Source organism: Aulonocara stuartgranti, assembly GCF_965226115.1.
Source record: "Aulonocara stuartgranti genome assembly, chromosome: 15".
In the NCBI taxonomy this organism is placed as follows: Eukaryota; Metazoa; Chordata; class Actinopteri; order Cichliformes; family Cichlidae; genus Aulonocara; species Aulonocara stuartgranti.
In genome coordinates, this window is record NC_138951.1 from 20003216 (window position 1) to 20247008 (window position 243793).

General features: G+C 40.4%; 2 protein-coding genes across 3 annotated transcripts; both read left to right on the forward strand.

Annotated features, from left to right (window-relative positions):
- The first annotated feature begins 36843 nt into the window (after positions 1-36843).
- On the forward strand, positions 36844-37966 carry LOC309688884 (uncharacterized protein). Of its 2 annotated transcripts, none has more exons than XM_082504961.1 (2): positions 36844-37154; positions 37470-37966. In XM_082504961.1, the coding sequence occupies exons 1-2, from the start codon at positions 37073-37075 to the stop codon at positions 37859-37861; spliced, it is 474 nt and encodes a 157-aa protein (XP_082361087.1). In that variant the 5' UTR covers positions 36844-37072; the 3' UTR covers positions 37862-37966. The 2 variants fall into 2 exon arrangements, with proteins under 2 accessions (XP_082361087.1, XP_082361086.1); XM_082504960.1 differs by having other exon boundaries at positions 36867-36922; positions 37010-37966.
- A 38944-nt stretch (positions 37967-76910) lies between these two features.
- Positions 76911-242013, forward strand: man1a1 (mannosidase, alpha, class 1A, member 1). Its single transcript, XM_082504948.1, has 12 exons — positions 76911-77759; positions 119400-119496; positions 142214-142329; positions 152756-152836; positions 201493-201587; positions 216644-216767; positions 217101-217194; positions 224020-224135; positions 227365-227584; positions 228605-228777; positions 229044-229159; positions 234731-242013. Exons 1-12 carry the CDS (start codon positions 77250-77252, stop codon positions 234855-234857), a joined length of 1869 nt encoding a protein of 622 aa, XP_082361074.1. The 5' UTR covers positions 76911-77249; the 3' UTR covers positions 234858-242013.
- Positions 242014-243793: the final 1780 nt, after the last annotated feature.

Below are 243793 nucleotides of genomic sequence, written 5' to 3' on the forward strand. Positions count from 1 at the left end.
CCGGCAGCAAGCCGAGGGGATATTAGAATACCCACCCCAGCCCGCCGCCTCTCACCAGGGGCAACTCCAGGCTGAGACAGAGTCCAGCCCCTCTCCAGGAGACTGGTTCCAGAGCCCAAGCCATGCGTAGAGGTGAGCCCGACTATATCTAGCCGGTACCTCTCAACCTCACGCACTAACTCAGGCTCCTTCCCCACCAGAGAGGTGACATTCCATGTCCCTATTGCCAGTCTTGGCAGCCGGGGGTCAGTCCGCCAGGACCTCCGCTCCTGGCCGCCACCCGGCACACAATGCACCCGACCCCTATGGCGCCTCCTGCGGGTGGTGGGCCTGCGGGAGGATGGGCCCATGTCTCCTCTTCGGGCTGTGCCCGGCCGGGCCCCATGGACTAAGGCCCGGCCACCAGACGCTCGCCCTCGGGCACCCTCCCCGGGCCTGGCTCCAGGGCGGGGCCCCGGTAACCCTATCCCGGGCAGGGTGAACTGTTCCCTCGATGTCCTTTTCATAAGGGTCTTATGAATCGCTCTTTGTCTGGTCCCTCACCCAGGGCCAATTTGCCATGGGAGACCCTACCAGGGGGCAAAAGCCCCCAGACAACATAGCCCCTGGGATCCCTGTGACACACAAACCCCTCCACCACGATAAGGTAGCGATTCAAGGAGGGGATCGAACAATACAACATTTGTAATTTATTTTATCAACTTTCCTTCTGACGATGCTGTCTGTGTTGAGCGCTCAGTGAATCTGCGTTCGACTACTCCGCCTAGGCTGCACTGTCGAGCGCAGATCCACTGAGCGCTCAACACAGACAGCATAGTCAGAAGGAAGAGCGCAGGGCAAGTTAGCAAGACAGAAGTTAAGCTCCCCTTGCAACATGGACCTCCCCCACCCTCATTCAGATCTGGCGTTTGGAATTATTTTGGTTTTCATGTGACGTATGACCCTGAAGGTAAGCGAGTCATGGACTAAAGTAAAACAGTATGTTGGATGTGCCATGCAATGCTCAATTACATGGGTGGGAACTAGTGTGTTAGCGCAGTTAGCTCGTTAACGTGTTGGCCGTCTAGCCCTATGCACGGGGCGATCGGCGGAAGCTCATTAACGGAGATTTGCCATGTTGTGGCGTTAAGGTCATTTCAACGAGATTAACCTGAAAGCACTAGTGGGAACACAACGAATATGACTGCACATTTACGCCAACATCATCCTAGTGCAAAGACAAAAACAACAAGCATGCTACTAACTTTAGCCGAGTCATTTAGACAGCTGTTAGCACATGATTCTCCTTATGCTGCTGAGAATATAGCCCAGAAGAAGCGGATAGTATAGCTTTTATTTTGGAAAGAGACATTTCTCTGTAATAAACTCTCTTTTCCAAAGATGAGTGATTCCTCAATCAGATACAGGTCTTGCAATATCGCTAGCCCGACGTCCTGGGGCTAGCGATTTTTTCAGTCGGGCTATTGTAGGAAGGAAAAATATATGTCAATGCTTTTGCATTCTTTCAGAAATGTAGCTGGGTAATTATGTCATTGGCATCGGTGAGCCACTGTCAATATGTGACATATTGAAGTCGCGTTTGAATTTGCGCTTGTTTTTTTGCTTTCACTTTGCAATCGTGCGAACTGTGTATAGAGAGCGACAGCACTGATCTGTGAGTGATGATAATTTGTGCACCAATTCCTCTGACATCGTCTTATTAATCGTTAGCTTACTATGCAAACATGACAAGTGAAATCTCCCGCAGCAAGCTTAAACATGTGAGAGGTTGATCGCACAGAGAATCGCTGAGCTTATGTGAGTGCGTGTGTAAAACCAGCAGCATATATATTTTAGTTCTGCTGAGCCAAATAAGACAGGTCAGGGTGAAGAAGTGCCAGCCAAAGAAAAGCTTACCACAAAACGGAGAAGTTATGACAAATCAGACTATAAGGCAAAAAGAAAGTGCAGCTTTATGGTTTCATGGACAAAATAATTTCTGTGGCTGCAATATGACGAGCTAAATAACCAGGGCTGCACATAAGTGGTCCGCAGGTGCGCATTCGCTGTCAAAATAAAAAACACGCACAAGGGTTAGGGTTAAATTTAAAAACTGTACTTTTGAGTTAAAATATATATTTATAATTTTAATAAATGACAAATTAAAAAGGCATGAACATTTTTTTTTGTATCGAAAAAATATCGAACCGTGAATTTTGTGTATCGTTGCACCCCTAATATATATATATATATATATATATATATATATATATATATATATATATATATATATATATATTTTTTTTTTTTTTTTTTTTTTTTTTTTAATAATGTCACAAGAAAATGATTTTTAAAGTCTGTGCTCTATACTTATCCTGCAGGTTAACATTTCTCATTTTAAGGCATTGCAGTAACTGAGAACATAAAATCTTCTCTATTCAACATAAACTTAAAGGGTTGTTGCCTGTAGCTGATTCGGATTCACATATCAGCCCCGGGTCCCACCCTATGACTTTCTGCTGCATACACAATACTTGTTTCTTTGACTTTGGCTAATACAATTCAGAGATCTGAGGGCACTGAAAACCTGATTATGCTGCTCCGGCTTTCCACAACACTGCCCGACAGTCTGATGCTAAGTAAGTAAAGTGATTTGCTGCTGAATTAATATAGTCGTTGAATAATCTAATTAGGATGCGGTTACATTGACTGTCAGACTCTGTTAGACTTTCCTCCTTCTGCTCCCAGAGGACAGGAGGTTGTAAGCTGCCATAAGACACAGGGAGAGAGGCAGGGGTATTAATCAAACACACACCTGAATTTCATCTACTCATTTTTCATTCTGAAGAGAGTGGACGTAAATCTAAATGCACTTTTTACCAGTTATTTACAGTGTGGTGTTACTATTACTGCAAAGCTGAAAGGGTTCAAATACACCATCACTTCTATAAATCACAGTATTAATATCATGCATGAGTACATTTTTCACTGTTAGAAATGTGTGTGTAAATTTAAAACTTGATGCACTGTTCCTTCTCCTGTTGAGATTTACAATATGAAAAGAATATTAAAAACAGCTTCAACAAAATTTTGTGTGGAAGTTTGGATTTGTTATTATATTAAAGCATATTTACCGTTTTTGCGTTCTTCTTTTAACATTTCAGATTTTTTTTTTTTTTTTTAAATGGGGGTATTCAACTAGGTTATAGAACTGCATGGCAACTGTTTTGAGGGTAAATCCTTAAAAGCTTAAATATTGTCGTCACTTGGTAGAAACAATGAAGTGCATTGCACAAAAACTGCTTTTTGTTTGTATCTATTCTAGCCGTTAAAGCAGTTTTGAGTTTGATTAGATGTTTCCCACAGACTTAATTCTATTATCTAGACTCCAACTAGAGAATCACTGATTGCGGTTGTCCTGGTCAAAGCGTGACCTGCCAATACCACAGTTTTATATTGAATGCACAAAATAAATAATGAAAATTCCTCCAAAATGCAATAAGTTCTCTCACCACCGACCACCTTTACCTGAGATATTTTATTATGTCACATTTTATACAAACAAAGGCAAGTGTAAGGTGGTTTCCTGGTGGACCATCTGCAGTTTACTTTGGTAAAATTAGCATCTTCAATCACAGTGAAGCGCTTCCACACTAATGGGATGTTTGCATATGGTTGTGAATGTGCACAACACAAAGCAAAGCAGGACTAAATAACAGAGCAAGCACGTATCTCCGCTATGTGGTGCCTATCACTACCCATCAGCACAATATAAACAGGCAATATCTCACTGTGCTGTCTGGGGAGCTTCTTGAGCTCACAGCTAAAGCCAACCACTGCTAGCTACAGTCCAGGACAGACAGAATACAAACCACCAGGAAAAACATAGCAGCATGGTTAATTAGCCCATACTAAAATATAAAGACAAGGGCAAAAGCAGTTGTCCACTAGTAAATAAAATATACATCATGAAATTTGCAAATTGATTAACAAAAAGAATAAATAATTTAAAAAAAATCAGTTTCAAGTTCTTACTTTTAGACTCGTGGGTTAGTCTGAATCTTTATCCGTAAAAATCAACCACGAAATTAACTTTAAACACACAAGATACTTCTAAAGATTGTTTGGTCAGTATGTAGACAAGTAGATGTGTAAGAATATTTTCCCCCTGAACTTAATTCCACTTAATAACTATATAACCCTTTCCTTTCTTTATCTGAGGAACAACAGTCAGCAGTGGGCAAAATGTGAAACATATAGCGGTTTAAAAAGCTGGAATTATATTAGTTTTTATCAGATGTGCATGTTACTTTTACTTTTTTGACATTTTTAAAGTAGTGATATGTTAAAACTTACACTGTAGGTACTCTTGATAATAGCTGGTAAATCATCTTTCTGGTTACAAAAGTGGTAAATTGTCTAAATTGTTTGTTTTGTCAGAACATAAATAACAGAGAAAACACTGTTTCTGAGTAAGATTAGCAACAGAAAGCTTGAAGGCTGAGGCAATCTTCAAATATCAAACTCAGATTCTCCTAAACCACTCTGCACTGCATGCCATTAATACATTGCTGTGATAAACCACTATAGTTTTGTACACAAACAAGCTGTTTTCTTACCCTTTTTAAAATAAATGTAGTGCTCTCAAAACATTGCTCAGAAATGTAGGAGGCTTTCAGCCAGCAGCCTGAGATATTTCCACGATATAAAACAAAGATAGGAAAACACGGTCACACATAGGGTTCACAGATTGTTCAGTGCAGATAACAAAAAGCCCAAAGGCAACAGTGAATTTTTCTCTTCCAAATAATTCAGAACAGAAAAATTCCAGGATGCAAAAAAAAAGGAGAGAAGAGCATTCATCAGAAAAACATTTGTTTATGTTAAACATCTATATGCCGCTCTGCAACAAACATTAATATGAATAACTAAAGAACTGCAACATATTTGCATCCCCTTCTAATACTGAAATAAAAAAAATGTTTAAGCTCATTTCAAGGAAAAGAAAACATGTCCTTAAAGTATGCATAAAATTAAAATCACATGGACTTTGAGAGGCCAATTTGCCATTATTTCCATGGTCATATCATGCATAACATAGACGAAGGTAGACATAGGATTAAATTAAGTCACTTTCAAATACTTTTTACTGATTCTTCCAAACAGGATTGGTAAAAGTTGCTTAATTAGCTATTTTGCATGATTTAATACAGACTTTCCATGGCTTCACCTACTCTCACTCACACAACACCTCGAGCAAATCACCAGTCACCATCTGTTTTATGACAATCTAACCCAAAAGTCCAAGGTGGAAAAGCAAGAACAATGGAACAGAACTACCTGCTGTGCAACAAGGACCACTCTAGATATTTAACTTGTTTTGTTTTATTAGAAGTCAGTCAACCCAACTGTAAATGTCAACAGAAATAGTATAATTAGAAAAACAAAGGGAGAAAAAAGGAAATGCAATTATATGGAAAACAGAAATGATAAAAGTGTGAATATTTCTGAAGATGAGTGATTATGTATATGGAGAACACAATAATCCACCTCATCATCACCCACTTGTGTTGTTCTTTGTAACTCCCTAAATCAGGAGCAAACCTCTCAGTAATGTAGCCATGTTGGAGACAATATCAAGCAGTAATTATTCTCAGGTCTTTTGGCTTTCTCTTGAGACTTTGTACATTTTCAGGAGAGGTTTCATTTGGTTGTTTTAAAAACCTTCCTTCCTTGGACATGCTGTATTCTGGTAAAACGATTGGACATATTTTGTCAAGATAAGCCAGATATCCATTCATAAGTCAGTTAGCAGCCTGTGAAAAAGCAATAACAAAAACATGATACAAACTGGACCCGCCAACACAAGTAAGTAAGTGAAATTTAGTGATTCATAAGGTAAGAATTCAAGAGGAACAATGTTGAAAGGGACTTGCATGTCAAAGAGGGGTTGAAGACTAAAAACCACAAAGACAGAGAAATTCTGATTGTTCTGGGTTGCTGTAGTTATTATTTGGTTTTGTTCTTTTAAATGTGAAAGTAATCCAAAAAAAAGGGAGTGATGAAAAAAGTGTCAAGGAGAACAAAGTGAAAGGAGGTGAAATCAGTTTTTAGAAAATAACCTTTGACCTGAGACATCTACACTAACAAGAACAAAAAGTGTGAAGCAAAACTCTAGTGATCAAATGAAGTTGAATCCACAAGTCATTTAAAAAATAAAAAATAAAAATACTCCTTCACCCAGAGGAGTAAACAGCCACAACCACACAGTTCCTTTGTGCTGCCAACACAAAGGAACTCTGGCCTCAGCCATCTCCTCTCTGTCAGCTTAAGGACTCCCAGGCCTAATTGGTGAGTGGAGTCAGTCAAGAAGAGAAGAGAGCGAGAGAGAAATGCAACAACCCACGGTCGGTCTGTGGGGACATAACAGTGAATTTATAAGCAGAGACCGAGGTTTGAGATGTTTTAGAAACAGCATCAACATTTGACAATTTACCCATCAGGAAGCAGCGACAAATTCATTTTCATTGTTTCTTTCAAATACCCTTCCCTCAGTGTTCCTTGGTTCTTTTACATAAAAAACATGTTTGAGTATCAGTATCAGCCTTTATAAGTGATTGTGGAAATGGGCTCATTCAAATTTTATCCTCAACTTCTATTTACACATTATGTTAATATAGGAATTTGCATAGATTTTGGTCCATACTCACATGACATCATCACACAGTTACTGCAGGTTCGTCAGCTGCACATGCATGATTTGAATCCCCCATTCCACCACATCCCAAAGGTACTATGTTGGATTGGGATGTGGTGACTGCAGTGAACTCACCGCCATGTTAAAAGAAAAATCAGTTTGAAATGAAGGCAGGATGGATCTGTGCTTTCATGTTGTTTACAACAAACTCTGTCTCTATCATCTGAACATCACAGAACAATCAAGAATCATCAGGCAACATTTTTCCGATCTTCTACTGTCCAATTTTGGTGAGTCCATGTGAATTGTAGCTTCAGTTTCCTGTTCTTAGCTGACATGAGTGGCTGGATGCCACTCCTGTCAACCTGTTGTGCATTTAGAGATGCACTTCTGCACACCGTGATTGTAACAAGTGGCTATTTGAGTTACTGTCGCCTTCCTATCAGCTTGAAGCAGTCTGGTCATTCTGCTCGGACACAAACAAGGCATTTTCCCCTGAGAGAACTGCCGCTGACTGTGCCTGCATGTCTAAATGCACTCCGTTTTTTTTCCATTTGATTGGCACAAATATAAAAATCAGCTAATGAGCAGTTGAAAATTTGTACCTTAGATTATATATTATATTGTTTTTGTCATCTTATAATAATATGGCTTACGTAAAGAAGATGACTTGATTCACTGGAGAAAATAAAGGTGAGTGAATACAAATGTAATGTGATTAAATCTGTGATATTCACAACAAAAAACAAAAAGATATAGGTTACATTTGCTCAAAGCAGAAGACACTGGACATTTTCTTACGTAATCTCTCAGAATAAACATCCTGTCGTTATGGAACAATGTAAACAACTGATAGTGGCTGCTGCATACTACGGTGGAGAAATACTTTCTCGATAGGTTGAAAGGTTTCAAAAACAAAAACCTCTCACAATCAAATTCAACAATTAAAAAAATCCACAACCTATGCTAAAACTGAAACTTTAAGAATAATAAAAATACAAGTAGTTTGTGCACAGACTATTTTTCAGGCAGGATGTTTTTTTCCTGTGTGAGATACTCGGCTATCATCGCTGCAGTCCTGTTATTTGAATTAGTTTGCTTGCTTTTTACATGTGCAGCTATCCTGACAGTATCTGTAAGTGTAGGTGAACCACACAACAGCGCTGTGCCTGAATCCCAAGTAGACTCTGATGGAAGACTGAAGCTGCTGTACTGCTGCTTTGCATGTCGACACAGCATTAAACACAGGCAACATTTATTTAATATGACACAGCATGACTCGGTATTATATTCTTTATACGAATGATGCAAGGTATTAAAATATCTGAGTAGGTAGTTGTCAGGGGTAGACATTTGTTCAAACACAAGTAAGAGAAATGAGACAACTGCAGACCGACTCAGAGTGTAATTAGAAAACGTGCGCACGGGTGAATGTCTCTCTGAGAAGACACACACACGGGTGAATGTCTCTGAGAAGACAAAACACACCGAGCACAGGCTGCTTGCTTTATTTATAAGGCAAAAATGGGTTACATAGTACTTCCTCTTTTAACTGTCAGGGAAGAGGTTAAACATTAAATCAGCTGATCTTTCACACACTGGGATAAGAATACAGAAGTATATCATGCTTTATCTGACATCACAGACACTAAAGGAAAAGAATGCATCATTATATCATGCTGTCAAACATCTCAGACACTGAGGTAAGGAATGCATCAGTTTTCCTTTAACAATAGACTTGGTTAGGTGGTTCTTCAACAATAGGCTTGGTTATGTGAAAATATATGAACACACAAAATATAAGGCATACTTGGTTAGAATATAAGGCTTACTTGGTTAGAATATAAGGCTTACTTGATTATATTGTTTTATAGAGATTTGGTTATAATGTATAATGTAGAAAATCTTTAACAGTAGTAATCCTCTTAATGCAAACTCAGTCTTGAATGGACGTAACGTTAGAGGTTGTCAGTCTTTCTGCTTTGCATTCGCCAGCACACAGATCCATGAAGCATTTAAGGTGAGAGGGATTTCTTTCCACCAGTCACTCAGCTCAAGAGACTGTCGACAAAAAATAAATAAAATAAAATAAAAATAGGGAAGTTATTCTCCTCACAGTCGAAGGAAACTTTTGCCTCCACTTCTGAAGAAAATGCGAGGACACCTCTCAAGGTGAGGGACTGTCCGCGAGAAGAATTTCATTAAACGAAAAAAGCAATTACTATCCGAGTGTAGGTAGCACAGTGTTTTCAGCCCACTGCAACTGAGGTCAGACATCCTCATTATGACCCATCCTCTTCATTAGTGTCCATCAGGGAAGTTTATATCACATACAATTTTGTTCTGTTTAAAATGCATAGACTGAAAGTAAAAAGAAGTAATCGGTTGTCTATATGGAGGGAATTGTTAAAGAAAACCACAAGGGTACTGAAACATATTCACGTTAATTCTATGTGTCACTGTGACTACTACATTTATCTGAAACTATTGCAAAAAAAGTTTTAAGGAGTCCATTGCTCAATGAACATGTGATAACAGGGTCTGCAACCTGGCATCCAGATCAGTTTGATGTTAAATTCTATTAATATAGTGCTAGCTCAGTGTTCAAGCACTAATTGAAAATTGTGCCGTAGCACAGACAGAACAGCAGGGCTGCTTATGTTCAGCCACTTAGTTTGTTTTCCACGTCCAGCATAGAAGAAAAAAAACATATCGTATCTAACCTTGTTTACAGTGATGATTGATGTAACCAGCTTCAATAGCGGCCATAAGTGGATGAATATCAGCAAAGCAGGTAAAGATGTATTAGGTTATAACAGCTGGCTGGATGGAACATTTCTGTGTGGTTTCCATACTCTCCTTGTGTCAGTGCAGAATTTCTCCAGGTACTCCAGCTTCCCCCACAGTGCACAAACCTGCATGTTAAGTTAACTGCTGATTCTAAAAATCAGCCAAAGGTGCAAATGTGAAAGTGAATGGTTGGTTTTACTCTCTCTGTGTTACCCCTTCAATAGCCTGGTATGCCTACAGGGAGTGCAGAATTATTAGGCAAGTTGTATTTTTGAGGAATAATTTTATTATTGAACAACAACCATGTTCTCAATGAACCCAAAAAACTCATTAATATCAAAGCTGAATGTTTTTGGAAGTAGTTTTTAGTTTGTTTTTAGTTTTAGCTATTTTAGGGGGATATCTGTGTGTGCAGGTGACTATTACTGTGCATAATTATTAGGCAACTCAACAAAAAACAAATATATACCCATTTCAATTATTTATTTTTACAAGTAAAACCAATATAACATCTCCACATTCACAAATATACATTTCTGACATTCAAAAACAAAACAAAAACAAATCAGCGACCAATATAGCCACCTTTCTTTGCAAGGACACTCAAAAGCCTGCCATCCATGGATTCTGTCAGTGTTTTAATCTGTTCACCATCAACATTGCGTGCAGCAGCAACCACAGCCTCCCAGACACTGTTCAGAGAGGTGTACTGTTTTCCCTCCTTGTAAATCTCACATTTGATGATGGACCACAGGTTCTCAATGGGGTTCAGATCAGGTGAACAAGGAGGCCATGTCATTAGTTTTTCTTCTTTTATACCCTTTCTTGCCAGCCACGCTGTGGAGTACTTGGACGCGTGTGATGGAGCATTGTCCTGCATGAAGATCATGTTTTTCTTGAAGGATGCAGACTTCTTCCTGTACCACTGCTTGAAGAAGGTGTCTTCCAGAAACTGGCAGTGGGACTGGGAGTTGAGCTTGACTCCATCCTCAACCCGAAAAGGCCCCACAAGCTCATCTTTGATGATACCAGCTCAAACCAGTACTCCACCTCCACCTTGCTGGCGTCTGAGTCGGACTGGAGCTCTCTGCCCTTTACCAATCCAGCCACGGGCCCATCCATCTGGCCCATCAAGACTCACTCTCATTTCATCAGTCCATAAAACCTTAGAAAAACCAGTCTTGAGATATTTCTTGGCCCAGTCTTGACGTTTCAGCTTGTGTGTCTTGTTCAGTGGTGGTCGTCTTTCAGCCTTTCTTACCTTGGCCATGTCTCTGAGTATTGCACACCTTGTGCTTTTGGGCACTCCAGTGATGTTGCATCTCTGAAATATGGCCAAACTGGTGGCAAGTGGCATCTTGGCAGCTGCACGCTTGACTTTTCTCAGTTCATGGGCAGTTATTTTGCGCCTTGGTTTTTCCACACGCTTCTTGCGACCCTGTTGACTATTTTGAATGAAACACTTGATTGTTCGATGATCACGCTTCAGAAGCTTTGCAATTTTGAGACTGCTGCATCCCTCTGCAAGATATCTCACTATTTTTGACTTTTCTGAGCCTGTCAAGTCCTTCTTTTGACCCATTTTGCCAAAGGAAAGGACGTTGCCTAATAATTATGCACACCTGATATAGGGTGTTGATGTCATTAGACCACACCCCTTCTCATTACAGAGATGCACATCACCTAATATGCTTAATTGGTAGTAGGCTTTCTGTCATGGTCCCTGTGCCTCACCAGCTGATTCTGTATTAGGCAACATGTTTTCTCTCTCTCTCTCTCTCCTGCCGGGGTGATGCTCATTATGGGCTCCCGCCCCTGGCCCACGCACCTGCTGCCGATCGGGATAATCACAAGGCCAATTTAAGACAGCAGCACTGTGTCACTCGTCGCTGGATCGTTGAGTTATCAGCATCTATCCCGGACCTTTCCCTGCCTGCCTGTCATCCCGTGGACGAGTGAGTGGATGGTGTTTCCCCAGTGTGGGGAGTGAAGAGAGAGAGCCTTTGGAGGACGTCAGATTCCCGTCTTTTCCCTCACATACCCCGGAACCCTGGACCCCCCTCCCCTCCCTCCAGCACTTTGTAAATAGCATCACCTGGTGTCGTTGTGTAAATAAAATCTGTAAATCCTGTAAGGAGTCCCGGTCTGCGCCTGAGTCCGTTAACTGAAACCTGACACTTTCGAACCTGTACAGCTTGGAGTAAAACAACATGCATGAAGAGGATGATGTGGACAAAATACTCATTTGCCTAATAATTCTGCACTCCCTGTAGAGTGCACCCTGTCTCTCGCCTGTGTCTCTGTATGGACAAAATGTGTTTCTTCCATCGTATTTATTTCAAATAAATACAATTACTGCAGTATAATAGAGCATGTCCACTGAAGCTTAACGATTGGGACCATTTCTTACATTTTCTTATCATTATTATCTTATAGTTTCTTATCATTTTGCCCCATTTTCTGGTCAATTTTCTACTTCTTTCCTATAAGTTTCTGCATTTTGAACTTTTGACTTTTATATCTGTATTTGTATCTGTATATGAGATATATCTATATCCATCTATATCTCAAAGTAAGTGTCTTTTTTGTACAAGATGACTTGATGAAACCTGTTCAGCTTGCTCTGACTGGAAATAGAAAATATTAACATATTCTAACAGCTGCAGAGACCCATGTCCTGTCTCTTTTAGACAAATTGATGCAGTAAGATTCACGAAGCAATCTATGTCTGCAACTGTAGGCAATAGCCTTATTGTGCACTGCCTATATGGCTGGGTAATTTATATATTCTGCAGACATGGGCATGAGCTCTTCACTGTATGACTCAAATAAACCGTAAAAAGCTGAAGTGATTTGTTTAGGAAGATCATAGAGACCAAGAAATGTTAAAAATCACACTTTTCAGGAGGAAATGCACATTTTCAGTTAAGAATTAAGAGATTTTTTCACTCTCTTGTTAGTCAAAACTTTCACCCTCGGTGATTTTCTTTTTAAAAAGCCCTTATCACTGTCATCTGTGCACAGCTGTAGATTTGACTACAACTGCTGCTTGTTATTCATGGGTGAATTTGTAGGAAGCTTTTTAAACTTCACCATCACTCTACAGGTAAGTTCTTGGAAGCAGGACAGTGAGTCCAAATGTGTTATGTGTAAGAAAAATGTTCCTCAAGCTGAGACTCCAGCAGCTCTCAGCCCTTCTAACAGCATCCTAAAACACTGACCCGAGTGGTTAAAGTGCCTTTTTATTCAGTGACACCCAACCCAGTGTCTGCAGTGAAAAGTCTGCAGATTTTCATTCCAACTTAACATGTCATAGTAGCAGATTTCTCGGATTTCAGTTTCTCTAAATTGAGCTGCTAATGCTTGATAATGCATTCATACAATGAAACAAGCGCTCAGTAGCAATAAAATTGAACGGTAAGATCAAAACTGAAATGTTTTTGAGGAAATGTGGCCTCACATTTGTATCCCTCTCTGCCTTTTTCTTTATATCACTGATTACTTTACGTAACAGTAAACGGACTGTACTTATATAGCACTTTTCCACTCTATTTGAGCACTCAAAGTTCTTTTTCACTACGAGCTTCCTTCACAAAAGCAGTTTTTTCGATGCTTAAATGCTTTCACTCAATCTCCAACAGATGCATCAGCAGCAAATCGGAGTGTAGCTTGCCAGCGGAAACTTGGACATGCAGACTGGAGGAAAGAACAAACTTTCTTCACTGTAAATATAAAAATTCAATAAAGATAAAAATGCAAAACCAGTCAGACGATTCTACAAACATTCCTTTGCATGGTTTAGGAAGCAAAACATGGGCCAGAAAAAGCCTGCAAACATCAGTGTTTTAATTTCCTTCTTGACAGAAGGAGGACACCGATTGAAGAGATTTTTAACCGTTAAATCAGGGCAAAAAAATCAAAAACATGCCCAATGGAAATTGGCTAATAAATGTACTTCAAATGAAGGTTAAAAGCAAACAAAATCATGCTAATGTGAGTTAAATGTACAGTATAGGTTTTATTCTTTGTGATGAAATCTGCACAATGAAAAGCTGGTGACACAAACACTGTTCAACATTTGCTAGATGGTTAAATGCAAAAAGCTGCAAATGAATATAATAATGAGCATTGTTTCCTCAAAGAAGCTATTATATCGAGTAATCTTCAGTGAGAGTCGACTATAATTTATGTTTTAGTAAAAAGAATCTGGCCGGCATTGCTTCTCTGAAAGTGCACTTTACTTCGCAGTTTCACGACTATTAGCTCAGAACTAATTATTTGCATTGGTTTTTACTTTCCTGGGTTCCCTGGCCTTTTCCCTAGGATCTGTTTCATCACAGTGAGTCTAGCCTCAGGCATTTCCTTTCTCCACTCAAGTGTACGAGAGACTAAGCATGCGTTTTACGTAGTGGAGTTTCAGAGGGGTATAGAGAGGAAGATTTTTTTTGCTGTTTAAAAAAGAAGAAACTTTTTTCCTGTCAGAAATTAATGCCTCAAAAGCCTCCCAACCAATGCACTCTAAAACCATCATTCATCTCTTGCAGAGCTGAAAGCTAAAGTTAAATAAATGATGACATTTATGAGACGCACACCTGTGAACCCCCAACACATTTGTCACTCAGAAAATAGAGGAAAAAAACATGCCACTGCTAAGACTAGTATGTCTTCTTGAAACTAGAAAAATAATCACATTAGTCTTTTTTATTTGTCCTCCCACCACTTCCATCTCTGTCTTCTTCACCACAGTCATTATGTCTCAATGATCCCCTCTCAGTCCAATTCTCCCTCTGTCTCGCCCTCCCTGCCAAAGTGCCTCTCTCGGCAACAGTAATTCTCATTAATTATCACTGCAGGCATGTTCCGGTGCCAGAGAGCCCCAGGTGTCGAGCCTCGGTCAAACCTCCCTGTTCCTGTTAGGGGGGAGTCAAGCTTTTCTGGAACAGGCAGGGGGTTAGACATCTTTACCACCCATCAGTGCAACAGAGCTTAACTTTATCTCAGAGATAGGGGCAGATTAATGAGCTGGTTTCACTGATTATACAACTAGAGTGTGATTGTGGAGGCCACAGTCAGGTTTTTTTTTTTTTCCAGCGGGAGATACACAAAGAGATTGTTGCTCCTTCACGTCAAAAGGAGCCAAATGGATGGTTCAGGCATCTGGAATAAAACCAGAACTCACTAGACAAATTGTGTCATTTGTTTATCCTGGTAGCACAATGGGATCGGGAATGCCCTGCTCAGTCACTGCACCCTGACTTCAGGAGGGAGGATGGATGGATGAATGAATGAATGGATGGATGGATGTTCATCTTGCACTTTTTTAACAAATGGGTTCTTGATTCAATCAGTCTGCACTGATTTTATTCACATACTCTGTATGTATTGCATTTGGCTGTTATTTTTGGTCAAGCTACTTTCTTTAAACTCCTCTGCTGTAAGCTTCAGTGTGTGTGTATACATGTGTCCATGTGAAAATGCCCTCCCTTTAACCCACACCTAGCAGAAGGATGTCAGCAATAGAGAAAACAGTGAAGTGAAACTAACTTTCCTCAAGTTCAAGACAACTTAAAACCTCACAAGGTATACCAGGGAGAAATTTTATTTGAGTTCATTAACATGGTGTCAGTTGTCAGGTGCCGTTTCATCAAGATGAAACCTGAGTATCTGATCAGTAAATATAAGATTAAGTAAGTTACACTGAGCGATCTCCATCATATTTGGGTGATTCAAAGCCATGAAAGACCAATGGTTTTGTTGTCTATTCCCTCAATTATTTCTAAAATTAGCAAATATAATACATTTATTTAAAATATAGAGGTATGATGGGTGTCACCAGGTAGGGAGTTTGGTACTGACTAGAGTATTTTTGGGGTGTAAAGCCAGTCTCACAAAGGCAGCTGCTGGTCCTTTCTGGACTGCCTCCAATGCAGGTAATTCAAGGCACAGAGGAAAATAGAGGTCTGCGCTGTAGTAGATTTACCATGAGTGACAGAGAGCTGAAACTGACAGCGAATTCTCTGCACTGCAGACAACTTGACTGTAAGCAACTGAGAGTTAAAGGCAGCTGCAGGCTGTCATTAATAATCTTTCAAAGAAAACCTTGTGAGTTTTACTTCCTTTAGACTCCTGTTGTTGACCACAGATTCTCCTGCAGTCAACTTGGCTCAAAGTGAACCAAACAGGAAGAAAGTTTGAGCTTTTAGGGATGGCACGGTAAAAACAAGAAGTACACTTTATAACAAGAACAAAAAAAAGAGTGTTTCATACTGTAGTTGTTGTGTTTACATACACTGCTAAGATGGTGAAGGGTTGCTTACAAGGGGGACTGAATATGAACATATACTCAGTTACCAGTAGGGGGCTCTGTGACTAAGGATGATGGAAGGAGAGAAGAAGTGAAGTGTATGGTGAGATGTAAAATGGCGAACTACTGCTGAATATATACGTTCCATTACAAACCAAGCCGTCTCCGTTCTTCTGTCGAAACACCACAGTAGTGTGCAAAGGATAATCAGTTTATCCAGATTTTTTTTTTCATAATCACTGAAAACAAAATCCTAATTAAAATTTAAAATTTGATTAATCTCCCAGCCCAAGATTGACCCTGGAAAACTATTGGAGCTTCCTCCTATAAAAATTGGTTCTTGATCCAAGGCAAACTGTAGTAGTCTGAACAAAGTATTTTTAAGGCAGACAGTTAATGTGCATTATGCTCTCGATAGTGTCCCAAAATTGATTCTAAAATCCGGAAATCTTAATGCAGTGTCATGAAAAAGCAATAAACGAAATTATGTACTGCTGTACAGTACTTGCATCCTACTTCATGTATTTTCTCATTTAATGGTGAATAGGAGATGACTGTTTTTCTATGTGTTCAATAATTTCAAATTACGCAGTTTTTTTGTTTGTCTTTAAAGTTCCTACTAAATCAATGTGACTTTAAGTTTAAAGCTCCTGGTTGAGTTGCATTATTTGGTAACGTAGTAAATTAATCAAAGATCAACGACCCTGACCAGGTCTTTAATATTTGCACTTAGGGCTGTTGATGACGATATAAAAACATCTATCGTTTCATTTTACGCTATTGTTTGTTTCGTGGTGTTGCAAAATAAACTGTTTACGGCAATATTTTTTCATCGTTTTGATGGTCACTGTAGTGGCTATATTAATTTCTTAAAGTTCTCTCTTTCTCTTATATTTAATATAACCACACTATCGACGGACGAGCGCCTGTTTTTATGCATTAGCAACAACGAGGGTAAAACCATCACGAAACACTGCTTGTTTATTTTCCACATAAACCTTTCACAATAAAGCTCAAGATCCTGTTGAGACTTTTCAAAATAAACTGAATCACGTGAAATAGTATGCAGAGTATTTACCGATGAGAAGCAAAAAAGAGCCGTCAGTTGCTAAAAAATAAACCTCAGACTCAAACATTAGAACAGGCTTTTCCCTGCAGCACGCCGCAAAGAAAACGGTGGCCGTTACAACTTATGTCTAAAAATGTGTAGTTTCATGCATCGGTAAAACACTCGACTCCAGATAAACGACGCCCAGCAGGAAATACTTCAGCTACCCGAGATTCAGAGAATTTACAGAAAATGTTAAATTTTTGTGATTTATGTTGTTATCAGACGATAGATGTTTTATATCGGGATATGAGATTTTGGTCATATCGCACAGTCCTATTTGCACTTCATAAATCAACATTATTGAACATTTCCTACACTGAGGAGTATCCTCATGTTTTAATGTGACTAAGAAGCCATCCTTCTGTATCACAGAACCTATTCCACACTAACTGCATGTGTCTGTGTAAAACACCTCTGCAAGCGCATCTTCCCAGACTAATGCACTTGACTATAAAATAACCAGATTGGACAAGCACGAAGCCCCTCTCTAGGCCAAATAATGTGATGGTGTATAGGAGCGGGGTAACACAAACTATAAGAATCAGACAAACACTCCCTCTAGCCAAAATGGCAGATAACACAGAGGGGGGGGGGGAAACAGCCTTGGAGGATTAGAAACGTGTACGATCTCCTGGGAAAATGAGGAGGCTCTGGATAATAGAGTAATCCAATCTGCATCAGCACAGCTTTATAATCCTTCACCTTTTTGGCCCCTATCCCACCATGAGAGGATGTTTTTCTTCATCTCTATGACAACATAACATCTTCCAAATACAATACGTGATTGAGAGGCCACAGTGTCTTGTTAACACTTAATGAAAAATGTGATGATATGCGGCGTTGTTTATCGCAGTTTTGCAAGATATTCTTATGGCTACAGTGCGCCAAGGATTGTTCGGTTTTCAGCACAACTGATTTTTAGTCAGGCAACTTCATCCTGAAACTTCATTACACCCAGATTCAGAAGCAGCTGTAATGTAGAAAATGTTCTGTTAGGGCTCTGCACAAGCCGCAGTGTGGCCATTCCCCCACATACCACCTCCAGCCAAGTGAAATTAGATGTATAAATCTACACTCAGCACTCCAACAGATATTCAGCAGAAGATAATTATTCCATTATGCATATTAAAAATCACAAAAATATATGGCTTGGAGCAGACGATCTCTCCTTGTGAGGCCTTACCCAGCATTGATAAGCAGAAGAGAACCATCAGTACATGGAAATGATCTTAAGGTGTGCGGCTGAGTGTAGCAGCAGCAAACGGTAGAAAGGCAGCTCAGCAGTGGAGATGTAATTATGATATGTCATATAACCATACTGCTGAAATATCTTTTAAAGCATGGCATGAATGAAAAATGAAACAGGGACAAGAATCAGTATTTGTCATGAAACACACACACACACAAAAAAACATCTGTAGGCCACTTCCAAGACAACGGTGAGGTTGTCATGCATGAAGGAAGCATACAATATCATAACCTGGGTCCAGTCTACATATCCTCACCTGTAACGACTGACTTTAATGCTGCATCCTGAAACAGTGGAAGGTGGAAACAATAATACAATGAAAAATATGCTTTCACTGTCAGTCCTTGAAATACTTTATTTTAGCAGCGATGACGTGGTTCTATCTCTGCTGTCAAAGTAGAGGTGGGGCGATGATCCTGGTGCGATTCCAACCCTACTTTGATCCATGCATGGTCTTTCCATATGGCAACAAGCATAAACTACCGCAAGTTAATGCCTTGTGGCCTAGACACCGGACCCCGGCCTTGAAACATCTGATTGCTATGGGAAAATGTTACTACTCCAGTAGTTGATGGGTGGTTGCTTGAGGTTACTGGTGGCCACCAGCACCAAAAACATCCATTCGATGGCTCTGGCACTTTAAATGTACATGTATAGAGCTTTTCTACTCTGAGCACTCAAATCACCTTCTTATTAGAAGCCTCATTCACCTATACACATCCATAAAAGTACTTTTTTTCAATACCTTAGTGCTTTAAACCTAACCTAACATTGTCTAGGAAGGCTTGTGTAGTTGCATGCTAAATCAAAAAAGAAAATGCAAAAGATTGATAGCAGCAAAACTCTATCTACAGTTACATCAAAATCTCCAGATCAGAATTCCCTGCTTGAACTTGTTGATCTGCATGCACTGGAGTTACTGTCTGTATCATCCTGCTACAAGACCTTGATATGCAGGTCATCTGTGAAGAAATGTTTAGCTCGCGGCGTGTTGGCTTTGGAACCTGTGACACACAACTGTTATGATGAGCCGATACTGTGGAGCAGCCACACTCCTTCATGAAAAGAAACTGTCATGAATAAGTGAGAACCAAATAGCCAGGTGATCATATAAAACATTTGCCTACCTTTCTGTCTGGAGGTTTGCAGATGTGGAAACCAGAGTGAACGTCAGGTTACTTCCTGTTTTATTTTGTTACCCCTTTGTCTTGTGTGTTTATTGGTTTAGTTAGTTTAGTGTTACTTTCCCCAATTGCTTGCACCTCTGTTGTTTTCTGCAGCTGTTATAACTTCCTTGAGTTTAAGTAGCTTTAGTTTCCCCTCTTTCTTTGTCAGCGCATTAGTTAACCCTTCCTGAGATGTGTCTAGTTGGTTTGTGTTCCTCATCTTCTGTGTACTTCCTACTGGATTTTTTTCACTGCTAGACTGTGTTATGTTTGGACTGTACCCCAAATGATCATTAAAAGTACATTTTGAGTTTTCACCCCTGCAGCCTTCCTTGGCCTGCATTTGGGGTCTGCTGCCACAACCATGACCATGACAGGTGTTTTGTCAAACAGGATATAATTCTGGCATGTTAAAAATATTATGTTTAAATGCACCTCGTGTGTCTGAAAGAGAAAACATGAGTTTGAGAGAAACGCTCAGTTGTAATTGAACTAAAAAGATGAAAATATTCTTGCAAATGCCATGTTTATGTTGAAGACTATTTTTTCAGTTGAAAGTCATAATGATCCTATAAACACTGCACTTACTGTAGTATTAAATAATAAATAACCTAATATGGGTCCAGCTTATAAGACGAATGTGATTCCTGAAGTCTTTTTAAGAAAATAACATTCAAAAACGTTTTCCCCTCTCACAAAACACACTTTGATTATAACTCGATGCTTCAAACTTGGTTTCTTCTGAGACAAAAGGAAACCCCTCAAAATAATGGCAACAACGAGAAGCACAAACGCACATATGTCACAAGCCAGGCAGCCAGCAGAAGAAAAATGAGCCGAATAGCTTCAAGAGACTCATTCAATATCAATAATAATAATAATAATACACACAATGCACTTAGATTGGCAGCAGTATAATTTAGTGGAATATCACACAGCCATATTAGCCATAAAACACATTTGAGAGAGCAGCAACAACCAGCCAGCTATATCACCTGACACATAAATGATGAACACAGCCGATATCCATTCACAAAGTGCATTTAGAGGAAGCTGCAAACATTTAGCTCCATACTCTGTATCCCAGTCGAGAATGAATGCAATGGCAACCTCCGACATCTACCAAAAACAGCAGGCTTATCACAAAACCAGCCGCCAGCTCACTTCTCTATATAAAAACATGACTTTGTAAAGGAAACACTCGTCACACTCTACTTCGCTCAGTAATAAATATTCACTAAAACACACACTTCAAGACCAAACACAAATGTAGAAACAAACTGCCTTACCTGTATGCTATACGGTGCTTTCCTGGTTCACTTTCTCGTTTAGGTAACTGGGTCTTCTTCAATTTTTCAAACTCCCCACGTTTCCATATTTACAGGCTTTACATGTCCCAAAAGAAAAGTAAATGAAAATGTAAACGCTAATTTTAAAATTAATAAATAATAATTATAATTCCACGTAGGTGAGTTGGCTGCAGAGCGCAGGCACTGTACAAGTTAAAGTGGAAAAGCTTGTGAAGCTTCTGTTTCAAATGAGCATTTCCTGTCATGACAAATCACCTGCAAGGAGGCCCGGAAGGCAGCCTAGCAAAGCAGACTTAGCATATCAGGTGTGTATGTGGTTTGGTAACATAACTCAAACTTTCAAAATACTCAGTAAGTTGAAGATGTAGCATCATTTTTCCCAGTGGGAGAAACATTTTTATAGTTCTTCGATATTAAAGTATAAAAAAATGTTCAAAAGAGATAAACAGTAAAGCTATAATGTTGAAGTCTTTAGTTCAGGGGAAAAAATGTCCACGAGCAATTTTAGGTTACCATAAATAATCTTAGATTAACGTGATAAATATGAGGAAAATATAAAAATGAGGATAAACTCCCTTTTTTGCCTTTACTAGATGGTGGATCTGTGAAAAGTGGATAAAAAAGGGGCAGAATGCAGGAGAAGAGGCAAAGGATGGCAGGTTTACCTGAAATTGACTCGAAAGGTAGGTTCTTGGTGAAAATCTATTTTTATGAAATGTGTATTTAAAGCAGGCATTTTTAATGTCCTCCACAAGCTAAGAGGTTGTCATATTGTGTAAAATTGACCAGACTAAAGTGCAACACTTTATAGAGTTACTCTGATTCTTGAAAGCGATTTAATGTAGACGGTGTTCAAAAATAGGACCTTTATTTATTTATGTTCAGCTGAGACAAAGCAGGAAAACAATTAAGATTTTACATTTTTTCTTTTTGTTCCAGAGTTCAATTTATAATCTTTAAAGCATAAGAATCAGTTTCCCCCGTTCACTGTTTCTTTAGTTACTGCTTCCTGCCCTTATGTGGCAGGGAATTTTGTAACTCACAGGCCCAACCCTGCTGCCCTCTGCCTGCAGCCTGTCACCCGTGGAAAGTGCCCAGAGGTGGCAATTTAAGTACTGCACACTTATTTAGTCAACTATAAATACACACACACATTCATACACAGGCTTGTGCATGCCCTGTATAAATGCTTTAAGCAGTCATTATTCTGGGTCCTGGCACTGGACTAGCAGGGACTCAGGTCACCTCGTGCATCATCCTCACAGACTTTCAGTTATGATGACAAGCACTTCAGGCATATCACGCCTCCCTTAATACGCTATATCTAAAGATCATGTTTAGCAGTACGTGAATCTGATTGAGAGTGCAAAACAGGAAAGTTGTACTTTTTGTTTTTTTGTTTTTTATAATGTTGCATTTTCATTACATCATTTAAAGCTGAAATGAAGCAGCAGTGTTTGCTTTCACAGCATAAATAACATCTCGAGCTACAAAATCCACAACAGGACCAGATAATTCTTGCTTTGCATAAGCCCCTCTTTAAGCAATAACACACTTGTTTATCTGCTCTCACAGAAATTGTGCTTTTCACAACTCCAAAATTATGTTGTTTGTTTTTACAACGAGAGCCGGGATGAGGCTGAAGATGAACAGTTTGTCTCACTGAATTTTCCTTGTCTGGTCCATGAATTTGCTTCAATGACCATTTTTTTGTTGAAATATTGATTTAAAATTGAAATGAAAATTTGATGTAATTCTAAGGTAATACATCAAATAGATTTCATGATTCCATTATCTCGGATCACCTGTACAACCTGCAGCCTCAGCCGACTGACTTTAATGATTCCATCACAACTGTCTGAAAAGTTGACTTTTACTTCTTGGTCCAAACCATCTCAGACATGCCTCTCTAATTTTGTCTCCAAAGCGCTCAACCTGAGCTGTCCCTCACTCTCAATGGAAATCTCAGAATTTTCAGATCAGAAACCTACAGATGGCCTCCTAACAGGTCTCACTACCATCTTGTAAACCTTTGCTTTCACCCTTATTCTGTCGTTGTGTCACAAATCACCCTTGAGCCTTGTCTCCATCCACTCCACCTTGCCTGCACTCTCTTCTTCACCCCTCTTGTGCACTTTCTGGAGTTTTTTGGATGGTCGAACCCAGATGTTTAAAGACCTTCACTAAATCGGTTCCCTGGAACGTCACTGTTAAGTGGTCAAGGTATGTTGTGTTGTGTACTATCTGGATTCTGGGCTAAAATCAAATAATGACTGTTTTCATTTAATTGTTACATCTTCTTATGTCCTGTCTTTGCCTCCCTAACCTGTCTGTATATTCATGTGTCCTTTTTTTTTTTTTGGTGATTTGGTGATTTTTGGTGATTGTTTTTCCTTGTTGTGCTTTTATTTTGTGTCTTTAATCTTCTCTTGATTGCCACACATGAATTGTTTCCACCCTGTTCATACCTGTGTCAACTTGTGTAATTTGTCCCCTACCCTACATACACACTTGTGTTTCTCTTTGGTTTTGTCCCTTTATTTTTTGTTTCCTACATTTTTGCAGTTGACCAATAAGAGCTCATTTTCTCATTACATTGCCTGAGTGCTGTCCTCAACATCAGGGGATCTTGCCCCCTGATGTTGGGGCAAGACTATCTTTCTGTCACTATCCAAAAAAGGGAAAATGCCAAAAATGAAACCCATCCATCCTGTTATTTTTCACCATAAGTTGATAAACGGGATAAAGAGAGAATGAAGACTTTATTGCACAGCTTTATAAAGTTTCGCTCTCAGTGTAAAAGTAAGCACAACAGCCACACAATACTTCTGATAATGTTCTTCAGCTACGTATTGTTATCTTTATTTGTGCCAGCAGCAGTAGATTAATGTAATTTCTCAATACAAAGCTCCGTGTCCATCCAAGCTTCCTCTAAAAAAGACCAGCTTAATAAAAATTGAGATACATCATACTGTAATCAGCAGCCGTACACCCAGGGGGTGCTTTACTACAAATGGTCATTAAAACACTGACAGCTACAGGAACGTATTACGTCCTATAACTGCTTAATGGAACATTTTGGCAACATGCTCTTTTTGTTTAACAGTTTCTAGGTGTGGGTGAATTTACTGCAAAAAAAGTATTTCAGATATTATGACAGAGAGTTATGCTGCAGGAGTTTTCAAGAAGATGCTTAATGCATCAGAGATGAGAGATGGTAGTAGCTGTGTCATAGGTACAGATCTTGTGTTTGGGAAATGGAAAGGGAACACACAGGGTCAAAGTGAATTTGCTTTCATGGTCCAATCTGAAAGCAGGCGCTGGCTTGATCAAGTCGACATTTAGCTTGAGCACAGAGGTCACTCCACTGCTTTTGTGGATTGGAATTAAATGAGTTTTAAGATGGGGTGCACTCAATTTAGGATAAGAGAAAGGAGCTTAAACGGTTCTTTAAGGTGAGCTGAATCTGTATGTTTGCAACAAAACTGAAAATCAGGTTATTTCAGAAGCTTATTGATGAAATCACGTTTTGAATCCATTTAGTCTCTCATGGTCTCAAAAGGAAAATTTAGCTCTGAGTTATTTTGAGTTCTCTTTTTTTAAATTTCCTCAAAATTGATGTGTTTCATGCAAAGAGGGGGGGAAAAAAAGTCCGTTTACACAGGAATGTGTGCTTTGCATGCATGCAGTCCAAAGACATGCATGTAACATTATTTGTGTGATTAGACGAAGCGTTTAAAGTGCACAGGATATAATGATTCATGAATATGTGTGCAAATAGGTTGATCTAAACAGCATGAGAATGATCTAAACAGCTTTGAATGGTAAAAAATTTCGACTATTTACATAGATGTTTTATGTAAATCAGTTATTCTCTGTTTTCTTTGGTTGATATTCATGTTTTTTCACTTAGTATATTAGTTCTGTTTAAACTGAGCAGCCTGTCACCTTTAGTGAAGTTAAGAATTGTATGATAGATAACATGTCAAATATCATATCTCAGATTATATTAGGCATAATTGAAATTATAGAAGCAAAAGCCACAGTTTACTTCTTCTACTCATTTAAATGGTTACCAATTGATGTTGGCACTAACCTTAGGACCCCATTATGCTTTATACTGGAATGCTTCTTTTAGCAGCTCTAGCTAAACTGTTTTCTTTATCTATGATCAATATTCTGCAATGTTCTAACTAGTTATGATTTTATTGTATGTACGGTCGGCAAGGTCTGTCATCTCAGTTGTTGTCAAGTGCAACCGACAAATAAAAGAATTTCTCAACTCAACTCAATCATTTTTATACAAAAAATTAGCTTTTAGCTTGACAGTTTCACCAGAACTTCACGCCAAACTTGGGTGTTTTCAAAGGGATGTGTAGCTTGAAAGTTTCATCTACACGTACAATACAAAGGATATTATGTTTGTGGCCTACAAATCTTGTCAAAACATCCCAGAAACTGCAGGTTTGTCCATGATCTGCTGTCTGCCCTGGTTGTTCATTTTGTCAAAAGGTTTTTCAGATACTGAATTTGCTATCAGTCTGTTAGCCATACGTTGCTCCGAAAGATTACACGAAAAGCAACAAAGTTGTATTGAGTTAACTTTAAAAAGACATGTTGTCAAGCAGCTCCACACAACTGGGTTACATAAGGCATAAGAAATAGTTTAAGTTTGCTTGACTGGTTTCTGTTATTATGGTTTTTTCATTGAGTACATTTGAAGCACTTAACACAGGGGGTGGAAACACTTGCTGTTACATTTTTAAGAAAATTAAAAAAAAAAAAAACCAAAAAACATTCTAAGCCCATCATATTTTGGTGAAATAACACAAATGACTAAAAACAAAAATAAAATAAATTTGTTCAACAAATCGTTCCTCCTGTTTAAACTGATAGTAGATTGAAAAAAAATCATAGTTGGAACCATTGTTACCAATAAAAATGTCACCATTCATTGCAAATTATTTCAAGGATCCCTCAGCTTTAAAGTGCATTCTGAGCATTTTAATTGGTCTTTAGAGGAAACTTTAGGTGGAGAAACTGATATCTTTGTATTTTCTGTGGTGGATTTAGTTCAGTGGAATTGTTGAACATCAGTGTTTGATGGTTAACCAAGAGAAGAGGCTGACAACAAACTCCAAAATTCAGCTTCAAGCCTTTGATCACCGACACTTATATCCTCTTTTCGTACTCCAAAGTAGCTGCGCTGGAAACATCTCAGGTTAGAGTTGTCTGCAATGGGCCTGGGAGCAAAGACAATATAGAAATCTTCTGACAACAAATCAACAGAACCGGCTCACGAGATTGAGGGTGAACACGTTGACCCTTGAAACTGCAGTTTGACAAAGACAAAACTTTGACTCATGGTTCCCCGAGCTTCTCTTCTGAAATGGTGGGATTATAGCAGACATAACAAAGAGCTTGTTTTATTTCTCAGTAAGTGAATACGGAGAAAGAAAACCTCAGTTCCCTTTAGAAATTTCAATTTTTCTCAGTAGTTAGTCAAAAGATTTTGTTCCGCACTTCTGATACCAGAGGCTGTTTACACAATAAGCAGAACAAACTGCTATTTGATTTGAATTACCATGAATGTTAAAATCTTCACTGACCTTTTTAAGAGAACAACAGTCCCACAGAAAAAAGCAAAAATGCAGAAGATTATGCTTTGAATAATCCAAACAATAAGGCATTTTTGCAATAAGTTTACTTCATTTGTGATGTCAAAGTAAAAAAAAGACATGGAGCTACAATCTCTCTTAAAAACATAAAGTCAGCTAACCCATCTTTCAATTTGCAGAAATGGAAAAGTTAATTACATTTGCATTATATCCCAGTGAAACCAAAATTTGAGCTATGAATCATTGCTGTGTCACTATGAGTGTGTGGACATTTGTTTATCCTTTTATTTTATCTACACTCTAAAGCAACTCTTCACATTTTGAATTAAATCATGTTAGCCCTTTAGAACTGGGATGGATGAAGTCTCACAGCATTACATAAATGCGGATACTCGAGCGTGACAGTCTGCCTGTGGACAGATGGTCACTGGTGCTTGTTGCCCTGCAGAGCTATAAAACTAGCATCACTTCCTTGTACTTGGGAGGAATATGCAGCATGGCTTCAAATGCATCAATGTCACATCTAAATACAGAAGTTATTTTTCTGCATTGTACAATGAATTATCTGTCAGATATATGAATATTGTTTACATTTAGGCCCTGAAATCGGCTCCTGATTTGCTCCTTTCACAACAAATACCAGTACAGATCAGGTCTTTATTTTTGTAAAGGTACAGTCAATTTATTAGAGAAAAAGCATATACATAAATATACATTTATTAGTGTTTACACATGACTTACAACACCCTGATATTTTTTCATGGACAAAGAATAAATCCATTAAAAATACAGAGGACTGGACACTGGTCTGTGAATACGATGGCCGAGATGGATGTTGTACGTATGTAGTACACCAAAGATGGAGGAGAAGAGACGCCATAGGCATCAGCAAGCCATGGGGGCAAATTCTATTTCACATCTGCACTCTCAGACTCAAGATTTAAGGAATCATAGAAGAAGAAGATAAGAAGTTGCAGAAGTTGGAACAGTTTGAAGGACCCGTCCCATCCTGGCAACAAACTGTTCCAACTTCTGCAATCTGGTAGAAGGTTCCGCATCTTCCGGGCAAGGACAGAGAGACTCAAGAGGAGCTTCTATCCCCAAGAAAGAAGATGAAAACAGAATTCAGATGTCTAGCGGTGAGATTTTATACTCTGTAACTTTAAGACTTGATTCTCCTGTGTTTTTAACTAGCAGCCAAATACTTCAACAAATAGCATACTTGTTTCACTCCTGTGTTCTCTTCATGTGATATACAAGTTAGCGTTTCAATTTAGACGTTACTTAATCAAAACACTCTTTTTTTCTTTTCTGCAGGTGGATCAAGTTATGCTGAAAAATGACCTTTAAATAATTACTGTTGTGAAAATGTTTATTCATGTGAAAGGAAATTTATTAGATTTATGCAGGGGCATTTATTGCAATAAGCTCCGTATCAGAGAAGCAAAGATGACCACGTACCATCAAATTTGGAAGGGTGACCTTTCAGGGCATATTTTCACTCAGTCTCCATGTCTACAATTTGTTCATATCAACTTATCTAGCCAGGAAGGTCCATGTAATTCTTATCTCATTTCTAAAAATTGGATTACAGTTCCTAAAATAAGATAAAGGAGGCTCTTGCGAGGCTTGGGATGTGTGCAGACCCAGTTTCTGTGATGCCCATGCCGAAGTCCTGAGTCATTTGCAGACACTTGCGGATCCTGTTCTAGCTAGAGGCCCGGCTGTGTATCACTTTATGAGATTTTACCAGAGAGATTGTGACCTGCTCTAAACAGAAACCATGCTTTAGAACAACATAATCATTAATCTGAATGAAATTTGTCCCTGTTGAAGGTGTGATTGATGATTGTGTATCATTATGTGTATCTGTGTGTGTGTGTGTGTGTGTGTGTGTGTGTGTGTGTGTGTGTGTGTGTGTGTGTGTGTGTGTACTGGTAATTTTCTGTAGTTATAATTTACCAGTGTCCCCCAAACACCTTGCATGCAGGTAATTGGTTGCTATGAAAGCTAGCAGACACACAAATAATGTTATAAGGATACAACCATTAAACATTTGAGAATGTTGCAAAGCACATGAACCGAGCACACAGAGCAGGGCTAATGCTAATAGATCCAGGTGGGTGATAAATGATAAGGGGAAGTCACCATGAATGTATAATGTCAGTAAGTGGCTTTACAAACACAAGAATGCAAACATGTTGCACTGAAGTAGTTGCCGGCAAAGCCAGAGTTGCAGTCTGACTGTTACAAACTGGTCCAATCCCATTAACTAGTGGTATATACAATGTCCACAAAAGAACACATAAAGCATGAAACAATTTATCAACTTTACCTGTATATTGACAGCAAAAAAAATATGTAAAGTCTTTCCACTCAAGCTCAAAAAGGCTCTCAGTGGAATGGGACTAAAGAGTCAAGTTTGGAGTATTGTGGTCCTTTGACTTGACTCAGGAGTGATCGCTTCCGGGAGGGACTCTTTGTATAGCATAAATGGTGAAAGCTTCTCAGGGATGTGTGTTTGGTTCGATAGATGATGGGTTTCTGGGTTTGGTGAGGTGTTGTGAGGATTACCAGGACACCAGACTGAGCATGAATCTAACAAATGGTAGGTTTTTTCCATTGTCTGTCGGGCTGCTGACAGACAGCCAGACACATGTGTCCTTGCTCCCAGGCAGAGTGGAGCAGACAGCTGTCAAAAAAAATGGAAACTTTGCTAAAGGAGAACCATTTTTAACCAAAATAGAAGAGCTGCTCTGCTGAACGACCTCAATGTTGGCACTGCACTTAGTCCCCAGCAACACAGCCACCAAATATGAAGTGGATTGGATGAATGATTGTAGACAAAAGCAAAGACCAGATAGGCAGATTCACACTTGCATACAGATTCCTGGATGGATTAGTGAGATTTTGATGTAGGTCTACACACAAATGCAGTTTAGGGGTCCACATATGATTCAGTGGTTTGTTAGCTATGCAGCAGTGAGGCAGTCAAATGTATCAGACAGCTGTAGCCATTTTAAAACCATCATGCTCTTGTGTTGGGATTGCTGGCAGTATTATCACAGCAAGTCATGTCACTCCAGCTTAGACGCCTTGCAGGGAGCCCAGGTCGTTGTGTAGCTGGATGGCATCATGCCTCTGCTGAGTGCACAGCAAGGTTATGTCATTCCAGCAGGCATATACACCACAGAGGAGTGGCTTCTGCCAGGCTGCATCACAGCATCCCAGCTCCTGTCTGAATGAACACGGCTTATCCTCTCCACAGTCTCACTTTCTGCCTCACAATAGAGCTGCTTTCACATCACCCGGAGGCTGTCAGCCAGGCCACAGTCGCCTCACTCTCAGCTTACCGTAAATGAAAGCAGCGACAGATAATTAGGTTTTCCGAATTATCTAGTATTTGCACACATCAAAAGATTTAGCAGGTGCAAAATAGGCGGGGAACAAAAAAAATGAAATTTGATCCTCGTAAAATCAGAGCTTTCTTGTTAACATGTAAGCAGTTTAGAGCTGTAGACTTATGTTGTCTGTCTTGTTGACTTGTACTGGTTAATTTGCTATTCTCCCTCTGCTTCTCTTAGTAGTTTTATTACAGCTGCCACTTGAAATTCTTCCACTTTTCAGAAGATGTAAGTTTTGAAAACACAGAATTTTCCCATTTTTCTTATATATATATTTATTTATTTTTAAAATCTTGACATTGTTGAAGATTTTTCACAATGCATCACTGGCTCTTTATCTTGTGAGATTGTTTATGATACATCCATTTGCGATGTGTCCCAAGGCGAAAACTTGAAAGCCCTAAAAACTCAGCATATTGTGTCCCTGTTTTTATGTTTTCTGTTGCATAAAATAATATTTAAATGCCAAAGAAATCATCTCTGCCGAAAGGACTAACACACATCGTTGTTCCTAATGGTGGATAGTTAAGCTGTTTAGTCACGATTAAAAGAGAAGGTCATAAAATGGGGAGGGAAAGATTTTAGTTTTTAAATAATGAGATTCACAAGAAAATCCATATGTAGATGGATTAGCATGACACGCGCTTCTAAAAAGTCAAATCCTCACAAGATACTGACATTCTAAAGTTTTAAAACTTTCACTGAAATTACTTTTGTCGCTCAGTTTGATTGAGGAAAGCCTGGCACCATGGAACTCATTAACAGCCAGCCTATTATTCAACCAATTGTTCTCTTGTTTTGGCATTGGTAATTTGTCTACACAGGAAAGGAAATTACTTTGTCTTTGGTAGTTACTCATTAGAAGTGTGGTTCATTAAATTCTCTGACCTGACGTCACAGTAGATTTTTCTTGCTGGTGCAAAATAAAGGCATTCATTTATTACAGTTAATGGCTTTTCCAATTTATATTTGACTAGTCCTTCTTGGACGACACAGTTTCCTAAAGAGAAGACACAAACCACAAATTTACCTCTGCATTGTGACAGGTATTCCTGTTTTTCAAAGCAAAAGTGAAACACATGATGTGACACTGGATTTAAAGGAACCTATGAGAGTTACTGCAAATGTGACTGTCCTACCCTTCTCTCATAGAGTCACTCCACAGTCAAACAGGGAAACGTGAGCAAAACAGACCTGCAAAGCAAAACAGATTGAGCTGTGAAGTGGCAGGCAGATTTACCCCTCCACTGTAAGTAAGTGACTTATTCTCTTCCTTGGCTTACCGCATCCATGCACATGAATTAGCATGCATTTATTCCATGCCACGATCGACTGCCTCAGACAGACTAAAATAAAAATAGCACTGCTACCTCCTTACAAGTAGGAAAAACTACTGGTGATTAGATCAAATTTTAATTATTCTTTTATTTACTTATGATTGCCCACAGGTTTAGCACACAGTACTTTTAACCGCTGATCGACCAATTTAACTTGTGTGACAGGTGCAGAGGCAACCTGTCTCCAAACAATCGTCATCTGATTGGCAAGTAACTGCTCTTTAATTTACAGGTGCAGACAGATTGCTGTCATTTTGCAATCTTTCTGATTTAGTTTTCCCCAAAAAGTGCAACTCATCTTGCAACTCACCAAGTACGTCAATTCCTGTGAAGGAATTTCTGAATTTCTCATTTAAATCTTTGATATTCTGGCTGGACTCTGAATGTAAGTAGTGTGAATTTCAGTGCATGTAGATAGCAGATTTTAAATTCACCTGTTAATTTCTGTATTGTCACAATCAGATTGCATATAACTGCTAACTTAACCCAATTCAATTGCAAACTGATGGCAGACTCATTCAGTTTTATTACCATTTTATTGCAGTTGTAAAGCACCAAACATGCGTTGAAACTGTTAAATGACAAGAAAGTTGCAAGTAGTCACAGATGGGGTCCCAGTTTTCAAAGCAACCGTTTCAAAGGTAATAAGATCACAGTTTTATTGAACATGGCCACAATACGCAAAATATGTGCTTCAGTCTCCGACCACTTAGTGTGACTGTAGCATGACTGTGTTGGCATTCTGGATTAAAATAAAGCTGTATTTGTAGAAATATAAGGTGTAGGGGGAAAGCGCATTATTTTGAGACTACGTTACCAGACAACCTATAATTCTATACATAGATATATACTTTTTATCTCCTGTTGACAATAAAAATGAAATAAAAATAAAAATACTTAAAAGCAGTTAGATTGCAATATGCTAAATCATGCTTTGTCATGCTTTCAGAAAGGTGTTAACTTTGAAATCAAATCTCTTACATGCATCCTGCCCTTACATTTAAAAGAATTCCTTTTGATTATCTCAAATAGAAAAACGCGGAAGCATGAATTTTAACACACCCTCACTTCTAACCCTAAACAAGTTATCAACAGTCTGGTGGCTGTTAATAGGTTGAAGTAATCCTCCTTAGCTCAAACCAGACCAAATAGCAAATAGAGAAATGACAACTGAGTGGGAAGAGGCTTGTTTTACAAGGTAGGTATTAATATGGGGCCTGTTCTCCTCCAGTGAATGCCATTGTATCAAAATTGGCTGCTTTTTACCTCGAGGAGCTCGGAAATTTGTCCTTGATGAATGGGAGTGAAGTCGGTTAAAAGGCAAATCTAATTATTTACACCTGCTCTTCCCCCAGTGGTGTCCATTTCCAAACAATAGCTACAATAAATGTGGCGATTGCTATCAGGTGGCTGCAGAAATTCTATGCAGCTCCTCGTACCATGCCCCAGTAAAGTGGCTTGGGGCATGGTACCAGGTGATGATGACATCTTGCTTGTGGTGCAAGATGTCATCAATACTTACAGAAAGATAATTTATTAATAATGGATTGGATTTATATAGCGCTTTTCAAGGCACCCAAAGCGCTTTACAATTCCATTATTCATTCACACACTGGTGGAGGCAGCTACAGTTGTAGCCACAGCTGCCCTGGGGCAGACTGACAGAAGTGAGGCTGCCATATCGCGCCATCGTCCCCTCTGGCCATCACCAGTAGGCGGTAGGTGTCTTGCCCAAGGACATAATGACCAGGACAGAGAACCTTCCGACCTTCCGGTTACAGATGCGCTTCAAAACCTCCTGCGCCACGGCCGCCCCTGCAAACTGTTAAAAACAGTTAAATGTCTAAATATGGCTGTACTGGTTGTCCCGATGTCTTATATATAAAATATAATGAAAAACTCTTTTTATTTCAGTGCATTATTGATTTTTTTACTGTGGCTCTGTAGGACTAAATTCCTCTTACCCTGCACCCTTGGCTGTTCTCCCTATGTTGAAAATTCCTGGTGAATTCTTTTTATCAAAAATAGATTAAAAAAATAGATTCACAAGCATTTTTTCCTCTTGCAAAAACAAAATAAAAAGTCATTTAATGAATTGATAAAATGGGACACATTTACAGGACTTGTTATTTTAAGATTTGGCAAACACAATTAGAATTGTTGTTATTCCCACACATTACCCTTGGAAACTGAAAGGCACTGAAAAACCTGACACATGGTGAAGTTAAAGAAGTGAGCCAGTCACTCAAAAAAAATGGAAAAAGGTACCTGGAGTGCTGGCAGCTGTGGCAAGCAGTGCTGGGCTGAAAGCATGATGAAAACAGGGCTGCACTTGACTACCAATCTACCACCCTTGGGAAAAGGGTGTAGATTTTGAATGAGCTTGATATCCACTGAATGAGAAATAAATGCCTCTCTTAAGTACCTGTCAGCAATGTGAGCAGAGCAGCAGCTGTGTTACGCTTCACTCAGAGCTTTTTAAAGACTCTTTGGCTGAATACTTAGGATGTAGAGGTTCGATGAGCTCATAAAAAAAAGGAAAATGCTCACATAAATGCATGACAGATTACGTTTTCATTTGACCTTTCACACATGGAGCTGACACTCTAAGCCAGGAGAGTTTTAAGCGAGGGGAGAAAAAAATCCATTCCACAAATAAAACCAAAAACCAGGATGTGATCATGATTTATTTGAAAATACAGATGAGTATGATACACGTGGCAATCTTTGAGTGACTAAAATAAAATTAATGGTAAAAACAGGCATTAGAAAGGAAGAAATGTAAATTCAGATGAAGGTTTTTTAATTATATTGGTTGGTTTCCATGCATTCCAGTAGAGGATGTCAATTTGGTGGAGGACTACAAGAATGTGGGTGTCTACACTGACAGCATACTGAAGTGGAAGATCAACACCAAGGCTATATATAAGGAGGGGATGAGCCGACTCTATTTCCCGAGGAAGATGAGATCCTTCAACATGTGCAGCAGACGGTGGAAATATTTCACCAGTGCAATGTACGTAGTCTGCTAAGAGAGCGGCACCGGAGCCGATGCAACCAACAGACTGAATAAACTGATCAAGAAGGACCAATCTGCAGCCGACTGCAGACTGCAGGTGGAGAGAAACTGTTAGCCATCAACCTGATTACGTACCATGCTGCCACTGTCCCACTGCTATGTGCAAGATATCTGCTGAGACACCCAGTGAAATTTAAGAGACTTACGAGGTCCATGTTAGAAGGTTACAGGTTTACCACCCCGGAGAAAAAATGGTTTGGATCTTTGTGTTTTACCTTTTTTAAAACTCATTGATTTGTCTTTGTTTTGGGTGTGTGATTGTGTAATTAGGCTTGGAATAAGATGAAAACATATCCCTTCACAACAGTAACCCTTCAAGTTGGCAGATTACTTGTCCTTCACAAAGCTTTAAATCACACCTAGAGCACAGAAGGTCTTTTTATTTTTGAAAAGTGACTCAATTCTCTATGGTCTCCCTGCCCTCCTCATCTGCTTTGTCCATTTGACATGGCTTCTTGGGGAAAAAAAATAGTGCTGGCAGTATTTTAACTGAAGTGCAGCAGAGAGACACTTCTGGGACTTTTCTGAAATGCAGGTGTTCCCAAGGGGGCAGACCCAGGGCATCACACACTGCTGCAAAAGGACACCTTGTGAGCAAATGTGACCCACCACCCAGTTTGACAAATCGGCATTATTTGATGCCTTGGGAATGAGAACAGGGATTTTGGAGAGAAATGATGGATCTATTTTTTTTCCTAACAGACTGATTCAACTGTCATCTTATTTTTAGGAAAACAGGAATGATAAGGTAAGTTCATACCAGTTCTTTAATATAAATAGAGGCTGCAGCCACGCTAGTAGCTCTATGAGGCTTTACAGAGGCACACTGAACAAAGACGTTTTTAAACATCTAATGTATCTAACATAACCAATCTGCAAGCATTTTTCTGCCGCTGTTTGAATTCTCTGCAGATCCACCTCAGAGTTTTTCCTTTCTCTTTACCTTAGTTGCCAATGTTGAGTGAGAGGCATCCACCTTTATTTGTCCTGTAGGAGGCTGTAAAACTTTCCCAAAGGACCCGATACGGCTCAGTGAGTCAGTGAAGCTCACGTCTGACCAATGACAGGAATACTGAGGTGAGTTGTTGAGGATATGCTGAGGTTTCCTGTCAGTAAGTGTTGCTGGTTTTGCTTCTGTTAACCTCTTTAAAGTGGATCTAATGCTGGACTCTGACTCTTGTTGTCAGCTGTTATGGCCCGTCTAGGCGCAGCCAGACCACAACATAAAGGGTGATCCATCCCCGTCCAACCCCAAGCAGCACGTCACACAATTAATACTTTGTGACAGTGATTTATTTACAATGAGTGAATTTAAACAAAGGAAGGGAGCGAATTATAAGTTCGGGGTGAACCAGAGGCCAAAACAACAAACAAAAGGTAGCCTCTCTCAGGAGTAAATACAACTTACCTAGTCAAAAGAACTAAACCAAACGACAATTACTTTCCTCCCTACCTAACCAAAACAGGAGAAAACTAATTAAACAAAAACTCGGGCCACCCCTACATGCTCCTACATTAAACCAACATAGTGAAACAGTGAACACACGGTCTGCCGGTTGGGTTGGGCCGAGGATGAATGACCTGGCAGTCCCTGGCGGCGTCTTCTTATGCGCTGCCTCCAGGTCGTTAGCCAATGGGTACGATCCATCCACCCTGGATGCACCAATCATGGAGGAGCACCTGCACACTCAAATTTACATATTATAATTACGACAACAGTCGTAACACAGCTGTCTGAAAATCCTGCATGTCTAATCTGCTGGTTGTAAATAATTGTGACAATATCAGATATAAATAAGCATGTTTATGCATGTTTTCATTTTTTCTGACTTCAGTGTAGAAGATGATGTTTGAGGTGAGGAGGAAGAGGAAGATATTTTATTAATATGCCGGTTCAATTTTCTCTTTCTTTTGCATTTTTGCTTTTTTGGTGAAGGGGACCCCTCCCACAATCTGTAGGTACAGGCGTGAATTCAAAATCCAACTAATGGCATTTTACACATGTGGCTAAAATCCAACTAATGGCATTTTACACATGTGGCTAAAATCCAACTAATGGCATTTTACACATGTGGCTAAAATCCAACTAATGGCATTTTACACATGTGGCTAAAATCCAACTAATGGCATTTTACACATGTGGCTAAAGATATATGTAAAACCCCATTAGTCAAAACAGACATGTCCGTGCTGGGGAGTGTATTCAAATAAGGCGGAGAGAAACCGCAAACCTGCTCCTGTGTATTAACATTTATGAGTACAATATCCTTTTTTTCATTAAATAACTTACTGACTGCTTACTGACTGTACCTGCAAGCTCATGGACATCTGAAGAAACCTGCCAGTACTGAAACTTGTGGGAAGTGAATATTTGGATTTTACTGCAGTTTGATTTTTAAAGCCTGAACCTGCTGCAAACGTTGACCTGTTGTATTAACCTGTGCTGCTCATTTAAACCGCTGAACCTTTTCCAGCCACCGAGTCTTTTGGATTTGCCAGATATTGGCACAAAGATACGATGTTTGGTGGCAAAAGCTAACAGTCCATTCAGTGGCAGCATAAACTAAAAGTCTGTCAACCAGGAAACCATCTTGGTGCCCTGTTTTTGTACTTTGTTTTGCTTTAATTCTTCTTGTTCTTTGGTTAGGTTTGCAATAAGAAGGTATTTTGGATTCAGATGTGTTCAGTCACATCAACTCTTCATATTGGATGAAGGATTGTTTTGAAAAGTAATACCAAGGGCTCCTGACTGAGTGTGCTGTAACCGTTGCGGCACAGATTCAACAACAAGAAGTGACGGAAGTGATGTTGTAGGTGACGTCAGACGCCGGAGATTTTGGCGGAGAAAAAGCAAATGGTAGCATAGAGTTTAACAAAGGTTTTCCAAGCTTCAGTATTACCAAATATACTAATCAATTGTCATATAACTAACAACATCTGTTTTATCATCTCTAACACCCTGGAGGACAACGGGGAGAGTTTAGACGCTCTCCAAGATTACATCGACCGCTGTTTTCAAGATTTAGTAATGCATAAGGCCCAGAGTGCATCTTCCCCGGCCAAAATCGAGACGCCGTCATCGAAGAGAAGTCGCCAGGCAGACTCCCCCGGTACAACATCGCCTGCCGGCAAAGACATCGCAGAAATCCTGGAGTCAATCGACAAGCGATTGTCCAGTTTCGATGCGAGGCTGTCCCTGGTGGAGATTTTACACCGGGAATTTAAATCTCTGAGAGAATCCCTGGAATTCAGCCAGCAGCAGGTGGAAACGCTTGCCGCTGAAAATGCCACGCTACGGGAGTCGGTTAAATCTCTCACCGATAACGTGACCCAGCTAAACATTGAAAATAAAAAAATAAAAGAGTCCGTTATCGATCTACAAGCCCGTAGCATGAGAGATAATCTTGTGTTTTCTGGTATTCCAGAAACTGCCGGAGAGGACGCAGAGGCAACGGTGAAAAACTTCATTAAAATCCACCTGAAGCTGCCGGAGGACACCGTAAAGAACATCGACTTCGATAGAGTACATCGCTTGGGGGGCGCGCGGTCGCGGACCGGGAGACCACGGCCTATTGTGGCCAAATTCAGTCAATTCAAACAGAAGGAACAGGTGAAGAGTCGCGGCAGAGAGCTGAAAGGAACGGACTTCAGCGTGAACGACCAGTTCCCCAAAGAGATCCTGGAACGACGCAAGGTCCTGTTCCCAGTTCGATGTAGCTTCATCCAGAAAGGCTCCCGTGCTGTCATCGCCGTGGACCGGCTCTACGTGGACGGACAGCTTTACCGCGACCTCGGCACCACACCGTGGTTATATTAACTGCACTCCAGATAAGAACCCGCTACACTCTTTTCTTATTCATTCACACTCTCTCCTTTAACATGAGTTTAAGCTAGTAATATCAATATGATGTCATAGCAGATATAACACTGTCACCCTCCGTCATTGCTTTAATTGAAATGTTTCCGTTTCGTTTCTTTTTTTTTGTTGTCGCTCACAGTTCATGTGGTTTCTTTCTTTCTCTTGTCTTTCACTGCTGTGGTCACCTACTTCCCCACTCACCTACAAACAACACCCTCTATTTCTCCATATTTTCACAACACGATCACGCAAACACATCAGCTCAACGGCAGCACATTCACAACAGCCTCACAGCACGCACAGACTTGCAGGACACATAAGCAAGCCACGCTTGTTCATATTAGTGAATATTCACACACATAGTCAGACTTATGGAGTCTCTCACCACACTTCTTTTTCTCTTTCTATTTACAAACAAGGGATGTTTCCATATTCTCTCCACCTGTCTAAACGAAACACCCAGCATACATCATTAGACATACACACACAATTATGGGCATGCTGAGGTTTGTCACATGGAATGTAAATGGAGCTGGCACCAGAGGAAAGAGGTTAAAAATATTTAACCAGCTTAAAAAACTACAGGCAGATGTTGTTTTATTACAAGAAACTCACAAACCTGTCACAGGTTTAAATGAACTTAAAACACCTGAGTTTCCTAACGTGTTTGCAGCCGGTTATAATTCTAGACAACGGGGAGTAGCAATTTTAATACATAAAAATGTTAATTTTACAGTACTCGATACAGTTATAGATCCAGAGGGTAGATTTCTAATTATTAAACTATCAATATTGAACAAAAAACTATGTATTGTTAGTATATATGGTCCAAATGTTGATGAACCCTCATTCTTCCACGGTTTTTTTAGTGCACTCTCTGAACACCTTGATTGCACACTCATTCTTGGCGGTGACCTCAACCTTGGACTAAATGAAGAAATGGATAGGCTCAACACAACAGGAACTCAGCGTAATTGGCAGTCCACAAATATAATCAAACAGTATATGAACGACTTTGGTCTTTGCGATGCATGGCGCTCTCTTCACCCCACCAGTAAGGAATATACTTTTTTCTCGCATGTTCATCACTCTTACTCTCGTCTGGATTATTTTTTGGTCAGCAGCTCACTGCTGTGTGACATTTCAGACACTGAGATTCATCCTATAGCTGTCAGCGATCATGCTCCTGTATCTTTAACACTAATGCACAAGAATAATACTACGCCAAGTAAAAACTGGAGATTTAATATATCACTACTTAAAGATGAAGACTTTATTAAATACTTTAAAAAGGAATGGACTTCATATTTAGACTTTAATGACACTCCCGGAATATCTGCTTCTGTTCTATGGGAAGCAGGGAAAGCTGTGATGAGAGGTAAAATAATTTCTTTCTCATCACACAAAAAGAAAGAAGAAAACAAAAATATTCAGGAATTAGAAAAAAACATCAAATCACTAGAAGAAGCCTACGCGTGCAACCAAGATCAGGAAACATTGAACAAAATATGCAAAACAAAACTAGAATTAAATGAAACTATTAATAAAAAAACACAATTCCTTATACAAAGACTTCGCTTGCAGAATTTTGAACACAGTAACAAATCAGGTCGATTTCTAGCCAACCAGCTAAAAATAAATAAAGAAAAAACAACTATATGTGCTGCTAAAGATTTATCGGGGAACACAATATATGATCCTGGAAGAATAAACAACATTTTTAGGGATTTCTATGAAACTTTATACTCACCACAAATAAACCCATCTAAAAATGAAATTGATCTGTTTCTTGACAACGTAACTCTTCCAAAATTACTAGACAGTCAAGCAATGGAACTGGATTCGCCACTGACGCCAAGTGAACTCCAGGAAGCCCTGATAAGTATGCCCAATAATAAGGCTCCAGGTCCAGACGGCTTCCCTGCAGAATTCTACAAAGAATTCTGGACAATTTTGGCACCAGTATTCCACGGCATGTTGCAGGAAATCGAGGAAAATGGCAGACTACCACCAAATATGAATTCTGCCAACATTAGTCTCCTGCTAAAACCAGGCAAAGACCCTTTATTTCCCTCAAGCTATCGTCCAATTTCTCTTTTAAATGTAGACCTCAAAATAATCTGCAAAGCTCTCTCAAAGAGATTAGAGAAAATGACCCCCCTCTTAATTCATCCTGACCAAACTGGTTTCATAAAAGGTCGGCACTCCTCAACAAACACTCGTTGTTAGATTTGTATTGTTGATTGTCATTTATGCTTAGAAATATTTACTTATATATGCTTAGAGTTTTGTAATTAGTTGTAGATTGGTAGAGGTTTTGATCCTTGATAGTCTGCAAACTTTGTGTGTATTAGACAGCACTTTGGGAGCATGAGAGGTCATACCGTGTCTTATTGTTTTATGGTAGGATTAACGTAGCTACATCTGTTCTAGTCTAAGTGCTCTTTGTTTAGATGAACTGCAGGACTTCCTCACCGTGTTATCTAGGATGAACTATCTAGGGTGAGGGGGAGGCTACCCTCTTCCTGACCAAGGATGTTTAACCCTTTGATCAGCCACACACACACACACACACACACACACACACACACACACACACAGGCAAGGTACTCTTTGTTTGTATGTAGACGTCGTATGTTAATGAACCTATGCATATTCATGTAACCTCAATAAAAGGACAGTGTTACGGGAGGACGGACGAGAGCTACTGGGGTCAAGCGAAGGAACGGCGTTTGTCTGGTTCTCTCCCGTGCACGAGTACCATGAAGAAGTTTGCCTACTTGCGTCTTGCTTGCAGTGTAATTATATTGTCTTAACGTTCCAGCGAATAGGTTCAAGCTACAAACCTATCACTCGTAGATTACTTAATTTAATAGACTACTCATACGATAAAAACATCGAAACCATAATATTATCTCTAGATGCAGAAAAAGCATTTGACAGAGTTAATTGGAAATTTTTATTCGCAACTTTACACAAATTTGGTTTTGGAAACTCTTTCATAAACTGGATAAGAATATTATACAATTCCCCAACAGCTCGTATCAGAACAAATGACCAGACATCCTCCAGCTTCTATCTCCTGAGGGGCACCAGACAGGGATGCCCACTCTCCCCTTCACTTTTTGCAATTTTTATCGAACCTCTAGCAGCAGCATTTAGACAGGCTACAACAATTAAGGGCATAAAATGTAAGAACATAGAACATAAAATCAGTCTCTATGCGGATGATGTGTTGCTTTTTCTGCAAAACACACAAACCAACCTCTCTGAGGTAATTACTTTAATAAAGTGGTTTTCAAGAGTTTCAGATTATTCAATTAACTGGCCAAAATCTACAGTTCTCCCCATTAACTGCTCCTTCCATAATTCTTCCTCTGCCCCACTGCAATCCGGAAATATTAAATATTTAGGTATTAATGTCTCTCCTAAGCTTTCAGACTTAACTAAACTAAACCACATCCCACTTCTAAAGAAAGTAGAAGGCGATCTGACTAGATGGAAATCTTTACCCATATCACTCATGGGAAGGGTCGCCACTATAAAAATGATGATCTTGCCCAAAAATAAATTACTTATTTTTGATGATCCCTAACAAACCATCACAAGATTGGAAATATATGAATCCAGAGATCTGAACCAAATTCCTTTGGAAAGATAAATCCCCGCGTATTAGCTTAAAAACGCTACAAAGAACCAAGGATAGAGGAGGATTAGATCTGCCTAATTTTCACCAATACTTCTTAGCCAACAGGCTTCAGTTCATCTCAGAATGGTTAAAACATACCTTCTTAGTTGAGCCCTGGCTAGATGTTGAACAGGCACTATGCAAGGATCTAGAGATTTCAGACCTACCATTTATTAGCTCAAACATCAAAAGACATGAATGCTTTAAAAGTATCAACATCAGCTTTTCTCTAACAGCATGGTGGGAGTTTCTAAAAATAACGGAGTCTTCATTAATCCCATGCAAACGTACACCTATCTGGAATAACCCTGACATATTACAAAACAATAATATTTTTTGAATGGAGTTGTAAAGGAATTAAATACTTAGAACATATATTAGAGGGAACAGAATTTATTCCATTTGACAGACTAGTTGAACAATATGGGATCAACAAGACAAGATTTTTAGAATATCAACAAATTAAATCCATAGTAAAAAAGAAATTTAACCTCAGTCAAGTTGAATTACAAACACCACTAAGTGCGGCACATTTTCTTACTCTTAAATCCCCCAAATTATTATCTAAAATATACAGAACACTTTCTAAATTAGATGAATCAATATCCCTTCCTACTGCAAAGTGGGAAGCAGATTTATCAGTCAACCTAGACCAAAACTTCTGGTCTCAGATTTGCTTAAAAACTTTTAAATTAATTAAAAATCCCAGTCTGCAATTAATACAATACAAAATACTTCATAGAGTGCACTATACAGGTCATCGGATGTTCAAGATGGGCTTTACATCTTCCAACAACTGCTCACACTGTCAAGGCAATACACCAGACAATTACATCCATGCTCTTTGGTTCTGTCCACCAGTGCAAAAGTTTTGGCGCGAGATATGTGAAGACTTATCAAAGTGTCTGAAATGTAACATCCCAACTTCCCCCTTAGTGTGTCTACTGGGCAGCTTAGATAATGTCACTTCAGAAAAGAATATAGCCCATATGATCTTCACTGCCCTATGCATAGCCAAGAAAACAGTCCTCATGAACTGGAAAAATAAAAATAATCTTAATTCTAACCAATATAGAAATTATCTATTAGATTACATTAGTCTTGACACAACCTCTGCCACCACATTAGATCAATTGCTCTGGGCCCCTTTTATCAGCTCCATCACCTAGTGGGGGTGGGGGGTCATAGTTTGGTCCCGCCTTCACTGTTGTGATTGGTGAGGGGGTAGGGACAGGCTTAGGGCGTCGGGGGGTTCCCCGGAGGCATCTTCCTTGGGGAGCTCAACCCGGGGTAGCGGTCACGTCCGGTTGGGGGCTCTGTTGGCTCTCAGGTGACTGTTTCCTCGCGGCTGCGTGCAGCGGGGCTAGGGGAGGGTCTGTGCTGACGGACGTGGGTTACTGACCTGGCAACCTGGCTGCCCCTGGGTGGGTCCGGGATGGGCGTGAGGTTCTGGGGGCGCTCCGTCTCTGGGCTGGGGCCCGGGCCGGGCCTCGGGGGCTTGGGTCCTGATTGGTGTGTTGCCGGGGTTGTGGGCGGGTGGGTGCATGGGGGCCCGGCCCTGGAGCAGGGTGCCGCCGGTGCGTCGAGCCGCCTGGGGGGCTCTTCAACTGGTGGGGGGGATGGTCACATCTTGCAGGAGCTTTCTTCTCTTCAGGAACTCTCTGCAGGAGGGGGAGATACAGGAGAGGTGGAGGAAGATCTCAGCCTGGGCGTTTACCGTCTTATGTAGTCTGGAAGATGTGTGGATGGTGGGGTGGGTGCAGTTTTCTCTGTGGTGGGGTTGGGTGGACTGTCCAGGGCTCTGTGGAGCCGGGGGGCGCTACTGCACTGGGCCCCGGTCTGATGGGCCTGGGCCCCCCTTCCCTGGCGGGTCGTGGAGGGTGGGGGTGCCTACTGGGGTCAGCGGGGGAGCTGGCCCCAGGGAGGGGTTACCTGCCCCTCCCTTCCTTCCCTCCCCATCTCCAGCTGCCTCCCTCTTCCCGCTCCTCCACAACCACCCACACATGCAGGGCCTTGGAGTGGGGGTATGTCACCAGGGTGCAGAGGAGGCTACCCCCCCCCCCCCCCCCCTGTCCCCTTCTGGCTGCCTCTGCCTCAATTTTATCCCACAACTTAGACATTCACATTATTCACACTCTCATTACACATACATATAGGATCTTGGGGGTGGGCACAATCACGGAGTCCAAATCACCATCAGGGTGTATACCTCACCCCTGACGTCGTTGCCCACCTCTCAATTTTAAATACACTTAGTCATTGAGGGCTAGCAGGAGGGACTATGCGCTTACCTGCTGCTCCTTGGCAGGTAGCTCCATGCCCTCCTGGGTTTTAATTGCACCTTAGAACACATATGCATCAACACTACAATGAGCGGGTGGAGGGAGGTTTGGAGTCTTCTCCCACCCCCATTCTCCGCGGCCTGCTGGAGCGGGAGGGCTAGTAGGAGGAGTTGGCCGTCCGACTGCGGTCTGGGGTGTGGGGCCTCCCTGCTGCTGCGGAGTCGGGGTGGTCTGCCTCTCCCCACCGCAGGGAAAAGGGTAACACCACCTGGGTCTGGGTGCAATTCCCCCCTCCAGGGGCAAGGGTACCTAGACCCGGTTTGTAGAGTACGCTTGGGGAGTGTGATTGTGTGTACAGCGTCTCTTTATGTCTGTCTCCACGTTGGTTGAGTGTGGAGTGAGTGCATATGAGAGCATGAGGGTGGGAATGGATGTTTGTATATGTGTGTGCCTGTATGTCTGTGTCTATATGTCAGGTTGGGTATCAGACGCCACCTCTCTGGGGACACCTCAGGCCCTCCAAGGTTTGGAGGCCTATCTCCACCCACCACCACTTCCCCTGCCGGTGGCGGACTCCCTCAGGTGTCGGTGTGTTGGTGGTTCTTTGTGTCTGGGGGTGGGCGTCCGGGTACACACCGGCTCACTCCTTGGCGGCCGCTTGTCGGGGCCTGGGGCCTGGGGCTCGCTCGGGCCCCTTTGGAGGTGGGGTGCCCCCGGCCTCTCGGCCTGGGGCTCGGTCACTCAGGCACAGCTGGGGGCCGGCGGAGCTCACGGGCGCGTCACTGCAACTCCCCCTGACTTCTGCTCCGCGGCTGCTGGGCGAGCCCTCATCTGGGACTCTCCTCAGCTCTTACTGGAACAGTGGCGCGGCTGCCCCTCTGTTGGTCTTCCATGGTCTCTTGTGTTCTGGGGGCCTCTGGATGTCTGGAGTTTTGATCTCCTCCATACCCGCTTCACACCCTGGAGGACGGGGCTGTGGCCCCCCCACACTCCCTAGCAGATCATTACATGGAGAAACCTTTGGAATGCAAGCATGCTGATCCACACAGGTATGCACACATGGGTATTCACAGACGCGGACTAAAGCTTTCTTGGCTGCTGCCTCAAAGCACACTGTGCGCTGTCTATCTTGCGTGCTGCACAATATCGTTTATTATTTAGTAAATATTGATATCTATGACTAGCTAGTTTATTGTGATGGTGCTTTGTTTTCTCTATTATTATGTTGCTCTTTGTTGTTTGCTGTCTCCTCTGTTTGTTTTTGTTTGTTTGTTTGTTTGTTTTTTTCTCCATACAGGTGACCCAGGAGTTCTTTTTTTTTTTTTCTCTCTCTCTTCCCCCCCCTTCTCACCGTCTCTTCTCCCCTTTGGTTTTCTTTCTTTCTCTCCCCCTCTTTCTCTCATTCATTCCCCCTGTCCTATTTATTAAAAAAAAAAAAAAAAAAAAAAGACAAAGGATGAACTGAAGCTCTGCCATCACGTAATGTCGCATACTGCTGTTTCTGATGTCATTTTAAAAAAAAAAAAGCACATTCAGCATATCTTGAAGACTCCTGCAGGTTTGACAAAATAGCAGAATTTGACACCCTGGAAGCAAGGACATACTCCAAAAACCAAAGCACTGCATGACATGAAAGGGTCCAAAACCCAAAATACCTTGGAAAAAGAAGTTTGATGAAATAGCCCTGAAACAAGGTGTGCTGTCTTTTGCAAGGTGTGCTGTAGTTTTTAACCATATTCCAATCATTAGTAGAGTTTGCTCTGAAACTTCTCTGGATGTCATCAGATGTAAGCAATGAAATGAATGAGAAATTTATATATCCGGCTCTGAAGTATGGGCCTTTTTTGCTCCATCACAAGAATTGTTAACGATCCCCTTCAAACAGAGAATCTGCCTCCAAAGCTCACAGACTGCATTAAGATACAGTGAACGCAACCAAGACACAACCATTTCAAAGCAAGTCTGTAAAAAAGCTACAAAATCTGTTAATAAAATTCCACGTTCCTCACCTACTACATGAGCTACATCACCTACTAGAATCAATTAATGCAGTTCTAATTTTAGCCTGACAGGGAGAGGGGAGAAGAGAGGGAGGCTGGTGTCTGTAAGGTATGTTCAGAGTGTGGACGCTTTCTTTGTCAGGATTTGGAGAGTGCTGACACAGTGCTCACTGTAAGAACAGTGTAACTTCTGTGTCCATGCTTGTCAGTCATCTTTTGGCCAAGTTCCTGTTTCTCTTGCTGTTAGGAACTTTAATGATGCTGTGCCTGTCTTCCCCTCATTTTTCAATCTTCTTTTCACTACAGTTCGATTCATCTATCTTCTACTCTTTTCTGCTCCTCTCCCTTTATTCTCTCTATTTTGCTTACATCTGGTCCCCCTGCTTTCTCCTCGTCTTCTTCCTCCCTTTTATCAGTATTCATGATGATGTGGCCTAGCTATCCTAATGAAATGCTGTTGCATTTAGAAATGTTGAAGTGCTTCAGCTCAGCCACCAGACTGCCAGCTAACTTTGGATCATTATAATGAAAAATAACTGGGACTTCTGGGAGTGTGTGTGTGTGTGTGTGTGTGTGTGTGTAAGATAGAAGCAAGTGAAGGTGTGTGGGTGTTGCAAGATTTGCTATATTAAAAAGAATGACAGATATTAAATGCACACTTTTATCATCTCAATGCATCGTCACATGATCATATTTAAATAATAATAATTTACACATTTTCAAATATGGTGTGTGTGAGTGAGTGTGTGCATCTCTACCTGTTTGCATGTGGGTTTGAAAGTCCCATGCTTCTGGTTGACCCATAAAAACAAGCCATGTCCACACCATTTGCAGATTAAATACAGATTAATAAGCCCCATTCAGTTAGTGCTCAAAGCTGTTCGCGTTAAATGTAAATTACTTCTATAGAATTGTCGCAACAAACTATGACTGCAATGAATGGTATGAAAGTAAAAACAATAGATACCAGGAAAGATGAGTCAGTGACATCAGCAACAACCATGACCCTGGTAAGATGAAAGAAAAATAAACAAAAAATGATGAGAATTTAAATGTTACAAGGAAAAAATGTCAATAATAATATCTTTGACTGTTGTATGCCAAAATCTCCATCCAATGGCTGTAGCACTCCCCCTCAGCAGTGGTCTCCCACAGCAGGGTGATGCTACAAAGCCCACTGAGGAATGGTTCATATATAGAAAAATGCAGAAGAGCAAAACACCCCAAGGCTTCCAAACTTCCCATATCATAACCTTATAGAGCAACTGTGCGCTGCACCTAAACAAGCCTGATCTATGAAGGACCCCTTCCCAGAGCCAGCTTCCCTCTGCCAGTCACAACAGGACACCTCCAGAGGTGTTGTGTCCATGCCCTGATAGGTCAGAGGTGTGTTTGTGGTAGGACAGGAAAATGTCATCATATGATAAAGAATGTATAGACCCAAAATACAAACTTGGAGGCTGGAGCTGAATAAAAAGCAAACTAACCCATATTTAAAAGAAGGAATTTTCCAGCAAGTGTCAGAAAGCAAAGTCGACAAGTGGAAGAAAATAATACCCAGGAGGGAAAACCTCACAGGCAGACACAGAGAGTGAACACTGGATAAACCCTATGATGCATCAAGGTACTAGCCAGCATACGTCACTCTGTGACAAAAATAAAAAGCAAACTAAGCAGGAAACATGACAAATAAAACTAAAATGTTGAATTTGAAGCACAGGGTTGAAGACCCCCAGGGGGCTGAGCAGCATTGACTCATGGGGCTGTTTGAGTGGCTACATACATTCAGATCTCATTTCTCTCACAACAACAGACCAATATATTTTGCTCCACTCACCAAGTGAGATATCACAGCTGCCCAGATATCTATTTTGTGCTGTCTTTAGTAAGCTTGGTTGCAGTCAATCTTCACAGGTCAGTAGCAGTCAATGGGAAAAAACATAAACACACACACAGATGCACACACCTGCTGTTTGTAGCAGCACCGCTGACTTTGCATTTACAGTCTTTTTTTACAGCTCGCTTATTGGCTTAGCCAATGCTGACTTTGCATTTTGCAGGCAAAATGAAATAACTGTAACGCAATATGTACAAGCTATAACAATAGATTTCAGCGTCCACATACTGTATTCGAGTTATAAACCATATCAACAACCACTCCATAAGCCCTGTCAGTCATTGAAAGAATAAAAATACTTTATGGATGGTTTGTAATAGCTGTGCACAGATAAAAATCAAACTGAATTAATCACCTTAATTTATGCCAATAATCTTCAAATATGTTTCAGGGATACTCACTTTATAACTATGTTCACTATTTGTTATCAGTGACACACAGGTTATGTGTGGATTATTCAGAACAGGCTGATTACAACAGCCAATCGTTTAAATCATCATCCAATGTGACCTTGAATACCATGTCAGGCGATTTCATCAGCCTTTCTACAAAGCCTCCCAAAGGGTCCTTTACACTTGATTTAACCTGGATTTCACATGAATTTCATATCTGAGAACAGACTGTGTGCATGTCTTTTGTTTCCATCTTTGACTGTCCATATTCAATATGCATTTCTGTTGCTTCCAAACTCACATCTGTATTTAAATTCAGGGAAGGGACTAGAAGCAATTTGCTGAATTGCCTGTGAAAATATGCATTATGAAATGAAAAGAAACAAAATGAGAGAGAAACAGTGGGAGATCTTTATGGTGCTTTGTGATACATTATTCTGACAGACCAGTTTTTATTATTCAATTGAGCATGAAAATGTCCTAATTTTGTAACGCATGTGTCACCTATAGATAATCTTCATTTATATGTATTGACATAATCTCTTTTAAGCCTTTGGTGATTGCAAAAATGACCAAAGGAGGCCTCAGATTTGCAGGGCAAACGTTAGTGATTGTAGTTGCATAGCCATTGATCGTAGGCAACCTGAGAGTGGAACAATCTCTAGTGATCTGAAGCATAAACTTAGGTTTGAGTCTTCCATTCGTTTTCTCGACTGAATCATAACATTCTTCTTTGGAAATGTGGTGGTTTCTCCAAGCATCACAGGAACATTTTTCCACATGCTGGCAGGGTATTGTCATCATTCCTCGGATGAGGCAGCGTGGAAACCCTGCTTTGTCAATGCAATCTCAATATCAGTGACCTCGAACTCAAGGTAAGCTCAGAGATAAAATTTTCTAAAAATCTTGAATGTGATAAAACAAGAAGAAAGTCACCTAGGATTTTCACATTTGTGCAATAGGTTTATCTACTAAAAATCTCACATGAGTTCACATCTCGAGATCACAGGTCAAGTTTTCAGAAAATCTTTTCAACGTGATACCTCAAGAAAGATGTCACCTAGGATTTCCAAATTCATACCCTAGGCACATCTACCAGGAGGCTTAGGGGTAGCAATAGCAGCTGCCAGTGTTTTTTGTTCAGTTTTTAGACAAACCAGCGAACCATATCTTAACAGTGGTTTACCATAAACTGTGGTCCAGAAAGTCTCCTAAAGATGAATTATACTGATTTTGTTGATGCCCTGTCTGTCTCCAGATAACCTCAGTCACAGCTGAGCTGGTGCAGGACAAGCTTTACCTTCACGCTATTTAAGAACCAGATATTACATAAATTTATGTAGCAGACGTTGGGGTACTATCCATGAAACAGAATCCAGGCTGCATATGTCATCATTGAATTTTTGATCCTCACTTTATGGATCAGCAGCGTGGTGGCGTGCTGGTGTCAGCTTTTTGATACCATCCAGTTTTGTTTTGTTTCGATTCAACCAGGAAGTAACATCCTTGATTAAGATTCTGTCCTTTGAGGTATCAGTGCTAACCATGCTGTATTTTCCTTCTGGTAGAAATGCATAAAACCTGTTATAGAATGGAGAGGAGAATAAAAGGTACCTGCAGGTCATCAACATGTTCATCAGCTCATCAGGTATTTAAATTCTATGTCACAATGGCCCGAAAGCTGGTACCAGAACTGGACTCAAACGCAGAAACCCAAGGCAGAGATGGCAAAATGTTTTAAACTACCACAGGTTAGACTTAACAGTACTGGGCACCAGGAGAAATGACATGCATCTATGGCGTGTGGCGTGGTGCCGAGGTCCTGGACCTAGATGGGAATGGGACTTGGAGGAGCGACTGGAGCGTGACAGGTACGGCTAGAGGTCGTACTGAGGAAAGAGGAGAACGGCGTTAGAATGGTGGAGTAGAGGAGCACTTGAAGGATATGAGTATATCTGGATGTTTACCTTACTTGTAGCTGGAGTGAAACAGGCTTTGAGGGAAAGGCGATGTGTTCGATGGTGCAGACTGGCTGACCTGAGTTCTGCAGGATCCGATATTGTGTGATGGCTGGAGGGCAGGCAGGTGAGGCTCAGAGAGATTTCCAGAGTGAGATAATTATCCAAGACGAGAAGCTGAAGCCAAAGGCAAGTGTCGTAGAGAGTCCAGAAGATCTAAGACACAGGAAAATTTGATTTTAAAAAAAGCCAGACACTTAATAACAACAGCATGGAGGCAATTACCAACTTGGAGTAGATGACAAACTGTCAATGAAGGAGAGTCAACTAGAGCTTAAATCTCTCAGCCTGATTGCCTTGAATCAGCACCAGGTGCGTGGAGCTGCTGGAGAGGTGGAAGCCCTGCCCAGGGGCGGAGACTAGGAAACAAAGGAACCAGGGGGAAATTTCCAGCCACTCACCCAATTCATGACACCCCAGAAACTATGCTAGAGAATTTAGTCATCCAAAGTGGTGCACTAATGCTTAAGCTTAGTTTAACTTTTTTGTATTGTTTTTTGTGGTTCTACTAACCTTTGTCATATGCTTAGGTCTGGTTCTTTCACTCATGTTTGTGCTCGTTGCCTACCCCATATTTCCACCTCTTACTAAGCCTGGACAAAGCCAACATAATTTCTTTGCTTTGGCATAATCTCAGCTCTCATTAGCACCAGCAGTACCTCACTGAGTTTCAGCCAGTTCTTCCCAACACTCTCCAGCCACTTGTCTACAGGGTACCACCAGCTGTACTTTGTACTCATGCATGTGAACAGACAACATATTATAAACGTCACTGTGTGTTAGCATGCTATAAGAAAGCTACCTTTGAGGCCTAAGTAGCCCCACTGAGTTGCTAACATAGTGGTAGACTCTTAGCATACCATTGTCCCATAAATTAGAATACTGCATCGTCATTTTAACCAGGAATTTGCATTAGAATTAAAGAGTTCCTCACAGCTAGAAAAAATGTAAATAAACTGCACAGGCTTGTGAAATGGACTCAGAAATGCAGTGGAAAACTTAAAGCAATAAATCTTAAGTATTTTGGGTTTTAGTTTAGCCACGAGTGTTATGAAATTGTCATTGATGGATGTCTGATGTTGAATATATTGCACATGTCCATACAAATCCATACATATAATCAGTATGTATGAATTTTGGACTGAGGATAATCTTGTTTGCTGTCATGTACCTGTCATCATCATCACAATATATCACAAAGATGCCGTCGCTGAAGTCAGCACAGTTAACTAAATGCTGCTTGACCAGACAAGTGTGAAAAGGTTTGCCTCACATCAGTGTAAGTGCTGTCAAAAAGATGATGGATGAGCTAGTCCATGAGGCAGAGTGGATGGGCTACAACGCATTTAAAAAGGCACTAACAGACTATGTTCTTCTGGCATGACTGGACCCTCAGATAAAAACATAAATAGTTTTGCTAAACCTGCTAATTACAGTAAAAGATGTCCAAATGCAGGCGGTTTGAATATGAATGTGAGACATATCAGTTGCAATAAAAACTGGAAACAGTTACGTTCTTAATCATATAAATGTAATTTAGCTCATATATATTTATTTGCACTTCATGACATAGAAATGAACATAACTTTTCAGGAGATGCTCATTTTTAGGGTCTTCATTAGTGCATTTGATCTAATTTAAGCTACATGGCTGTGGCTCAGAATGTAAAACAGGGCATCTACTGGAAGGTTGGTGGTTTGCTCCCTGGTGCCTCCAGTCTGCATGTCAACGTGTCCTTGGGCGAGACACTGAACCCTGAGTTGTGCCCGATGCATTCACTGAAGTGTGAATGTTACACAGGGTGCTTAGGCATAAAAAAACGCTGTATGATTGGGTGGATGAGGCATATAGTAAAAAGCACTTTGAGTGGTTAATTAGAATAGAAAAGCACTTTATAAGCACCAGCCCATTTACTTCCTATTAAATGTTTTACTCCACCTGAAGGACTGATACATAGTTGGTGCATTATATTACTATTACTGTTAATGAAATTATTGTCACTGGGATACGGATACCGGATGACCACAATAGCACAGTTGTCTTTTAGTTCATTTCAGTTAATATACTAGAAAATTGGTTTAAGAGGGTTTAAGCACTGAAAATAAAGCATATTTAACGTCAACTTAAGACAAACAATACATGAAAAACTAATGAAACAACTTCATTTATCCTCCTTTCAGCACAAATAAGACTTGTATGTTTAATATAGTATAAAGAATTCAGATATAGGCATGGAGGGAATGCGTAATGAATTCATGCTTTATTTTAAATACATTATGCTGTGAGCTCCTGCCTCTGTGCCGATGGGAACCTTTTCAATTTGAATGTGCCCAGATAAACATAATTGCAGAATCATGTGTAGGCTCGCTCGGAGACATGGTAAATGTATCTGTGCCAGCCTGCAGCAAAAACAAACCATTTAAATGGAGTATTTCGTGGGACTGTGACATGAACAGAGTTGGCTGATGCAGCAGAAGTCCTTGAGCATGAAGCAGGAGATGAGTGTGCTCGGGGCTGCAGATGAGTTGGTCTTTCCAGTTTATTTAATGTGAGTTTAGTTAGAACAGTCGCAGAGCACAAAGGAAAAAATCTGCACTGCTGGGCTGTCTTAAATTTGTCTTGTCCACACTTTACTGATTATAGATTAAAGTGGAGGAAAAATCAGCAAGCAATGACCCTGAAACATCATATAGCGCCACATATTTGATTGCTACATTCACTGTGTGATACCTCAACAATAATTCACAAAAATATAGCATCTACATAATGTGCTGATGTAGAAGATCCAGTAGCTTCTTCTTCACGTCCTTTTTTTCACTGAATGAGTTTATACACAACTCTGTATTTAAATCATTAGTTATTATTAATTTCTGGCTTTTCCTGTTAAAATGATGTTTTTCCTTCCCACAAAGCACTTGCTCATAGAGGGTCATCAGATTGTCGGGATTTTTCTCTGATTTCTCTGTATAATTGTTGGGTCTTTACCTTATAATATAAATCACCATGAGGGAATTGTTGTTGCAATTTGGCATTATATAAATAAAACTGAATTGACAAAACACAAAACAAAGTAGTTAGGTGATCTTTAACGTGGTGGTAACTTTTTATATGATCAACAATAAATCATCTATAACACCAGATTACTTTTTATATCGTTTTATTTCATCTTGCCACGCTCTGTCTGTGGTTTATTTACACAACAGAGTTAATTCTTTTCCTAGCTGGATAACTTTTGTCTCTGCTGCCGGTCTTTTTGATATACTGTTTGCTTATGGGCAAAGGCAACATTTCATTATTTTATCTAACAGATAAAATAAGTAAATTGTCAGTGACTTCTGAGATAACATTTAAGACCTTTTCTATATTTGCATGCAGTTTAAAAAAAGATTAACTCAAACTGCATTCAAAGGTGAAGGCCAATGGTGGTTCGGTGAAATAACAAGACCTGAGTTCAGTACTGTTTTAACCAGGGGTCCCCAATCCCAGTCCGCGAGAGCCGGTGTCCCTGCAGGTTTTAGATCTCACCCTGTGTCAACACACCTGAATCACATGATTAGTTCATTACCAGGCCTCTGGAGAACTTCAAGACATGTTGAGAAGGTAATTTATCCATTTAAATCAGCTGTGATGGATCAAGGACACATCTAAAACCTACAGGGACACCAGCCCTCGTGGACTGGGATTGGGGACCCTTGGTTTTAACCCTCAGCTTCAGGTAACATGACTATCTGTTTACAAAGGATTTGAGTTAAAGTAGACGCTCTGTTTGGCTTTTTTTCCTGGGGTCAATACAATCTCCAGACAAGACACAAACAAGAACTACTCCCTTCTTTAACTTTACAAATATTCAAGTTCAAATAACTTTAAAGATTAAAACTTGGATAAAATTGTTAGATGTAAGAAAAGAACATGAGAAGTTTGAGATGTACCAAGGGCTCAGAGTCCAGTGGGAACTTCCAAGCTAGGTGAGTGGCTCCAGCAGATCCCAGGAATAACATCCGAGATCTCTGTCCAGAAGAGCGTAGTCCTAGGAACAGCTAGGATGCTGCGCAAGACCCTCAAGCTCCCGGGCCTCTGGTAGAGGACCCGAGCTTGAAGGATAGACTGCCTGCGAGGGCAAGTGGGGAATTTTTATTTTTTTATAAACTTTATTGTAAGCATGCATTTCTCAGCTTTCTTTTTAAAGAGGTTTTGCATGCATGTTACTCCCACAACTAGACTTTAACCCCCTTCAAATATCAACCACTTCTGCCTGACAGCTGTTATTTTTCCAGTGAGGCGGACCAGTGATGTACCAGTAAAACAGCAGCCCACAACACAAAAGTTACTCTTAACTCATAAACATAAACGCACGAATGCCCTTGCTGCATACAACTTTAGCTTAATGAGCCAACAAATAATCATGTACTGGGGAGACGTCGACCACTACAGGTAGCATTTGCTGCAGAAGTTCAGACGCAAGTGAAACCTGTCCAAAATAAACGTTTTCATTATCTGATTATTTTCTTGTTTCTGCAGTTTCCTAGAAAAGGGTAAAGGGGACACGAACCAATGTTTTGGTTTGAAGAATAAATTTAGAAGAATAATTTGAATTGCTTTCTTCTTTTACTCAATTCGTGGAAGCTGCTGAAAAGTGAGAAATTTGAACATTAATCCTTTTTCTGATATTTCTTTGTGGGATCAGCAGAAGCTTGGATAAAAAAGTGTTCCTCCCTTGAACTACCTCGCTGTCATTTACAATCTCTGTCTCACGGTCATGGTGCGTGGGGCGGTAATGGGAAGTGAGGCCGCATTGTTAGCTGTGAATGTGTGTGTCTGCTAATCGCCTAATAATTGGATATGATGGCAGAAAGTAGGCCCGTGATGATGAATTACCGGCAGCCGAGCACTGAGCATAGCAGGTAGGTGGCAGATGCTGCAGGTGCTGAGTTGGAGAGTCTTGTGGCTTCCTGCTGGTTTTACCCACCCACAGACACACACACACACACACACACACACGCAGATACTGGCACATGCAAAGCACACAACTGTGTCAAAGGCACACGCTACAGGTGAAGAATCTGCATATAGGCTTCACCATGACAGTCACACACCTATAGGAAGACTTCAAACGTAATGTCAGAAGGATACAGATCAGTCATAGCTTTGACACACACTCACACATTCAGACTTGCAAGTCAGTCATATGGGAAATCCACTGAAAGAGAGCTTATATAGAAGCTGCTCCCCATGCTGAGATCTATCTCATGTGGCTAGCTGCACAGACTGCTGAAGAAAACTTGTTTAATCTACTCTGTCTGTGAAGCGGTGGCAGTCACGCTGGTTCAATCACGGTTTCGGAGCTCTGAAGGAAAAATGTTTCCTACCATTTTCTTTTGTTCTTTCATTTCATTGTGAGGGCTGATTTCTGGCCTGCATAGAGTTGTCATCCCACAGAGTCAAGCTCGATTAAACTGGTGAGATTGGCACTTGATTTCCCACAGAACTGGAAGGATTTATTCCACTTAAATCTTTCAGTGACTTCCTAATCAAGGCTCAAGAAAATAACTAGAGAAGCAACAAGTATCACTCCAGGAAATTATGATTCATGAAATAGACTGTGCCTTAAAGTATGTGATCTAATTGTGTCAGGTAGTAAGTAGGGTTTGGTCAGATTTTTATGTTTCCTGATATATTTTTTTCATTGTCTCTCTGGAGTTTTTTCCTTCCTGTCTTTGTCTCATTTTCTTGCCATTATAATTATGTATATTCTTAGCACCATCTCTCTTTTTTTGCCTACTATCCCATTTTATTCCTCCTTTATCTGAATATTTTTTCCATGTCTTCCTTGTACTTTCAAAGTTTTGAGATTGTTTCCCTTTTCTTTAAATCTATCCCGGCAATATTAAATGGTGTCTTTTTAAACACTAAGGGTCATGAAAGATTCATTTTTTCCTACCTGACTCCATTTGAATCCTCATTTTGATGTTGTGTAACAGTTTAACTATATTTTCATTCAAGGGGAGAAATAGTGCTCCTCGGAGATGGTGTTTTCCTGTTGTGCTGTGTCATATGCTTACTTTGCAATAATGCTGAATGACAGGCAGCATATGAATGAAAAGAGTAAATTCAGTAATGGCTGAAGCTCACTGAACTGTAAGATTATTGGACTTCTTGCTGCACTTCTCTCACAGCACCTACGATGTCCCCTCCCCTCATCGAGTGATACAGAGGACTTGAGTCCTAGTCCCAACAGCAAGCTGAGATTGTGTGGCTTCTCCAGCAGCATTAAGCACTTTGGTTGATGGATGATATCCATGCCAGCGATAGTAGATTTCAAAACTGGCTGTTCTAGTGTCTGTGTCCTGTAGAATTTAAGGAAGAAGAAATAAAAGCAAAAGCAGCAGGACTTAGGATCCAGAGCAGTGGTGAAACAACTGAAACAACAGAAATAATTTCTACAGTAAGACATGTTACACTTTTAAAAGAGTAAATACATTCCCTGTCAGGCCATTGGCTTCATTACCATCTTAATCTAACCTTAATCAGTCTGAGTTTAACTTTTTGTTAATAAGTATTGACTTAAAACATGCTGCTTATGAGCATTTTGCATCTAGGTGTGATCAAAAATCCCCAAGACTGAGCACAAAACAGATCCAGCCATCCAGCCATCGATCGTCTTCCATTTTTCCAATTCAGGGTTGTGGTGGTGGTTTCTCCATGCAGACAGGCCCTGGCCAGATGGTGGATTCAAACCTATGATCTTCTTACTGTGAGGTGACAGTGCTAACCACCACACCCCCATGCTGCCCACAGAAGCATCCATTTTTTTCTCCTTATCAAATTCACAGTCATGGACAGGCTGCCAGTCTGTTGCAGAGCTAACACATAGAGATGGAAAGCCATTCACACTTACATTCACACTAATGGCTGATTTAGAATCATGAGTTAACATACCATGCTTGTCTTTAGACTGTGGTAGGAAGCTGGGAGTACCTGAGAGAGCCAGCGCGGGCACAGGACAACATGCAAACTGCACACAGAAAAGGCCCAGATGATCAGTGGATTCAGGATATTCTTGTTATGAGGTGACAGTGCTAAGCCCCACACCAGTGAGCAACAAGAAAAAGTTCTCTCTTTGTGGATGAACTAGGAAGTTGTAAATGCCGCATTATGGGAGAGAGATGAGTGAAGATTGTGCTGGCGTGGGCAAAAAAAGCTCTTTCGATGAGCTGATGCCTCAGATTCTTCACACAAACTCACAATAAGGAACATATTCACAGTTCACTACTTTGTGAGTGTGGAAAACAAGTACAAATATATTCCTGGTCACACTCATTCAAATGAAAACTGGTGGATCGAAGCTCATAACCCATCAGTTTCAAACAGAAGTTGATGCTTCCTCTCTGCAGGTGTTTGAAGACCGTGAAGGGGAGACGTCCAAATTTAAATAAAGTGTGTTTTTTCATTTATATGAGCTGAATCCTGGAGCTTGTTGGTCACATCATTTATACTCAAAGTTTAAAACATTCTTCATTATCTCGATTAAAAACAGAAAGCATAAAAATTCCATGTAGGATTAGGGATAGAACATCCAAACAATCAGTAGGCAGTGGTAATGAGTAAGGACACAAAGCTTGTTTTTGATCTAATGTGCTTCTCTTTGCTTTTATACTATAGAAAATGTTCACTTTTTCTGGTAGTTTTGAATATTTGTCTTTGTTGTGGTCTTTTATTCCTTTTGTCTTCTGCTAAACAAGACCCAAATCAACAGCTTATCAAAAAGAAAAAAATCTGTTTCAGTTGACGGCATTCTCATATTATTTTTCACAAAATTCCAGCAGACTAGGCTTAAATGAAGTGTTTTTTGACTTGCACCACTGCAAAAATTGATTATCCTCCCTGTTAAATAAAATTGAATTCACATCTCAGGTTTTTGCTTTGCAGGTTTTTGCCATTGCTGCAGATGTGCTTGCTTGCATGCTTGCTGTCATAGCGTACAAATGCTAAATGATTCAGAACTAGCCCCGGGACAAGATTTGGGAAAGAGTACATTTCAGCAATGACAGAAAAATAGAGAGAAGGATCCCTAAAGCCCAGGCAGAACTCCGTGTTCCACAACAATTTTGTTGGATTGTCAAGGACCTCTCGACTTCATCCTGCTGTTCACAGTCAACAGTTTTGGAGAGCTGCAGTTTTCTCACCTCTTCCCTGGAGAGTCACCTGTTCAAAGGGTGCACTCTTAACAGCACACCTGACTTTTTCAAACTGTTATCTATCACCTAGAGCTCCCCCATCATGCCAATTCATACATTTATTTGAGCGTTTATAAGGCTCATATCATGGATTAAAGCTGCTTTTACCTGTGCTCTCAGAAAGATTTCATAGGTCAAGTTTACAAGGTGTTGGCATCTCTTTTACTTTCACAAGTGTCAAGTATGATTTAGGGAAACACTGTGCGAGCTGTATACTAGAAAATGTCCATCAGACATGAAATGAGCATCTGCTCAAAAGCCAAAGAAGATCCTACATAAACTGAGGACGATCTGTTTTTCCTGAGATATGAGGGCAGATTCTTGTTGAGGTTTTCGTCAGCTCCACGAGGATTAATGGGGTAGTTCCCACAGTTTGTCTAAAGAGATGTACACAGACAACTGACAAAAGAATAAATAAATAAAAGTGTATAGTGTCTGTGTCCCTGAAGTTTCTAAAAATTCTGGAGCAATGCAAGAACATTTGTCCAAAAGATCAGACCTCATTTGGTATTCGATGGCACTAGAAAACACTTTTTAATGGACCCGTCCAAAATCTGCTTAGCTGCACAAATGGGTTCATTGCAAAGGCCTTTGGCTCATAAGGTGCGTCATTTTCATACTCATCAAATCATTTAGTGACCCCTGAATGACATTGTCATGCTGGAAGAGACCACTCCCATCAGGACATGAGTTTTTCATCACAGAGTAAAAGCGATCACTTAAACTTTGTATTGATTTGTAGTTACCCTTTCCTTTAAGCGGGCAAATGAGCGCAAAACATGCCAGCAAAGTGCTCTGCACAGCATACAGATGCCTCCACTGGAGAGATTGCACGTCAAGGTTTTCCTTTTAATTTGTATATATGACAGACTTTAGGAAGAGTCGGTTTAAGAAGCTTAATGCAGTTATTTTTTTGGGCTTGTTGATCTTGACTGATAATATTTAGTCTCTCCTTGAAGGTGCACGAATTCAAAGAGCTTCTTTTTTTTCGGCTCTATTGAAAGGGCCCATTTTTCAGCTCATTATTTTGGTTTTATGGACTTCAGCTTTTCTGCAGTTTTGCTATAGTCCCCCACTTCACCCACCCCCAGATGATGACCCGATGAGCTTTCATGAGATGTTATACCATATACAAAAGCAGTTTTTGGAGGGGAGGGGGTGTTTGATCTTTTTTTGTTTTGCTTTTTTACACCAGACATAGGCCAAGGTTGACTTGGCTCATGATGTCTTAGATAATTAAGAACTAAAGGGATGCGTTGGACTTATACTTTGCTGACATATTAATTACAATGTAGGTCCATCCTACAGCTTATCCTGCTTTATTGCTTGTTTTTTTTTTGTTTGTTTGTTTGTTTTGCAAAATATGACCAGCATGTACAAAATGAACATCAGCTTGTATCGAAGAAGACTTAAATCTAGCATCTGAGAGTATTAAAAAGGCCAAGGTTGGGGGTTATATCAAATTCCCATAGACTTCTACACAATCTATTTGCACCTATAAGATTTGCCCCCCCTGCTGGCCATTAAATGAGTGCAGGTTTAAGGTGCTTCACATTAGCTTCATTTTTTAGTCTTGGAAGTTATGTCCATCCTCTGGATGCAGTCTTCAGATTCAATACAATAAATTGCTACCACTGTTAGGCTTTGTATTGTTGATTGTCATTTATGCTTAGAAATATCTACTTATATATGCTTAGAGTTTTATAATTAGTTGTAGATTGGTAGAGGTTTGATCCTTAATAGTCTGAAAACTTTGTGTGCATTCCAGAGCACTCTGGGAGCATGGGAGAGGTCGTACCTTCTCTTATTGTTTTATGGTAGGATAAACGTATCTATATCTGTTTTAGTCTAAGTGCCTTTTGTTTAGATCAGGGGTGCCCAATCCCGGTCCTCGAGAGCTACCGTCCTGCAGCTTTTAGATGCATCCCTACTCCAACACAGCTGAATCAAATGGTTTGATCTCTACAGCATGCCATCATGTTTGGCAAAGGCCTGATAACAAGCCATTCATTTGATTCAGGTGTGTGGGAACAAGGATGCATCTAAAAGCTGCAGGACGGTAGCTCTCGAGGACCGGGATTGGGCACCCCTGGTTTAGATGAACTGCTGGACTTCCAGACCAGCAGGTTTAGGGAAGTCATTTATGGGGTCACACTCTGACCCCACACACACACACACACACACTTACACAATGCACAGGCAAGGTACTCTTTGTTTGTATGTAGACGTCATATGTTAATGAACCTATGCATATTCATGTCACCTCAATAAAAGAGCAGTGTTACGGGGGAGCGGATGAGAGCAACTGGGGTCACGCGAAGGAACGGCGTTTGTCCGGTTCTCTCCCGTGCACGAGAAACACGAAGAACTTTGCCTACTTCGTGTCTTGCTTGCTGTGTAATTATATTGTCTTCAACGTTCTAGCGAATAGGTTCAAGCTACAAACCTATCAACCACCAAATGAAATATGAAGACAGCTGGGAACATGTTTGAACAACAAGAAGTTAAAGAAACCTCATCTCAGCAGTAACCAACAATGGACACTTAATCCACTTAGAAAGAGAAAATGTGATTCCTTTGACATTAGTTTGACATTTTCATTATCAGATGTGGAACTACTAATAAAAAGTGTACAACACACAATGAAATTGTCTGACTGCATAACTACTCTTTGCCCACTTTGTTAGGTGCATCTGTTCAACTGCTTGTTAATGCGATCTAGGCATGTACACATGATGAACATTTTGATGTTTGCTTTGAACCGCTAAGTTCAAAGCAAACATCAGAATCCATAAAGGGTGATTTAGCTGGATGTGGTTGTTGATTCTAGACAGGCTGGTCTGTGTAAATCAGAAACTGCTGATCTACTGGGATTTTCCCAAATTACCAAAATTTTCCCATCTCTAGGGTTTACGGGGAATGGTCTGAAAGGGAAAAAATATCCAGTGAGCAGCAGTCAGGGAAGAAAATGCCTTGTTGATATCAGAATTCAGAGGAGAATGCGAGACTGCAATGAGCTTGTTTCAATTCTGCATGTCTTCCCCCACTCTCTCTCCCCACTTTCTTGTGCAGCTGAAAGAAAGCAGCATCAACTATGTATGAATGAATGTATGAATGTTTACAGCACCTTGCTTAATCGATGCCATGAAAAATAAAGGTATTACTCTTCCACCCGTCCTCATCAGGGTTAAGAAGGGGGCTGGAGCCTATTCCAGTTACCATAGGGTGAGATGTGCAGTACCTTTTTAAAAAACATACGTACAAAGTTCAAGTATTTCGTGGTGATTATTCAGCTGGAATCAGCATTCTAGTTTGCACTAAGAAAAAAGAAAATCTAAATCAGTGTTACTGCACATGCTGTTTTTTAATAAAAAGAAGTATCTGATCACAGTTGAGAGCAGGGTTGGCAGCATCACTCTGTACTTAACTTTGTCACAGTTGAAATATCTAATGAAAGATTACCAGAAACACACGTCAGAGACTGTATATGCTGGCCTGAGCTTTCTTAAGTGTCTTAATTCGGGACACTTGTTATTTCATTCCAGTAATGTTCCCCTGTCATTCAGTCGCTTGTATTTGTCACCGTGTGAATTAACATAATTCTTCTTGCTCTTATAAAAGAATTTTCAAAATAATTTGACTTCTGTCAGGAACGAGGGGAAGGGACTGCCGGGGAGCTACAAGTCTCAACCCAATTAGTGACCTCGTTCACTGAGCACATCGTGTCTTTTTTTCCCCCTCCTCTCTTCATCACGCTTTCTATTCACTACCACCCTACATAACCCTCCATCCTCTAAAGCCATCCTTTTCTTCTCCACAGGACCTTCTGTACTCCCTTTTCTCTGCTTTCTCCTGTTTCTCCCTTCCTGTCTCTTCACGCAAATGAGTCCATTTTGCCCCGGGGATGAGACCACAGTGGTTAAATCAGATTGGTGCGAGGTTATATTTGGACTGTGGAGAGAGAGAAAGGGAGAGAGAAGGAGGCATCAAACAGCTGGGTGATGACTGCATGGCCTATTTTACATCAGCAAATTGGCTGACAGTGAATTCTCAGGGCACTTTGAGCTAACAATATTAGTAATATTAGTTTATTTAAAAAAAATCTCCAACTCATTTGAAGCTTCCTTGCCAATTATAATGAACACACATCGAGGAGATACAGCCCTGAGCCACAGTGCTGTTATGCAGGAAAATAAAACTGGAGATCAAACTGTGACCTTCAGCCAGAGTTAAACAAATATTTGACAATGACTAAGATTCAATTATAACGCTTTATGCTGTGATCCAGATGATCCAGATCCAGATTAAATGAGTAACTGAAACAGACAGATAAACGTTTCGACTTGTTTTCGCAGGTTTTGCATGCAGCAGAAATAAAGACTTTAAAGGCTTTAGGTTCCCTTTAGTTTCCTCTGATATCACAGAGACTTTCAGTGCCACACGGAAAACACCAGCATCTCTGTGCCAACTGCTATGATTCATACTTATATAATGGCATGAGGTGTGTGGAGGCACTAAGAAAACAAGTGAAGGAACATAGTTTGGACAGTAGCTTTCATCCTCCACCAATTGTACCAAACTTTGCCTCAGAGCCACAGTTAGAGTATATTTTCATATTTTACATAAGTTTGTTTTGTTTTTTAATGGCATTAGTTTTAAGTTAGTTTCTAGCTTTTTTTTTATCTTTATTTTTTTCATTCAAAGAAATTAGGGGCAAGATTTCAGAAGTTCAGAACAGGCATTGCAGTAAAAAAAAACAGCTGGCAGGGTCGCTAGGTCTTGAACCCAGGGTGTTTAAGTTTGACTCTATTTTGTAATATTAGTAAGGTTGCTATTTTCCTTTATGCTATTTGTTTTATCCTCTGTTTGTAATCTGTTCATATTCATTTCATGAAATGCTCCAGCTAAGTCCATGTGTCTTGGTTATCTCCTTTTGTGATCCCTTTCTGTTTCCCCAGTTGTGTCCTCATGTCTGACCGGTCTCTCTTTGTCCTGTCTTGTTATACCATTTAGTAGTGTCAGGTTTGGATGTTTGAGTCTGTATTTCGGTGTTTAGTTTCCGTTTTATTTTGATAGTTTCGTGTCTTGTGTGCTTCGTATGGAGTTTCGCCTTCCGTGTCTAGTTTTCCGGATTCGTTGCAGCTGTGCCCTATGCTCCAATGTTTCCAATCCCCCTAATTACCTGGTGTTTATTTATTGTCTGAGTTTCCCTCTGCCCTTTGTCATGCCCTCCCACATGCTAGTGTGTTTTCTTGCCCTCTGTTATAATCAGGGTTGGTTAATGTTGTGAAATCTGTTTATGTTGTCCTAGTAAGGCTACCATGAGGGCAGGCACTAGAGGTCGCTAGGAGACCGGTGTGTGTATATGTGTTTTCCAGAAATTGATGTAGCAACGTACACTGCTGCTACAATTCAATAAAAAGCGGTTCGTGCTTGAGAACCCTGTGTCTTATTGCCTCCGAACATGACATGGTGTCAGAAGTGGGGACTTCACGCCGAGTTACACGAAGAAATGGCTAAATTTGGACCTCCAGAGCCGTTCGACTTTACACAGCCGGCAGAGTGGCCGATATGGCGGCAGAGATTCTCCCGTTTTCGAGTGGCGTCCAAGCTAGGGATGGAGAATGTGGAAATATGTTGGAAAATTCCTGCCAGGCCTGTCCACGGTGCTGCACCCCCTCTCCAATCTACTCAAAAAAGAGACTGTATGGGTGTGGGGCGAGCCTCAGGAGCAAGCATTCAACAAAGCAAAAGCAATGCTCGTGGCTGCACCGGCACTTTGTTATTATGATGCAGGCCGACCAACAGTTGTCAGTGCGGACGCCAGCAGCTGTGGCCTGGGTGCTGCACTGTTACAGGACAATGACGGGGAGTTACGGCCTGTTGCCTTTTGTTCTCGCATGCTCACAGACGCAGAGAAGAGATATTCGCAGATCGAAAAAGAATGTTTAGCATCTGTCTGGGCCTGCGAACGTTTTACCCGCTACATCCAAGGCATGGGTCATGTACGTCTACAAACTGACCATAAGCCCTTGGTGCCTTTGATCAACTCATACGACCTTGATAAAACGCCACTGAGATGTCAGAGATTGCTGATGCGACTGATGCGATTCAATGTTACTGCTGAGCATGTTCCTGGTAAACAGTCAGTGGTGGCGGACGCACTCTCCAGACATCCACTGCACGGATGCTACCCGTCCGAGACAGACAGCCAGGTCAAGGCATATGTGAGCAACGTAGTGACAAGCAAACCTATCAAGTCACATAAGTTGGAGGAAATTCGTAGAGCTACACAGAGGGACCCAGAGCTTCAAAAAGCAATCATCTTCACCAGACAAGGGTGGCCTCGGAGAATGGCAAAGAGCTCACCACTGCAAGGCTTTTATGCAGCCAGAAGCCACCTTTCACAATCAGATGGTCTAGTGCTCTACCACGATCGCATCGTAATTCCCACAGCACTCAGACCCAGTGTCCTTGACCAATTACATGAAGGCCACCAAGGACTAACTAAATGTAGAGAGCGCGCAAGATCAACAGTGTGGTGGCCCAACATTGGACTTCAAATAACACATAAGGTGAGGTCATGCAACTTTTGCAGAGAGCACAAGCCTACACAGCGACGGGAACCTCTCGTGACTACTCCTCTGCCCAATGGCCCCTGGCAAAAGATTGCAGCTGATCTTTGCGAGCTTGAGGGTAAGAACTTTCTTGTCGTTGTTGACTATTTTTCAAGAGACGTTGAGATTGCTTCCCTCTCTACAACAACCACCAGACAGGTCATTAACAAGCTTAAACACATGTTCGTTAGATGGGGCATCCAGTTAGAACTGGTCAGTGATAATGGGATGCAGTTCACATCATCGGAGTTCCAAGACTTCAAACTGAGTTATGGCTTCACCCACACTACGTCGAGCCGTCATTACCCCCAGTCAAATGGAGCTGCTGAAAGAGCTGTCCAAACGGCCAAGTATATTCTCAAACAGCCTGACCCCTGCTTAGCCTTGAGTTACCGCTCTACACCAATTGCAGCAACCGGTGCAAGCCCAGCTCAACTTATGACAGGACGTCAAATCCGCACCACCGTCCCAGTACTCGAAAAGACATTGCTGCCCAGTCCAGTCAATAGGGACACGGTGTGCCAAAGAGATGCTGCAGCTAAGGACTCTTACAGATTCTTCTACAACCGCAGACATTCAGCTCGTCCACTTCCTGAGCTTCTCCCAGGCCAGGATGTTGTAGTGAAGCTTGACGGGGAAAAGGGGTGGACGACTCCAGCTAAGGTCATCAGTAAGTCTAAGGAGCCGAGATCCTACTTGGTGGAGATGGCGAATGGGAACGTGACTCGCGGCAACAGACGACACCTTCAGCCTGTCCCAGGCACCGTTGATCCTGAGGAGCAGCAGCAGAGCACTGTTCCAGCTACACCGACTACTCCAACTAAAGGGGTGGCTGCTTCCCAAGAACCACCAGTAAGGCAGACATTGCCAATCCCTGTCTCGGGGTCTCCTCTCCACCCTACCACACCTGTGAGAGTGACTTCCAGGGGGCGGGAGATTAAAGTACCTCTCAGATTCAGAGACTGAGGACTATCTCCTTTCTATGTTCTAAGGGCAGAATAATCCCTTATCAGGACTGAGGGTAGTCTACCCCCGTGATGTCCTGCGTTCTGACAACACTGTTTTATGTTTAAAGTACTTTTGTTAAAGGGGGAGATGTTGTGAAATCTGTTTATGTTGTCCTAGTAAGGCTACCATGAGGGCAGGCACTAGAGGTCGCTAGGAGACCGGTGTGTGTATATGTGTTTTCCAGAAATTGATGTAGCAACGTACACTGCTGCTACAATTCAATAAAAAGCGGTTCGTGCTTGAGAACCCTGTGTCTTATTGCCTCCGAACATGACATGGTGTCAGAAGTGGGGACTTCACGCCGAGTTACACGAAGAAATGGCTAAATTTGGACCTCCAGAGCCGTTCGACTTTACACAGCCGGCAGAGTGGCCGATATGGCGGCAGAGATTCTCCCGTTTTCGAGTGGCGTCCAAGCTAGGGATGGAGAATGTGGAAATATGTTGGAAAATTCCTGCCAGGCCTGTCCACGGTGCTGCACCCCCTCTCCAATCTACTCAAAAAAGAGACTGTATGGGTGTGGGGCGAGCCTCAGGAGCAAGCATTCAACAAAGCAAAAGCAATGCTCGTGGCTGCACCGGCACTTTGTTATTATGATGCAGGCCGACCAACAGTTGTCAGTGCGGACGCCAGCAGCTGTGGCCTGGGTGCTGCACTGTTACAGGACAATGACGGGGAGTTACGGCCTGTTGCCTTTTGTTCTCGCATGCTCACAGACGCAGAGAAGAGATATTCGCAGATCGAAAAAGAATGTTTAGCATCTGTCTGGGCCTGCGAACGTTTTACCCGCTACATCCAAGGCATGGGTCATGTACGTCTACAAACTGACCATAAGCCCTTGGTGCCTTTGATCAACTCATACGACCTTGATAAAACGCCACTGAGATGTCAGAGATTGCTGATGCGACTGATGCGATTCAATGTTACTGCTGAGCATGTTCCTGGTAAACAGTCAGTGGTGGCGGACGCACTCTCCAGACATCCACTGCACGGATGCTACCCGTCCGAGACAGACAGCCAGGTCAAGGCATATGTGAGCAACGTAGTGACAAGCAAACCTATCAAGTCACATAAGTTGGAGGAAATTCGTAGAGCTACACAGAGGGACCCAGAGCTTCAAAAAGCAATCATCTTCACCAGACAAGGGTGGCCTCGGAGAATGGCAAAGAGCTCACCACTGCAAGGCTTTTATGCAGCCAGAAGCCACCTTTCACAATCAGATGGTCTAGTGCTCTACCACGATCGCATCGTAATTCCCACAGCACTCAGACCCAGTGTCCTTGACCAATTACATGAAGGCCACCAAGGACTAACTAAATGTAGAGAGCGCGCAAGATCAACAGTGTGGTGGCCCAACATTGGACTTCAAATAACACATAAGGTGAGGTCATGCAACTTTTGCAGAGAGCACAAGCCTACACAGCGACGGGAACCTCTCGTGACTACTCCTCTGCCCAATGGCCCCTGGCAAAAGATTGCAGCTGATCTTTGCGAGCTTGAGGGTAAGAACTTTCTTGTCGTTGTTGACTATTTTTCAAGAGACGTTGAGATTGCTTCCCTCTCTACAACAACCACCAGACAGGTCATTAACAAGCTTAAACACATGTTCGTTAGATGGGGCATCCAGTTAGAACTGGTCAGTGATAATGGGATGCAGTTCACATCATCGGAGTTCCAAGACTTCAAACTGAGTTATGGCTTCACCCACACTACGTCGAGCCGTCATTACCCCCAGTCAAATGGAGCTGCTGAAAGAGCTGTCCAAACGGCCAAGTATATTCTCAAACAGCCTGACCCCTGCTTAGCCTTGAGTTACCGCTCTACACCAATTGCAGCAACCGGTGCAAGCCCAGCTCAACTTATGACAGGACGTCAAATCCGCACCACCGTCCCAGTACTCGAAAAGACATTGCTGCCCAGTCCAGTCAATAGGGACACGGTGTGCCAAAGAGATGCTGCAGCTAAGGACTCTTACAGATTCTTCTACAACCGCAGACATTCAGCTCGTCCACTTCCTGAGCTTCTCCCAGGCCAGGATGTTGTAGTGAAGCTTGACGGGGAAAAGGGGTGGACGACTCCAGCTAAGGTCATCAGTAAGTCTAAGGAGCCGAGATCCTACTTGGTGGAGATGGCGAATGGGAACGTGACTCGCGGCAACAGACGACACCTTCAGCCTGTCCCAGGCACCGTTGATCCTGAGGAGCAGCAGCAGAGCACTGTTCCAGCTACACCGACTACTCCAACTAAAGGGGTGGCTGCTTCCCAAGAACCACCAGTAAGGCAGACATTGCCAATCCCTGTCTCGGGGTCTCCTCTCCACCCTACCACACCTGTGAGAGTGACTTCCAGGGGGCGGGAGATTAAAGTACCTCTCAGATTCAGAGACTGAGGACTATCTCCTTTCTATGTTCTAAGGGCAGAATAATCCCTTATCAGGACTGAGGGTAGTCTACCCCCGTGATGTCCTGCGTTCTGACAACACTGTTTTATGTTTAAAGTACTTTTGTTAAAGGGGGAGATGTTGTGAAATCTGTTTATGTTGTCCTAGTAAGGCTACCATGAGGGCAGGCACTAGAGGTCGCTAGGAGACCGGTGTGTGTATATGTGTTTTCCAGAAATTGATGTAGCAACGTACACTGCTGCTACAATTCAATAAAAAGCGGTTCGTGCTTGAGAACCCTGTGTCTTATTGCCTCCGAACATGACATGGTGTCAGAAGTGGGGACTTCACGCCGAGTTACACGAAGAAATGGCTAAATTTGGACCTCCAGAGCCGTTCGACTTTACACAGCCGGCAGAGTGGCCGATATGGCGGCAGAGATTCTCCCGTTTTCGAGTGGCGTCCAAGCTAGGGATGGAGAATGTGGAAATATGTTGGAAAATTCCTGCCAGGCCTGTCCACGGTGCTGCACCCCCTCTCCAATCTACTCAAAAAAGAGACTGTATGGGTGTGGGGCGAGCCTCAGGAGCAAGCATTCAACAAAGCAAAAGCAATGCTCGTGGCTGCACCGGCACTTTGTTATTATGATGCAGGCCGACCAACAGTTGTCAGTGCGGACGCCACCAGCTGTGGCCTGGGTGCTGCACTGTTACAGGACAATGACGGGGAGTTACGGCCTGTTGCCTTTTGTTCTCGCATGCTCACAGACGCAGAGAAGAGATATTCGCAGATCGAAAAAGAATGTTTAGCATCTGTCTGGGCCTGCGAACGTTTTACCCGCTACATCCAAGGCATGGGTCATGTACGTCTACAAACTGACCATAAGCCCTTGGTGCCTTTGATCAACTCATACGACCTTGATAAAACGCCACTGAGATGTCAGAGATTGCTGATGCGACTGATGCGATTCAATGTTACTGCTGAGCATGTTCCTGGTAAACAGTCAGTGGTGGCGGACGCACTCTCCAGACATCCACTGCACGGATGCTACCCGTCCGAGACAGACAGCCAGGTCAAGGCATATGTGAGCAACGTAGTGACAAGCAAACCTATCAAGTCACATAAGTTGGAGGAAATTCGTAGAGCTACACAGAGGGACCCAGAGCTTCAAAAAGCAATCATCTTCACCAGACAAGGGTGGCCTCGGAGAATGGCAAAGAGCTCACCACTGCAAGGCTTTTATGCAGCCAGAAGCCACCTTTCACAATCAGATGGTCTAGTGCTCTACCACGATCGCATCGTAATTCCCACAGCACTCAGACCCAGTGTCCTTGACCAATTACATGAAGGCCACCAAGGACTAACTAAATGTAGAGAGCGCGCAAGATCAACAGTGTGGTGGCCCAACATTGGACTTCAAATAACACATAAGGTGAGGTCATGCAACTTTTGCAGAGAGCACAAGCCTACACAGCGACGGGAACCTCTCGTGACTACTCCTCTGCCCAATGGCCCCTGGCAAAAGATTGCAGCTGATCTTTGCGAGCTTGAGGGTAAGAACTTTCTTGTCGTTGTTGACTATTTTTCAAGAGACGTTGAGATTGCTTCCCTCTCTACAACAACCACCAGACAGGTCATTAACAAGCTTAAACACATGTTCGTTAGATGGGGCATCCAGTTAGAACTGGTCAGTGATAATGGGATGCAGTTCACATCATCGGAGTTCCAAGACTTCAAACTGAGTTATGGCTTCACCCACACTACGTCGAGCCGTCATTACCCCCAGTCAAATGGAGCTGCTGAAAGAGCTGTCCAAACGGCCAAGTATATTCTCAAACAGCCTGACCCCTGCTTAGCCTTGAGTTACCGCTCTACACCAATTGCAGCAACCGGTGCAAGCCCAGCTCAACTTATGACAGGACGTCAAATCCGCACCACCGTCCCAGTACTCGAAAAGACATTGCTGCCCAGTCCAGTCAATAGGGACACGGTGTGCCAAAGAGATGCTGCAGCTAAGGACTCTTACAGATTCTTCTACAACCGCAGACATTCAGCTCGTCCACTTCCTGAGCTTCTCCCAGGCCAGGATGTTGTAGTGAAGCTTGACGGGGAAAAGGGGTGGACGACTCCAGCTAAGGTCATCAGTAAGTCTAAGGAGCCGAGATCCTACTTGGTGGAGATGGCGAATGGGAACGTGACTCGCGGCAACAGACGACACCTTCAGCCTGTCCCAGGCACCGTTGATCCTGAGGAGCAGCAGCAGAGCACTGTTCCAGCTACACCGACTACTCCAACTAAAGGGGCGGCTGCTTCCCAAGAACCACCAGTAAGGCAGACATTGCCAATCCCTGTCTCGGGGTCTCCTCTCCACCCTACCACACCTGTGAGAGTGACTTCCAGGGGGCGGGAGATTAAAGTACCTCTCAGATTCAGAGACTGAGGACTATCTCCTTTCTATGTTCTAAGGGCAGAATAATCCCTTATCAGGACTGAGGGTAGTCTACCCCCGTGATGTCCTGCGTTCTGACAACACTGTTTTATGTTTAAAGTACTTTTGTTAAAGGGGGAGATGTTGTGAAATCTGTTTATGTTGTCCTAGTAAGGCTACCATGAGGGCAGGCACTAGAGGTCGCTAGGAGACCGGTGTGTATATGTGTTTTCCAGAAATTGATGTAGCGACGTACACTGCTGCTACAATTCAATAAAAAGCGTTTGGTGCTTGAGAACCCTGTGTCTTATTGCCTCCGAACATGACAGTTAAATTCCCCATTCAGCATATGTTTTGCTTTAAGTGAGTTCAGCATTAAAAGCATTTTTTGAGTTCAAGTCCTGTCTCCTGATTCCTGCACTGGGATCCACTTCCTGACTTCCACGCTGTGAAACCAGTTGACTCGCAACCATTTAGACACTCCAATACACTACTGTAATAATCAATGTTTATGAATGAATATTTCCTGAGTTTTATTATGGCACGTTTTGCAAACACAAAATATTATTTCAGTTGTTTTTTTTTAAACGTCTAGTTGTTGCTTTTAGTTCTGTGAACTAAAAGTGGGCACTGTGGGTTTTAAGCAACTGGATAAGAGAAGCGATTAAGGAAATTCATGGATAGACAAACTAAAATGTATTTCAGTGTATTTTAATGTGGTTTTAGTTACCCTTGTTTGGGTGTGAAGAAACTTCACAGTGTAACCAAGTATGTAATCAGCAGATTATGTTTTAAAAAGCATACATAGCAGATCGTTACATGGAGAAACCTTTTGAATACAAGCGTGCTGATCCACACAGGTGTTCACAGACACAAACTACTACTGTCGATCTTGCGTGCTGCACAATAACATGTAATATTTAGTATCTACTGTTATCTACTGTTAGCTAGTTTATTGTGATGGTGTTGTATTTATTATGTTGCTCTTTTTTGTTTGTTTTCTCTTCTGTGTTTTTTTTTTCTCCATACAGGTGATCCTGGTGTTTTGTTTGTTTTTCTTTTTTTTCTTCCCCCCTTTCTCACCATCTCTTCTCCCCTCTATTTTTCTTTCTCTCCCTCTATTTCTTTCATTCTTTCTCCCTGTCCTATCCCCCAGTCATGTCTGTCCCGTCTGTAACAACCAAAAATCAAATCAAATAAATACATAATTATAATAAAGATCAATCAAATGGACCAATATGGCAAGGCCATGATAATTCAGTTGGTAAAGTAGATCCGCTTGGCATCTTTCTTGCCCTTCAGACAACAATTCTGATGGCTAAAGATCCAAACGGGACAGGCAACAAAAAAAAAAAAGTGTACATTTGAGAAATCCATAGTAGGGAGATGAACTGGAGTGCACACCGAGTGAGAAAGTGATTAAAGTTATTGTCTAAAAATGAGAAACAGAAGACAATTATGCAGCCCTATTTATCTTTTTATTGTTACCACTTTGTCCTCTTGCACTGGCCCTGCCTTTGTTTTCTGCATCTCCTCTGCAATTGCAGGAGTGTGTTCCTCGTGTTTCAGTGGGTAGGGGCAAACCCAGTGCATTCAGTCATCCATCCTTCCCTGGATCATGTGCTGCTCACCTCTCTAGAAAAGTTACAAAATAATGGGTTGTAATCTGATTTCGATTGATGTTTGTAGATACCTGGCCTGTCTTCCCCCTTCAAAGAAAAGAAGTTTGGGTGTGTGAACACCACCCTCTTTGTCGGTCCAGCTGATGGACAGATAACAATTCAGATGTGTCTGTTGCTCTTTGAACCAAGAAGGATGTGCTGGTTACAGGATGTTGCAGTGTGTGCTGGGATACTAGCAGACACTGCAACACTACTGGAACGATAGTGATGTTGATTATAATGGTTGCTTTGATCCTATACTGCATCTGTGAAAATTTCACAGCATTAATATGTCTGAATTTAGTCACAATTTCAGCAATTTTTACTCCACTCTTTTACTTGCACGTATTTGTAGGGATCCACCCACGTATATAACCATGAAGTGGCTGCTTTTTATACCCTAACAACAAAAACAAGTTCTGGCTTATATAAATTCAGGAAAACGCTGACTAAAGAAACCCAACCTTGTTATTTAAGTTAGGGAAAAAAAGTGGCCTGAAAACATCAAACCAGATCCAACTCGAGGAATCTGAATTTCTTTGCCTGATGTGAAATTAAAAGAAAGAAACATGATTGCTACAACAATCCTAAGATGAGCTATTGGTGATATACTGTACCATAGATTTCTCTGTTAATTTTGTTGAGTATATTATCTTCTATGATAGCAGTCCACTAAAGCAGGTGATCCAACATAACATTCACAGGGTTCAGTTCCACCCCTGCAGACTTAGATAAATAAATTTCATTCTCCCATCAATCACGATAAAGGAGCGAAGGCCTCATTCCTGCATAAAAATTCAAAACCGATGTCTACCAAACACGATAATTCATTGCGGCGCAGTAAGAATGACACGCAGTTATTGTTGGTTTGAAGGCTTCATGTGTTTATCTCCTTTGAGACGCATCTAACATATCATATGAACTTAAAATATGTATACAAAAGATTTCTCACTTTCTCCGAGTGGGGTTGCAGCTGATTATTTTTGATTTTTACTATGCGGGACTGCTGACATCAGTAGATTTGGTAGAGTGCTTGCCTCCAGTGTTGACATGCTGTCACAATAGTTTATGATGTGAAATGAAAAATATTGCAGACTACAAAAAAATGCCCCTCGTCCTATTTGTAATTGCCATGTAAAGGTCGACGTGAACAGCTTTCCCCATGGGGTTAAAGGAAAATGAGTACAAAAAAACTAAGTACAACTCTTCATTTCTAAAATAACTCTTAGGGACCTTTAAGATCTAATTGCGTAGGATTGTACAGAGAGGACTTTTTTTTTGAGTGAGCCTTAAAAGTGGGTTTATCCTTCTCTACAAGTTAAACCAGCCTCACAACAAAGGATTACTTGTTCCTCCTCACCTAGAAAACCACAGCAGCACTGGGAAGCTGTTGTTTCTTTGATACATACATTATCAAAAAATACAAATGCAAATGCGACTGAAAAAGCTAAAGACAACCTTTGCGCAGTGACGGAGTAAAGACTGTCAGTTGTCAAAACCGTTTCCACAAGAGAGTCTTAGTTCAATATTGAGATGTCACGCATTTCATCTAAGATTTAATTTTCTGCTTGAATCTCGGAGAGAGAAAGTAATCATACGGACGTGTGTCATCATTTAGACAAGTTGTCATCCCAGCATTGGAATTTCAAAATGGCAGCAAACATCTGTCATCCCCAGATTAGACTCTCCATCTCTCCACAGGTGAAGTATGGTATATACTAACAAAGATTTCGATCCAGACAGTTTCCACTTCTCAAGCTCTGCGATTCCTATTGGCGTGACAGTAATTTGTCAGATATGTACAGAAATGTAAGCTTTTATCAACCAGCAAGTAAGATGAACTTTTCAGTTTGAAATCAGGTGCACACACATCAGTAACAGAGAAGAAATCCAAAATAGATTATTTCAGTTCTCTCTTTCATAAAACATGCTCTTAGCTGTAGCTAATTCCAGTCCCATTTAAGGTTAAATTGCATGTTTTATAACCGTCTGGTTCCTCAAGCCATTACGAGTATGCAGTGGAGACAATTGAAATGATTGCCATTTATCTCTCACATTCAAAAACGGACTAACAAAGATCATGGATCTCATCAGTAAAAATCTATGTGTGCAATCATGCATGTGTGCATGTTCTTGAGCATCGCGGGACTGAGGTTTTATCCAATTTGTTAAGCCTATGAATAATAATCAGTACCCTGCACAAATGTATTATATGAGGTTTTCAATGGCTGTCAGCTGTGTATTATGAGGCGCGTCACTTGCTGCACTTCTGCATAAACAAGTCTGGCATTTTTCTCTGTATAGCTGCAACTCTCTAAAGATCAGACCACGTTTTATGAGTGATCAGTTCAGAAGACTTGGTAATTACAAAAGATTCACACAGGTCACAATAACAGAGAAAACAATCTGACTGATTAACACGTAAAAGGTTGTACTTTTGATGTCTTTGTTACAACGCTGAATAATCTATCGCAGCGCGTTGGAAAAAACAAGTCAGCTCAATAGACTGATATAAAAGATGGATGTAGTGACTGTGATATTTCCCTCTTGTTAGTAAACTCTGTGTTCTGAAGCCTCTGTTTTAGCTTTTATAATGACAACCATCTTCATTTCCTGGAACGAAATGTGGCCATGTCTTAACAAACAGCTCATTAGCCTTGACAATCTAAGAAAGTGATTTGTAAAATAAATAAATAAATAAATCTAATAAAAAAAATTCTTTCACCAGATTTTAAACATTTTGACATTACGGGAAAAAATCGGAATCTATGAGGACTGACCCTTTTGGAACAGCCTCAAATGGCCATAAAGAGCAGCTGGCGTTTATAGCACTTCTACAGTGGCTTCATTGTTCTTATATTGTGTTTCCTGTTAGCAGCCTTCTTTAATAGTGTCTGTCACCATCTGATGTTTCCTGTAGCTGCTTATAAGCCTTGCACAACAATCAAAAGGAAATGTAGACCACCACTTCCTCCAAAAGCCTTAGTGCATCAACATTGGAGGAAAGTCTTGGTTGAATAGCCCTATTCAGGTCATGGCAGAGCATCTCAAGGTCAGTGCTCTGACTTCATTTTCCACTACTTTCCACTGCTCTGATTTACCTCTGTGCTCTGAGTCTTTCCATTAAGTTTTAAGTCATGGACCGAAGCTATGTATTGTCCTGAAAGATTACTTGATGTATTCTTGAATTCATTGTTTCCTCAATAATAGAAGGGATACAAACTATCTCCAAACCATGATGCTCCCTCTGTGAAGCTTTGTGTTTGTGTGTAGTGCCTTTTCCCTGCAAGCACTGTGGATTTTTACTAAGAATTATGTTTTCTAGATGAGCATCAAGGTCATTTAAGACACGGGGGCATGTTCTATTTTTTTAGTGACCAGTTGTTTCCTTTGAGGTACCTTTCCATTAACACCCATGGTGTTCACGTGTCCTAAAGTTGACACATGAACAAAGATTTTAGCAGGTTGCAGACATATCCGCAGGTGTTTCCTGTTTCTCCTGGCCTCCTTTTCAGCTCTTTCACCTTCGTCACATATTGCACCCCTGGTGTGATCTTTGCAGGACATTCACTCTTGGGCAGTTCCTTCATTTGTTGTCTTATCATACACCAGAAACACCAAGGCCCTGTGACGGTTGTTATCATGGTTCACACCAGCCAGTCTTTCTTGAGAAGATGAATGTTTGTCTTTGATTATATTTTCCTTTGGCATGCAGAACATGAGATTCTAGGGTTTTTAAACATAAAAGTCAATAAGGTTTTTCCACATCATCTGTCTTAATGGGCCTAAAGCCGCTATTGTTTTGCCCACCCTCAATCCCCCCAAACCTGTGAAAATTAACAGATCACATGACTGAAGTTCAGACAGAAAGTCACATGATATGCTTTTCTCATTTGTTAGAGAGGACTAGACTTACAAATGAGCCAGTGAGGAATTTAGCTTGTGGCAAAAGTAGTATTTAACTTTACTTTGTAATGCAAAACTGCTAATACAACAATAATAAACTATTACTACAAGTAATGTGCTCCGTTAACATGTTTGAAGAAATAAAAGTACAAATGTATTGGTGTTTTATTGTTGTTGTTGTTTTGTATGTGATGTTATTAGCTAATCATTGTTGTGTTGCATTTATGCATTGCTGTTGGTAGTGAGGTGGGTGCAGAGAGGCGCTTAGGCATTTTATGATGCTTTCAGGTAATTCTTAAAATTCCTCATTCAATACCATACCTACTTGTCTGTATCTTGGAGAGATGGTGGAGAATTTCGTCTAATAAATCCTACTTTTGTGTATATTGCTTAGGAAAGTAACAAGCTCAAAATCCCGTGTGTTACATTCCACTCAAACTCTCTCTCCGCTTAGTGAGAAATGACGGTTTCCGAGGCTGTCAGCGGCTTTATACCACGCAGTTATTGGGACACGCCCACATCAGAGCTCCCACCACTCACAGGGACGAACGTGATTAGGTCATCGCGCCTTTCAGTCACGCCCATCTACCGTGGCTTCCTGTGTGAGCCGTTGGACTCGCTCTATCTGCAGCGAGTCTCCGGTATGGACACAAGCTTCACGGCAGAACTTTTCACAGGAGATTTTATCGCTGTTGTTTTCCATCTGACACGGCTCGTATCACTCGGAGATGGATTTCTGAACGGAATAAGCCGAAGCTGAGCCCGACTCTAGTTAAATCTCCCATTTGAAATCGTTTTTTGTGTGTTGTTTGAGTTGTTAAAGGAAGAGGGGAAAATGCCAGTTGCAACTCTTCTGCCTTTTACCGCGACCCCGAATAGGAAGTCTGCCAGCCCGACTTCTTTCAGGTTGACAGAGAAATTTATTTTGTTATTAGTGTTCAGCGCTTTTATAACCCTGTGTTTCGGGGCAATTTTCTTCCTTCCGGACTCCTCCAAGCTGCTCAGCGGAGTTTTCTTTCATTCCTCCGCGGTCGAAACGAACACCCACACCGGTCCGGACAGCAGCGACGCGGGTTCGGCTGGAAACGACGACAGGCTCCTGGCAAAAATCAAGAAAGACCACGAAAAGGCTCTGTTAGAGGCTAAGGATACTCTACAAAAACTTCCCGACGTGATACAAAATGACATTCTAGCTGATAAAGCGAAAGTTACAAAGGAGAGCATGGGTAAAGGTGCGAAGGATGGCAATAATTTACCTTTCATAGAGTACCACCGCCCGCCAGGGGCGACGGGACTAGAACCCCAGGACCCAGAAACCAGGGAGAGACGGGCTAAAATCAAGGAGGTAAGGATCTGGAGAGGATTCTTGTCAAGCTGAGCTCCTTCTAAAATCCAATATTTTAAATGTGCCTTGGCGTGTGGCTGTTTGGAGTCATGGGAGAACGTGACTCAACACGTTATAGGGATTGTTCACAACCTGTCTGCTATTCGGCACACACATAAAATGCAAAAAAAGAACTAATGTAAATTTAACTTTAGCCACGACAGTCTTGTTATCCCGAACCGCTGATTTACTTCACGCAGAGCGGTGGGAGTTGGCGAACACCAGGTACACAATTAATCATTTTAGTTAGTCGAAACAAACTGTGAGGTGGTTCTTATATCCGAAATTCACAGGATATATGTTAATGTTTATCTAATCATATTTCCGCGTGAAGAGATCTCTTTATGCTCTTCGGTGTACTTGGCAGTTTAATTAGGGAGCTTTTTGAACGCAGTTAGTAATACCGTTTTGCCTTTCCACTACACCGGGGGAAAATCAGGAATGCTTGCGAGATCCACTGCCCCCCTCCGGGCTGACCTACCTGTCTTTCAAGTTTCCCAGTCTCAGGGGCTGGTGCAGAATCAACTGGTATTAGTTGGTATATTCTCGGATGGTGGCTGGGAGAGGGGGGTAAAACACACCTTTTGCATCCTTTCATAGATCTTTATGTGACCTAGATTTTCAGTGAGCTCCATCATTCCTAACCTAAAAGGATTTGTTTTAAATAAAGAACGAACGTGTGCGTCTCTCTAATTAATAGTATTAATTATTGCAACAGAAGCTTAATTCGCTCTTGTGTTTATTTACAGTGGTAGTGTCACAGCATCTGTGTTTTTCGTTATTGAATGTTTTTTTTGTCACAGCAGATGGAAACAACGTTAGCCTTGTTGCCTGCAGCAGGGTGAAAATACCAACAGGTAGCATGTCTGCTATTATTGTGTTATGCCAGTGCACAGTGTGCGTGTGTAGAAATAAGGGGAAATCCCAGCCTTGAAGTCACAGAGGTGGTTTCAGGCAGCATCTTATGAAAGCAGCCAACCTGCTGTTTCATCTGTGATATTATGATCCTCGCAGCGCTCGACTGATACTAAAACATCCTCACTAAAACGTTAAATCAGATCTAAACCACTGTGATAGTGGTATGTGTTTGTGTCATTTTGAAAATGTGCATTGCAGGTGATGATCTCAACACTAAACGCATGTTTTGAAAAGTCCAAAGAGGGACTTTTTCTTGATATAATGCAAATGGATTTTGGTGCCAAGACTTGGGAGAATCTATAAAAACAAAAGCATTGGAGAGCAAAGAGGTAGGAAGAGGGTCACCACAGCTCTTAGGGGGTTAAAGGTACCAAACTAATATAGTGCCTGTCCCCTTGTGCTTCCAAAATTCCTTTGACACATTGGGGCATGGACAAAGGGGGCCTTTAGGGTTGTCATGCGGTGTCTGGGGACTCCAGTTTATTAAGCCAATCCTATGGGTGCTGAATTATATCTGCGCATGTAGTTTTTTCTTTGTTTTATTCCTTGAGGTGGTCGTTGAGGAGGCTGCTGCAGTCTGCAGGCAGCACTGCAGTCAGTCTCTGCCTGTAGACCCGTGGTCAATATTAGCAGATACAAATATCACAGCAGTGGATTCGCCTGACTCCTTAAATGATCCCTGACATTAAACCATGATATTTTTACTCTCAGGAGAGAATTATAATAGGGTTTTTACCTCGATACCAAAAACACCAACCAAATGATCAGGGTTGTTGTATGAAAATATATTTTAGGGATATACTTTACTCAAGAGAGAAATGCATTTTTGGCGGTGGCCAAAAAAATAAATAAACAAACAGACTCACTAAAGTAACTGTATGGAGACCAGTTGTTTATGAAATCTTGTCATTTAACATTGATGTAGCTTACTGAAGCTTCATAACAATTTAACATGGCATAGTTTCATATTACAACAGGAGATTTTATTGATACATCACTCTGTATCTGTACTAAAGCCTTTTTTCTATTGTCTGTTATTAAAGACACAATGTACTGCAGATGGTTGACAAGCCGAGCTTAAGATGTGTCAAGTACCATTGAATAAGTCAGAAACCCTGCGGTCGTGCCATCAGCCACATGAATGTGGCATTAAATAAACCATGTCAACAAGAAGCCACTCTCTTTACAAACTAAGCCATGCCAAATGTGCATTTACACGTACTCACGGTCTTCCTGCACTTAGTATCATGATGTTAGGCAAAATAATACCGTGTTAATGTTTGTGTTTTGTTAGTGAGGTCCTAAATCCCATTTCCAACATCTCAGATGGATGTTTATGCTTTAGAGTTCAGCTGTGATTTTCAAAGCGACTTTAATAACCTGGGGGGAAAGTCAGCACACGACTGTCCCATTGAAAACACAATGGTTCTGAACCCTGTGGGGTTTTGAGGTCAGATTTTCGTGTTTATAAAGTACAGTTGTAACCCATTGTATTGCTGTTTTGTTTTCAATAACAAAAAAATAATAAGTCCTGTACACAATACTTTGTTTATTTTCTTCCATTTTTGAAAATATCAGACGCTGTGTCGACTTGCATGCATGGTTATAAGTTTGATTCAGGTCAGGTGCTCTATTCAGAGCATATTTTTGAGATGAACTGTAACAACCTGCAGTAGTAAATCATAAAAAGATCCAGTAGTGCTTCAAGCAGTAAAATGCAACTTTTTCTTCATGAGTTCAGCTCCTGTTTGCTTGGCAGTAAGAGACTTTGAGCTGTGATCTTCTTTCAAAACAAAATCAGCTGCGTGTTTTATTGTTAAATGAGTAGACTGAGGCTAAGCGGAGGTCACTTTAGATCTCACCCAGACATGCATGTTAATCTCAGTTTCTGTAACTCATAGTGTTGCAAAAATTTTAAAAAAGGCAGAAAAGCAAACGTGTGAGGCTTCACCAACCCCAACTTTAACGAAGCGGCTAATAAACATATTGTAATCTTCTGGGAGAAGCCTTCCTTTGAACTAGAAAACAACACTACATAATAGTTGCTTTATGGCTTCTCATCATGGAAAAAAGCATGTGGCATATATAATAAAGGCTTATAAGAACTCAAAAGAAGTGTACTGACTAGATGTGTACTTGTACCGATGAGATGGTTTGAGCATGTGAAATTGGGAATATATTGGAGAAAAAAATGTTGAACATGGAAGAAAACAACAGAGGAGGTTTGTGGATGTAGTGAAGGACGACATGCAGAACCGGCTGTCGGTGTAACAGAGATTGCAAGGGATGGGAGCTGGAAGAGATGGTCGTTGTGGCGACCCCTAAAGGGAGCAGCTGAAAGAAGCCTCTTTGATCACCACTGTTGAGTTGAAACCTCCAGCAGTAGCTGACAGTTAACAAGTTCAGTAAAAAAAAAAAAAAGTTTTTTTTTCTCCTATCACACCTTTATTACACTGTAGTAGTGGCTTCAGAGATATTAATATCCTTGAAGATTACATAACAAATATGAAGCTGATTTGTATGAAATTTAAGCACAGATGAAGGAAGCAGTCATCAGTTTGGTTTTGAGAATCACCGACTTGATAAGGATAAGCCCAAGATGATGGATGGATGCGTTGTTCACGGTGGGGCATGTGCTGTATCAGCGCCCTTCTAGATATTTCTGAGTTGATTTTAGCCATTCACGTAGTACAGTTGGACCACACAGGTCTCCAGGTTTGTGCTGAACTCCTCTACAGATCACACTTTTATCTTTCTGCCATTTCTGTAAAGCCAGTAAATTTGCTGACCAAACACACTCTTACATGCACCCCATGATCTTTTGTGACCTCCTGTGCTTTTTTCTTTTTTATGTGGAGGATTTTTAAATTATCTGAGATCTGCTATCTCCCAGCTAAACTTCACCATCTGATCGAGTTATCAAGGGATCAGCCCTGCACTGAGCTGTCGTGTCAGCGGGCGCATGTTGAGTTTGAGATGGGCAGAGCGCATACAGCATGGGTCGCTCTGTAAAGGATAAATAGTTTGTTGGGAGTGACCGCCACAATCCTACAATCAGCTCAATCTGTTTGTCTGACTCAAATCAGGCTCTCTGGAGAACCCCGCCTCCCCACTGTCAGGACCCCGGGCTTTCACATAGCAAGCTACTTTTCTGTTAATAACAATTTCTTCACCAAGATTAATTGGATAACATTTCAGTAACATTTGCAGGAAAGTCCCCTCCTGGAACGCCTTGCGATTTTATGAAGAATGAGAAATGTATTTTCTACATTTGTATTTTAACACAACCTGGCAATGCATTGAATAAACTCTTGTTAGCGGTTGAGTTAATGGGCTTATTGCTGACCCGTGTGCTCTGCACTTCCTTTGACGTAGGCTAACCACAGGTAAGATGCAGCTTGAAGCCTTCATTATGCGTTGCTGTGGACATGGACAGCTGGAGACCTGATGGCCAAGTAGCCATTCCTGTTATACTTCTTTGAAGTCCACCACCTGGGGTGCATGCTTAGTTTGTGGATTGCAATGCAAATTCTCCACACGTAACTCCGCGCGTACACAAAAAACAAGCAGGCACCCGGCACCCACCTTCTGATGAAATTTGTCACTCATACCTGAGTGGGCCGTAGTGGACGTGGAAAGTATAATGAAAGATTGAGGGTATTTTTCTTATTCTGTTCGATTTGATTTGATGTCAACATATATTAGACATTATAATGCTGTCGAGGTGAATGTGTAAACCAGTGTTTTTAACATTATTGCCAGCACTGTCTTCTGTAGCTCACAGCGTCTGAAGTTGTTTTTACACGACGCTGTTTAAGCATAGTTTAGCTTTTAAACTTGTCAGCTCTCTAACTGCTTTGGTTGAAAGAAGTAGTTGGATGTATTGTTTCTCAAAAACCAAAAAATTATCGGTGATGGTGGACAAGCTAAAGCTGGTCCTCCCGCAGTGCAGTCGCCTGTATAACATGATAGTTAACGTGTCATAACATTAATTATAAAAAGACTGTTTAGAGTCACTTTCTTTTTTTGTTTTGTTATGACTGTGTCAGAGTAAAGAGGCCATTTCCCAGTCTGCAGTGAGCTGCATATTGTCCACAGCTCTTGTTGGTAGGCAGCATTCTGTGCACCATACTGTGCCCTCCCCCGTACAATGTTATGCAAACACAAACATTAGGGAAAACGCCATCTCCGTCTCTTTAAGTTTCAAAAGACAGAGGATGAGGCAACAGTTTGCATTTATTTGCATCTTGTACTGTGGAAATTTTATCTTTCAAAAGACATTTTTAGCTGCTTTTTTAGCCCAAACAGTCCAAGCATTTTTTTTTTCTACCAGTGAAAAATGGTTTGTGCAAAGGTGAGCACAGCCTTAGTTTAGGCAAAGCTGCACATAAGAATGCAAATTTCTGTATCAGTTTGATAAGGCACACAAACACAGTGTTTCACCTACAAACTCTCCTGTAATAGGCCTACATGATGCCTGATTATATCCATAGGAGCAGGTAATTGTCCAAAAATAGGAAGTGGCAGTCACGTGCCTTCTGCCCTCCTGTGTTTAAACTCATGGTTCCAAATTGTGTGACCATTGTCTTTGAGCATTCTCATATGGCTTCAGGTGATGTGTGTCAAGTCAAACCAGTCAAACGAGTATGTCACCTAACAGGAGAGGTTAGCTGCTGCTAATAAGGTGACTCATCAACACCAAAGAAACGTGGCTTATTTCAACAAAGAGCTCAGGCTGAACCAGAGGCAGCCAGACTATTTATTGGACTGTGTGAAAATGTTTAATAATGTATTGGAGACGAGTAAAGTACTGTATATGCTAATGGAGAGGTGACACGCTTGCAAAAAACAAATTGCAGTTGTCATGCTATGTGCAAATTCTACAAGGGGGCTGTCTGAAATATAATCAAAAGAAGAATTGAACACGTGTCAGATCACATAAAGGCTGTGAGTACATTTTGGCATGCTATTTGCTTTGCCTTGGGCACAGAAAGTTTGGAAACCACAGGCTTAATAAAACTGACTCTTTCTAGTAACGCCTGTGAGAAAAAGTGACTGCAAGTTTTGTTCCAACTAGATTCTCCCAGCACTGTTTAGAGTTTGTGTGAGAATGTCAAAAAAGCAGGGACTGGAAAAGCATGTGGATACAGCTTAAACACTGCAGGTCAAAGTACATTTGAACAGTAACAGGCAGAAATTTAGCCACAGATCAAATACATCACATGACAGTTTGAAGGACATGTCGTCCTATTCATAAAACCATGTGCAAGGTATCAGTGCTGGAACTCAGACTGTTCTCTAAAAAGACTTCTCCAACTGAAAAGCAAAATCTTTGACAGCTGCTGGTTATATGCATGCCCTGTATATACAGCAAACCTCGTCTAATGGCAAACACATTGTCTTGCCCATTCCCCACGTTATAATGCCTCATAATCCATATCTGAAGGTTCACACATTTTCACTTTGGAAAAATGAGCCACTGTTATCAGCAGACACCTTAAGCTGAAGTATTTAAATTTGTATAGGAAGATGAGGAGTTAGGGCTCTGCTAGAAAACTTATTTAGAAAGGTTAAAACTATTACTTGAAGTTTTAACTCTACTTGAAGGCAGAGTAGGGGGGTCATAGGATATTATTAAAATATAGGCAGAATTCATACAGTTTCTCCTGGAGAATTCAAGTGAGGTTGTGAAGTGAAGTCGGTATCGCCTCGGTGCGGTGACCAGATACATTTCTGATCTACTGTGCCCCTTCGTAAAGACATACCAGCAGTATAAAGTGCAGACATAATTGTGCTTATGGTTTGATTTTGAAGCCAGACTTGAATTACAACCTAAAACACACCTTGAAACTTTTCCTTTCACGCTGGGGATGTCCCCGTCCTTAAAGACTCAACACTGAAGCTCTATATTTTGAGGAAGATTTTCGGTGCAGTGAAAGAGTTGTTGCAATGTATTATGCATACACTCACCTTTTCTGCTCTGAGCAACTGCTGCTGTCCTAAGTGACTCATCATCTTGTTCCTTGGTGAGTGTTTGTGTGTGATGAGGTGGAGCTTGTTGTTGTTTAGTATGCAGATGAAATGTAAATGAGTGTTTGGCTAGCTATAAGGACAGTGTGCCTGCAGTATGTATCTTAAAGGACACATCATCCTGTCAGTCCTGTTACCTCTGTCAGCACAGACTCGTCTTTAAACTTTACACAGTGGAAACTCTAAGGAGGGGCTTGTGCGACCACATCCTGCTGTTCAGAAAACGACGGATAAATGCTGGTTTGTAAAGGTCTTTGGCTATCACGCATCAACTGCTGAGCAGTGATGAAGCATTAGTCTTCACTTTCTCTTCTGACATCTGTACAAGCCAGTCATTTCCTTCCCCCTTATTTTCTTTACTTTCCTCTGTTCTCTTCATCCACTCTTCTGCTACCTTCTCCGCTTTTAACAATTCCTGTGTTAAGGATTCAGTTCAGTGGTTTTTGCCCACTCCCAACACAGTTATGTGCTTTACACTGTGTCTGGTGCTGTGTGTGTGCATGTGAGTGTGGGTGCGTCTTTGCAAGCAAGCATGTGTTTCACAAAAAAGTAAAAGCTGCTTTGCCAGGCTTTGGAGCCTGAAATAAAATTCCAAGTCTTTTTTTCGGGCTAACTTGGCAGCCTCTTAGTCCTATTTCTGTATTGACCCTGTATGTGTGTGTGTCTGTGTGTGTCAGATAGAGTTACTGCCAGCCCCTCCAGGTGCTCTGTTTAATTGTCTAATGGCTATAATAGCTGAGGCCCACAAACAGCCCAGCAGCCTCCTGCATAAGTGTGTGTGTTTATATAGAGTAAAGGACTTGTGTGTTTGCCAATCCTGACAGTGGCGCCTCTCTTCAATAGCAGTGCCATTATTTTGAAAAGACATTAGTCATCAATAGCTGTGTTTACTTGGAATCTTTCATGTCAATAATCTGAATAAAACCCGATCGAAATGGAATTGCCTGACGCAACGCTTTAATCTGAACAAATTGGCTCACTTGGAAAGTAATTTAATGCTTTAAACATTTGTATAATTTGATCTCCAAAGGGAGATTTGTCATATAAAAGGCCCTTTGATTGTGCTGTTGTTTTATTTAAAGGCTGTCTAAATCGTCTTTACATGCACTCGTATTTAAATGAAATCGATAGATGTCACATCTGTTTTCCAGTTTCACAAAACTGTCTCTATGTCCGGTAGAAAGGAAACTAACATCTGGTTTACTTTTTCTTCAAAAAGCTGTGTAATTAATAGAATTTTTATTTGAATTTCTGTTTTAGCTTCTACTGATTATTAAGATAGGATAATGATTGTTGTCCTGCATCTACTTTGTTCTCTGGAAATGTAGATATTAAGGAAAAAGAAGTCTGAATTCACTTCCCACCAGTTCAGTTTACATTTATTTATTCAGTTCATAGTTGTACTTCATGGAAATGCACTTTTTTTTTTTAAAAGCCTGTTTTTTTTCTTCTTCTGTTTTTAAAACGTAAAAATATCACAATTTTTCCAAAGTATATCAGTAGTGGAAGTAAATTCTGTATGAAACTTTGTTTTAAATTGTGTATTTTGTATTTACTTTGAAGATTGTTCTCCACCCTGAATGACCCTCGAATGACAACACATAGTTTCGGCAGACTTGTGACATATTAGCTTCAGCTTGTGGTGTTTACATTAGACCTAATTTAATGTTAATTGTTGCACACTGCACTTTTTGACACCTAGTAATTGTCTCTGACTTTGAGTGTTTATTCTGTTTCTACAGAAGAAGGCAGCTCGGAATTGGAATAGAAAAACCACACATTTGATCCAAGCATAAAATATGTATCTGTATAGAACAGAACTTTCACAGTGAAGATTTGATTGTAAATTCTAATTGTTAATGACTAAAAATGTTGTATGTATCAGGATGTGTACTTTCTACCTTGTGAAGACAGATTATACTGCACCTCTACCCTGAGGCCAAGACACTGGGTGGCACGAAGGGCCGAGGAATGAATACTGTATTAGTGTAATAAAGTCACTGTGGATATACGGTCCTAGTGGATAGCCCACAAGCCTTTGGATATTTTAAATCCATATATTAATATAGATCGTTACTACAAGGCTCTTAAAGAGTCAGTAAGGATTGATTGGTGCAGTGTTTGGGTTTCTGGAAGGTATATAGTAGTTTGTACTGGGAGAGGATGAGGATGAATGTACATGTTCCAGGTCTCCTGGCTGTGAGGTCTCTCTAATGACTCAAGGTGAATGATAGGGGTAATTCTGCATATGCGCACATACACATGCACGCACACACATACTCATCCTATTGCTGTATGGGTGTCATATTTATGTCTATGTGTGTCTCGTAGCCTTTGTATAGTCAGATCATATCACAGGGTGATGCCCTGCATCCCACACACAACAGACCTAAATGCACTGAGGGTGTGGTGTATATTAAGCCTATAGCCTGCATCCGTCTCAGTGTACATCAAGGCCTTTACTGCTGTTGTAGCATCTATCCTCCCAGCTCCTTTTTAGCTCATGCATAGTTATTGGTCTGATAAGCATACGGAAACTGTTTTTCTGCCATGTGTAATTGAAAGGCTAAAATATATATATATTTATATATATTTATTTGTTGGGTACACTGGTCAGACAAAACAAGTAATTTCAGTGTTTTATTTTCAGCTTTAGAGAGTCATGACATTTCACTAGCGAGTGTCATCGGTTCACTGTGAAAATTGGGGGACAGATTTACCAATGCTGAAAATAGTTTGCATGTTAATATTTTGCAGCTTTCTCACACATACACTTTACTTTGTCTGTATATTTTAACAACTCATTCTATTAGTTTTCTGGGTTTTCTTTTTTCTATAATCATCTGAAGAGCAAATGAAATAACTCTCTCTGCCCTTGATTGACCTGTGAATCTTCCCGTTCCCCAACGTGCTCATTGTTTTGATAGAAATCAGTGTTTTTCCCCAAAAGTGGATTTCATTCCACTGTGGGATAGATGCTGAGCAGACGAATGCCAGCTGCAGTCCACGATGGTGGATTAGTTCATCCACAGGGTGAGAGACTAACTGGAATTGCAGCTGATAATTTCTCAGTTATTTATTAGCTTCATAGCATCGACTCTAAATCAGTTTGGACTGTGGATCTAGAGATTATGGCGTATAGACTGGCATAAAGTCGAGGTTATTGCTTATTGCAGAACTAATTTTGATATACAAATCTTGGTAAGGTATTAATAAGTTAAAAGCATTTTACACTGAGCTTCATTTCAGAGGTTTTGATGAATTAAGATGTCAGGCAATGCCACTTCAAACTGTTAATACTGCATGTTTTTAAGCATTAAGTGATGTTAAATGAACACAGTTTGCTGCACAGGATAATGATGTTTTGTTATGAGTCATATTGTGAATCTGGAGGTTTGAAATGTGCCTTCACTCATCCAACAAAAGTAAAATTGTCAGTCAGCTAATGCGGCAGTGCCTTTAGCGTAGACACCACTAAGAAGCTAGCTAAATGAATTGTCAATAACGATTCATCAGTAACCCTTCGTGGGCCCTCCACGGATCATCCAGATCACCTCTGTCTCCTTCAGCCCTCTCTCCTCCCTCTCTCCTCCACTTACATCATATTGTTTAAGCTTCCAGAGTGCTTGCAGTCCAACCATCAGCAACAGGCAGAAACAAACTGAGGGCTTTTAAAACTGTCTAAACAACACATGTATTTGTAGTCCCACATAAAAAGATCTGAAATGGATTTGCAGGTTGGTCTAAAGGAAGTCTTGTGGTGTTTCAATTGGTACTCTCGCACTCAGACTTCCAGTGTACACCGGCTGACATTTTTACCTAAAGGTGTGCTTTGCCTCTCTTTACCAAGTCCTGTCGATACACCACAGGCTTTGGCCGGCAGTAGGCAATGAAACTGGGTTTTGGCATTGGTGTGTATGTGTGTGTGTATATTGTTTTCTTCATCTTCATGCTGTGGGGAATTGCCTATTGACAGATTTCACTGACTCTACCACTGTGACTGTGATTTATCTGAGAGCATTGCACGTGGATTCTGTTCTTTTTTCCCTACAGTCATTGTCTTTGTTTCCACTCATGTTCCCGTTCTCTTTTTACAAACAGAAATCATAGTAATATATGACAGGGCTGTATTTTTTTATTTTTGTGTATCTGACTGTACTTTGATAAGAAGGCTTCTTGTTCTCCGATCTACAAGGTTTTTAATGTGAAACATTTATAGGGAGTGTGTTAACTGCAAGGTAAACCTGGAACAAAGAAAGGACTCAAAACTTATCAATTAATTAGCGAGCTACAACAACAGTGATGTTGAAAGGAGAAATTAGGCTGCTCAGAGTGCACTGGGGCATTCAGTATGTCATGAAAATGCATTTCATTTCATTCGACAACTATTATATGGATAATTAGTCCGTCTCTTCAAACCTGACTGTTGTTTGAAAGCAGGCTTTTGTCGTGTAAATTGGACTATTTGTAGATAGAAGCTGAAAAAAAAAAGAAAATGGGGAAAGAATGGGAAAGATGCAGGTCCCAGGCTGGTTTCAGATCTGGAGTGCATGCTGTGGATTTTATTTTAGATCATTAGCTATCTGCCGTGGGAGTGCAATATTATTAGCCTCCTTTTTCCTTTATACAATAATATATGCTTTGTGGTGCTGCTGCATGGGACTTTGGGTGAACACATGCATGTAAAACATGTTAATCACCATCCACACTTTTAGTGAGATTAGTGAGGCCAGGAGGTGAGATAAACAGTCAAAAATAAACAATCTAACAGTCCGAGCTCATTATAAGTTACAGATTACATTTTAAGTCCCTTAAGTAACTAAATTGGAAAATCACATTTTGTTGAAACCAAACCAAAAGAGAGAATTGAAACAGAATTATCTTAAACGATTTAAGGTAGTTTAAGATAAGAAGATATTTAAATTTATGCCAAGATGCATAAATTCAACACTGTGAGTCTGCTGATCTCAACTAAACCAATATTGTTCTTTGTTGTAATGACTTTCATCTTTAGTCTAATCACTTTGTTTTAATAGCATTAGCCATGTGAGAGGAGCTCGTGATTAGAGTATTTGTGAAAACAATTGGATACTAATGACAGAAAGTCAAGAGAATAGGTTTGTTGAAACAGGTTTTTTTTCTTGTTAATCATCACTATATGACAATAAAACATTTTTATCAACCACCTACATTAGAAGAATAATTTAAGATTGTTAGAGGATGGGCTTCGTCGCTCCTATCTGACTTTAAAACTGAAAATTATATTAAATTCACATCGATTTCTTTAAAACAAATTGATTTAACTGTTTTCGTTGATTACAGCGGTGCGATCTGTACCCTTTTGTTAAGTACTGCAGTCAAAATGGGTCATCTTTGTCATTCATGTAGATCTGAGGGGGAAAGTTAATGACAGTCATGGGGAAGTATTTCTCTGTCATGGCTTTCATTGTCTGCACGCCTGCTGCAAAGGATTTTTGAAAGCAAACAGTGGGATAATCCCCTGACTGTTAATTAGCATGATAAAAATGTTTGTTTTGTTTTTAAGTGTGAGGAAATGGAGCATGGGCTGCGTGGCAGGTAACTTTAACTATCCTTACAGTAAAATCAACCAATAAATCAACATTTTAAAGCTGGCATTTAAAACCCTTTTCTTCTCAGGGTGGTTTACATCTTTGTCACATTAGTTTTACCCTTAAAGAGCTCGCACCCCTGAGCCCTTTCGCGTTCTTACACACAATGATAGACGAGAACTGAGCTAATCTAGTTAAAAGTTCCGTCCCTTTATACAACTTTCATATTTTACATTTCATGGCAGCTGCAACAAACAACATTGATTTAAAAAGATTGAAAAGACCAATATTCCCATGAGGCAGTTTAGAAGGGCTGATTTCGTCTCAGAGGAATACTGTTTTGTTTGAAGTTCAGCATACAGTAACTTTGTATTAGGATTCTGATAATGCATCTATGATATATTTTCTTGTGTTATTAAGGCAAGTTGTAGGTGGATTTCTGTTTACTGCAGATAAGTGATTTTAATTCTGGTAAGCATTATGGTTGTTTAAAAAGTGCATAAAAATAAACACAGAACAACAGTCGTCTGATATATATTTCTTCATTTGTAAAAAATAAACCCTGAACACAACATGTCAAAACTAGTCTGCGGTGGTTTTTTGGTGGATTGAAGTTGCTCTTTATTGTAACATTGCCTGGAAAATGAGACAAAGTTCAGGCCATAATGATCACATGTCATTTGATAAGAGGCCACAGTCAGCTGATCGTGTTTCCTATAAGGTTAGGTTGCAGCTCACTCAAGTTTCCTCTTCATTCACTGGTTAGCTTTGATGTCAGCACATCTTTATATGCTACTCAATCACGTAGACAAAGTCCAAGAACACTAATGTGCAAATTCATCTCCTGTCAACAACTTGTCTGCGTATTCTTGGCAACCATCAGCTTTTAGAGGCTGGCACAAACAGGCTGGCAGCTTTCAAATGCTTGAGTTGGTTTGGATTTGAAGCCCTTCAGGCTGTGTTCTCCGTAGGAGATACGGTATTTTGTGACCAAGCTTTGTAGCCCACTGATGGTGAATGCTCTTGGATATTCAATATTAATGTGTCTCAAGCACTCCAGGGGTTATGGCCGGCTGATTCTCTTCTCGTAATCCAATTCAGACTAATACCCAGAATCACAAGCTGTCAATCACATACTCCATTTATTTTTCAATCTCCCCTTCCTTCCTGCTTGCCCTTTTTTCCCAGTGTGAAGGCTAGCATTTTAAAACTGCAGCCCCTGACTTCTTGCATATTATATCAGCTAAAGACCTGCTGATCTCCTTTCACAGGAAAAGATTGGAAGGATTTTTTTTTTGGGCTCTTGCAGGGAAAAGGTTGTGTAGTATATTGTGATTCAACAAGTGTGTGGCTGTGTTGACCACAGAAAAGACCTTGTCCTGCTTTGTACTAACTCTTATTACAAAGTAAGAAACTTTTACTGCTACTGCTGTTATTGTTGCTGCTGCTGTGCTGTGGTTTTGGTTTGAATCTGGATGCTTTGTCCTTTCATTCAATCCAAACAGAGCAGCTGAAATAAGTTTTAAGAGCTCAAGCAGCATAATAACGTACACGTCTAACTGATTAAATAGTTTTGGAAGTTGGACCATGTTATCCACCAGTATCAGTCAAGTAATAAAACACAGATTAAAAACAGAGTTGATATATATTTTTCTGTAATTTCTAAACTGGTGCATCCATGTACCATAGGTTGATACTGATTGCTGTCCAGGATCATCAAGTCATCATCAGGCATTTGATCAGGATGCCTCCTGGATACCTTCTTTTCAAGGTTTTCTGGGTTGACCTAAATAGGAAGGAATGCTAGGTTGGACTCCACTTGGTGGAGAGACTATATCTCTCCCTGTGAATGCCCAAGGATCACCCCATAGGAACTGGAAAATGTTGTTGGAGCAAATCCATCCATCCATCCATCCATCCATCCATCCATCCATCCATCCATCCAGAATTAAACAACAGGGCAGTGAAAGACTGATGTTTTGGTGAAATTATGTAACTATATATACCATCTATTTATTTATGTTGCTGATGATAACAAAGTCAACTAAAAGGATTTCCTTGTTGACTTGGAAGTTCATGATCAATACTGGAATACTGAGATCAGCATCTTCAGATGTAAAGCCAAGATGCAGTTATTCTGAAATACTAACAAACTAATGACATCTAAAAATATTTCAGAAGACTTCTCAATGCCTGCTGTGAAGGAAGCAAAATACTGCTTATCAAAATCCACGCCTCCTGTATAGAAATGTCTCACAAAGAGGGTGCGCAGTGCCAGAGTGTCTGTACATCACAGTGAATGTCAAGTTTAATGACTGTGTGGCTGTTACTTTGGTCATTAAATTTGTTTTCTCTTTGTTTTTGTAGAAATGTTTATCAGGTAGTAACAATGCTTTTCTCTTTCTAGAAACTTTCCCAGTACCGCTTTCCTGCACTTAAAAAAACAATTACATGCCCAACCACTTCTGTCACATTTATGCCATCACCCTAAACTTTTAGGCCACCCACCACATTCTCCCTGAACATAAGATGCAGATAGTTGTCTATGCAAAAAATTTTAATTGCTGTGAATCTTAATAACTCAGGTCAGACAACTCACACCATTGTATATGTTTTCATGCTTTTATATAAAATTGCTTCAAATTGCTTCAGATGGCACTGAAGTAAAAAAGAAAAAGAAAATCACATCACATGGCTTGCAGTTTTGTATTCAACAGTAGAATAAACTTAGAGGTTAAACCCCAATTTGTTCTCTAATGTGAAGGTGGGTACTGTAAGACTAAGTCGTTTGCCTTCTACCTACCTGTCTTCTCTTTATTTATGCCCTCTCTGCTTTTCCCCCAGTGGTTTGAACTTCAGCGTGGATTCTTTTTTTCCCCTCCTGTCAGACACTTGCACTGGCTCTGTGCTGTAATGTGCTCAGTTCAAATTACTATGGAGCGAGGCAAGCCAAATACACAAGCTAAATTATTCAGCCCAGCATCCTGCAGCCACTCTAACACATAGGAGAAAGACGAGTGTCTTTGTGTTATAATGGTAATAGCTGAGAAGTTGCATTCAGTGTGTTTTGAAAACAGTTTAAATAAATGGAGTTAATGAGGCTTGAACACGGAGATGTTTGTGGGCATTTTGCAATTTTACTAGAGGTATTTAAATAGAAGAGTCAGCAAAGGCATGAAGCAACCATCCATCCAGCCATCCGTCCATCTGTCCATCCGTTCATCTGTCCATCTTTTGCAGCAATTCTAGATATGGGTTGTAGGGGCCATAGACCCAGACCCCCTTCCCAGCTACCTCCTTCAGCTCACCTGGGAGGATACTGAGGCATTCCTTTGCCAAAAGGCATACTCTCTACTGGCTTTAGGGTGGGACCCTAGTGACCTTGTCCTGGTTTTACCTTGGGGTCTCCTTCTAGTTGGCCAAAAGTTTCACTTATAAGGCATTCAGGAGACATCACATCAGAGATTTATTGAGTGCAAAAGGTCATTATCACCAAATAACTACATCCGTGTAGCCATAATGATCTCAGTAGCTGTTTTCATAGCCATGAGCTAAAACTCCTGTCACCTGATGTCGACAGTTATGACTGTGAATCTCGGTGTTTAAACACATCTACCAAACAGCAATAAATGTATCCCCGTGGCACTAGACATTACCAAACTCCACACCTTTCTCTCCAACTCATTATCTTTTTTTCCTTCTTTATGGATTTACCTGTTTTATAGATTTTTCTCATAGCAGACAGTGTTATGGGCGAAAAAATACAAGCATATCTAATAACATCTATAAAGGCTTTGTTTTGCCTTTTAAGTGAGCCAGTAAGTCAAGCCGGTGAGTCAATATGCACAATACCGAGGCCGTGGTATTATGTCCTCCCACAGGTTAAATTCTCCAGCAGCAGGAGCCGGTGCCCTCACATTACCCTCACTGAATGGTATCTTTACTTTAATGGTCACATAAATAAAGTCGGGGCATTTATGACCCATCGAGAACTACTGAAGACGACTTGCGCTTGTGTGTTTGTACCACAGCGAATGTAGTTTATATTACTTACTCTCCAAATCTTTAGGTATCTTTGTAGAAGTGGTCTTGGAGAGTTCTTGAATTAATTTATGGGATTTTCTTTTCCCCCACTAAGGAAAAAGACTGATTATCACTCGGAAACATTGAGTAATATAACAGAAAACTCTGGAAAAACAACTGTTATTTCCTGTTTTGGTTTCTTCTCTAACCTCTAAACTCTGTGTATGTCAGTGAACATATGTCTATACTAGAGCTGGGCGATATAAGATTTTTTTCATATCACGATATGTTTTTTTCAATTCAGGCGATACCGATATATATCACGATATAAGCCAAATAACTATATTTGTAAGATTTAAATGTGCCGTTGCTCACAAGTAAAATGTGAAATAATCAGCAGCTTGTTTTGATTTAAATATTTATTTCCCATAATAAGTTCAACAGGGTAGATGTACTTAAGGAACATGAGACTTTTTCAGATAAATAAAGGCAAATAGTGCAAACTACACAAAAGGCAGCCGCTAAAGCGTTTAAGTTTCAAAATAGAACAAACGAAACAGACTAAATTGTCAATTCCACTTAGAAACAAAATATTAATTCTAAAAATAAATCTTAGTTTGTTTTACAGAAGAACAGACAAAATTGACTAACTTTTGTTAATATCAAATAAACTGAGAACTAAAAGGAAATTCTTAATCTCTCCTTGTTGTATAGCTGAGCTTTTCAAACAGTTTTAACAGTTACTTTAGTCTGACAAAAGCCGAATGACGAATTAGCGCTTTCAGTCAGAGATTGAGCATGCACCGGCTTATTGTATTTCCAGACTTGCTTTCGGCACAATTTACAGTGCGCGCTACTCAGTTTTTTGTCAGACAGAAATAGCCGAAATACCTTCACACTACGGAACTTCTATGGCTCTTCCGTTCGACAATCTCTCCGGCATTGGAACCATCATCTGTTTTCTCTTCGGTAACCTTCGGTCACGCTTTCGGTTGATTTTTCTCTAGTTGGCACACTCATTTCCTCCATTATACGGGCGGCACGGCGGCTGGCTGCTTCCCAAACAAATACACATGTGCAGCTTGGCACTTATGCTGTACGTAACAAGTCACGTGACGTGACGCTGCGGCTGTGATTGGTTCGGCTCTGCGCTACTTAATTTGGATTGGCTGTTCTTCTTTTTTTTTTAAGAGTACAAGAGCGGTGAGGTCTATCGCAATAGTTTAATTTTTCTATCGAGAAAAAGTTATTTCGCAAAACATATCGTTATCATTCTATCACCCAGCTCTAGTCTATACCTTAACACCGTAGACTGATGAAGACTGACCCCACCCCCACCAGAAACTGCTCTAAAATTACCGTGCACAGTTTGACTTGTGGCAGCTTTACCAGGAGCAGTTTGCACATAGTTGTGTTTTGTTTATGTAAAGGAGTTACGAGCAAGATATTTTGACAGCTCAAGTCAGTTTTTGCTTTACATATTTATAGCTGCTGTGGTTTCTAAACGCTTTCAGCTTGGAATAACGCCACTGAGTTGATTGTGTAATAGCAGGAAGGGAAGAAACATCGCAAACTAGTCATAACGGTTGCATCTTATTACAGTGCCGCACTCAAACTCTTTAGAACGACTTGTTCTTTCATGCACGTTTGAAAAGGCAGACTACACGGCTAGTTGCTTCATTTAATACACCTGTGGGAATGTGTCTAAAAAAAACACCTGACTTCAGTGATTAAGAGGTTTGTTCATATAGTGTATGTTTTACTTTTCCTGAGCACTCAGTGGTTTTACACTACAAGTCACATATACCCACTCAACCACACGTTCATACAGTTTTATTAGATGCTTTTACTTTTTTTTTGTTTTTACCTTTCACACTGATGATGTATCAGGGGCAATTTGTGGGTCATTATCTTACTGTACCCGAGTTACAGCCTGTGTTTGGCTGCCTTTTCTGGGACCTCAGTTACCATTTTCCTGCTGAGTTTCCTGCTGGGCTCATTCTGTAGATTCAGGTCTTAATAATACCAGCAGCAATGTTGATTTTGTGAATTACAGTCCCTGTGCAGTGGTTGTACCCTCATTTTATATGCAGTCTATGGAAACAACCAGAATTTGGATTTAATTTGACTCATAATCCAACAAAAACTACATTCACATCAAATCCTCCAGCAGAAATCCACTTGTAGAAAGCATGCCAGTCTCACACAGCCACTTCTGCTTTTCTGGGAGAGGAAAGATTAGGACCGATCTGTTTCACAGAAAAGGAAGAAAGGATTTGGGCTGGCCATGTCCCGCCACTGCTCTAATAGTTACAAATGGAAGACTTTTAAACTGTTTTAGCTGGCTAAAGAAGATGTATTGGGTTAATGCCCAGATAGTGCGGTAGAGGGATTTGTGGGTTTCCCATTGGGACCTTTCCTGGACAATTTCTCCTGGAGTTTATCTGCGTGTCTGCGATGAAAATATATTCAGAGAAAAGCTTTGTTTTTGTGGGAATTAATCAATTGTTTCTGTCTTGAGTGCAGCAACTTTATAAGCAAATTTTAACCAACAAACTGAAAAAGCCCATTCTTGTTTGGTCTGAACTTGTTAATGTATCAGGTAGGGCACCAGAGCTTTTACTTTAGTGCTTAAACAGCTGACAACTTTATCCTTTACAAGGTTGCAATAATAATAATAAAAAAAGATAAAAACCTGTTTTCCTCTACCTTTTTTAGGATGCTATGTACCACATTCATCCTTTAATGTGATATTCAGTAGTCCTAAACTGCACTTCAATGGGCAGGTTTTTAATCACTGCATCTTCCATAGCTGTAACTGTGCAGTAATTATGGCTGTGACTTTCCAGGTAATTTCAGGTAATACATTTGCCTAAAAGATTACAACATGCCATGGCAACCTCTTTTTAATGGGAAGCGTAATTACACCGGAGTAGTGTGAAATGTTATTTGGTCTTTTTAGTGGAAACACGGTCTAATTGTTGCATTATCACAAGTTAACTGTCAATAGCTGGGAAAATAATGAATCTAAAAAGAAGAACAGCATCTGAAAAATAATACGTAATGAGAGAACCGTACATGTTTTTCTGTTCCTGTTTTTGCTTTGACAGCAAATTTCCCTAATTTATGTGGATGGTTGAAGACAATGAGCCTCACCTATTCTATGGAAGTCTATGGAAAATCTGCCTATGACCTCAGTGAAAAGTTTACTGAGGACTTTTTGGTTTCAATTGTTAGTTTCCAGTCTGGCTAAATACAACATGATGTTCATTTATATGTTATTGTTGCTGTAGAAGTCGAGAAGCAGGCTAAAGCAAGGGTTCTTTGGATTGATAGCTCAGATCTGTACAAGTGTACAGAGTCCCTTGATTTTTCAGTCAGATCCAACAAGCTGGTGGTTAGGAAAACACTTAGGTTGAGGCCTCATCTTGGGAATACAATGGGACTGGCTGCATCATCCTGCACAGTGTGGCAGGAAGTCGTCGGACACAGGAGTGGTATAGAGAACCGGCCAACTTTTTATATAAAACGGTCCAATGCAGACTGAACCCAATTCTGAAATGCTCCTAAGATGATTTTAAACTCTCCAGACGATAGTGGGTACATAATGATGGTCATGCCAATAGTTTGCAACCCTGTACTGGATGAGTAAATGTGGTCTACATGAATTTTAGTGGGACGCATCAATTAAAGAGTTGCAGTAAACCGGGCCCATTTGTTTCCACTTGAACACTAGTTACCAGTCCAACTGATTAATTGTCCAGTGTCATTGTTGATGTTATAGAAGTGTTTGAAAGCATGTTTAGTAAAAAGGTTAAAGCCATAATAATGTGGCAGCGGAGACAGAAAGCTTTTTAATTTGTTTCTGTCAAATGGCCAAAATGGTCAGTTTCCAGATTTTCCCCTCAAATCAGCCAATTCAGTTTCCAAATGTTATTCTCTGTTCTGCTGGCCCAACTCATTTGAACAAGTGCATTTCATTTTCTGGCGTCCTCTGCCGTTGACTTCTCATCTCTGCCAACCTGTTAAGCAGATGAGTGATGAGCTCAAACTCGGCCGCCTCCCGCCTTCTCTCCCGCCTGCTTGTACTGAAGTAGGCAGTGGACGTAATAGAGGGCAGCAGAGAAAAATCAATTTGCTTTTCGCAAAGTCTTCATTAGTTTGCCTTTCGTCACGTTCTGGGTCAAACCCAGTTGGACTGCTTCCTACAACCAAGAAAAAGGTCAAGTCAATAATTGTGTGCATGTCTTCCAATACAGCTGTACAGAGCGTACTGCGCCACTGAGAGTTTTGAAAGAGAACGTTTACTTCTCAGATGTATGGTGCCAAAGTCACAGTGAAATAACTTTTGTTTGATAATGCTCAAATAAGTAAAATAATCAGAAGATGTCCTTTTTATTGTTTAGGAAAAAGTTGCCAGGAAGTAAAGCAAAATTTGGCTCGTAGTTCAAATTCCTTTCCAGCATTTTGAGCCAACGTGTTGTCAGTGACCTTTCTCTTGACCTAATACATCAGGGTTCCTCCTGCATGTGAAGGATTTTGGCCTTCTACCAAAGGATTGTAATAAATATTTTTAAACCAGTTTCCCTAGTTGTAGTGCAGCCAATAGCTGTCACAATAACTTCAAAAGTGGATGCCATCACTAGATTTGTTTGTTTGTCCCCCGCAAAATCCAACTAGCCACTTTATTTTTACAAGATATCCAAGTTATTTTACAACAGTTTCAATCAGCGATTAATTTAATTTTAGTGTTCTTGACTATAAAGTAGCCAAATGCACAAAATAAAATAAAAAAACTTCAGCCATTCTTTGGTCTATGTGCAACAAAGAAAGGCAAATGTTGAATTTGAAATACCGGTAATCAAACAATACAAATCATTGTGTTTTGACAGTGTATAGAAGGAAGTACTTTCTTGGAGCTGTAGATGTGATTTGGAAAAGCTGTAAGAAGAGCAATGAGTCCACCATTGCGATTAGGCTTAATCAAAAGTATTACCTCTACTTCACCTCCACAGATCTGGCAGAGCAGTTTCAAAATAAAAAAGTTTATGCATTGTTTAAAGAAGGTTCTGAATGATTTCACACTTTTGAAGATGGTTGTTACATTGCAAAGCTTTGACAGAAAATTTGACACTAAATTCACTCAAAAAGACAAATCCATGCATCTAAACAAAAACATTTTTTGCTCGTGGCTATTTTTCAATCTCAATTTTCAAACAGATGTTGAGCTCAATCAAAATATAGTCATGACATAGTTTATGTGCCAATTTTGATACTTGATATGTATCCATTTATCCAAATAAATCATCCAGTGCACAAATTGGGCATGATTTACTTGATCATAAAATTTTTTTTTTTATTAATCACATTACCAGAAACAGCAGGAACATGCTTGAACTTATTTTAAGTAAAGATAAAGGCCCTTATGTATACATACATATACTCAGTTTGTCATGTTTTTCTGCAGATAAAATGGAAACAATCACATCACCACTATTTTAATGTTCATCTTTTATTGTAACATCTTTGTTGGTGATAATTGAGCTTCCACTTCCACAGTTATTTAATGTCAGGTCTTTAACCAGTCAGTCACAGATATAGATTTCCTCCCTCTCTTCAATTTCATCCTCTCCCTTCCTCTGCGGACTGCCGTCGGCTAGTATTGATTAGTGTGTATTGTTGCTTTGTAGGTAGGCTCAGTCTGCTGACCATATTATCAACACTGTTAGGCACCAATCAGGCTCTTGGAAGCAACACATTTATGACCCCGATAAGGCCAACGAGTTGTGGTACAAGCTTGGAGATTTTTCCTGTACAGAAGAATTCCTGGGATACCCCAAAGAAAAATCCACCCACAATATAATAAAAACTTTTTTTTGTGAAAATCTAAATGATTTATTAGTATTTAAATACATTTTCAACTGGATTGGCTGAAATACAAGATTTCAGTATATAATGGCCAGAAATAACAACATCCATGGTCACCCTCCAAGGGCTCATTCTGAACCAAGAAGAAAACACAGGAAACAGCAAATATTAGATGTGCTGTCTGCAAATGACTTTACTGGATTGCAACTGAAGTACTCCTTGAAAGAAGTCCAGCTTTATTTAGCCAGGGAAGGTTTGACAGGATAATTTGTTCGTCTGTAGCTCAGAAGTTCTTTTTTTAAAATGCAGAGAAAAACCTCTGAACCCTATCCATTCAACAGAGATTACTAGATACTGTGTCAGATTGTGTGTGTGATAAAGCAGACTGTGTTATTCATTAGTTTTACTTTGTTTTGATATAATAATATCACAAAGATGTCTTGCAAAAACATGAGTTTGACATGAAACTCAGCGATGTTGTGGCTGCTTCTCTTTCATTTAACCTCAACTGGTGCTGCTGATTGTGTTGGGAATAAAGTATTAAACTCAGGATTTGCCAGCAGACTGTGAGAAAGTAGTACAAAACTGACCCATACAGTATATAATTGTTCGAAACACTTAACTGCTTAGGAAATCCCCCCATGATCCCTTAAGACCCTGGGCCCAAGAGAGGGATTTCTTCCTGGGTTTCTGAGCAATGAGGACATGTGAGGAAATGGGGTGGAAAAATGGTGAGGTGGGGAAGTTGTGTCTCAAAGTGGCTGCAATGTCAGGGATTTGTGGGCTGTATTTTCTGATAACTTCCACTGGCACAAAAGCAATTGTGGCTTCCGAGGCATTGTTTTCTGCTTAACTAAGTCAGCACACAGGGGAATTGTCCTGGGAATAGTGCACTGATCTGAGTGACACAGCTCTCTTGTCCTTGGGGCTAATTGCATATGCATTCATGCTGAGTTAGTGCTATCAAACCAGAACTCTGACAACAAAAACCTGTCAGAATTACAGCTACCGTCCTATATCTCAAGCTCAGTTATGATACAGCAAATACAAGAGGGAAGCGCCTCTCGTGCCATACTTATGGTTACATTTATGTTTTTTAGCTGCCAGCTTCTTCTTTGAAAATGCCAATTCACGCTTATTCTCAAGTCTGAGATGTGCACGACGTGATATGAGCTGAAGTCATCATAGTTCAGACTGTTGGAGTTTTCTATGGCAGCTCTGGATTTTGACTGCAAGAACTCAATTTTCTAACTGACATCTTTGCCCTGCGGCGGTGGTGAAAATTAAATTGTTTTGATCAAGCGTCCAAGTTCTCAAAGTTTGGAACATCAAGTTCAAACTTTGAACTTGATGAAAAATCATCTTTGTGTCAAAGTTGTGCTTATCATTTTGAGGGTTAAGGCAAAAATCTCAGGGACTAATCATGCTGATGGAGATACTAATAGACTACCACTATTATACCTCTAAAGAAGAGCTTGAGCTCTTTGTTTTATTTTGTTTTTTACTAGGATCTGGTCAATTCTCCCATTCATCTTCACTCATCTATCCTATGTGGGAAAAAGGGCCACTGTACCTTCCTTTCCCCTGCCTTTAAGCTAGTCTTCTTTTGATTGGTTGCCCCTCATAACAGGTTGAAACCTGGGTGGGTGTGGCTTATAGTCTATGGTTTTGAAATAACCATATAAAGCAGGGGTGGGGAACTCCAGACCTTTAGGGCCAGTGTCCTGCAGGTTTTAGATATCACCCTGGGTCAACACTCCTGAATCAAATGATTAGTTCATTACATTACGACTGTTCTCTCCTCTGATCTCTGTTTCCCCATGTCTGCTTGTGAAACTGGAGCTTAGGAGAGACAGTGGCAGTGTCATTAGTTATCCGTGTTGTGTATCTTACTGAAGGTCACCAGTGATGTCAAATGTGCATACTGTATGACCTTTTGGAAGAGTTCCTCTGCTTTATATACAATGATTTCTCTTCATTTCTCATCAGCTTACATAAATTAACACGTGTTACTGTTCCAGATAGTTTTCCTTGTAAATGCGTTTCTGTGAGTTGATGGATAACTTTTATGACAATAAAAAACGGAACACATTATGCTTACTTTAGACAAACTACGTGACTGAAATGATGTTTTACAAATTGATTTCCATGCCATAGAGCGAGCAACTGACTGCCTGGGAGGCACGAATCCATGCTGAAACAAACTCAAAAACACTGCATCATGTTGGAAAATAGTCATCAGTTAAATGAAAATGTGATTTATAGTAAAAGAGTAAAACGATACAAAAACATTTGAATGATCCGTCAGGCCTTGAGGAACAAATGTCTAACTGCTACTCGTCCACAGCTTTTACGCCTTCACACATAAATCCAAATCTTGTTGCTTTCGTGGAGCCTTTGTTTCTTTCATGCTCGGGTCTGGATAAGCATTTTGTGTCACAGGCTTTTACTTTGGTTTGATTGTTTTTTAGTTGCTTTATCACGAAAAATCTGCCCCTTTATTTCACCCATTAAACTGCAGCTCTGTGAGGAAATTGCTGCACCTGGGTTACTGGCCATTATATTTGCGATGCTAATTATTTGTTCCTGCATTCATTTCCATGTCATACATGCATAAAGAAATACTGAAAGTACACTGGCTGCACAAAAGGCACCCGCAACTGCTTTTATGCTGTGCCTGGATGGCGTCCTTTGAATGGTAGTCAGTGTGAACCACCTAACACGGGTGTTGCTATTAGCTCAGATAATGGCTGCATTGTATTGTATTTAGGCGTGCTGCTTGCATGGTCTTAGTGTTGTGATCAGAGCTTTAACAGCTCCATCTTTTGTCTTCACCCAGTGGACCCATTTTATTTGCCTCTTGAAACTTTTGTATCTCATTTTTCATGTTTTGAACATAATGATTTCCTTCACCAGGCTTTCTGTGTAACGGCACAATAGTTCATACAGTCTTCCGACATCCTCTCTAATATACAACATCTGATTTTAAAACACAAAAATGTTTCATAAAACTTGAAAGCTTTTTGTCGGATCTCCCATGTAAGATAAGGTCATCTCCTTGTGCATGTCCAGTCAGCTTCAAGCAGAGCAGAGTTGTGAGATTGCTCCCTGGAAGTCTTTTTCTTACTTCCATCAACTTTATTTCAAATTGGTGCAAACACAATGGTAAATGGGGTTGGTTGAGGTTGTCCCGACTCAGTGTTGGAGATGCAGTGCCCATTGTGGGGGTTCAAGTTGAAGGCACTACTAGCAGATGATGGCTAGATAGCAGATGATCCAGAACATGAGATCAGCTGAATCTATAAAATGTTAAAGACTTTTAAAATGTAATTTCTAAAGGTCCACTCTGATTTGTGACATAGTATGCATCTGCTTAATGCCAAGTAGCTGCAGTGGCTGTCTGGGCTCAGAGATGGAAATGAGAAGCAATTTTCTATATCCCCAAAATAAATCAGGGGATGGATAACAGACAGATTCCCAGTAAACACTCACAGCCCGATGTGAAAAAAGCGAAAAAGCAAATGCTAGTATTTAACCAAACGTTGACGTGCTTCTCTGCTTTTGCCTTATTGTTTAATATACTGTTTAAAATTTATGATGAATTACTGCCGTTTTTTCTTTTGCTTTCTCATCTCTTACAACTCTACATGCCTTTTTCAGTCAGAAATGTTCCACAAAGGCTTCACCTGCGAAGATATTTTTTTTATTTTAAGACATTTAATGAAAGCCTAAGGTTTGTTCTTATAAGCACCACCCTGCACACCGAGGAGGACCAAGCAGAAAAAGCCTTGCTTATCTGTTTTTACCAGAGGTAAACAGGAAGTTACATATTTAACATAACCGCTGTCACAGAAATAAAAAGAAAAGCAAATTGTATCTGATTTCTGGGTAAGCTCACGTCCCCGGCTGTTTGTGTATTCTGCAGCTATGATCAACTGCTACCAGTGTCTGGCTCCTGTTCATGTTTCCTGCAATTTGTTGGCTTGTAAATAACATAATTGGGCAGGAAATGTTGATCTGAAAATGCTTATAGTAGCAGTTTCACACACACACACCCAAAGTATAGAGGATTTATTCTAGTGAATTCGTGTGATTTGAAAATGATTTGACTCACAAATATCTTATAGTTTAACATTACCTGAAGCTAAAGTCACACCAAAATTAATTCTTGAAGCATAAATGACTTTTTGTGAGAGCCCAACAACTTCAGATATTTGGAGCAGGTACCAATAGAGTTCAGGAATACCAATTTTGTCAGCTGTGGTGCTACCCTGCTGCATGCACTATGCACTGAAGGCAGTTATTATGTTTTCTCTGTGTATTTCTCATGCTGTCGTATTTGAGGGTCTTCAGCTTACAATATAAAGCACCCTGGGTGTAATTTGGCCATATAAATAAAACTGGACTGAATCTATGCCAGTTATATCAGTTACGGTCTTTAATAATTTCTGTGTAAAGAAAGGCTTACCTCTATCTCACAGTGCTGGATATATTCGAGGGGAGAATTTGTTTGTGTTCATGTTTGTGGTGTCCACATACGGTTGGGTTTTCTCATGTCCTTATCTACCCGACAACCATCAGGTCACCTAGCTTTCTCTGATCTCACATTCACAGTCGCTCTCATTTGCACAAGCCACCTGTTACAGGGCGTTGGCACAAGCATCTCCGCAGAGAGATGCCGTCGGAGGATTCGGTTTCAGCTTCGCTTTCACCACAGCAGCCCCGGTGGGAGCGCGCACACACAGACGCACACCCACACCCCCATCTCTTTCACAAAACCTGTTTTACACACATTCCCTCAGTTACAGAATACTAAAGAGACCCTAGAGCAAAGAGGGTCATTAACCCCATATCTTTGCACAGCAGTTAATGATTTCCCACAAAGTGTGTGTACAAATAGGAGTAAAATACACACACCGGGGACTTTTAAATAAGGCCTCCATGGACTTCTGCACCCCATCGCTCACCTGTAGCAACACTTGCTTGTGCTTTATGTCATTGAAATGCTCTTTGGCATGCTGCTCAGTAAGCAGCTGTCAGACTTGGAAAAAGCTTCTCTTTTGAGTTGCTGTGGGAAATCCAATTTTTCCATTATAGATGTATTTTTGAGAACTTCATGCCCGCTTTGATGTGCTGTCCTTATTGTTCTGAAGGTGAAATTCTTCTTAGTGGAAGAAATTTGGAAAAATGTTATCTTTTTAAGCACAATTTCTAAACATACTGATTTTAAAAAGAAATAATTCAAATCTTCTGGAGTCAGTGAAGTAAAGCATAAAATCTCACAGTGTTAGTGTGAAGAAATATATGTTGAATTCTCCAGAGTTGGAAGTCTGACCATATTTAAAGTGATTTGCTTACCATGCGTAGCGAGCTGTAGTTGAAGCTAGGTCCCATTGGTAGTCACTTCATTTGCTTTCCTCAAGGTTGAGATTTGTTTAACCCACCCGAAGGTTACTTTACCTGACACTGCTAAACACTGCTCTGGTTGCCACATTGCTTCCTGTGTGGACACTGATTTTGTATCAGGTGGGTTAAACTCGTTAACATGTGGGCCACAGACATCTTAGTTTGATGTTGAGTGAGCCGGGCCAGTGAAACTCCACTTTCTGGCGTTGTACAAAAGTTACACATTTAATCCCGAGGTATAAGAAAAGGAAGTTGAGTTAAAGAAATGCTGCTGCTAGTGAATGAAAGACGTCTGTCAGCATTGACTCTATGGGCTTCAATTGTGAGGAAAAAAAGTGTAAAATAACAGGAAGTTCTGGTACGCACACTATCCTGTAATTATAAAACAACATTTTTGCTTTTTTTGTTTTTAAAACTGTGGAACCACTGTAACAAAAAACTATGGGCACGGGAAAGATGTATATTAGAAACAAGCTGTAAAACTAATGAAAACAGAGTTAAAAGTCCAAAATTTGTGCACTTCTTCAGACTTTCCAAAGGTGGAGGCTTTGGAGTGCTTAGAGGATTTTTTAAATTATCATTGTGAACTGTAATATTTAGGAGCATGGGTATAGATCAATATTAATGCAACTTTTAGTCTTTTGTCAAATGTTTAAAACAAATAAACAGAAAAAAAAATCTCCAGAAATCTACGTATGCAGCCAGATCTGGACACCTGGCACCTCCTTCCTTGCAAGGCTGATGAGGTTGTTCTTGTCCGTTTACCCAAACAGTATCCCCACTTCTTAAATTTTTTTTAGTTTTCTCTCATTGTCACAGTCTTTCTTATGACCTTTTGCATTATGGTGTAACCTTACTTTCTGGTTTTGCCTTCATGTTCCTCAGTATTTTCCTTTTCTGGGTTCTTCCTGTCCCGTTTACCTTCGTGGTTTGCTCTTTTCTTTATTTTGAAGGTTACGTGCTCGTGTGGCTTTGTGCTTTCGCTTTCCACCTTTGTTCCCTTTCCAGCCATTATTATGTTATATTATCTCTTTCCCTAATTATTGACGCACCTTTGTCACATCTTCCTCTGGTTCTCGTGTCTCTGTTTTTTTGTGCACTTCTGTGTCTTATTCTTTGATTATGTTATTTAGTGTTTTCCTGCCAACACGCTGCGCTCCTTTGTTATTATTACCAAGAGTTTGTGACTCTCTGTTTGTGTTTCAATTTACTTTGTGAACCTTAGATTTGGATTTGGGGTTATCAAATCAAACATATTAATGAATGTAAGATGCTTGATAGTTGCCTTTTCTCTTTTTCTAGGTAGTAGAAAACTTCCAGAGTGTTTTTGTGTGTAATCCTTAGAAGTTGATGAATAGGCCTTTATGACTTAGAAGGCTAAACGCTCTGGAGTTATTTTGTATTCATACTCCTTAAAACCCAGAGGTCACCTCTTGTTACTTATGCTTACGCATCTCTGTTTGTTTGCATTGCACTCTCTGTCATTTATCCCAGTTATATTTCTCTCCTTGTCTGAAGGAGAGAAGTGACGTCAGAGTGTACAAATCAGATCCCCACCTCTTTTAAAGCCAAATGACCAAAGACAGAATTTATCGGAAAGGAAAATGGACACTCAACCTGTTAATCCCCTGCGAACTTAAATACTCACGAGTTAGTTTTTAGAAATAAAATCTTCTGAAATTTCATCAGAATTTCAGAGTCGGTCATTAAAATTAAGTTCGAAGTTTGAATTGAGCTTCGAGAAGAACATACCGTGACCGAATTGCGCTCCATTTTTGTCACTCGGTGAATGGTTGCTGTGAGTGTTTTGTGTTTGTACTACATTCTGATGCGTGTTGGCATGCTGTAACACTAATTTTCCTCCATTAGTTGTCCTGCTGACAGGAAACTGTTTTACGCAGGCAAGGTTCTGGCTCTGTGTGCGGATCTGCGGGTTTGTGCTTGTATTATATCAGTGAACACAGCTCGGATATTGAAGCAAATCAATAAACGGAGAGGGGAGGTGGAGCAGGGGGGACAGTGGTGATTGTCAACACTTTTCACACAACCTTTTTTTCTTTTTGTAGAAAATAAGCTAATTTTTGGTCTCTGTGTGTCCGCGTGTGCATGTGTCTGATGTTTTGTGTTTGTGTATCTGCATGCTCTCAACAAGAACAGGTGTGTGTATACTTCAGATCTTCCAGCTAGACTGCACTTGATGATAGTGCCCTAGAAAACCATTGCACCTTAAACACAGAGCCAATTAGCATGGAGCTGTTGTGTGTCTGAAATAGCTTCAGCCACCATATCCACCGGTCAACCTCGAAAATCCCAGGCAGTTAATCCAATTAAAGTCAACACATAGGGATCCTGGACATTTAATCCAATAAGAGTCAACACACAGGAATGTTTTAGTAGTGAGAGCTACGATATGAGCCAACCGGTGATTTAGAACACTGGTTGCATGTTATTGGCTCAAATTTATAATTGTGACCGTTTACTGTGGTGATATCATGGTTCCAAATCTCTCACTTACTGGCAGATTCTTATGTTTTCAAGGGTTGAGTAACAGTCCCACTTCAATTCACCCCTTATGTTATTACAGCAAATCTTTGGTTAAAGGGCTCTTCCTTTTGTCAACACTGTTAACAAAACAAAACTGGTGAGAGCACACAGTCTTAATAAAACTTTTACACACATCTTAGCTTAAAGCACATTGTAAACACAAATAGCACGTATTTTCTGTAATAACATGTTTACAGTACAGACAAAACTGGTCAAGTACCAGAAGTCAACAAGTTTCCATTATTGTGGTGAGGGCTCCATACTCCATACACTTTTGCATGCAAGCAGACAATAATCCTAATTTGACTTTTAATGTAGTTTTGATAGTTATTTATAGGAAATTAGGCAGAACCAGTGCTGATCTCAGCTGCTTCAACAGAAGCAGCATTGGACTCAAGCTATATGCAAAGTAGACAAGCATTTACTTCATAAAGAGTGCCCTACCTGAGACCAAACGCTTTGCGTAGATTTCCTGGACATGCAGAGGACCAAGATGGCTCTATCAATTAACATACTTTGATCTCAATAACAAGATCAAGGAAGGTTTCTGTTACGAGTCGGCAGTATCCGAGTGACTGGAAAGTGCATATATAAGATGGCTGTAGTCACCATGAAGATTTTTGCATTTTGAAGTATCAAAGTTAGCATTTTGTCTACTGCCATCCTAGTTTTCCATCCATCTTCATCCGCTTATCCGTCGGGTCGCGGGGGTAGCAGCCTAAGCAAAGAGGTCCAGACCTCCCTCTCCCCAGCCACCTCCTCCAGCTTGTCCGGGGGAATACCAAGGCGTTCCCAGGCCAGCCGAGAGATATAATCTCTCCAGCGTGTCCTGGGTCTGCCCCGGGGCCTCCTCCCGGTGGGACATGCCTGGAACACCTCGCCCAGGAGGCGCCCAGGGGGCATCCTTGCCAGATGCCCGAACCACCTCAGCTGGCTCCTTTCGATGTGGAGCAGCAGCTGCTCTACTCTAAGCCCCTCCCGGATGGCCGAACTTCTCACCCTATCTCTAAGGGAGAGGCCAGCCACCCTTCGGAGGAAGCTCATTTCCGCCGCTTGTATCCGCGATCTCGTTCTTTCGGTCACTACCCACAGCTCGTGGCCATAGGTGAGGGTAGGGACGTAGATCGACCGGTAAATTGAGAGCTTCGCTTTTACACTCAGCTCCCTCTTCACCACGACTGACCGGTGCAGCGTCCGCATTACTGCAGCCGCAGCCCCAATCCGTCTGTCGATCTCCAGCTCCCTTCTCCCATCACTCGCGAACAAGACCCCGAGATACTTGAACTCCTCCACTTGGGGCAGGAACTCATCCCCGACCCGGAGTGGGCACTCCACCCTTTTCCGGCTGAGAACCATGGCCTCAGATTTGGAGGTGCTGATCCTCATTCCCGCTGCGTTACACTCGGCTGCGAACCGCTCCAGTGCGAGCTGGAGGCCCTCACCCGATGAAGCCAACAGAACCACATCATCCGCAAAAATCAGAGATGAGATTCTGAGGCCACCAAAGCGAAAGCCCTCCGCCACTTGGCTGCGCCTAGAAATCCTGTCCATAAAAATTATGAACAGAACCGGAGACAAAGGGCAGCCCTGGCGGAGCCCATCACCCACCGGGAACGAGTCCGACTTATTGCCGGCAATGCGAACCAAGCTCTTGCAACGGTTGTATAGGGATTGAATGGCCCGTAGCAATGGGCCAGACACCCCATACTCGCGCAACACCTCCCACAGGACGCCCCGAGGGACACGGTCGAATGCCTTCTCCAGGTCCACAAAACACATGTAGACTGGTTGGGCAAACTCCCATGCACCCTCAAGTATCCTCGAGAGGACAAAGAGCTGGTCCAGTGTTCCGCGACCAGGACGAAAACCGCATTGTTCCTCCTGTATCCGAGGTTCGACTAGCGGACGAACCCTCCTCTCCAGCACCCTGGCATAGACTTTCCCGGGGAGGCTGAGGAGTGTGATCCCCCTGTAGTTGGAACACACCCTCCGGTCCCCCTTCTTGAAGATGGGGACCACCACCCCGGTCTGCCAGTCCACAGGTACTGCCCCTGATCTCCACGCAACATTGCAGAGACGTGTCAACCAAGACAGCCCTACAACGTCCAGAGCCTTCAGGAACTCGGGGCGGACCTCATCGACACCAGGGGCTCTGCCACCAAGGAGTTGTTTAACTGCCTCAGTGACCTCGCCCCCGGAAATTGGTGGGTCACACCCCTCATCCCCAGACTCTGCTTCCTCCCCGGAAGACGTGTCAGTGGGATTAAGGAGGTCCTCGAAGTATTCCTTCCACCGCTCGACAATTTTCTCAGTCGACGTCAACAGCGCTCCGCCAGCACTATACACAGTGCAGGTAGAGCACCGCTTTCCCCTCCTGAGACGCCTGACGGTTTGCCAGAATCTCTTCGAGGCAGTCCGAAAGTCTTTTTCCATGGCCTCTCCGAACTCCTCCCACACCCGAGTTTTTGCTTCAGCCACTGCCCGAGCCGCATTCCGCTTGGCCTGTCGATACCTGTCGGCTGCCTCCGGAGTCCCACAGGCTAACCAAGCCCGATAGGCCTCCTTCTTCAGCCTGGTGGCTCCCTTCACCTCTGGTGTCCACCATTTGGTTCGGGGATTACCACCACGGCAGGCACCAACCACCTTGCGGCCGCAGCTCAATGCAGCAGCTTCGGCAATGGAGACGCTGAACATGGTCCATTCGGACTCAATGTCCCCAGTCTCCCTCGGAATGCTGTTGAAGCTCTGCCGGAGGTGTGCGTTGAAGATCTCGCGGACTGGGGCCTCTGCTAGACGTTCCCAGCACACCCTCACTACGCGTTTAGGTGCACCAGGTCTGTCCAGCGTCCTCCCCCGCCACCTGATCCAACTCACCACCAGGTGGTGATCAGTTGACAGCTCAGCCCCTCTCTTTACCCGAGTGTCCAGAACATATGGTCGCAGGTCTGGTGATACGATTACAAAATCGATCATCGACCTACGGCCTAGAGCATCCTGGTGCCACGTGCACTTATGGACACTCTTATGTTCGAACAGGGTGTTCGTTATGGCCAAACTGTGATTAGCACAGAAGTCCAATAACAAAGCACCGCTCGGGTTCAGATCAGGGAGGCCGTTCCTCCCAATCACGCCCCTCCAGGTCTCGCTGTCGTTACCCACGTGAGCATTGAAGTCTCCCAGCAGGACAACAGAGTCTCCAGGTGGAGCACCTTCCAGCACCCCCCCCAGGGACTCTAAGAAGGCTGGGTACTCCGAACTGCCACTCGGCGCATAAGCGCAGATGACAGTCAGGACCCGTTCCCCGACCCTAAGGCGCAGGGAACAAACCCTCTCGTCCACCGGGAAAAACCCCAACGTACCGGCAGCAAGCCGAGGGGATATAAGAATACCCACCCCAGCCCGCCGCCTCTCACCAGGGGCAACTCCAGACTGAGACAGAGTCCAGCCCCTCTCCAGGAGACTGGTTCCAGAGCCCAGACAATGCGTAGAGGTGAGCCCAACTATATCTAGCCGGTACCTCTCAACCTCACGCACCAACTCAGGCTCCTTCCCCACCAGAGAGGTGACATTCCATGTCCCTATTGCCAGTCTTGGCAGCCGGGGGTCGGTCCGCCAGGGCCTCCGCTCCTGGCCGCCACCCGGCTCACAATGCACCCGACCCCTATGGCGCCTCCTGCGGGTGGTGGGCCTGCGGGAGGATGGGCCCATGTCTCCTCTTCGGGCTGTGCCCGGCCGGGCCCCATGGACTAAGGCCCGGCCACCAGACGCTCGCCCTCGGGCACCCTCCCCGGGCCTGGCTCCAGGGCGGGGCCCCGGTAACCCTATCCCGGGCAGGGTAAACTGTTCCCTCGATATTCTTTTCATGGGGGTCTTCTGAATCGCTCTTTGTCTGGTCCCTCACCCAGGACCAGTTTGCCATGGGAGACCCTACCAGGGGGCAAAAGCCCCCAGACAACATAGCCCCTGGGATCCCTGGGACACACAAACCCCTCCACCACGATAAGGTAGCGATTCAAAACATCCTAGTTTTATGAAGCTAAAAGTTACAGTATTTGGATTAGAGAATTAGGTGCCAAGTTAGCAGCTAACATTAGCATGCTTGCTTTTCTCGCTGCACGGGTGCTTCAAATAGACATGCAAAGTAATAAACTGGTCTGTCTCTACTAAACAAACAGCCAAGGTATTTGTTAGGTAATTTCATTCAAACACTGCTTTTACTTTTACACAATGAATTCAGAGGGAATCCGTTAGAATTTCAGGGCTATGCTATGTACATGCTATCTAGTGACTAAAACTGAAACAATAGCAAAAGGAGCCTTTGGTAATAATGTTAGTTAGAACTGATCCCAGGGTTTTAAGTGAGCCAATACTGATCATGTGGAGTAAAACGTGTGTTTGAGTGGATCTTTTAATGTGACATGCATATAGGGGCAGTAATTAGCAGCTTCAGTAGCTTTAATTTAGGGGGGTTAAATGGAGCACGGCTATCACCTCACGTCCTTTAGATGTGCGTGGGGGAGGATATCAGAATGAAGTGCCATTTGTCATGTGTTTGTGTGTCTACTTAAAAAAACAACACATTTGACTATTCTTGAACCAGCTTAAAGTCCATGGATGAATAAGAGACTATGTGAATGTGGCATACTTGAGTGAGAGATGCACATGGAGCACATGAGACAGGAGATGAGTGTAACACTAATTAGGCCGCCTCTATTCCAGCAATGCTATGGCATATTTTCCCATGCAGGGCTCTCTAATAACCAGTTGTTCTGTGGAAAAAGCTTTAAATCAGAGGCTATTCATGCACAAGCCTCTTCTGCCTGCATGATGTAACCTGCCTAAGACCCAAACTGAAACGTTGTCAGTCATCTGAACAATGCGAATAAAAGAATGAAAGCAGAGTTTTATTCCTCTTCTGCCGTGCACAGCTCTTGTTGCCGTCGGTATCATCATGCTTTTAAATCACCACAGATACACCGCTTCCTTCAGCAGAAACATTCATACCTTTCTCCTACAGTTGTAGTCCTAGCATGTTACTTCCTATATTTCCAGGCTTTTGCCTGACAAACAGTAACAGTAAGGGTCTCTAACCTTGTAATAAACTCTTAGTCTTTTATTTTTATTAAAAAATATATATATTTCTTAGCTTTTTTTTTTTCTTTTAAAAAAGGAGGAATAAATAACTTTAGGAAATTCCACTGTTAAGAGATATTTAAAAAAAAAAAAATAAATAAATAAATATATATATATATATATATATATATATATATATATATATATATATATATATAAAAATAAAAATAAAAGATAGCTAGGAGTTGTTTGAATTTGAATTGCTGCTAGTTGTTTTAGTTTTTTACTGAACAAAATATATTTTAGTCAAAAAGTGTGTCACCTTGGAGCAAAACATTGATTAATAACTGAGAAAGCTGATTGGTTCTTAACATAAATCTCTTGGAGCCTTGTTGCCAGCCCGTTTCATTCTGAAACCTGTTGGCCTGAAACCAGCAAACTGAAGGCAGGTTTTTTCAGAAATGTTTCCAGATCTTGTTTTAATTGTTTGTTTGTTTTTTAAATATAAGATGTAATATAGTGAAACTTCTTGTTTCACTATATATATATATATATATATATATATATATATGTATATTTCCATCTGTGGATAATCTCACATATATATTAGGCTTCTTTCATGTGCGTGGTTGTGTTGTAGCAGTGGGGAAACCGCTTTTCCTGGATTCTTGCTTAAAGTCCTGCCTGACCGACTTCCTAATTGGCTGTCTCGTTGTTTGACTGCTTTACCAGCTGACTTTGCTAACTTTCCCTGGCAGCCAGTCACACTGACCGAGTGCCTCGTTGACCTGTTGGTTTGCTGCCTGCTGCGGTCATTTGTGTCCGCCGTTAAAAGTGATCACAGTTAATTGTTGATACTCTGAGTGAGTGTGTGTCCTTGAGTGAGCTAGCTGTCAGTGAGTCAGCAGCAGCTACAGAAGTAGCTTTCTCACTCAGATCTGTTCACCACAAGCATGCATGCAAATGAGTGCACTCATACATGCATGTACGCTTGAATGTGAGCAGTGAAAGAAGGGTGTGTTGTACAGAAATTCACTTCAGCTTGACTGAATGCAAAGTTTGTACTGCACTTATATTTAGGTGTATAAAGATGGCAGTGTGGTGCATGTGGAAGGGGGGCACGATGTTTGCTGTTGGTTACGATGCAATAGCAACCTCTCTGTGATGAGAAAACAGTCATTTAGAGTGTGTGTTTGTGTGTGGGCAGACTTACTGTTTCAAGGTGGAGGATAACGGGGCTTTAGTGTGTCTAATCTGCAGCTAGGTTCTAAAAAGATCCGGGACAGCGCTACATAACCTGGATTAGTTGAACGGACGCAGGCAGAGCTGGAGGAGGAGCCACATCCGAGACTGAAATAAGTGTTAGGGTGTTAAATTGGAAAGCAGCGTTCACATTGCAATCAAGCCCCGGCCAGCGCCAGATTAAAATGAGATGGAACCTCAATGACTCCTACTGGGGAATCAGGTGGTTTCAGCAGCAGATAATGGGACTGAGCGGAGGAAGATGTCCCTTCACACAGGGAATTGAGCGATGTGTGGATTTAGCACAGATGAGGCAATCAATCAGCCACAGTCATAACTGGAAGAGAGAATAACATTAAGTAAAAAGCTGCTTTTCCACATGACTGATATGTTTGTCTTGATGTGTTCAAATAAACAAAATATTATTAAAAATTTACAAATGGAAAGAAAAAAATATAATCACCCTGAATGTCGACAGCATTCCTGCAGATCTTCAAAAGCTCTTGAAATTCAAGGTGCATCAAAAAGAATAATACAATTTAAGTAAAGTAATGGACAAGTTTTAAAATACATGAAAGAGTATGAAGCTAAATGTAAAGTTTTACATATGATACAACTCTTCCCATACTCGAGCAAAGTCTGAAGTAACTGCACTTTTTTCCTTAACTTGGGAGGAAACAAATAGATGCTTTTAGTTAAGGTTACATTTTGTTTGTTACTGTTATAATTGCAACTAGAACTACAGCAATTAGAATTTTAAATGACACAACTACATCAATAACAACTACAACAACTGAAGTTGCCTAAGGCTATAATCTGGCATATTTACATTTCTTAAAATGTTCATTAATAGTTATTGTCCCTCTTTTTTATTTAAAAAATGAAATAAATAAAGTAGCTACAACAATACCTAGAACAAGTACAGCAATATCTGGAAAATCAACAGCAATATTCTATTTCTAGAACAACTGCAACCAATAACTATAACAACAACACTACAAAGACTAAAAATAACTTGAACACGTACAGTATTACCTAGAAACATTATTTATAGATTACTTTTCTTAACAAAGATACAGAGAGCTTCACAGACAGAAAATTCAAATAGTAAGACATACCAGAAATAATTAAAAGCAGAAAAGAACAAAAAAGTCAATTCACATACTGAGAAATCACTTCTTGTTTAACACGTTTTAAAAGAAAATAAAGAAATTGTCACTCAAAGCGGTCGGCTCCATTTCTCAGATCAGGTCAGGTGTAAATTCTTTGTGCTCATGATAAACAGATGCCATTCCTATAAACCAAACAACAGCATTTAGACAGTTTTATGATGTTGTTTCTGGACTAAAGCAGACAGGGAAGACACTGGGATTAAAACACTTAGCATGGCTAGAATTAGGATTGTTCTACCATGGAGTTTTCTGTTTTTCTGTATTTTGGTCTTAAAAAGGTACTGAAAAAATCTTTTGTTTGTTTATACTCTGTACCCCAGATACCCTGCTTTTTTCATGACTTTTTTAGGACCTTTTCTTGTTTTTCTGAATAAATTTCGACTTTAAATTCAGGTCTGTCTAAACAGACTTTTAAGCTCGATTCAGAGCTTAAAATTTCACAGTGCTCCTTTTTATTTTTGGGAAACATGATCAGTGAGCATCTTCAATAAGAGATAATTAAATCTGATATCAACTCAGTCCATTACACTTGTAATTAGGGCTGCCACAATTAGTCGAGTAGTCACGATTACGTCGACTATCAAAATCGACTGATTTAATAGTCGACGCGTCGTTTGAAGCTTTGTAAGATCACAAAAGACGCAGGAATAAGTAGTAGAATTTAAGAGTGTAATAACGGACTGAAACAGAAGATGGCAGCACTGCATGTACAAGGATGCCAGCTGCCATTAAACCACAAAGAAGTAGCTCTGTCCCAGAATTCATAGCGCAGCCCAGCTCAGTTTCCAACAATGGCGGCATCTAGTTAGTTTTAATATTACTCTTATTATTCTTTCTGGGTCACAAAATAAACTTTTAACATATTTTTAGGTGTAAACCTCAAATATCAGCTCAGTTTATCAAAACACCACATATTTTCAAAATCGCTCCGACGTTTGTTACCCACTAGTTCGATAGCTAGCCGGGGGCAAGGCTCACTAGCGCCGTGAGAACACCGGACTCCCGGCAAATCGTTTTCAAACCCACCGTGGTCTTTCGCTACTCAGGTTAAACATATACAAGTCACTTAGATAACTTAAAAATGTTATTGTTTGGCTTTTTGTTTGTATTTTATTTGTTCCTGAGTAAATCTGTTTGGCTGAGATTAAAGTTATAGTTTTTACACAGCTGAACAAATGTCAAGCAGACAGCTGATTATCAGAAGTGTGAGATGCTCGAGAATTTACTCCGGTGTCCTGTTATATTTTAGATAGCAAGGAGTTTGTTAAACTTCACCGAAACAATCTGCAAATTTCATTAAACTTTAATGAACTATCATCTTGTCTTTATTTTTAGTTAGCACATACCTTAAACACTTCAAGCTGTAAGCTAATGATAGTTACATAAGAGCAGATGCATGCTGGTGCAATAAGCTGTACGCTGTGCGTCCAATGGATGCATGATCTGATTAGTCGACTAATTGCAAAAATAATCGGTGACCAGTCGACTATCAAAATAATTGTTTGTGGCAGCCCTACTTGTAATTAACCAAAGAAAATCTTCATTGACTGGTTGGAGAGTGGGAATAATTTCAGTCTGTTGGTTGCAGAGAAAATCATTAAATCATTAGCCCATTTTGATGAGAGACACAGCTTGACAGCTGGAGCCCGTGAAGCTTTGGCTCGAGGTTTTGTAAAAGAACTTGACCAAACATACTTAGAGATGTTTGGATGTTCGTGTGCTCAAAGTTAAAGCCTCAAGTGTTCAACACAAGCTTTGACAGAATACCCAAACACTGACAAGTTAGCTTAATGTTTTCTGCCTGCAATATGAAAATAGCTGCTCACTGCTGAAAATTCAATATATTAACATAAAAAAAAAACAGGTTTGTCATAGATCAAGTTAAAGACAATTCTACTTCATTTTATTTGAATGAAATGTTCCTCCCTCCCTCACTGAGTACACATAACACGAAGTAAAAAAAAAAAAAAAAAAATAGAAGTCAAGTTTGTTTTACAGTCTTGCCTATCAGTCTTTGTTCTCTCTTCTTATTTCAGCTGTTGCTCTGTCTGATCTCTTTTGTGTTCACGTGTTTATCGATAGCTTGCATGAGTTGACTTTTGTAATCCAAACACATTATATCAAAAGGCTGGACAGAGAACAAGGGATGAAAATGCTAAAAATCTGTTAGAAAGTGGGATACCTTGTCAACTCCCAAGTAAATGTTGAGTAAGCATTAAAAAAGCTACAGGGAGCAGTCTTGGTGTACGATGGCCAAAGTTGTCAAAAGCCCGGGGTCTATTCAGTATACCCTGTTTTCTTTTTTTTTTAAAGCAGTCTGTACCAACCTGCTGCAATAAGTAATGAGTCAGTTTCGGAAAGACTTCTGAAAGGAGCTGCATGATAAAACCTGTGGATGATACAGCACTGACGAGAGCCCTGATTTAAATATCCCTGGTTGTAGTCAATACATGGTTCAGATATCCAGAGACTTCTGAAGCAAAACCTTTTCCATCTGTGGATAATCTCACAGATGCAGAATTTATTTCCCTTAACAGTGACGGGGAGATTAAACAGGCACGATGGTTATGCTATGTTACTCACTGGTCCTGATTATTTTCCCAGAAGGAAAGTTGTTCTTTTATTATAATGGTGTTTCTTGAAATCTTGCGCTGCAGTCTCAGACTTCCTGAACAGAAACTTTTATTGTATGTTTGAAGGGCAAGAATGACAACATGTGCTAACGAGACACATTGTCACCCTCCTATGAAGTTTTTTCCCTGCTGTATTTGTCATGTATTTGTCAGTCATGTGTCCAGATAAGACCGACAAAAACAAATCTCTGAATATCTTTTAAAATTTTGATTGAGGGAACACCACAACAGATAATGTGATTCATTATATTCATTCATGAAGCTCTAGACCTTTGAGACCGTACCAAATAGAAGGACTTGCCCTAAATATAAAAATCGTTTTAGAAGAGAGCTTTTGGTCAACAAGATGTGACTGAGAGGAAGTAAACCTCTCAGGGTTTCCTAGATGAACCTGTGGAAGGATCATTAAGGTTTGCCTGCAGCTGCCTTTATCCCCAGATAGCTCAGGGCCCCTCGTGCTGTTTGCATTATGCAATAATTTACTGCTGGCTTTAGCTCTGTGTAGCTACAGTTGACCAGAGGCTCCAAAAACCTCCAAACCGCCTGATCAGGGAGTAAATCCTTACACGTGTCCCCACTACCATAACCCTTAACTTTTAAAGTTTAAGGAAATCCTCTATAAATAAAAGACACCTTACTTTAAGTTGAATAAATACACAATGAATAATACTAGCAGGCAGTCCACATTACAGCATTGCCCAAAACAACTCTGACTATGATTTTTTTTTTTTTCGAGTATCCATTATTTTTCTCAACCTTCAGTGACGTTAATCTGAAGAACTTTGGGTCTTGGAAAGTTGGCTGATTAAATCAAGACATTGTGCTATGTCAGCTTGAGCAGTGGGAATATCTTTCCGACAACCATTGATTGAATTTGGGGTAGTTGATGTCAGTTGCAGCTCTGTATTTATTCATGCATGTGCTGGATATTTTTTAGGGTAGTTTAGAAACGCATAGTTAAACGTACAGGCTGATTCACCGAGTGAAAAACGAGCCTCATCGCTCGGTTAAAATGATTTGATTCTGTTGTTACGGCTCACAGTTTATTGTCCCGTTTAACTCTCTTCATTTCTCATCTTCTCCTCCTCCCTCTCCCCCCCTCCTCTTCCTCTCCCCTGTCAGATGATGAAGCATGCGTGGGACAGCTACAAGCAGTACGCCTGGGGTTCCAACGAGCTCAGGCCTGTCTCCAAGCACGGCCACTCCAGCAATCTATTTGGTGAGTGAAAGACCACGTATGTGTGCACGCCCAAACACGCACACACCCAAACACACACGCACGCACACGCGATTGATCTCTTGTCCCTGCCACCAGCAGCCTTGGCCTTTAGATTAGCAGCCAAATTGGCCGTCAGTTAGAGTCATCCATCTACACATGCCTCTAAATGTCAACTTTATCATATATTTATATTCTGTTTGTGCTTCTTCCCAGTTGTCAGTGTCTGTGCTCGTAATGAGTACGGTGATGCGGGGTGTTTTATTCTCTCTGTCTTCTTTTTTTTTGTTTTGTTTTTCCCTCTCCTCGGTTTCACACTTTTGTAACTCTTCTCTGAAAGTCTTAATTGTCTGTCAGCCTTTCAGTTTTGAGGCTAGAATTACCACCTCTTGGTTGAATGTCTCCTCTCAGATCTGTCAAGTTTCAGTTTACATCCATGTCTCTCCACACTTAGAATACATGCAGTGAAGACTTTGAAGCAATTAAATAGGTGGGCACCAGAGATTAGTGTCACCAATTCAATAGCAGACTGAATGTGAAATATGATCCTTTCTGTTCCTTAGTGATAGTGGTAAATAAAGGCCAAAATAATGCTTTATGGCAGTCTCTGACCTTTCTCTTATGAGTCTGCTCAGTTCAGTTTTATTTATATAGTGCCGGTTCACAATAAATATGTCAGACCTACAGTATTAGAGATAAAGCACAAAGAGACAATCACCTCAGACCAGAACTCTGTAATGCCTCTTATTTTTTTCATTTGTATTTAGAAAAAAGACCCAGAGCCAATTTTATCCTATTAGTTTTTGTGCAAAATTTTTACCATAAGTACCATATACATTTTTGAGTTACTGCCAGAAATATTGTCAAAATTCTCACATGTAATCCTGACCTTTGACTATCATAGAATAGAATAGAATTCAACTTTATTGTCATTGCACATGCACAGGTACAGGGCAACGAAATGCAGTGTATGCAATCTAATCCAAATGAACACAAAGTAGTACAGTGATAGTAAATGTATTTATATTGCCCCCTTTAAGATTCAGATCACAAGGTCCTTTACATCAAATGCAACCCCAGAAAAAAACCCCAACCCCCCCCCAATGAAACTGAATGTCCCAGCGCCAGTTTAAAAAGATGAGTCTTCAGCTGCTTTCTGCTTGAGTCCGTCGTAGACTGGACGGCAGAGAATTCCTAAAATTGCAAATTCCCTCTAATCTTTAGTTTCTTAGTGTACATTAGTGTACCCTGATCAGACCTAAGAGCTGCTAACATATCGCTGCACAGATCTTGGCTGCGTTTAACTGGACTCAGAAAGACAGTATGCTGACAGTATACTGCTACTGATGATAACACATTTAAAAATAGGTATATGATAATATTGCAAACAATCCAGTGGCAACACAGTTATAGTTACATCCTCACTACTAAGTTCATCACAGCTCTCTTCTCTTGATTGATAGCACTTTAAAAACAATTCTTCATTGCAATCTTTCAATAAAAATGGTCATTATCTATACTGTATATTCTTTTAGCCATGCTAGTCATACAATGAAAATCTGAACTGTGACAGCTTTATTAATGTTAAATGGAAGTGAAGCATACATCATTTCTGCAGGTGTTTGTGTGAGCTCTGTCTGTATGCGCCACGATAACTTTAATTAATTGCGACCGATTGAATAAATGGGAGCAGAGACTGTGTTTTTAATTTAAGATCTTTCTCTCTTTTGTCCTAATAACCCCAGGGTGTTTGTTTGGAGTCCTTTAGCTGTGCATATGTAGGTGGTGTATGACGGTTTAGTGTGGGTTTGTATTGTGAGCTTTTGATAAGATGACAGCCCCATGTGACAGAGGTAGCTGAGCCTCTTCTGCTGATAAGGTTTATGCCACGATACTCTCTAGCTTGATCTGGTTTGAAGTTTTCCTGCACTCTTGCATTTTTTTTCTTTAAAAGTTGCCCTCTAATGTCACGGTGCAGTGAAGGCTTTTCATTTTTAATTCCCTCGATAATTTCAAGTAAACTCCCTGTAATTAAGAAAAGAATGAATGTTAAATGGGTGTGTCAGCTGAGTGGAAGGAAACTGAATAATTGAAGTGTTGTTTAAACTGATATAAATTAATTATTTTTTTCACTCAGAAGCAGCTGTAAAAGCTGTAAACACAACAGTGACGCGTAGATTTAACATCTAGTGGGTGTTTGTCAGTTTGCCCTCTTCGTTCCTAGGGTGGTGTAAAGCTTTAACAATCAACCTGTATCCCCTCCCGTCAGATCTATCTGTTTTGGGGCAATATTTCCAGTTGTTGGTATATAAAGCGGACTATGTTATGTGGATCCGGTGCATAAGTAGGACACGGCAAAGCTATTGCATGCATTTAGTACTCCTTTTCCTCTGTTTTTATATTTTGAGGTTATTTTCCCTTAATATTGGCTTTAAAAATCAAAGCTAGGAGCAAAAGATGCTAATATACTCTGCTGAGCTGAGACTAACCAGATAGATTACATAAGGAGAAGACATGGCGCTCAAAGATTCCTGACCTGGAATCTATGGGAGGATTCTGCAGCGCAGATGGAGGGAGAAGTCTAACTTCATGTGAAGGTGGATTAAAAAAACAAAACTTTTTAAAACCTTATTTTGGGGGACACTCTGCAAACTTTTGAAGAAGTTTTCATCCGATTCGACTGATTCTATACATGCAGTTTTCAAACCCTGACGACAATTGAAATAAATTTAACTTAACCTAGAAGAAGTGCCTGAGGTAGTTTAATGGCTGCTGGGTTGCCTCTGGAAGGTCTTGTGGGGTAAACTGCAGATTTGGCTTCTCAACTACAGCTGGTTTCATAATATATTGAGAAATTATTCCACTGTTAAAAATGTGAGACAGTGAGAGGGGTTTTAAATTGTAATTGTAATTTCCTATTTGTTTTAAATAACATAAGTTGTACTTCCTCAGGAATGATATTTTGGCCAACGAGTGCTATTTCTGAATGAAATAAAAACCTGGTACAGTTGTGAATATTACTGCACCACTTGTCCACAACTGTTTTGTTCTGTTGCATTACATTTACAGGAGCTGTGGTTATTTCGTTTTTTTCTGCACACAGTTTTATGCAGAGTATAAAAAATAAAGAAAGTGAGGTTTTCTTGCTCCTTCTAAGCAGAACTTCTGAAATTTTTCTGTTCTATTCTGTTCTATTAGCAAAAAAAGACAACCAGAGATTGGCTCTTATTTAAATATTTGGCCGGAAATATAAATCGTAGCATATCAAATGTAGACTTGGCCCTGTAAGACAGTGTTTTTCATTTTAGATTATGCCACTTTGAGTTTTTGCCTCACAAACCCCCCTCAAAGTCTTTTTCAGTACACAGTCAGGAAGATTCGGAGCTCATTTTTAATGATTGCCTTCTTATGTTTAATGAGGAAATTCAATCAGCTTTGTGTAAATTTCATCTACAGTTTCATTACTGAAATTTATCAAACGTAAACGTAGGACTAGGGAGGAAGCTGCTGTGTGAATATTAATTGTCAGATCACCTCTTAGAGTTGGTCTTTCTACGTGTTTCTCTCTTTCTCTATCCGTCCCTGTGTCTGTGTGATAGAAAAGTAAATAGGTTTTAGTTGGTTGCTCCAGTAGACCCACTTCCATCAGTAAATGAGACAGCTTGGCCCCAGGGCCTTGTCACTGCCTTTTCCAGCTCCTATAGAACATGATGTAGGACGATGATATTAGCCTGACCTGAAATATTATGCAATGAAGCCACACACCTAAGGCTGCTTCCATGATATATATACTCTTACTTGGATTGCTGAGTCAAACTAGCCAGGAGAGGTGTCAATTAGAATGATGACAATGTCCTCTCAAAATCAACAATAAGAGCACAAGAAGTATTACGAGACCTACTCTGTGTTTTCCTCGAGACAGGATTTAAAGGATTATAAATTACTCATGGTTATTCTTTGCCTAATACCACTTAATGTTAATACACTTTAGCGTGTTGCGTAAGCGTGACAACTGTCAGAGGGATAAAAATGAAACTTCCAGCTGCCCGTTTTATTTTGGTGGTGTTCGACTTTCTGGCTCAGAAATTGTCACAGCGGGTTTGAAACCAACGGTGGTTTAAACCTTTCCGATTGTCCCATTTATAATAAATGTTAGGACTGCAACTTTAAATGATTGTAATATTGTTCTGCCTCCAAAATCTTTATTAGCCATCCATAATGTTGTGCATGGTACTGTCAAAGCACAATATAGATCATTGTTCAGGAGTTTAAAAAAAATATACAATAAATTGACATTCTGATCCTTTTTTGTGAGTTGGGCTCATGTGGGTCTAAATATGTGTTTTTGAACAGTGCGATGTCTTGGATAACGCACATTTTATTTCTGTCAAGCTGTTCAGTGGAAGAAGCCTCCAGATGGGGTGGTTCTACTTTGGGGAAAGTTGGATGCGTCTCCTCTGTGGTCACTCCCTGAAGCAACAAAACTCCTTGGTCTCAGACGCCAGCTGTGCTGTCAGCTGTTTCCACTGTATCGAATGTGTTTGGCTGGATGTTGCGGCACTTTTGGGATGTATTGCAGTGCTTTTGTTTGTCCGCGTAAAAATCTTAGTGTACAAAATTTGAAGAGCTTGAAAAAAAGAGGGCAACTGGACTTCTTTGAGTTTTGTGAAGACGTGTCAACTCTCATCCAACCCAAAAGACCAGGCCTCTCAGTCTTCTGGGGACCTTTGATAACACTGTGATGGCTTCTGCAGTCTTTTATGCAGTGGTCTGCTGGGAGGTGGCAGCACAGAGAGGGGCAGGAAAGAACTTGTAGACTGAAGAGGGCCAGCTCTGTCCTGGCCTGTCCCCTAGACTAGACCGCAGAGGAGGAGGGGGGAATGAAGTTTAGCCAACCTAATGTCCATTATGGACAACACCTCTCATCCCTGCATGAGACTGTGGGGAGGCCCTGAGCACCTCCTTCAGCAGCAGATTGTTAGAGCCATGGTGTAGGACAGAGCAATCAGACATAGGATAAACACCTGCTAAAATATGTGTATATATTATAATTCCCACTGCACCTTATGCACTATAAAGAATGTCAGTAACAAGGTTTTAGTCCATTTTTGTGTAAATAGTACAATTTAGATATTGTAAAAATTACTTTTGTATTGTATTTTATTGATTTGGACTTTTAGGAGTTTTTATTTATTGATTTTGTATTGTTTTTTTTTATATTATCTCATTCACTGGGTCTTTCTGACCCTTCCACTGCTGTAAAAAGTCTAATTCCTCAGTGTGGGATTAATTAAGTCTATATCTATACCTATCTATCTATAGCAGAAGGTGAAAAGCCTTAAGAGTGTTAACCAAGATAAAATCATAGCCAAAGAGCACTGTAGAGTTGTCTGCACAGATCTCGAACTAACTTATTCAAACACCTGAAAAAGACTGGAGCACAAACTGGAGTGTAATTAATGAGCGAAGGCCAGGAAAAACAATGCAACAATTGCTAACGTGAATCGGCCAACATCGGCTCGGACGTCCATGAGAACGAGCCTGTACAGCACATTAGCACATCCATTCAGCTCACAAAGATGCACTGGAATCACCGGTGCAGTCGCATTCCATTTAGCCAGCTGTGTTATCTCTTCATGCAGTTACTTTTCCAAAGTGGTAATACCTGCACTGTGTGCAAAGTACAACAGAGGAAATGTAGAGGAATCTCACTGCTGTCAGCCACTTTGCTGCAAGTTTTATTCACATTGATTTCTAAAGATTAATTAGCATAATGTATGAATGTAGCATATTACGGCAGCCTTTTTGGTACAGTTTGCTTATAAATGTACTTTATTTTTCATCTAGGACTTGAATATTGCTGAATTTGAGTGAATACGGAAGGCCGGTTTTGTTTTCATGCAGACATTTGGACAGATTTGAATATGTGAAAGGTTTCTTCTTACATGGCGGTGCATTAAAAACATCAATGAACATTCATGATCTCAATATTTAACTAAGTAACCATGATTATCATTTTTGACGTAACCAAGTATTATTATTATACTTGCACCGCATAATATTTGCAATATGCAGCAAATTTTCCTCCGTTCTTTCAGCAGCTGTATACAAAATGTTTGTAAGAGTTACATGATGCATGGAGGTGCTCGGGATAAACTGGGAATAAGCTGAATTCTATCCCAGGCTGGGAAATTTACCAGTTGCCACATATCCTCCTAAAATATTGGCAGACTACTGTGTTTATATTCTAAGCCCTCTACTTTGGCAGACTACCAACGGTGATTTGGATATTATTTATCAACCAACATTACTAAATCTTTCTTAACCCAAACACTTTAACAAGAAAGAGCCAGAAATAATGAGGCGGATCAGGTCCACTTCTGAGCTTGTATTAGCATATAATTAAATAGCCCTGCCCATGTCTTTCCATTTGTGTAATACAGTTGCTCTCTCCACACAAAGCGTCTTTTAATTTAGGTAGTGTTAAAGGGAAACCAGTATTTAAGACATTTTTGAAAAGGTCAAGATGTTGATGAAGTGACTTGAAATGTGTTGTAGAAAATGGCCTCTTGAACAGAGGACAGCGTAGAGGAGCATCGCAGATTGATTTCATATACTGTTGCAAATGAACTGCTTCAGTTTTGGTTTGAAATTAAAAATGACTTTCAGTAAAAGTCTATTATTATCACATTTAAATGCAGGTTTCCATTAGAATGATTACTGAATTTCACAACATTGACTCTCTAATGTTTTCATCCAGCGTCTAGACTGCAGCAGCGGCTTTTCATCATGGTGCAACAATTTCAGTCAGAAGCAATATGTCAGCTGCCCACTTTTCAGCACTGATCAATAAATACAAATTGTGCAGCTCTCATATGATCTGCTTAGCTGCGTCTCACAGTGGCATTTTGGATGCCATTTCAATACAACTGTTCAGAGCTGAGTGATTAATTTCATAAATGTGCGCCGTCTCATCTGTCTCAATGTAGGTAACAGTAGTGCTGCTCCGTGGCAGGAATTTCAAGTCACCCTCTTCGCCTTCATCCGTCTTCTCCAGATGTTTTTTTAAATGGTTTTGAAAAAGAACAAAACTGGTGCTTTTGAGCAAATATCTTAAAACATAGCCGAGACTGTTTCAGCTCCTGTCCCATGAGATGCTGTAGATTCAGCGTGTTTGCTAAAATTAAATACAGCCCGAGGCATTGATGGCATCCATCTCTCATCCTGTCATTTCCACTCCAACTCTTCCGCTCGTAGCACTCACCTCAGCTGTCTATAACCAGCTTATTGCGGTAGAGAGTCACCGACAAAGAACAGGTACAGGCAGGCACGTCCAGAGGGAGGGTCACACCCTGTCGTAACTTTGGAGTTCGCTAGAAGGCATAGCAAGCGCACTTCTTTTATTCATCAACTTTCACAATAATTCCCACGATGTTTCGCTGTGGAAAAAAAAAGTAGATGTTTCTGATTAGCATCACCTATTTTCATGAGTTTACCTCGTGTGTGTGTGTGTGTGTGTTTCTTTTATTAATTATATCTGGCTGAAAAAAGGGCGATCGTGGCTCAAAGAGTTAGTTCGTCCTGTAACCGGAAGGTTGCCGGTTCGAGCCCCGGCTCGGACAGTCTCGGTCGTTGTGTCCTTGGGCAAGACACTTCACCCACCGCCTACTGGTGATGCCCAGAGGGGCCGATGGCACGATATGGCAGCTTCTGTCAGTCTGCCCCAGGGCAGCTGTGGGGAGTGTGAATGTGTGTGAATGTGAGAGTGAATGAATAGTGGAATTGTAAAGCGCTTTGAGGGCCCCGAAAAGCGCTATATAAATGCAATCCATTATTAAAAAGAACCCCATTGGTGGTGAAAATGCCCAACTAGCTTTCCAAAAACTCTCAGTTCCAATTATAGGATTATACATTCCAGGATATTTTTGAGTATTACACAGACACAGACATCTTGTAGCTGTCCTTTAAACTTCCATCATTAAGAGCTTTTTCCCCCCATCCTAATTGTGATGACTAGAATATGGAAAATGTCCCCTGGAAACTGAATTATCGCCTTATTAAGTTTCTCCAGATCATCTAGAGCTCATTTGGATCTGGATTTATCGACCCCAGCCTTCAGCTGTACCCTGACGCCTGTTAGACATCATTGAATTTAATTTAATCTCAGCCCCATTATAAGCCAATTATCCTGAGGTGAGTCTTGTACCGGGACATGACCTCAGTGTCTTCAGTGGTAGCAGAGAGCTGGAGTCTGATAGTCATATACGGTATGTTATTATTCTGTATAGTAAAGATCATTTAATGTGATACTGAGCACAGATATGGTGGGTGGATAACAACTTTTTAGGCCACATCTACTCAAAAAAGGGGAAAAAAAACCCGAGTCCCACACAGACTCCTCTGGTTTCTTTTAGAGCGTACAGCAGTGGCTCCAGTAATGATGTTTGTGTTGCTCTGAGTGTCTGTGTGGTTTCCTCTCTTTAATTGACAGCGCTGACAGGCCACTGGTTGTGCTTCACATCCGCCAAACAAGCTAAAGCGAATTGTTTCCCTGTGGCTTGCCTCTCATTTCAACCGAGGCCCAGGACGGGAATGCTCTCATGTGTTCAACCGACAGAAAACTCAGACGGGGAGTGTGTGTTGTTGTTTTTGTTGTTGTTGTTGTTTTCTCCCTGCCCATCTTTTGACTATGCCACATTAAAGGTCATCTCTTCTTGGAGAGCGAGAGTAAAAAAAGCGAAAATTTTTACGTTAAGTGATTAAGTGCGTTATCTGGTCACGTGTATGTGCGTGTGTGTGTGTGTGTCTAAGAGCTACACTGCCATCTGTCTTGCTGGTATAAGCTTTCGGCTGTTTCTGAAAACACCTGAAGATCTGACTTTTTGCAGATGCTGTTAGACAAGGAGATCTAAATCAACACTGGGCTATATGTCTCACAGTACAATTTAGATTTTTTTTTCTCTATCCTCAGCCTGCTCCCCTTTTCTACTCGGGGCTAGCTAATTCACATTGTCCTCTGACAGCCTCTTCAGGTTCGTTATTTGCTGGACAGTTGGATGGATCCATTGCCACAGGCAGTGTGAGGAAGTAAAAGGCTTGTGTGTCTTCTTGTGAGACACACGGGCTTTGCAGTGGGGGTTATCTGCTTGGCCCTGCCTGCAGTGCTTTGAAAGCCCATTGGATGAATGGCAGGGTTTGCCACAGATGCTGCCAGGGTTTTGTGATGGTTGTTTTTCTTTGTGTTGTTTTTCCTTCTTGTCTCCCGTGGCCCTCTACTTCTCGCCAGACCTCTCAATGGCTCAAATGCTTCTTGTAGAGTGATGCTTCAGCTCCTCGTATCAGTTACGTGATAGTAGAAATACCCATTTGGTGTAAGCCTCTTCCTCGACTCATTTGATCCCAAATGCCAGGTTTATGTTGCATTATAAACAGCCGTTATTAGCACTCAGTAGCACAGTGATCACAGAAAGAACAATGGTACTTGTAGTCTCAATTTCCCCTATTTAATGGGCATACGCTTTTAATGAGCTGCTCCCTTTACGGCTCGCCACAGCAAATCATCTGTCTCAATCTCACCCTGTTCCCAGCATTCTCTTCTGTAACACTGCCCTCTTCATGTCCTCTTTCACTATGAATCTTAAGTGATTGTCCTCTTTTCCTCCTGCCTGGCAGCTCCATCTTCTTTCCTCAGTATATCCACATCTCTGCACTTGTCCAAACAAACTCAACTTTGCCTCTCTGACTCTTATCTCTAAAACTGTTCAACCTAAACTGTTCCTCTAATGGACTCACTTGCAATCCTGTCCATCCTGGTCACTTGCAGTAAAAAATCTTAGCATCTTGAATTCTGCACAATTCTCCATACATCATAGCAGGTCTCCCTAACATCTTGTAAACTTCCTATTTGAGTCTCGCTGCTATCCTTCTGTCACAAATGACCCCCTACACTCGTCTCCACCCACTCTACCCTGCCTCTACTCTCTTCTTCGCATCTCTTGTGTAGTTGTTTTGGATGATTAACCTCAGGTATGTAATACCACAGAAAAACAGTCCACAGAAAAGCACAATAGCTCTCCTTTAGTGGTTAACACATCCACCTGACATGCAAAAGATCCCTGGTTTGCGATCTGTGCCAAATCAAATATGCTGATTCATCTGCTGTGGCGACCCCTTGCAAATAAGGAAGAAGCTTTTATAATAGATCTTTAAGGTTTTACTATAGTCTCTACAATTCTATATACCAGCACATTTTGCTCACCTGGGTTTGATTATTATAGCTTGAAAGCAATTTTCTGTGCCTCTGCTGGTTTTCTGCTCCAGCTGATTTGCTGAGCAGTATTTCCTGTTTCTTTTCTGTGAATGTTATATGAGATTGAGCAAGTCTTTGGCTGCAGTAAGCTTTCTGCCAGAAAAACTGATTTTGGTTGTTGGTTTAAGTCCAGCACAGATGCCTGTTTAGCCCCGGTCTGTTGTACCATTAAATGTCTTCCAGCTGGCTTTTCCACTGGCTTTTAAAAAAACAACAAATATACTTTGCCTTTGACTTCAATGTGCCTTTTGTTTATGACACAAATGAGTCCGAGCAATACAGTTAATTAAACATTAAACTATCTAAATATCTGTTTGGCTGCTCTGTACATCTCATGATGCTTATTAGTATTTTCCCACATTTTATAGATGAACAAGGACATGCTCTGTGGTTAAAATTTGATGGGGTTCACAGAGGAGAAGGTGAAAAAAGAAAGAAATACACCTGCAGTTCAGCATTGTGGGATCATTTCTCTTCATCTCTAACCATAAATAAAAAGGAGAGGAACTTCTTCTGTTTTCAGATCACACCCTGCAATATACAAACTGTCTGATGCAAGGTCGGATGCGAAGAAATATTTTTTAGGATGGACTAAATAATTCCACCTATGCTGTATTAAGCAGAAGGCTACACCACAATAAGGATGATTATATCAGTGCTGAAATGACTTTCAGCCTTGAATGCAGCAGCCTTGTGTAAGAATAGACCTCGGAGATATTTCGAGGATTAAAATGTAATAAGAGGCCAGACTTTCAAGAGCTGGGAGTTTAAACCAAATGTTTACAGGGGACATCAGTTAAGTGAGGCGAGCTGAAAGACGCGGCGTTGAACTGTGCTGATAGTCTGCAGTTACTTAATGTAGCACTGTGTCAGTGATTTTGGGGTCCAGATGGGGCAATAGAGCTGTGTTGGCAATGAGAGAGAGACTTTGTACTTTACTTTTTCATACTTAAAACATTACAGTCTATTCAGTGCGAGAACTGGTTAATAAAGGGCAAAGAACTTACCTTGCTACACTAGCATATAGTGGACATAGATCAAGTAAAACAGCATAAGGCTTGAACATTTGTCTGGTTCATCATTACTTTTTGTAGCTTTATAGGTTGTTTCGTATGTGTAAAATCGATAATAGAAACAGTATTTGTATTGAAAACTAAATAAAATCCCTTGTGTTTAGGCCTGGTGGGTCACTGGGCTCATAATACCCTGACAGAAACCCTCACAGGTCCACAGAGCTGGCTGCCCACAGTGCCAGAGTGATGCCGCACAGCAGCATTTCAAGTCAGAGCTTTTAACAAACCTTTTAAAAGGTTATCTTGCCAGCACTGTTTTATTTTCTGGGGTTTCACAATCAAATCAGGAATGGCTTCAGGAATCACTGCATTAGTTTGCATGACAGACTTTAATCTTTAATCATACTTTATATATATCATATATTTTTTTTATATATTAGCTGCAGGGCAGTAGAACTCAAACTCACACATCAGATGTTCCAACATAACATCCATGATCGCATGTGATGCTGTGTGTATGCACTGCAGCCAGGAACCTCTGGTTTCTCTTTCCTCCCACCCTATACCCTCTTACAGCCCTGCTGTGTTGCTAGCAAGGCTAAAAATAATGTCAAGTCATGAAGGCTTATGTTTTTGGTGTCTTTCTATTTCCAGACAAGTCATTTAGTTGGTTATATAGTTTGACATTGAGTCCTGGGCTGCAGCTTCGGCTTCCACACAGCACTGTGTGTGTCTAAATCAGATATTCAATCTCGATAATTGAAATGGATGGAGTAATTCTGGTGTGGCCTTCCCTCAGGTTTTTGGGGTGGGTGGGTTGGTGTGTGTGTGTGTGTGGGAGGAGGAGGGGGATAGAGTTGTATTTGGTGTTGTCTGAAATGATGTAGATCACGCTCTGCACAGAGGTGGGTGGGGCGCAGATAAGGGAGCACCGCTGCAGCTGAAATCGGGGTATCCATCACGCCGATGGACACCCCTTGCAGCCCCGTGTTGTAAGAACTCATCTCCTGAGCCTTTGTTATAGAACCTGGAGCCTGCCTCCACATTAATTAATCACACACACAAAGACACACACTCATGCAGCTCAACAGCAAGCCGTCTCACCTGGGCATTGCACGCCCGCAAGGCCTAGAACAACGAACACAACGTGAGCGAACACACACAAACACACACACACACACACACACGTTTCCTCAAGTCTGTCTGATACCTGGAAGTTCTCAGGCCTGAATTAAAGAAGTGGCCAAACAAAATTTACTGTGCTTGGTGTTATCACAGCTTTCCTTTAAATCCCTCCTTTCTGTATCAGCATCGCAGTTTTCAACACACACACACGCACACAAATGAAGGGTGGAAATGCCTTTCACTGTAACCTTGACAAAATGTGTTGATGCTCGAGTATCTGGCAGCTGAAGTCAAGAGGTTAATGTACTTTGGGATGTGTGTGTGTGTGTGTGTGTGTGTGTGTGTGTGTGTGTGTGTGTGTGTGTGTGTGTGTGTGTGTGTGTGTGTGTGTGTGTGTGTGTGTGTGCGTGCACACACGCACATGCTTTTTGCCTACGATAACATGATTAGCCAAAGGCTTAGCCATCACTTTTCCTCCCCTCCCCTCTGCGACCACCCAGGAAACTCTGTGTAGACTCAACGTTGACATGCTAGTTGGGGCTAAATGGGATCACCAGCAGGGCTGCGGGTGTTCAGATCAGGATCAAATTGCAGGATTAGGGATCAGCCCTGGAGTTTGCATTACATTAACATTAGGATATGGGACACGTTGTATCTTGGAAACATTGTTTTGCTGAAAAAAGGCAGTGAGCTGAGGAGAAAAATTCAGAAAAGGATTTTTTTTAAAGACTGAATTTTCATAATATGAAAGCAGTCTTCAGGTCTGTGACACTTTGGCTGCTGTCAGTCTGTAGAAGGCCGAGGCTGCTATTTTTGAGGCGAAGCTGCTGAGTCAGGGTGTTTTTTTCGATATTCATTTATCTCTACTGGTAAATCTGGATGTGTTTCTGCTGGGTGCTCGTTTATATGTATGAAAGTTTTAAAAAGTAGGTAATCTGGTTTGGATGATGATATAGAACCGATGCTTCTCATGTGAAGCAATTGGCACCTAAGGCTGCTCGATCACAGCAGCACACTATCACAGGTAATTGCTGTATTATCAGAGACAGATTGTATGTAACTCCCAACTTGACCCAAGTCAGTCACAGGGCGGTCTCCACCCGGAAAACCACCAAACTTTGCTTTAAAAAAAAAAAAAAAAACAATTTATTTTTTATTTAAGTGGATTTCTCAGAATTTTAGTAAGCGAAGTGAACTAAAAACTAACTAAATGAAAACTATAATAATAATATGAGCTGAATTAAACATGCCTCGGTGGGGTGGTGGTGGGACTTAAATGAAGGTGTAAAACTAAAGAAAAGGAATGAAGATAATTATTGCAAAACATAATGAGGCACAATTATTTCATCGGGATTATCTCGTTTTAATAATCAGTAACTGTGCAGCATGCTGTTCCCTGGCAGTTCTCATTTACTTTTGAACATATAAGTTAATTGTTTTTGAGTCGTTGATTTATTTCTAAACGCAAAGGAGGTAACATGCAGCGAAGGTTTGTGTTCCAGATTTGACCTGGGTTGTTAGGGTTATATTTCGTTAGTTATATTTCTGGCTGCTGGCATTGCGTCATTGCATAAATCACTTACTTTCTAACTGCTCCGGGGTGTTCATTAACACTCCACATGCACCGTGAACTTAATTTTACCTGAAGGGAAAAGTAATTATTTCAGGCTGTGCTGTGGAGGTGTGGGCTCAAGCTGGGCTTTTGTCCTCCTCGAAATGATCAAAAATGCAGCAAATTGTGACTTTAAAACAAATTTACATAACATATAAAGATTTATTCAAGAGAACTGTACTTCCCCTCTGCTGCTGTTTTCATTCAGCCTTGTGAGTCTGCATGCATACTGTATAACGACAGTTTAGTTTCTTTGCTGAAACCTGTGGTGATGATCAATTAATCAGATGGCAATTGCAATTATGATTCTGGGCTCCTAACAATCATAAAAACAAGATAACTGGGATACAATAATTACTTTTTTTGGAGTCATTCTACTCAGTTGACTAATCAATCAATTTTACATGCAACCATTTCCTTTACAGTACCTTTTGCCACTTCTTAAAAGCCCCTGACTTTTTCCCTCCTATTTACTTGTGTTTTTTGTTTTTTTTACATTTGAATATTTAAAGCTCAAAAAACACACAAGGTTTGCCTTAACAGTGCATCAGATTTTGAGGTCCTCGGTGGAAGGACAAAGCCGTTGTTTTTCCAGTGCAATTCAAGGGGAAAGTTGACACCGTGGAGTAAAAATCTTCAGGCCAAAAGGCACCACAGATTGAGTCAAATTTTATGTGACCTGTAGTTCTAGAGCTGACTTTATTTTGTGAGGGCACATTTGCTTCACAGGGCTGCTGTGATATAATCTGCTGCTCCACGCTGGGGTTGGATTGTGCACAACAATGAGCTCTGAATAAGTGTGAAAGGCAGACGCGAAAGCTTCATCGAGGAGTTCAGTGTGACCCAGAGCTGGAGGGCACAGCTGGCTGTTGAGGTCACGCTTTGTGTTCAGTGTGTTGATGATGTAATCCACATGACACATACTCCAGCAAGAGGCCGAACATGTATGTAGATGTTGCATTATCTTTTTCACTTAAAATATAATATTTTAGTTCAAGTGATGAGTTTGAAAATGGAAAGCTTTTCATAGCCTAATAAATTACTACTCTAGTCATACTATCTAGTCCACAAACTCTGGCATTACTGCTCTACTTTTCAGGCCCAGATGTTGCAAAGCTAAATGTGACATTTTGGCCCTTTTTTCTCAGCTAGGATTACGCTACCTCATAGTTGTCTGCTCAACAGAGCGATGTTTCTTTTGTTTTCATCAAAAGTTGAAGTTGTTGCAAAGTTGTTCATCTTTCCATACTTTTCTGTTTGAATGAACAGATTTTTTTGCACATCTATACAGGGAGTGCAGAATTATTAGGCAAATGAGTATTTTGTCCACATCATCCTCTTCATGCATGTTGTCCTACTCCAAGCTGTATAGGCTCGAAAGCCTACTACCAATTAAGCATATTAGGTGATGTGCATCTCTGTAATGAGAAGGGGTGTGGTCTAATGACATCAACACCCTATATCAGGTGTGCATAATTATTAGGCAACGTCCTTTCCTTTGGGGCCTTTTCGGGTTGAGGATGGAGTCAAGCTCAACTCCCAGTCCTACTGCCAGTTTCTGGAAGACACCTTCTTCAAGCAGTGGTACAGGAAGAAGTCTGCATCCTTCAAGAAAAACATGATTTTCATGCAGGACAATGCTCCATCACACGCGTCCAAGTACTCCACAGCGTGGCTGGCAAGAAAGGGTATAAAAGAAGAAAAACTAATGACATGGCCTCCTTGTTCACCTGATCTGAACCCCATTGAGAACCTGTGGTCCATCATCAAATGTGAGATTTACAAGGAGGGAAAACAGTACACCTCTCTGAACAGTGTCTGGGAGGCTGTGGTTGCTGCTGCACGCAATGTTGATGGTGAACAGATCAAAACACTGACAGAATCCATGGATGGCAGGCTTTTTGAGTGTCCTTGCAAAGAAAGGTGGCTATATTGGTCGCTGATTTGTTTTTGTTTTGTTTTTGAATGTCAGAAATGTATATTTGTGAATGTGGAGATGTTATATTGGTTTCACTGGTAAAAAATAAATAATTGAAATGGGTATATATTTGTTTTTTGTTAAGTTGCCTAATAATTATGCACAGTAATAGTCACCTGCACACACAGATATCCCCCTAAAATAGCTAAAACTAAAAACAAACTAAAAACTACTTCCAAAAACATTCAGCTTTGATATTAATGAGTTTTTTGGGTTCATTGAGAACATGGTTGTTGTTCAATAATAAAATTATTCCTCAAAAATACAACTTGCCTAATAATTCTGCACTCCCTGTACTTGTTGCCATTGTCACGTGGACGACCCATCGCTAGAAATGAAAGCCTATACTTTCCTACACTATTAGCACATCTTAAGGTTTTCACCTTGTTTTTTTTAATCATTCGGACTTTCATGTTATCCCACACAGATATAGAAAAAATACAAATTAGGAATATACTGTATACAGAAATAGGAATAGCTGCATGGCAACATGTGTGCAACATGTGTATGCAGTATAAATGCAAATGTACTAACATGTGAAGTAATGGGTTATAAATATGTGAAGATATTAGAATATTTTTCTATAATGCTTGGAAATGGATGTAAATGGATTCATGTTGACCGCAAACTGAATAAGCAAGATTTGTGTGTGTGTGTGTGTGTGTGTGTGTGTGTGTGTGTGTGTGTGTGTGTGTTTGTGTGTGTGTATGCGTCAGTGAGAGAGCAACCACACATTTGTCAATCTCCCTAACTAGCTCAGTCACTCATGCACACACCCACATCACAGATTACAGCTCTGACTTTGCTGCCTGATTGTGTGAAGTGAAGGTTATTTTGTTCTGAATAAGCAAACAATGCATCACTCTCCTGTCCAGCACTCACATCCGCTCACACGGTGCGACAGTGTAGGAAGGGAAGGATTCAGTTGGTGTTACTGAGTGGTAGAGCACATTCAAAGTTTTCAACTTGGTTAATTATTATGCTGTTAACACTGAATTTCTCCTCCATGTGCGGGTCTGTGTGAGTGGAGGATTAGTGCGGCCTTTACAGGTGACGGATAACGATGCCTTCGAAGTGTGCTGCTTTCTTTTTTACTTCATCCATCATTCTATTTTTTGCTTTTTTTTCTGTTAGATTAAGGAGGAGGGGGTAAGAGGTGAATGAGGACACAAAGGAAAAAAGAAAACAAGGTGGTGAAACTCTTTAAAACGTGAAGTTAAACACATTGAAGAAGGAGAACGGATTGATGGATGCCTCAATAAAAGACAAGTGGGTGTTCGAAGAGGAGCAACTGGATGGATGATTCACAGGGACAGAAGGATACTGTTGGTTAATGACTTTTGGACCTTCACACTCCCATTTTTCTGTCATCCCTCTCCCATTTATTCTTATTCTCTGTCTTAGTACAGAAGGGTAATCATTCTTGTCTTTGCAGGACACTGGCTCTTTCATTTTTCATTTTTCCGTCCATTTCTCTCTCAATCTTGCTGGGCTCTATAGGTTATCTCAGTCTTCTAGTAGCATTTGGTAACATCAGCAAAAGTGAACAGGAACTTTAAATTCTGATTTTCACATGACAACAACTTATTGGAGCCAACCTTCATGGGTAGATAAATCTCAGGACTGTTGGTTGGTGAAGTTTGAAAATTACAGTGAAGGTATTGGGGGAAAAAAGGACCTACCAGCTTTGAAGCCTCACTTTTGGTGCTTTAACTTTTCTCGCCATTGCAGAAATGTTGTTAATTTGCACTGTTTTAAATAGCCAGCAAGGCTCAACTTTCATGTTGCAAAGACTTGTAGTTGTAGTGAAATGTATGGGAAAAGAATGGCTTTGGTTCCTTTATTCTCTGTAAATAATTTTCTGTCAGCCGTCAACAGAGGTGTGGTCACTGATGAGCAACCAGTCAATCCCAGCCAGACTTTAATGAGCGGATGTGACGGCTAGCAAACGGTTGGACAACATCCTTCTGTCACTCAAAGGAGGCACAACTTTAATAATACAAATTTTATGTTTCAGTACAGTTTTATTATTTACCCCTGACACTGCTACGAAGGGATAAATTAGCCATAGAGACCAAAATCATATCTGTACCGAGCTGTTAACACGTTTATGTTTATGGCATTTTAACGTCAGAATTTTTGGACGTTGACTTACTTTTAGAGCCTGCCTCAAGTGGTCATTAGAAAAACTGCAGCTTTTGGCCTTTAGAAACAAGCAGCAACCTTCTGGAAGTGGAAATATAAAGCCAGTGTTGCAGTTATTCTAAATCCCATTATGGCTTTTTCCAAAACAGAATCAATCCCCATGAACTCCTGTGGTAAAACTCTAGACTAAACACCTTTAAAACGCAGGTTTTGGAAATGTTGGTTTAATTTTTCAGTCCCAGAGATTACCACTCGCCTAACTTGAATCTCTCAACAAAGCGTGGACAGTCCATTTGCAAATGCAAATAAATCCATGTAGAATAATGTGTGGAGTTGTGCTGCATACATTTAGTCTTTGTTCCCCTTCCTGTCCCTTTTATCCCAAAGGGGATAAAAAGTTCAACATATAACTTTCGTCAAATAAATCCATCTTTATCCTTTTCACCTTGACATGCAGATAACAGTTTCAAGCTAAAGCCAGAAGGCAGACGTGATAACCACAAAAATCAGAAGCAATAGAGTAAATAAAAAATATAAGTTAAGGAGACAAAGACACTGAGAGACGGTGCTGAAAAGAGCCTTCACCAATAAAATACTTGACATGTTTGTATGCAGCATTTTTCTGTGTATCTGCCAATTTGCATGCAGACTTAGCTTGTTGCTGTGGGCAATAACAGCAACGAGCCCAGAACTATTTGTGGATACGTGGAGAGAAATTTTGACTAATGTAAGAATTCCCCCATGGCGACAAGCCCACTGCCTACAGCAAATATCAGAAGGCCTGCCCTCCTCCTATACTGCTCCATCTTCATAGCAGCATCGCTGTGGTTCTCCTCCTCCTCCACTACCACTCGTGTTTTACAGAGGCATCAAAGACTCTGCCCTCTGCTGAGCCATCTGCTTCCTTACTATGTGCACAGTCGCTAACAGAAACAAAATCCTCAGCAGCGCACACATCACCTCCAAGATCATCAGACTTTGCTTTCTCAACCTCACAGACCTCCGCCGGATCTCATCACGGCTTTTTTTCTGTGTGCAGTCACTAGAAAGTCTAGAAACCATTACGTTCCTCACAAATACTTTCCGTTTCAGTGTTTTCGTATGTGGCATTAGTATTCTGGGCACTGTTTTGCCATCTGTATCTCTCACATCTCACACACACACACACACACACACAGAGGCAGATATAAGATCAGTGAGGGGAGAGGAAGCACAGCGACAGGACAATGGACGGCAGGAAAGTGTCTCGTCCTCTCTTTGTTGCTCTGAAGGCTTCAGTGAACAGAAAATGTGAGATGGATGAAAAACAGGAAGGGCAAGTGACTACAACAGTAACTGTATCTGCTGACACTTCCAGTTACACGCTTCCTTTATTACTGGAGTAAGAGTTTGAAAAAACATTAAAAACAGATGACCATAAGACATCAGTATTGCTTTAGTGTTAATCTCTCATTATAAGTTGGATTTTTGTCCCATTTCTGATCATTTTAATGCTTAAATGCTGATTTTTCTGCCACTGTTCATCTTAATCTCTTTATGTGGGACTGCACAGCATCATCCCACATTTTTATTGGATCTGGTTTCCAACTGCAGGAAGTCTGGCTTTAATGCAATGGATGTGAGGGAAGAAGGGAAAACTGTTATCATGGATCAAGCAGAGGTTAACATGTCGCCGTCTTTTGCTGCTCGTGCAACGCCCAAATGGAAAAAAATTGTGAGTCTATGCATTTTACTAGACAACGACAATAAAACATGATAGAGAAAAGGAAATACAGCAACATTAAAGCTGACGAAACAGCTTATAACTTGGTGAATACAGTTTTTTTTTTCTTTTCTTTCCATTTCCCACTGCGGAGAATTGTGACTTGAGTCCATATATTATATGAGAATTTCTCTCTCTCTCACTCAAAAAAATAAAAAGGTGGCAAATCTAAAAAACGAGATGTACCAACCTATCTGTGCACCCTTACTGAAATCTAGAGACGATTACCTCAGTTATTAAGATGAAAAAAGGAATACATGAGTATGAGAAGACATTCTTAATGCCTACTGTAATTTGCCTGTATGGGGTACCAGAGATCTGTGCTTGTGAACAAATTCTCAGACTAGTTTTCCGCAGTAGTAACGTGTCCTACATTTAGTTTGTGGATATCTGATCACCCTACTCTCGTCTGTCTGCAGTGTAACTGCAGCCTGAGATCCTGTGATTGATACTCAAGCCTGGGGGTATTGCTTTTGTGTTTGATATCTCATTATTTGAATCGGTCCACAAACATCTAGCAGATGCAGCCATTTAGGACAAACTGGTCACAAAACCAGTACCCTCACTTTATAGTTAAACTTCTTGAATGCTCCTTTCAGTCAATTTAAAGGCTATTCATCTCAGATTAGTTAGTTTAATATTGGTTAATTTAAATCATCAAACTTTGGCAAATTGTGGCCCCAGGGGAGGCTGTAGCTCAGTAGGCAGAGCAGGTCATCTACTAATTGGATGGTTGATGGTTTGATCCCTGTATGCACCTGTCTGTATGCCAGAGTATCTTTGGGTAACATACTGAACCCCAAGTTGCTCTCTGATGCATTCATCATAGTGTGATTGAATGGAAAGCACTTACCCGAAGAAAAAGTGCCTGTATGAATGGGTGTGAATGTGTGAATGAGGCGTGATGTATAAAGTGCTTCGAGCGCTCGAGTAGAGAAACACTCTGTGAAAACCAGTGCATTTAACATTTATAGAACACCTTTATTTCATTTTTTCCCATTTTTTTTAAAACATGTTTTAAACTTTATTCTATTTAGATTTCTAACTCATTCTTTTAAAAAGTTCATTTACTGTGTAGTTTCTACTTTACTGAGCTGTCTTGTCTCATCATACCGCCTTTATATTTTATTGAGCTATTCTACGTTTTTGTTGCGTGTGTTGTGTCTCAGATTTTGATTACATTTTCCAACTCAGGATCTGTAGATGACTCATGTAACTAATGCACATTTGCTAATGTCATCAATTGTCCAACTCTGTACAGTTATAGACTGTATAGGAAAAAAAACAAAACAAAAATACTGGTAAATTCTACCCTTAACATTTCATATATTGAAAATTGAATCAAGTCTTTTAATGGCTGGTTTCTGCAGAGGCCATGAAGCTCCCAGTGCACAGTTTTTGTGCTGATGTTAATTCCAGAGGAGGTTTAGAGCTCTGCACTCGCTGAGTCTGTGGACTATTACTCGACAACCCTAAATCACTCGAATTCAAAGATTCAGAGGAGAGGCCCAATACTTTTTGTCCTTTTTTCCCCTCATTGGTTATTTGGTATTATATAGACAAACATTTTGAAATATTATTCTGGCCACATCCCAGTGAATCTCCAAAACCTCTTTAGTTGACACCAAAATGTGGGTATTAACGGCAAAGAGCTTTGGTATTATCTGGTAATGAATGTGCTTACTGTTATTCACATATGTATCTGATATGTGTAATTATAAACCTTTTTACAACTGGAAACAGTGCAAAATAGTTTCTCACTGTGATGACTCTAAAGAAATAATAGATATTTCTAGGGAGTGAGCACAGTAGTTGTGATGGACAACAGTGTCTCTGTGCCTCGGGCTGATGATTCAGCGATGTGTCTAATGGAAAGCTTTTAGCCGCTTTTGAATCTTCCCACCACTCACAGAGGAACATAAACCAACAGATCCACACAAAAAACAAACCAGCCGCCCTCTCTGGTTTTCATCTTAACTCGAGCCACTCTGCAGCCGCATCTTTTTCAAACTTGCTTTAATGACTTGGTATGTCCTTATTATTATTTCAGTATGTTCTCCGCCCTCGCTGCTTTTCCTTCTACCTTCACTCCCTGCCCTTCTCTCTAGGTCAGCCTCCTGATGCTGATTCGCTGGTGTTTTTGTTTCCCCTGTTTCTCTCCCATCCTTTGCCTTTTCTTTCTCACCTTTAAGTGGTCAGATACTGTAACTCCTATCTGGTGTTTATAGCAAGTATGCAGGAACTAAAAGCTTTACTCAAGGCTCTACTCTGCATGCATAATGATTTATTGAGGTGTTGGGATTGTTGGGTGGGGGAGCTTGGATAATGACGGTGCTGAAATGATGGTTTGTGTCTCTCTGTGTGTCTTCCCTCCTGCTATGAGGCTAATCACTGGAGATAAGCAATACTCCTGCCGTTTCATCAGTGCCGATAATCGCTACCTCTCACCATCTGTCGAGCAAAAATAATTTATTCAACCTCCAAACATAACTTCTAGCTTCTGCTGTTTATTCACCGCTTTTCTAGTGAGTGTGGCGCCAACACCTGTTGTCATCCCTGCTATAAAAGGAATGGTTTGCTGACTAACAAGCTTTTAACATTTTGAAAGAACTTCACGGGAGTTTTTGCTCATTTCAAAAGTTCAGCTTGAGAACTTTTGTTACCAGCTTGCTGTCTGATATTCCTCTGTTTTTTATACCGGGTGCTATATGTAACAGACAAAAGCCTGCGTGAGTGTGTAATCTGTTTTTAACCTTTTGTTCTGTGTTCCTTCTAGGAAGTATAAAAGGAGCGACAATAGTGGATGCTTTGGATACCCTCTACATCATGGAGATGTTTGAAGAGTTTGATGCTGCTACTGACTGGGTGGAAAAGAGCCTTGACTTCAACGTGGTAAGTTGCGTGTGTGCTCTTGTTATGGTCAGGTATATAGCAACAATAAAATATTGAATATTATATTTTTTTGTGCAGGTAAATATTATTTAGATTTTCTTGATATATACGATATAATTTGGAGGCTACGTCGCTCACCCCTACTACCCACTGTCCCACTGTGTAGCCCACAAAAGCATCTAGTATTAGTAGTGCATGAGTCTCTTCTATTCTGCTGAAGTGAAACTGTCACGGTCTGGCTGGGGGAAGACCGTATGTGTTGCAGGGAAGGACTCAAGCGCAGACCAAAACGTGGTGTGGATTAACAAAACAAGCCGTTTATTGAGGTTAGCAACGAGGGTACAAAATAATAGGGCATCGGTGAAAACTAAACAATAACCTAAACTGGGTGAACTAATAACAAAACATGAAAAACCTTAACCATAATGAACTGACATGGGTACCTGGAGATGAGACATGGATGAGCAGACGACCTGACAAAGAATGGCTGAGATCACACAGACTAAATGGACACAGGAGGATAATGAGGGAAGTGGCAACACATGGGGAACCAGCTGACACACATGAACATAACAACGTGACAATGGGAGGGTAAAACTGAACACGATGAACACAGACACACCAGACCTCTTCACAATAAGACAGGAAACAGTGAGATATAAACATGACAACCTGGACTGACAACATACGCCACAGACATAAAATACATGAAAGCAGGGGAGACTTAACATAGTGGAAACACGAGGGGAAAATAACTAGTAACACCTAGGCATGATAATGATAAACTTAGGAAACCTGAAGGCTACATAAACTAAACACAAAACGCTGGGTCAGCAGACCCAGGATCATGACAGAAACAATATTTAACTGCATCACAGAATTACTGTGCGGGTAATCAAAGGTCCTCGACAGGTGTTATGTTGAACCAGCATCCTTCTACCTTCTAACATATATAACTCTCTGATAAATTATTAGCAGAGTAAGGTGAGTTTCAGTTGTGTCAACTAGACCACAGCTTGTGGTTAAGTAAAAGTTATGTAAACATGAAATGAAAAAGCTTTTGGCGTAGCCGGTCTGAAACGCCTCCGAGGTGGTGTTGCTTTACAGTTAGTTTCCTCTTTGCTGTGTTAGCTCTCCTGCATGGTATGCTGAACAAAAACTAACATAGAACTGAGCTGACTAGATCGGCTTGCTGGCAACAATATCTGTTTCGGGATCAGAGCAATATCTGATCCAAATATCGGATTGATGCATTCGTAGCGAAAATGCCTCAAACATTTTGCACAGAAGACCAGTTTTCTTATAGGTCAATAAAAGTGTCATTGAAGAATAAGGTTCTAAAATGTCTTTTAATTTCCTGATAATTTGCTTGTAGGTATTTAATTTGAAAATGATTTCCTAAAGACTGGTAGAAAAGAGTCATAGCTCATGAATTTGACCTTGTTATACCACCATAGTGGATTATAATGAAGACTTCAGCTTTAATTCAAGAGGTTTAATAAAGTATTGCATTATTAAATTTTAAGAATTTAAATGCATGTAAATTTATCGTTCTTAGGCCATGCATTTCTAAATAAACTAATAAGATGGGAAAAAAGTGTGTGTGTGTGTGTGTGTGGGGGGGGGGGGGGGGGGGGGGGGAGTCAAATTTCATTCAAATAATCATCAGTACAAGCATTTTTTATACTTTCCTCTATAAAAAGGACATACATTTAACTGGGTTTCACTAAATATTACCCCCCCCCCGATCATCCATGCTCCACCTTCCCTATTTGAGAATCACCGGCTTGGCTACTAAACAGTGGACGAATGTCACTTGAATATCTGAAGATAAAATAGAGAAAAATCTCAACAACTTTTTTTTTTAAAATAACTAACTCCTAACTCCCTCAGAAACTTTTCATATATAAATTCCTTACTTTAATTTAAAAACAAATCCAAACGTGTATTAGTTCACATTCACTTATACAAAATAAACGTGGTGTACACATCTCTCTGTTTATATCTGGTGGCATGATCGTGTGGTGGTTAGCACTGCAAGAAGGTCTAGTTTGAGTACTTTGTGTGTGTAATTTGCAAAATCCACAATAACTGTGGTGGTTCATGTATTTGGATCTTGAAAAAAGATTGATTTGGATTATTCATGCCATGTCATAAATTATCTTCTAAGTGTTCCAAGTGTCTGGCATCTAAATAACTGCAGAGATGAAACTAAACTCAAAAAGCAGTTAGCAGCTTTGGTCAAGTGGTGCTTACACTCAGCATTGTTTAGTTTGTCATGTGACGCTGAGTTTCTTGCAACAGCAAATGAAATCACAACTGTTTGCTAACAGATTTCCTGAATACAACAGTCCCACTTAAGAAAAAAAAAGAGTCTACTACTGGCGGAAATCCCAAATTTAGATCACCACCTGTGTGCTGAGCTTCGAGCCAAATCAGTTCTCATTTTGAGATTTGTTCCTGACCAACACAGAGGAGTGAAAATAAATTCTTGAGAAGGTGTGATGTTTACTGTCAGTCTTAAATGGTCTTACAGGAGGAGGTGTTGTATATACAGACATTTAATTGAAAGTAAGAAAGATCACATTTGGAGGCCTGGTTTGTTTTCTGCCCATGTGTCTCCACTGAGTCATCACTTGGAATTTAAAAGCTTTTTTAATCCACAACACGCTGAATTACAGAAGTATGGATGTCTACTCAGTATAGCACACTTAAAGAAATGCTTCAAGTTGAAAGGTCCTTACCAAGGACACATGCTTTCACGCAGCACTCCTGAGGCTGTAAAGTTTTACTGTGAGCTTGTGAAAAATAGCAAAACATGTCATTACTTCCTGTAGGTCACACGGTGCTACTTTCCAGTTTGAAAGGCATGTTTTTATTGGAAGTTTGAATGAATGTGATCCAGCCTATGACCTAATGTATGAAATCTAACCTTTATATAGATACATGAAAAGGTGAGCAGGTGTATAAATACATATCACAGTGAGGGCTCTTTGTTGCTCTCTTAACTTGGATGTTAGATGAACCCTGCTTGTGAATGTATCTTAGACTGCATATAAAAATGAATGGTACAAACACCACGTTTGGAAGAGAGCGTGTAGTGTTGAGTTATTGGCCTAAATACACTCCTGTAATAAGTTGTACTAAAAATGATTCACATAATACCAACAGCACAAACGAGATCCCAAAACCAAATTCAATAGCGGATATAATGCAGCAGAGAAGTGACTACAGCTATAGTAACTAGCTCAGCACTTAAGTGTTACACAAAGCTAAGGCCCATAGTGTTGTGAACTTAAGCCTTAATACTATTTAAATGTGTAAATAAAAATTCACTGATGCTAAGCCTAGAAACCAGTGGGTGATGGGGAACTGGCTATATCCGTCTTTTATATACAGTCAGTGCATAAGCATTAGTTTCCCTTTAGTTTAAACCAAAGATCTCTAAAAGTTGATTTTGGACGTAGCGTCATCCAAATGACTTCTTCAGTCTTCCTGAAGATGAGTGACGAAACGTTTCTCCCACAAAACGCTGCGTCCACATGAACAGAATCAACTTTTGGAGATTTACTTTCCTGGATGATTGAGAATGCATCAAGACGTTAAACCAAAGATTTTACCACGTTTTTGTACAGGAAGCAGCCTGTGAGCATGCACATTTTTTTTTTAACAGCAATAACAGTTTAGTTTTATTTAAAGTGCATTTCCATTGCTAAGACATAGGCTTGTGCTCATTTTAAGGATAAGACACAATTTAATAAAGATACTAAGCTCTAAACTGCCTGACATTCCAGTATTTAATGCAGGAAATGTGTCCTTAGTGATATTATATATAGACTAATGTAATTTTCTGCTGTCTATAAGGTTAGAAACAATTACCTGGTGTTCCAAAGAGCTCTGCTGATAATGGATCCCAATACAATAAATGCGTTACCAACAATAAATGTGTTACCAAAATTGTTAAAAATTATGCCACTTTGACTCTCCTGAACATCTGGAAGCATCCAGGAAATTGGTGTATTGACGCTGAATTCTGTTCCATAATGGTATCAATAAAAACCCAGAGAGAGAGCCCACGTACAGGTATAATGTTTGATATGTTGCTCTTGAGTTTTCCAGGTTTATTATTCATCAACTTGTAATTGTATGCTCATGGTGCAGGAGTTTACTTCTAATGAGCGTATGTGAATATGTAAAGCAAACAGTGAATAATATTAAAGTGCTTTTAGAGCACTTTCTGCACGAGTTGCTCAGTATTTACATACATTTACACAAAGGAACATGTTAAACTTTAGTTTGTAGAAAGTTGCGAGCAAGCACACGGGATCGTAATTGCCACCTGGGGAATATTGATTCATCAGATATAAATCCTGTCAACTAGAACTTCTCAGCTGTTATGTCCACTCGTGGAAGGGCTTATAATTCTAATAAAAGATTACACTTAAAAGTTACAGATCTAGTGCAGATTTCTTACACAAAGTCTGACGTGGATATCTCATCTACTGTATGTCATTTCTGCTTTTGCTGATTAATTGTGTGGGCACATGTTAAAGAGTTAAACACAAACATTTTCCCTCCTTCCTTTGATGTTTGCCGTCCTCATTATAACATCCCCGTTAAGAGCTCCTCATTCGGGGGAAACAGCAAAGCAGTTTCTTTGTCTTTCTTTTAGCATGGTTCTGATATCAGATTTATGAAGTCTAATTCTGAAAACCAAAACATACATCCACCAAACATGATATATAAAAGCTCAAGTAGTGTTGTCAGTTATTCCTTCAGATCAGCTTTAATCCTCATTACTGTCTCCGAAACTGTGCATGTTTTGGATGTTTTACTCGTTGAGGTTTCCACGTCTGAATTTTTGGTACCACTGCTTTGTGCATAATCCTTACTGATTTCCAGTATTTGCCAGCAGTCGCCCTGTCAGTCAAACGGCATTGTAACAGCAGGAAGCCCATTGTTTTGTGATCATTTCCTGCAGTAGCATAATGTCGAGATGTAAAGCTGCTTTTGATATTCCACTAAAATGCTTTTTAATGGGAAGGTTTCTGTAGGCGGCTTTGAAACCACCCTCACTGGGGTTAAAATATCAACTGAGTTAGCCGATGTAAGTCTGACAAAAAACCAACCCAGATTTCACTGAAGAAAAACACTAACCGGCATCATGTATTATTAGCAACAATTAAGCATTTGGGGTGAAACGAAGCAGGAAAATGAGTATCAACAGTCAGAAGAAAAGGTTCAACTTTACGTTTGGGTTGCTTATTTTTAAAGCAAAGGAACAAGGCAAGTGAAAGAGATTAAAACAAAGAAAATAATAGCAGTTGTTTGAGACGTATTAATATTAAAGTGATGCCATTACTAATGCGTTTGCCATTGAAATGTGTACAAAGAGGACATGAAGTACATAGAGCATAAATATTTCTCTAATATTAAAGTCAGTATTCTCCAGTACTTTCTGTATGTGCTTGCCAGGATTATCGTTCATCCTATAGGCCATCATCAGGCTACCACAGAGGCTTACAGTCCTTAAGGTTGGATGGAGTCATCCAATTTTTCTATGACTATATTTGCACCACATGCAATAATATCTGGCAAGATTGTAATACTCTTTTTTTCTTAAAAATAGGATAAGCTGTTAAGAAGATGGATTGATTAATGAAATTCTTCCTGAAGAGCCATATGTCAGATCATCGTTTAGAGATCCTCCCTCCTCCTTTGTAAACCAATAGATTTTACTCTTGCCTGTGGGATCACACAATCTGTGTATGTAGCGACTGGAATGGTGTCCAAAGTTTGCTTGTACCACAACACCTGAGAAAGTGTGACACCTCACTTAGTCTTTGAGACTTTAAGAGCCCCACTGGTAATTTATTACTGTTTATTTTCACTTAAATAGCGAAGTCCTGAATCTTTTGAAAGGCAAAGAGGAATAGAGTTGGAATTGTTACACTCTTGGGACGGTTTGTTCATTACAAAACACTGAAACAACATTTCTTGTGATGAGATAGCGGGACTTATAGGCCGGTACAGTTAGATTTTTACAACTGGCCATGCAAGATCTGTGGATACACTTTGATCTGATGAGTTGTTGCTGGGAACATTATCTCCTGGGCTCATCTTGTTTCAGTCCTTAATTAGTTCTCTGCTTGGAAAAGCCCATGCTTAGTCAGTTTCCTGTGCGGAGTGTAATGGACCGAATGTTGCAACATCAGGAGACTTGACTGCTTGCCTGCCAGCTCTGTCAGGAGTGAGATAATGTCACACTGCTGCTGACTCAGAGGGTCATTGTCCAGCAGTTTAAAGCAGTGTTGGCTTCTTCACACAGTCACAAAACACTGCAGGATGACTGCTGGCTGAAGATGTTTCCGTCTTTAAAATTAAATTAAAGTATTTTTAAAATTTTGACTTTGATGTAAAGCATCATCTTTTAGCTTATTAAACCTCCGCTGCCAATAGACATTAAAACGTAGGAAGAAGTATTCATTGTACTTTTGGATTACAGCTGCCTAAGTGTTAAAACAAATAATTAAATTGTAATTAGAACGAATTAGTGCTGCAATCTCCCCACTCAATCAGTCACTAAGACTTGGGGATGAAAAAAAGACAGGACACATTTTGTGTGGCACATAATTTGTTTTTTTCCCCTCCCCCTTGCAGAGTCTGTTATCCTATCTCTAGTCGACAGCAGTCACTTATGAGAGCTGTCAGTCAAGCACAAAAACTTCATCCGCCTCGGGAATCTGTTCATAAAGGACGGACGTGAGAGAGAAATTACGCTTCATTGTTCGACTACTGAGACAAATGGCTATACAACTTTAAATTTTTTGTTATTTTTCCCTCCATTAATTCTGCCCAGAAATAAATGTATTGTGTTTTTAAAGATGGCACACTTTATCTCCGGCTTTTAAGGCGGTTTTTGGTACCTAAAGATTTCTTTAAAAACTTTGGAAGTCACTTCTCTTTTTCAGGCTGCCGTACGTGTGCCCTTCAAGGTATGCAGTGCTTTATCAGCATTCTTTGTTTTTTCCTGTCAAACTTAAAAATATGCTGATGAACCAATGGTCAGAATAACTCAAATTTTGACACATACATTAAGGGATGTCCTTTGCATAAACTATAACAAAGGATTACATATTATTAACCAGGTAGTTCTTTAAAAAGTCACACAACTGTGTGTCATACATTTGAAAAAGTAATGCTTGCATACTAGACTAGTATTTATCTTGTGTTTTATAGCTAATTTGTTTGAATTTAACAATACTAAGACTCATCACTCAGAGCAATGACATTCAAATAATACTTTTTAATAATACTAATAATACTATAATACTAATTTTTGTCTAACATTGTTTATTTTATATAAAAAACTCTTTATGATCCATCTCTATGGATACATTTCTAATGCTTATTCAATTCCAGCATTTTGCTGAAAAAGCATAATATTCATAAAAATAGACAAATATCGTCATTACTATTAGACTTTACCATTAGATGTGATTTCTGTTTTCCCCGGTATCTTCTGAATAGGGTCGTTTTTAGTGTCAGAGAGATTAGTTATTCTGTCTTGGACCTCCTGAACAATTTTTGTCCATTCCAGTTAGAGCTGGGCGATATGAGATTTTTTCATATCACGATATGTTGTTTTTTTTTCCATTTCAGGCGATAACGATATCTATCACGATATAAGCCAAATAACTATATTTGTAAGATTTAAATGTGCCGTTGCTCACAAGTAAAATGTGAAATAATCAGCAGCTTGTTTTTATTTAAATATTTATTTCCCATAATAAGTTCAACAGGGTAGATGTACTTAAGGAACATGAGACTTTTTCAGATAAATAAAGGCAAATATTGCAAACTACACAAAAGGCAGCCGCTAAAGCGTTTAAGTTTCAAAATAGAACAAACAAAACAGACTAAATTGTCAATTCCACTTAGAAACAAAGTATTAATTCTAAAAATAAATCTTAGTTTGTTTTACAGAAGAACAGACAAAACTGACTAACTTTTGTCAATATCAAATAAACTGAGAACTAAAAGGAAATTCTTAATCTCTCCTTGTTGTATAGCTGAGCTTTTCAAACAGTTTTAACAGTTACTTTAGTCTGACAAAAGCCGAATGACGAATTAGCGCTTCCAGTCAGAGACTGAGGCTACGTCCACACGTACACGGGTATTTTTGAAAACTGAGATTTTCCGTTTTTGTTTTAAAAAATAATCCCGTCCACACATAAAGGCAGAAATGAAGGAAAACGCTGCTATGAACATGCCAAAGCAGCAGGTGGCGCTAGATTCCTAACCGTGCAGAAATGTTGGCCAATCAGAAGTCTAGAAGCCTCAGTGGGAAAAAGTAAACAAAGCTGCAGCATAGAAGCAGAACAGAGTCGTATGTGTGGAGGGACAGTAACTGTGTGTATATGTAAGCATTTAAACACTGCAGAGAGTAGAATTAACAGTAACAGTATTGTAGAAATTCATTTCACCGAAACAATAACGTGGTGCACAGTGTGACGCATGCACCAGTTTATTGTATTTCCAGACTTGCTTTCGGCACAATTTACAGTGCACGCTACTCTGTTTTTTTGTCAGACTTGAAATAGCCGAAATACCGTCACACTACGGAACTTCTATGGCTCTTCCGTTCGACAATCTCTCCGGCATTGGAACCATCATCTGTTTTCTCTTCGGTCACGCTCGGTTGATTTTTCTAGTCGGCACACTCATTTCCTCCATTACGCGCTGGCTCCATTACCCGCTGGCTGCTTCCCAAACAAACACACGTGCGGCTTGGCACTTGTGCTGTACGTAACAAGCCACGCGACGTGACGCTGCGGCTGTGATTGGTTCGGCTCTGCGCTACTTAATTTGGATTGGCTGACCTTTTTTTTCTTTTTTCTTTTTTTTCTTTGAGGACAAGAGCGGCGAGGTCTATCGCGATAGCTTAATTTCTCTATCGAGTAAAAGTTATATCGCGATACATATCGTTATCGTTCTATCACCCAGCTCTAATTCCAGTGATTGTTGGAAAGTTTTCAGTTAACCATTCCTTAGTCATTGCTTTCTCAGCTGCAGTTTTCAAATATCTGTCTGGTTTTTTGAGTACAGTTGGCAGATTCCCCAAACACATAACATTAAAATCAAAGTTGATCTATGGGCAGATTGATGATCTTTCTGTTCCCACATCCAGCCAGTCAGAGCAAACTAAAGAATGGTCCTGAAAGACTTCAGGAAGTGTCTTTTTTTTAATATCAGTTTTGCTCACTAAACACTAAAGCAACATCTTGGATGGCCTGCCCACAGGGGACCGTAATGTTGGACCGATAATCCTGTTAAAATGCTCCAAAATAGAAAGGAGAGGTGTGACTCCAGGCTGTTGACTACATTTGAGCACACCTGTCAGACAGAGTGTCCACTACCCAACTGGATGACATTTAACAGTCATGGGGAAATTACCTGCAGAGATCAAAGACATTTTTGTACCAAGCTGTAAACATACTGTGAGGGTTTCTGGATTGCTGCCCGGGAACAATATGTTTCAGATGGTTTGGAAAATTTGGTGCTGGTTCTCAACTAAAAACATTCGGTAGATCCCTTCTTTAATGTACCATCCTTAGCCATACACAAAGCATGGCTAACCCTAGTTATTCAAAACTTCTGAAACTTTTAGTGAGGGAATTTCCTTCTTCTTGGTCTATCAGAGATCACTTACCAGAGTCACCCCACCCCACCCCCAATCTGGGGAAACCGAGTTCTTCCCTTTTCTGAGCTTGCCTCGAATAGTTAACATGCCTTAACTCCTTTATAAAAACCTGCCACATACCTAATGTTGTGCATTCAAGGAGTGATGCATGGAAAGGAGCATGCAGCACACATGATTTGCTTCAGTATAAATGCTCCTTGTTATCGCATCATTACATATGTCAACCGGTGTAACAGTCCTCTTTTGTCCTTGGCCAATCGTGCTTGCCAAGTGGTCCTGCGCAAGTTTCCTGAATGTCCTCCCTGCACGAGTGAACCTGATCTCACAAGATTTCCACAACCCTACTCATGCGGCGTACTCGCACGCCTCCTGAGCAGATGCTTTCATGCAAACACTTTGTGGGATAAGCCACTTTCTCTTTCATTCATCCTGGCTCAGTTCTAACACACTCATTTGGCTACTCGGTCATTCGTAGCAGCGCGGAGAAACCTGGTATTCAAATTTATTCAGCTGTTTACAGCATCAGCCTGAAAATATCTGTCTAGACTGTGAAAAGCTCACCTCTGTCTACTCCTCCCTGAGGCCAAGAAGAAGCCCAGGAACGTTTCAGTTTTGAGTTGTCTGCTTTCTTAGCTCACTGTTTGTGGGAAAAGAAATGTGTATTCATGAGTAGTTAGCAGTTATATTTCGTCTCATATTTCTTTTCTTTTGTCTTTGCCGCAGAATGCAGAAGTGTCGGTGTTTGAGGTGAACATCAGATTTGTTGGAGGTCTGCTGTCCGCCTACTACTTGTCTGGAAAAGAGGTAAGTAGAGAAATAAACCTTCCTCTGTTTTGCTTTTATTTATTTATTTATTTATTTATTTTTCCGCCACCTCTGCACTGAATGAAACTTCGGGGAGTCTTTGGGGAATCTCAGCCTGTAGTCTGATTGATGAAACAGATGGTAGAGTGGAGACTGAATGAATTAATGTTTTCATGTGCTCAAAATCTTTGGCATTGTCCCCTTTAATAGCTGGTACAGTTAGATGTCTCCCATATTGCAGGGTGAATTTAAGTTCTTTGTGAGTACCATTGCGCCGTCATCTAGTTTGATTGATTTGCTTCCAGCCTTTCTATGGGTGGAAGATTAACTTCTGTGTTGTTGTTCTTGGATCTTGTCTTCTGTAGCGCCTTTTGGCTATTAACAGTTCTGAAAGCTGTTGTATTATTAAAGAATTGAGCAGGGAATTTGCTTATAGACAAAAAACCTTTAGAGGAACTACTGCAGGGACCAGGGCCTGAATTAAGTTCTGGAGTCACCCCCTAATGTCCTTACTTTGGTGCTGGTACTTTAGGTTTGTGGCTTACACCGCCAAAATTTGTGACCAGTCAGTCTTCTGCATTACCACAGCCTTCTGGACTTTACTGGAGACCAGTGGCATTCAGCAAATCATGATTAGAAATCTATGGGAGAATTCTGAAGTGCTAATGATGGTTGGCTATCTGCTTCCAGCGAGCCATCAACAGACAAAATGGGAAAACATATCAACCAATCTGGTTGTTATGCGGACACATGCGAACATTACAGCCTCACACTACTTTCAGCTGTGTGGTGGCAGCCATGACTATCTCCCCTTTATAGTTTAATAAACATACTTTGTTTTACTTTTTCTTTGCATATTAAATCCACAGTGCAAATTAGCGCAGCATTTGTTCAGTGTTCTGGTTGGATAAGCACAGATCCTGTCTGCAATGTTGTGAAACTATGTGCAAGTGTAGTAGAAGTGCAATTTTAATAAAAACCAACCAGATTTTACTGCTGTTTTTATGTCAGTGTGACCGAACGGCTTCAAAATAGCTGCCTGGAAGTAGAGCAGAGCGATATGACTAAAAATATTTATCACGATATACATTTGAAAATTTGCGATAACGATATAACTGACGATATAATTGACACTAGACAAAATACTTTACAACTCTACAACTTTATTAGTGCAAAAAAACAAAACAGAACATCAATGTATTTTCACTTAAACAAGAAGCTGTTTTTTATGTGCATTGAAGTTATATAAAAATGTAACAGTGCAAATGCAAATTCCTTGCTGACAGTTCAAGCGGTGCGGGTTTGTAGCTTAGCAAAGTCGTACTAAAACATCTGACAGATTTTCGAGCGCCGTGTACCACATAAAAATTTTTCGAGGTCAGTAAACACAACCAGAATTCATACATAAGGCACACGGGATAACATGCTCTACCAAAAATAGTGCTTTGTTGTGTATCTGACGGACGAAAGCTAAATCAGTTCCACACCACTGAAGTTGCAGCATTTTTACAAACCAGTTCTGGTTCATCCGTTTCATTCAATGATCCACTTTCGCCCTCCTCATTCTCCGTCGCTGCCATGCTTTTTCTGCCATGTGTGTATGAAAACAAAGGCACTGCGCAGGCGCGTTTTACCCATATTCTATCGCGATATTTCATTTTCTTATCGTTGCCCAACATTATACCGGTATTACCGTGAACGGTATGATATGGCCCAGCCCTACCTGGAAGTATTTCAGAGATGGCTTCTGAATGGAAAGGCTTGCTTCAGGAACACGTGAGCAAAATATAAGCCGAAATTGGCCAGCAGAGTATCTCACTCATGTTTACAGTGGCCTGAAAGGTGTAAGAGGCAGCATTATGCAGTTATTCAGCCTGACACAATTCTGTGAATGACTTTAAAGAGCTGCTATTTAACTCTGTTCCTATGCAGTGAGATTTATTAGCGACCTTTGCAGGAGTGGATATCAGCCAGATGGCAGAAAATGTAGGCTGATTTAAATCTCAGTTCAGTTGGGTTTCTTTATGTTCTAAAGTAATATTTCACAGACACCTGAACCATGTTTTCATTTAGTCGTTAACTTGTCTTTCACTTACTTTATTTAAGTTTGTCTCACAGTCTTTTTGGGGGGGGGAAAGTTGCTGTGGCCTCTTTTAGATGAAGTTTTGGCTGTGCACAAAATTGGTTCAAGTTTGCCTTTGATGCTTTCTCCCAGATGGGCTCTGTAAGATGTTAAAGATCCTGCCAGTGAGGTTACTTTTCTTGAAAATGCGTGTTTTAACCCAAACCCTGAGATCTTCTTCCAAATCTAACCAAGTTGTTTTTGTTGCCAGACTGGAAACTTTTCTCACTTGTATAAAAATAAGGTTTAAAACAGCCATCCCTTTGTCATATGTCAGCAGACTCATTTCCCTCCTCTGTGCTGGTGTTTACATTGAAATGCACCCAGTCATGTGGTCTGAAGCAACTTTTACTTTCTTCTGTAGTAAAAGAGTGAAAGTTCAGGACACTTGGGGTCAGCGTTCTGCTTGAAAGGGAACTGAGCGGTGGTGTTCCCTCCACCCTCAGAGACTGAATATGTCCTGAAGTGTCTTAGTGCTGAAAAACTGTTTCTGCAACCTTGTTTTACGCAGGAAAAACAAGCGAGAAGGGAAATTCCTCAGGGCTTCTCACTTTACTCATAGTGCCAGACCTGTTGTGCTTGTGTGCATGTGTATAAATCTGCTCAGTGACAAGAGGCTGTGAAAATGACACCTGCTGGGTATTGCGCTACTCTGCCGATGCAGAAGTGGTGTCTTAAACTCAGTTTTTTCTTGATGCCATATCTCCTTTGTATCTTCAGCTTATGACGTTCAGTCTCTAAGTGAATGATGAAGCCCCACTAAAGAACAGATAATTCTGCACATCATTACAGCCCCAAAAACCTGATACCAGCATAAGTATAGCCCATACCCCAAAGATCTTCACAGTTGATTTCTGTTTTTTAGACTGATGTCACCAAGTGGGATTTTCCTTTAAGTGGCTTCTTCATTACCGCTGACACTTCAGGAGTAATCAGTTCTTTACATGCAGGTATACACCTTAATCTACATCTTCATCTCGGCAGTGAATGAACGAGGCTTGTGAGGCTAAGCGCTTCTTTATTAGCAGAGGGAGGCGGTGTGGGCAGAAGTCAGACTGGAGAGCAAAACCCATTTCCAAGTTCAGTGAGCATTTCCATGCTTCACCACACACAGCAAATCTGGAGGAATATTTTTTTCTTACTTGTCAAGCGTTAGATGTATGGATCATGTCATAAAACTAAACAGTAAAACTAATAAGAACAGCGAGCGCTACTTAAAGAGTGCAAAGTGGTTACGTTGTAAGAAGACAATAGTTTAATCTTTCCTACTTTGAGTCCTAAAGCTGATAACAAAGTGGGCAGTATAATACTAATGACGGTATGAGCCTATGTGTGTGTCACCATAGTAAAGCTTTTGAATAACCATATGTGAGTCATTTTTTCTTTTTTTGTTGTTGTTTTTCTTTTTTTTTTATTATCCCTTAGTCATAAAAAGGTGATTGGGTATTGTCGTCACCACACCAGGTGGGTGGGTGGACAGAGTGGACACTAAAATTTGTGGACACAAAAACTTGATAAATATGTCTCCAAGGATTTTCAAATGGATACCATAAGTGTATCTATAAAAAAATCTCAAATGAGGTTGAACCTTGGTGAACTTGGCCTCAAGGTCAGAGGTCAAGTTTTATTAACTCAAGAAGGAAGTAAGCTTTGATTTTCAAATATATATTATAGGTGCAACTACTAGAAGGGTCAGGGGTAGCGCTGGCGGCCGTCAGTACATTTTTTGCCCACACGCTATTTGTCTGTGGTGGATTTGGCTACAGTGTGGCTGTAGTTCAAGAGGTAGAGCACAGGGTCAGAGGTTTGATCCCCAGCTGCTCTGGTCTGCATGTAAAATGTGCTTTGGCCAGTAACTGAACTCTAAAATTGCCCCGATTCAGCCATTAGAGTATCAATGTGTGAGGTAGAAAATGTTTGAAGGCATTAAAAAAAAAACTACCCCCCCCCCCCCCCCTCATTTTTTTTTTTATGTTTTGAAAGCTGATAGCAAGCTTCCTGCATTAATCTTTATTGGCAGCCATAATAATGAGAAAATTAGAAGCTTTTGGTATCATCTGAACTGATTATCCTCTCAACATGAGCGAGACAGTGAATTGAAAACTGACCCCCCTCTTTCTCACTCACCATCACTCTTAGATCCATTTCTTTTATGAGTGTCGCTCAGTTCACCATCCTCTTCTATTTCATTGCTGCTACACAAGGTCCCATTCATTCACCTGAAGGTCAGGGTTCTCTCATGGATAGATGGACAACAGGTAGCCTTGGAGGACTGAAAGCGTGTGATAGTGAAGATGACCGAATGTGGGTAGTGGTGATGCTTTAAATGACCGTCGGTGTATGGTTGCAAAATTGCTGGGTAAAGCTGCTTTGCAGGCTTATGCTTTAAGTAAACATGTTCAATTGCTCATAAATGTAAATGTCTAATCAGGCATCTAGCAGCAACTTCATTTAGTCATGGCAACATGGTTAAGATGGTGAAGTTCAAATGGAAAGGAAGTTCACGTGAGTGATTTTGAATGTAGCATGGATGTCAGAAACTGCTGATCTGCTGGGATTTTCCTGCACAACTATCTCCGGGGTTCAGAAACAGTCAGAAACAAGACACTCTAGACTGTCGCGAACTTTAACTCAAACAATCACTCATGGCAACCAAAGTTGGAGCATATCTGGATGCTCAACACACTGCAACCACTGAACATCCAAGGTATGGACATTGAGGCTGTGGACAGCTACAGGTACCTTGGTGTTCATCTGAACAATAGACTGGACTGGACTCATAACTCAGACGCCCTCTACAGGAAAGGGCAGAGCAGGCTGTACCTGCTGCGGAGACTCAGGTTGTTTGGAGTGGAGGGCCCACTCCTGAAGAAATTCTATGACTCTGTTGTGGCTTCTGCTATCTTTTATGGCGTGGTCTGCTGGGGCGGCAGCATCTCTGCTGGGGACAGGAAGAGACTGAACAGGGTGATCCGAAGGGCCAGCTCTGTTCTAGGATGCCCTCTGGACCCAGTGGAGGTGGTGAGTGACAGGAGAACGGCGGCTAAGCTGTCATCCCTGATGGACAACATCTCCCACCCCATGCAGCAGACTGTGACAGCACTGAGCAGCTCCTTCAGTGGGAGACTGCGGCACCCACGGTGTGGGACGGAGAGATTTCGCAGGTCTTTCCTCCCCACTGCTGTCAGACTCCATAATAAAGACTTTAACTGATCAAGCACACACATCCATACATATGCAATAATACTAAGTGCAATAATCCTTTCTGTCATCGTTGTATTTTTACTCAGTTGTATATAGTATTTGTATTTGTATTCTATTTTTATCTTATTGTATATTTATTTTATTTTATTCTACTGTATATAGTATTTTATTTTATTCTATTCTGTACAGTTGTGTACTGTATTTATTCTTATTGTATTCTAATTTTTGCCTCATAACTTTTGCACTGTCCACTTCCTGCTGTGACAAAACAAACTTCCCACGTGTGGGACTAATAAAGGTTATCTTATCTTATCTTATCTTATCGGACCTTGAAGCAGAAGACCACGACTGTTAGCTAAGAACAAGAAACTCAGGCTACAGTTCACATAGACTCACTAAAACTGGACAATAGACGATTGGAAAAATCTGATGTGACTCGATTTCATCTTTTGATCATCGATTGATCATCTCAAACTGGTTTCTGGCATGACAATGAGTTCACTGTACTCAAATGACTGTCACAGTCAAATCGCATAGAGCACCCGCCCTGTCAACATGGACCTAAATCTCGGAGGAATGTTTATTGAGTCTAAAAAGCAGTTTTTAGGGCAAAGAGGGTCAAACACACTACTAGCAAGGGTGCAAATCTAATAGAAAAAAGATGTGCTCCCTGCTACAAACAAGTTAAATTCCATCCCAAAGTAAACAAACATCTATATTGTCTTACAGGTGAAGTTTAAAGCAGAAGACAGAAGAATTTGTGTTTTTCATTTTCACAGTTGGTAGGATTACAGACCTTTAATTCTTCATTTTCACCTAGCGAGGTTTTCTAGACGAGTCACTGACAGGCTTAAACTCCCACTACCCACATCCAGGTACATTATGTGGAGAGATATTTTTATAACAACTGAACACTTGATAGACATTATGTAACTTCCAATTTAGAGTAGCCAAAGAAGATACTTTTTAAAGCGAGAGGCAGCCAGGTGAATACAGAAAATAATACTGTAGATAAGATCATGACCTTACAAAGCATTCCGCCTCTTGACTTTGTCTGCATTTTCTAGTGTTGTCGTCTGAATTGAAAATGAATTCATTAGAGATAGGAGACCTTGTCAACAGCCCACTCAGCATATTCAGAAATGATCCTTTCAATTAAACAAAACCTCCCTTAAATGCATCAAAGTGTTCGCTCTGACCAGTGCAGTTGTGTGTGAGGCCTTTTATTGGTATTTTAATGTATTAGTATTAAAAAAATGCTATAGAGTGTAGTGAACAGAGATGGGCACTAACGCGTAATCTGATTACTTTTTTCGAGTAACGAGTAAAGTAAGGGATTACAATTGCAAAACAGGTCAATAGATTAATGTTAGATTACTTTAAGCACACTGCGTTACTAAAACCATGATTTTTTTGCGAGAGTGTCTCATGACAATGACGTAAGCGAGTGCGACGTTCGTGGCATCAGCTGTGTGCAGATCAACAATGGATAATATAACGAGTGCGGGAGAGAGTATGAGCGTGCAGCGTTTAAAGTGTGGAAGTACTAACCTTATGTTGAGTTTGATTCCATAAAAAGTGACAAAAACATTAGCATCCGCTCTTCACTGCGTGGGAAGAAAACCTCTTTTTACAGCGAAAAACCCCCTAAACGTGCCTGCCCCACTCCTGCTTTACAGGTGAAAATAGAGCAACAGGACCGCTGAGTCTTTGATTTTATTTAGTTTCCGCTGTGTTTTACGTGCATCTATTTGAAAGAGTGAGTGCAAACACAAAAAACTATTTTATTTTATGTGCTGGAATGTGCAGAAAATGGGTTTAATGTTAAAATGTTAAACAAATTTCTTCCAGTCAGAGAATGTTGCATATAATTTAATGTTTGCTTGATGCATAAAGTTAAAAGATTAAAACTAATAAAATAAGTTTTACAAAGAGACCTTCATTTGATTACATTTTATATGATGGATTATGCAGAAAAAGTAGAATTGGGCTGAAAGATCTATTGTTTTATTACCTATTTAGGGGATAAATAACGTTTTAAAAAGTAACTAAGTAACTAATTACTTTTGAAAATAAGTAATCAGTAAAGTAACAGGATTACTTTTTTGGGAAGTAATCAGTAATTAGTTACTGATTACTTTTTTCAAGTAACTTGACCAACACTGGTACTGACAACCTAGTGGTTGCTTTAATACATGTACGAATAAAATACAATGGTCATGTTTGAAGACTAGAGTGTATATTCAGACTTTTTACATAATGTCACACCATTATGTGACAAAACCGTTTTTTCTTCTGCTGCCTTTCAAGTATTTTACCAGTTTTTAATTCAGATGCAGTTCAGATCAAGCCACTAAACTTCTTACAGTATAGGACTGCATGTGGACATGCTTCTTCAACCCTTTTCAAACAAGTCCTGTTGACCGGTTGCAGAAATCCCTTCTCCACAGCAACTCAGATTGTCAGTTGTTGGGTCATCTAAACTGACACTGGTGAGAATTTTAAATGGATCGAGCTTTTGAAGTTTTTCACTTCTCAGTCTTGATCTTATGACCTCTGGACTCTTGCAAATGAGATTTTTAATCTCAAGAGTATTGTGCCATGAAGTGAAGTTTAAGTTAATAAAAAAGTTCTAATGACCCTGAAACTAATGAGTGATCTTAGATAGCTGGCTAACCTTTGCTAATTAGAACTTACCGCTGCAATAAAGAATATCCTGTCCTCCACCTCCCAAGCAGCAGAATTATTGACCCGTCTCTATTGAAAATACATGGAACGGATTCTCCAAGGGATAATGTGTAAATCTTCTTCAAAGTGGAGCTCTGGCAGGAACTTTGCTCCTGTTAGTGACTGAAATACTGCAGCAGCTGCTGTACACCTGCACATGTACAGAAATCTGTATTTTCATGTTTTAGGAAAGATTTTGAGAGTGCCTTTATTAGATGGTTACAGCTAGATGACAGGAAAGTAAAGGAGAAAGCGCCGGGAGGTGACAAGCAGGACATGGCCTGCAAAATTGAACCCAGGCTGCACAGCCTCTGTGCATGTGGTGTAAATTCCACCAGGTGAGCTGTAGGGTGTCTGATAATTGGCAGGGTTTTGCTGCATTCGTGTGGAGTGTCCAGCACTGGCCAGCATCCTGTAAAACCTTTTTTCTTCTTTTTGCCTTTCAAGGCTCCGTGACAAAAGAACTTGAATAAAATGAACTCAATACTCAAAAAAATTAAATAACATGAAATAAAAATTAAAACAACCTTGCAAAGGCCTTCACCTGGAGATCTTAAGATGTTTTCATGTTGAGATGTTCATTGGGTGTTAAGGCTGAAGAGCCAAGAACACTCGAAAGGTCACTTTAAATGTTGAAATATCTTTTAAATGGGAATAATTAGCTTCCCATTGTAGCTGCCGAAAACAATTAAAAGTTTAAATCTAAGGCCTGTTGGTGATTGAGCTTGGATGTGAAAACCAGTTTTTGAAAGTTTAGAAGATGAAAATAAATGAAGTGTAAGTTAAAGTCAGGTGTCATGTTTTAGGAGCATTCAACAGCTTTTATCCATTTTGGAGTCTTCGCCAGTCTCGACACCATCCTTCTTGAAAACAATCTGAACTGAAATGCATTTTGCAATTCTGCTTACAGCCTAAATTTTGGGGCAGTGGTGAGATTGTTGTCTTGACGAGTGTGATAAACCAGGAGAGAGTGGTAAAAAGTGCTAAAGATGGCCAGAAGGAGCAGATAGTAGAGCAGAGGGACTCTGTGTCTTTGGCTCTGACTCAGAAAGACTGACTCTTTGATGAAAATCTGATCAGAAAAGTACACCCGGTACTGCACCCTACTGGCAAGCTTTTAACGTCTCTGCCTGCATACAGATGTTAGGATGTGACTTCATCTACTGACGAAAGGGGGGAAAAAACAAAGTATAGAAAGGTGTGCAAAGTGTGCGGCTTCCAGTCATCTTCATAATCAAAGCTAAGTGCTTAACGTGGGGGAAAGACAAAGAAAGGACAGACTGAGTAAGAAATGTGAGCAGGTAAGCTGAGAGAGTGAGAGAACAGGAAGAAGGAAGCAGTGCATGAAGGAAGATATTGTCTGTGGGAGACCTGAAGGAAGTGTGGAAAGAGGTGATGATGGATGGAGGAACGAAACTGAAAGCAGTGATGGAAAAAGTTTGAAATAATACAAAATAGAAAATCAGGCAGCAGGTGCTGTGTCCCAGCTTCATCCACACGATAAAAGCAAAGAGAGGAATTTTGAATTGTAATGTGTAAAATTTAAATTACAGCACTGGAAGAATTAACACGTCCTCACTGTGAAAATCTAATTACATTTTGCATTATTCATTGTAAGAAGAGATTTTCATCCTCTTCAAACATTTATTCCACAGTGATTAGAATGAATTGAAGTGATGAATCCTGATTATGATGAAAACTAATCCCAATCTCCTTTAGTTGTGTCTGACAGAGTAATCTGATGATTGCAGGGATGAGTGTCCCAGCTGCTTACCTCATCCCTTAAACCAACACAGATTAAACTGAAAAATCCTGTCACATGATAACAAGCCTAGACACTCGACTCTCGGGTGTGTCATGTACCTCTTTTAAAGACAGATGCCAAAAATAATCATATTTATCTAAAAGTAATGTAAAAAAATGATCCTGTTGTCTTTGCAGCTTTGCTTGTAGAAGACAGAGCATCCACACACTCACGTGATATTCAAATGTAATGGTGCAGAATGGGACCAAACTATCCTGACATTGACAGTATAGGTGGTGTTAGGAAATAGGGCCTTAGTAATGGTTAAAAAAGGGGGTATGTGTAGTTGACGATTTAGTGTTGCTGTATTATCATTTCAAGGTATCAAAAATGGGAAGCATCATGGTCATAGTGTGCAGGTATTGGTGGTTGCTTCAGTTGCTTGCCTCTGAAGTTAAGAGAAGTCAAGAGGAGCCCCTTTGCTCTTCCACCAGCAGGCTTTTCATTCGATATTGCTAAAGGTCTCTGGTCTCCATGTTGCCGCTTGTCACTTCCTGTGTGGACATCCCTTAAAGTAGGGATTATACATGGTTGGACATCTACAGAAACAGGTGAATAGTCTCTCCTGTTTTAGTTGTTTCAGTCTGACAGAAAGGGGCATACATAGTTGGTGCTAGAGCAGGGCGATATGGCCAAAAATATTTATCACGATATATATTTGAAAATTTGCGATAACGATATAACTGACGATATAATTGATGCGAGACAAAATACAACTCCACAACATTACTAGCGCAAAAAGACAACCTTCCATTTATTTTCACTTCAACAAGAAGCTGGTTTTTATGTACATTAAAGCTTTATAAAAATGTAACCGTGCAAATGCAAATTCCTTGCTGAAAGTTTAACCAAAAGGCATTTCCAGTAGAAATGTGCTGACATATCCTGAGCATAACCATGTATAATATCCACTGAAGTTAAAAAGAGGTGCTTTGCAACATTAAACTGCAGTGTGCAGTACGCATTTTTCGGACCATAAGGTGCACGGGATTATAAGGCACATTAAGCGAAACAAAGCAGTCAGATAAATCAAACTTTATTAAACTCATTCTTCTTGCTTCCTCCACTTCTGTACCATTGATTCATTAATGTTGAATTCTCTGGCAGCTGCTCTATTCCCATGTTGTTGCAGTATATTAATGACTAACCTCGTATTGTGGATGGATTATCTCAGTTGTTCTCCTGACTGTAGTTTGGTCCGTTTACAGCATCCTGCCATGCGATTGCATTTGTCTCTAACCATGAGGAACCTTCAAGCTAACTTTTATAAGTGGAAAAGTGTTAGTGTTCGTCCTCCAGCTTCACTGTTTATGTTATGCTAACATAGCTGTGTCGCTAGCGATCACGTAGCACATCATTATATACCAGCTAGCCCAACTTCAGTAACCCTACAAACGTCACTGCTGTTTAGTTTCCTGTCTTCATTTATGTTGGAAGTGATAGCAGAGATGTACGTTTGATTTTTTTCAGAAATATCTCAGTCAGAACATGCTATATCATGCTTAGGTAACTAGCGAAACTAGCAAGCTAACTTCCGCTAGCTTCCTGCTAACTTCTAACTCCGTTAAATGTAATAAATTTTGTTTTAATGGATGCCTGGAAGCTAAACTTCATAGTTACACCTGGTAAAGCAGCAATGCTGATCGTTTTACTAAAGATGAAAGAATTTAGACAGTTTTTAACGCTCAGTGATGCTGCAGTGTTGTTTGACCTGAAGCATACAGAGTTTAGGACCCAGATTACTCCCAGATTTAAGAGCATCTTAGTCCGACAAATACGACAATAACGACGGCCGCTTGCATGTTCTGCAAAAAAAATGTGCTTTGTTGTGTATCTGATGGACAAACACCAAACCAGTTCCACATCACAGAAGTTGCACCATTTTTACAAACCAATTCTGGTTCATCTGTTTCACTCAACAATCGGCCATGTGCGTATGAAAACAAAGGCACTGCGCATGCGCGTTTTTACTCCCATTCTATCGCGATATTTTATTTTCCTATCGTTGCCTAACATTATACCGGTATTACCGTGAACGGTATAATATGGCCCAGCCCTAGTTGGTGCATTATAGGGTATTGTCTTTGCATATGTCCACATGGAGCCTCTCTCTTGGTCTAATAACAAAAGTTATGTCAATCGGCTACAATTGTTGGAATAGTGTGGAAGCTACACTGTTAATCGTACCCATGTGAGAATAATGCTTCTTTCAGCTGCTTCCTTATTCACACACCAGGCGGCACACTGTGGTACTGGATGGTCGACCCCAAAGGAATTTGTGTCTCCTTCCGGTCTCAAACCAGAGCTCTTCGGTGCGTTGGGCAAACTTGCAAAGCATTGAGTGCATTGTCATCCTGTGTCTGTACTCGGGCCTCGCTCTGCCCTAAACCTGAGTAGTATTTCCAGCTGTGTAAAAGCATCTCAACTAGACACTGCTGTTGTGTTCTCATAGGAAAAGGAACAGTTTTAGATAACATCCTGTCAAAAATAAACACTTCTAACTGCTTAAAAGCTTCTCACCCAGATGATCTTAATCTCAATTATGAGATATATGAGTGGGTATTTGTGACAGGGTTCTACTTAGTCCTGCTTTCTTATAACTTAGCCATTTGTCTGGAGAAGCATTAGCTGTCTGGCCTCCCCCCCTGCATTATTGAAAGCACTTGATTGTTTCATGGATCTCAATGGCATCGAACAACAGAAATTAGCTGAACATTGGGTTCCTCTTGCCAGGCCTTGATTCATTTCCTGAAAGGTTTTATTGTCACTGATTGATCCGATGGCACAAGAAGCTGGGCGGCCTGGCTTGGGATAGCACAAAACGCCTTTGCCAATTCCTTCAACTAAATTATAGGTCTCCATTAAGATAAGTTTTCCCCAAGTATATTCACAAATTTTAGCAACACTCTAATCTCCAGTCTTTCACTCTGATACTCAGCCTTTGTGATCCAATCAAACAGTTAAAGCTGCTTGAAATAGCCTGTGAGTGAGCTGAAATCAGGCTCCTTGGCGCTTTTATTAATAATTTTCAGTAAGCCTTGCCCATATTTCAGAGTCATTAAATAATACTAGCATTACTCTCATGCAGACTGTGAAATCAGTTACAAAATCACTATTACCAGGTTATTGCTTAACATAATTTGTTTGGTTTGTCACTTTTCTATCTCTGTTATTTAGGTAGAAACCAGGTTTACACAAGTCAGGATTAATCTTTATCTTATAATTCTTGCAGGACTACATAGAAATACACACAATGTTTATCCTTAATAATATGTTAAGTCAATATGAAGAAATGTGGACTGCCTCAACAGAGAACAGGCATGTTCACTTCCTGCATTTAAACACTGCGCCTCATGATGACAAGTACAAGAGTCTATAAGTGCTGTTTTGCTTATAATAACATTTATCCCAGCCAGTAGCTGACAGTCAGTCGTTCTAATATGACATGAATGCAGCATTACACAGAAAATAGAAACGAGGCAAGATCAAGGCAGAGAAACGAGGAGGCACTCTGAAAGAGGCTCAAAGAGGAGTTGGCAGTCCCTAAGCTAAAGTTGAGAAACAGCAGGAAGTCTAGATGTGCACTTTTTTTTATGTTATTCGGACATATGGCTGACAAGGCGGTAATTTGAATAGCTGCTTCCTTAAAAAAAAAAAAAAGGAAAAAAAACGATTTTTGTGGCTTCTTTCATTTTTTTTTTTCAAATTTTCTTAAAAAAAACCCCATCTTCCAAGCAGCTTCTTCACAGATGTTAGCCCAGCAAATAAAGAACAGAAGCAAATAAAAACAGCTGTAATTACTATGCTTACCTCTGTGCTAGCCCTTATTAGCCCTGGGCTTGGAACACTCATGTGACTTGTAATAGCAGATAGTTTATCCCAAAGTCCGACTCGTGGTGGGCAACAAAGCAATTGAATGTTTATTGCATAAGCAGAATTAAACTAGATGTCTGCCATCAGCAATCTTAAAATGTTCATTCAAGGCTGTATTGTTGAATCCAGCATTTAATGACATCCCTGGGTTAATAATAACAAATAAAATTAGGGATGTGTTTTTAATCTGGGGTTTAGGTTAGTGCATGGCTAAGCAGTACAAGTTTTTCATTGACATATTAAAATCAAAATATTATCAGAGTTTGCTCATACACTCCACCTTCTTGGGTTTTTAACTCCAGACTCCCTCTGGCATTTCTTTATATTGTAATGTTCCCTTATAATATATAATGTAATCAACTGATATGTGTCCAGTCATTTCCCTCATTTAGTACCAATGAGGATGTGCTCGGCTGCGGCAAATCTACTTTTCTGGTTGTTGGATGGAGAGAGAGTCATGTCCAAACAGAGGTCCTGTGTTAAAAACAACAAATGAGATGATGATGTGAAGGTGTGGAGATAAAAAGAATGTGCTCCTGCTGTTAGCCAGAGGCTCAGACAATGAGAAATACATCCGAAGAAGAAGAAGAGCAAATATAGTTACGATAGGTGGCTGGCGTGAGAAAATAGAGGAAGGATGATTGTTTGGGACCAGGAATGAGACGGGAAGCTGCAGATAACAGGCTGTTTTGTTTTTGTTTGTTGTTTTTTATTTTAATCTAGTTATTCAGGAAGTACAGTAGTCAAAAAACCTCTGTGTTCACTTGGATTTTCCTGACCTATAACATGTCTGCTGATTTCCAGCTCCATATTTTTATTGTTGGAACCCATTAGATTAGCTTTGTACAATCCACAGATCAAAATAATCCTTATTTGTCTTATACTGAGCCTTTGTGCTGCCTCAGTCTTTATCCTCTGTTTGAAACAAGCAGCTTATATGATAAGTTTATGGTGCTTTTGTCTATACCTAAGTCATTTTATCTAAAGTTCGGAGTCTAGTGTATCAGGGGCAGTCTTGCCCATGGATGCTTTGCCACATGAACAGGAGGAGCTAAGGATTAATCCACGGGCCTTCTGATTGGTAGATGACCTGCTCTACCACCTGACCCATAACCAGCCCAATCATCACAATGCATCCATCACTGTATGAGGCAAAGAATGATGCTGCATGAATGTGTGTGTGTGGGTTACAGTGACTTTAGATGTACAAAAAAACACCAGTCCTTGGTAATAGAATATACAGTACATATCAGTAAATATGGAAAATCACAGTAGGTCCCCTTTAAGGTCATATCGGATTGTTTAACCCACTTAAAGCCTTTGATTAAAAAAAATGAAAAAATGAATCAGACAGAAGATGAAGCCAAATGGAGTGATCGAACATAGACGGCGGAGAAAAACTCAATTTATGGATTGAACTGGAAGCAACGTGGATACCTACAGACAGGAGCGCACATGCGCGCACTCACACACACACACACACACACACGTAACAAAGCCAAAGCAATCCACATTGATAGACCGCCTCCTGAGACTGTGACTTCCCATCAGACTCCCATCGAGCGTGACACACAAACACACACACCCACTACCACAGCTTTCCATTTACCTCATCTCACTTCATTGTGCTGCCACAAAACAGAAGGAAGAGAGAGATAGAAAGCTGGCTGGATATCATTTTATTTCACATTTCATTCAATCAGTGTTTTATTTTTGTTGTGTGTTCAGTAAGGCTCTTAAACAGTCAAGGTTCAGGTTTGATTTCCATTGGGACCTGCGATTCTAAAAATACTGGCAGGCATGGCACAGTAGGGCACTGTACCTAGACTTAAAAGCATCCAATAAATGGTGAAACCTTGTGTAATTGCTATGAATGTGAAAGTGTAGGGCTCTTGTCTAAATGGATCCATGAAACCCTGCAAAAAAGCACCCCGTTTTATATCTGCATTTGTCTGTTTTTTATGTATTTATTCATTTTTAAAAAATGTAAATATAAAGAGATTCGTAGGCACTGAGGAAGTTTGATTCAGTTTATTAAAAACTATTTTGTGTATGTGTTTTCATCCCCATGTTCAGACCGTGTTGGGTATTGAGGGTTCATTTTAAAGTTGTAAGACATCATATGACTGGATTATGTGAATCTGAATAGGTTTTGTTGTTAATACAGTAACACCTATTTGTAAAGCTCACCAGCTACACAAGCCATTAAAACCCTGACTGCTGGAGTATTTTTTAAGAACTGCAGCTTATGAGCCTGAGAGGTTTCAGTATATTCAAAGATTCCTAACAAACTGTATAGATTTTTAGAGAGTGCCAGGTTAAACCAGTTGAACTTAAATTCTTTTTTATTATTTTAGCCCATAAGCCATTTCCCCAGTTCTCTGCCAGTCTACTGCAATCTCTCCAGATATCATTACAACAACTATGATGGTTATTTTGTAAGCAACGTTTAGTTCAAACTCCTCATGTGAAGAAAAATGTAAAATGGAGCAGACTGGCTGATGGACGTAACCAAAATTCATCCTGCTGTTGGTCCTTTAGCTTACCTGTTGCTCTGCAGGTGACAGAGGTCACAACAAACACAAAACTTCTTTTGTAGTATGCTGTAACTGTTAAAAACAATAAGAACCCCTATCATCATCATGCTGAACTCAAGTGCATCCCCATAACATCAACACTGGTTGAATTCCCACAACTCCCCTTTTTGTGTAGCCAAAAACCAGCCGACTCCACACAAACAGTGGGGGACCACAGGTAGTGCATTAGTTTGACACACCGCACTGATCAGGCTTTGAATGTCAATAAGTAGAAGATAATTGTTGTTCAGTTTTGAAAATGATCTTGTGTGTGTCCAATCCCAGAGAGAATTAGCCTCGTGGTGCTGCTCTGCTCCATCAGAGGTACTTCTCAGGTGGTTGAATTGGTTTGGAAATCATCTCTCAAACCATCTGATATGACAAGAGAGAATATTTTGTCCAATAACTCCCTCCAAAAGATAGCAGTCTGTGACATTTACAGCCAATTCGTTATTTTGATGGGCACACGTGCAGTATATAAAGAAAGATGTAGACGTATGATCACTACCTGACTCTGGTACACACAGAAGCAGGCAGGGACAAGCTCATTGACACAAAGCCACCCAGGGTGTAATCCCATCTCTGACCTCTCGCTGTGCAGGTCAGCACACAGCGCTATTGACCACTGACAGGTGAGACATCCACAACACACACAAACACACACACACGCACACACAGGGTAATACATTGTGTTGGGCGGAGCTGGCAGACAGCTTCTATCTTCTGTCCTCAGGAAATCCATTTCACTCACTGAGAAAATTGGCTTTGCTGGAAGGGAAGGAAAGAGAAAAACAGCTCCCCCCTCATCCCTTTCCCCTTTTGGCCATCTCTACTTTCCTCCCAAGTAAAGCCCCTTACATATCTACACACATTCACACACATACACAGCCGAGTAAAGGTTATTCACCAAGCGTAGAGAATGGATATTCTTCTGGATATCTATCTTAATCTCTTTTTAGACCGGTCTAATCTGCGCTGAGGAAAGAGAGCAGGGCTACAGTTGGAGAGAGAAGGATTGAGGACAGAGGAAGGGAAGGAGAGGTGTCAAACTAGCGTGATACACTATTTTGTGTCCATTTCCATAGTAACCCTAGTTGACTTGTTCTTTTTCTCAATCAGATTAATCTCTTTAATTATTGTTGTTATTTGCAAACCTGTGAATCATGAGGCAAGAATGTTAAAGGTTTACCTGTCAAACACCCACCTAACATTTACCGCTGCTGTTTTTTTTTTTTTAGATGTTTTCAACTCTGTAGTTGTACCAACCAAACCCATTTTTATCATGTAATGTTAGGTAGACAATTTAACCAGTAATCATAGGAAGTTTACAGGTAATTTGTTTTAGATTGAGTTTTTATGGTTGTATCATTGAACGTGCACATTACAACACTTGGAAATAACTGCTGTGGTAACCGGCAACAATGTTATTTTTAGATCAATTTGAACCACTTACCTTTGAATTTATGGCCAATTTATCTGGAGTGTGGTGTACTTATAAGGGAGCACGTCAACAGTAGTATACACATTGTTTTCAGCAAGTCACTTTGCTCTCTGTTAGTGTCCATTTAATGGGCAAGTGGGAAAAAGGTGCAAACGTAGGATCATTGTTGGACATGAGTAAAACGTCTAACAATGCAGGTTAAATAAAACAGATGCTGAAGAATCTGTTATACCTGGTTTGGGGTGCTACAGCTCAGTCCACGTTTTATTTTGGACTCTACTGAGCCTTCACTTACAGGTCAAAATAACCTTATTTATCCTCCCTATTATCCTCACATAAAGCCTTCCTTCTTATTGGCTGCCTCTCTCAAACAGAAGGTGGGTGGGAGTAGAGCTGGGCGATAGAACGATAACGATATGTATCGCGATATAACTTTTACTCGATAGAGAAATTAAGCTATTGGAATTGACAATTTAGTCTGTTTCGTTTGTTCTATTTTGAAACTTAAACGCTTTAGCGGCTGCCTTTTGTGTAGTTTGCAATATTTGCCTTTATTTATCTGAAAAAGTCTCATGTTCCTTAAGTACATCTACCCTGTTGAACTTATTATGGGAAATAAATATTTAAATAAAAACAAGCTGCTGATTATTTCACATTTTACTTGTGAGCAACGGCACATTTAAATCTTACAAATATAGTTATTTGGCTTATATCGTGATAGATATCGTTATTGCCTGAAATGAAAAAAACATATCGTGATATGAAAAAATCTCATATCGCCCAGCTCTAGGTGGGAGTGGTATGTGGTTAATATGTGAGATGATTAAATTACAGACCCCCTCTCAGGCTGTGTGTGTAATACAAAAATGCACGCTGAGTGAAAAATAGTTTTACTATAAACAACTTAAAGATGCTCAGTTATACAAGGAAAGCAGAAAATGTTTACACCATTACATTGCCTGTTTGATGAGCAAATTTGTTGCGATTCAGCTTCCCGTTGACCCACCAGCTGATAAACTGAGTGATCCCAGCTCTACCTACCCAGTTATCAGTTTTAGTCATCATCCCTGTCTGGTGGCCCACACCAGTTTTCCACTTGTCAGGACACAGTAATCACACCATAGCCTAAAAGCCTTCAGTAGGTCAGCTAACACAGAAACAAAGGTAGTGTTGTGCGTTTCTGTCGTCTCTCTCTCATTGGCTGTACTTTCCATGAGGGTTTCACTGTAAAGCTGTATTCTTATGTGATCTTTAATGGGAAGGTTAAAAAATAGCCAAATTAAAAATGCAACCACACAAGTCAAATCACACGTGTTAAAGGTGAACCATGTTGTGACGCTTCCAACAACTTAAGTGAATCAGCAGTATACATGAAAGTGATGAAATTGATTATCATCCCACCATAAGACAATTGATCAGCAGAAGGCTGTAAAAAGGATTGGCAATTAAGTAGTGCAAGATTTTTCAGCACGTCACTCTGATCTGGTTTTTATATTGTATGTTGAGGCTAAAATTAATGTAGTTCATGGTGATGTTAGTGCTTCACAGTGAAGTGGTAACAAATTGGAGTGGATAAAAAGCTAACAGGGTAGTCGGATAAAATTATGCAACATAATAATGTTCACGAACAGCAAGAAAAAGTAACACAAGCAGATGCTTTAAAGGGGTGAAATAAGGCCGTGTAAAATGAAATACACTGACAATAAGGGAGCAATATTTAAATGAATTGAAGACAAAGCAGATAATATTTTTTGTCAGTAAATCTAAGCCCAACATAAATTTAATGTATGATTTTTCAGTCTCCAGCCTGATGTTGACATGTGCCGTTGAGATATTTCAAATCTAATCGCAACAATGTTTTTTAATTTAATGGGAATCGGTACTGGAAGTATAGAGGAAAGCTGTGTGGAGGCATTTATGTATAAATTTTACATTTTAGATTTTGATTTTTTAGTGAGTTTCCACTTCTAATCATTACATCATAATGCTATGAACAAGGTAGCAGAGTTGAGTGTCCATGTTTCCCATGGCTTACGGAGTAGAGCAGCGAGATTTCAGAGGCTGATGGTAAATGCCGGCTCAGTTGATGAAGATGAGTCAGGTTAACTCCTTAAATCCTCATGTCATTAAAAGACAACATTTTAGAATATCTGTCGTGGATAAATAAAATGGTATATTTGTATATTCCTTGGTTATTTTAGTGTGCACTGAATCCCCAATCCTGGTTTATTTGAAACTATTTTTTCCCTGTTTCCATTGCTCTCTTGCATGCTCAGGATATTTTACAGGCTGTTCACTGAAGGCTTGCTTTCTGTTGTATTAAAGCAGTAATTGGCAGATTTGTGTCTTTGGAACAGAAAGCGGTGAGGATAAGTGTGTGTGTACGTTGGCAGCATCTATTTATCTCCTATTACAGATTTGGAGTGATGGATGTAAGAAATGCACCCTATGCTTGTGATATTAATGAATCACAAATAAATCCAAATCTGGGACAAGGTTAACAGTATCATATTATCATCTTGTTACTGCTCATGAGATAAAGCTTATTCTCTCAGAAATAGGTTGGTATTAATAGCTTTTATTCTTTAATGGTCTCTGAAGTTGTTTTGATTCATTTGTGGAAACAATTCTAAACAATGGTATGTGGCTATATGTACAAAAGTACGTATGATTATTAATATGAAGGGATACATTTTGCAGGAATCATTTCCTCCTCTCCTGCAAAGTGTATTCCTCACGTGCATTAAACACTATTGTAGTTAAGCTCTTATTTAGATGTCTGAACTCGTATCCAATCTCAGTGCTAATGTCTGTCCGCATGTTAGGTAACGACGTCGTTTAAAAAATGTTTCCAGGACCAAGCATCTCTATGAGGCTTTTGTTTCTCTATTGTCTAACATGACTCAGAGTTTCTCTTGTTTTTGAATGGAAAAAAAAATCTTCCAAAGCTTCTCATTTTTACCCCCCAACTGTAAAAGGCTGATGAGGTAATTTGAGAACGAGGCAATGTCGAACCTTCCAGTTGATACCGTCGCTGCATGTACTAAAAATCTCAGACAATCTCAGCGACATCAACCTCAAGGTCAAGTTTTTTGAAAGACTTGTAAATACGATAACTCAAGGAGGAAGTCGACGAGGATTTTCAAATTGATATCATAAGTGCAGCTACTAAAAATCTCGCATGACTTTGAATCTCACTGACCTTGATCTCAGGGTCAAAGGTCAAAGTTTTCTGAAAATCTTGTGAATGCCATAACTTGAGAACAAAGCAACATGGGATTTTGCTGGGAAATTGATAGCGTAGGTGTGTCGACTAGGAGGCGGAGAGGGTAGTGCTGGCAGTCGCTACTGTTTTATAGCACAATGCTTGTGTCGTGTACATCTGTAAGCTTTTTAAAGGTCACTGAGTACACCGCAGATCACACTTAAAAAAAATCACTGTAGGGTCGACTAAGATTTAAATTTGGACAAAAAATGTTTTCACAGCAGATGGGATCTGCTTACATGTTTTCTTGGCTAACGTTTTGTCTATTTTGGTGTCCTTTTACTTATAGGATAGATAATTTAAAGATAACTAGGCCAACTTCACTAACCCTCCAAATGCTGTTGGTTTCCATCTTCATGTCCAAAGTTATATCAGTGCTAAATGCTTTATTAGTTAATTAGTTAGAAGACGGTATATCATCCTCACATGCTAACTGCTAGCTAATTCAACTAAACCTTGTAAATCCTCTTTTACTCTTATTTTAATTTTAAAACCAAGGTGAATGGCCACACCGATAGATTTGTTTATCTGGGCTGGTTTGAACTCTCAGTGACGCTTCAGGGGTTTTTTTTTAACGAAGCATTTGGACCCGGAAATGGGAAATGACGTCAGACTTTAAAATCAGGTACGGCTACGACTGCAGTTCATTTAACAGTCTGATGTAACAGGATTAGAAAGCTGAGCAGACAACAAACTACGACAGGATAATCCATGTTGTGTTACACATGCAAAGATGTGTGTGTGTTGGGGGGGGACCTTATATCAGCCTTGAATCAGCCTGTGGCTTAGTTCCCTAAGTACTTTATTAGTACACACTCTTAACTCCATTCGGCTTCAGAAACACACACACACAGCCTGTCACAGCAGTAGACTACTTGACAAGGGGAAAATTGGTTTGGTCAACAGGGTCGCCATGGGCTGAGTCTTCGCTCTTTCCTGTAGCTTACCAAAGCCTTTATCAGCACTGTGTATGTCCGTGTGTCTGAGGGCACACATGTAATTCAGCCAGTTGTGAGGCGTGATTTTGTAGCTCCCTAACAACTACACACTCTTGAAGAGTGTGTCAGAAGAGGAACCAAGCCTTTCCTCCTGCAGTGCTTTGACAGACTGTGTAATTGCTACACCACACTATGCTTTATTTTCCCCTCGCTCCCCTTTTGTCCTGTGCCTTCACACACTGCGAGCAGGAGGACACATTGGTCTCTGTAAATCATTCATGCCAAGTAATATTTGAACCTCCACCATTTATAACAAAAAATAAAAAATAAAAATTATATATATATATATATATATATATATATATATATATATATATATATATACATACATACATGTATGTATGTATGTATGTATGTATGTATGTATGTATGTATGTATGTATGTATGTATACAGAGAGGAGAAAAGGAAATGAGGGGATTTGCTTACATGTGCAGTACAAACACGCTGCTCTACAGCCTCCTAACAGACTGCAAGGAAGAACAAACACACAGGTTGTGCTGGTACCTGTTATCATGCTGTCATTTTTTTAATTCACTGTCTGTCCTGTATTTTTTGTCTTTGTTATATTTTAATGCTTTTATTTTGATGCTTATATTTTTCAGTTTTATTATTTGGTTAATTATGTTTTTGCACCTCTGTTTTGTTCTTTTTTGTGCTAACTCTCAATTTCTAAGTCCATGCTTTTATTCTTGGACTCTGCTGGAGTAGATTTACATAATTCACAGTTGAACTTGATGCTTTCTTGTGTTATACTGGGTGCTAATTCTAGAGACTTATTCATCATGAAGAAAACAAGACAGTCGATCGATCCATTACTTGCGCAAGGGAGGCCTCGTCTGTGTCCCGCACGACAATGACCACGATGGTGGCCTCCTCCTCCTGCCTTTTATTGACAAACTTCAAACAATAGTTTACAAAACACCTCCCCTTGCAACCCCCTTTGGTTACAAAGACAAGGCACTGCATGTAAATGTATATGTGTGAACTTCTGTAAGAGTGTGTGTGTGTGTGTGTGTGTGTGTGTGTGTGTGTGTGTGTGTGTGTGTGTGTGTGTGTGTGTGTGTGTGTGTGTGTGAGTGAGACCTCCTGCTGACCAAAGGGTCATAAACCCAGGAAGCTTACATCAAAAGAAACAGATCTTCCAGATAGGATGTATCTGCAATAAAACATTACAGCCCCCACCAGAACCTCGAGAATCTGGGGGGAAGGACAGTGGAATTTCTTTCATCAGAGTTATCAGAGCCTGATCTCTGATAACAACAAGACGGCCTACCTGAAGGAGATTAGGAATCTGGAGAACTGGTGCCAGAGGAACAACCTCCTTCTAAACGTCAGTAAGACAAAGGAGCTGATAGTGGACTTCAGCACTAAGCAGGAGAGGAACTACCAGACCCCCGTCATCAACGAGTGCCCAGTGGAGAGAGTGGACAGCTTCAAATACCTCGGAGTTCACATCACGCAGGACCTGTCATGGTCCTGTCACATCAACACCGTGGTGAAAAAGGCCCGACAGCGTCTCTACCACCTCAGACGCTTGAGAGACTTCCAACTGCCCTCCAAGGTGCTCAGGAACTTTTACTCGTGCACCATAGAGAGCATCCTGGCGGGAAACATCTTAACCTGGTTCGGGAACAGCACCATGCAGGACAGACGAGCTCTACAGAGGGTTGTGCGATCAGCTGAGCGCACCATCCGCTCCGAGCTCCCTGACCTGCACTCAATCTACAGCAGGCGGTGCTGGACCAAGGCCAGGAAGATCGTGAAGGACCTCAGCCATCCCAACAACAGACTGTTCTCTCTGTTGAGGTCAGGAAAGCGATTACGCTCCCTGAAGACCAACACAGAGAGACTGAGGAGGAGCTTCTTCCCGCAGGCGATACGGTCTCTCAATCACACCACCACACAGTACTGACCCACACATGTGGTTCTTACACACACACTGGACTTTCTGGACTTTGGTTTTGCACAACACTGGTCACTATATTCTTCATTTCCGGTTAATACTTGTACAGCTGCTGTTATTGTGTATATATTTATTTATATTTAGATTTCTTCATACATTCTTATATAGTTCTATATTGTGTATTGTGTATTTTGTTGTACAGTTATTTTATTTTCAACTTTAATTTATATATTTATCTTTATCTTATTCTTCCCAGTTAAATTTACCCTTCATTCTAATTTGTGTTGTACAGTTATTTCATTTTTAACCTTAATTTATATTTTATTCCTTCCTAGTTAAATTTACCCTTTTTAATTTTTCATATTTATTTCCTATCTTATTCATAGCCTTTTCCTTTTTTGTTCTCTTTAGGTCACGAGCAGTTGTCCAAGCATTTCACTACATATCGTACTGTGTATGACTGTGTACGTGACAAATAAAATTTGAATTTGAATTTGAATTTAAAACAATGTACAAATGGTGAACATAAAAATGACAAACATCTAACAATTCAACTCTAACAATAGGATAGAAAGCAAAGTAAGGAGATGGCAAGGGGGGGGGGTGGTAGCCTGGGGCAGCTTGAACAGGCAGCTCGGTAACGACTTCAGTCTTCAGTACATGGGTTGCTACAGGTGACCTGTCTGGAGGGTTTAGCATCACTATACCAAACGAATTCATCTGACTGTAGTGCACTTTATCTGTGGTGTAATATTGGGCTTTTGTCTTCTTGTGACTGAATTAACACCTTGGAAATCATAGAAGTAGCATCAATTTTTGGAGATTAGTTTTCTGAACAAAACTTGGAGTGTTATAAACTGTTTTCTTCAACACTCCAAAGCTTAATGGGAGACTGTCATTGGGGCTTTTTTGGTCGAGGGAGCCACAACAACCCTAATTTCAGGGGTTGCTTTTAAAAAATGTCATTGCTGGAGTATTTTGTTGTGAATATCCAATCCCACTGACATGAAGTGCTTTGAACGACTAGTCATGTCACACATCAAATCCACCCTACCTCCCACCCTGGACCCACACCAGTTCGCATACAGAGCGAAACGATCCACAGAGGATGCAATCTGCTCTGCCCTCCACCCAGCCCTAACTCATCTGGACAAGAAAGACTCATATGTGAGAATGCTGTTCATAGACTTTAGCTCAGCATTCAACACCATAATACCACAACAACTCATCTGTAAACTGGACAGACTGGGCCTCAGCACCTCCCTCTGCAACTGGCTGCTGGATTTCCTCAGCCAGAGGCCTCAAGCGGTGCGTGTGGGCAACAAGGTCTCAAACAGCATCACCCTGAGCACGGGGGCTCCACAAGGCTGTGTGCTCAGTCCTCTGCTCTTCACCCTGTTGACACATGACTGCACACCAACCTACAGCTCCAACCACCTTGTGAAGTTTGAGGACGACACAACGCTGGTGGGGCTCATCATCAAGGGCGATGAGACCCACTACAGGAAAGAGGTTGAGCTCCTGACCACGTGGTGCAGAGACAACAACCTCCTGCTAAATGTCAGTAAGACCAAGGAGATTATTGTCAACTTCCAGAGAGGCCACACCTGTCACCCCCCATTGACCATCGACGGCGCTGCGGTGGAGAGGGTGAGCAGCACCAAGTTCCTGGGGGTGCACATCAGTGAGGACCTCTCTTGGACCACCAGCACAGCATCACTGGCCAAGAAAGCACAACAGCGCCTCTACTTCCTGCGCAAACTCAAGCGGGCAAGTGCTCCACCACCCATCCTGACTACATTCTACAGAGGAACTATTGAAAGTATCCTCTCCAGCTGCATCACTGTGTGGGGCGGTAGCTGCACTGACTATAACAGAAAAGCTCTACAACGCATTGTGAGAACAGCTGAGAGGATAGTTGGTGTACCACTCCCCTCCCTGCAAGACATTTACACCACTCGCCTCACCCGCAAAGCCATCACAATTGTCAACGATGCAACCCACCCCGCGCACTGTCTGTTCAGCCTCCTGCCCTCTGGAAAGAGATACAGAAGTCTCCACTCCTGCACTACCAGGCTCACCAACAGCTTCATCCACCAGGCTGTGAGACTGCTGAACTCTCTTCCCTCCCGACTCCCAGCCAGCAGAATCACCAGATTGGCAGAAGTATAGGAAGACAGATTGGACTCTACTCCCCCTCACCCACACACACTCTCCAACAAAGAAACACTCTCTGAACCAAGAACTGAAAACATTCCTGACTTGCATTGCAATTGCACACACCTGCAACTATATATATATTTTTAGTATTTCTTTTAGCACTATTTATATTATTATATTACTATTTATTACTTTATTGTTAGGGCTGTTTTTGTTGTGCATCTGCACCTTATTGTTGTCAATGTCTACGCATGGGACAGTGTGAAACGTAATTTCAATTCCTTTGTATGGCAAGTACATTTGAAGAAATTGACAAATAAAAGTATTCTATTCTATTCTATTCTATTCTATCACACAGACCCAATGTTAGAAAAAATGTCAAGCAGATCTTTTAGAGCAGTCTAAAGCCCGTGTTTGGCCCTGGTTAATATGAATATGCACTACTGTCGCAGAACATATACGACAAAGAATAAGGAAGTAAACTTTAATCTTACCTTGATGTTATTTCTTTGATCATAACTCTATTTTTGGATTTTACTCTTAGTAACTTTATTTATGTAGCACCTTGAAACAGTTATTATAATCTTTCTCGGTGAGCACTGGAAACATTTTTAAAAAATCAATATTTATTACAGGAATAAGAGAAACTTTCTGCTGGGTTGGAGAAGAGCAGCTGCATGGCTGCAGGCTGACACTGCAGAGGCAAATTGTGTTAGAAAATGGACACTAAGATATTTTGATGGGTTTTCTCCACGAGGTTTAAAGAGTAAGTTACTCTCCCTGCCTGCCCTAAATAAACATTTGTCACACAGCCTCATTTCTGAGATTAAACTTTCCACCTGCATTAAATAGCAAGACATTCCTGCCAAAAATGAGTTTTAGGAGCATATTTGCACATGGATTAACGCACAAGTTTGTAAATTCACCTGAACTTGTCTCACTATTTTTTTCTCCTTTTAAGTTTCCTCAGATGTATCTCTTGGGTTAGCCTATTTAGACATCAAAACAGTAATAAATAAAGGCACTGCTGCTGTACAGGTGAGAGCTCTAAAATCAAACATATGATGAAAGAAACAAAACCATAGAGCAAGCACGGGAGGGCAAAAATGTGTCTATACTTTAAGTATTACCAGGGAGTCCCAGGCTTAAAAGCAAGGAGAAACTATTTTCCAGCTCAAAAATAAAATCTGTGCTCTAAAGGATTAAAATGGAGTGAACAAAATACTGTTCAACATTAATGCTGCTGCAGTCTGGGGTGAAGATGATAAACATTGCATAAGCTTAGCATTAGGATTCTTGCTTACAGGGTGAGATGCATATAAACGATGATGCAAGATTCAAACCTAATGGAGTAAAGACTCCTGTTTCCTGTCTCATGGTAGCAGGAAGTTTAAATTTTTATTATCCACTCAGGACCTTAACATTTCACTTTCCTCTAAAGGGAAGATCATATGCAGGAGATTTCGTTTGCTTGGGGATTGAGTAGATTACTTTGATATTTCTGAAACTACAACGGTTGGTGTGCAAATGACCCATGAAGAAAAACACCAGTATATACTTGACTATTCCTTGGCTTTTATTTAAGGCAGACTGAACCCAGTTCTTTAAGGAGATAAAAACTATTCATTATTAAATTCAGAGAAGTTCCTGGCAACTTATGTAAAAGAAGTAAAACTGTGAAAATTGACCTGAATCTGACAAACGGATTAAAAATGGTCCATGCAAACATATCTTGTGTAGTTATGAGCTATTTGAAATCGCTAATCACATTCTTTAATAATCCAACACTGGTTTAAATGCCAATGCTGCAGTTCCACAACAGAAAACGGTGGTTTCGGACCACTGCACAGTCAAAACTATTGTGACTGTGTTGCTTCAAAGATTGGGAAAAGATCTGCAACCACTCACCTTCAAAAGTGACTTTGATACGTCAAGACTGCGATTAAAAAGGGAATAAGAGTCAGTTTACTATAAATTTGAGATCAAAGGGCATCAAGTTAGCATTTAAATCTACGTGCAATTTGTTTGTGATAATACGGCGTTAGCTGTGATAAATTAGTGAAAATCACAAATCTGTCGCAGAAAATTACCTGAACCTTGAGAAAATCAGAACGTCTTCCACAAATGGACACATAGTTGCTTGAGCGTGGTGATTTCAAAGCAAAATAAGACTGAAGTTGCTGCTTGCTTTTGCATTCCTCTACTGCAAAATGACACGCCTTAAATCAGTTGCACTCATTGGTGCAGACCCGCTCGATGTTGCCAATTTGTCTGCTTTTATAAATTAGACGGCAGTTATTTGCAAACCTTCAACAATCTGTCTGAAAGTGATTGCAGTCGGTCCGAGTCAGCTATACCAGCTATGCTTAATCGTCTTCTGCCATCTTTGAATTTGAGTAATTTGATCAAATCCAACAACAAACAACTAGACCAGTTTTTACTGAGTATATACGTTTATCACAACGTTCATACAGGAGGTGCCACTGATTAGATATCTAGTTTTTGATGAAAGACTCCCACATAATCATGCTTGCTTTTAGCATTTGTAGAACATTTTGGAATGTGCTGATTGTGAAGTTCTTGGCCAATACTTTTTGTTTGCTTTTGTTGTTGTTATTTAATCCCCGTTTCTTTCTGTCAGACAAACTAACTTTGAAAATTTAGACAGTGCGAGGCTGATGTGAGACAACAGATGAACGTCTGCCATTGCCATCGGTAAATATTAAATGTTATCATTTTTGCTGATAGCTCAAAAGCAGTCAACAAGCAGGATTTTCAATTAACATATCACTGCATCCTTAGTGTAATAATATTAAAATTATACATGTTTGCATTTAAAAGTATGTTGATATGTCCCTGAGGTCACTGATGGCAGATCTGCAGGAGGTTATTGTTAGAAACCCTGAAATATCCCCAGAGTTTCTGTCTGCTGCCTGGTTTCTTATTCCTGTCAGTTGGCCTGGAGGGAGCTTCCCAGACCTGCTCTCATTGGACCTTATCTCTTACCCTGCAAGGAAGATAAAGCGTGGAAGCTATTTGGCTTGTTAATATACTCAGACACACACACACACACATCTTTGAGTGACAGAGGACGCAGAAAAAGAGTCTCTCCCTTTGCTCTCACATTTGAGTATTATCAAACCGAGGCGCTATCTAATCACAGATTAGCAGTTGACTCTGGCATGCCTATTGTTCAGCTTTCTCTCGCCACTCTTATCGCTGCCTTGTTCGCCTGTCATTCATTCTTTTTGCTGTCTTTTTTTAACACTGCTTTGTCTCTAATTTTTCTCCCTCTTTTATCTTTCCTTTGAATATACATGAATATATCGGGAAATGTTGAGTTTAGAGCCAGCTGGCTTAATTTAGCCTTCAAAATCTGTGTAATCTCTGTTTTGTCCACCACACCTCTGGGTAATTAATTACATATAGCATTTTCGTTAGAAGCACTTTATGAAAACCCGTGAACTTTACAGGTCTGTATTAAAGAAGGTGGCCCCTGTAGTGCTCTGAAGCTGAATGGCCACCTTTCTGTTGCCACAACAGCATTTTAAACCAATGTAATTAACTAACACGAATTGCCAGAGCGCGCACCAGCTCACTGTAGCACAATATTTCAGGTCCAGCCTCAAGGCTTTTGCACTCATTTCGAAACAGTTCCAGCAAATGCTCTGATTAAAAAGCTATTGACCCAAGCAGTTTCACTTTTCCCCAGCACACACTGTGAAATACCAAGCATTTCGGCTTAGTGTACTCATTTTTATTTAATTACAGCTCTAGTGAGCATGCTGTACCTAAATGTGGCATTAGAATGCAGCCGGCCTTTGCTCTGCTCAGCAGCGTGAAAAGACCAAGAGTTTCCTCTGGCGAGGCCGCGGGCCTGCGGGCTCATCCGTCAAGATGCATCTCTGGGTCAAGCCCAAGATACATGTAAAGGACGAGCATGGTGATATTCTGTGTTTTTCTTAGCCGAAACCAGCTAATAAACCTGGCTAATAAAATATTGATTGTCTGCCGTCTTATTCCTCTGTGTCAAAGAGTTTCATTGTTGTTTAAAAACTATATAAAAGATGGACGTCACCATAGGGCTTTCAGCCAGCTGTTTCTGATCGCCTATTTTTAAAGCCTCTACTTTGGTTCATTGGCTCTTCCAATTTTAGTTTTCTGTAACCAGACATGATCATATCTATAAAGGACAGCAGACTTATCAGCTAATATGAGCAAGTTTGGTTTAAAAATGAGTCACATACATACGTAAGTAATGTAAGTAACACACAAAATTGCCACATGGCTTTGAGATGGCCTCAGTTGGCCATTAGAGGAACTACAGCTTTTGTATTTCCCCAGTCAGCTTCACTTTCAGCTCAGTTGACACATGATCAGTGATGGGAATAACGGCGTTACAAGTAACGGCGTTACTTTTTCAGTAACGAGTAATCTAACTACCGGTAATTACTATTTCTATCGTTACAACGCCGTTACCGTTACTAACAAGAAAATGCGGTCGCATTACTGTTTTTCAACAAACAGACGGTTGAAGCTGTGTTCAGCTTACCGCACCTTATATCAGTTGCACGGAAGTAGCTGTAAGTAATCTGTTCGCTACAGCTTTAAGCAGCTGCGCGCGCTCCTGCGGACGGCAATCACTTTCTGCCCGACGATCACTTTTTGGCGCAACACCTGGAGCTAAGGGGCAAAACAATAGCATGAGTGTTGCTGTTTGACTAAGGAAGAATAAAGTATTCGTGGTAAGCCAATCACATGACCACTTCAAGATGACAAAGCAACAAGGTGACATATACCAGTTTTTAAATTGTGTTGATAGGCCACGTAAAACCAGAGTCATGATAAACAATATACGCAGCGTTTTTTCCTCAATAGTTTCATCACGTTTACTGTCTAACGACAGCGCTAGCATGCACTCTCTGCTTATGACCAAAAATACCCCAAACAAACAAAAAAATCTGCCCTTTCGTGTTGGTGGAAAAATGCACCATGTCGACCAATCAAAAATGATATGGCAACAGGACATTTGGTTGTTTAGGAAGAGGGGGAAACTTTAGGAGTGATGGTGAAAGAGAGAGCAGAAAAAAGAGAGAGCAAGTTTTGAGATGTGAGAGATTTGTGACATTTAGCGTGTTTGGAGTGTGTAGTTAATGTGTCGACTTGTGTAATTAGTGTGTAGTGTTGTGGCGACTGAGGCGACTGATGTCTCCAGGTAGAAAAAGGAGTGATACACCTGCTGCTGTCAGACCTGCAGGTATCAGGCTGTGATGTTCTCCTTTATAGTGGACAGAAATTATTTTTTTGGAGTGGCACAAATAATTTGTGTGGCATCTTATTGAATGCAATTACTTTTACTAATTACTTTTTCAAAGTAACTTGCCCAACACTGCACATGATAATAATTTGCTACTGGAAATGAGGCTGAAACCAATTAACAGAAAAACATAAACTAACCAGAGATAAGATTCAATATATTCAAAGAAGGATATTGGGTAATATTAGGTATGTAGTGTAAGCCATTGTCACACAGTCAAGAAATAGCTTGTTGAAATTGTTGAGCAGAATTAATAAAGATGGTTTAAAGCTATATGTAGAAAGTTGGACTACTTTCATGAAATCTACAGTTCACGTTGCTCCAGGCACAAAGCTCTTGAGGTCAGCTTTGAGTCAAACACGACTGTGTCCATATTGTCTCATCTTTGCAGCGGGGAAAAAAAAAAAAAAGCTCAAATTTCAGTGGGCGAAAGTGGGCCTTGCCCCGCGGCTCTGTGCTCAATATTAATGCCCAGTGCCAGCTGCGTGGCTCTTAACTCTTCACCAGGCAACTTGCTGCTCTTTGGGACTTACAGTCCAATTACATCAGCTATCTCCCAGGCTTTGTTAGCAGGCCTCTGTGTGTGTATGTGTAAATCTGTACATCTATGCATGTGCAGCAGCTGAAGTCCCCTCTGATGCCTTTTTGATGTTATACTGGTGCTTTTAAGGGCTAATACAGCATGCCAGTCTTTCTATCGTGTCTAACCTGGCTTTGAAAAAAAGTATGTGTCTCGGTATGTGTGTGCCGTCTCACTGTGGAGATCTGAAGACTTTTTTTCCTCTTGCAGACAGCACTTTGACAGGTAGCTTTGTCTAACACTTGTGCTACACAATGCCTAAAAGATCTTTGTTCTCTGCTCAGCCTGTCTGTCTGCCTTCCTCTCCTCCTAACAGCTTCTCTATTTTTTTTATTTTTCACAACAGCAACAACGCTTCTTTGTTATTTTAACCAAACGTACCTGATTGATTGCCCCTCTGTCAGCTTGTTTCACTGTTAAGGATGCGTTTATTAATATAAAAATTGCCTCCCACTTACTTTGGATGCTAACAAGCTGTGCCGACTTGACGTTAAAGCCACCCTAATCAATATTTCTAAATTCGTGGTGTTTCCGAGGACTGTTTGTATTGGATAACAAACATGCATCCCTCTTAGCTCCAGAGAGAATTTAAACATCTTTCCACTAATTGTTTTGTTTTTGTATAACGGCAGCTTTGCCTTCATTCTCAGCACTCTTATCAATAAAACTCTAATAAAGCCGCAGTAAACTCGCTGTATGGGGTGCGCCAATAACAACTCAAAACATCCAAAAAGACCACAAGCTGAGATTAGTGTTCACAAATTCAGAGTGATTGTACTGCCTGTCTTTAACATTCCGATCTTTCTTTGTAGTCTTTCACTGTCCTCTGAATCGCTGAGCTCGTTATTTATTTATTTTTTAAATGACAGATAATAATGTTTTTGGCTGCTTATTCATCCAGTGGGAAGTCCATCCCTGGTGAATGGACGATCAGAAGATTTTTGCCAGCAGAGAAGTTGTCCCCCCTGCTGGCTATTAGAAACAATACAGGTTTAAGGCTTTGCGTTTCAGGTGTTTTCACGCTGTCTGTGGGTTCCTGCTGACATTACATCACTCATAACTTACTGGATTAATCCTCTTTCCAACACAACAAAAGTTGCACACTGTCAAAGAGCTATAGCTCAAGTTAGAGTCATATAATAATCTAAAACTAACATTTGGATATTTGACTTTTGGTGCTCACTGCATACTGAATGTCCAGATCACAACATGCCTCTGGTTTTATTGTCATTATCCATTAGCCTCATTAAATGCTTTGTTTTTCAAGTTAGCACCTTTTTAAAAAATGTGTTCTGTTTTTTTTTGTTGGTTGTTTTTTTTTTTTTACCTCATTGTTAATGCATTTAACCACAGTGTGCGCCCTCCCTTTTTTTGTGTTAGCCAACAAAACTGACAAGGACACACCTTGTTTCGTACCTTGTTTCCCACTCACTGTGCACTCCCTTAGTTCATTTAGCTGCACTCCATTAAACATTATTTCCACTGATGGTCTTCATTGAAGATGTTATGTTTAGGCTGTTGCTGTTACATTTGACTAAGATGTTGGTGTATCAAAGTTAAAAAAAAAACGAAGTTTTGTGGTTGTGTCAAAATGACAGTTATCAAAGGCGGAGACAGAATCCTGTTGGCCGGATTTAAAGTAAATTCCTCGGAGCTGTTGTGTCTTTACAAAAAGCCTGGAGTAAGGCATTGATTTTGATGTTTGTTGTCTGTGTCTAAATTTACCAGTCGTCTAAACACAAACTGTTCTCTGTAGACTTTCAGTCTGTCACTTGCAAGAAACCCCTATAAGCTTGCTATGTTTTGTTTTGGTTTAGGGTGTTTTTTTGGTAGGCAAAAAGACACCAAGAACTGAGTGGTTTCACAAGAGAATTAAACTTTTTAAACTTTTTTGGGGGTGTTGTTTCAAAATATGGAAATATCTTTTCTGTTTTTTTAATCAATCAAACCATCCACTAGGGCAGGTCTTTTTGCTTGAAAGCCTAATTTTTCTTATCGCAGACCTTTAACAAGAAGGTCTCGCCACAGACGTTTGCATTGACTGACATTTGCCAGAGACTCTGTGACATTTAGTCCCGCGTGTGATCCATTTTAATACTTTTGATTTATTATACCTTTTGAAAATCAGGTCTGTAGCTTATTTGTCACCACACTGAACAAACCAGGTCATCGGTTCTCTTGTGGTTCGCAGCACTTTACAAGCTCCCTTTTCTCATATTAGAGGCGCCCAGATGCCCACGAGGTTGGGTTACCATGTGGGTGTAAATCCCATCAGTGGTCAGGCCTTTTGTGCATGACGTTGCTCCTGCTCTGCCCCTGCATTTTATTCCCTATTTAGCCAAATATCACCCCCAGAAATGATCTTAAATAAATATGTGTGACAAATATCACACAACAGAATGTGGAAGACCAATTTCAGGTGTTTGAGCTGTGAAATGAGTTAGCTTTGCTTTTCCTGGGGTGAGTCAGCCTGTTTATGATTTTTGGCCTTGGGGAAGTGTGCGTATGAATATTTGACATTTTCTATCACATGTAGAGCTGAGCGATATGAGATTTTTTCATATCACGATATGTTTTTTTCATTTCAGTCGATAACGATATCTATCACGATATAAGCCAAATAACTATATTTGTAAGATTTAAATGTGCCGTTGCTCACAAGTAAAATGTGAAATAATCAGCAGCTTGTTTTGATTTAAATATTTATTTCTCATAATAAGTTCAACAGGGTAGATGTACTTAAGGAACATGAGACTTTTTCAGATAAATAAAGGCAAATATTGCAAACTACACAAAAGGCAGCCGCTAAAGCGTTTAAGTTTCAAAATAGAACAAACGAAACAGACTAAATTGTCAATTCCACTTAGAAACAAAATATTAATTCTAAAAATAAATCTTAGTTTGTTTTACAGAAGAACAGACAAAACTGACTAACTTTTGTCAATATCAAATAAACTGAGAACTAAAAGGAAATTCTCAATCTCTCCTTGTTGTATAGCTGAGCTTTTCAAACAGTTTTAACAGTTACTTTAGTCTGACAAAAGCCGAATGACGAATTAGCGCTTCCAGTCAGACACTGAGGCTACGTCCACACGTACACGGGTATTTTTGAAAACTGAGATTTTCCGTTTTCGTTTTAAAAAATAATCTCATTCACACATAAAGGCAGAAATGAAGGAAAACGCTGCTATGAACATGCCAAAGCAGCAGGTGGCGCTAGATTCCTAACCGTGCGGAAATGTTGGCCAATCAGAAGTCTAGAAGCCTCGGCGGGAAAAAGTAAACAAAGCTGGGGCATAGAAGCAGAACCGAGTCGTATGTGTGGAGGGACAGTAACTGTGTGTATATGTAAGCATTTAAACACTGCAGAGAGTACAATTAACAGTAACAGTATTGTAGAAATTCATTTCACCGAAACAATAACGTGGCGCACAGTGTGACGCATGCACCAGTTTATTGTATTTCCAGACTTGCTTTCGGCACAATTTACAGTGCACGCTACTCTGTTTTTTGTCAGACTTGAAATAGCCGAAATACCTTCACACTACGGAACTTCTATGGCTCTTCCGTTCGACAATCTCTCCGGCATTGGAACCATCATCTGTTTTCTCTTAAGGTCACGCTCGGTTGATTTTTCTAGTCGGCACACTCATTTCCTCCATTACGCGCTGGCTCCATTACCCGCTGGCTGCTTCCCAAACAAACACACGTGCAGCTTGGCACTTGTGCTGTACGTAACAAGTCACGCGACGTGATGCTGCGGCTGTGATTGGTTTGGCTCTGGGCTACTTAATTTGGATTGGCTGACCTTTTTTTTTTTTTTTTTTTTTTTTTTTAAGAGGACAAGAGCGGCGAGGTCTATCGCGATAGCTTAATTTCTCTATCGAGTAAAAGTTATATCGCGATACATATCGTTATCGTTCTATCGCCCAGCTCTAATCACATGCAAGCCTTCCAGTCTTTTAGCTCAGTCCTGTTCTCTGACAATACAGACTTTCCACATCGACATTTAAATGATACCTCACTACATTGAACGCTTATTCACTCTGACTCTGTCTCTTTTTCATCTCTACTTTTTGTTTTATGTTTGAGAATATTTCCATTTGAATTATTGAGCATTGTTTGAATTAACTCGTTTGAGTTCGTATGCTTCCTGGTTATTCGGAAAGTGGCTGCTGAGGCTGGTGAATGGACCTTAATCACAGGTTACGGGCAAAAAGATTAGATGGGAGATGTTTCGTGAAGCTGGGAGTGTTGGGTTATTTAAAAAATTCTGTTTAAGATGATAATCAGCATTTTTCCTGACTCAAACTAGGCCCTCGAGAGGGTGGGTGACTACAACTTTGATAATTAAAAATTCTATTTATGAAAATCCTGGTCAATGTTACTATCGTAGACTACAAAAACATCTTTCACAGGTCATGCAAACCACACCAGGATGAAGCCGCCATGTTTTAATATGCATATTTCCAACACAGCCCTCTTCCCCTGCTGCTGGGCTCAGAACTGTTTTCTGTTTGTCAGCAGTTGAATGTTGTTGTTTTTTTTCCCCCTTCGACAGGTAAAATCAAATGTGAGCAGGGAAGCAAAAATCCAATCACAAGTAGCCACTTGTGCATTTAAAATCAGAATATCATGTGTGAACCGCAGTGTGTCTCAGCTGGATCCAGAAGCGAGCTGGATATGAGATCTCCCGTCTGAACTGATTCCCATCCTCCCACTTCATTACTCTCCCTGAGTGATATAAAACTCTTCTGCTGACAAAAAACACACAGTGTCCTCTGACTTTTTTCTTACATTTCAAAATGAATTGATTAGTTTTAGACATCGATCCTTAAAAAAAGTACTATAGTGATACAGGAAATCGATACAAAAGGCTTTTTGCATGACAAAAGTAAACGCTCATTGCAGCAGAGCATTAACCTAAAATTACTGCTTGATGCTCACATTGCAGTTTTTATCCCTCCAGCCCATCCAGTTGTGCACTCCTCCCCTGTAACTTTCCTACAGAGACGGCAATTTTCTATGTAAATTCGCTTTCTCCCGATCGTCTTCATTTCCATACCAGCGCCGTCAAAAGAGCTGACTGTCAAAAGTGTGCCGAGTCAGCACCGACTGTGCCACGAGAGAGCAGAGGAAATAATAACGTCAGTCGATCCTCTTTGCACCTGTGCACGCACATGTGTGTATGTGCGTGTGTGTTTTATTTTTTAATACACAAGGCGAGGATTGCTACTTTTGAGATGGAAGATAAAGCCAAAGGTTTTACCCGTCTTAGAAAGAGATTCTGCTTCTCCTATCAAGTGTCAGACTCGAGAAAGGTTTCCAGCTGTGAAGCCAGAGGTGATCCAGAAATTTTCTGTCATCTTTGTTTGACTGACATGAGCTCAGCATTTCCTTGTTTTTTCTTTTTTTTTTTATTGCCTTAATACCTGTTAACAGAGTGTATTTGAAACTTTTCTTTTTCTTCTATGAATTACACTAGATTCACTAATAGATGAGTAATGTTTGAAATAACAGCAGAAGAAAAAAAATAGGTTTGCATAAACAAAAACTGCGCGCCCTTTAAAAGTTCTCATGAATGGCATCGCTGTTACGGCTGCCAACAGGAGACGTGACATTATGATCCCGATTTGTTTAATGTAGTGAAAATTAAAAGCAGTGGTGGAGAACATGACAGTGGAGGCCCTTCTTTCAGGGTGGATAGAATGAGTGGAGCATTGTGCTAACTTTGTGCGTGCTTATATGTACCGCATTCATACACCGTGGAAAACGGACGCATGAGAAACACAAAAAGGCCACATTCATTATATGTTCTGTCATAGTACGCTTTTAGAATAAACTCAAGAAGCATGTAGTGGCTTTAATTATACTGAACATAGCGAGATGAAAGAAGAAGCCTTTAAAGGAGCTCCAGCACGGAAGGCTAATTACTAAGTGAAGACCAGTCTGCTCTCAGCTGCTATACAGTACCTCCAGGCTTGACGTCTGGCCCAAGTTGTATTGAATTAGGGCCAATAGATTAGCCAACAGTGAGCGGCATCTGTTTTGCTTTTGTTTTTTATAACTCAGAGCTGCATTCGACTCTGTCAGCGCACTTGGTGAATTTAGCCAGTCATTAGTACAGAGTACGGTCAATAAAACATCTGTACATTATTCTGCTGGATTCAAAACTGCACACAGTAGATGACAATCTGAAAGGAGTGGTTTGAAAACAACAAGATCTCAAGTTTCAGAGGCCAAAAGTTCTGTTTTGTGTCTACTACTGATTTGTATTTAATGTACATATTTAGGTCAGTCTATGGTTAAAAGTCTTCATATTTCTTATGTCTAATAAAGTGTCCAAATTTTAGATTTTTGATTGATCCATTTTAAATGAGCTTGGGCCCAAAGAAGATGGTAGTTTTAAATTGTTGTAAATGCAGCGGTGAGCTTCTGGCAGTGGTTCTTAGAAGTGTTCCCGTGCTGTGATTTCCGTAACTCATCGTGTCTTTTTAAGTGCAATTTACTGCCTTGCAATCAGTGCGTGCTTACTGTTGTCACCATCAGGAACGGTGGCGGGTGCCAAAAGTGACGCCACAACTGCTGGCGCGGCCTGCTTTGATGTTGTTTAGGCATGCCATGCATTTCTCGTTTTCTCTTTTTAACTTGGCCTAGACACAAGTTTAAACTTGGAGACAGTTTTACTCTGTCTTCACTGCCATTTCCATTATATATCACAGCAGGAGCACAAAGGTTCCTCGAAAACCTTGAGGACAAACCCCTCAGCGACTGCTTTGTTTCCTTTTTTAACTTCTATTCTTTTTTTTTCTTTTGAGTTGTGACACATGATATTCATTAGAAGACTGCGACAAATCTAACACAACTTTGTTTTAATTTTCATGCTAAAGCAAACAATGCAGGGGCCATCAGTATCCGGTCCCAATGGAGCACGGGTTCTCTTTTAGCCTGGTCCCTTTCTCTTGATCCTGTAAATTTTTAATTATATTGTGTCTCATAAATAATGTCCCAAAATTCTTGCAATGTTTGGTTGAGAAATGTTTTCCTTAAACGACTGAACAGTTTTCTCCTGCAGTCTTCTTTCTTCTAAATACATACATACGTACGTCAGTGTTACAACCTCATTAATTATGAGAAATTTGACCTTTTTTTTTTGCCCTTACCCTACATAAGCAATGTGTAAGGGCTCCAAAAAGACCTTTCAGACCTTTGCAGCGCTTGACTCTCTCATCTTTTCACTTTTTCCAGTTAAATGCAGGCTTTAAATACTTGTAGATTATTGCATTATTGGTTGTTGTTCCTTTATATTACACTATTTATTCTCACAATAACAGTGAAATGTTCACTGTCACTGGGTGACATTTGGGACACAGACCACAAAGGACAACTTGCATACATTATAGCTCATATCAACAAACTCTCTGTCAACATGTTTCATTCGCCGTCACCTTTTACGCTAACAGCCGACCCTCTAAACGAGAGGTTTGTATACCCTTTTGTGTGTTATCATGGCTGACAGGTGGCCCCTGCCGAAACAGCACAATAACTCTGGAGTTGCTCTCTCTCCATTTTCTCCATCCAGTCTCATTAGCATTCAAACTGCTTCACCTGCAGGGCTCTTTAGTAGTTGAGGGTGAGTCAGAGTTTAATTATTTTGGACAGTAAAAGGATTTTTTTTTTTCCAAGGTGTAGTCTGGACAGATCCACCTTTTAACACCAAAGTGACCCTGGAGGGGGAAAGAAAACATGCTGTAAGAGCAAATGCATTCATGGGGTCAGGAAGGTGCCAGCATATACCAGTGAACTGTAATGCTGAAGTTCCTTTTTCTCAGTATTTCCATATCATTTAGATAGACTTGGAGGAGAGTTCCCCTTTAAAAACCATCAGTTACGCTGGTTAATATTCCACCCTGAGGCATCCTGCCCGGAAATGTTTTTATACCTTGCAGGTATTTGCATTGCCAGCGTTGCTTCCTCCTGTTGTAATTCAAGGTTATGAGTTCAGACTCTGCTCTGACCCACACAGATGACTCAGTAAGTTATAGTCTGGGCTTTTTGCAGAACTTTGTACGGTTTTACTTTTATTTGTATATCAGACAACATGTAAATCAATACTGGCATTTTTTTTCTGTTCTTAGTTTCGCTCCTTCCCATTTGCTTTCCTTAAATGATTACAATTCCATCTCCCATCTCAAATCCGTGTTTGTTTTTCTTCCCTCATTCATCCTACTTTTTCCTTCCCCAAAGCAAGTTATTAAACCCAGAGTGAGCGAGCGAGTGAGACGGACACAGACAGAGAGAGAGAGAGAGAGCGAGGAGGACAAGAGCAACCATTCACACAACAGCAGGCTTCTTAACTACCGAAAGCTGTCACCTCCTCAGAGTGGTTTGTGTGCAAGCCTCTCCAATACAGCTGTCAGGGCAGCAGTCTCCAAACGGGCCTCCTTCAGCTGACACTCAGTCGTACCCTCGCTTATGTTTTCCATATTCAGTCTGCACTCATCGCTGAATGGATTAATTAATTCATGAAGTGAACAAACATCACACTTCTGTGTCCTTTTAACTCTGCGCTAGATGTGCAGCCCCACGTACAGGGTAGGGAATGCTGTGTGGTACAGGAAGAATTAAAAATTGGGTGTTTAATTGTCAGTTAGGAAAGAGAAAATCTTTATATTTCGGAGGCAAAATTGAAGAGATATACAGGGAGGTGAGGGTGGACTGTTTAAAACCAGCGGCCTCACAGAAAGCTAAAGGTCCCGGCACAGTGGTGGGTTGGGCAGTTGAAGTCTGCTTGTAGTGATGTAAAACCATGTGTTTAATAACAATAAAAACCCATGTTTTGCCAGGTACAGATCACACGTTAACGCCACATGTCAACCGAGTTCTATGGATATCCCACATCATCACCATTTAAACCATTTGTTTAAAGTCGGACTGGACGGTGTAAAAAGAAGTTTGTAAAGGTAGTTTCTCATAGCTCCATTCTGATGCTATTAACTCGTATTCATGACACGGGGTGCGATGCAGTGCTGGAAATTGATCTCGCCAATCAGTCAAACTGTGTTGGCCTGCTGCATTGAGTTTGTTTTTACAGACAAAGACAGACAGTAAGGCAGGAAGAAACAACAACAGAAAAGAACCACACCAAACCCCAAATCCACAGCTTTGGGAACCTGTGTTTTAAGCTACTTAATAATCAGTGACAGATGGCTGAATAAAAACAAAAAACAGTCTTTAAATTAATCATGAACTAGTCATGTGTCTGTAAATACATCTGGGTGAGGATGCTTTTCAGTTTTGTTTATTGCCAAGATAACAGAGCAGATACAGGGCAGGAAATGAAAGAAAAAGAATGAGATAAAATGTGAGTGTTATATATGCATGAGTAGAAATTTGAATTGAAGATGGGAAAGGGGGGAAAAGGGGGGAGACAAAGGAATAAATCAATTTTCATCAGGTGTTTAGCAATGATGAGCACTGTCAGTGAAATGAGGAAGAAAGACGGAGGTGGTGAAGAAGGACAGAGGGGAGGAGAAGAGGGTAGCGTGTCAGGATCTGGGAGGGAGGGAGGTGTCGGCTCGCGCCGTCCCCACAGACGCCGCTGTAATCTGGGCCACGTGTCCCAGAATGCCTGCTGGTCACCCAGAGGCTTGGCTGGGTGATTCATCTTAGTTAGGGAGCTGTCCAAGCGACTCCCCGCGGACTGCAACACATAATCGTACACGCAAAACACACACACTGCAAACATATGTGGTTAGAGAAGAGGCGGAGGTTTGATTGACTGAACACCCATACTTAAAATTTAAGGTCCTTGGTTCCACCTTCCACTGTCGTCTCCTCACTCTAAACATAACCTGAATCTTATAAATGACCTTAACTCTGACCAAAAACATAATAAATCTAATTTATCTCATTCATATAAGTGCGCACACCTGTCAGCTATACTCACAACAGGAAAACACACTAACACTATGTTAGTTATTCTCTACTCGGAGATTACCGAACCAGGTGAAGCTTAAGATTGTTACGAGGGCCATTATCTTCTCCACACAGTTAATGCAGCTTTTACACAAGCATGGCTGATGTCTGCTTAAATTCTGCATGTTCTATCATCTACCATCTTTAGTAACAACCTTAGGCAAAATTTACTCATCACTCCCTCATTTTTGAAACGCTACAGCAACATACGGTTTAAGAGCTTAGCTTAAAACTTCATTCTTGAGCTCAACTTTATCCCATACAGAGCTGCAAAAAATAAATAACTATTTAATTATTGATAAAAAAAAGCTATTTTTTCTCCATTAAATTATTAATTATTTGGCCTAACGAAATGCCAGAAATACTATAAACATTAAGTTTTCCAAGGATAAAGTTTGTTACCATAGAGAAATAAATGTGAAATAACTTGAGAGCAAATCAAAAACTAATATATATATTTTATATATATTTTTATATTTTATATTTCTTTGATGTTCCAATTGCTTAACTGTTTAAATGTAAGTAATCCTCTTCAACAATCTTCAACACAACACAGTGATGTTCTGGACATGCTGTCACAGCCATTGATTCTTCACTTATGGTTGATAGCTTTAGGTAATCTTGGAAAGACTTTTAAACGCGTGAATTTACAATAAGTACTTTGCCATCTTTCACTTTAATTGGTTTAAATAATTTGGATATGCTGAACATTTGCTTGCAGCCAGCCTAATTAGTAGTTCTCATTTATTGTTCCTGTACTTGAGTCCTTTTTATTTATGTTGCTTAGCAGTTCGGTTGGTAAACTCCAAATTAATTGAGGCTGTTGTCTGTAATTTTAACAGGCTATTTTTAATAATGTTTCGTATTTCACTGCAGGACTCACTGACGTCATCTTTCTCGTTTTTGTTTCTTTAGTGTTCCTGAGATCTAAATCTCGATCGTTCCAGAGAGCAAAACACGCATATCAGTGTTAATGCCTGTGTTTTACACCTCATTGACAGGTGGCCGCCTCATTTGTTGACAGTGATGATAGCCAGTCTTTACCCTGTGGAAATAAATCAGTCTTCTTTGTGTAAAAGCTGTATTGACGGGCCTGATGCTCTCACATTCCCTGCCTCATTTAGTTAAACCTGATTCAGTGGCTGATGTTCAGTGAATGTCTCAGCATGCGTTTAAGTATAGGACAATGTCACGATTTCAACCACTAGCTTTTCACACTGAGCTCAAGAAATCAATGTTTAACCATCATTTCTACTCCCTTGTATTCACTCTGACGAGATCTTTGAATAACATTTCACTGTGTGTTATACTTGTATAACTATGCATGTGACAAATAAAGAACCTTGAACCTTGAACCCTTGAACCCTTAACTCATTTGTAGACTAAAGACCAAAGCCAAACACATCTAATGGGAGGAAAGTAGAGTAAATTTTCCTTCTTTCTACCTCCTTTGTTAATGGTTTTATTGCATGAAAACCATGGGAGTGTGTCACATTCAGAATAGAGGTTTCTGACACAGCTTCACCTACTTCCAAGGTTCATGGAGAAGAACAAGGCTCTAAAGAGGCTCTAAAGCTCCAGCAACAGTATAAAGAGCAGTTTTATTACTTGACCAGCGTGTTTTGGGATCGGTTGTTGATGACCCTGATGAAGGCCACAGGCTGAATCATGTGGTCAAATATATTACACTTTATATTGCAAGTGTTGATGGAGCGTTGACCTCTTTAAACCCCATTCAGAGATGAAGCCTAGCAGACAGCTAGCAGGTATAAGCTGCTTTTCAGTTGAAGTAGCAACTCCCTTAATGCACACTTTAAACCTTAATACAAATTAAACAGATGAGTTATTAAAAAATTGGACCTTTTAACATTGTGTTTAATGGAGATTGACTCGCTTTTCGAGCAGGCCTCGAGTGGCCATGACAGGAGCCATTTTCAAATGCGAAAATAATACTTGAAAACCTATCGTAATGACTGACTGTTTATTAAATATGAAAAGATGAATACTCTTTTTTTAACTGTTTGATATAGTTATACAGCATAATACTCTGTATTTAACACAGCTATGTGCTTGTTCAGATGACCAGGTTGTCTCGCCGTAAAGGGCACACAGAAAACTCCTGGTACTTGAGCTGTTTGGTGTGCAGATTGATCTATTTTCACGTCTCTAAAGCAGATGCATCATGAGTTATTGGATGCTGATATGTGTTTCATCCATTTGCTAGGGTTAACATATGCAAACAAACACACTGGTGTGTTTTCCTGAAGCCTTTGCTGTCAGAAGCATCGAGGTGTGAAATGTGATTATCAACATCAGCTTTTACTACTGACATCAGCCACAGGTTTTGCGTGTGCTTTTCGCTTTCTGTAGTACTTATTAAAGCTTGTTGGCAGCTTGCTTGATGGCCTTGGACGCGGAGTGTGTTTAATTCATTCATGGGCGCATCCCTGGGAGTGTTTTTATTCTTCCCCTCAGTGTGCTTCTAGCATTATTAAAGGCATTAATCACTGTGATCTGATGCCTTGTTACGACACGGCTCTGCTCCCACTGCGCAGCTAAACACACACGCATTTCGGTGTCCACAGTGCCATCAAACATCTTGGCTTGAAAGTACTGCATTGTGAAAGTCTCCTTGGAATACAGAAGGAACCCGTATGAGCAGATATATCAATGTTTTCATCTGTTAAATTATTTTTTGCTCATGCCGTGAATCCTGCACAAGAATCCGTAATCTTTAAGGGAATTTTTTAACAGAAAACATCGACTTTCAGATCTGGCTGCTTTGCTGTTTCTCAAATTCTTGTTAATATCCCTCTCGGCAAGGTGCATGTTCTTGAAATCCTTTTTAAGTCCTCCACCATCCAAACTCCATCCATCCACTTTCTTAACTGATTTTCCGATCCGTGAGAAGAAGTCACAGGAGCAAAAAAGGAATTAAAATGATCCATATTTTTTTCTTCCAGTAGAGGGAGATATTTTAGATATTTCATTTTAAGCCAGCATGAAATAATTTCAGGAAAGTGTTTAAACAGATATTAACACATTTACACTTAAATACACATTCGCCGCCTAGCTTAATGGTTTCTATCCATTAAGTAACCTGGAACGAATGTACTCTGTATGTTTTTTGCTCATTGCCAACTTTGTGGCTTTAAGTATTTTATCTCCCCCTGCTGGTAATGCAACCTCTGCATGCGTGTCCATTTCATGTTTTGCAGATTACACGTTACATCTATTATACATTTTGTTATGATATTGGGTTGGTAACTGTAGATTTTCAAGTTGATACGCCTCAAGAGGTTCTTGAAGTGTTAAAAAGCCAGTTTTCCTCATCTCATACAAGCATTTTGTCCTCTGTATTTTTACCGAGCTACTACTCTGCATTTCCTCCACTGTAGTAATGTAAAACACTGGTGATTTGAAACTAGCCCATTCGAAACTCGAGACTCAAAGTCTACTGAATTTAGCATGCACTGTTAGGTAATAACTCAGATTTAGGTGTGCACGTGTAATAAAGAGTAAACATGTTTGTTCAGCCTGGTAAGAAATATCTCCTGGCTTTTCTCATCACTTTTTTCATCTTTTTATGAATCTCTGTTACTTTATATTTAAAAAATCTATTAACTTTTGTGTTTTTTCTGGTAATGTATAAATAAAAAGAATTAATTTAATCTTCACTTAGCAAAACATGTTACATTTGTTTTAGCTCTGGCTAAAGACTCAGTTCCTTCAATTTAGTCAAATTAAAAATATATGAAATATAAAGAAATGTGTGTCAATATTTGGTAGACCTCATAAAGTCTGATATATTGGAAATACTCAGGTGTAGCCTATCATCAGTCTCTGTCTGCATGTCAGGCGGACAAAAATGTAATAGGAGAAACATGGCTCATCTTGACGGTGTCAAACACATCGACACGTTGCTCCGTCTCACACGAGGATATCTGACATTTATTCCCAGAATGCCAGCAGTTAATTTTGGCCACATTTCTGTTACCTCTCTCGCTACTTTAACTCTCAGTAACCTTTCCTGCCTCTGAATTTTGAGGAGAAAGTCATAGAGTTGCCACATTGTTTTGACGAGTGGCCTCTTGAGCTTTTCTTCTTCGCAAATCTTTTTCTCCCTCCTGCCCCCGTCTCTCAGACCCCGCTGAGTGGCTGATCCCTCGAGTACAGAGCTGCCAGCTCATGACGCAGTGTGATACTGCACTGTCTCTGACTCAATGTGTGTGTAAAAAGACACATTTCCACATATAGTAGAATAATGCATGAATAATAACAACAGAGCTCATTAGCAGTAGTTGGATAGTTAGTCGGTCCTTTATTCGTGGTGATTAAATACCAATTTGGGGTGATCATCATCATCAGCCAATTATTTCACAGCGTCAGTCACAAAATATTGGAGGAAAGCTGGCGAATTAATCTCCTTTAGGTATTTGTGGCTAACTGTACACTGCTGGTGACATCTGGTTTCAAAAACATCAAGATGGAGACAGCAACTCCATCTTAATACTGTGAACATGCAAATCTGCATGTGCTATTAAATTCAAATAAGCTTGAACTGGCTTTGAATGGCAAAACTTTACATATATTTTCTACCTTGTTGCAAGACTGCGAGCTACATAGCAGCCTCTGGTTGAAAGAAATAGCGCTATGCAGTTCAGTCACACATTTCAACAAGAAACATCTCTGGTGTTGTTGTTTTTTTCTCCCCTTATGAACTAAGGCAGCTCCCAGAAGTGGGAATAAGTCTCACATGTGCGAGTCACAAACAAGTCTAAAGTCTTAACCTTCAAATCCCAAGTTACTGTGGGGAAACCAAGCAAGTCAAGTCCTATGAAATTCCGATGATCTATCCCAGATTTCACATTTTCTGTCTTGCACTGGTCATGAATGTTCAAAAGATATATATATATATTTTAGCAATAACCCTTGGAAGCTTTCTGATTTTTAACATTTTGTGGTCTCAATAAAAACTCTCCTAACAGCACAAAAACAAGAGGATTCAGAGGTGCTGTTCATGAGAGGTGTGGCAGGATCTGATTGACTTGAATCTGTGGGACAGGTGCCACTTAATTCTACACCTAGAGTCAAGTTATAAGAAAAAAGTCCAAATCCATGTGGGCTGCATTAACAGACATGAAGCCATTCTCATTCGTGTCAGTGGGCAGCAGCACCAGTTTGAGTCAAGCCGGTGAAACCCTGGCAGCAGTGTCAAACTGTCCACTACGTCTTAGGCCAAATCCCATTTCGTCTTTACTGCTTTAGTACACTCACACCAGAAGCCAAATATGGAAGTACACTTCACTTTTACAGCCAACAAAATCAGACACCTTGGAGACAACCAAAGCCCTCGGCTAGAACTGCTACAAAGCTGTCTTGTCAGATTTGCTAACACAAAAGATTAGACTGGGAATTTAAATGCAATTGATAAGAGATCACCAGTCAAGGAGGAAATTTGCTGTTGTGTTGCTTGCAGCAGAAAACACCTGAACTGTGCTTAAAAAAAAGGGGAAAAAAGTGGAACCAAGAACGTGATTAGCACAAGTTTTATACAGGTTAAAAAACAAATCAAGTCTTACGTCACGCTTTTAGGCTGTTACACAGTACTGCAAACAACCAAGGAGTGGTAGACATCCAGGAAAAACACCAGATATTACCATATTAATCTAAGAAGAATGAGCATTATTCATTCCTGTGGAAATTGAAAGAGTTAAAAGTGCACAAATCCACTTTTATAGGGCATCATTTCCCAGTTTCCTGCAGGTCTGAGCTCCAGGTGTATTTGCTCTTGTTTTCAGGTTGAATATTCATGACACTATTTAAAGCCACACTGGGCCTCTGTGGTGGGTCCAAATGGATCTGAAGGTTACATGCATTGAAAATTCAACTCTAGCAGTCCATAACTGTGTAAATTGATGTTAGTACACTTAAATACACACCACAGGCTTGTGTTTACCAGCACAGGCTGTGATGTCTCACCCTGAAAGATACCAAAGGGATGAGAGGAGATCAAAGATCCGCGAGTCTGGCTTTCTCTGGATGGAAGGCTGACTCACTGCTGGTTTTTTGGTTGTTTTTTTGTTTTGTTTTTTTAAGATGTGTTTTGCTTTCACGTTTAAGCTAAAGTTAAGCGGTTTTCTCCTTTTAGCCTCACAGATTGTGATAGAGTTGCAAATCTTACTTTCTTTGGGCAATCAGTTTGGTGAAAGCAGCAGGAACACATTAAATAGAGGGGAAACGAAACATTGCTGGCTATATAATGGCAAAATGGTGAATTAGACGTAAGCTGGAGAGCCATAAATCAGTTTTTTTGTAGTGAGAAACTGTTTTTAAGATATCTATGTTGAGTCAGCGACGTTTTAAACAACTAAATGGGCTAAAGTTTCCTCACATTACACATGGAAAACATCAGTATAGCTCCAAGCAACAGTAAAGCAGGCAAGGAAAGATACTGGCAAAAACATTACTGGGATAAAAGGAAGCAGACAGGAAAGAGGAAAAGCCTGGAATAAAGGGATAAAGAGTGGAAGGATGGGGGAAGCACTGAGCTACAGGTGTAAGCCTTGGATTTTGAGCAGAGATGGAGATTCACAAATGTTGAATTATATTTTCTGCTGAAAATTCAAGGAAATGTAGAGGCATACATCAGCTGCTCGAACCATCTTGTAATGAGTTGCTTGTTTTTGTTCTGTTTCTTTCTCAGGTGTTTCGCAGAAAGGCAGTGGAGTTGGGCGAGAAGCTGCTGCCTGCATTCAAAACGCCCACCGGCATCCCCTGGGCTCTGCTTAACCTCAAGAGGTAAAACAAACAGACAGCACACACACTTGCTCTTTGTCTCCCAGCAGTCCACTTTCAGGCAGCAGGTCTGTTTTGATGGCCTGATGCTTTAAGGGGCGCCATGGTCTACCCCTCTCTGTTCCACTCGCACACACTGAGCTGAAATGCTTTAGTCTTACATGACAGAGCAAACTTGTCAGACAGAAACTGTTTGATTTTTTTGCATCCAGGGCTTCATCCTTGAAACTAAACTGCATTGGAAAAGACAAACCCAAAGAGGTTGGGGTTACAGGCTAGTTACATGGCAGTGCTGGTGATGTTTCCTTTCCTCTGGCTGAAACCCTCTTTGTGCTCCACCAAAACCTCCTCCATATAAAAAAAAAAAACCCTCATACTTCTATTTTAACATTTTTTCCATTTGCAGAGATATAAACTGATTTTAAGAATCTAAAAACCGACTTTTTTTCACTCATCTAATTTCCAAGTAACAGTCATTACTGGTTTGCTTTAAAAAATTGCTTTAATTTGACTTTATTAATAAGGTCATATAAAAATCACAGGTGTCTTACCTGTGGGTTGAACCTGCTGTTCAAACCTTTGTTTAAGGTGAGGAGCTAAAATGCTGCATTTCAGATGATGGATGAACCGAGCGATTAGAGGGTTAAAATAAGTAGGGATTATTTTGGACTCTCAGTCATGCAAAGCTACTCAAGCAGAGTCCAAGAAAAAAAATGTGCTAAGAACACAGTTTTATTTATATATATAAAATAAAATGTGCACAATGCCAAAATTAGAACTTTAAAGCAATTAAAATAAATTCCAACCAATAAGCACATAACATTTTGGGGTCTTTAATAATAATAATAATAATAATAATGGATACTTTATTGATCCCCATGGGGAAATTACTTGTTTTTCTCTGCATTTGACCCATTCACTCACTCTCTGTATAAAAACAATTAGAGGTCTGCAACTATTTTTTGCTACAGTCCTTCTGTCAGTCACACATGATGAGGAGAGCACTATTTTCTTTCTATCAGTCGTTCCCCAAAGAGAGACATGACATCCAGGCTGTTTGTCAGCCCGTTAATTAAAAGGCAGGTTGTCATGACGATAAGCGCGCTGTAACAAATTAATTTTCTCTCTGTCTGTATGGGTGAATGGACTCTGCCCGCCTTGTCCTCTTCCCTGAAGTGAGAAATACCCCAGGGAGAGTGAGTGTGTAAGTGAGTGAGTGTGTGTGTTCATGTCTGTGCACATGTATGTGGCTCTGCACACATACGTGATCCCCAGAGGCCTGAGCAGATTGCTGTTGATGATGACTTTACCTGCATGACTGAGTTATGATAGCACACAAGCACAACCCCATATTCCCACACACACACACACACACACACACACACACACACACACACACACACACACACTCAAATAACTCTGGAAACAAATTACAGTAACAAATATACAGAGCAACAGAGAATGTAGGCTATTAAACTGCTATTTTTAAGCTAATTTTTTTTTCTTGTCTATGAAATTGACAGATTAGCATTATAAAGATGTTGGGAAGTTGGTTTCTTTGCAACACTAATGGATTCTTTTTTGAGAAGAACAATTTTAATCAAGTTATTTTTCAAATGATCCAGATTTGCTAGAAAATTCGATGGGTCTTCCTTTCCCTATCCAATTCCTCGCCACCAGATTTCATAAACTTTGTCTTTTAGTTTTTGTATACTTGCTAACAGACACCTTGGTTCTTACCTTAACAGAAGAATGAGCCGAAGGAAGAACACCTTACAGGGCCAGACTTTGTAAAAGGTGTTAGGTTTCTTTGTATTCCATGATTGTACAAGAGATATAGGGACAGGGCCATGGTACTCAGTGAACCCTGAACAGAAAATCTTTGGGTTACAGTAACTTCGGTAAGCACAGCGATGGTAGTGGACTGAACTCTGGCCCCAAATATCCAACCACCATCTGAACTGAAAAACCTATCAGCCAGTTGTGTTGTTTCACTGACACACAGACGCAAGTTGACATTTATCATGGTTTCGGCTGATAGGTGTATGTCCTTGTTTTTTTGTATTGTAACAAGTCTGACTTGGGCTGACTGCAGTTATTCTCAGATGATGAGGGCAACCTGACTGCAACACTTCTCTTTCCAGTAAGGGACTCCACTTGAAGGGACTTGAAGACAGAAACTGACTGCAAGTGGTTCTGGTTCTGGCAACTACTGTTTTCCCTAGTGTGACTATAGTATTTGTTTACTGTAATGTGAATTAGAGTGGTATTTGTTCAACTCCTCCAGTGGGATCAGCTAGAGACACTGATCATTGCAGCCATCTGTGAGGTTGTGAATCCTTAAAATAAACTGAGTACAAGAATGCAAGTTATTCTTTATAATCTTTTTATAAAAGATTTCAAGATCATTTCAATATATCTGTTTCCTCCCCTTCCTACTGTTGCAGATATGCACCATCTGGGAATCCCTGTGCTATTGTATTGATATATCATAAAAGATCAGCAGAACCATCAGTGGCAAGCGTAATGTAATCCAACAGACAATGGGGTTTATGGTAGCTTTTAATCCCATCCTGAGTTATGTAAAGACCCAGAAGATCTATAAAACTATAAATCTAAACTTCCATATCCACTGATACATATCAGACAAGTGTTATCAATATGTCTCTCTGGTGATAAAAACTCGTCTGTGCTTTGAAAATGTTAGTTATTTCATTTCTTTTGTTGTTAAAACATCATTAAAACAGTCTATTGAGGAAATTAGACCATGTAGACATTATACAGAGAGAGAGAGAGGTAGAGGTCAGTTGCAGAAATCCTAAACTCAGAGTGACGGCTCTGAATGATCTGTGGGATAAACAGCACTCAGTCAAAGTTAGATTATGTTTAATTCACTATGTGCAGGTCAGAGAGAAACGAAGCAAGAAGAGATCAAAAGATTTTAGGAATGAGAAGTTGAGAAGAAAAATTGAAAGTGCTTTTGAAGTAGGATAGTTTTGAGTTAGAATACTGCCCATGCAACCTTGACCCAGATTGAGGTAAAATAAATCTGTAAAACACGCTTGCAAACGAGGCCCAATTACTGAATCATCTCTCCCTTTATCCCCCCGTCCTCCCTTCTCTGTTTTACATTCCATTCTTTTATTCTCCTCCATTTTTTTTCTTTAAAGTTTTTCTCACATCCCAGTCTCTTGTATTTCTGTCCTTGTTCAGCCCATCCATCTTATCTACAGTGACCCAGTATCTCCTTCTGTTTCAGGATGTGTACTCCAAGTCCACTCCACTCCATGGCCTTGTTCTTTGTATTCCCTGTCGGTAGCCTTTCATCGCTCTACCCTGCAGCTATCTGCAGAGCCCAAGAGAGACCATAAGAAATAAGGCCACAGTTTAAAACATCTTATTGCTTCTATACCAAGTGAACCTTGTTTGCTCAATGGCCCTGTGTTAATTTCAGAAAACAAGATAAATGCGATGTCCTCAGTTTGGAAAGGTTTTTGCTGCGTTTCCTTTGGGAATTACGAGTGTGTTCAGACAAATTAATAAAGGCTTAAGATAAACCTGCGGAGCTGCATTTAGTTAATTTCTAAAGATAAAATCTTTGGCCTGAACACAGCACGTGTTAACATTTCAAAGAATCAGGGTGTTTTACTGGGTTCTATTGGGAGTATTTTGGAAATGAAATGTTTGAGATAATTTTTATCTCACTAAATCTCAAAAGAAAATCTGAACATCAGGTTGAAATCACTCACTGTCTGGTTGGGTATGTTCAGTACGTGTTAACATGGTAATCATAAAATAGGAACAGATCTGAATACACTAGTGTGTAGCTCTTTATTTGTTTTCTTCTTTCCACTCTTTGTTTGCTTTTTGTTTCTGTCACACCCTCGCTTCACCTTCCCTTTATGCTGGACTTTTTTTCTTCTTTTGGCAGCATGTAGAGTTTCCATAGTTACTCCCCCATCTACCATTTCAGCTAGGGAACAATACCAGTACCTACTGGGGAAAAAGTGTTATCCTTTTCCCCTGGAGAATTTGTACCCAGTGGCAGACAGAACTGCAAATTGAAAGTAAACCCTAGAGGGAACCAATTGAAATACCAATGATGCATTCAGTAGCTCTAACATTAGTTTCATGGCTGTAAGTAAAGTAAAAAAAAAAAAAAAAGCTTTTCTTTTTTCACTTTAACATTTAAAACCTGAAACTAAAATCTGCGTATCTGCTTGTCGTGGATCATTATGGTGTGTAGAGACCAAAGTTTAAATAGAGATGTTGCAAATTCATTACAGAAAAATCTAATTTATGAAAGGTCATAAGAGCTGATCACATGTCTCATCCTCTGAATGACAAGCCACCAGGAACAAAGGACGATGGAAGGTTTTGAAGGCCGTCAGAGAATGTAAAGGAATAATTCATCAACGTGAGAAATTTTGTCTTGATGTCCAGCTGATTTATCTTCAAAAGGCACTTGAAGGTGGATCAGCTTGCTTGCAATATCCAATAAATCAACAGTTCCTCATACAGAGTCAAAGGCTGGCCCGGCCTTCCTCTCCGACCCCCCGTGACCTTTAGTTTGTACATCAACTCATTGATTGCTACTAACCGAGTGGAAAATGCTGCTAAGATCCAAATGATTTTTTTTTTCCGGTTGATCTGCTGCAGATTGGGGCGTGTTAGGGCAGGACTGCAGCCAGATGGACAGAGACACAATTGTCCCTGAAATGAGCTTTAAATATTTGAGAAGGTGAAGAGGTGCATCACTGAGAAGGCTGGGGTAGTGCTCCTCTAAACTAGTTTTTGCATTTGACATGATTATTTTTTCCCTTTTTGGTGCTTCTGATTTGTTCTGCGTGCTTAATTCAATTTTTTGTAGTTAATGTTGTTTTTATATTTAAGACAAAGGGAAAGGGAATACGCTAAGCACATAACAGTCTTTAAGAAATAGATTACTCATATTTTCATTTCTTAGAATAGCATGACTCATCGTCTACCTTTGCAGCGTGCCCCTTAATTAACACTGAGTTACTGAATCGAGATATTATAAGGTGGGTAGTGATGAAAGGGTTTTGGAAAAGAATAACTTTATTTGTGCTGTGTAAGTAACTAGAAAATATCGTTATGTTTAACTGGATTTTATCTACAAGATTGATGTAAGTGGTAGGAACTCACAAACTCACTTTTTGCAGATGACCCTGTTGCATATCTTATTAAATCTGGCCCAGATATCTGCATCCGTCTTAAAACCACTACATCGATTGGGTTTTAATCCAAATATAGAGTACATAGAAATGTACTATGTTCACACTGGCACGTGTGCAAGCCAAAATACTTTAACCCAATGCAATGACTTTTGTTTGCATGTGCATGTCTCTGTGTATAGTGCAGAATACAGTGTGTAGTATTTAGTTGCTGTGCTTTAGCAACCGACAACATATAACTGCGCTGTACCAACTAAACTAATTTCCCTTTTCCTCTGACACTTTCTCTAACTTTTTTACACACAGGCACACACACACAAACGCATACATGCACACACACACACACTAGTTTCCCAGTTGTTATCTGCTTTGGCCAGTAAGTCCCATAGCTCTTCTATTAACATTCAGACTGATAAAGCCCTTGCAAATCACTCCCACTGCACTGCATACTGACTGGCCTTAATGGGATGAGGCATTGTGTAAATGTGTGTCGGTGTGTGTGTGTATGTGTTAGGTTTTGCTGAGGTATCTGGATCTGTGCTCCACCCTGAAATTAGCTGCTCATTCCTCTCTACAGGCATCATGGTGATGATTGCTTCCCACACACACGCACACCTCTGATTGGCAGTAAGGCATTTAAAAAGTGCTCGAATCTGCATCACCATTCCAACAAAAGACTTGGTTAAAATGACAAGTGGCAAAGAAATCATGCTGAAATGTTAAGTGGTACCTCTGAACAGGTATTTATATGTGAGGTCTGACACCGTGGGATGAATTTATGGGAAAATGTGAATCTTTTTGCCTTTTTCAGACTGAATCAAAGAGCTGTATACATTTCTGAAGTGGCTCCCCCACCACGGCCCTCTGCATTACAAAACGCAGTAACTTGTGGGGAAGTGTTTGCTTTCCAGGCGAACTGCTCCTAAAAGCAATGTCATCATCTTCATGACGTTGCAAAGTTAAAACTAACCCTCGTTCCGTTTCCTTATCTCAGAGAGGAAAGTATTTTAGAAAAAACTGTCAGCTTGAGGCAAATTTGCTCCTTTTCAGCTCTTGGCTCTGGGACTGAAGCTATCAATCCTGAGCTCTTTGGGTCTTGGAGTTTGATTAATAGGTCTGCATTTGAGAACGGCTCTATTAGTGCAGCCTAGTGAGGGTGCCACACTGGGTGACCCTGTAGTGCCACTCTGTCATGGAGCCCTTTCTTCTCGATGCGATAGGAAAATTAACTTGTTAATCCAGAGCATGCCTGGAAATTCTTTGCTTAGCAGAGACTGATGAATAATATCTAAAGCAGCTAGCTCATATTTTAATTTAGAGCTACAAGAGTGCTGGAAGAGTGCTAAGTGCTGAATGTCATCAGCATAGCAGCAGCAGCAGAGAAACCAGTAAACAACCAAGATCAAGAGGTTGAAGGTAATAAGAAGCAAGAAAAATAAGTGTAAGAAAATACAAATTCTCTCATGCCCAAATTCCCTGCTGTGTCACATATTCACTGGATTCAAATGCAGTGTATTTGAAGCACTTTGGGCTGCTCTGCCCTTTTTACTACACAAAGGCTAACTCCAGGTACAAGTCTTGCCGTTAGCAGTTTTCCACATATAAAAGCAGATTAAATAAAGATTTAAAAAGACAATAAAGAACCAGGCAAACGTCAAAACTTGCTGGTTTAACTGTTCAGCTGATACCCGTCCATTTACGTCAAGTAATTACGGATTATGGTCGGCTACTTAGCTCTGTGCCGCGTGTGAACAGCAGTCACCCTGACTCATGGTCTCTCCCTGATATAAAGAGGAAAATAAACTCACCGTGTCCGTCTCTCTGTGTCATGTCACCCACTGTGTGCACAGAGATGTACTTAGACCAACACAGCTGTTCCTGCTGTGCCTCACAATTAACATTATAGCAGTTTAATAGCACTACTTTAACTGAGTGCAACATTAAATGCAGAAAAAGCTGGCTAATTGGAGTGAATTAGAAATGAGCTATGAGAAAGAGGCCAATCAGTACTGATCTTTTTGAGACAATACAAACAGCAGTGTGTTCAGTTAATATCAAACAGTGTCGATGAGAATGCTGGATAAATCTCAGCATATGGCAATAGGCTGTAGGGTGGCACTGCAGTGCAGGGAGTTGTCGCCTCACAGCAAGATGGTTAGTGATGGTAATGCCAGGGACGGGGAGAGATGAAGGCAGCTGTGGTGACCCCTAAAGGCAGCAGGTAGAAGAAGAAGAGTTTAAGTTTCAGTATCGGCATTGCTATGTGACTAAATTAATAAGTGTAGTGCAATGAGCTCTTTTAGTGTAGTTTCATTCCTGCAGCTGTCATCTAAAATTTTAGGGTTGTATGTATCTGGATGAGCAAATGACAGCACCTCTGTTTTGGCCTCAGTTATTAACTCATTCACTGCCATTGACGTCTATAGCCGTCAATTGCAGTGAATGAGTCAATGGGTTTAACTCATTCACTGCCAATGGCTGGCAGTGAATGAGTTAATACGCACAGATATATGCAGCAGCAATGCACTCTCACTGCCCTAAAGCACGTTTTTAAAGCAAAGAAAAGGCTAGCGTTCGGGATGTACAGAGATTTCTTTAAAGAACAAGCTACACAAAGCCAGACATCCATTCTCAGTGCAGCTCTCCTCAGTTGTAACCTGAGGCGGTGGAAGGCAGCCATGATTTAAGGGCTCTAATTAAGTTGCTAACTGTGAATCTATCGCAATTCACATTTTCTCTTTGGCCGTAGGGAAAGTACGCTAGATTTTAAGACGCAGAGGAAGAGATGTACAGCAAAGGAAATCGAGAGGAAAAGGAGAGGTAAGAGAGGTCGTGGCAAAGATGAGATGGAGGACAGTGAAAGGCTTTCCAGAGAAAACAACAAAGAGAACTGGGCCAAAGTATTGGCCTCACCCAGCTATAGAGTACAAATGAATTGGAGTGCTTCCTGACATAATTTTAGAGGAGCGTGAGAGGGCACTGCCTGGTGTGACATGCTAATTTATGGAGATGTATTGCTTTTTCTGTTTTTCCAGGTTATAGCTTGGCACCACAGAATTAAAACCTCTGTTTTTTGGCTCTGCAGAATTCACTGGAGGGTTAGAAAACTAGCAGGCTATGATTTGTTGTTTTGCAGCTGGCCAGGAAATAGCTGTGGGCGTTAGAGGTTGAATGATAAGAGCATTGGACAAGACACCAAGAGGATGGGAACATGTCCTCCAATGCAGACTATTTTAATTCACAGTGGCATCGTTTTGTAATGACTTGTTTTCTGGGCTGAGGCTTTGGATCTTTATTTGTTGCATGCAACCCTTGAGCCCCTAGCTATCCCCATAGTGAACTTAAATGTAGTGAACTAAGTTGGTCTTGAAGCATATATAATGTAATGCACGACAATGCTCTGGAGTCTTTGGGGTAGGGAGGCTAATCACGTTAGCATGATTAGCACCAAAGGCAGCAAAATGGTCAAAATCAGAACTAGACTTTCAAGACACACATTGTGTATTTTTGAAGGTAAGAATTTGTTTGTTGGAAAACTGCAGAGTGCACCTTTGAGGTTATGGTTAGCTTTAGATTGAGTTGGAAAGTGGACAAAAGTGAAGTTTTTTTTCTTACCTGAGAAAAATAATAACAGTCTGGCCACAGACGTTCTTTCGCTTCTGGATATAATCAGAACTGGAACCACAAACATCATAAACCTTTTCAGAGCGGACTCTTTCTCCTGGCAGTCTTTCCAAACAACCCGTACTTGTTTTTTGCCTTTCTAATGGTATCATCATGAGCTAACTGAGGCCTGTAGAGTCTGTGTAGCACTTGGGTTTTTTGTAAAAAAAAAAAAAAAATTTTTGCATGGGTTGAATTTGCTGGAAAGTCCACTCCCAGGAATGTTTTGGCATTGTGTTAACACACACCTGAATGCTGCAGACCAGCAAACAGCAAAAATGTGCTCACATTTGCTGATAATCAGATAATCAAGTACAGTGGTACCTCGCTATAACAATTTTTTGTGTGTGCAATTTTGCATGCTGTTTTTTTTTGTTTGTTTGTTTTTTTACTGTGCATTGTGTTCTGCGTCCTGATTGACTGTAGACCATTGTCAATCAATCTCATGCGATGTTTCCTGTACAGAATGCGTTCAGCTTGTCAAATTTACATAAATCTTTGATAAATCGAACTTTGAGAGTGTTTAAACAAAAGAGAAAAGTGTGAAAATGTTCATGTGTGTCTGAGAAAAGTGTATAAAGCATGTAGTGAGGGGTTTTATAGCCTTAAAACATCTATAATAATTGTAAAAAATAAAGTTAGCTACTTCACGGATTTCACCTATTGCGGGTTATTTTTGGAATGTAACTCCCGCGATAAACGAGGGACCACTGTATGTCTGATTAGTAGCCCCTGGCTGCTTTTTACCCTTTTAATTGCTATGGAAGCAGTAGGAGTGTACATAATTTTTCATAGGAGTACAACAATTAGGAAGAATGGCATTGCTTTGTTTCTAAGAAGGCTTTCAAATGTATCCATAGTGTTTTAATAAGCAGGACCTTGTCAAACTTTACCCAAGTGACCTGGAATCATAGGTTTTTGAAACTTAAGTCAAAAGTGAAACAGTGATAAGTTACCGTTTGGACTGAATGATTAATAGTCAAATGTAAGTAGTGTGATATAATCTGTTCTGTTTAACAGAGAGATATTACTGGGATTAAATTCTGCATGGCATAATATCTGCCCCTTAATGAATATAAAAGGGGAAATGTGAGGCAAGGAAATTAATTTAAAAAAGAGTTCCTGTTAAACAAACAAACGCCATCCTATCACTCCTATCAGAGGTGGATCATGTTGGCTCATCTTCTTAACTTATAATGAAAGTTCAATATCGGCTTTAATACGCTGATGTAAGCCTCATATAATCTCTGAAAGTCCTCTAGTTCTAGGTCACAGTAGCAAATTGATTAACATTTACAGCTTGGTTTTTAAAGAGAATAACCAAACGTTTTTCAGTGTGCTGCACTCTAATATTACTGTTTGGTATAAAGCGTGGCTCATCGGCACAACATTTTATCAAAAGCCAGCATGTCGATGAGAAGTGAGAAGCACCGCTGTGACTGTTCGAGAACTGAATTCAATAAACCGAGACTTTATATTCATCCAGAGTTTAATATGAACCTTCATACCCCTCGCTGCTGTGGAAATGAAGCCCACTGAGATCACAAAAAAAAGAAAAACAGGCAACAGGGAGAACTCTGTTATCATTTTGGATTAGACATCTTGGGTGAAAATTTTCTGCAAATTAGGACGAAAGCCAGCTGAGGCGAAACTTTGACCAGTTGTACAACGTTTTTATAATATTGCACTTTATGTATTCTGTAGTGCAAAGACTGCATAAACTAAATAATGTGTTTCAAAGATTAGAGCTAATAAGTCCTATTACATGCCATGTGAGAAATGGGATGTAGAGCATGCTGTTGTCAACAGGGCCCTGGAAACTGAACCACTAGGACATTTGCATCAGTAGTCAAATACAACAGTAGACTCAAATAGTCTAAGACAGATGCATTGTTCTGTATGCCAATGGATGGATGGAGGCCAGTTTCCAGTCCCAGTACAGGAGGGGACTGGTTTCCATCAGAATAGCGATAACAAAGTGTTCCTCCACAGGTTAATTTAGTCCAAAATGGAGCAGAGCCGGATCTCTGACTCCAAATTATTGAGTTTATGAGCATTAATACATCATTTCATCCACGCATTTGTTCACACTGTTTCTGCAAGCAGCCAACAGCAAAGAGTCAGCCTTTAGCCCCATTCACACAAAATTAGTCTCACCAGGAGAACACATGTGCTTTAGGAAATAAATCACATGTTTATGCTCACATAGGACAAGCAGCTCTGTGTTTTACTTGACGGCGACATCTTTGGTCCCTAGCTACAGAGCTAGCATTAATATTAATAGACTGTTAAGCATCTCATCTATCTCACCACCCTTCGAGATTTCACTCTTCTAATGGATGTGACCTGGATCTCGCTGTTGATAGGTCTCCATGTTGTTTGGCTACAAACAACTTTCTTTTGTAATTACCAGAGCAGCCTCTTTTGTGTAAGAAAAAGCCAGGAGAAAAACATTTAAAAATAAAGTTTGTGTTAGGTTTTGTATTGTTTTAGTCTAAGTGCTTTTTGTGTATAAATGAACTGCTGGACTTCCTTACTGTGTTATCTAGGATGAGGGGGGGTCTACCCTCTTCCTGACCAAGGATGTTTGCTTGTGTGCTTTTATGACCCTTTGATCAGCAGTACCCCCCCCCCCCCCCCCCCACACACACACACACACAGGCAAGGTACTCTTTGTGTGTATGTAGACATCACATGTTAATGAACCTATGCATATTCATGTAACCTCAATAAAAGGACAGTGGTACGGGAGAACGGACGAGAGCAACTGGGGTCAAGTGGAGGAACGGCACTCTGTCCGGTCTCTCCCGTGCACGAGTAACATGAAGAACTTTGCCTATTTGTGTCTTGCTTAGCAGTGTAATTATATTGTCTTCAACGTTCCAGCGGATGGGTTCAAGCTACAAACCTATCAGTTTGCAAAAGGGAAAAGGTCATCCAAAACAGCCTCATGTTAATTTGCACCAGACTATTAGTGTCTGACTAAATGTGGAGGGTAATTTTCAGTGGAATTATGATTATTTTTTAATTATGGCACCGATTACCTTCACAATTATTACAAATTATTTGAATTCCCCAGGTAAAGACTACCACTACCTGATCTCTTACAGTGTTTAATCACACAAATACAGTTTCTGGATTGTTTTTGGAAACCCACAAAGATTTGCTCACAAAAACCAACAGGAACAGCTGGACAAAAACCACATGAACAGATTTGTAGAACTTACCAAAACAGTCCTACAGTTTTATTGTCTTTTCTTCAAGCCAAGAGCACCCAGAGTAATCACATTGCTCTGGGTGCTCACAAGAATCAATGTGAACGTCTGTGAAGCAGATTTTTCACCATCATTTCACCCAGTGCAAATTTGTTTCAGTAGCTGTTTTTAAAACTGAACACAGAGACTAAAACTGTTTCTTTGAAACTGGTAGTAAAATGCTTTTTAGTACTCTAAAGCTGGACATTTTAACACGAGAGTCTGAGGATTTCTTAGAGTCAACGTCAAGTGGCCGTTAGAGGAACCACACGTTAGCTTTATTTTTTAGCCCTGAAGCTTTGTTTCTAACATGCATTGCATGCTTTGCTAAGAATGAAAGAAGTGAGATTATTCATCCAAGCACAGAACTGATTCAGTAATTTAAGCATAGTGTTATATTCATGACATTTGTTAACGGTACTGCACAAAAAAAGGCCGTAAGTACTAAAATGTGTGATTAATCAAATCAGCAATCAAATTAATTTCACTTTGATCTGTAACAAATTGAAGTGATTTCCGTGTCTTCTTTATATTAGGGGACAAGTTTCAGAGCTTTAATCTCCAGCTGTCACCTTAGAACTAAACAGCAGCACAGAGAGCGCGTTCAGCGATAAAATAATTAACTTGAACATAAATGTTGGTTTTACCACTCTGTGCACTAAATCACCAGGTTATTTTTACATCATAATTTGATAACTTATTTGATTGGGAATGGTGGCACTCACAGGGATCTTTCTGAAATGCCCCTTTTTATGTGGGCACACCCAGAGCCTGAAGCAGAAAGCCCTTCTTAACAAAGAAAGTTGAAAGGCACCGTTGGGGGTTTTAGGTTTTGTCTGGCTCTCTTTTGTTTTAGACTCCCTAACATGGATTTGGTGCTTCTTGCAGCGGGGCTTCAGGGGGATTGAGGTGGACAGGGGCGAGCTGGAAAGGTGTGCGTTGTCTCTCAATCCCACCCATACAAGCAAAAGGATTTACTGTTCATCACAGGGTTTATAAAGGGACTAAAAATATGGATAGACAGATCAAAACTACGGTTGAATGATAGGCGGCGGAGATGAAGGAATAGTGTTTGACTAAAATGTAGCTTAAAAACTTAATCCAAAATATATGTGTGTGTTTATACACAATCTCAGCGGTGTGACAGTGCCAATTAAATTTTTGCTGGGAGCTGACCCCCAAATTAATCAGGGTGTGCAGTGATGGGATGTTTTCTCACCATTCCTGCTTTCTGACAGTTGCCAGACTCTGTGTTCGCTGCCTGATGCGGCAGTGGTCGTCCCTGTGTTTGGTTGACTTGATTAAATCTGTGGTGTAATGGGAAACAAATTATGGCTTATGCAACATGATGAGTTGAAGAAGGGGGGCATAATTAGTATGTTCATCCACCTCTTTAAAGAGATGTGTGGGTTTGTCTCTGTGTGTGTGTGTGTGTGTGTGTGTGTGTGTGTGTGTGTGTGTGTGTGTGTGTGTGTGTGTGTGTGTTTGTGCAGCACATCTCCCAATCCACACTCCTTCTCCTCCCCCTTCTTCTCATTTGTTGGATGTCTCCTCTGCTTCAGTGTGTGTGTGTGTGTGTTTGTGTAGTACATGTGTCCATATGTAGTTGCTGTAGGGCCGACATCCCGGTGTGCTTGACAGTGTAGTAAATAGTTCATATGTATTCATGAGTAGTTACTTCAGGCACCACCACCAGAGTCATCAGTCCTTGGTCTGAAAGTGATCTGTCAGTGGCTGTAATGATCCAGCACACACACTTACATGCACACACTCCCAGTTGCAAGGTCTTCTGTCCTTGTCAAGCACGCCAAGGTTGGTAACTCTCACATATGGCCCGAGAGCAGACGCACCTTTTTTTTGTTTCCTGGCAGAGAACAGGCTCCAACAAGTTTCCTTTTGACTGACGGGTAAACTCAAAGAATGATGTGCTGCCAGGTGAAGACTGTGGGAAAAACAGACATGTGCATAAATATAACAAACGGAGTGTAACGTTTGGTTTAATTTTAGTGTCATTAACATACCCTGCTCTTTATCTATTTAAGGAATCTATTTGTAAATGCCTTCAGAGTGAAAATCGGTTGAATAGTAATTACTTTTAAAAATAAGATCAAACTTTCAGGAACTGTTTAGCAGTCTTCAGATTTTTAAGGAGTTTGGTTTCTAAGTAAGAGTTTCAAGATGGCTTTTTAAAGACTTTCTGCCTGTTTAGTGGGAATGGGTGTTGTAAGTTTGCGGGTATGTGCCCAAGTTAAAAGTTTTATTATGTTACTCATTTGTTCTGATTTGCTTTATTTTTGTCATGCATTTGTTCGTCATTCATCCATCCATTTTCTGTCACTTATCTGAGTCCGGATCACGGGGGCAGCAGTCTAAGCCCATACCTCCCACTCCTTAGTGACCTCATCCAGCTCTTTTGGGAGTGGATACCAAGGCGTTCCCAAGCCAGACAGGAAATGTAATCGCTGTAGTTGTTCAAGACTGAGGGAGCGGGAGATTGACATATGGATTAGTTCAGCATCAGCAGTGATTTGCACACTATACCAGTCTGGTGTGGTGCAGCAGAACCAAGCATGAAAACTAAGCTGTCAGTCTATGTTCTTACGCTCACCTATAGCCATGAGCTCTGGGCAGTGACCAGAAGAATGAGTCTGTGGATACGAATGCAAGCGGTGGAAATGAGCTTCTTCTGTAGGGTGTCTGGGCTCTATCTTAGAGTATGAGGAGCTTAGTTATTTGGGAGAGGCGCTACTCCTCCATATCAAAAACACCCAATTGAGGTGGTTTGGACATTTGGCTAGGAAGCCTCCCGGGGCACCTCTGAGGTGAGGTGTTTCTGGCATGTCCTAAAAAAATATTCCATACAGTGAAAATCGAAAAATGTCACACTTATTATTGTTTTTGCGTTTAACATACATTTCTGTCTCCTTCTGCTTCTGTGTTTGTGCAGTGGTATTGGTAGGAACTGGCCATGGGCATCGGGTGGTAGCAGCATCCTGGCAGAGTATGGCACCCTGCATCTGGAATTTATGCACCTCAGCAGACTCTCAGGAAATCCAGAGTTTGCTCAGAAGGTAACAGACACAGAGACTTTTAAAAGATTTTTTTTTGTAATAAAAAATATATCTAAGCAATGAAATATACCAGTCCAGAGTCCAGATAAAGATGAGTATGTAAGAGTATTAGTTCTTTATTACATAAAGAAAAACAAAAATCCTAAACCGGAGATAAACAGTTCACATTAATTGATATCAATTACATCTTAGTATTGTTGTGTATAGATATTTAGTAAAATTAGCCTGCTAACTAGCTAGTCCCTTGTATAATAAAATATAATGTGCATATTTTGCAACTTTTGAGAATTTTAAGAAATATTTATGTTCTTTTTTTCTTTCTTTTAATATTAGGTAATGAACATCCGTAAAGTACTCAATCGCCTGGAAAAACCTCAGGGGCTATACCCCAACTACCTGAATCCCAACAGTGGACAGTGGGGCCAACGTAAGTCCTGATTCCCAGTTTCACAACCTGTATTTTGTTCTTTCTTCCCTTTTTATTTGTATTGCTTACATGTATGCTAATATTGCTTTAAACGTTTGTATAGTACTTTTCAAAAACAGTGTTACAAAATGCTTTACAAAAAGAAATAATCCACACAATAAAATATAGTTATACAGCAGGGAAAAAGTAATAAGAGAAGATGAAAGCTCAAAGGATAATTTATGAGGGGGGGGGGGCTCAAGCACCAATTAAACCTCTGTGGACGTTATTTTCTGGGATAAATCCAGTCAGCCATTCAGAGGACTATTTAACATCTACATTTGAAATCTTTTCACGCTATTGCAAAGGCTTAAAATCAAGCTAATTCCTGCTATTCACCAATTAACTTTTAACCGCTGAATACTCTCACTAGGTTGGATATCTAATGAATGTCTAAATGGCACTGGCTAAAAACAAGTAAAAGTTCAAAAATGATGTGGTAGACGTCTATATTGGCTACTTTTAAAAACATATGTGACAAGTCATTGCCAGTTTGACTGACCAGTCAGGCCATACCGCCACACGTGTGTGGTTCACTGAGCCGAGAGGTGTGCTGTACGAGGATTTGAGGCAAAATGGTGCACTGTTTATTTGCAGTTTACATATCAGAAGCTGTGCAATAAACTAAATATTTTGGATATAGTTATGAGAGAGCTTTATATAAAGTCAACGTAAGATAACAAACTTTGGGAATCCAAGTTGTTTTGATTGCATCATTGAGAAGCTGTTTTGTGCACATCCAGGATTCTTGCTCCATATTTTTGGCCGTCGTTAGATCTTTCTTTTGTTTGTTTGAAGTACCTACTTAAGAGAGTGAAAGTGCACAAGCATATCCTTTGTTTTTTTTATGTAGAATTCATTGCTGCAGCCAGGGCTAGTACAAAAGTGACTGCCTTAGAATGATTTATAGGTTTAGTGTCTTTTAGACTTATTGGTCACTAATTAGCTAACATACACTATTGTAGGTCCATTAGCAGCACCACAGTGCTGTCACGTTCTTTATAGGCACAAGATGATGCTAAACATACTCTAAACTTAAACTTTAGATGCTTCTTAAACCCAGTTTCACAAACAGTGTTAGATCTGTGAGAGTTTTTGAGAGTAGGCATCCATGGTTTCAAATAGCCTCGATACATGTAGTGTTTTATGTCCACTTTAAAGTTCCTGCCTACTCACCAGATGCTACAGTCAGAGTGTGCCAGATGTTTCACAGATGGCATAACTGCATCCAAATCAAAGTTGCCACTCGCATGAACTGTTTGCGTTTGTTTGTCTTGACACAATAAAAAGGCAGTAACGTTTCAGTCCCAGGTTTCCGCTGGCTAAGCATCACCAATCACAGCCAACACCCTTCACATGTTGAACTCTTTCTTTCTTTCTCATTTGGGGATTTAGCTGCCCCCCAGTTCTTCCATTAAAGCTTATTTGAGATATGAGTGTTTCGAAGGCTGCTTTGAGTACTCTGGGCCATCCTTAACATGTGGCGGATAAAAACTGTGTTAATCTTCTCGGGTTCGTTCACTGATTAACGAGAAAGTAAACATCTCCTCTGTGTGCTGTAATGCTCGACCCTTGAACTTGTCGGTTTTCTTGCTAGTTTATGCCTTTGCTTTGGACAATAATTTTTATGCGTAATACTAAAGTACGTTAATCAAGCGTTCCTGTTGTGTTTGCACATTTTAAGATTTATCTCGGGCACAAATGCAAGACTGAGTCATAACTTCCTCCACAGAATAAAGGTGAAATGGATCAGTGTGTAATTAAAATGAAAATTGTGGGTTGAAATCTTTGGGTTAATAATTAGCGAGACTTTGAGTCTGGTATCAGAAATATTAATAAAATTTGCATTTATCACTTGAAGAATGTCAGCAAGGTTAGATCGTTTTTATCCACAATGACAATGACACACTAATGCATGCAAATTACAGCTCGTCTAGATTACTGCAGTGTACTTTGTGTCGATCTTTTAAAGAAAAGAGATCTACACCTGCAATTTGGACTGACTAAAACCAAGAGATACCATCTTATTGTAGGCATTACTCTGTCTTCAGCTCAGATTGACACTTTGAAAGGGTGGCAATTATTTTTCTAATTTTCTGTGAACTTACCACCATTTATTGTGCATTAATGATCCTTTACCATAATTTTAGATAACTTCTCTTTAAACCGTACCAGAGCATGAATGTCCCCTCCCCTCCTTATCTGGGCCTGAGTATACTTAACATGCCCCCCTCTCTTTCTTTCATGCACTTTGCTGTTTAATTGAGGCTCTTTTTGACAGAACTGACAAACTTTCCTCTTAAATGTTGGCTTATAGATTTGCTTATTACTTACTGCATTCATTAGTGTTTTGTGCTTAGGTTGGGTATACAGAGAAGACTATTAATATGACTCGTAACCTGAAGCATGCGCTGCTTTATTGTCATTTTTGGTTCCAATGGGGACCATAATTTACTAAATGGACATGGTGTTGGTTTCAGTGAGGCTTTAAACTCACAATTGAAACCTTGAGTTCATCAGCAACGTGGATTTTACGGTCCGTTGACGCCAAAGTCACGAACACGAAGGTTTGGCTCGAATTACTCACATGAAAGCAACGAAAGCAAACCCTGAGAAAAGAAGCATCACAATAAACAGTGAAAATAACTGCTGCTGGTAGCGCTTTTACTTTGTAACCATTGTAAACTTCGGAGTATTGAGAAACTTGGGCTTTATGTTATCTTAAGGATCTGCACTTTCGCCGTAACGATTGTCACTTTCATAACTTTCATTCAGATTATTTCACTTTCTTTGTTTTTTGTTTTATCTGTCTACTTATGTCTTACCCAGTTGTGTTTATCTTAAATGATCCCTATGCAAATGAGATTTAATTAAAGTTTACCGAATGAAAGTTCTGTATAAATATTATGGAGCTCTGTTAACAGTGACTGAAGATAAAGAGTGCTAATATTTGTCCGTTAAACAAAGTTGATATATGCTGTTTCAGTAGTTAAACAGGCTGACAGAATGATCCAATATTAGTTTAAATTAGCTTAATAAAAATGTGTTAAGTTGTACTGCTTGTAGCTGTTGTGGAGCTTTTGTTAGGCCAGGGACACTCAGGAAGCTGGAATGAGTCATGCAGAATTACCTATGCAGTAATCTTGATATAGAGGATTAATACATGTTGACGCATTGTCCCCCAGTCCCGAAGTTTGTTCCAGAGCGGGGTATCTTTAAACTAATTTGCCACGCCTCTCCCTTAGTCTATTAGATAACCCTGACACCACTCTGTGACACATTTTCCTAAATCCAGATAGGAAAGATGTCAGTTGGGGCTCAGATTAAGAGACTAATCTCCAAGGCCTTTGAATGACTTGGACACTTCTAAGGTCATGCCGAAATGGAGAGGCCCACTCTAAAGAGAAAATCCTTTACACTAGCAGCAGAGGAAGTGTTTCTGCAGATGGGCCTAAAGTGGAATATCCTCTTCCTGTTCTCTTTCTTTCTCCTCACTGTGTCATCACACTTTCCATTTGAACCTTGACTTTCTTTAAATTATTGAAACCCACTATTTACCCGTGTCACTGTCAGGTATTTTCATACTCACTCCAAGGCACGTCTTTAACATCTCCGGTGCTGCACAGGTCCGCACGCTCATGCTTCTGACAAGGCGCAGGTAACAGGGTGTAATTTTAAAGCCATTATCGGACTCGTCACACCGTGCGACTGAACAGGTAATGATAATAATGATAGAGACGTGAAGCTGGAGGAAGAGGAAATAATGGAAGTCTTGATCACAAAGAGAGAGGAGAAAGGACAAGAACATAAAGAAAGGTGTATAATGTGGAGGTGATGTAACTTATAGTTTGGGAGAGGAACCCAGCACTAAAAACCTCTCCTTTCTAACAGCACTTGTCATACGTTGGAGGAAACTGCCAGCTGGGTACATATAATTAAAGTGACACTGACAAGCGGAAAGAGTGGGCCTGCATATCAAAATCAGTTTTTCAGCCTGTTCTTAAAGCTGGTTTAAGTGGGGTTGATCACTAGAGAGCAGAAACCAGTGGCTTAATAAATTTATTATAGTGATTTAAATTAGAAGGTGGATGCCAGGTTCTTGAAGCTACAGAGACAGACACATGTCCAAACAACATTTAGTCACCTTATTACAAAAATGCCCACATGGAGGGCAAACAGGGGTTACAAGGGGAGATTGTGATTCTCCCAGATTCATATCTTCTCACTTGCTCTCTGTTAAATCCTGAATTTGTTAAGTCCTCACATATATCAGCATGAATCATCAGGCCCCATCATGCCTTAAAGACCTCATAGCATCATGTTATCCCAGCAGAGGACTTTGCTGTCAAGCTACAGGCTGACATGTTCCTAGAGTTTCTAAAAGTAGAATGGGAGCCTTCAGCTTTCAGGCAACCAGCTCCTTCTTTAGTTTCTGGAGACATTCCTTCTGGTTTTATAAGATTAGGCTTAAAACTTTGCTTGTTTTTATAAAGTTTGTAGTTAGGGCTGGGTTAGGTAAGCCTGAACAATCCTTTAGTTATGGTGCTAGATGCTCAGACTGCTGGGAGGTTCCCATGATGTACTTCAATAACCTCTTTTCACTCCCGATGTGTTTACATGCCACTACTGTATCTCTCTCATACCTTGCAGAGTTTTTTTGGCTTGTTTGTTTGCTTTTTTCAGTTTTAACAGACATCTGCCCCTCTCTGACTCTGGTTCTGCTGGAGGTCTCTTCCTAAACGTCATCTTTTCCAAACGTCACCTTTGTAATCATAGGGACTGTCTGGCTAATATTGCAGGATCTTAACCTCACAGCATAAAGCATTTTAAGGCAACAGTTGAATTTACTGTACTACCTTCCAGATTATTTTTACCAGGTTTGTTTAGCCAAAAGAAAAGGGATTATTGGAATGCATGGAGTATTGGACTGTGTGCAAAAACACATGCTTTGTCACAGCAGCTCAAGCAGTCAGCAGAGACAGATTAAACCAGTATGAGACTGGAGAAAAGTTTTGATCAGGTGCCCTTTTTTGAGCATTTATCTTAAATATCCATGGCTTCAAACAAATCAAAAAAAAATTGTCAGGTTACTGCCAAACAGTTTCTTCTGATATGTTGCATATCTAGAAAATTCTTAGTCATCATGCTGCATTTTGACCAAATTTAGTCACAACTGTGGAGCCCCAGGAGTTAAACACAACATCGGGAGCGGCACCAAAATTGCCCTTTAGCCTGCTGCGTTTTCATTTCAGCTGCCTGCCAAGAACTGCAAAGATTAGGCAAATTAGCGTAATAAAGGATTAGAAAGTGACTTTGCTTGAAACATTGTTTTGCATACACAATACAAGAAGGATCATGCGCTTTGTAATTTATTGCAGTTAGACTGTGGAGTGTGAGTTGATAGGTAGCAGTCGCACACAGAGAAGGGAAAGAAGACTGAAATTACTTTAAAAACTGTTTTTTCTTTTTTCCACTTTTAATTCTTTGTGAGTATTTTACATTTAAAATAAACTATTATTCAATTTTACATTATGATAGTGCCATGTTTGCAACACCTTTCCACATAAAATCTGATACAGGTCTTTTGATTTCCACAGCAAAACAAATTTGAAATCCTTTAATCGACTTTTATTAATGTTTTTTTTTCCTTTATTTTTTTCACTGATATGCGTTCAGCCTTTATTAGAGTTCTGTCAGGTATTGTTTTTTGCCACCTTCTATTTTATTAAAGGGGTGTTAGTATCTGTAGTATCCTAAATCTGAATCTGCACCTGTGGTTTACTTGCTTTTATTATGTGATGGGCTGAAAAACCACTGAGAGCACATCCACGATTATAATGGTTGGCATTTAGCTGACACTCTTAACCAGAGCCAGCTACTATGATTTCATCCAAGTATTTTATGCAAATGATGACATACTCAATTAGAATTGAAACTGGAAGTTCAAACAAAAGAAGGAAAAATCGTCGCTTTTATGCTCGTCTTAGATTTTTTCATCTAGACAGAAATTATGCAACAGTGATGGGGAAGGCATTTGTTGAATAAATTATAACTCGGGGATCTCTGCTGCTTAACGCTGTCTGAAAAAATATCTCCACACCGCAGCTCTCCAGAAAGGCTCTCTCTTTTACATATTGTGATTTGAAGTGTTTGTATTTTATCCAAACAGCTGTGGCAGTGACTTGTGATGATTAAGTCATAGTTTCCATCCTCTCTCTGTTTATAATATATTAAAAAAATGTTTGCACAAATTTATTCCAATCGCACAGCTGTAATGCCGTTTGGCAGACTGCTGATGGTCTGTTTGAAGCGTGTGTCATCTCTCCTGATTGGCTGGTGCTGCTGTTCCTGTTTTTTGTTATTGAACTTGAGGAAGGCCGGGTACCGTTATCAGCTCAGAAACAAACTGTGTTCAGCTCCGTCCTCCTTTTTGCCTCACTTTAACATTATCACAGTTGACATTTAATCTCTGCACACCACAAACAACCTCAGACTCTGTTAATGATGCATGCATATGGATGAGGCTTTGCTGACCATCAGCAGGACGAATGCGAAAATGCTGCTCGGCTTGCTCAGCTCTGTGAAGGCTCACCAATAAAAAATAGCACGCACACACATACAGAGTGCTGTTGTTTATCTTGGATCACCGGTATTCCACATACACCGTGTCATGTGAGGATGATCTTTGGATGGCAGTGTGATCTAACCCAGAAGACAGATGGGGAGGCCTGTTTGTTTCTGTGTGTCTAAGTGAGTTTCACTCCTTTCTTTATCTGTGTGTTGCAGATCACGTGTCCGTGGGTGGCCTGGGTGACAGTTTCTATGAGTACCTGCTCAAGGCCTGGCTGATGTCTGACAAGACTGATGAGGAAGGCAAGAAGATGTACTACGATGCCCTGCAGGTACACACACTCACACACACAATGACACGCTTTTCAAAATGAGCTGAGGCGACTTTGACTGTTTGTGATTGAGGGGGGAAAAAAAGAAGTATTCAGAGTTTCAATCACAGACTTCACTGGAACTGCAGCACGTAGTAAAATGAGCTATCATTCAAGTGATAGTGGATCTCTTTATAAACAGATATCTGCAGGAACGTTTTACTTTTGCACCAGAAGCGTTCTGGTTTGGCGTTTTTTGTGTATTTGCGATTTAGGTGACCACATCGCAGCAAACCAAACGTGACACAAACTGTGTGTTTGTGTGAGTAACACCACTAATGCTAAGAGGTGATCTTTTTTTTTTTTTGAAATACATATATTTGGCACATAAATGACAAATATACAGTAGTTTATCCAACTAAATTTCCAAGTTTCCTTACAATCATATTCCTTTTTTTTTCTATCCAAATAACTGTTAAAAGAGTTACCTGTTAAATCTACTGTGTTTTTGTCTCTTTATTATAATAATAGTAACAAGAGCAAAATAAATATCTGTAACCTCTAAATAAAACCTGTGAGAATTACCTTTCAAAGTTTCGTCCTTGTTGTTCAGCTGTTGCTCTAAAAGTGTCTGTCCTGCTTTGGTAACTTTTGTAAACTCGAGCCAATCAAAATGTGGAACATTGTCTCATTATGTGGTACGAAGGGATGAAAACGAGGTGCAGTCTCACATAAACTGGGACACATCGTCAACCTTCTGTATTTGTAAAGAATGAGCAGCAGATGTAATGGGAAGGTTTGGCCCAGATATCGCTTATTTGTGGAAAAAAACTGCCATTGCGGCCAGAGGCCAAGTCAGCAAACAAGCCTGTGGGTTTCCGGACCGAGTGATTTTGATAATCACTCAATCATTTTTCAGGCAAAATGTCAAAAATACTGTCCAGGTTCATCCTTTAACTTAGAGGGATTTGCTGCCTTTTTCTGAATATTTGGGGTTTTAACTGCTGATGAAGATATTTGAACAATTTTTTTTTCCAATTAACTAGACAATTGTAAGATTTTGTGTTACAATAGTGCATGTTCATACAAAAGCTTAGGATAATGAGGTTGGTGTATACAGGTAATGCTGCTCAATACGCTCAGTTACAAACGTCTGTTTGTGAGGGCAGCCAATCAGAAGACAGTTGGCTTAAAGGGGGAGGAGCTAAACTGCTTGTTTAAAGCATGGAATGAACTGAGGGCCTGCACCAGGACCCAGTATAAGATAAATAAGGATTATTTTGAATAGTGAATCACGCAAAGCTGCTCTAGTAGTGTCCAAAAGTATAAATAAGTCTGTGTAGTACTAAATTAATTTTACAAAGTATTAGTCGTGATTCTATTTTCCAGTCTTTATCATGTGTTAGCACTTAGTGAGTAATGCAGACAGTATTGTGTATCTGCTTTGTATTTTATTGCTAATATATGGGGAATCCCGAGGTAACCTCTGGAAGGCTGTGAGTGTATTACACATACAGCCAGTGACCTCTAATTTGAGGCTGTTCTTGCTGAACTGACAGCATAAGGGTCTGTTTACAGATGGTGAACTGTGTGGATTTACTCTGGGGTTTTGCATCCTCCGTGCACCCTCTGAGTCATAATAAATGGTTGTTGGGTAATAGCGGAAAACAAGCATGAGGCCATCTTTTGATATTGAAAAGTGGCCTTTTTGTTGTATTTATTTCTGTCTAGCTTTGAAGCTTTGCAAGTGTTACTTGTTGCCTCTGTAGTTTTATGCTAAAATATGCTATTTCACAGATTTAATTTTAGTCTAAAGTGGAGAGTTTTGTGATTTTTATCTCAAGTAATATAATCTTCAGGAGCTTGATACAGAGTTTGAGCAGATGGAAGGATGACACAGCTGACAGGACTACTGCTGAATAACAAAAGACACAACTACAGTAACAACAGCACTCGTAAACCCAAAGGATAGATGACACACGCACAGACAGACACACGGAGACAGCTTTTCTCTGTTAGAACAAATTGTCAACTTAAGTTGAGGTGACAAGCGACGGGTCTCAGCTGGAGAAAGCTGATTGTCCGTCTGTCTTTCTGTGGCACACTGGGAGCGAATATATTACACAGCGACTAAAATTCAGACTTAAACACGCTGGGATAGTTTACCCATAATCCCTCTTGATCTTTGAGGATTATGGGCATTCTTGTTTTATTTGTCAAGGAGAGGCTCGGGAGGAAGAAGCAGCAGGAGGTCTATCAAAGTCACAACAAAACAGAAAAAGGAATAACTTTTACTTTTTGCACAATTTGTGCTCCTTAAAGGGTCTGTAAATAGAAAAATACAAGGTTTTTCATTTTGGAGGACTACTTATCCATTAGAGATAACAACTGGAACCAACACAAATCAGTAACTCTTAAGATGATTTAGTTGTAGTTTTTCAATCATATCTAGCAATCTAGTCTTTGGTGATGAAGGTAAATCACAGCCACAAGCATTTCTATATTTCCCAATGGGATTGACATGTTTTGTTATCTGCAGATATCTTCTGAGACTGAGTATAAGGAGGAAATTATTATGACATATTATGACTAGAAAGAAATGTTTGTGCACAGCTTCAAGCATATGTTTTCTCATGTGCTCAGGGGTCATCCCAGATCTCTGGCGGTATCAATTGTAGCCTCGTTATAACAGTTTCAGTCTAATACAATTGATTTTCCCAAGGGGCCACATGAGAGACTGGGACTGTTGTTGAAGGCGACACGAATAAGATGAACTCTCTTATGCTCAGTGTGAATTTTATCCCTTTAGAAGCTTATTGGTCTATAGAGATAAATCGGTATAAAGAAATCAGATAGTTATTGGGCATACCTGAAGTTAGCTAATTTATGCGGGCCTCCACAACAGTCCCAGTTTCTCATGTGGCCTCTTGGGAAAATTAATTGCCCACCTCTGATCTAAAAGCTCAAAGTGGATTTTTGTTGTTCAGTGATTCAAATTAAAGCAGGTGAAGCTATGAAGACGCCGATTTGCCGCACTGGCATCCACCTGTCAGTCAAATAAGCCATTAATAATGGATAAATTCAACCCATGATATTATATTACCATGGTCACTTTCTAGAGTCTTAGGTGAGCCTGCAGTTTAGGCACATCTGTGTTGACTGTTAATGTTCTCTTCCTCATCTTTAAGGTGCGACAACAGTCACATATTTTAACCAAAGCTAACACGTTTGTAATCTGCGTTTCTTTCAGGCAATAGAAACCAACCTGATGAGGAAGTCAACCAATGGGCTGACCTACATAGCGGAGTGGAAGGGGGGGCTTCTGGAGCATAAGATGGGCCACCTGACCTGTTTTGCAGGCGGCATGATCGCTCTGGGTGCTGATGGGGCGCCCGGTGACAAGACTGGCCACCAGATGGAGCAGGCAGCGGAGATCGCTCGCACCTGTCACGAGTCTTATGCCAGGACAAGTAAACAGACACTCCACTTCATCTTTTTGCCCCACTTCTGATTTGGTTTGTTAAGCGTAGATGCATTTCATTGTAGAAGTGAATCTGTTGACATAAATGGTAAATGGCCTGTATTTGTATAGCGCTTTACTAGTCCCTAAGGACCCCAAAGCACTTTACACATCCAGCCATCCACACATTCACACACTGGTGATGGCAAGCTACATTGTAGCCACAGCCACTGACAGAGGCGAGGCTGCCACCGGGCCCTCTGACCCCCACCAGTAGGCAACAGGTGAAGTGTCTTGCCCAAGGACACAACAACCGAGACTGTCCAAGCAGGGGCTCGAACCAGCAACCTTCCGATTACAAGGCGAACTCCCAACTCTTGAGCCACGATCGCCCCATAACATGTGTAGATTTCTGAATATGGCTCAATCCAAACGATTACTACTCTCCAAATTATCTTTCATGTCAGGTTTTTGAATGCTGTCCATGCACTGTTCATTTTTTTTAATCAAGACACTCAAATTAGTGCTTACTGAGGGGAAAGTGCTTTTAGACTCATTTAAAATTCTCATTTTTAATCAATGCCATATTTTAAGAGGATGCAGTTTTTTCCCTTTTTCCTCTTAATTCAGATAATTGTATTTATCTCCCTCATTTAAATGCATCCTTAGGTCGTGTTCTGAGTCATCGTGATTTGAATGCAGTTCTGGAGAAACCTCACCGCTAGCAGTTGAATAGCATTATTCTTTTCAGTGACCACTGACCTCTAAGTTAGTGGTGTTGCTCTGCACAGCATCTACATATATTACTTATTTACTTACTTACATATTAGTTTACTTTATGTAAATATATGGATAAATAATAAAAACAAAGTGAAAGGGAAGAAAACCAGGCATGTTCACTATTCTGTAAGCCTTACATCATGTGGTTTTCCATACATGTGCAAACATGCAAAATATATAAATATGCTGAAAAACACGGTTCTGTTCTTCATCTCTGAACATTTTCTTGTCTTGTTCTTGTCTTTTGCAGCTTTGAAACTCGGACCAGAGGCTTTCCGTTTCGATGGCGGCGTTGAGGCCATCGCCACCCGCCAGAACGAGAAGTATTTCATCCTCCGTCCTGAGGTCATTGAGACCTACATGTACATGTGGAGGTTTACCCATGACCCCAAATACAGAGAGTGGGGCTGGGAGGCTGTACAGGTAAAATATCTTTCTATGAAAACGAAGATTGTGTTAATTTGAGAAAAACTGGAGACAAAATTCTGAAAGGAAAAGTAAAGTTTTTCTATTTAAAAATCCATAAATTGCCTGTAAAAACAAAAACAAAAAAACCTCACACAAGGTCACTCATGATTTAGTGAATAATCCTCCCTAAGGTTCAGTGATTTATGTCACCAGTCACCGATGGCCTTCTTTGTCTCCCTCTCCCTCCGTGCTGTCCGTCTCCATCACCGTCTCTCATTCAGGCCTTGGAGCAGCACTGTAGAGTCGACGGAGGCTACAGCGGCATCAGAGATGTCTACGCTTCATCTCCAAACTACGACGACGTGCAGCAGAGCTTCTACTTGGCCGAGACGCTCAAGTAAGACACAAACTGAACACCCTTCACTTCTGTCCTCTTATGATTGTGCTGTCATTGCATTTTATGGTGTGACTAGGACCCTGCAGCCCCGAACTGACAGAGATGTCAAGCCCCACACAGACACACACAGGTTGTCATTCATTCACACTAAGCTCCAGGGAAGAGTGTCACACACTTCCTGAAATTGAGGGACTTTTGTAGCTGTACAAAATAAGTAAAGTACATTTTAGGCCCAAAATTGCAAGCTACTGCAAGACGGAAAAAATATTAGGTTCACAAATGAGGCAGAAATAGAGGGGAAAGTGTTTAAAGCAGAATCTTTAGGTCTTTTTGCTTTTAGCAGATAGTTTAATATGGATTTCTTAGGAGGAAGAATGTGGGACAGAGGGAAAGAGGGACAACTTGAAGTGTTAAAAAAAAAGTTGGACTCAAACTGTGAACAGTGGGATTACATAGCTGTTGCTGTTATACCTGGACAGCCCAACATTGTAACCAGAGTATCTACAGGTCCTTAAAACACATTTGGTATCAAATTGTCCTAATGTTGTTTTCACTGTTTATGTTTTTACAGATTATAAATGTGCTGTTTTCAGAATAGGCCAGAATCCAATTCACAGTGAAATTCAGAGGTCAGAGGCAGAGAGAAAAGCCGTGAATCACAGTTAACCTAGTTATAGTATAAACCAAAGATTTAGCTTTCTGTATTTAATGAATATGAAGTAGAGGAATATCAGCTGTAAGGATTTTACTTATTTATTAATAAATAACTACAAAGAAGTACTAAGAAATATGTACAAAGGAAGACTGCAGTACAGGGTTAAAAATAAAATGCAACAAAGTACAAACCTTAATTCTCTCAGCAGTAGGCTATAAAAAAGAGCTTTCTTCTTCTATTGCCCCAGACTGTGCAACTCAGTAAAATGCACTGTCATTCCTATAACAATTAAACCAGATGATTTCTTATAGACTGGTTATGTTTAATCAAAAAAAAGTGCATTTTTTGGCATAAAAGATGACATGAAGGAGAACCAAAGTGACTTACCAGTGGCAAAGATCTTGCTGTACTGCTGTAACACCAGTAGCATCTACAAGCTTAAGCCTCATTTATACGCTGTTGTGGACAGACAGCTGGAGATATAAACAACTTCAAGGTCTCATTTATGTTATTCTTTTTAAAGTCCAATTGAAGTCCACTCCCTCATGCACATGCATAGTTTTCATTCTGCCTGAAATATTTGTCAAAGCGGAGCTAAATTGATGAATTTGGAGTTAAACAGCAGAGCTGGTTACGTGGGATGAATTTACATTTTAAAAAAAGCCAAAACAAACAAGAAATATTGTGTCTAGAGAAAAGCTGTAAGACATCTGTCATCTCTCATTTAGTCCTAAATATTTAGTAGCTTGTAATTCCAGGACTCAAAAAAGCTTCCTTTTGGTTAGTTTTCTTTGTCAGAAGTGGGATGCGGTCAACACCAAAGGCTTAATGTGGATGGTTTACTGTTATGTGGCTCAATTCCGTGTCTTGTCTTGGTTAGAGTTGACATTTCGGGTGTGAATGTCATATTTGTGCCCTCCTCTTTTTGCTCTTCTGGAGTAAAAAACACTCAAACGCAGCTGGGACTTTCTATCCTGTAGATGACAAAGAGGCTTTTAGAGTTACTGGTAAACCAGAGTATATTCATCTTTTTTCATTTCAACATCTGTTTTGCATTCCCGAAACAGTCCAAAGCTAAACTAGGATGATTTCTCCTCTGGGACGTATAATAACATGAAAAGAATTGGATACAAACGTGCAGAACTTGTTCTGAATAAAAGAATATTTTGCAGCATTATAAATAAACTTCCTCTTCACGACTGAAAACGGTGCCTTGATACATTAGATCTGAAATAGCAGAAATCTAGTAGAGAAAGCCAGAAACTGTGAAAAACACCGCATGTCCTTACACACCACAGGCAGCACGCCGTCTCACTTTTTTCTTAATACATGGCTGATATTTTTACTTAACTGCCCTTATGTGCACGTCTCAGTTTGAATGTGTTAATGTGTGCGTGAGGGTGTGAGCGTTTGAGTGTGCAGCCAAAAAATGGCTCTTTAAACGTGTTGTCAGCCACGCAGTATGATGTCTGGTGGCTAATAGGGCTTTCTCTCGCCTCTCCAGCTGTGCTCAAGAAGACAAGTCTGTTTAAAGCACGAGGAAAAGTCTCGGCTACAGCTTAACATGGGTGGAAGCGTGTGGTCATGCACTCTGCTGTGTGTGTTTGTGTTTACTTTGTGTGTCTGACTATGCAAAGGAGGAACAAGGAGAGCATTCAGTGTTAGTGTCATTATGAAACATTGGGTCAGTAGTGCCAGAGTCAGGTAAGTAGTAGTAGCAGCTACACAAGAGTTATTCATTACATGTTCTTTTCAGGTACTTTTATAGTATTTTGCTCAAAGTTGCAGCTTCTAGTTAATGTATTTTTTTATGGATGTAACACAATCAACCATTCACAGCGTAGAACTATGCTAAAATTAAAGCTTAAAAGAGCCGGGGAATCAAGGCTGAAAATTCTGCATTCATTGCTCCTGTTAATCGAACATGGTTGTAGGGCACGGTTTTCTGACCAGTTATCCATTTTTACATGAATATTTTTAAGTTGCCTGAAGCAAATAAAGAAAAATGTTCAAGGCGAATTTAAAATCAGCTGTCAGAGACTCAGCAGCATTGAGAAAGCGCGCACAGGCTGTAAAATAGCTTAGTGCAGTTGAGCTTTAGAGCTGATACGACTGGTGATCAGATATCAATACTGTGGCTTCAGGTCTCTGCTGATGCCGAGTGACAATCTGACAGGAGTGTAAAATTATGCCAAGGGTCACACTAGAATATAAACAGGACAACAATGTCCTCGTGACGAGGAAAATTCGGTGGTTTGCATTGAATGTTTTTGCTGTTGGCGACCGATTGCAAGTAGTTATGGCAACCAGCTGTGTTTTACACACATATGATGATCACAAACAGACTGATCGCAGACTGACTCTGTCTTATTCCCACTTTTATCACCGTCTCAGCCCTGATTCCCATCTACAAAGCAAACAATTCACACAGCACACGTATCCAAACACTTTTTTTAGTGTGACTGTAGCATAAAACTCTTGTTCAGCTTAACATTAAACATCCAAAATGGTCCTTTGTGCGAGTTCTTTCTACTGATCATCAATCACGCTGGGTCTTCTTTTACTGCTCTGTCTGAGGGCACGTCTTTACTGCCCGTCTCTTACACGCCAACAGCTCACAAAAACAAAAAATAAGATGATATGATGAATACAGCTTAGGTTAAGTGCACCAAAAGCTTCCCAGCAACTGTTACAACAAAACATAATGAATGAGCGATAGAGGGAGAGAGGCCAAAGCCTCATCGTCTGAGCTTTTCTGCTAGTATCAGCTCATGGTGACCACAGTTTGAGGTTAAGTCACAGATTTCAGAGGAAGAGCCAACAGTTTCTATGCCCACACGACATATAAGAGTGTGCAAATGAACCCCCGCCTGCCACAAACAGATTCTGAATCTGTGGTATTATGGCACATGTTTTAAATGCTGCTAAGAACTGTTTTTAAGTTTTGTGGAAATGTAATGAGGACTCTTCAAAGGCTTTAAGATTCAATGTATGGAGTACATACATTACAAGTACAAGTATTACAGTTACATTACAGTACAAGTATGGAGAGAAGGACCCTTTGGTTGTTCTCTAAAGAGCATTAAAGCTGTTGAGAGTTATGTTTTTTGTTTTGTTTTGTTTTTTTCACAGTACAATATTCATTTTTTATTAAGCAATTAAGCTTTAAAGTTGAATGGAATGCATTTATTAAAGGCACAAGATACCAAATCAATACATTGATTTCCCACATCTGATATCAGCGTTTCTCACAGTTACCATTAACGTCAGCATGAATGTCTTCATTACTGTGTTCATCTGCTGATTATTGTTCAAATTACATCCTTAATTGACAAGAAAGAGTTTAAAATATACATTACAGGTTTCCACAGCTTCCCTAATGTTTAGTATTTGATCATGTGAGACAAATATAATAACATAAAATCAAAACCTGTGTGCATGCATGAAGCAGTGGACTTCATGGATGGACTGATTAAAGACCAAAGTTTCTATTCGCCTCTTTCTCCCGAGCCTCATGCAGATTTATCATCCTCTCCGTTTCCTTTACTCCCTTAGAAATGATATCAGCCACTCCTCCATCTCCCCCTCCTCCTCCACCTCTATCATTTTTTTCCCTCCCCACATACCAGACAGCTGTTGACAGGAAGTCAAGGTTATCCTAACAGAGTCTTATGGGGGCGAAGTGCCATCCAATCCAGCTTTTATTTTATAGGCAGTATATTTTAACAAGCGTCACCTCTACTCCTGATTAAAACACTCACGGACACAGAAACCAACACAGCCAAAGTGTCCGACTTCCTTCTCAGATCAGTTTGTAGAGATTTATTTTTCCTCTTCATCGACATAAAAGGGAGAGCTGGCTATTTGTCTAGGCAAGTGGAACAGAAAAGAAAAAAGTGTCTCTGAATGCTAATGTGTTATTAGCATTTTCTCACATTAAAGGCCCCCCACAGACAACTGGAAGGCAGAATAACTGCGTAACTGACCACGAGCCTGGACACTAACATAATAATTACCCCATCGGTCAGGCAACTGAAACAGACCTCGGCAGACACAGAAAATATCAATCCCATTTAGCTGCGAACCCACAAGTCTAATCCTCCTAATGTGACTCGGGGACTCTGGCATCTTCCAGCATTCATCTTCCCGATGCTGCCAAGGACGCCGTCGTACTTCACACTCCTGTCTGCCTTCAATCACTCGCTGCTGTCTGCTTGTTTGGCTGGCAGGCAAGCAGAGGAGGATGGGGACTCGTCCTGGAGTTTGAAGGCTTCGTGGACAACCAGCTTCTCTACTGAGTCATTATTTCATCCTTAGCTCACGCTTTCTTTTTAAGCTCGTCCCTTTTCTTCAGCTCCATTGTTTAAATTTTCATTTGCGACCAGTTGAAAACAAATCGTTTGTTTTTCACTCAACATGATGAAATCTGATAAGACGCCACAGGACCGCCAGCTGTCCTGAAACTCTTTCAATTTGCTTATCACTCCTTTGATGGATAATAATATTTCAGGGCCGTTTCATAACAGGGCGGTTTGATGACAGCGAAGCACAAAAATTGCATGACTTCAAGTTTCATAAACCAGTCTGAAATAGAGTCGCACCCATTCTTCGCTTTCAGTTCCACATCGGTCTCATCACAGCTTTGGCGAAACCATCGAATAAATATTGCAAAAGCTGAAATGCTCAGGAGTAAACTGTTTTTATTTTATTTTATTTTATTTTATTTTGATTTCCATAACTCTCATAAAGAAATCAAGGAGGGAATTGAAGCGCATTTAAACAGTTTATGAATAATGAATTCGGGTGGGACCACAGCACAGTCACAAACATTACTTTATTTTGGATCATTTATGCTAAGTTTGCTGCAACATTTCGTAGTTTAGCAACTTGATCTGACCCCTTCTTCTCTCCCACAGGTATCTCTACCTCCTCTTCTCTGAGGATGACCACCTACCATTCGAACACTGGGTCTTCAATACCGAGGCTCACCCCCTGCCCGTCATAAGGAAGGATAAAACGGACAGACCCAACGAAGTGGAGTAACGGACCTGCCTGCACCGACGCCCAGAAACGTGTGAGAACCTCGATCCTGTATACTGAGCCTCCAGCTGTCTGAAACTGTTGAGCCGCTTGGAGCCCTGAGTGGTTACAGATCAGACTTCACCTGATATTGTTGATGGGCTCAAAACTGAACCCACTTGTGCTGGAGCCGGGTTCTCGCTGGAGACTCCAGGGGTTTTTGTTTTGTTTTCCTTCACTTGATTTTTTTTTCTTCTTCTCTGGTTGAGTCCAAAGGCTGACCCAAAGCAACATATGTACTGCTGAATAACATGATAGCTCATCAAAATGTAGACATAATAATTTGAATCAAGATCTAAAGAAAAAAAAAAGGCTGTTTATTTCACTCCTCGGTTTGACTTCCTTCGCTTTTCTGTTCATTTGGAGGGACAGTGTGACCAGCTATCACTTTATTCATCAGTTTAATTGTTGCTAGTAGCCATTTTTGATGAGGAGGAGGACGCTGACAGTCATTCACCACTGATATGAACTACCATGGAGCCCGAGTGTTTGGGCACCACACCAAGGAAAAGCTCCCCACTGAGGATCACAAGGCTGGCTGGCCGCGTGAACGGACGCTCAATTCCCTTCACATGTGTCGTCTTTTACCTGCTGCTCTACCACAACAACATCTGAATAGGAACTAGGAACCGGTCTTTCCTGCACCGACTTGAGTGTTTCATAGTGTCGTCAGAGAACTGCTGGTTTTCTTAAAAAAAGAATAGAAAAAAAGGAAAGCCACAGCACAACCCGAGCCTCTTTTTATAAACCTAACCGACTCTTCTTCCTCCTTCCTTTCTCTTGAGTTGGATGTGACAAATGACGACCAGCCGCACCAGCTCATTACCTGCCAGTAACTCCACTTTCTCCCCACGAGGTTTACACAAAGCCATCCTCCTCCTCCTCCTTATTCTTCTTCTGCTTTTCATCTGCATCTTTGACCCGCTTTTAGATTTCTTTCTCCTTTTCATATGTGCTCTGGGGGTTCGACCAGCACAGGTTTTTTTAAAAACTGAATCAGAATTCGTTCGACAGTTTTTCTCCATTTACTGAAAAATAAAATACACATTTTTTCTTTCTTCCTTTTAAACACTGAAAAGAGCATGAACCAAAAGAAAAAAAAGGAACATTTGCCTCAGTCTGATGGAGCGTTCAACCACTTTTCACAGTCTTACTCCAAAGATGATGTCTGCACAGCTGTAATGGAGCATGGAGATTAGTTGGAGTGCGGATGAAAGCTGTAGAAAGAATTAGGTACTGATTAGGTCCTGACATTCAACAGAAATCTTCTGAAAATGCTAATATCCTCACAATTGACCATGTGTATGCATTAAAAATTTAGCTTCCAGGCTCTCTACAAGAGGAAACTGATTTATTACAGTCCTCTGTAATCCTTGTGCATCAGTCGAGCCCTCGTCCTCTTCTTCACCGCGGTGTTGCTTCTTCCTGTTTCCGTCCTCCAGGTCCGCGTAGGGCAGCCTGTAGGATCTTCCCTCCTCTGTGAGGAGACGCCGTCGCTCGACTCTTCTATAACTATCCACCTTCACACACACAAGAAGCCATACTACTGCAACGCAGCTTCACCGTGCTGTCGTTAACGGGTTTTTTTGTTTCGTTTTTTTTCATCCTCCACTCACATGTAGAGTTTGTGACCGTGTTTGCTGCTTTTGTATCTTCAGAGTCGCGCTCGCCTGGTCATTTTAGTTTAATTTCACAGTGAAGACTTCTCCCGATGCCACACAGGAACCAGATTTAATCCAGTTTAGTCTTCGATCTAGTGCCTTCGCTGTAGAGAAGGAGGGAGAAAGCAGCTCTCGCAAACACAAAAAGCAGTTTCAAAGCAGTATTGCAGCTTTAACTAAGAGCTCCCATTGCTCTGATGAGGATTATAATAAATCTAGACATGGATTAAAGGATGATAACTGCTTTTTAATTTGACGTTTGGAGTAAGTTGGGCTTGATAAATGGCTCAAGAGTTGGTAGGAACTTGGGCTTTGTTGTGCTAAGAGGGAGATCAGAACACCAAAGTCCTGAGTTCAGAATTAAAATCGAAAATAAGTCCTATGCGCTTTACTTTTTCCATCTCCAGAGTCTGCGTCTCTGTTGGGAATCGCAGTCTAATCATTTGAGACCTGTGCAGGGCTCAGTCAACACATATTTGTTTGGCTATACTGACATCTAGTGGTAAGTCTAAATATTACAGTCTAAATAACCGTAGTCTGATAAGTCAACAGCTACTTCTATGTCCATAAAAGTATTTACAGCTCAACAAACAAGGAAAGGGAAAACAAGCACTGTTGTACTTTGAGCCTTTATATTGAATATTTGATGGAGCGAGGGCCTAGCTCATAGAACTGCACATTCAGTTCTGCTTATCCTCCAAATGAGCTTTAAACTGACAGATGGTGAGTCATTAGAAAGTTCAGTCAACAACAGGATGACTGCTGAGCTGATTTATTTGTTCTGGCTGAGCGGCGCTTGTGCAGGTTATTTTTCTCAGCAGGTTAAAGAACATTTGCCCCAGGTGTCTCAGAGCAGGTAAATCAGTCTGTAAGGATTTCAGAATCAGTGCTTTCTGTTTTTTTTCTTGTTTCGTCATCAGTTCTGCATCTTCCAGCTTACCTGCAGTGTTGTTTTATCCATCTAGATTTTTTTGGTGTGAGTCCTCCAGTTTTGGAGAACATACAGTCAAGAGGAAAACATCATGGGTTTATGTGCACTTCTTTCAGCACGTTTAATGGGCACAGTTTGATGAAAAAGAAATACATGAAACCGCTCACAAGAATGTTTGTAGAGTTTTGTGGATTCATAAAAGGTTTATCCCCAAAAGTTGATTCTGTTCATCTGGACGTAGCGTTTTCAGTGGGGGAAACGTTTCGTCACTCATCCAAGTGGCTTCTTCAGTCTCAGCTGACTGCAGGTTTCTCCAGTGTTATAAACAGTACATAAGATTGGGGAAACCACAGTTAGCTGAGACTGAGGAAGTCACTTGGGTGAGTGACGAAACGTTTCCCCCACTGAAAACGCTACGTCCAGATGAACAGAATCAACTTTTGGGGATTTACTTACTTGGATGATTGAGCATGCATCAAGACATAAAAAACTCAATATTCAAGAAAGGGCAGAAATCTCTACAGCCAATATCTACAAAAACAGTCGGCTAACAACAAAATAATCTAGATGGATGAATAGCACTACAGCACTACTTCTCTCCCTTTAGAAGAGCCCATCTTTCCCGATTCAGTGCCCAAGCATTCAGAATTTTTTACTTCCTGCCACCTCAAAATCGCCACTATTCACAAAAGATGAAGCTTTGACAAACCATACCACAGTCCTGTGTTTGCACGATGCTAAACTCCCAGATTTTTTTTATTTTGTTTGGAAAAGTAAAGCCCAAAATGCTCAAGCCCCGGTTTTTACCAACACTGACATATCGTTTCTTATTCTCTGAGCTGTGACCAATCTCTTCATGTTCTTTCTGTCACTGTACAGACGGCAGAGCTTACTGTTTGGTTTAGTTAGAGTGGCATTTATTACCCACGTGATGGTGTATTGTTGTAATTCTGCTGATTGTGTTAATTTATTCTGTGCTAGAGAACATAGGAAACATTGGGAGCCGACCCCTAGGTGGCGCTGTGGGTTTTTAATTGGATTAGAGACAAAGACTGGCAGAGAGAAAGCTTCACAGCTGTGTGCTGGTCTGTTGGGTTTTAAAGAGCTGGCACCTTTACAGAACAACAGAAAAAAGGGGCGAAGGAACCACCTGGGAGTTGATGGGAAAACCTATAGGGAGCCGCATGAATGTACCATCCAATGTGAAGCGAAGAATATTTTGTTTGTATTTTTGTCTTTGTTCGCTTCAGTGTGCTTTGTTATGTTTGTTTTTTGGGTTATTTGGGGGGTCGCTTTGTTTTGGGGTTTTGTTTTTTGGGGGCTTTCTGGTATCTTCCACAGAAAGTGGAAGCCAGGCGTGCAGACAGGAAAAGGTTTGAGAGCAAAACAGATGGAGAGCTGCTTAATGTAGCTGTTTATGTGGGAAATGACCAAATCTATCACATGAGGTTTATTTCTACACTGTAGGGACATTTTTTGTTGTTTTTCTCTGGATGTGACAAAAAAACATAAAAAGAGTTAAAGACATAAAGTGTTCGTTGTACAGTAGAGTGTTAGCACACTGTGCAGCTTTATATGAAACCACAGAAACCAGTGAGAGCTGAAAACAGCACGGTTAAACTATGTAAACATCGCTGTCTGATGGCTGCTGATCAAAGTAACAAAATTCTGCTTCATCCATGTTTTGGGTTCAGTGGGACGGGCTCGCGAATCTTCATCCGACAAGTTTGGCAATAGAGACGTCAATTAATTGAAACAGAAAGCCTCTAATGAGGGAACGTGTGATTATTTTCTTCTGATTTCTTGTTTTTATTTTTATTCCTTTTTATGTTGCTGTATGAAAAAGATGAAAACTACAGGAAATTTGTACTTTACTGGTAGTAAATGTTAAGATACTGAACAGTGACAGTTATCAGCTGGCTGGGTTTAATTTGTAATCGATTACTTTGATCTCTGCCGACTGCTGTGACAGGCTCCGACTACACGATATGTTATAATGTGTCAGATTAGATTTTAAATTCAAAATATTATGCTTTACTTATTGGCTACGCCCACAGGCACGGAGGCCTAGAAATTCGTCAGCTACCACCTAGAAACCTAGAAGCTTTGTATTCCCTGAGTGGTTGGTGGAGATTGTAGACAGTGATGAGGTGAAACTGATCGCCATGGTTGCCTGTAGTTTTTATGGAAGACACTGGCGTGTCTGCAAACACTCTTAGACTACTTTCTGCGCTCTAGTGAAACGGTGAGAAAGGGCAGCACAAACCAGAAACATAGACCGTAATTTCCCTTCAAAGTAGTAAAAGCTCCAACTGTCAAGCTCGACTTTTATTTTGAAAAAAAATGTTCTCCGTTTTTGGGTTGAGTGACTTTTTTTTTTTTGCTAGCAAGTGTTTGCAGACAGGTCAGTATCTTCCGTGCAAGCGATGTGACTACAACAATGTGACCAAAGAAATCACAAGGATGTTTTGTTTCACCCCAAGTCCGTTACGGCAGATGGCAGATGGCTGCCCTTCCCTGAGCCCGGTTCAGCCGGGTTTTCTTCCTGTTAAAAGGGAGTTTTTCCTTCCCACTGTTTCCAAGTGCTGGGTTTTCTCTGTATTAGTTGTCTCTGTACAAAAAAACTGAATTAAATTGAATCCGGGGCACTAATGTGAATCATTTCTATCTATCAAAAGACTCTAAAATATTAGAGCGAAAACTCCAACAATCAAAGAGTCTCTTATGAGCAAGCACTAGGTGACAGTGGAAAGGAAAAACTGCATTTTAACAGGAAGAAACCTCCGGTAGAACCAGGCTCTTTAATGATGCAGACTTTGGGAGAAAGAAGATAAAAGTTAACGACGTGTAGCAGTGGTATCTAAAAACATGGTGAGAAGAGGTCTGTGGACACAAAATACTTCTTTTTGAAACCAGAGAGGTCGCCCCCTGATGGCCATTAGAAAGAAGGCAGGATTAGCCTCACTTTTAAGGTCTTGGCGTTATTTTTTATTTATTTCTTTTACACTTTCTGCAGTCAGGACGTGGTGAGGCATTCTTTCGTCCATAACGCCAGTTCTTGTTCCCGAGTTCAACTTCTCGCTGATGTCGTGTAGTCTGAACCTGGCATTGGCCGTTCACATTGATCCTGATGGTTTTAGATACTCTATGTACTTGGCATTTAAGACCTGCAGCTAACAGCCCGAGTATTTTCTCTATCACGTCATTCCCTAAGATGGTCAAGTTACAGTCTAACATGTAAATATCTTCTTGAGGTCAAGAATACCCTGTGACAGTCCTGAACCCACAAAAATGTCCAGTGTGCAGTTAGATAAAAGAGAGAAAAGAGTTAAGGCTACGTTTCACCATTAAGGTACTGATATCTCTCTGATGTGATTTAAGTTATTTAAAATTTCCGATGATTTCTGTCCGGTTACAGATCAAAACATTTAATGGTGTGTGGGTTATACTTTCTTTTCTTTTTTTTAAGCCTCAGGTAAATATGATCGTTAATAGAGATTTGAATGGGTGAGATTTCGTGATATTTTCAGCAGTCATTTGCAGCATTTTGAGGAGTAATCTCCCAACAGGGAAATTTGCTTTCCAGGCATTAGTTGAACGCAGTATACATATGATTATAAATGTTGTTGTTGTCGATTTTTAAGCCCTGTGTGCAGACTTTTGTTTTGAAGGTTTGTATTCTTAGAAACATTTGACCCAATTAGACTTAAAGGGCTCAGTCCCAGCTTTTTCTTCCAAAAAATTTAGTTTCTCTTCTGCTCGTGTCCACCTGGATTTTTATCATTTTAACATTTTTTCTCTCTCTCTTATTTGACACTGAACTGGTCGTTTCACTACCTGCAAAAGGAGATCTGGAGAATGTATTTGGTTTCTGATGTTTGCTTTAGCTTCACGTTGTGTGACATCAGGCTTTTGTTCATTCTCACATGCAGACTTTTTTTTTATCTGTTGTTTTCATGATTAAGCTGAAATGTCTTTGGTGATTTTATGATTATTGTGTTGACGGTCTGTTGCTTTCCAATGCCTTTCTATTAGTGAATATTAAAGGAGAATTACACCAGTTTCAGGAGTTCAAACCAAAGTCAGTCAGTCCTCTTTGAATATACACCACCTTAAACGTCTCATACAGACCACACTGACATTTGTTTTTCATGGTGGTACACGACCACTAGAAATGACTGGAACTCAATCTGAATTCCTGCAAATGGTCGTAAATCTCCTTTAAAGGGTTTAAACGTGTGAACCTCAGAAATGTATCTGTACAAAATATTGCTGATAATCTTTCCATTGCACATAGTTTACTTTGCATTTATATGCAATATTTTAATTTTGTGGGGAAATCTGTTTTATTGTGTTAATATTATAATTATTGAGTAAAAATGTAAATATTCCATTCCGGCAAACTGGCTGCTTGACATTTATATAAAAATCTCCTGAGCTTATGGATTAAGATGATATTAATGAGCAGCAGACTTTTTAATAAACTATATTTGTTACACTTCTATTGTGAATAAAAAATCTTTTAATATGTGGTTTCTTTGGATTTGTACTGTGTTATTTTAATCTACAGACCTGTTGTGGAATTTATTGGATTTGTGATATGAATTTAAAACCTGTGCTAAAAATTTGTCTGGGCTGCGAACACAAAACTACTTTCAGATTTAGAGCTCTAAACGTGTCTTTTCAGAATAAGAGCATGGTATTAATGTGTTCATTGGGATACTTAAGTAGATGGATCCCCTCTGTCAAACTTTTTACATCAAATTATGGCCTTACAATCAGTTGCAGCAGAAACTGGATCTCACTAGAACAGGCAACATTTTTTTAGGCTTCTGTCCAATTTTCGTGAGCCTGTGAACGGTGTAAATTGTAGCTTCTCTTTCCTGTTCTTGGCTGACAGGAGTGCCACCCGGTGTGGTCTTCTGCTGTTCTAGCCTGTCTGCTTCAAGGTTTTGTGCATTCGTACTCGTTCCTCGCTGTACCTTGAGTGTAACAAGTGGTTATTTGTTGCCTTCCTCTTGAAGCAGTCTGGCCATTTTCTAATGTCAACAAAACATTATCATCCACTCTGTTTCCTCTTTTTCAGACCATACTTCTCTAAACTGTAGACATAGTTGTGTGGGAAAGTCGCAGCAGTTTCTGAAATACTCAGATCAACCCAACACCACCAACAACCGTCCCGCGTCCAATCATTTAAACCAACTTTCTTCCCGTTCCTCATGCTCCATTTGAGGTGTCTACATGTCTAAATGCTTTGAGTTGCAGACATATGGTTGGCTGACTAGGTGTTTGTCTGAAGGATCGTGGGCTTTGGACTTTGCGTTTTGTCGCCACAATGCTGGTGGTGGAAGAAATTTAAGTTACTGCTATCTACTGTGGTTACACATATCTGCTAATTATTAGACTAATAAAATGCTGGAATTCCACTCAATGAATAAAACCGAAGCACATACATCTTGGAGGCCAGACACTACACAGCTGGACAAACATTAAAAAGCTTTCACAGCACATTAGTGGCTCCTAACTGGAAACTTGTGACAAATGCTTAGTGTCGTGCTTTAGCCCAGCCTGTAGCTGGTGAAGATGCAGAGAGGTGTTGGAAAGTTGCATCAGCAGGACAGGTGGATACTAACAGTTCACTCAAAACTGGGCCACACAGATGCATTTTGGGCTGCTGTAGCTGCTTCTTTCTGCATGCTTTCACAGAGGAATGAGACTGATCATCACTACCACAGCAGAGGGGCCACTGTATCATTTCCACCCCCCACAACACTCGACTTATGCCTTAACACTCATCAGGGTAACCTCTTACAGAAAAAGGTTCTGCCTATAAGTGTCTTGAAGCTTGATGTGCACTACAAAAATATGCTTTGTTAGACAACATGCTTCCTACACCAATGAGTTCCTTTTGTAAATGGTCATTAAGGCTACAAAAACCAAGGGCGTCATATTAACAAACCTGGGCTCAGTTTAGGCTTTAGGGTGTCTCCTTTTTAATGTAATTATGAGTTCAGTGAGATTGTTGAGTTTAGACCTGTGTGTGTGTGTTTAATTGGGGTATAAGAAGCTTTTTGTGGATTTATAAAAATGAACTTTTAAAAAAAAAGGTGCTGAAGTCCATCTCACCTGCTGATTACTGAACTGTGTCCAACCTTGAATTCCACCTATTGAGCAACTGATGAGGCCACAGAAAACAAGCAATCAAACAAGTGTAAAAAGGATAAGAAACAAAACTTTCATCACAATGTGTGAGAGAGGGACTGAACACAATCACAAGGAAAACTGAAGCCTAAAACTCAGCACGATGC

Excerpts from the sequence above, each read along its gene's own strand:
- LOC309688884 (XM_082504960.1), top strand. The coding sequence starts at position 37,073 with ATGCATAAGGCCCAGAGTGCATCTTCCCCGGCCAAAATCGAGACGCCG.
- man1a1 (XM_082504948.1), top strand. The coding sequence starts at position 77,250 with ATGCCAGTTGCAACTCTTCTGCCTTTTACCGCGACCCCGAATAGGAAG. Across the intron at positions 152,837-201,492 it reads ACTACTTGTCTGGAAAAGAG|GTGTTTCGCAGAAAGGCAGT; the intron begins GTAAGTAGAGAA and ends TTTCTTTCTCAG. Across the intron at positions 228,778-229,043 it reads GGGGCTGGGAGGCTGTACAG|GCCTTGGAGCAGCACTGTAG; the intron begins GTAAAATATCTT and ends TCTCTCATTCAG.